Source organism: Neodiprion lecontei, chromosome 3, assembly GCF_021901455.1.
Source record: "Neodiprion lecontei isolate iyNeoLeco1 chromosome 3, iyNeoLeco1.1, whole genome shotgun sequence".
In the NCBI taxonomy this organism is placed as follows: domain Eukaryota; kingdom Metazoa; phylum Arthropoda; class Insecta; order Hymenoptera; family Diprionidae; genus Neodiprion; species Neodiprion lecontei.
In genome coordinates, this window is record NC_060262.1 from 22,560,786 (window position 1) to 22,848,435 (window position 287,650).

Sequence of the window (287,650 nt, forward strand, 5' to 3'; positions counted from 1 at the left end):
CATTTTTTGTCCCACATACGAGGAAAGAGGCCGTGAAATGTATCCCTGCAATATTTCTTGGCATCGTTGTTGCGTAAAATAAATTTTTTGGGCATATTTGAATTCGGCACTGCATGGAGAATTGGGCCGATCGCGGCACGTCCACATCGCTGTTGTTTAGGCGTTGATAACGGACAAATAGAGTGATATTTTACTCAATCGAAAGAAACTCACTGTAGCATCTTCTCAAGCCTTTATGCATGTAACGTACCTATCGATCGGCGCGGAGTTTCTACGGCGTAACTGTTGTCCCAACCCTGATGCCACCCACCCACCATACCAAGTATCAAGTAGATATACACACCTGTTTACACTCGTATGCGTGATGTCGGCAGATAACCGCGTTGTGACTTGTGCTTGTGGCGACATGAGCAGAGTCGCGATAATTTTCCCTAAATAAAATTCGCTGACTTTTCCGTTAATAAACTCAGAACTCCTTATATCTTTCCACGAAACTTGGGTAACGTTGGTCGTCTATAACGAGCAAAGACTCCAGAAATGTTGCATCTTTGATATATATAAATTTGGATTGAAAAACGCAAGGTTTTGCGTCCTTGTATGTACATTTTTCCCTGTGGTTCATCGTAATTACTCAACTTTTCCCTGTCTATTTCCAACAGACGAAATTTGCGTACGTCAAATTCCTAGTTTTTTTCCAGTAAGCAGAGATCGATGGATTTTCGATCAGCAACATCAAGTTTCGGTGTCTTTCTAACGTGTGAGGTAGAAAAAGATTTGATCAAATCAACATCCATTTCTCGACGGTGGAGCGGAATAACTGCACCAAGAATTGAACACTGCGTGTCAAGGTGGAAATTCACGAGACTAGTTTTCGTAGGCCATTCTTTCCCGATAATTTGACCGTCTATTTTTAAGCGTGGCAATTCACTCGGTTCTTGTATCGATCCTCAGGCAGTTGGTTATATTATTTCTGGACAGCTAATCGGGGTTCAATATTAATATATGGCCACTCAAGGGGATGCCGGACCATCGTCAAATACGGCAAATCGTATCTTACTATTCTTTCTCTACCGAAGTAACGAACTCCCTTCAAATTTTACGAAACGATAGAACTTATTATTGTCCTTGCGGTTTGACTGAAAAAAGTTTACTCAATTTTAAGTTTTGGTATCGTACTGCAACCGAATCAGAGATTCTTCGTATTTAATCACGAATTTTCCAAACATTTCTTAGTCAATCCACAAGCACAATAATAAGCCCTGTAGTTTCCAAAGTTTGAAGAAATTGTTTCACTCAGAAGAAGTAAGAACTGCAGAACACAATTTATCGTATTTGAAAGAAGTTTATAACCTTAATCATTATAAATTCGATAAACTAACCTCTCAGCAAAATTATCTTCGCTCGAGTACCCGAATTCAGTATACATTCAACAAAGAAACTTTAATCTGGCAATATGCACCCAAAAGAGTCGTTACTTCAAATTTGTTGTCGCAATAATAAAGTGATTATTGCAAATTATTGCCATAAAAATTTAAGTTGAATAATTTCAATGGAATAGTAAATTCGTCCGTGCAAATTTTGAGCTGTTGATGAAGCTTATTCGAATGTAATAAAAATCTTAATGTATCCACTAAACAAGCTCCTATGGAGACTTCGACGACTATGAAGCAACAGTTTGAAATCTGATGCATTCGTGGAATCAGCTTTTGAAGTACTAAAAAATATTACTAGGTATACAGTAGTAACCTCTGTACTCCAAATAATTCTGCATAAATATTTAATAATAATTGATAGTAATATCGCCTTCGTCGAGTGGATTGTATTTTGATAGACCGAAATCATCCTTGTTACACTTTTATAAAAGTAATCGTCAATGTTCTTTCTTCTTACGTTGGAATTTTTAAGGAGAGCAAGCAGTGAAAAAATCATCATTCAGTGAAGAAAATGAGAATAAAATCATCCACTTTGATCCTAGTACCTGCAGTACTTCACTTCGTAGTCGAGATGACCCTTGATTAGTCATAATAAATAAACTAATGCGAGATTCTCTTGCTCCCAGTCGCACGTGGCTCGTTTCACTACAGTAGCAACAGTAAACTATGCTAACGTTCGTCTAATTTGCATCTTCGAGTAGCGTTAGGTAAATCACCATTCTGATGCAACGTAACACGTCCTTCGCGTTGATAAAACTTCGGTAAAAATTATCGAGCGATGTGCGATGTGCGTAGAACGATAAAAACGGCAACGCTTATCCGTCACAACTGCTCGCAGTATCTAATCAGTCGAATTTTGGGCTGTAACATCTTTCGCGTTTACATTTTCTCCCAAGTTATTACTGGGGACGTGCGCTTTTTATAACACGCATCTTTACTTTTTTGCGCCGTAATCGTGATTATTATGTTGGTGCCCGGAAAAAATTTGTCTAGATTCCAAAAATTGGCAAATTGAAAGAAACTGTTTTATTCCAATCTTGAACCAAATTAAAAAGAAAAAGAGGTTGTCAAATCATCAATATAACCCAGAATAACTAGAGCCACTGCCAAAAGGTAATTGGCATTGAAAGCTTGTAGGACGAAGAGACATGCACTTGTCGTTTCGTCGTTCTAAAGAGGGAGACTAATCACAAGAGTCTTGGAGTTTTCACTGCTTAAAGAAATAACAGCATTAGTTGCAGATATTGATGTAGCAAGACAGGAGAATTTAGTTTATGGTGATAAACTCAAACACGAAATACTGGCCGTTTCGTTCCTTTTTGATTTTTTTTGGTTTTTTTTTTTTGTAAGTCTCTGAGTGCCCTCCATCTTGACAATTTCATTCCTTTGTCCTCTTAGACAATTTTATCTTTCGGTTGATCTGTTAAAAAATATAAATTTTTTAATGGTAAAATCCTTCCAACGTGACTACAACAGCGTAAAAAACTGTTTTCAAGTGCTGAAATGAATATTTTTGTCTGCTGACTATCATGAAAAAAATATTCGCAATGCTTGTAGACTTGTAGAATCACGCTATTTGTTTCGTTGACACGGTTCAACCAACAGGATACACGGATAGAAAAATCTGAGAAAAATTACCCTGCTGTCTATAATGGTGATGTAAAAGACACCTAATGCAGTTTTTACGGTGCTGCATCAGAAAAATGCGTCGTCACATTTTAAATGTTGTGCTGCCGAAATACATAGTTTCTAAGCAAGGTGGTAATTATTTTCATAAAAACCTATAATTTTTGTAACATGCATCAATAAAAAATGCATTAGGTGTCTTTTACATCACGATTATAGACAGTAGGGTGATTTTTCTCAGATTTTTCTCTCCGTGTAGCTGCGAGAGGTTGATACTTTTCTACTCAAGTGAGACTTTGTACAGAGGTTGATAGTTTAGAAACAAATACGAGTTAGCTAACGAAAGAGAAAATATTACCGAATAGAAAAATCTACCAAAGTATTACCTTGTCCTTTTCCCATACGCCCGATGTTGGATGCAGCTGGAGAACTTGCTCCGATGATTTTTCCATTAACGTCGTATACGTCCGAACCCCTTTGTTTTCCTGTATTTCCTTCTTCGCAAGAGAATTTACGAATCTCGACTCTTCCAATTTTTTTTACAGTGTGTTCTGAGGTCTGCCATATTCTCTTCCGCTGACAATAAGAAATGAGAAACTGTCAAGACCGTTGACTTAAGTACGTACCTGTCACTGGGGCCGGTAAGAAAAAAAGGAGGATAATTTTCGTATAATCCACACGAGCGACATTGAACTTGACAACACTGGCTCCTAGCTTTGGTTTATCATAATATTCGCCCAGTTCTCCTTGTAACTTCATTGTCAAATTTTTTGCCAACAAGCTTCCTAGATTAGATTGCTGCTTGATTCGCAGTTGGAAACAGCTACTATATATACATATTTATTCTGATGCATTGTACAAGTGTTATTAGAATGAATTAGATACATACGTTCGGTTAGTAATACAACTAAATGTTTCTTTGCTACGAAGTATTTGTTTTTAGTTCTTTATAGTCTGATGTGAATGATTCATTCTTACTCCCCACGTCATCAACTAGATACTGGTTTATTAGAAAATGATTTCAATACCGTTTTGTTAAAACTTGAGTTTTTTTTTCGTATCTTTGTTCTGATTCAATCAACTCCTTGTTTCATACATTAATTCATTTGTATAGTTGTACAGTGACTCCAGTTCGTATTTTAAGTAATTTCGCTTATAGACAAAATATAGATTTTGACTTTATTAAATTCCCCATGTATTATTTTAACATTTTCATGGCAAGATGTTTATTGTGACCGAGTTTTAATCTAATTTTTTAGTATCACCTAGTCACTTATTATGGTCGGATATGTAACGGAGGTCGTCTCACGAAGTTACAAGCCGGTGGTGTGTACAGTTTCGATATAAAAACTACTATTTTCAATTGGCTTGTGTAGTACGGTCGGATGTATTTTGTCGCAGTGCAGCATTTGTACCTTGACAGTCCAAACGAATAGAAGCTTGAGTGTTCTGATCGCAAAAGAGTTCGCAAGTTCGCGAAAGAATCCACCAGTTTTGAGTGGCGCGCTCACCAGATTTCATTTACCCCTTTGTTCGAAGCGTCCAGCACGCTCGCATTCTGATACTGACTGTCGTTCATTCGCTTTTTCATACGCTATAGTTCACAATCTTGATTTTCATTTCTTCATTAGAAAGAATACAACATCAAGCTATTAGACCAGCCCTCGCCTACAGAAGATCAACACCCACATTCTTTTGGCTGAATGAAAGCTTACTCTACTGGATGATCCAGCAAAACTTCTAGCAAAACGATACATAACCAACGATCTGTCCAATAAGAAATCAATTCTCTGCTCTTACTTTACATACGATATCAGGCCAACAAAACGAAAAAGAAAAAGACTACTTGCCGAATGTGTTCAGTATGTTAAGGACTTGACTGAATGTACTATGCACATCGATAATAATCCAACATTCTACGAACAGGAATATGATATCATCACTACCTCTGTACCAATAGATACTGATGTAGGTAGACAAATCAAAACTAGTCAAAATCCAAATCATGCAGTTGATCAACTCATATAAAAAAACGAAGCAACAGCTACATACACTGATGGCAGCAAGGAAAACGATCAACCGTACGTAGATGCTGCCTGCTATGTGCCCCAAACAAATGAAATTGCAAAGAAAAGCATAAATCCAAACGCATCAGTGTATACAGCCGAATAACTTTAAACCCTTCGACAGTGGGACTGTTGCAAAAATTTGATGTCGGTGCAACAATAAATTGCTGTCAAGGCCTTGTTCAACGAAGAGAATAGTAAAGTAAAGAAATAGATTCGATGTACACGAGAAACATATAACCATGGATCCTGGCCATGGAGACCTTATATTTATGATCAAAAGAGACCGGGCTCTGATGGTTCCTGCCCAAGCAAGTGTGATTATTGGTTCACTTGGAAATGCGCAATTTCAAAGAGAGAACGGTCGAGAACTTTGATTAAAAATAAATCGACGGTAATTTTTACAGCAAATAATACTATTATTTATGTATAAACAAGAAATTATGACTGAAAACAAATACTAATTGTACAAAACAAACAATTATATGGCTCCGTTACATGATTCGCAAACAGTAAGTCGATGGGCTTCGCAACTAGGCTTTTTACACCGCACACAACAATAAGTTGTTCTTCTTACATCCGTACCGATTGCGCCTAGTGTTCTTTTTTTCATTCTGTGTAGTTCTGTGTTAACTTTCGGTATTTCTTGAATTATCAGACGTGGAGCAGGGAGCTGTATCGACTATTTAAGGCGAGCTCGAATATGTGGTTGTATTAGTGCGTCAGTCAATGCCTTGTTGAAGTTTGTTTGACTTGTTTCTATATCCGACGATTGTAAATTGTACAATACGAGGGAATTGACTCCAGCGTAATCCAACATACCAAAAAATATTCTTAGCGGCCACCTTGAAGTATGTCGAGCACAATTGCAAGTCTGGCACATCTGATCGAATCTATCGCTGACTTTTTTCGTGCGGTTGTAAAAGTCTAAAATTTCTGGTGATCCGGTATCATTTTTCACTCGTCCGGTTTTGTGCAAACTTGATAATAATATAAGGACTTTTTTACTTTCCGGACAATACGAAACTAAGGTATTTCCTTCGTTGTAACCGAAGCGAACAGTACCAGGAGTCGCGTTCCGCGTGAACGATGATGGTATATCCCACGTATTTTTTCGCAGAGTGCCAACCATGCTCAGGTTGTATTGAGTTTTCATTTTTCGAACAAGATCGACAGACATAAACCAATTATCGCATGTGATATTTCGCCCCGTGTGATGAATTGATTCTGACAATTTTCGCACGTAATAGCTCGTCACAGATTCACCTGGGAGAGTTCGAATCCGTCCTGCGTAGGGCTCTGCGTTTATTAAATACGAAGTTTGTACATCGTTCATGCATACGATTTTTATACCAGACTTTTTTGGTTTATTAGGAATGAAGACTTTCGAACAAAATCGTCCTTCGAACTTTAAAAAGTGCTGGTCGATCGTGCAATAACTAGATGGAAAATAGTTTCGCATGCAATTCCAAATAAATAGATCCCAAATTTCTTTTATAGGTGCTAATTGTTGCGCTCTTTGTCGTTCAATTCTGGTTGCCTTATCGTCGAAAGTAAGACATGCTAACAAAAAATAAAATCGGTGTCTGTCCATTGCAGCTTCGTACATATTATATCGAGATAGTGGCGTCCACAAATCCTCGGTAGAGCTGGCGTTCTGTTTTTCTAATCCGGTGAAGTATAATAATCCCAGCAAGGCTTTCAATTCCACCAAATTTGTCTCTCGATGAAGGTCTTCATTCTGGTACTCGGCTCTTCTTCGGATTTCTTCATTTGTATGCCGAACGATTATTTCCAATAAGTTGTTTGGAAAAAGTAAACTCCATGCTTCGAGTGGGGTTTTGATATTCATCGCATCGCCATTCGGTTTAGCAAAATAAATTTGTGACACGTGTTGCACTGGTATTTCCGAATTATTCGTGTACCACCTGTAATTATTTCTTCCTCTTATCACCAACTGACTATGCGATGGTCCTTGTGCGGTATCTTCGTCTGCATCCTGGATATCATCGACCTCATGAAACGCTTCTTCGTTATTCGGTTCATCTTGCGATAAAATCTCGTAACTCGTTCCGAGTGGTAGCCCTCGAAGAAGACTCTGAATTTCTTCAAGATTTCTCTGCGTCATTCTACAGAATCTTGTATTTTTTGGAAAAATATTCTTGTTACATATTTTATTTCGGCAAGCAATAAAATCACACAGTCAAGTTATTTATTTACGTACCTCAAAGCGCTATTGGATCGAAAAACAGAAAACTTTGGAATCCGGACAATTACTCTCACGCCGGTCACACTGGGACTTTTCGTCAACAAGTTTACACCACTATAGCTTAAGGACTAACTGGCGAACAGTGTTGCTGCTCCGGTAATTCAGCATGTGGCAGCTCTATAAGAGAAATATACTAGATAGGTAATAGTTTGTACTGAACAGAATTCAACTATTGTGAGGATATCTTTTTTGCCGCCAGGTGGTGCTTTGATTGTTTTCGCACTTGTCAGTGAGGTGGGCCAATCTTTTACCCGCGAATATTTCATGGCTGTGATGGAGTAACAAAATTGTTCTGTTCGGATCTCCCGATTGTATGTCGTTCCAGGTGATGTCGATGGTCGCCAACGCTGGCGACGAATCCATGACTATGCGTCCGAAGAAAAAGCCGTCATCAACCAGCTTACTCGTGGAATGAAGAGATCTATAGGATCCGGAGGAGGTGTCATCGTACCAGGAGGCTAGCGCAACAAGCACGAAGATGATCGGGCCAAAATGCTCTGGAACAACAGCATGCAACGGCATGATGTGCTCTGAAGATGGCTATCCGGGCCAGTGAGCACCGTGGGTGGAAGAAGCTTGGCAGCGAAGTCCGCGATGACCCGTGAGGTGGGCCATATGAAACATTTCCGGAATTCAAAGGTCACAGGTCCGGAGTACGTACCAAACTTTGCCCTTGAAACGAGGTGTAGAACGTCTGTCTTCGTGATAGAACCTTTCCAACGCAATGGAAGTAGCAGCGGCTAGTCCTCCTTTCGGAGGACAACGAGCCACCAAACGAACCATTATCCTGTCGACGTATCTGCCTGATGGATATGGCTGAAGAGCCATTATAAAGGATCATTTGCAACAGAATGAAAGAATTAATCGCAAGAGTTGGCAACCTTTCCGAAAATCGGTATGATGTTCCGAGGGCCGGATCCACGATCGATAGAATCAACGTGATAGTTGACACTGCGCGTAAGGTCATTGTAGGAAAAAGATGGAAACGAGGTACGAAAAAGTTCTTAGCCATAGCAACGCTGTGCACGACAAGCGCATTAGCTTGAATCATGTGAAGTGTTTGGAGACCTAGACAAAGTCTATGTAGACTGCTGTTGCCATATGTGACCGCGATCTCACGGGGTGCTCTTCAAGAATAGGAGGTGGTTTTTCAGTTAGTAAGAGTCTCGCGCTGTTGCGGATTGAGCCCCAATTTGTCCTTCCGAAGATTTTCCTGCTGCCCTGGCAAAACACAACACATAATATCCCGTTGAAAACCGCTTATCGTGGGTTCCTACGAAGTTTCTGAGTCAGTCTTTGCCAATCCAGTAAGAAGTGACTCTTTTTTTCACTATCATTGAAGCCGCCGCAGTACTGAAGTAAAAATACTGCAGTCAGCGCATTTCTACATGCAATGCCGACCAAAAATATCCAAAACATTTTTTGTCCCACATACGAGGAAAGAGGCCGTGAAATGTATCCCTGCAATATTTCTTGGCATCGTTGTTGCGTAAAATAAATTTTTTGGGCATATTTGAATTCGGCACTGCATGCAGAATTGGGCCGATCGCGGCACGTCCACATCGCTGTTGTTTAGGCGTTGATAACGGACAAATAGAGTGATATTTTACTCAATCGAAAGAAACTCACTGTAGCATCTTCTCAAGCCTTTATGCATGTAACGTACCTATCGATCGGCGCGGAGTTTCTACGGCGTAACTGTTGTCCCAACCCTGATGCCACCCACCCACCATACCAAGTATCAAGTAGATATACACACCTGTTTACACTCGTATGCGTGATGTCGGCAGATAACCGCGTTGTGACTTGTGCTTGTGGCGACATGAGCAGAGTCGCGATAATTTTCCCTAAATAAAATTCGCTGACTTTTCCGTTAATAAACTCAGAACTCCTTATATCTTTCCACGAAACTTGGGTAACGTTGGTCGTCTATAACGAGCAAAGACTCCAGAAATGTTGCATCTTTGATATATATAAATTTGGATTGAAAAACGCAAGGTTTTGCGTCCTTGTATGTACATTTTTCCCTGTGGTTCATCGTAATTACTCAACTTTTCCCTGTCTATTTCCAACAGACGAAATTTGCGTACGTCAAATTCCTAGTTTTTTTCCAGTAAGCAGAGATCGATGGATTTTCGATCAGCAACATCAAGTTTCGGTGTCTTTCTAACGTGTGAGGTAGAAAAAGATTTGATCAAATCAACATCCATTTCTCGACGGTGGAGCGGAATAACTGCACCAAGAATTGAACACTGCGTGTCAAGGTGGAAATTCACGAGACTAGTTTTCGTAGGCCATTCTTTCCCGATAATTTGACCGTCTATTTTTAAGCGTGCCAATTCACTCGGTTCTTGTATCGATCCTCGGGCAGTTGGTTATATTATTTCTGGACAGCTAATCGGGATTCAATATTAATATATGCCAACTCAAGGGGATGCCGGACCATCGTCAAATACGGCAAATCGTATCTTACTATTCTTTCTCTACCGAAGTAACGAACTCCCTTCAAATTTTACGAAACGATAGAACTTATTATTGTCCTTGCGGTTTGACTGAAAAAAGTTTACTCAATTTTAAGTTTTGGTATCGTACTGCAACCGAATCAGAGATTCTTCGTATTTAATCACGAATTTTCCAAATATTTCTTAATCAATCCACAAGCACAACAATAAGTCCTGTAGTTTTCCAAAGTTTGAAGAAATTGTTTCACTCAGAAGAAGTAAGAACTGCAGAACACAATTTATCATATTTGAAAGAAGTTTATAACCTTAATCATTATAAGTTCGATAAACTAACCTCTCAGCAAAATTATCTTCGCTCGAGTACCCGAATTCAGTATACATTCAACAAAGAAACTTTAATCTGGCAATATGCACCCAAAAGAGCCGTTACTTCAAATTTGTTGTCGCAATAATAAAGTGATTATTGCAAATTATTGCCATAAAAATTTAAGCTGAATAATTTCAATGGAATAGTAAATTCATCCGTGTAAATTTTGAGCTGTTGATGAAGCTTATTCGAATGTAATAAAAATCTTAATGTATCCACTAAACAAGCTCCTATGGAGACTTCGACGACTATGAAGCAACAGTTTGAAATCTGATGCATTCGTGGAATCAGCTTTTGAAGTACTAAAAAATATTACTAGGTATACAGTAGTAACCTCTGTACTCCAAATAATTCTGCATAAATATTTAATAATAATTGATAGTAATATCGCCTTCGTCGAGTGGATTGTATTTTGATAGACCGAAATCATCCTTGTTACACTTTTATAAAAGTAATCGTCAATGTTCTTTCTTCTTACGTTGGAATTTTTAAGGAGAGCAAGCAGTGAAAAAATCATCATTCAGTGAAGAAAATGAGAATAAAATCATCCACTTTGATCCTAGTACCTGCAGTACTTCACTTCGTAGTCGAGATGACCCTTGATTATTCATAATAAATAAACTAATGCGAGATTCTCTTGCTCCCAGTCGCACGTGGCTCGTTTCACTACAGTAGCAACAGTAAACTATGCTAACGTTCGTCTAATTTGCATCTTCGAGTAGCGTTAGGTAAATCACCATTCTGATGCAACGTAACACGTCCTTCGCGTTGATAAAACTTCGGTAAAAATTATCGAGCGATGTGCGATGTGCGTAGAACGATAAAAACGGCAACGCTTATCCGTCACAACTGCTCGCAGTATCTAATCAGTCGAATTTTGGGCTGTAACATCTTTCGCGTTTACATTTTCTCCAAGTTATTACTGGGGACGTGCGCTTTTTATAACACCCATCTTTACTTTTTTGCACCGTCATCGTGATTATTATGTTGGTGCCCGGAAAAAATTTGTCTAGATTCCAAAAATTGGCAAATTGAAAGAAACTGTTTTATTCCAATTCTTAGTTCAAACAGGTTATACAACGATTTATATGAACTTCAACTTTCGGATAAAGAAGGGGTTAATTTAGCTCACCTTGATGGGGCTAGCCTTAGAAGTTCCCGCTGGTATGTATTTCGAGCTCTTAAGACATTGGCAAAGAAAGTCGACTAAAGGTATAATCCTTCACTATTTTTTTCTCATCACGACAAATACATCCCAAGATCGCTCACCACGTCACAAGATCTATTTTTTTCAATCCTGAAAGGCTAATATCACGCAAACCATTCAACATCAAAACCTTGGATTTAGATTAGTAATTGCTTTGGGACAGTCAAGAACCAAAATCTCGTATGCTATCCAAACCGGTGACAGATGCGCAGAAAAGTAGGTGCGCTAAATAAGCTGGAACCCTCCACTATTTGTTTCCCCAATTAGTTATGATCGTTGGCACTGCTAAATAAATTTACCCCTTATTTAACGTAAAAAATGTATAGTCAACTGAACAAACATCCCCAATACTGCGACAACCAGAAAATGTGGTATTGATAACTATGATTACACCAAGTAATTGCTAGTACGACATTTTCTTGGGATTTCAACAATATTTAAATTGTTATTATACCGACTTCCATTAAATTTCACTCGTATTTTCTAGTAATGTAATCTTCCTCACAATCAGTGTAACCCGTATGTAACCGCAAAAAATTCACAACCCCGACCCCAAGTATAGGCATCTCAAATGAGGAACACTAATTTATATATGGTCGTCAAAAACTGGATTTGTGAGCAACCGAACGGTCGGAATATGTTCGGAGACTATTTAGAAACCCGAAAATAGTTATTTTCGCGCAAGTGCGCACAAATTAGGGATTCCTTGAGGGGTGCGAAACTCAGACGAGTCGAAACGAAATGGGTAAATTTTGAAATCTCAAAATATTCCTCATAAGATATCCTCATTTTTCATTACCGTAGGATAATTTGCGTAAAAATGTTATTTTGCAGGACTGATCTTTGTAGGATTGGCCTAGCATTAAATATTTTTTTTTGTCGAATATAATTATCTAGATTAATTTTCTTGTAGAAAGGATCCAACAAGATATCTCCCAAAGGAATGTTATTTTGTTGGAAATCATTCGTTCACTCGTTTAATATTTGTAGAACTGCATATGTAAAATCAACCTGATGGTGAATTTATATAATATGCATCTCTGACACGTAGAACAATTTTTCTGCAGCAAGTATTATGTCCAATATTTCGTACGCAATATTCTTTGTGAAATTGCGCAGGGTAGAATATTTGTTCCGTAAAACTGTCGTATTTATGGAATAAAATTTCTGTCCAAAACATCCTTCGGGATACCATCGGTACAACATTCACTCTGCAGAATGAATTTTTTGCAAAACCGGAAACCTGACCAACATCTCGAGTAGTATCACTCCGTGGAGAATTCGTACTCCGTATGTCTGCCGCTCGGTTGTTATCTGGAGTAAAAATATCCCACGAAAATCTGATCTGCTGGACTATAATTTCGTTGGAAAAATTTCGTGAAAAATCATCAAAATCCACGAAGAACACTTTATACCCATGGACGAAAGCCAACGACGACCCGACCATTGGACCCGACAGCACATACACAGCGAAAGTGCGCATGATCGAGTAAACAAACTTAGGAATCGTCCCACAACTCGTCTTTCACCCATCCGAGGTGTAATCGCATTCGTTCCCGTCCTCATTGGCCGCGTCGATATCGTACGGCGCCGGTGCTTGCGGGTCAACCGGCGGCGCGGAAACTCCAGTACCAAGTTGGCAGCAGAGCTCGGTGGTCGTCGACATGGCTCTGGTTAAGTACGCCGTTCTGGGCGTGAGTCTGATTCTCGGAGTGTCTTACCTGTTCAACCGGGGCGGTAACCAGAAGGCCCCGCAGCTCGGCGACGCCTGGTGGGGCCCCGGGAGCGAGAAACCCGTTGACGAAGCCGTCAGACCCTTCAAGATCAAATTCTCGAACGAGGTGAGTTCCGTCGACGGATCACTACCGCACCTGCCGGAACACCGAGGACGCAGGAAATACGCGCACCTCGAATGCCGCGCGCCGATGGAAGAGACGAACGACGGTTCGAAATGAAACTGTAAATCCATGGAACTCGAGTGACTGAAACATTACTCTCGGACACGGAGAAATCGTCGCGCAAATTATCTCAATTCCATAGCATTTCGTTGGCTATCTCTCTCTTGATACGTACTTTCCATGGGATTCCAAACGATATTCAGTGATTTGTTGACATTTTCTGGGATTCTGTACAATTGACAAGAAATCAGTGAAAATTGCCTGGTATTGCTAGGAAATGATTGGTAATCAACGAAAGTCACGTGACAAGGTACAGAAATAGAAATAATCTCGAGATAATTGTCAGTCGAATTACTCGTTGTGAGTGTCCCTGCGGCGCATATCAAGTCGAGTGAGCATTTTCACGGTACTTTTTTCTCGACTGTACGCGAACCGCTGCGTAATGCATTGCGTCGTTTTTACACCGCATGCACATTCGATGTGGGAAATTATTCGCCGCCGGATAATTAGACACTTTTGTGTCGCAAACGCAATTTGAGGGGATGTCTGAATGCTTTTGGAAATGCCAACGGAGCGAGAAATTCGTATTTCACGCTTTTTTATCCTCAGTGTAGTGAAGCAGTTTGAAATATGGCGAATCACTGTGCTTGAGATTTTGATTGTGCGATCCCTGAAAAGGAGTTCGGGAAATTAACGTGAAAGGTTTTCACTTATAATTGAGGTTACGGCACGCTACTCGTAACATTTGATTCCTAGATTTATCCTATTTTCCGTTAATTTTGCAAACTTTATTCATTGTTCGTACTGCAAGCAAAATAGAAAACACCATAGCGGTTCGCAAAGTTTAAAATAGTTTCATGTGTCGGTGGGGGGAAAAAAGTGTAAATTATGATTTGCTTACGCGGTCAGTATTTTGACATGCTGAAGTACTTGGTTACAGGTAACCAAAATCAATTTCAGAGCATCTATGTCGTGAAATATTGACAAACAAGCATATTACACCAGGCATACCCCACTTTTAGGGTTACTCTATTGTGACGAGCGTCGAAACAAGCTAATTTTCTAATTTAATATTATAATTACGGATCTGCTTAGTGACGTAAATTGATATTATGATTGATGTAAGCGATAAAAAAGATTTTATTCACGAATCTGCGTTAATTTAAAAATATGTATAAAAGTGAAAAATCGACTCGTCGTGATCTTCCACGTAACGTAGAGCGCTCATCTTTCGCCAGAAGCTTTCTTTTAAGCTAAACAAACTTTTTGGGGGGTGCAATGATGGAAAATCGTAAATTATTTCTTCTGAAACACCCTAACGTATACGTTAAGCAGTGTGTTCAAAAAATTTGATTGGAAAAAAGTTCATTTTGATAAAGATGTGGTCAGTCGATGTACGTGATATCGCAAGTATCATTAATCCGGCAAAAAAAGCTCATCAACTACATTGTATTAGCTCGTGAAGTTTTTCGAAGCTCTCGACTCAGGAATACATTTTATTACGATTAATAATTATCGAACGAAAAATGAAAACGATGAAATTGTTCATCAGCCGAAAAGTATCATTCCTTTATATACGTGTACCAAATTTCAAGTCGATTCATCGATTACAGCCTGAGGTATCGTGTACACCGTTTTGAAAAACAAAGTTTCGAGAAAAACGCACTTGAAGTTTAAGCACTGGTATCTCGAATAAAAATTTGTGTATAAACACACTCCTTAACGTGTGAATGAGTTGATATCAAAAAATTATTAATGTTGCAGCCGTATTTCTTCCTAAATTAATTTTTTTAAATTAGTCTGTTTCGTCGCACGTCACGCTTCAAGTCTCAACGGTCTTTACTAACAATTGTACAACTGTGTAACAGCGGCTTAAAAGATTTAGTGATTACATTAACATAACCAAGTTCAACCCAATTATTTGGTTTGTCGTACCGGAGTAGATTTCAACAGCAAACAATCCTCTTTATTCCATATTGAGCTAGTACAAAGGTGACTTTTGTTTTACTTTTGATGACAAGAGGCAAGTGAGTCTCTCTTACAGGTGCGTTTCAAAATTCTTGATTCCGTTTGTAAAGATGTTTCTCTGTAATTTACGAACACGGACATCGCAGCCAGCACGCAAAGGCATAACGCTCTTCTGTCGGAAATAATTCTGATGTCATTATGCGGTAATTTCTAATTTATATGGGAGCTGGAATTTTCATAAAACGCGACATATTACTCTTCGTATGCAGTAGTAGCGCGATTGCACGCCGTGGATAATACATGGAGCATTAATTCCATTTTAAACCGTCCTACGTCTGATCCCTACCATGAGCGATTTGATTTATTTTTAAGTATCGTGCGGGGTGTGCAAAAAAATCATGTTTCATTGAACTTTAGATTTTTTGGACCACGGGTTTGATTTTCCTGCTCCGAAAAATACAAACACAATTTTTGAATAACAGCCCTGATCGATTGGCTTCAAAGTTTTCTCACAAATTCTTTGTTGAGAAAAGAAAATTTTTAAACCAAGATAGAAAGTGAGAAAAATCACTAGCTTAGAAAAAATAACTGCCGGGAAACATAAAAATTTTCTTGTTGTCGTGAGCCAGTACTAATGATTATAAATCGTTAATTCAATCTGTGCTTCTTAGCCAAAACTATGCTTCCGGGTTCGGAATGAAGTTTGCTCGTCGTCAATATCGTTACGCTGTTTTCGCCTATAAGTGGAATAATCACTCTCAGTAGTTATACGTATATCCACTCGAGCTAGATCGTCTTGAGAGTATTTAAATATAATTCCGTGTTGGTATTCATCGCAGATTAGATTCTGTTCAATGTTGCAAAGCGTAACGATATTCGTAGCCAGATCAATGATAAAACATATACTTTTTATCAGAGATTTTTTATCGCATTAAGTGAAGTCGTTTTCGCATCAACCGGTTAATGAATAAATTCACATTTATGATGCTGCAAAGAACACACATAATGTTTTTTTTAACGTATCTTCAGAGTCGCTGAGAAAATATATTACAGCATTCCTCGTTCAAGAGGAAAAATGATGTCGATCGAATTATTTAAAATTAGCTTCAATTGTATTAACATAAATCAATGTAACAATGTGTAAAAAACAAGTTTGAACAAATGTCGTCTGAAAAATCGGTGTGCCTATTTTCGGAGAACGTTCTTTTTCCGGTTTACGATAGAACGTATCAAATGGTTGTGATCAACATTTATGGAATACATACTCATTCATTTTCATTCTTCTCGCGTGCGCTCCAAAATTGGATTGACACAAGTACAAAACATTCGATTTTGCATAGTTACAGCTAATTGTTTTGAGTAAAACTAATATATTCATCTCTGAAATCATTGCGACCCAATTTGTCACTTGATTTATACTCCAATTCAAACCAGTTGATTTTTACACTTGTTTTTATTGTTGGAATTATAATTTTTCAACAATTGAAATAAATGTCTACGACTATTTGTCACATCGTGAATTGTCTGTAAGAATAACGGAATAACAAATAACTCTTGCTGCACTATTTGTAAGATTCTATCATTTCGAAAGTATAATAATACAAAATGTACGGTGTTATCTTTAACGCGCGCTCTGACAGAATGATTCTTTTGTAATTTCTTCTTATCTCGTTATTGCAGAACATAGGACCTCTGTTCATTTTCAGACCGGAAACTCTCGCGCTCCAAGTGACAATGCCGGGATATTTTTCAACTTTCCCTGAAAACTGCAGTCGCAGGCAAACAAAAAATAACTGACCGAGAACCACTGAATTATAAATATTTCAGATCAGTGACGTGGTTTTATGAATATACAACATGAACTCGATTAACCCTCGGTAGTCACACTAGGCAGAATCGACCCGTCGATCAATTTTCGGCCTAAATATCTAATGGTTCTTGGCTGTGAACGGGACTTTCAATCGTCACGTACAGTCCGGCATTTGAAATATCCCTTGTAGTTACAGACCGTTAATCATTTGAAGCAAGCGTCATTATTGCGAAGTACGGTGCTATTCTTTCCCCAAGAATTATTACATCTGCGGAGTATCACCTCAAAATTTTTATTAAAAATATAAAAAATTGATACAGTCCTGATTTTTAAAAAGTGTCTTTTTTTGTGCATTCGCCTCTTGATTTTTTATTTTTTATTTTTTTTTTTTTGACATGTTGCCGTTTGATTTCTTGTAAATCGGTGTCTCACACTTCATCTAAAATATTCAAAGCATATTCCGTAACTTCTTGATCCACCATCGTTCAATTGCAATTTCATCCGGAATGCAAATTAACCTGGCTTGTTGCGAAATATTATTATTTTTTATATATTTTTTTTTTTTTTTGCTTCGGAAAAGAAATTTCACTATCAACAATCCTCGCAATAATCTATTCAATCTGACTACATGCATACTCAAAAAATCTGTGGTACATATAAAGAAGTACATTCTGACCAAAACTCTGAGACTTTTTTGAACCGGTTGGAAAGTGAGAGTTTTGTATTTCTCTGGGGTGATATAATGACCATGCAATGGTTGTAAATAATGCTTTTTTATTTATAAGAACTGTGATGGATACTTGCACAGTCATTAACAACTGTTTTTCACATTTAACAATATATCATACAATGCATGCTGTTCGGATTATCCCTGGATTTCATTTATCCAAATTCTCTTGTATTGTTTTCGAACGCTCGGTCGAAACAAGTCTGGTTAAGTGTATCTGGTTCATCTAATTGTATAACGAAGTACAGCTTATTCTGTTCGCAAATGAATTCCCTATCCGTAGTCCCATACGGATCAACCTCTTTAGCCGCGTGTTGTCAGTGAATTAAACAAAGGTCATCATTAATTACTGTGATATAGTGTGAACTATAAACTTATGATTCGCTTATAATTATCAGAAAACCTCTACTGCGGTAATAAATCCGTTTCAGGCGATTTATGACCAATGAATTTACGAACGAAGTGAAAAATCGATCCTTAAAATTGGGCACAATTTTTTTTTTTTATGTGACAAAGACTGTTCAATATATGCCACATATTTAGAGTTTAACTGTTCACAGCCAGGCTTCATCAGTTAAAATGTATGATGTATCATTTTTTCACGTTTACAGGGACGTTGCTTATCCATTGAATTTAGTAGGTTAAGATTTATTCGCATCTTCTAAAACTTTGGGAGAATTATTTTTCGATCAGACACGGGGAAAAGAATTACCGTTGCACTTACCGTTTTAAGAAGTGGCAAGTTTTTGTTGTTGACGTTACTGTACCATTTTCAAATCTGTAGCCCAATTCTCCATGGTAAATCGGACCGTTGATCTAAGATGTAAGAAACTTGCAGCTTTACCGTACGTAACATTAACTTTAACAACAAACTGTGCCGGTTCCCGACTTTCTCGGTAATTCATGGGAATTACAATTATATAAAATGCAATACATCTTTATAAAACAGTACGCTTGAGGACAGATTGAAAGCAGGGTCTGGGTAGGAACTCCTCGTCTCCGTCCCTTCTCACAACCTCTAATACAATAATACAAACGCAAAAACGAGCGAATAGATTCTGAATAACGTTTTATACTCGAATTTCAACCACATCTGCGATTGAGACTTAATCTCATTGTCATACGAGAGAGCGAATGGATACAGTGACGATGTCTGAGCTGGAGGTTAGTAATCGGTGAAGTTTGTTGCGAAGATAATGCAAAAGAGAGGAAAGAGAGAGAGAGAGAGAGAGAGAGAGAGGGAGAGACTGAGAAAGGACGTCATTGATCGAAATAAGCGCCGATAGTCGTGTAGTCATGGCGTTGTAATACTGACAAGTATCACTGATCTGTGCGCAGGACATAAACGACCTGAAAGCACGCCTAAAGAACACGCGGAACTTGAAGCCGGCTCTGGAAGGTACGGGATGGACTTACGGCGTGAACGGTGGCTTTGTGCCAACCATTATTGACCACTGGATGAACAAGTACAACTTTACTGAGCGACAAGAATACCTGAACAAGTATCCACAGTTCGTAACAAACATTCAAGGTAAACATACGAGATAGTAAATCTTTTAATTATCTAATCAAAGCTACACTGTACGAACTACGTATCTTGAAGTGCTGACCGAACGGTATAATGACATTGCTTATTTTGATAGGAAGCATAATCATGTCAACTGGTCAAAGTCCGAAAAGAAACCCACTGAATGCTCAGACGCGTGTGTGTTTGCTTTTATCATTCAACGAATGCGGTTTGGATCGTATTTTTTTACATCAAATCGATTATTACGTAACGCACTTTTTTCGTGCTCGAATTTTAAGGAATATTTATTTATAGGGGGTTTTCTAAGGAATCTGTAAAAAACGTCGTATTTGTATTCAAACGTTCGTTATCACCTGACAATAGTAACCCGACAAAGATGTGCAGAGATCAATTTTATGATCTAATGATTTTTTGTTGAGGCACGGAATGTGGTGTAGATTTTTTGAAACAACGAAAAATTTTTGGTGAAATCCAGTCAGATTTAGTTGAAATAACAAGATATTTCTTTCGTAGAAACCGTATAAAAATTTTTGGTTGGCTCGAACATCAGTTGTGGATTGTGAAGAGTTTCTGGCCTTTTTTTTTTTTGAATGACTTATTTTTGCAAGATGGTATCAGAGTCTTGATTCTGAATGGCTTTGCCTATGTTTTAGAAATCAATTTATCTTATCTGTACACGTTCCATACGAAAAGATGAAAACGTATATTGGATTTATCTAGATTTATGAAGATGAAAGATCAACTCACTCACGTTATTATATTTATATATAAGATAAAAGATGATGTGAATTTGTCTTAGATGATTATCTTAGGGAAAAATTATCTATATAACGGACAACACTGCAGCTTTGTACTAAACTTAAAACTCTAGGAAACTTTTTCTCCCATTTTTGCGAAATTGATCCCCTTTACTCCCTTTGTAGGTCTGGACATTCACTTTCTGCACGTAAAACCGAATAATGCAGGTGGCAAGAAAGTTCTGCCTCTGCTCATTCAGCACGGATGGCCCGGTTCTGTGATTGAAATGTACAAAATCATACCAATGCTGACGACCCCTCGCGATGAGTTCGACTTCGTGTTTGAAGTAATCGTCCCGTCACTCCCTGGCTATGGCTTCTCATCTGGAACAACGAAACCCGGTTTGGGCTCGGCGCAAATGGCCGTTATTTTGAAGAATCTGATGCTCAGACTTGGTTTCAAAAAATTCTACACTCAGGGCGGAGATTGGGGAGCTATTATCACTGCCAACCTTGCCTCCATGTTCCCACAACAGTAACTATACCTCAAATTATTCACTACTATGTATTAAAATCACACCTTCGCTGAATACGATACAGGAATCGCAGAAAAAAAAAATCAAATTGTCGTTGAATAGTTTTAGCAACGAAAAGTTGATTTTAAAGATTCGTAAGTTTTGAACAGTTCTGTGAGAGTAAATCCAATTCGAAATTCATTCTCCTGCATTCGAAGAAGCTTTTCCCCATAAGTACACCCGCGGTATTTTGAATGCTTTGTAACTTCGACGCAAATTCCTACCATTTTTTTTTTTTTGAATTTTTCGCAATGATTTTAGTGATTACACTCGTGGTATTCTTGCTGTGATTTTTTGGGAATTTGATCATCGTTGTTTAGTTGAAGACATTTTCTGGCGTGTTTAGACTAAATTGTTTTTCGAACCGACTGAATTACAAAAAAAAAAAAAACCTATTTTACGGCTGAAGAACATCCTGAAAAATAAAAGTGCAGAGAGATGAAATAAGCGAGTAATGGGAAATATTAAAAGTTAATTGGAATCATCTATCTATACGGTGTATGGATCTGATCTGCGATTCGTTCGCTTGTACGTTATACGTACAACGATCGTGTGGTGGATATTTATACACACATTTTGCGCGTGTATATCCGCATTGATTACTCAGATATATGTATATATACACATTATTTACGCAAAACTATCTTCGGACTGTAGCCTTTTTATGTTACACGCTTGAAAAATTCCATACTAACGTTGGCAAGTTTATTTATCCGAAAGATTAACGAATGAAAATGGTATATATGTGTATATAGGCAGGGGGCCATAATCTACAGCGAGATTTTCTACGGTTGAAAAATTGTTCTTTTATTTATTCTACTTCAAACTAGAACACTATGTTCAAAAATAATTATTATCATTTCATTAAGAATGAAAAGTGGGACTGCATTATACTTGGAGTAAAAAGACTACACAGTACGTTCAATACAATTTGTAACCATCGATTCAATTTCAACAGACACAAAATGCATCTGGAAATTCACCATTATGTTGAATCTGTAAAATTTGGAACAATCGAGAAATTTAGCAATCCAACGCATTTCTTGGCGATAAACTGAAGTGATATATTTGCCGGAGAAATTTTTTCAATTAACATTAGGCAGAAGTTGCAAACTTGATTGATATAGGCGATACTTATAATAAGTATAATCGTTTGTTTTACGGCGGGTTGTAAAGTAACGAGGGTTGGACTCCGTAATGTTACCGACCAAACGCAGCGTAAGCCCAACCAGCAATCGTTGGGTGAAGTAACAAACGTTACTCGCTCGTTTTACCGACAATTATACATTTTTATGACGCACTGTGTCAAAATCGTTTCAGCGTCCTCGGCATGCATTCAAACATGTGCATTGTCATGCAGCCTCAGACCTTCTTGACCACGTATATATACAGTTTCTGGCCATCAATGCTCATTCCTGAGGAGGACTATCACCTCATGTACCCGTTGAGCGAAAAATGGTCCCGGAGACTCGAAGAGTCTGGATATCTTCACATCCAGGCTACCAAACCCGACACTTTGGGTAAGAGTTATGCTTCAATTATTGTGATTTGTTTTTTAAAGTTTCGAATCGTAGAGCCAGCGACATATTTATTTATCAGTGCAAGTTTTTTTGAATTTTGTTTGCTTACATAGTACGCACGTAGAAATATCTTACTTATGCGTACGGTAAAATTCTGAACGACGCGTTCGATGACCTCTGTTGTTGAAAACTCTGTAATTTTTGTCGCTGTAAAGTTATCGCTAAACGACTGCAACGTTACGTAAAGGGTGTTCATGAAAGTTGAAATGTTATGGAAAACCTGACAAGTGATGTTGACGCTTCTTCATTTTTCAAAACTCTATTTAATGTCGTGAAAGATCAGAGCGAACGGTAGTACAAACATCCTCGTAACTGTGAAAGACCGAATTTTTTCAAGATATTTCACGAGCCATATTCAATTCGTACTGTGAAATTATAGTCTAGTCAAACTTGAATTTTTTTAATCGCTAACCTTACCTACGATTATTTCAAACAACTGAAAGGAATTAAGTAATGTATTCAACTTTGTGCTAAAGATTATCCCAAGTTTTTTTTAAATTAACCGAAAAATACCCTGAATCTAGTCTGACTCGTGATTGAAATTTGAATCATTCGTCTAGGGGTCGCCCTGACTGATTCGCCGGCTGGACTGGCCGCTTACATACTGGAGAAGTTCTCAACCGGTACAAACCCTGAATTAAGATTCAAGGATAACGGCGGATTACTCGACAAGTACTCGGCTGATGAACTCCTGGACAACGTGATGCTCTACTGGATCCCAAATTCGATGACAACCGCGATGCGGTTATACGCGGAACACTTCAGTGCAGCGCACATGGCACTGGGAATGGAATAGTGAGTAGTCGAGTTGCAAAATTTGTTGTCAAGTTCCGCGCGATATGGTCTAAAAACTTGCAACGTTGCGCAAATTTGCTCAATTTTTCTCGACTCGAGTTTCACGCGATTTCGTCTAAAGTCTCCAAGTTACTGCCACTCTTGTAGATTTCTATACGGATGAAAATTTCCTTGATTGATCGGGCGACGAAAATGTTTGATCTAATTGTCGATTTTATCACTCAGCGTACCGATCGATGTGCCGAGTGCATGTGCGCAGTTTCCTCACGAAATATCGTATCAACCGCCGTCGTTGCTGAGCGCGCGTTTCAAGAAGCTGATACGTGCGAGGAAAATGCCACGCGGTGGACACTTTGCTGCTTTTGAGGAACCGCAGCTCCTCGCGGACGAGATTTGGACATCGATCGGGATCATGGAAGCCGGCAGAAAGCAAAGCCAGGCTAGCAAGGCGAGCAAGGCGAGCAAGAAGTCGGCATAATTTTTTCATGTGATCGATAAGAAGTTCCATGGTGATTTTTTACTGAATAAATTTTCTTGGAAGTGTTTTTTTTTTTTTCTACCAATGAACCTTGTCACCTCGTTTATCACGCGGTGTACCCATCGATGTAGATCGGTGGAAGTAACCGGCACTTGTTATAACCAAAGATCACCTCACGCGCAAGCTCCGGTGCAACGCGAGTGTGTGTTTACGTATGTCTGCTGATGGAAACAGATTGCGGCCTGCGCGATAAAAATAGGCACTATACCCGCCTTTCAAAGTCGTTGTGAGTTTCATCCAACACCCTATCACACGCAATCTTCGATGCTGTCTGGTCCATTCTGTACGTCGGATCTGCCGATCGATTCTAGTTTTAAGGCGGTGTAAGTACCGACCGTCTTCAATATCACCGAGTTTTGATAAAATTTTTCACTAACTTTCTCTGGTTCTGAATTATTATACGATCAGGTTCAACCTCTAACGCGCAATTTTCCGATCAGGGCTTACTTTTGCCAATTCGCAAAAATATCTTTGCGCGTTTCAGGGATAATCAAGTATATATAAATTCAGTTTGGAACTCGCAATTGCGTTTACAACGTACGGCTAATATAATGAAATGAAACTCGAAATTATTTCCGCCAATTCGGGAACATTTCGTTTTCAATTCACTACCTAAGTATCAAAATATCTTTCAAAGTGTGTCATCGTTAGTTAATAAAAATTTTCAGTTTATATGAACTTTTTACTACGCATTTCGATTCATCGATGTTTAATTAACGTGATGTACGTTTGGTCAATTAATACCAATTCTTGAATCGGACCGTACACGGAAATTCTTGAAATATTTTTTGTAACACTTGTATGCAGCATGATATGACCAGAGTTATTTTATTGTAGAGCACGTTGAGAAAAACAACTTTGTCCTAAAATTTTCATAAAAATGTAAACTCAGGTGCAAAAATAATTCTTCTTGGAGCCTTTAACTTGAATTGTAATTTCCTAATCATGACAACATGCTCCTTAGAAAATATTCAAGATATCTAACTATGAGAAATGATTTTTCACAGATCTTACCTTATCGCATTTGCAATATGTACCAGTAAACTGTTTTGAAGTAGTACTCAAGTCCTGTCGGAACTTTTTTCGACAATTGACGCGAAAAGAGATCAGATATTTACATGCTCCTTAATTATGCTGGCAAATATGCTGCACTTATACTTGTAATATATATATATTTGATATCACTTTTAGTGAAGTGAATTTCTCCCTCTTTATTACTATTATTCATAATACATGTTTCATCCATTGATTGTAATGTGATAGTGTAAAAACCGGCGAAATCGCATTTGACATTTTTCTCACTGTGAATACGATTAATTATATCATCGAAAATAACATTTAATTTATTTTTCAGACGACTGAATTTGCAGTGTATAGGTTAAAACTGATTATTACATAGGGTTGAATATTACAAGGTTGAAGTCAGTAACGTTGACATAACGAAACACAAGCAAAGAATGAAGGTTTACCGAAATTCAGACAATCACTAAGTTGCAAAAAAACGATTTTTCCCGAAACAACATCGTTGCATCAACGTTACGAACTCCAACTACCTTATTTAATATTTAAGAATTAACTATTTATATAATTATGATGTATAATACGTCGTCTCACTTTCGCAACAACGTGAATTACGAAGGTCAAGAGCAAGAAAATAAAAAACTTGATAAATTGCAGTGCATAATTATCTCCAGGAACAAACGCGGTTTAATATTATAATATCTGCAGCATTTGCTGGATTATCGTAATGCCTTACGTAATGTACATACATACACACATAATATTCTTACAAAATCGTGACAATTAAATATTTTCTCAGTGTATCAATCACCCGTTTATAATGTTCTTCAAGTTTCCCTCCCTCAGTAATTCTCGCTATTTGTAAATCCGCGTAACTTCCGGTCCACCTAGGCAGAAGCCGTAGAAGCTGATGCATATAGAGCTGAGACTCTAAAAATCCGACAACAAACTGTCAGTATTGTTCTATGCAATCGCCGTGGGATTCCGTAATTTGTGTAATTACAGCTACGTGGCTTTCTGCTTATTACAGACTGCATGTTGTGCGTTACGAGGTTTTACTCATGGCTAACAGTTAACAAAGTTCGAGCAAAACACGCGCTTTCTATCGCTATCATTCAAAGACCGTTAAATATTCCAGCCAGGCTTGACGACTTTTATCTGGACGGCGTGGAACTCTCCATACACGAAATTACGACAAGTATGGATAATATCGATACGCGGGAAATTTTTTATTTTAAAAAAGCAAACTTCAATTTCTCTTTTTCACCAAGAAAAGATTTGTTTTCGTGAAGATTTTTATTACCGAGATTTTCATACCAGTAGCGCCGGCGACTTTTATGTGAAGCGTGTGGAAAACTCCACAACCTAATTATTCACTGCGTGTGAATTTCAAACCTTGAAATATTGTTTCAAATTTTGAATTTTAAAGCTAGATTTATGTGAACATCCGAATAACCGACCGACGATACTCGTATACTTGTCATTCTAATTTCTATCTTACAGAATAAAATTTCATCGGATGACCGATGAAATTTAAACGTAATTCGGACTTTCTTTCTTTACATGCCTGAATTAAATCAAATAAAAACAACTTTTCCCCAGGTTTTCAAATTTTGACAATACATATGTGTATTGAAAAAAAATGTGAACCTTGAATAAACTTTTCGCGGAAGATTGAGTTTCTTGTGCGTACACTTTTATTGCAAATGGTTGAAATTTTTTCTCCATACACGTATACTAGCGTAATATAAAAATTATCAGACTTATCTTCTCATTTCAAATTTTTTACTCAAAACAAAAACGCGGTATTTATCGAATCTTCCCCATTCGCAACTTCGATCGTCCGAAAGAACTCCGCACCCTGAGATTGCTCAAGTCGCCGACCCTGATTCCAGTAATCGGTATCCAGATAACCCTTGAGCTCTGAAATTGCGTTTGATATTTTTAGTACTGATCAATACATTGTTGCAATCTCTTATGATTTCTTTGCTGACATTTCGCTGTTGTCAAAGCATTCCGTGTCTTATAAACATTTATCTCTACTGTACTAAAAAAAAAAAGAAATGGACCGATGAAAAGCGTTATTGATTTATTGAGTAGAGTAAATCGAGCACATATTTAGCACAGCATGTCTACTATTTTGGACACATACGTTGCATCAAATCTGCATCCGACTTCGGTTAGCAGTACTTGTTAAACATATTCGCTATCCGCATTGATATTTTTGGGATGAACTAATTCGGGCGAAAATTAGAGAGATTCGAGCGATTTCATTTGAATGTCGGACGAATTTTCCTTACGTTCGAAGTTGGAAGACTCGCTTTGAGCATTTTCTTTAAACGGCGTAATGGCAATGTATGACATACCTATGTACACTTGGTCTAGAAATCAGTTTATTCGATCGGAGTTGTGAAGGTGCTGCTTATCAGTTTAAGCCCGCAACGTGACATCAGAAAATTGAAGATAAACAACCTGCATTGTCATCGATCCTCAGGCATGACGTAAAACAAATATTGAATGTAACGTTCGGTCAATAAAACATATATTATTTGTAAATTCCTATAATTTCCGAACATTGACCCTTGGGATGTTTAATCAATGTTTGCAGAAACCGTTTCTTTCGACGGCCTACTATTACTACTTTCAACTAATTGATAACAATCTAGATATGTTTGTCTCTAGTCATCCTGAAACTCTGGAGAGCTATGTATCGTTGAGATAGTTCTGGCGACTGCAAAAATGTACGTAATAAAAATGTAAAAAAATGAGAAAATGGCATTTATCATGTATGGAACAAAGTAAACGTCTCACATTTTAAATTAGTGATAACTTCAAGAATAAATTTAATCATTGCTCACCTGAGAGTCTCAAATAAACTATGTTCAATCCTATAACCAATATTAAGCTATAAATAATCGATGCATCGATTACTCGAGTCCAAAAAAATAATCGAACACGACTCGATTGAATCGGTAAAAATGAATCCGCGAATCGATTATTTCGTATTTTTTTTGAAACAACGCATATGATACAAAAATTTCGTAAATTTCAGTATGTAGTCTTAATAGCGGAAAAGTTTTTAGATGATTTATAGTTTCATTAAAAATATTTATCAATTTCAGGTGAAAACATTCATTTATCTTCCACTTATTACATCAAATAGGTATTTAGTAAGTAAGACAATAATAATAATTGATACTCTAATTACGTAAATTGATATTGCACTGCGTCATTTATGGGAGTAAAAAAAAAAAATGTATTTTGAGGAAAAATAATCGAGTCAGTCGATTAATCGATTATACTCGATTAATCGGGAAAAAATAATCGATTAAATCGAATATATGCCTAGTGTACCAATAAAGCATGAGATTTATTCACTGTAATGAATGAAGCTGGAGTTTGCAAAACTGACCAATCAAAATGTCGAATCTACTTTCCACGTATTAGTTACTTTGATTCGTACTCGTAAATTACCATAATATATTATAGATTAATAGGGTTGTCCATAAACTACGTAGCTCAATTTGGATTATTTTTAACCCATCCCCCTTCCGTAGTCTAGTGTACCTTTTTATCAAACAACCCCCTCCCTCTCCCAAACTACCTACGTAGTTTATGGATAGCTAATGTGTGGTGACACTTCACTTCTCTAATATTGAATAACTCACTGTTCATGACAGTTCAGATATAATTTTTATCTGACCAAAAGCATTGCATTATGTCATATCTAATAAAAATAAAATTACATGTAATGGCGTTGGGGAGGGGGGGGGGGGGGGGGGGGGGGAGGAACATACGAGTTCGAGAGATTCGCGATACTCCTCAGTCGGCTTGAGTCTGGCCTACGTGGAGCTACTAAATCGTCAGTAGGTACCGGCGAAATTCATTGAAGTGTTTGATCAAAAGTGTCAGTTTCTTAGATTCACACGAACTTAAAATGTGGAAACTGACGCTCGTGTCATTACTCCTTATTTACGGAATAGCCAAATATTTTGGGTAAGTAATTGAGACAAGTTTTAGTTTTTGTTCGGCGAATTCGTAAGGTTTAATCGCTTGTCGACTTGAAATGACAATGTGTTGTGATAGCCCTAGTGAACTTGATACAATCTTCCCTGGTTCTCAAGATTCAGTTAACGGAAAAAAACTGACGAACTAGCAGTGCACATTTTATCTATTTCAATAATATCTACACTACATGATACTCATAACTTTGATCCTTTAACTTATAATAAGCATGCAACATTTTAGATCCACCGGACAGCCTGAATTACCTGTCCTACCAAGTGATCAGTACTGGGGACCAGGACAAGCTCGTGAGGTCGACAAAAGCATCCGTCCGTTCAAAATTGACATTCCCAAACAGGTACGTACATGAACTGCGAGTATTTCTTGTTCTAACGCTGACGCACACGAAACGTCGTCACTAATTGTTCAAACTTTCCGTTAGAATCGCACCCAAATGTTCAATCACTGGTCATTTCCATTCTGTTACTTTTTTCTCACATATACAAGTAGTGGCATTCTCAGATTCCATTTGTTGGAAAATTTTAATAACTATTGACGTTCAGCATGATTGTTTAAGAAACACGCTTCAATCATGTTTTACTGTTGATGCGATAATGAGCATCCACGGTTGATACTAAGTGCGACCGTTGGACTTGAGGAATATACGGTCCTTATGTAAAATCCCTGGATTCGTTTTCAATGGTATTTATATACTTCCCTAATTTGTCACCGAGGTGACATGCCACGTTTATTTGAAGTTGATAACATAAACTCTTTGCACAGGTTATTGATGATCTAAAAACACGCCTCAGTCGAACCCGATCCTTAACAAAGCCACTGGAAGGTGCAGCATGGACTTACGGAGTGAACACCGGGTACCTTCAAACGGTACTGGAATATTGGAGGGAAAAATACAACTGGACGGAACGCCAAGCGCTCCTGAATAAATACCCCCAGTTTAAAACGAATATTCAAGGTACCCGGCGATCTCGACGACGCAATGAACATCCGAAACGTCTCATGAACTATCGAGCATCATAATGTTCCAAAAATTCTCAACAGGTTTGGACATCCATTTTTATCACGTTAAGCCCACAGTTCCTAAGGATAGACCAGTTCGAGTACTGCCTTTGCTGTTGCTTCACGGTTGGCCAGGATCCGTCGTCGAATTCCAAAAGGCCATTCCTTTGCTTTCCACGCCACGTCCCGATCAAGACTTTGTTTTTGAACTAGTCGTGCCGTCACTTCCGGGATACGGATTTTCCGACAGTGCGGTTCGGCCGGGATTAGGCAGTGCTCAGGTACTGCGGAACTTCCAAAAGCACGTAATCTTTTGTTGGGTACGAAGGTTATTCGCTTTGATGATCCTCGTTCTCAATGTATAGGTGGCGGTGTTGATGACGAATCTGATGAACCGATTGGGATTTGAAAAATTCTACACTCAAGGGGGGGATTGGGGAAGCCTTATCACGACGAACATTGGCATCCTCCGCCCCACAAAGTGGGTATCCGAACTAATTTCTTCGACAATTTGGCTGATGCTATAAATGCCTGCGTAAAATTTCTATTTCAGTGTTCTCGGAGCACACCTGAACTTGTGCAGCTCAAGAACAGTTTCCTCCACCTTTTGGAGCATTCTTGGCTCCTACATCCCGTCGCTGATTGTCAGCGATGAACACTGGTCCAAAATGTACCCTCTGAGTTACCATTGGTCACGTCTTGTCGAGGAGATGGGATATCTTCATATACAGTCAACCAAACCCGACACTGTCGGTAAAAGAATTGTTAAATCTAACACTTTAACCACGAAATATATGAGCTCACGGTAAATTTAAATTGATTTAATTCTTTCTGACTTATGACGCATTTTTCACAGGCGTCGCACTTAGTGACTCTCCAGCCGGACTAGCTGCCTACATTTTGGAGAAATTCAGTACCTGGACAAATCCGGAGTACAGATTCAGTGAAGACGGCAAATTGCTCGAAAAATTCACCATCGACGAGCTTTTGGACAACCTGATGTTATACTGGGTGACCAACTCAATCACGACCAGCATGCGCCTGTACTCTGAGAGTTTTAACTCGGCTCAACAAAGCTTGAAATTAGACTCGTGAGTGACGAAACGACACGTTACACACACAAGATGGTATAAGTAACGAGAGGTGTCATGTAACCGTCGATATTTCTCATTACAGAGCTAACCTACGAGTGCCAACAGGTTGCGCCATTTTTCCCCATGAAATTTCATATCAGCCGGAGTCACTGCTACGATTAAGATACTCGGATTTGGTTCAAGTGAATCACATGCCCCGCGGTGGCCACTTTGCCATTTTCGAGGAACCTCAACTGCTCGCTGATGATGTGTGGTCTTTCGTTGGCCTGGTGGAGAAAAAAAAGAAGACTAAACAAACTGCCACATCCACCGAGCTGTGAACAATATATTTGTTAAAAATACGATTTTGTACTTGATGGTATATTTCGATTTATATAATTACAATGTAGCTACAGTTGTGTATTTTTTATTTTTATCAGTCAGGTACCTATTTATTGTCATCATGGACGGAAAGCCATACTTTATCATGGCGCATCTTTTAAACAAGCTACACCGCAGATCCTTAAATTAAACGAGATCGGATTCCGATTGCTTACCAAATTATACGACAAAAAAGAAGATATATAGATGTACGGAATTGTGATTTGAATTGTGCTAGCTTATTTTTTCAATTTATCGCATTCAAACTGCTGTCGGTCGATAGATTTAAATTTTACCGAAGACTGCGGAGGCGTAACGATTTGAAGATTAGTCAAAGGGTAGTAATTACAGCGTCGGTGCAGTATGGTTCTCATTATTTATACACGCATAAAAAAGCAAGTACCGAGGAAGTAAAATGTATTGCACAGAGCATATTAATATCTGCATTAAACTGATGGACGGCACAAACATACTATAGGGTGATTTTCTAATTACATCCAGATGTATATTTTATCAATCGCTGAACTTAATTTCAATGGAAATGCTAGACTTTTAAGCCTTACAGGATCTTATCTCACGCGACATACTCGGGTGCCACCGTGGATAAAAACAGTGTTGCCGAGTGTGGGTGTACCATCCGTTGAAGTTCGATTTATACTCACACCCAATGTGCATGTGTCAGTGTTACCTTTGTAATGCATCGAGTCATCTTGAGTCGACATTGATAGCCAGACCCGGTGAACACACGTTGAAATCGTAGCTGCAAGTTTACGATACGAGGAGAATGTGGTGGTGGAGACTTGGGATCCATCGGGCCAGTGGAAGGGGCAACGAATACCGCTTCACATACCTTACATAACGCGACATAACACGCTACGCGTTAGTTTGCTGGCGCCCGGTATCCATTGAGCAGGTCTTTTTCTCGCCGCGATTCAACTCATCCTTTCATTTATCTCCAAGGTCGGAAAAGATAGACTTGAAAAGAACAAAATGCTGAAGCTAGGAGCTCTGTCGCTGCTCCTTATCGTTGGACTCGTAAAATATATCGGGTGAGTAACTAAGTTCCGTAACCACGGTAATAGTTTAAACACTTTGAATTTGGAAACATAACTTCGTTCGAGATAAACCAGTTTCACACTGTACAGATAATAATTGATCGATAATTGCGGTATATGCGATTTCAGGTACAAGGGAGAGCCTGAGGTACCAAATCTACCTGGTGACCAGTATTGGGGACCGGGAAAACCTACAAAGATCGACGAAAGCATCCGTCCGTTCAAGATCGACATCCCAAAAGAAGTCGGTACACCATTTCTTGCATTCATTTTTAACTCACATCATTTTTCTGTATACGCTTGCACGTGCTTAAGGGGGGGGGGGGGGGGGGGGGGTAAGGGTTTCAGCGTAAGAAAAAACACTTTTTTTGCGAATTTTTTTAAAAGTATGGATTGAGCAAATTTAGTCAAACCCGTTGTACATTATTAAGTATACTTTTAACAATATTCTGAAATTTTTTCATGAGGAAGTATTGAAAAACAAGCCGGTGACAGAGCTTGCCCCAAAACGTCTCAGAAAAAAAAAACAATTTGCGGTGTTCACTATATCTCGGTCGGAAATTATCTAATATCAAAAACCATTAAAATTTAGTCAAAGTATCATCAAATCCTTCCCCCAACGTTCTTTGATTATTTTTTTTTTTTTTCGTTTCAAAATTTTTGGTTGCCATTTAAAGTGTGAACTACTATTTTTCACGAAACATTCCGCCATTTTCTGGGTGGAAAACCCCCTTAATTTAAAAAAAGAAATTTTAACTAAACGTTGGGGGGAGGTATTTTATATGTGGAAAACGTGTATTAAGTTTGAAATGAATCGGTCGAGTCGTTTTTAAATGGCAGTAAACACGGACTTTGAAAAAGTAGTTTTGAGAAAAATCACAAGCGCACGATCGAACCTACGACGACAAACTGACGTTCGTCTCTCGTTTTAAAATATTATACAGTGTACAGTATACATACAAATATGAAATATGTCTTTATGGCTTTACTTACTTGTCTTTACTAAATAAAATATTCTCGAAACAGGTTAATGGACCAGAACGATAGAAGTGAATAAGCTGTATACTTGCTGTCAGAGCTATAGTGTTAAAGGGCAGGAGACTAACTAGACAATAACTTCAAGAGTTTTGCTCAGATCGACTTAAAATTTTGGGAATATATTCTTGAAATGTTTAACAATAAGATGAGACAAAAAAAAGTTCGATTTTTCGAAAGTGCAAAACCTTACCCCCCCCCCCTTAAGCAGAAGAGCTGAGAACCACGTACAAACTGTTGAAACGGAATATCAATTGTAAGTTCAACATATATCAGTAACTTGAAGAAATCCATTGAATTATCATAATACAATTAAAATACGTAATTAAACCTGAGCTTGCCGAGTCAACGCCCGGACAACGTGATCCGTCTGAAAATTGTTGCGAGTTGTCGCCCATTGTCAGGTCCTGATCGACGTGCTGAGGATTTCAACTCAGATATTTCTTCCGTTCCGTTATCTCGTACGCCACAAGCGACGTTGCTACGGTCGTTGATTAAATAATCACTTTCCAGCGATCAATTATATTGTCATTTAACGCGTTTATTATGCACTAATCCAGTACCGCCACATTTGTCCTGATGCAGAAATACCTGAATCACGATCGGTCTGAAAAAGATTCGGGATTTACACGGTGGCAGTAACTCTGTTGCAATTATTACGTTTTACGTAGGTTATAGATGACCTGAACAAACGTTTGGAACGGACGCGGTCGTTAAGAAAGCCGCTGGAAGGTGCAGGATGGACTTACGGCATGAACAGCGATTACTTCAAAACGGTATTGGAATACTGGAGGACAAAGTACGACTGGAGTAAACGCCAGGCACTTCTCAACAAGTATCCCCAGTTCAAAACCAATATTCAAGGTGAAATAGTATGAAAATGAAAAAAGAAAACTTCTTAAAATGATTTCTCGTTGTGATGCGAACAACCAAACTCGATACAGGTTTGGACATCCACTACTACCATGTCAAGCCTTCAATCCCAAAGGGTAGTTCAGTCCGAGTTCTTCCTCTGCTGCTCGTCCATGGCTGGCCAGGATCTATTGTCGAATTCCAAAAAATCATCCCCCTTCTTATGACGCCACGTTCAAATCAGGATTTCGTCTTCGAAGTGATCGCACCATCGCTTCCAGGATACGGATTTTCCGACGGCGCAACTCGACCAGGCCTCGGAAATCCTCAGGTAAGGTGACGAGTCTACTACCAGTTGTCCCCTTCAGAATTCGATACATAAATTTAACGCCTATTTTTCACGGATAGGTGACAGTGTTGATGAAAAATCTGATGACTCGGCTGGGATTTGAGCAATTCTACACTCAAGGTGGCGATTGGGGAAGCATCGTCACCGCAAACATGGGAGTTCTTTATCCCAAGAGGTAAATCAGCTACAGGACTTTTAAAAAGTTCTGGATCATTTTTCACTTTTATGATTAAAACTAAAAGTTAGGTATTTCGGCCACAAAACTGCCGAAACGGATGATACGGATGACAATTGAAAACAAAAACAACTAGCTTCATTGTTCTTTTTTGCACTTGCACTTACGATTAGATGGACTCGAAAGAGGCACAGTCAGGCTTCGATTTGACCTTTTAGAATTTTTTGTCATACTTATTCAACTTTTTCAACCGTTAAATTGATAAGACAACTTGCTGATTTTCGTCCATCCAAAAATTGTCGGAGGTGATTCTCTAGACCCTAAAACGGGGTGATTGTAATAACTACCCTTATTCCGTTTTCTCTTTTTCCGAACAAAAAAGAGCGGTATATTAAAAATGCTATTTTTGTCTCTCGACATTTCATTTCAAGGAATCGCAGAAAAAAGTCGAAACACTGAATAAAATCTTAATCTTGGACCTTCCGAGTCCCTTTCTACTTCGTAATTCGTACTCCTATTTCACAAAAAATAACACCTGACTTTGTTATAGTATTAAAATTGTGGAAGAAACAACAGTGTTCACATTGCCTGTAGTAAATGCAAAAAAGCCGCATAAATAATTTGAAAAGAAGTGTAATGGAGATAGTTGTTTTACTTTCGAATGCCACTTGGATTATTCATTTGTGCCTCTTATTGATTGAAATGTCTAACTTTTTTTTCTGATAAGAAATTCGAAAAGTGATCCCGAATTTTTTCAACAGTACTGTATTCTCCGATCACGTCGTGTTTTGATTCGGAACTGTAATCTAAGAAAAAAGCGGCCGGCTTCTATAACTGATTCTGAGTTTGAATTTTTTCAGCGTTTCTGGTATACACCTAAACTTTTGCTTGCAAAACTCCCCTTCATCCACTCTGTGGTCATTCATCGGCGCCTACATTCCATCTCTAGTTATCAGCGATGAACATTGGTCAAAAATGTATCCTCTTAGTCATCACTATTCCCGTCTTCTTGAAGAGACAGGATACATGCACATCCAGGCGACGAAACCCGATACCATTGGTAAGAAGGCTGTACCAAATGTGCAACTCTCGGTTCATTTGAGATTGAATATGATTCACCCTGATCTGTGAACAATTAATGTTTCTAGGAATCGCTCTTTCCGACTCTCCTGCCGGTCTGGCTGCATACATTTTGGAGAAGTTCAGCACCTGGACGAATCCCGAATACAGGTTCAGCCAAGACGGCAAATTGCTAGAAAAATTCACCATGGACGAGCTGTTGGACAATGTTATGGTCTATTGGGTGACCAATTCTATCACTACCAGCATGCGCTTGTACGCCGAGAGTCTTAACTCGGCAACTCGAAGTCTCAAACTGGATGTGTGAGTTGACGAACAGAGTTATTAAATAAGTTCCAAGACTCGTGGTTAAAAAGAATATTTATTCCATAATTCTCGAATCCGTAACCATTTCAGGTTTCCCATCAAGACGCCAACGGCCTGCGCCATGTTTCCGAACGAGATCTCGTATCAATCAGAGTCTTTGCTGCGATCGAGATATACGAATTTGATTCAAGTAAACCACATGCCTCGGGGCGGTCATTTCGCCGCTTTTGAGGAGCCGCGGCTTCTTGCTGACGATCTCTGGTCTTTTGTTAGTAAGGTGGAGAAGAAAAAACAAAATGAAAAAACTGCGAAATCTTCAGAATTGTAAAACAATCTTTTTCAGGGTTCGAAATATTTTTTATACGTTTTATTATGTGTACCGATATTGAAAAGTTGAAATAACCTGAAGTGTTTCGTTTACTGTTTTCAATATCCTCCATCTGCCATCTGAACTCAACTGTTTGAAAAAAAATTATGTTGTTACAAAACAACCAATGTGTTTTATGTTGACACATCTTACTGAACTACTCTTGCGAAAAGAGTTGTCTTAAAAATTGTTCCGTTTAAACCTTATTCGAAATATGAATATCACTACAAATAGTTGCAAATGTAATAGCTGAACTGTTAACATCTTCATAACGTGACTGTTGTTAGAGTTCAGTTTCTTTGGTTTTATAAAAATTCTAATACCTCGTATAGTTTTCCTTCAAATTCCGGAATTCAGGTAAAAGAACGTTCAAACCGGATGAGTAACAAAAACGGTACGGCTGGTGGCACAAGGAGCTAAACTACCAGTTCTCACGACAAAGTGTTTTCAACCTCTCAAAGAGTTTTCAACCTCTCGATATAAGAACCTAACTCATTGTCAGCGAAATTAGTGAGACTGCAGAATATCGACGGTTTCATGTCCTGTATCCTATACCGACCGCTGTAATTGCAGGCATGAAAGAGTCTGGATCATAAGCAACTAAATGTACTTTTGGACTGATGATGAGTTTACTCTGAAGGTCATTACCGGGATGGCGACCAAACAATTACGTCAGCAATATTCTTAAATTATTTAAGAGCAACTGGTTCACTTCCTACGAAACGCTTACAACTCGTAAATCGTAGTGGGACTCGTAAAAAGAGAATTATTTGGAGATGTACAAGTTTCAAGGTCAGAAAGTGTTACAAACTGTTATACTTCATAGAAAGCATTTGACTTCGAAAACCCTGGAGAAAATACGCGCCTGACCAAAATCCACAAAGTGGTCGAAATTTACGACTGCACAGAGCTTTGCTTCTATAATCAGCAGTATTCTTACATCGCGGCTGTATTTTTTGTCATGGTTACGCGGCTAAAGTAATGAACGATCTTTTCCACGCGATTCGGCAAGTCATCGTTAGACGAGAGTAATCGTGAAAAAACAACTTACGTTACTCACAATGGTCAGCAGCAGAACGAACCTTCAACTGTGATATAGTGCTTATCGCATTCCCACATCATGGAGTATTCCAAGAACCCGAATATAAAAAGAGATTCATACTTTTTTCGACGACACTTTACTAGTGGTCAGTGTCATTGGGCGCATGATCGAATAAAAATCATTCAAATAGCGTAGTGTTCGACGCAGAAATAATAAGGTGCTAACTGTCTGACCAGATTGTAGCTGATTACCATTCTACGTTCTGCTTGGAGTGGGAGAAACTGATAAAGGAGGGACGATGAATGCCGTCATCGAGGTAGGAGTTTAGATAGTGAGCAGTGATCGCCCGTTCGGCAGAAGCACTGCACGGCTCCTCATGCGTATATTTTGAGTACGGTAACGATAAATTTTCTGGATTCGACCAACGCTGGCAGCTGGGAAAATGTGGAAAATCGTATTCATCGTTCTGCTGGTGATTTTTGCTGTATCAAGGCTTTTCAGGTTGGTAACAAACCCTAGATTTTTTTTCCCGAGAACTTTTGAGGATTGGTTTTACTTGTGATCAAAAATCAGAAGTAAGTCAGTCTTTTATGCGTTACTACTCGAACATTTTTATGTATAACTCGGAATTTTTGGGAATTTCATCAAATTTTTAAATTATGTCCAAAAACATGTTGATTTTAAAAATAAAAAGTAAGATAAAGAAAATTAGCTCCCGGTCGAATTCGCTGCACTTTAAGTACGCACATATCCTTGCGATCAAAAGTTCTCACGGACACAAGTTCCAAAAATCAGTAGTTTCAGACATACATTTCCGATTTTTATGAATCATAAAGCCTCAAAGAGATTTGAAATCAAACTTTCCTTTACTGAAAAACTATTTGAAAACTTTTTTCAGGGATTTTTAGGGTTGAAACAACTAGTTAAAAAATCGCAGATCAAATCCAAGAGGCCACGGGTCAGACCCTGGTCGATTTGGGGTGGAATGCTGCATATACTATTTAAAGTCAGTAAAATCACAATTGCCTTCTTCTGGAATGATCGGTGATTTGTTGTTCGCACACAGTGCGTTTTACGAATGATTAACATTCCCAACACAGTTTGCTTTTTAATATTCGGAATACATCGTGCGTCGTGATCATAACTTATGATTATTTGGTTGTTAAGAAGTTGAAAATTAATAAAACTTGAACGACTGTTCATAAGGATTATACTCTTTATCGCTATTCACATAAATATTCATAACTACGCAAATCGCTTATGATGAAATGAAATTCATACACAACAAACAATTTTTCTAGATGTTTGTGATATTAGAATTTACCTGCATATACTACTTCATTTATATGAAGTTTGCTACCACGGAAGACGGGGGCGAAGGGGGCACGACACTTGGACCCATAAGATTACGTAATACGATAAATCGTATGCTTTGTTACAGCTCGTACGCTGATGTGCCCGAAGTACCAAATATACCGACTGACCAACACTGGGGACCTGGAGAGTCACGCATAGTTAACACTAATATCCGTCCATTCAAAATTGACGTCCCAAAAGAGGTTAGCACATCAAATGCAAGGGCTGCTGCTACTTTTTTTTAAAACTGTTATTTTCCTTTTTCAATACCATTTACATTGCCTGACTGAAAGGATTTATTCTAAGACAAAATTAACTATTTCTCTCTGGCCTGAAGTAATTACTATTCTTTCTTACTGCCATTTGGAGTTCTTGTATTCATCGGAGGTTTGTCCTCCTCGATATTTCATCTTTTTTAACAGTTATCCTCTTCTTGTTCGTTAAGTAACAACTACTTTAACCAATCATTTCGGGAGATTGTGAATTGTGAAACTGATAACATTTCGGACAGATTATTGATGACCTCAACGCACGCCTGAGTAGGACACGATCTTTGCGAAAGCCACTGGATAGTGCAGGATGGACTTACGGCGTGAACAGCGAGCACCTCCAAACCGTACTAGAGTACTGGAGGACAAAGTACAACTGGACGGAACGTCAAACCCTCCTGAACAAGTATCCTCAGTTCAAAACTAACATTCAAGGTGAATTACTGCACCTGCATCTGTAGTCAAAAGTAGAAAAATTCTGGTATTATCGATCGTGATGATGAATGATTACTTTCCACAGGTTTGGATATCCACTTCTACCATGTAAAGCCTACGGTTCCCAAAGGCAGTTCTGTGAAAGTTCTTCCTCTATTGCTGGTCCATGGCTGGCCTGGATCGGTCGTCGAGTTTCAAAAGATCATCCCTCTTCTCACAACGCCACGTTCCAACAATGACTTCGTCTTTGAAGTGATAGCGCCATCGCTTCCAGGGTACGGATTTTCCGATGCCGCGATTCGCCCCGGATTAGGTAATGCTCAGGTATGATCGAAACTTCAAACTACACCTTGATTCCGACCTGAAGTTTATCGTAGAAGCCAAGTCATTGACTATACACACATTCACAGATGTCAGTAGTATTGAAGAACCTGATGAGCAGACTTGGATTCGAGAAATTCTACACCCAAGGTGGAGATTGGGGCAGTCTTATTACCGCAAATATGGGAGTCCTTTTTCCTGATAGGTAGTCATTTTCACCTTTCTTCGAAGAGCCAAAATCTGTACGAACGAGAGATATGATAGTCGGAAATTGATACTGACTCTTCTGCAATTCCAGCGTTTTTGGAATACACTTGAATGCATGCTTCTCATTCGCACCTTCGGCCACTATTTGGACAATTTTCGGTTCGTTCGTCCCGTCTTTGACCATCAGCGATGAACACTGGTCCAAAATGTACCCTCTTAGTCATCACTGGTCACGTATGCTCGAAGAATCGGGATACCTACACCTTCAAGCCACCAAACCTGACACCATTGGTATAAAAAGAAATCCAGAAAAATCAGATCCTGTGTCTAATTATGAGGTGGAAATACATACCGTTAATTAATGCCTACTAACAAACTACTTACGCATTGTTTTTAGGCACAGCGCTCACCGACTCGCCAGCTGGTTTAGCCGCTTACATTTTAGAGAAATTCAGCACGTGGACAAATCCGGAATTCCGATTCAGCAAAGACGGTCGCTTGCTTGAAAAATTCAATATCGATGAGCTTTTGGACAATGTTATGGTCTACTGGGTGACAAATTCGATCACAACTAGCATGCGCTTGTACTCAGAGAGTTTCAACAAGGCTCATTTTAACCTGAGAATAGACTCGTGAGTGTGCAAATGAAATGATTTATTCCGCTGTTTGAAAATGGTAACTAAGGAATAACCTCTTTTCTGACTTCGCAATCATTGTCTACAGCATTCCGATCCACACACCGCTAGCCTGCGCCATATTTCCGCACGAAATCTTTTACCAATCGGAGGCTATTCTTCGATCGAGATACGCAAACATGATTCAAATAAACCATCTACCTCGCGGTGGCCACTTTGCAGCTTTTGAAGAGCCTCAGCTTCTTGCTGACGACTTCTGGTCGTTCGTCGGTCTGATTGAGAAGAAAGAAAAAACTACTCAGAAGACTGGCAAATCATCGGAGCTATAAGAAAATTAATCTTACAACTTTTCAGTTCATTTTTATGCGTCGTATGGTCTACAATTATGAAAACGTGTATCTGTTCTCAAGTTCACCAAAAAAAGATTGGATTTGGGGAAATTGATTTCAGCTTTCTACTGAAAATGGTCAACTGGCTCAAATCAACGAATGTGTACCAGTATAGAGGCTAAAATGAGAATCACAATTCGGAAGTAAATGTTGGCATTGTGTAAGGTGTTCCTGTATTTACGGTAGAATTGTATCTGATTCAACTACAGTTAAAATAAGCAAACATCACGAATAGTGATCTTTTCAACCTCTTGTTCTGGTGTGACAAAAGTCGACAAAAGGTGATATCAGGATAGAGATTTCAAATAAGGCGGGGAAAGTAATCGATTCGAATATGCACATAACGTGTCTCTTTTTCCATTCTCTCTATTTCATACCCAACGGGTCCGTAATAGTATGTAGGTTCTGTATTGTCCTTTAATGAGTAAAATTTAGCTATATTCGAACTGAGATCATAGTCAAATACTCTTAATTTGGCAGAAATTAAAGATAATATTTTGTATTATACATATATTAAACAAATTTGAATGAAATTAAGCAAACACCCACCGATGATTAATATTTGTCACGAATCCGTTAATCCAGACTAGATTCTGTACGGTATCAGAAAAGATAAGATCCAAGACTTATGTGGTCGCTGCAAAAGCAGACAGCAATCAAAAATAAAAGCAGATTTGTCTCAAACACCTAATAATATCCAGATCAACAGGATTTGTTTGTTTCAGTCGATCAAAGTCCATGGACCTTCTGATATCCGTAACTCATGTTGAGCGTGACCATACAACGGTGTTGTTTATTTTGGCTATGCGTGTGAAGTTATACATAATGAAAGAGTAAACGTGATTATGTCTGGTCATCGTTAGACGGGCATAAACGTTGGTGAAAAGAAAACCTGTTTATATCATTGATTATACTTGGTACAGCCGCAGGCTTTCATCGGGATCTGACTGACTTGAAAAGTTTATAACGAAGAAGAATTGGCCGATGTGGTTTGCTACTTTCAAAAACGTCTCACCGATGATTTCTAATGTCGAATTAAGTGGGAGGATACAAGCTAAAAGTACACTCGAAGCGTCAGTTCTACTAGGTACGTGTAGTTCGCTGGTTGTTCGTCACAGCCTGTCCGTTCTACATACAACAAGTTCACTGCATTCGAAAACTTGGATCAACTCACAAATATGTGGAAATTCACGTTACTGTTATTGCTGTTGATCTATGGAGCTGCAAGGTACTGGAGGTGAGAAAAAATAATCTTAAATTTTCGAATGGTAATAAAGAGAATATCGCTGTGTAGTGCCAAGGAGAATTTCTAGCTGTGATCTGACACAAACTTTGCACCACATATTCCTGCAGACGTTAATCTCCCGGTAATAATAACTTGAAAATTCAGGTGCCCCTTTAAAGTTCTAATGCTAAACAAGCCTTTAATTTCTGCTTTTAATCGATGATTTTAATTCATAGTAAAGATGTGTGACCATTAGGGTGTCCCTTATATACCTTTAATCCCTTTTAGTACAATAAAACATGTACTGAGGATGTGTCTGAAACACGTGTATTTAAAATGGGGAAATTCACCCTCGTGATGGTACGTGTTGGAGTTGAAGTAAAAATTTGAAAAAATGAGGCAAATTTTTTAAAATTATTCCAAGTCAATTTGGGGGGTGAGACGGAAAATATTCGTCAATAACCTAAATAAGGGATACCCTAGTGATTATTTATTCTAGTAACTCAGAAAATCCCAAAGCACCAGCAGTGCCTGACGACCAGTACTGGGGGACAAGAGAATCTTACTCGGAAGACAAAACTATTCGGCCATTCGAAATTGATGTTAAACAAGAGGTATATGCTTCATAAACTAGAAGATTTTGATATACGTAGATCACATTCTGCAATTGACGGTGTGAATTTTACGTGCAGGTTATCGATGACCTTAAGATGCGCCTTAGCAGAACCCAATCTTTGAGAAAGCCACTCGAAGACATTGGGTGGATTTACGGCGTAGACAGCGAGCACCTACAAACCGTACTGGAGTACTGGAGGACAAAGTACGACTGGACCAAACGTCAAAGCCTCCTTAACAAGTATTCGCAGTTCGAGACCAGCATTCAAGGTGAAATACTAAAGGTGCAGTTGTTTTTGGAATAAGCAAACTCCTAGTATTCACGACTGTGATGATGAATGATTTCACAGGCTTGGACATCCACTTTTACCATGTGAAGCCCAGAATCTTCGAGGACAGTTCTATCAGAGTTCTCCCTCTGCTGCTGGTCCACGGCTGGCCCGGATCCATCGTTGAATTTCAGAAGATCATCCCTCTCCTCACGATACCACGTCATGATCGGGATTTCGTCTTTGAGCTGATCATACCATCATTGCCAGGTTACGGGTTTTCGGACGCAGCAGCTCGCCCTGGTTTAGGCTCCACTCAGGTATCGCAAAAATTGAAGAGAATATATGTGTATGAGCAGACGAGTCAACGTCTGAATAAATGGGTGAATTTTGGAAATTATATTCATTGTATAATGGTGGTTGATGGTTTGTTTCATTCAAAAGCATGTAGATCAAACTTGACTCTCATATTTTTCTTATCACAATTAACTGATAGGAAGCATCGTTATTGATAATAACGTCAATCATTTCGCGCAATGTCATGTTTTGCGATGTCCACGATACCTCCAAAACCGATCAACCGATTAACTTCGAATTTGGAAACAGTATTCTTGAATAGTTTATCCCTTTCGCCAGAATCGATATTTTTTTTCATCGAAATAACGACCGTCTAAAATTGAATTTCGATTCTCGATCTAAGATTTTAGACTTTTTTTTCATTGAACTAACCCAAAAAATGTAATACCTATAAAAAAGCAGGATCGTGGCAAAGAGGTTAAACTATCCGTGAATCCTTTCTCTAAGTTTAAATTAAATTGGTTGAGCCGTTTTCGAGATGTCGTGAGCACGGCAAAACAACGGGTGTAATCACTGACGATTTTATACAAATCTGTAAATGAATCATAATCAACGTGCTTTCGCAAAAACGAATCGCAAATGGAATTGCGCAACTGGCATTCAGGATACAACTTCCCAAAATTCACTTAATTTTTTGGCCGTCCACTCGTGTATAACTCCTTAAAAATCACTTCCCTCACCATACTGACTATCAATCGAGCACAATATCTAATTTCCACATTCCCACGAGCAGATGACGATAGTGTTGAAGAATCTAATGAGCAGGCTGGGTTTTGAAAAATTCTATGCTCAAGGCGGGGACGCGGGAAGTGTCATCACAGCAAACATGGGAGTTCTCTACCCCGAAAGGTGACTGACAGTATACTTTAAAGTGACTTTTTACCAAACAAGTCACAACGTCAAAAATGAGCAGGACGTGATATTGGAATATGTTCCAGTGTTTTAGGAATACACTCGAACATGTGCCAAAACAACGCACCCTCTGCTTACGTCTGGACCATTCTCGGTGCCTACATTCCGTCTCTAGTCGTCAGCAATGAGCACTGGTCCAAGATGTACCCTCTAAGCTACCATTGGTCACGTCTTTTCGAAGAATTTGGTTATCTACACGTACAGGCTACAAAGCCTGACACAGTCGGTAAGAAGCCCCAAATATTTTTTACGAAACTCTCGGGTAAGAAACACCCATACAGCACAAAACTGAAGCTGCCAAGAAGACGTTTAACATATGTTTAAGACCCGTTTTTTTTCACCCGAAAATATGTCTTTATGTCCAAAAGATGTCTCCCGTCTTTAAGATGTCGAAAAGTGGGACATCGGACATAAGATCAGATCGTTTAGACATCATTTTAAGGACTTTGTGTTTATTGCCGTTTAGGCTAATAATGAACTGGTGAAGTATGGCCAACTAAATCATCACAGAATATTCCGATTCGGAATTGGAAAAACTTGGGTAAAGTAAGTCGAGTACTGATCCGCGTGTCGTTTTAGGCATCGCGCTCACCGACTCTCCGGCTGGTTTGGCTGCCTACATCTTGGAAAAGTTCAGCACATGGACGAATCCGGAGTACAGATTCAACAAAGATGGTCGACTGCTCGAAAAGTTTACCATCGACGAGCTTTTGGACAACGTTATGGTCTACTGGGTGACAAACTCGATCACAATAACAATGCGATTGTACGCCGAAACTTTCAGTATTGCTCATCTGATGTTTCAGACGGAAATGTGAGTGAGACGAAAGGATGTTGTGATCAAGAATACGAAGAGAAGTTTCATCGCCTTACTAATTATGAATTCGCAGGTTTCCTATCTACACGCCGACTGCATGTGCCCTGTTTCCGCACGAAATTACCTACCAGTCGGAATCCCTATTGCGTTCCAGGTACCGGAATTTGCTTCAGGTAAATCACATGCCTCGGGGTGGTCACTTCGCCGCTTTCGAGGAACCCAAACTTCTCGCCGATGATGTTTGGTCCTTCGTTACCCTGGCGGAAGCAAAAAGAACACTCGAAAAAACTTCCAAATCAACCGAACTTTAATGATCGATACATTATTTTTCGCTTCGATGCGTTACATAGTTTTATACGCCGCGTGATAATTTACTTGTCGCGATATCTTATCGAGAAGTTACGAATTAATCAATTTCGATCACTGATAGTCTCTTTTCGTCTAACAATAATCCTGCCCGCGTGCAGCAAATGTCTCAAATTAAATGATAATATACATCATTCGGCCGTATACAACTAAAAATTTAACAGACACCTCATAAAATAACTTTGACCTCTTACCGGGTCAGCGAGAATAAAACAGATAATTTTTTTCAACGTTTTTAAACAATAAAGATATTTTCGATTACTATAAAAGTTGGGCTAGTTTCTACTTTTATTAGTGATTTTTTTTATAAATATATGGCACAATACAACTCGATAATAACTTGCCTCGCACACAGGCCACCGGATTTTTCACAACAAATTTTTTAAACATAAGATCCACATGGAAATTCTGTAAATTCTCATCTACGTGCTTTTCGTCAATTTTTCTTGCTCTGATTTCTTCGATAAATGTCTCAATCTCAGGCATTCTACATTACCGACCGAACGTTCCAAATATTTACTCATGGCTGTGAGAAGAATAATGTATATGTACATAGTGGCGAAGCTCGACTAGCAAAAAATCGATGTGTTCCCGGAGAAACGCAGGCATTCCGCTTTCTATTCCTATTCGCCGGTACCGATCAGTTATTTTAAAATTTTAACTGATAAAAAAATTAATATCGTAATTTTGAAGATACTGTATTAATGGATTTCGAGCATATCGATCAGCGGATTTTCCTTTTGTTCTGGCCATATGATACACTGTTTGTATAATTGTAATCATTTCAATTATTGTACACCATTATAGGTTCCAGAATCGATGTATTCCACTTGGCAGATGTATATGAAAATAGGTAAGAGAAGCATATTTATGTCGCCTGTTGGATACGTATATTACAAACGACTAAAGTATTTTAAATAATTTTCAACACCCCAAAACATAGCCTGTGTAAATCTTCTAATTTTTCCGTTCTTTTTTTGCCACCTTTCCTTTCCGTTCGTAGACTTTAAGTCGACTCCCCACCTCGAAGTGCCGTCTCACAAAGACGGCGCGGAAATTGGATGCGTGGGATATTTTCTCACCTAAGCAAACAGTCCCTCGCCCTTGGGTAACGGCCGAAAGCGAGACACCCTTAATTCCCCTAATTCCGACCGGGGACGACCGGGGACGAAGCCGACTCTCCCTTGCAGTGAGTCAATTCCCCACAAACCAGACTTCCCCATGCCTTTATTATGGCTCATGAAACGAACTGCTGCAGTCTGGGAGACGAAGGCAAAGCAACCGAGCACAGGATCTCCGTCAGCCTCTTTCTCCTCCATGACGCACACATGCCGGACCAACCATTGCAGTCACGCGTGACGGTTTTGGCCCTCTAGCCGATCCCGGAGAGAAACCCAGAGTGCAGCCAGTCATGCCGATGCGCTTATCGACCCTCGGGAAATCCCATCATCAATCACTTTCTTCAACTCCAGTAAGGTGTGTCCGCCTTTGTTGACGTGACGTGACGGCTGAGAAGATCGCAGTAGGCCGAAAATTTATACTTCTTATTAATTTTATTACCAGATAGTCGTGCATTGAGTAATTATTAAATTATTATTTTTCTAAGGTATGATCGTCTTTTTATATGTACAAAAATACTGGTATTGTAAACAATCGCTTACAGATATAGATGGTTCGATTCCAATCGCTTGAAAATTATTTCGAAAAACTAGTAAATTTGTTCGGTTTCACTCTATACGATGGATCACTTTGTTCGAAAGACTTTTTTCTGCCAACACCGAGACACTTTTTATTACCATGTTATGGTATGGTTGAATATTTCGTCTTTCAATATTACGCTAACGTTGATTATGATCAACGAATAGCAATATTGAATTGAATACTGAAATGGAATTGGTTTCAGCTACTTTCCAGTAGGAAATACTTTTCTGAATTAAATGAGTCAGGATATGAGTGAAATCGAACAAACCTACTAGACCTTTAACTATTTTTTAACGATTTTAAATAAATCATCGGCATCAATGGCTTTTGTTCATGCTTCCAGTATATTCTATTCTTGTATTTTTGCCGAGATCTTCGTAATTTACGATATAACAATTTGACAAGTGCTTAATGTACAACTAACTCGTGATAAAATTAATAAAAACTATCGATTTTCGGTCAGCCAATCATAATACCCAAAAAACTCTATCGTCAAAATGACACAGTTGATTTACAGTGATTAGTTGTAATTTCCTGTGATTCCTTCCTCCTCCAAAAATCACTGACCATCAGAAATAAGGGGTTATATTGAAAATGATCGAAAATAACACGATAATGGAGACTATATAACATTCGTTCAAAATCAATTTTAATGAATTGGAATCATTCATTTGATCTTCAAGTAAATGGTACCTCGAGAAGTTGAATAAGAAAGGCAACATGTTGACGAGGTCGATGAATTGGAAGTTTGCCTTTCCTAATGCGGGAAATTTTCAAGAAATTTCGATGCACCGTCATTCCAAAACTGATCGGTATTTAATTTCTGTCGCGACCACTACATTTTTACCACACTGAGAGAAATTTTTAGTTCCGGTTACCACTCAGTCCTTAACTATTTTCATTTTTTACCACAATAAAAAAATATAGTTCTCGGTAGAAAATGAAAATTAGTTTTCTAGCTGTTACCGGAAAGTCTATTGTCCGTTACTATTATTTCTCATTACGATCACCGTTACTATATTTTCTTGCAATTGTTGCGGAAATTTAACGCTTGTAAACCTTTGTTCGGTCATTCCCACAATATATTCGAGGTCCAAGGAACCGACGAAGGTATCGCCAATATGACACGTACTAAATTTACACGTGAATCGGTGCTCGTGCAGGTAGTTACGATAACGACAAGGAAGTATGAAAGTGAAGTGAGCTGCTGAACTTGAAATTTCAGTTAAACACGTTTGAGGAATCAGCTGTTCCCATACTTGTACGTACATACATAGAATCGTATACACAAAAATGAAAGTGTGCACATCGAGTTCGATTGCTCGGTATCGTGATATTGTACAAACATTCTCGATTGGTTTAGAAGCATCGTGGGAGTGCATTTGAACCTACGTGCAGGAGCGCTCAATTCAGCTCTCACGGCTTCGCATTCCTGGTCGGAAGAACAAAGCGCAGATATATAATAGCGGGACTCGTAGTCAACGGATTAGTAGTTGTAGGGTAAAGCCGTAGGATTCTATAGTGCGTGGCGAATGCGTAGAAATAATTATTATACCCAGGTTACGTATTCAACGCACGTATAAGTTGCGCGGTTAAGTATGTGCGCGCATGATTCCACGCGAGGCCAGCTTGGGAATTCTTCCTTTCCTTTTAATAGCGATAAAAGGTATGCCGGACGCTTGGCTCATTCGTTCGTTGAAAAAAGGAAGCTTCGTCTCGATCTGTGATCCTATGAAAAGGCTGGTAACGACTAAAAATTATCCTTTCCGAGCAGTATGTTTAATTCTATTGACCGAATTTATTCGAATAGTTATCGTACCGAGACTCGTAACGCGTGCATCGTAGAATCATTTTTCAAACATTTTTTCAAAGGCATCTCTTGTTGTTTTTAGAAAAGAAAAAAAGACGCCTAAGAAGGTCGGTTAGTAGGAACAATCAATGCCTTTCATAAATTGTATCAAGGGATAGTCGTACATTGAATATTTATCAAGTCATTATTATATTTATCAGCTACGAAGATCTCTCTTTCTCTCTCTCTTTCTATCTCTGAAAAAAAAAAAACAAATGTTACTGTAATTGTAGACGGAAGCTTTGATATCAATGGTTCATTTCAAAGCGCTTAGATACGGTCAACAGTCTAGTAGATTCCTCCGATTTCAATCTGAAATTGTTGATTTTATTCAAAAGATTCAAAGCTTTTATAAGCTGACTAGTAAAGGATACCTTTAAGGTGGTCTGTCTTCAAAATCTACGAAACACGAGAAAATTTGACATTCGTCTTTTAAACGTTTTCTGGCATCTTTTCGGTGTATTTTGGTCAAAAGTGAAACACCTTTTCCAGACATCTTTTAGACATCACGCGTGTTCTTCCAATTTTTTCCACTTCGTGCAACATCGCAGCTCTGATTTGCTCTTGAATTATGTTTGGAGCAAACATTACTGATTCGTAATCAATCATCTCAGACGATACAATTGTTTCGACATTGGGAAACCCAAGCTCCGTTCGTGCGTTTATTGATTTTTTTCCTGTAGCGTTACTGAGAAAGAACGAGTGTATCCTTGGTGAAAGAAGGATAGAAAACTAGGAATTTAGCGACAGATAATTGTTCTAAGAAAACCGTTGTAAAGTAACGGTTTGAAAAGTGTCACTTAAGCTAATTCAATTGAATTTGATCAAAAGATATGGAAAGAATTGGATACCTATCAACTTCACCCATAGATAAATCTTACTATTTAATCGATTGTCACGAATAATAGCTCATTTTCTGAATAAATCATTTCTAAAGACATTCTATAACATACATTTTGTACGGCAATAATGAGTTTTTGTTTTTCAATGACGAGTCTATCATTGATAGCTTATCAATAAACTTTTTCGTAGAATTTCTTTTTATCAACTGATTGAATCAAGAAAAAATCTATTATTGATAAACTTCATTGATTAGAATTTATGAAAATTCCGGTAAGGATACAATGTACTTCTAGCAGCGATTAAAGAAAAGAAAAAGAAAAAGAAAAAAAAAATAGTAAAACAACGTGACGTTATCTGAACAACAATGCGACGTCGTCATAATTAAAATAACAAAATCATGCCCGCGAAATAAAGATGTTGTTTCAGGAGACGAAAGATCCCGTACCGATTGGAGATAAACTCAAGTAAGAAGTTCGGTTGTCGAAAATCGGTACCTTTCAATCATTACATCTGTATATTATTTGTCATTATTTATTGTTTTCCCAAGCTACGAAATAAAACGTGGCGATTGTTGTTGCGATTTTGTCGTCTGGTCGTCGAACGCGCGTTCATATCTTCGGCTATCGTCCCGCAGAGGCGCAGTCGACACGCGAGTTGATTCAGGAAGCAGAAAACCGTGATGTCTGCGCAGAGCTCGTATTATACCGCGTTTCCACGCCGGCGAGGCCGAATGCTTCTCCGTCTTTCGCCGCAGCCGCGTGGCCCGGTCTGACAAGTGTGCGTTCTGACAGTTGATCTCCCCGTGGCGAGGATTAAAACGACGTAAAAGCGCGCAAAAGTAATCGGGTAAAATATGAACGGAGTCGACGAAAGGAACGCGGGTCAAGGAGTCGAAATCAAAGGAGGTCTCCGAGTTTCGTTCCTCCGCTGACATCGAGCTTTCACGGGGAACACTTGCCGGACATTATAATGCAGCAAAGAGGAGACGAAAGCGAATAGATTCGCTCGTACCGCACTGCGAACACGTATCATCGTTGTGTAATTAATGGCATGTACGACGGTTGTGTAAACATATTATATATCACGACGTTATATGCGACTTACATATTGAAACGCCGAGGACTCGGCACTGCGCTGTGATAAAGTGGCGTGTTTGTGTGCGTACGTATTTTTGTGTTTTGCAGTATCAGCGAATGAATAATTCACGGTTTCGGGTCAGTTTTGCTGTCACGAAAATATTATACGACTTGCGGATGATTGAAGAATATATATTATATATATATATATATTTTTATTTTCTGGAGTATCGCGATGAAGGATACAACGATTACCACGTGCGCCGATGTTTATCACTGGAGCAACATTGATGAAATCCCCAGCACTTCGAAAAGGTAAGCGTAAAAAACGGTGACACTCGACCAACTTATTTATACATCATCGATACTATTTAGAAGGTCCAAATATTCCAAATCCATTATTTTTCTACAATCTCCAATTTCGAAGGTTTCGTTCATCCCGAAATTAAGTATGAAACCTCCGGCATTGATCGCGACAATTCGGTTCGCATTATTTCCACAAACCTCCCCGCAATCAATATTATCTTGTCAACGTATAATTTGTAATGATTTCTGCGAATCCATTTTCCGGACAATTCTAAATTCAACGATTTTTATTCCTTTTTCACCGCGTGTGTGCGCATGTGTGCACGTGTGAGCAATTTTTTGTCCAACGGTATCTGGGGAACGTGTGAACAGATTGCTTTGCTTAGTTTAGAACTAAATTTTGATTTTCATAAGTCGAGTGATATTCATAGGTGGATTTTGAATTATCGAAATAACGAAATTTAAAAAACATTCCATTCGTTAATGATTTATGGGCTCGAAACGCATCCAAGCGGGAAGTTGTGCTATGAGTACAAGCTTGTGATGTTACATCACACTGCGGGCATCGGGAAAAAGCATTTCCAATACTTTGGGGACAATTCCCGCCACTGTACAAAATCGAAAAGCATTCGGTCCTGCTTTTATCTAGTGTCGGGTTGTGTGTTACTGGGTGCTTTTCACTAACTTCCAGCTCTGGATACGTCAAGATTACAATTCGACAATTTAGAAATTTAAACAAAACCGAGACGTGAGTAGCGCTGAGGTGCAATGAGCGGCAAAGTAAAACGGCTGAGTTTACCGTGAAACAAAACGCAGGAATCGTGATAACTCTTCACTAACGAGTGTTGCATCTTTGTTATCAGCTACCGTAGAATCCTCACTTCCTGCAGCAAGTCTCTTCGACTGCGCGATATTCAAATCGCAAAAATGCTTTTTGTACCTACATTCAGACGCATTTGCTTAAGCAACAATATATTTAATAACGTATATAAATAACAGATTTAAATAATAATGTATGTTCGTATAACGTCGTGCAACAGCCTTTGGAGTATTCATAATCAGCCAATTGGGTTTCCTTTATACGATTCATCGTTGACTATTAATTTTATCACTTTTATAATTATACTCAGTATCAGTCCAATTTTAATCCGATATCACGTGTCAGTACCGACAAAAACAATACTATATCACGTATCCGTAAGTCAGGCGAGAATAATTGTGTTCGGCTCCTTTCTGATGAAACAGTTTTTGCGCTTGTGTTTCCACATCCCTAATCTCTTCGATTATATTCTGTCATAAGAGTGTTTTTTTATCCAACGGCGTGGTGCTTGTAATTTTTTTCTTAAAACGATTGTACAGGTACACAAACCGAAGTGGATTCTGACCGATTAAAGGCCGCCAATTAAATAGACGGTGCAGACGACAACCGTGACTTTGAATGGGTCAGAATTGACCTCGATTTTTGTGCTTACCGACATTGACCTCTCCGATTGCTGATTTTCCTTTGGGTCTAATTATATGGATCTGAACGCGGAATTTATTGTCTGATTACCTGCGTTGTGCGTGTGAACAAGGAATGGCGAAATTGCACGTTACGTCATTGACGAATTCGAGTAAGGTATCCTGAACTCCTTCTCTGCTTCCTATTTCTCACGGTATTCCGAAGGGCATTCTAACAACAAAGTGCTCGTAAACGCTTCACAGTGGTCGCAAGGTCTTGCAGTTTTACAAGCACCTATCTAATATACGTCACCATGTACTCGTATACAGGCTGTGCAGGCGGTTGAAAAACAGGTGTAAGCTGTTCTGGCCTGATCCTTATCTGGGGTCGTTCTTATCGACGATGCGGAATTGTCCGTGTAAACTCACACGTATAATAATTTGCACAAATGTTTCCTCGTCGGTATTTCATACCGTGTAAATGGACAACTTGTTTGACACTGTGTGTAGTCAAATTCGAGACACGTCGTATTGATCAATCGCCCCTCACGACTCGCAGTCTTCAACGTTTGAAAAGCAATAAACGACGGCTGATTATTGATCGCTGAAATAATTCAACATCATTCGTATTGAAACAGTCTGAGGTTATTATACGTCACTCAACCTTCGGCTGTCGGGTTATCTGCAAGTATTACACGCAGCATGTTGTGCGAGGATCAAGGCAGCAACCGCAGTTCAGGCCATTCGATGGTAATTCACTCGATGCCTTTTTTTGCCTCGCGCCGAGATTGTGAAACTGAATAAAATTTCGTCCGATTGTCTGACCCCCCATTATGCGTTTTTTTTCGACGACAAGATAACGTCTTGCTACCGAAGTCTGGACGTCGTCGACTTAGCTCGGAGAACGATCGTGAGAGAAAGATGTACCCTCGTTTAACTCGGGCACCGAGTGCTTCCGGTGCTTAAACCCACACTTATTGTCAGCTTGACTGGCGAGGAAAGCACCCGCCAACCGTAGACAATAACTCATTAACTCGCTTACTTTATACTGACCCGAGACGTCCGAAGTCGCCCGGATCAAACTGATTTAATTTCAACTCACGACTCACCGTTGATTTACTATACACGCGCCTCATTTTGTAAATATTTTCGTGATATTACTGCGTGGTCGAAGTCTGTTTGTCTAATCAACGTTTTTAATTTAGTGTAAATTGTTTCTCAAACTTGTGCAATATTATTAAAATATTTTATCGGTTTCGGTATCGCCAGCTGCTTCGTGAGGTGATTTTAGAGAACATCCTGGTTTATTCCAATTTCAAAACTCAGTTTTGTGGGCAAGCACTCGATTACGGATTCCGATTAGCGGTAAATTCTTCACGTTGGCCGGTTCAAGTGGTAATATGAGTTTTAAAACGTACTAGTACTGTCTAATAGTAATGACTTGAGACTCGATAATTTATCGTTGGTAATAGCTCAGCTGTGAAAGTGAAAATTTAATAACTGTTCAGCGATATCTACTCTCGGCATCTAATTTATGGTTCTTATTTATTCATTGCACACAGTAAATTTGTCAAAAATTTCTAATTATCGTTTAACGATAAAAATTCCTCAACACCCAAAAATTCATCTACCAAATTCTTATGCCTTCTTTGTTGAAAACAAATGCCTGCTCAGATTCGAAATAAGACGTAAAGGTAATTTTGCTTCGAACTTAAATGTTATAATTTCACTCGTCGAAATATCTTGACCGTTGTGATTAATAATTTAAAGTTTCTCTAAATCTTAGTCTGATTTGTTTACAAATGGGATATTCTACGTCAAATCGACTTAGGTCTAAATTTTCACCCCTCCAATTTGGCTCGTGCTTTTTATATGACTGTTTTGAATCTCGAAAGCTCTAATTTTTTTCAGAAATTTTAGAAGAGTCTGACAAAATTTTCAAAAATCTGGTTGTACATATGAAAATGTTTGAGCAACCATCCATAGTGAACTGAGTCTTCCTCTTACTTGCTTTTTATGTTTCTTTCGAAACAAGATTAAAAAAAAAAAGAATGAGATAAAAGCACCAAGCTCAAGGCTCCAAATTTTTTATATCTTGTACATGATATTTCAAAATTGCTTCAGATTTTCAAATTGTGTCGATCGATATGGCCGTTCTCAAAAACTGTAGCTAATTTCGATAGATTAGAAATATTTCGAGAAAACTAGTATTTTCGACAGTTCATACAATCATATAAAACATCGTGAGCCAAACGACAGATGTTAAGTTTCAGATTCAGGTCGACTTGATACGGAATGCGTCATATCTATAGTGAACATGCGGTCAGCCAACCAAACGCACAAATGTTAGTACACATTTACATTCCTCTCGCTGTATTATACAATAGCACACCATCAACGTGTCCACCGAACGCTGCGATTACGATTGCGAATTCCGCTTTCCGTCTTTTACACAGATGGGTATACAAAAGAATATTAAAACATGAACTCTTTTATTATCATACTACCGTGCTTTTGTCTGACTTACCGATGAGTGATTAATTTCGATAAACTACAATGCTTGTTCAATTTTCAGAGTGAATATCCGTCCTTAAATTTCCTTCTCCAAAGTATGACTCGTAAATTTTCAGATGACAATGACGCGTCGAGCGTGACGTTCGCATTGAAATGTTAATGAAGTGAAAAAATTAAACACATGACCGTGAACAGAGTTCAACAAGTGATACTGGAATTCCATTTTATTCGAAGAAGATCTTTCATGAACTTTTAAAAAAGTCTTGGAGGTTCTTAGACATGTGTATCAGGGTATTTCGTTTGGAAGCTTAACTTTTTGCGCTGTCATCTGAAAAACTTGTTGCATAAGATATTAAAAAAATCATCACGAAAGAATATATATTGAATCTAGTTATAAAACATCACTCTCGGAATTCGAAACTTTCCAACTTAAATAACTTGGAGGGAAACTTGACCGTGAGGGTATTTTGTAGAGAGTTAAATTTCCTACAAAAGTGTCCTGTTAGTTAAATCCAGAGCTTAAGTGGTTAAAAAGTTACAAGCCTCGGTTTGAAAATCAATTTCATGTAAGAATATATCTTTGACTGTCCTTTGTGATTAAATAAATTATCGAGCTTACAAGGAAAATTCAAATTGAGAATTTTTAGGTAATTCGGTTCTCTATAAAAATGTCTGCAATCCAAAATCAATCATCCACAAAATGCTTATTGCCTAAAATCTGTACTATTAAATGAAGCTGATGGATAAAAATTTGAAACGAAAAATTATATTCTTTCCATGTAACATTTCTTGAAAGAGAAAACTTTGAATCCAAGACCAATCTTTCAAATCTGGATATAACATACAAGCTTCGGCGAGGATTTATTTTCTACCGTGTAATGGAGGGCTTCAACTGTTGATGAAAAAAAATTTTCTGTCGAAACGAAACACACTAACGTGCATCTTTGAAGAAGAATTGGTTCGATTGAATTCATCTTGCAGTTTGGCTTTAGTCGGAGCGTGGAAACCTTGGTGTCAGAATTTTTTGCCAGACTGTACGCCTGATGCATCCTTAAGTTTACCAGACTGTTCACCCAGTTCATGCTTTCCTTCATCGACGCATTCGTGCGTTATATATACTCTTGCCTGCAGAGCAGCACGAAGCACACGGAGCACGTGCGTATAATTCCTCGTAATTTGATCTGCAGAGTAGGCGTATACGTATACAAGGTTTCCGAGCATTTTGAGAACGTCCGTTTTCTTTGTTGCGTTGTACAAACCACTGCGGGCTTTCTAACTTCCGTGAAAAAAAAGTTGAGCTTCGAGAATTCAAATAATAAAAATATATTTGCTGAGCAATACCGGTCTCAAGTTACGGATCCGCATCCCGCTGCGGAGAAATTTTTATTACTCTTGAGACCGTGCTCATCCGGTTTGAGAAATGATTTATCGGCATGATCGGCAAAATGGACAACTCTCTCTACCCTTCCGTACCACAGGCTTATAACAACGCCGAGGGCGTATTTCGACTCCGTAAACGACATCAGGATTGTACGTAAGGAAGGATGACCGACGGGATTTTTTATTCAACCCCCCCTCCGAAGTCTCTCTTGCCTTTGCGTCGGCGAAACCGGTGCTCAATAGGTACGAACTATTGCTGCTTCGACAGCTTCGATTAATCGTTTTGCCGATTAATCGATTAATCGAAGTTGCCTTACAATAGTTTCACAAGTCAATCGGTACATGGCTCGCGACACATTTACGATGTTCGAACTGAGTCGTGACTCATACGTGCGGAATCTGTAGTTCGAATATAATAAATGAGTTGCGAGTCGTGTACCGATTTTCCTGAAATTAAAATTATTATAAGGCTGCTTCGATTAATCGATCAGTCGAAATAACGATTTATGGAAAAACTCAACTCATCGATTAATCGATCAGTCGAAAGAATGATTAATCGAAGCTTCCGATCAATCGATTAATTGCACAGCACTATGATCGACGATAATTACATTTCCGTCTTACGGCTGACACAAAACTGTGCGAAACTCGATGGACTGCTTCTTTCCAAGGTTCCTAACTTGTATAATCAGCTGACGCGGAGTAACGTGAATTTTCACCGTACAGATACCGAATTTCCATCGTGTCGTTTAACAGCTTGTTAGATTTCTGACAATCGTCCCAGCGGCTGACGAGATATCGAGCTCGCAGTGCTGCAAGATTGCGATGCATTTTCACTTGTAGTTGTGGTTTTGCGAGGCTGCGTCACTGGCTGCTTTAGGTTGAGTTGCAGCATTGCGAAACACACGTGTATCGCCACGAGGGACACTCAAGCCAATTCTCCCGCCTCGTAATTATCATCCGCAAGCATCGTTACTCGGATAAACAAGATCGCCTCCCATCGAATGAACGACCACGCTGCTTGTAACCGATCGGTGCATGTTTACTGTTTGCTCGATCTGCAGATCGGGTATTACAATCAACAACTATGGCCGGCTTTTGCCTGCGAGATCTGGAGGCAGTTGGAAGATTTTTTTTTTTTTTTTTTCGCCTCGCCGTCTATATAATTTGGTTTTTAAAACTTTCTGAAATGACACTCTGTCATTTTTGCTCCGACGTATCAGACTTCGAGTCGCTTTTTCTATATTTTTGTAAATATTAAAACTAAGTAGTTCGTACAAAAAAATAGATGCAACGGACTTCCATTGTTCCTGATACATTTTAGGCATAGTTCCGCCGGTTTAACTCTAAGGAAGCAAATTAAAAAAATTATCCGCCAACTTCCCATAGTAGATTATCTTTGTCGAAAACCGGCCAATTTCACTAGTCGTAACGAGTTGAATGGTTCTGCATAATAAACAACAATAGTTCTACTCTTGGAGCTACGTCAGAAATATTTTTATAAATTATCGAACAACTTTTTTCAAAATCTTAGCTACCAGATCCTGATATCCTGGCGTAGCGGCAAGAGTTTTGGACTGACTTCGAGTCCTGCAGTGTATTTCTAGTACTTTCACGCGATGAAAACTGGTTTGATTTTTTTTTTCTCAATTTTTGAACCTTAATTGATATTTTTTCAGTTTCTCATCACAGCTGAAACGTGCAATTTCAAACAAACTAATGATTATATTTAGGGAAGAGGCGGGTAAAATCGGCTACTCAAGAGGGGAATAACGTTAGACCAATTTCGACAACGCAATTTCTTTGTTTTTAGCCTAAAAATACATCACAAGCGTTATCGAAATTTCTGAAAATCCCATTTGATTGTACAGTGGATCCATTTTTCCCGCCTTTCCCCTATCCATGTCCAGAATTCGAGAATGCTTACAATGATTTTGTCTAGACAAGGCGCGGACTCTAATCACACAGGTCAGATATTGTCCATCCGTGCCATTGACAGGGCATAAAGTTAGGGTTAGGTATCTTACTCTGAATGGTAAAGTGCATAAAATTCAGCTATTCAAAAGTGCACATGCGCCCAAGAAAACCCTAGCGCGTAAAATCAAGCACTTCCGTTGTGCACACGCGTTGACGCCGTTTTACCACACTGTTCGGAAATGGGGCACTTCGCGCACGCACGCTCCACAGGCTTCGAAAATCTTACTTTCCAAGCAGGTGTTGGTTAAGTAAACATCCCCAATCAAGCAAGCGCGAAAAATTATGAATATCAAGTTTAAATACCGCGGTACATTAGTCGAAAAATCTAGATATCGCATCGAACATCATCCGCCGACTTGATAAGGAGACCTACAGTAAATTAATACGAAATTTCTCGACAATTCCCAGTTTTCGAGCGGTTTTCCAGACCGATGGCCACCCCGACTTTTCTCACGTCAATATTCTTGTCTTGGCGAACGATCACCGAACGTTTCCAAAGACGATCCATGCAGGAGCAGCAGCGTCGATACCTCGGAGTCGAGTGTCTGGTTCAATTCTCACTCGGCCGCATTCTCGACCAGACTTTATAACCCGCTTCTCACCCACCCGCGTCCCGCTCTCATTCTCTCTTTCTCTCTTTATCTCTCTGGCTTCTTCCCTGCTGGCTGTAGCAGTTCTCCAACAAGCACGCTTGTGTGTCTATTTCATCGCAGATCTGCCTGTGTGTCTCGCAAGTGATGCAATCAAACCACCATGCGAACCGAGAGCACAACGCCTACCTAGAATGCTTCACCAACCGCTTGACTCGTTTAATATCGACGTAAAAGCACCGGCTGGTAAAAGCCATCCGGAATAATTGTAGGTCGCACAGTGAGACCTCCGAGCTGTTGACGCGATGATCGCGTGACGCGCGTCCGACGTTTCGTTTTAAAATCAAGCTTTTTACCGCGCTGTTTCTCATCGTCGGTAATGATATCGTTCCACTCAAAGTTCGCAATATTATGTATATGCAAAATTGGCGTATAAACTGGCGACGTTAGTACAGTCCAACGATATGGTTTAACCGCTTCTTCTACCTGCGATGCATCTGCGCCGTTGCTTGTAGTTTAGGTACGCCAGCCACGCCAACCTAGATTGTCATTATTCCACCAGTGAGTTACACGAATCCCGTTGAAAACCACTAGACTCCTCCGTGTTCTTTATCTCGATTGACGAATCGACAAAAACATCGATTATTTGACTTGCTTTTGTAATGAATCTGGTGCCAAAAAAGACCATTTTTATCTGACAATTTTTGTGGACAACACTTTTACCGAATTTCTGCTAAAAAACTAAAATGTATTTGACACAAGTCGGAATTACAAGGTTTTCATGGGCTAGCGTACCTATTCAAGGTGTGGACGTGACCAGGTGGGTTTCGGATTAACATGACGATCTGATTTACAACTGCTTCGGAATTGCGTAATCAGATAAATTTAGACACACTGTGACGTGACCGTTTGAACGAGATGGTAATGCGAACTGAATTCCGAAATTGACGACTTCATGAATAATGTATTACATGATACATTATTTTCAAACAATATATTCCCCGTGCCTGTTTCGAGCTGACGGCTATTCACCCGATAAGTTCGACAAAAGCCGGTATTGACTATTCGAATACAATACTGATGCACGATCGTGATTTCGATGCCGGTCATCCAGATTACCGTTATCGGGTGCGGTATGTAATGAGCCATTCACACTTTTATCCGTTATTAAAACCGCCGCAGTACGTGTAGAATATATCTGATTTATTAAAGATTTTCCAAAATATATTAGCCAGGCCGCAGTAGAATCCTTCCATCATACAGTCGTATCATTTGCTCTCAATTTGACCCACAAGCTGACGAAGGTACATTTTACTTGGTCGAAAATGATGTTCGTTTGATTCAAGTCAGGTGCACTTGAAACAAGTGAAATCATTCAAACCAAAGTTATTAATCGTTTGAATAGATACCTGACACTCATTTTGGCATACAATTTCTTACGGATTGCAAAATCGCTATTAGGATTCGAGCAAGCTTCGTTTCAACTGAATATTGACAAGTTGAATCAAGTTGAGGATGCCTGCTGGTTATATTACTAAGAACTTGGAGATCTTTCACAGTTGTAACGACCCAACAGCTTGTTCGTAGATTTGCGAAGCCGTAGCCACAGCTGTCTGACTAGCGCAGTGACATTTGAACACGTCCAAAGCGAGGTATCTGCTTACTCGAACACTTGTTTGTCATCGGCATACTTGCACTGCTGGACGACGAAGACGTGCTCGGTAGACCGATGCTAGCAGGCTCTCGTGTACGAGAAAATTCTTCTTGCACGTGCATTCGCCGTCGTTCCAAAGGTGATATACTTGGACGATAAGAATTTAGCGCGACGGATCACGTTTGGATTGAAGATTTATTTCGTCATTTCCGCGCTATCAGTAATTGTTGTGTATTGGCAAATGACATCTCTAACATTCTCCAAAAATACTCGTATCTCATCGACGATGTCAAAGGTCGTCGTTGACGAGCTTCTAAAATATTACCTTACTGTACGGAACACCTTAACAATTTCATACTACCAGGGAATTTGTAATGCTGTTCGTACATACATGCAAAGATGTATGTATGCATGTATGATGAATTCTGTGTTGAATTCGTTACGTACTTCTTTCACACTTTGAGGATTGGTTTCAATAATCTTGTTTTGACTTTGCTGGTCCGTGACTCCGAATTAACCCGTGACGAGCAACGGCGAATTCAACCAATCTGAGCTCTACGCCGTGCATCGTTTCATGACGCGTACAACTTCACTCAAGCGTACGTTGCGGAATCAGAATAAAAAGCACAAGAGTTTTTAAAGTTCATCCAAACCACATATAGAGTGAAGTCGTAAATTACGTGGCACGAAATAGTTTTCCTATCACAGGCATCATGAATAAAACGACTGGCACCATATTTTCCCAAAAACAAACAGTAATTTCGTCTGACGAATTAACATCAAGCCGTAAATTTTGAGTCAGAAATTTATAGGGGTCGCTATACGTTTGTTATCCGTTATCAGTTTTATAGTCCCATGCAGCTTGTTCCGTTGCTCTAAAAGATCAAATAAAACTAGAGAACGGAAAGCGTCAAAAAAAAATTCACGCCTGGTGTTTGTCACACCTTTTTTCATACCATCTGTCTCATTTTATTTTTCTCGCGTGATGTACAACCTTCGGGCAGAGTTTCTTCTTCCGCTACTCCTCGCCGACAATCGCCGCAAATCTCGTTCAGATTGATGGCACCATGATCAGGCGATGAGCATGCCATTATTCTAACGCCTGCGACTGCCGAGTCCGTAGGGCAAAAATGCCCAATCACAATCAAGCAAGGCGAAACCACCGTTACTATCGCTTAGTTGTTACCAGAGCTCGGAAGCGGGAGGAAACATCGGCAATACCCAGAAGGTATGAAAGGTACCGGAGTTCATGGGAGGTCAAAACCAGTTTGAGGAACGGTTCCCCGTTCGCTGGCTCGTCCCTGACAATCGGTTGGAACGGTGACAGTCGTTTGTAAGCCGTGTACTATGTACATGCGATCACGATTGCCTAGTCTTCGACCTAGTCTCGTTGCTTCGGATCGTTGATGATGCGGTGTTTCATTTCTTCCAAGTTTGTCGAAACGCCGGCTTGACTTACCCTGAGATTAAATATAACCACGTGCAGGTAACAATCTGAAATCGGTTATACTGCAGTCGCGAAAAGTGTGATTTGGACAGGACTCTACCGGGTTTCATTTTTGTGCTATCGTAGTTGTAATACGGTCATCGCCTCCAAAGCTTGAATCAATCGGTAGACCAGACCGGATACTATGGATTCACTCTCTAGTGAAAATCGTTATATTCTAACTGTCAGTTCAACGCCTGGAACTGTGTAGGCTACCAGATATCCGCCGTGCAAGGTAATTGTCTTAATTTCCCATCTTTAAAGATACAATGTTCGAGATGTTGCTTAAAGTATTTCGGGAAAATGGTTTTCAGTTCATTTGATTAAGTACTAGTTATCGTAAAGGATTGTAAACTTATTGTGAGCTTGAGACATTCGCTCGATGCATCCACCGTACGAAGATTATTGAGAAATTCCATTCCTTGCTACCCCGATACTTGTTGATACTCTTTCGAGGAAAAAACATGAATCTATACGCATTTAGGCAAGCAGTAGTACAGTCATCTACGGAAATTAGGACGTTACCTAGTTACAAGGTCCTCGAATTTACGACAGCAAAAAAATCCGCGAGTGTTATGCAATCATGATAATCTGCCATCGTACCCCTCTGAGCCGTGTGTACAGTAAGATCACGTTGAAAAGTGTTGTTTCTGAACCCTCTTTCAGGTAGAAGGCTACTAAGTCAACATAACGCAGTTGTTAAAACTTCGGTCCAAAGTGGAAACCGAGGTGAAAAAGTAAATAGACGTTAACGAAATAATAAAAATAAACCGAAACTAAAAAGAAATAAGTGAAGACGAAAGCGGGGTAGAAGAAATGTTCTCCCGATCACGACCTTCGGGACATGGGCGCCACAATTTCGGCCATCCCAAGAAGAATACGAGTGGCAAGAGGCACGGGATTCGTACCTGGATATTCATGAACAAGAAGAAGGACAGACATCACGAACGGTGAGTCGACTCAGCTTGAGTCTGGATCAGATAGCAGACCCCTCTGCACCCATTAAATCACCTTTCCAATCAGCACCAATTTCTCAATCTCATGCGAAAAAAGCACACAGAGGTACTGTACAGGTTACTTCGAAAAACCGATAATTGGGCGCTGAAAATTGAAAGCACCTAAACGAGGCGGATCTTGTGCATTCCAAAACCTAAACAAACTTTTTTACACCGCATTCTAATGCTTGAAATGGTTCTGTATCTGCATTTGTGCATTCCTCTTGTACTTACTCTATGCTTCTTTATCTCATCAAGTAAGCATAATGCATTGATCATTACCGCATGCCACCTGTAAGAAAGTTCTAGAAAATATAAAAGACTACTCTGAAATTCGTCTGCGTAATCTCGTCAAGTGCCTCAGCACGACCATGAAACGCGATACTGAAAATGAGACTTAAAATCTGTAACACAAAATGATCAACTATGTTGCGCAACGCGATTATAAAACATCGTCGCAGGTTCTGCAAAAGTTCTCGTCTGTGAGGGGAGTGTTGAATATTCTTACAAACGCACCGTTGGTGATTTAAATCCTCGGATAAACGAGGTCTTCTTTTTCGTCTTAACATGATTTCAATTCGTAATGCTTAATCGTAGGTTTGGTGTAACGAATGGATAAGAAGCGTATCACTAGTCATTTGATAGTATCGAGTATTCGGAGTTAAGTATGAATACTCTTTGGATTCTGCCGATGGATTGATCTGACGATTCTAAAAGATTTGACATGTTTCTAAAACATTAAAAAATAATTCAAACTTGCTTCAAAAGACAATTCACTCGTCGTGCAAATTTTCGTTGTATACATTGCATTAGTTGCGATGATGTTTCAATAAAAGATTCCAACCTTTTGAAATACGTAATTATGCACACATTTTACAAAAGGTTTAAGATAATACCAACGGATTTTAAGTGATACTAAAAAATCTTCTGAAATCGACTGGAATATATTAGAGGCCCACTATTCAATTGTCATTCAATGAGGCGGAATACCGTAGAATTCAAATTCAGGTCAAACCGTTCCTGTATCTCATTTTCCACCGAAACTCTACCGTGAGATATAAGAATGTCGACTGCTGAATCAATCGAGCGTGAATTTTTTTGCATAAGACCACCAGAACGCTGATTTTCACCCAAAAACTGTTCGCACACTAATGCGTACCACTGAGCAACGAAGTCAAGTCCTACTGAAATTCAAAACTAGGTCAGTGAAACTAAGCGTCAGACACAATGATTTGGATCGAATCTGGTAGTGATCTGGAAATAATTTGCCTGTATGTATCGGTGCGTTTGCATAGATTTTCAACGCGTAACGTTACAACCAGCTGTTAACCACATGTGCGATACTTCGCCAATGTGCTGGTATTCGAAAACTGCAACCTGTACTCAGCAGCAGGGCAATGGATGCGGGCACGTGTGTCCTGGTCTTTGTGCTAGCTATTATCTCGGCGGGATGTGAGGCACTGGATGAAATTTTCAATCTAAAGGTCGTAATCGGGGCTATTTATGGTCGGTTGAATCTGTGACCGTGACTAAAGTGCGTCATACTGCAGTGCGGTGTGCCACTCGCACAGATTCTACTCGCAATTGCTACACTTGACGGGAATTGAAGCCATTCGGACCTCGGGCAATACCCATAAGCGAATGACAATACAACGCTTTGGTGTTTTCCTGCTGCAGGATGATTATACTTCGCATAGTAAAGTCCTCGCACCATCTCCTGGCCATTTTCTTTATCAGCATTTTCATTAGACAGACGGAGTTACTCACGCAGTAGAGTTCGTTGGAAAGTGTGTCGTGCATTTGTCCAATTACGCAACTTACACATACGTATACCAAATCTGCAACACGCGACCAATTGAGAGTCTGCCTACGAGAATATAAACCGCAACCGCTTGCTGCATCGTCTGTACAACGACATCGTCTTTTCCGACCTCTAAAGCGTTCTATTCATTGTTAATATCAATCCGACTTATTGAATTATCTGGTACGATCAACTCGATGTTCAATTACTTCTATCTTCACGACAAACATGTCGCGCAGTTTTGAATCACGATATTTTCGTAACATTTTTCACAGTTGAGCTTCTGGAACACATAGTCTGTTCTTTATGCCGAAAGTTACCTGCGTATTTGTAACATAATCCGCCCAATACTGCACTTGTGAATCAATTTTCTGTCAACCCGTTGATGACAATCGGCACAGCTGAGAACTGGTTCAATTAATATCGTAAATCGGAGCTCGAGTCCCTCGGGTATTTTAGTCGTTATACCGATTGGTCGAGTAGCAGGCAAATCATCACGATCATTTCCGAATGATAACGAACACCCATCCGCGCTACAGTCATCAGTCGTCCTCGAACCTCGAAACTATGAGTTTGGAAAAGGATCATGTTTGACAAAGCAGTTGGTTCAGATTCACGATAAGGCTTCAAAGGCCTGTGTTCGAATATTGACTAGTTAGTGTTTGACGTATTTGACCGAAGAATTATACTGCGTGGTGAGTGGTAATTTATTTTTTTGCAGGACGTGTGTTAAAAGTCGTTGGTTTTACCAATTAAACTTGAATTTTAGTATGTATAATCTATTCGGCAAGTAAAGTCTGCAGTAGTTGTAATTCGAAGTAGACGTACCGGGAGGATTCAGTGAATGTGAACGATGCGAATGACGCTTCGCCGGCAGATAGGCATCCCTAGTTGCATCTTACACGCAGTAATGACCCGAAATATCACTTCGGTTGCCTATCTACTGGCGAAGCCTCGTTCGCGTCGTTCACATTCACAGAATCCTTCCAGTATAATAACATTTAATTGTAAGTATAATACAAGGATACTGAAGCGAAACCCTTTGTAGTTCAATGGAATTTCCAAATTCGAATCTCAGTAAAACTGGATGTAATTCTATGAAATCTCTGAAGTTCAGTGAACTCTTTTAGTCGGTTAAATCCCATAAAATGTTATAAATTCCACGATATGTCTGAATAGATGGGTTTCGACTTCTTCTGAAATTCACGAAGATCCACGAAACTATTGAAGCCTTGAAGACCAAAGAAAATAATCGTTTTGAAATGCTTATGGCTACTGTTCAGAAGCTCGTGCATCTAAAAGTATATGACAAATTTGGGGGAATTTGAAGACGGTAATTCTGCGTATTTGCATCTACGAGCAAATGACGCTGCATGTTGGGGTATATAACAAAACATCGATAACGCAAACCACAAAATTGTTGACTTTTCTTGTGTTTGATCAACTAACCGATACAGTGCACTATTACTGTATATTGTATGTTGAGCTCTCCGACGCGTCGGTGTATATTTTTACAACGGTTGTTCACTGCACAAGATCGACAGAACCGACAACTGGCAACTCGACATACTCCGGTGCTTACTTAGACACGGAGATTATCAAAAACCAAATTAATCTTTGTTAAATTTTCTCCACACGTGTAAGTGACTGTAATTTAAGTAAATTGAGTTTTGTTTGACGGCACAATTTGTAGTGTTCTTATATTTTTGGAGTTGATCGGATGACGATATTTCTTTGAATCAAAGAAAACATTTTTTTTCCACAATACCTTGTCATATCGAAAAAGCGGATGGTGCTCGGCCGATAAAGAAGGACAAGCGTTAGATTCAATTATTTTCTTCTCGCGATCAGTGTGGATGACTGTGCGTATCACAAGACACAATTTTGATAACCCCGCATGTTACAGTCATGTTCATTAATTGGTGGCTTACCAGTTATTTGAAATCACAACTGAAACAAGCTTTCTTTCTATGGAAATTTCATGTACGGTCTTAATTTGATTCTCCAGTCACTTGCGTTTCTATTCAGTGGCACATGAAATTTTCTTAGAAAGGATACTCGTTCCAGTTTTGATTCCAACAAAATACTGAGCCACTGGGAACCTATGATTGAACATTACTGTACGTATGTATATACAAATCGCACCCATGCTGTTAATCAAATCTGGTAAAAATAGAAAACGTACATGTCATAAGGTTTGTGCACGCCGTTTTCATTCGGATAAACTTGACAGTCAATACCATATAGCTCGGAGGCTTGTAAAAAGCAAATATCGATCGAACGGCGCACGCGTCAATGGCGGCAGCCAATGAAACGATAACTATTATATTTACCGGTCTTTTCGCAGCTCAGATTCCGAGGACAAATTGAATCAAACGATCGCCGAATGAAATCAGCATCACAGTCTTTTGGTCCGGCAGAGTCGAAAAGACGAAGAGTGTCGAGCATCGCGATCGTCGGTGACGCGTGGAAAAATATTGCTTCTGTAGCACGTGAATTTTGCTTTTAATCCCAAATCGTACGTACGCAATATATAATACATCTATCGATGACAAATCATTGCTTTTTTTTTTAAGTGATTTTTGATCGGTTTATACACATTTTTCCTCGACGATGTGATTTTTCTTTTGCTACAAATGTATTGGAACCTTGTGCGATTCTGTGCCTGCGTCAAAGATTCTCCCACAGTATAAGTTTCGCCGCTAGCTTATTGCCGATCGGTAAGTACGCGGTTGACATAGCCAAAGTGAATATTTGTAGCTCGTGCATCGATTAGCTTGTTGGATTACTTGGGATATTTACTTGCGCAACGCGGTGTGTTTACCCCCGGTCATATTTGTCTGTATGGCCAATGTCTAGTCGTGTCCGTTGTTGCGTTGGTGATCGTCGAAACTCGTCCACAGTTCTGGTCTTTAATAAATAACCCATTGCGCCACAATGCGTTTTCGGAATCCGTTGCCACAGCATGGTGAATACAAGTAAGATACGCACGAAATTTTCTTCGCTATTGCCATGATTTTTCAATCAGTTAACTAATTCGAGGTTATGTTACATCGCGGCAAAATCTGTCGCACGCTTCGTGACGTTCCTAGACGTTGACGAGCTGTCTGGTCTGGTTGTGTTCGCGATAAAACGCTAACCCTGTTTATTGTCCGAATTTTTATTGATATACATGCATGTGAGGAAATGTTATATCTCCATACTCCTCTCGTATGCGGACTTGAACGTAGTAAAGTCACACATTACACAGCAGTCGAACTTCGTCCACCAAAAATTTTAGGTTAATTACATCGAGGGTTGTGGGAAGAAACGCGAAAAAGGGCTTGACAGACCCATTCTACACACAATTCTGAACAAAAACACTTTGTACATTTTCATTTGCTGCAGAAATAAAGAAATTGCACGGATACTACAAAATCGCAATAGTAAATTTTTTGGCCTCCCAACTAGACATAACCCCTTGAATTTGAATGATGAACCCTTAAAATTGAAAACGTGCCCTAACAATAGTATTTGGGTATTTGGGTATAATGACGCGTGAATATCTTTTAATACTCCCACCCTGCCAAATTTTCGTTTGTTTTTGCGATCCAGCGTAGGTAGATTTTATGCGAATCTATAGTTACTCTCATTCGTGAGAGACCAGATTGTGAAATTATTATGTATTTGGATTGAAATACATATATATCGTTATTTTGCGGTTGCCTTCGTCGACTATGCAGTATAGCACCTGCAAGGTGAACACTGTCAAGCGTGACCGTGAATAACTATAATCAAACAAACAAATCTTACCTCACTTGAGCAGGCTGCAGCTAAAGCTGGTTAGCAAAGATCAAACGTCGAAATTTGAATGATAACTAATAATTGTGTGTACGTAGTTTCGTGTTATAACGTATATACCGGGTGTTCATTTTCAGCAAATCCAATGTCGTATCTCTATCCTCGAAGATTTCAACGTCATTCTAACTTTCTCGATTGTCGATGTAAAAGAAGAAAACAATACAAATCGATGATTTTTAGTGCACCAGAATTACGGTAGATTGATTTCTACGAAAGGAAGAACTATTCTCACGGTTTTTGCGGACAAACTCCGGAAAATGTGGATATTTTATTCTTTGAGAGCACTCTAAAATTTGTTATCGTTCAGGCTTATTTCGGTACTGTCGTATTTCTCATCTTTTTACCTTTTCTTAGTAATATATGTGTATGTTTAACGAGCTACGATAAAAATGGAAAATCGTGAAATTGATGAAATTAAAAAGATATTACGACGTCAGTGAACTCCTGCCGTGATTTAAGAGTTACAATAAAAGAAAATCAGACCTGGAGTGGCGATATCGAGTTAATAAAACGCTTCGTTTCACTTTCACACCCAACTAAGCATGACCTCTCCTTCTTCCCACAATCAGACATATTCCGTCTCGATTTCAGGAATTGTAATAAGAAATTATAATATTAGAATGCGTTCCATGCCTTCATCGCAGTTTTATTTATTTTTTTTTTTTTTTCTATTTTCATTGGCATTATTTATTTCTGCAAATTATGGCACAGTTAGTTTCCTATTATCAACAATAATCCCAAAAACTCTTATCTTTTTTTTTTTTACTTAAATGACCGGGCTAATGAGCCATAGTGAGCGTTGTAATCACACGAGTCAGATATCACCGATCCAGACGTGTGACACACGCTATTTTTTCCAACCACCGTGGCGGAAAGTCTGATTTAGGAAGCAGAAGTTGCCATTGGCATTGCATAAATAGTCTAAAGGCTGACGACCAAAATGGTCACGTAGTTTTATCGTCATTGAAACTCAGGATAAATACTTACCTGAAGGAACTCTTTTGTGAGAATCGTTCGTTGATCTGGCAGGATCTGGGTGGGGGAAAAACAAAAAAAAAAAATAAGGTAAAAGTATCGTCCTTAATTTTTGTTGCAAGCTGTTACCTTAAAACTTTTTTTTCCGCATTATAATTAAGTCTGGCAAAACCTTTCCACCAACCGACTGATTTAAAAATTTTTTCGGGTGTATTGGGAGTATGGCGGGATAGTTTGCAACAAAAATTAAGAACGATACTTTCACCTTATTTTTGTGGTTTTTCCTCACCCCAAGATACTTGAACGCACCAGGTGCGCTTGCCGGATCGATGATTTTCACAAAAGAATCGTTCAGGTAAGTATTATCCTGAGTTCCATTGCCGATAAAACTACATGACCATTTTCATTGTCAACTTTTCGGCTGAAAGTTGGGGTTAGGTATCTTACACTCAATGGTAAACTATGAATACATAACTTACGCTAATGACACAGTGCGTAACAATATCGAGCACTTCGGTTGTGAGTATGCGCCATTGTCGTTTTACCGCACCGTTTGGAAACTGAGCATTTTACGCCTGCTCCATAAAATCGGACTCTCAAAACTAGTGTTGGAAATGTGTGTTTAACAACGAGTCTATACTGTTGGAAGTTCGCGTCGAAGACTCAAACTCCGACTCAGGTTATTAACGAGTAGTGATTACGTCGTCACTGTAATTACCGTCGCGCAAAAAGATTCGCACGAGCTATAGATTCCAGCCCGGATATTATACTGAGAGAAAAAAAAAGAAGATAAGAAAAAGTCTTTTTTGTAAAGTCAATGGATGAGATAAGAATACGTTCCGAAAGACGTCTCGACCACGCGATTTTTGTATATACCTATGTTTGAAAATGTTTGCCTTATCTCCTTTCACGTCGAAGTCCACTAATTATAGTTCGTGTCTTTTTCATACCCGCGCCGAATATTCTGTACAAAGAGTCAGTCGATAATTAAATATTGAAAAACTCTGATTGTAACGGAGCGCTCATTACAGGATTATCCATTTCTAATCGCTGAATCAGTCTCCCGGCATCGAGATGAAAATCGCTGAAAATTATCATCGTTTGATCAGCAAATGAAAATAAATTACACGCATGACATTCGGAATCTACTCGTACTAGGAGCTAGTCATACTTCTTAGAAATAAGAGTGCGAGCCCATCCCGCTGTTGGGTGACGAACCTGAGCTTCCACTCATTGCTCTAGTCGCACTCAAAGTAATAAAATCACGCCACTTTTTTATTCTCGATGTATTGCGAATATTTTGCGGATTTTTTATCACAGCATCATTACTACGTTCTCAGTGTCGCTAATGCGATCTCCCGTTTCGGCCAATAATGAAGTTACGCTTTTATCCGTTCCCGAAGTATGTAAACAAATGTCAATAGTCTGCTGTTTCATTTTGCCTTGGGCAACAAATTCGTGGGCTCACTAACAGTCTTCACCTCGGAGTCAGCCAAGTTCGCCAGTTCGAATTCTACCTAGCATTTGCGTGGCACACAACGCCGCCCGGGGATCGACTTTAAAGCATCGCATCAGTTAGTTGCGAATGATTAGTACATCGATACCGTCTGGTGTGGTAACACCTTGCTCCGGAAGGATTAACCGGAAGCGGTTCATAGCTTTACAAAAATGGTCATCTGCAAGGAGGAGAACATGTCCTTACTCTATTATCTCGGGTACGTTAACTGAGAAAAGTTTCGTTTGTTTTAGTGATGTTAAAAAAATTGTAGTGATATACGGGTATCGTTACAAATGGAATACAATCAACTATTTGGTGTAATTATTTGTTGTTAATACTACATATTCTCAAAGTTTTTGCAATGTTAAATCTGTTTGTTTAGTTTACTACAATTTTTAGCGAAGTAAGAACTTGACATCAGTTTATTGTTCCACCGAGAAATAATTATCGCGATATTTCCAACCAGTTGGTGCACAACTGAACACAGTAAAAAAGAGTCCAAACTCTTACTGGAATTTCTGAAAATGTCCCTTCCGATTTCTGAATGACTGAAAGTAAATGCGGATACGTAATTATTCTCAAATTATACCATTCCATTTCATCGAATTAATATGAGTTGTTTGTAACCAGAACAGAAAGTAAATTGATCGACAAAATTTTGGATTAGACCACTAAAAAAACTAATCATACGATTGCTGTCGTTGAAGTTGTACAAAACGATTTATTTATGCACATCTGACGGAAAATTTGTTGTTGCTGGATGTCGACAAAAAATAAGAATGTGATATTCAATCCCTGACCAAAGTTTTTCCGAGTGCTTAAGTATGTGAGAATGTTTCAGTGTGAGCAGAAAAAGTAATTTGCGCCCGCACGTGTGTAAAATTTGTCGTTTCACTGAAGTGAATTGTCGATCATTTATAATCTGAAGTCATAGTGACGATTTAGTCATTAAATTCCTGGAACCGCAACGGTTTGGTTTGTATTAATCGTTACGTTATCAGGAATACGCTTAATTCTAGTAATACGATTGTTACCGCGTGATCTAATCAATTAGCGGACACGGTGGTGATAATCATTTCTCGAATATTATCTTTATACATCGCGACGCCCACGTCAGTTCACCTTCGCAAAGAGACGTGAATTGGTGGTCAATCGGACCCAAAATACAATCTATTAAATCGAGTAGGTATAGGAACTAAGTTCATAATTTGATCTTTTTGTGGCTATTTTATTTACACGATGCTGTCATTGCTGCTGCAAGTATTGAGTAACAACCAAAAACACACGTCTTACGTAAATTTTGCAAGTTCCTAATGTGACGAAACATCTCGAACGAATTCGCACGAGACGTTCGATATTCGGGAAACGTACAAATAATGGATGCATGTGGATCGTTAAATTTTCTCTCTCATTCATCCATTCACCGAAATGATACAACACCTTATGCATTATTCGTAATATCTCGAGATATCGGTGTATGAAGAAGTGAAATAATTACGAAAATGGCTGCGTGAAAAATATTTGTCTTTGACATTTAACGCCTACGAACGATTATCTAACAAGCGGGTTTAGGTAGATCATAAATTTCTCGTTTTAAAACGCATTTCGCGTAGAAACAGGTAACGATATTCGTAATGTAATATCATCTGACCCGAACTTTGGAAGCACAATGCCAAATTCGTGATTAGCAATTAAATGATTTTCAGGGACCGCAATACAGAAAAATTAGACACGTCTTGGGCTTTGGACCGCCATATTTGAGCTGGAGATAAAAAAAAATACAGTTTTTTCTCAATTCACCTTGGATTTATGACTAGCAACCATAGAAAAGTCGCTAGTACCCATTTTTAACCAACTCCGTTCATCCATTCTCAAGATGTTATCATTTTTATTATTTTTAAAAATTTTATCGTTATTCGACAATTATTTTACACAACGTCGAAAACTAGCGTAAAATTCAACATTTCATTTTCGGAGTGATTACAATAACTTCCTTTTTTCTGTAAGAACAGAGAATCGGGAAGTCAAATATTGATCGTACACGTCATAGGCTCTAATTGGCATAAAATAATTCTCATCAAATAAAGTATCACGTGGTTATGCACACACCTCAAAGTCTTTTATCTTCCATAATTTCCACCTTAAATTTTCTTTTCATCTTCGGTTCGATTATTTATTTATTTTTATTTCAATACTGCCTCTCTATCAAAAGCTATCGCACCTACCGCGTCGGAGAACGTTGCTAAGAATTCCTTTATGCTTCGCCCGTCGCAATATCCGGTTACAATGCAATCAATGCGATAATTGTTTAATATTTCAGCTCAATTACAAAACTCCATAATCCTAGCCCGACTCCGTCACCTGCGATACATCGAGTACCGTCAGTGAAATTATTTCGAATGTCAAATTAACAGGCGGATTACGTTGAGAGTTCACCTCAAATTCGGAACTCTAGGAAATTCTACTGAGAAACGTATACAAAAAATTTTCAACCTACTTCGCAGTTCATACGTAAATATAAAAAGTTCTCAGCCTTTAGATTGCGCCGCATTGCTAAAATTACTTTAAGCACAGTGACGTATGTAAATTACACGTCAAGGTGGTACACCTCTGAATTTGATTAAGATACCGACACTCTTTTTCAGCCGAAGGCAACTGTATTACAAAAATTATTTATTGGATTTGATGCATTGAAATTTATCACGAGCTCTTAACCTTCGTACCTAAACTTGAAAAAAATTGAATCAAACAACCATTGCATCGGTTTTAGTAAATTTAGTAGATTCTGCACTGAGAAACTAAAATCTGCATGTTGGAATACGAACACCAAGAACAAAATATACTTAGCTGCAGGAACAACCACATCTTATTGTCAAGATAAATATTTTTATAATATGTTAAACTAAAATATTGTCTGAGAAACTATAATTTCAGTGCAGTTTACCGTGTAAATAGTAATACTAATCATAAAATGTAACTCACTTGCTTTTTCTTTCAATGAATTTTGTTGCTCAAAAAAAAAAAAAAAAATTAAAAAATAAAAAAGAAAATTGAAAGGGTTGAAACAAATATTCAACGAATAGGATAAAATTTTCTCGCACACGTTAAATAAATTACTTAATAGCTTAGATATTGAAATAAAATTTCTTCGTCGCCGATTGTCTTTTCGGAAAATACCAAGTACATAATCTGTACGTGTATTTAAGCACTCTGCCTCCAGTAGTAGGACTGTTCATTTAAAAACGAGTCGTTCGGATCGTGGAAATAAATGCCTGGAACGAGAGTAACGAAAACCGGTTAACGAATCTCTAGCACCGAATCACTTTCGAGATTCAAATGATAAAAACTTTTTCTATAATTTTTGATATCTTGAACTGTGTTGTTCAAGACTGCTCAGATTCATTCCAATTCCATCGAACGCGTGTTGTTTCATTCGTCTTCGCCATCGTTGGCGCAAATAACATCGCTGGAGGTTTTTTAAACGACTTTTTCTCCTTCTCCAATTATTGTTTCAGACGATGTGACCGATTGATTCTTGTATAAATTGATCCGCGCGCTTGATTCATCCGATCCTAAAACGTTGGGTATTTCAAATATATGTATAAATATGTACATTCTTAATTTTCATGTGAGAATGCACAATCGTTACACCAATCCTTCAATCACTGGCGAAAATTTTCACCGAATGCTGTAATCGATACAGCAAAAAAGTTTTTGTGCCTGAATTTCTGCATTGCGTTCTCTTGGTCGGTGTGATGATCTTTCTCCCGATTTATCCTACGGAATTTTAGGTTGAAACGCCCGCGTCTTTTTAACGACGTAACTACACGCTTAAAGTAATTGGAAAGCGCAGGCAGTATATGGGCAGACATACCGTACCGTCTCTCGTAATTTCGAACTGACCAATGACCGTGAAGAATTATGCTTCTTCGCCAATTGGACCCTTTTTTTTTATGCATGCAGCGCAAGCAGAGTCGTTTCCACTCACGGAGCGATTCGGATTAAGGGGCACCCTAAGACCCACTTGAAATAAAAAATTATACGTACACCATACACTCAGAAAAAACTCTTTCCTTTTTTTGAAAACTCAATTTGCAGACGCATTTTGTGGACAATTTTCTCGTGGAAACGCAATAGTTTGTCGTAAATACCAAAATTAATGAAATAATTGTTTCGAAATTGTAAAAAAATGTTATTAAGTAAAGTATACTTATAAATAGGTACGAAATCCCGATTTTAATTTAGTCAATTTAACCAAATAATGCTTTTTTCATAGTATTATTAAAATATTAAATACGCTCCGGTAGGTTCGATCAAATCGCTGCACACAGTCCGCTAAATCTATTCGATGGATTAGGATTAGTAAAATTTACGAAATCATGAGAGCTATTGATTGACTATCGCTATCAAATAATACTTTATATCGTAAAGCTACAAAAGAAATTTTTGTACCGTTAAAAAAACTCTCCGCAACGCGTTAAGAGGACCGTCCAGTGTAAAGGCAGTTTTTATTTAATTTTTGTGAGTATTTTTTCAAGACTAACAATTGAAATAATATTTATACATCATGTCTACACTATTTTTTTTTACATACGTTCCTATCGGTCAGTATACACTAAGGTATATTCAATATTTCGTCTTCACAAAATGTACAAAGTTTTCAGTTACAACAAATGAACAATTATTTTTCAATCTTTACAAAATAATTTCACCTTATAGATCTGATTTCGCAATCGCAACAAAATCTATGGGATTGTGGTGCCAAACCTCTTCTTAAACATTACTTGAAACATTTTGTTTTCCGCGTACTATAAAATCAACTAAAACTTTTGGTCCTACGAAAATACTCTTCGATTCGATGTATGTTAACTCCGAAATTTACGTTGCAAAAAAGACATGGGATGCTGGGGGGCTGTACGTTAATTCGCTCCAGGTTTCGATTCGTCTACGTCTCTAATACTTTTAGAATATGTCTGACAGGGTGTCTATACCGCCTGGTGAATCCGAAAATTCTCAAAGAATTTCTCGCGTTATGTCACGCAGAAAACTGATATTGTACAATTTCATCATATGTATGAATTGAAAAAAAATTTTCCTACAGTGACTACAAAATTCTAGTAAAATGCATATCGTTACGATAATGGTTTAATTATTGTTGAAATTACAATAAAACGGCAATGTGATTATAGTTGTCAATATTACGTTCTCCGGTTATAGCATCATTGAATCTGTTGGTTTAGTTTACTAAATTTTTACCTTAACATCAATTTATTGTCACTCACAATCAGACATCAAATTATTGTTACAAGAAAATGTGTACAGCTCTAATGCCCGGATAGTAAAACATAATAGATTTTCTCCTCAAAACTTTAAAATTCATTTCCACTCTGTACCTAGGACCATATCAGAAAAAGGCAATAGTTTAAGGACTGCGCAGTAACCACGACCAAAAATTTCTCTCATCGTCCGCCTTTGGTGGACACCCTGTATTAGTACGTCTACCTGCCGTCGAAATTTATCGAGGGTTTCGAAAACCCGGCACTGAGAATGAATCGACAACAAGCGAGAGCCCCTGGCGGTAAAAGAACTGCCGCTGCAACAACGGCGGTTAGTTCTTCGTTAACCGGCAACCGGGCCGCGCGTCTCGAGGATCCCGAGGTTCCACATACTGCATTAGCCGCAGCTAGGAGACCTTTTCCGATAACTCAGTCACTCGATTGCCGTCAATTAAATCGTTTAATCATACATCCACCGCGTGTGAAGAAACCCGACCGCCGCACCGTTAGATCGTCGAATACCAGCAGTTCACGTCCGCGGTGTTGGACATATTCACGTAGTAAAAGACTGAGAAGATAAGGAAAAACTGGAAACAAACATTCTCTAATTCGAAAACAAAAAAAAAAAAGAAAACAAATATCGCTACACCTACTACCGAATTTAATTTGAGAGCGTGGTAGAACGAGATAAAAAAAAGAAAAAAGTGGAAACAATAAAAGGACCTAAAATGTCGGAATATAGTATCGATTAGTGAAGAGAGAAGTTTTCTGTGTCGAAACAGAGTTACTGCGGGCAACTGTAACGTGACGGCTGCCCATTGTCTCCCTATCCCAAGGTCCCAAGGGCGCTTAGGGTGTGATCCAGGGATGGCGTAACAGCTGCCGAAATATTCCTGTTCCCCCGCTGTAAAATATTTCCCGCACTCATAGGTACAGCTCGTGCCTGCGAAGGCCTTTTTTCGATTCATCCGCTTCGGTTTAAACTCCGGGGCTGATCGAAACGTTCGAAAGATGAAAGTGCAACGGTGAGCAAAAGTCGAAAAAATTGGAAAGAAGTCGTCCCGCCGCTCCGTGTGATCGAAAAAACTCTCCCGCGGGGAGGGAATCCCCGAATTACACGAGACTCTGATAAGGAGACTCGTCACTCCGAGACGTATCGGTTCAGACACGAAGTAGTCGCTTCGGTGAGTTCGGCCAATTCGGATCCTACGGCGCTTCTCGCGACATTCGCGTCTCGGTTCGAGCGTCGAGCGGTCGTCGCGCTCGTAATCGCTAAATGCCGTCACGCGCTCAGGCGTGATTTAATTTTTTCGCGTACCGGGTGCGAAAATGAGACCGGACAACCCTGCTCTCGGTGTAAATTTTCGTGAATATCGGTGAATGCCGAACGGTCTTGTTTCAAAGGCGTAGCGAATCAATTTGAAATGGAAGTGGAAAGCGCAAAAGTGAGGTTGTGAAAGTAAAAGTTTTTTTATACGTAACGAGAAGCTAAAAAAAAAATACGCAACTTTTGCTGTACGTTGTTACACGATCACTCCTACGAACAGACGCCTGCGTCTTCGTACTATGACCAGGATGTCTTACCTGTCTTTGACCAAGGAAGAGGAGGCGAGAATGCATCCCATAATGACGGTTCGTTGGTATGTGTGAATACCTTAGGGAATTTTTTTTTTTTTTTCTTTATTCTCTCTTCCTCATTCTCTATTCTTCTTCGCCTTTTCCTTCACGTCTCGCCAGCCGAACACACGTGTTCAGGTATGCGCGAGGCTTTCTTTCTCAATGCCGTGACATGTTCTCCGATCGTTGCGCGGGTCACATTGTCACAGACTCTGTTATATGTATATATATTCTGTATTACGTGATTACGTATGTTATATTGTCTTCCAGACGCGCCTCGTTGGCCTAGTATTGTTATCAAATTTCACGTTGAATAAGCTCTTGATCGTTACCTAGCTTTACTCGCGTTAGGCAATGTTATATCGGTTATCGTTGCCGATTAAAACGATTCAATTTAATCGTCGCTTATGGTTGTTTGTATCTGGAAATTGAGTGAAAACTTGGCCAATCAACCAACCGATTGGTATTTGATTATTGCCCCTCAATCAACACTGTTAACCGAATCGGAGAAATTGTTTCGTTCGATTCGACCCTCTGGGATATATTATGAGATTTGATTCATCGTACTCGTTGTAAAATAAATGCCAAGTTTTCAGAAAGATTGTAATATCTGCACGGAATAAAAAACCTGTCGCATTTACAATCGTGAGGTTAATAACATCGATAATACTTCTTTTTTTTTTTTTTAAGAATCAAATTACCGGGACTGTCGTATTCAACGATTTCAACGTACATCTGCGAATGTAACTTGAAAATAGTTAGAACGAATTCTTACCGCAATCCCTGTCATTTTTACTTCGTTGAAACTACTGTAGGTATTATTATCGTTCTGCGTGTATATCGAACAAATTTTCTATTCGAATAGCTTCGTTGTTCTAAGATATTCTCACCATTTGTATAACCAGTTCAACTGTGGCCAATTTATTGTTTTACTCGTTATCACCGTTCGCCCATCTTGCCTGTCGCGATCGTTCTTAAAAATATTCAAATACAAGCAGGTCGTTAAAGAAAATAAGAGAAAAAATATATAGACTGTTTTGGTGCGGATGGAGTGAAAACCGGGATAATCGGTCAAGTCTCTAATTACCTCAGAGGTTCGTGCAGGCGTAAAAATAAACCCAATATTAGTTTAGAAGTGTCGGTCTCGTTTATAACGGCCAAACGTATGTATTATTAATGCCACTTGAGATGTATAAAACATATCCTAACGCACTTTTGACCTCCGACGTTCTTGACCTCAGGCCGTCGCCGAATGGAATCTTGATTCGGATCGTCGCGTCTTCTGCTTAACGTCAACTTTCAACACTGATGCTTGTGTGTGTATATATATATATACATATACGATGAGATGTATCTTCGGGGCTAATCACCCGATGGGATTTCTCTTTGCGAATTCACTTACAATTATATATATATATATACATGCATCGGTGAAACGCCAAAACTCAAATAAGAGTAAGAAATATATACGGAATTGATTAACCGAAAAAATGATAAATTGAAAAACCGATTAATCGCACAATCCTAATGAAACTCGAGTTTTTGTACCATTCCGATGGAACTTCTCTGTGATTTATATGACAGCACATTATTTTGATACAAGTTGGATCAAAGATGTGCTTAAAGCAATGCCATTTTTCAATTTTCAAAAACTATTCGTTCGATAAGCACACTTGATTAACTGATTCAATTGCACTTTTGATACTCGCACGTCACAATTTCTTTATTCTGTACTTTTATTGATGAAATCTCAGCAGTGGCAAATATACATCAGATATGTGCGAAGAAACGGTGCATTGAGTGTTAAATAATAAACATATTTCTTCTTAGCTTAGACGAGAACATAAACTTTGCTAATTTATCGCTTTGTAGTTTATAGACGTACGTTGCGTATAAGATAATTACGGACAGTATTTATTCTCCGGTATTTTGGTAAAAACATATTTTAATTTACCGCACGTATTTCGAAGAAATACGACTCACGATTTCAGCACTTGATTTATCATATTAGTATGCAAGGTGTTATACAAGGTGTTCACTAATTCTGGAATCAATTATCAGTAACTTGGACTGTACAGTTTTAAATCGGTACTTAAAATTCAGCACAGATTTTCACGTTTTCATATTGTCTCATTCGTCATGGAATATACGAATCTACGTTTTACGATTGTACAAAAATTCTCGCTAGAATTTTTGAAAAATAGTTGCGAAAACGGCAATTTTCAGCTTTTTATCCGTTACCAGAAGAATGTTTTGCTACTATCGAATCAATCGAATGTTCTACGTTCATTGAATATACAACTTGTAACCAAACAAACAGTAATTTCGATCTATTATTGTAAAATGTCTTATCACATTATCGAGTTTAGTTAATTTAAAAAGAAAGAAAGTGTAGTACAACATTTTTTTTTATTACAACAAACAAGTATCAGTAAACGGACGGAAAAAATCTGGTTTAAACAATAATTACACGTAGTTGTATTATAAACTATGCGATAGAATTCTTACGAAGTTACGCATAAATCCCATGTTTACATTGTATTACATAAAGTACCTAATGTGCCTATAATACCTGTATTCATACAATTGCGGTATACATTAGATTTTCCTCGTTCAATCGGCGGGAATTTTAATCACGAGCAAAACATTGCACGGTACGATCCGCGCAAGATATTTCGGTGAAAGTAATTTTTTACCCTGATTCCACCAGAACTATCTCGACGTTGCGCAATTCTACTTGCTTTTCAAACTTGGAATCGAATATCGATTTATCTCAAGTTTCGATTGATTAAGTTTTTCGAAAACCCAAGTTTACAGTTACATGTTCTCATCGTGTGTTAAATTCAGGGTAATATTTACCCTCAAGTTTACTATTTAAATTCTTGCCATTGTAGAGCTTGTAACCATGTTTCATCTGCTCATCGGTACCTTCTTATTGGAGTTTCCCGCAAAGCTTACGATCGTTCGAAATTTCACATACATACATGAACATCATCCATGAAATTATATCAAAGCTGGAAATGATTAGTAACGGATTTTGGATAAAAAAAATTACAAACAAAATCAATTTCAAATTCCCGAATTTCAATATCATTTCTGTTTTCATATTTATTCACATTGAATGTCTATTTATTGAAAAGAAACCGTTGAATTTTCTAACTTGTATCGGATTCTATCGATGTTTGTAGACGGAACTTATTCCATCAACCAACGATCCGATCTCCGATAAAATTATCACTGAATTCATTGAGAACCGTTAATTATTCTTTTATACGTTTATTTTTACCGACGATAGAAGACACTCGATGTAAATACTTATGACGCAGTATTCATATGCCACGAGCCGTTAACGGAACGAGAATGTTATATGCGCATAGATATTAAAATAACAGGACTCCGGGCGAAGTAACGATGCGATACGTCAGCCTGTCTTCGTTTCGTTTGAATACCTGTAGGAGATACTTGGGTAAACCAATCGCCGGAGAATTTTAAACCGTATCTATATTATGCACACGACTTCGTGTGATAAAAGAGAGAACATTTTCTCCCGGTTTATTCGACTAGATTTGCGTACTTCCATATCATATATTGCGCAAATCGTAACGTTTACGACGACGTTACTATTTTCGATTTATCACGGTGCTTGTAGGATGAGACGCTTTTTTTTTTTTACTGTACTTCGTATCATGTACAATTACGTAACCATCAACGTAAATTCAAACGAATTAGTGCGCACAAGGTGCCGAGAAAATCTAATAGATTCATTCGATTTAACTCTACGAGACTCATTTTCTTCGGAAGACTATTTTCTATGAGGTCACCGAAACACTTTTTTTCTTACCATGGTGAGTATCGTTGAATACATGCATAATCTCGCGATATTGCATCGATATCGGTTATAATCAACGAATCGTCATATTAAAGTTACTATTGAAAGAGAAAAACAAAAATTCTGAATAGTAAATATGTAATCGCAGAGTAAAATCTAACGAATTATTAGACTTTTAATCATTTCCAAGCGATTTGGAATGAAACATCGACATGTGAGTTTTCATTGACACTTCCGGTATTTTGTATCGTTTTGTATTTGTAAAAATGTCTTTTTGTAATTGTGAAAGATTGAAATTTCATGTAAATTTTTTTCGCGTAACATCGTGTAAACAAAACACAAACAATGCAATCTTGAATTTCATTAATCAATTAAATTTTCACGTGCATCAAAATCTCCAAGTCGCATCAAGAAAAGAATTAAAGTGGACGAAAGTTGCATCGTTTCATAATCCTTTTGAAATAAATCATGAAACTTGTTATTTGCTTATTTCAGAATAAGATTTTTAAGTCAACAAATGAGAAAAATTTATTTTGCGTTCTATTAATTTCGTTTCATTGTCTTGTTAATCGGAACAGTTGTTCGATTTTTTCATCGCCCTTATATTTAACGTCCGTTTAACTTATTTTGATACGGTTTCGCGATTCCGAGCCACAGGCATCGAAGAATGTATTTTTTTCCACACCTTGAAGTCATAGCATAAAGTGGTTGAAATAATTCAACCTTACAAAATTGTATCTTTCACGCACTATTTGGACACGTAAAAATCAATATTGACGTGAAAGAAGTCGGGATCCGGAGTCGGCCGATTGAAGCGGCCTGAAATTCATGAATTCATCCAAGTTCGCAACGTTAAGCGTGACGACATGAATTTTTAGGAAAATCGTTATTTCACTACCTCACAGTTATCTGAAATTCAAAGAAACGATTTTTCCTCAACACTTCGCCATGCACTTACCGTTGCTAACTTCGACCCAACTACTATTGGAATTCCCCATACAATAACGATTATAATGATGCACAGTGTGACAGAAAAATTAGCTTGATCTAAACTCTTTTATCAATATGATTTTCATACTCCGAGATATCGAATCCGAAGTAATTATCGTGTGAAAACAGACGCAGAGCTCGGATGCTAACAGAACATCTGCTTCGGAATACGATACACCTGTGCTGGTTTCAAATGTCATATTTAGAACTGCATCGCCCGTACTAAATTACTCTCCTTATGCTTTACGGACCCGCAAGATACGTGTTACATAAATATCAAAGTCTCTCGTCTGTGGCACACAGTAAGCATTCAATGTTCCATACACGCTGTTCAATAATTCGCTTATGTTGACAAAGCAAGTTTTTTTTTCTCACCGGAATCGTTGATCATCATGATTTCGTATAACCGTTCCAAATTTGAACATAGTTTTGAGTTGGAATTATCACCACTAGCAAAACAGTAAGACAATGAGTTATTTCAATCACTGATTATCTTGTGGTTAGAAACAAAAATTGTTGAGGACTGTAAATTTCTCGCGATGTGTGATAAAAGTAGATTTTTTTTTATAATAAGCATATATATTTATGAAATGTCAGACACAAATAGCGATCAATTATAAGCCGACCTTTTCTTTTTGGAAAATATGCCAAACTATGTCGACTATCTACTTTCTTTTCCGTTGATTTGATCATTGCAGATGAATAAATGAATAAGCGAGTTTATGAACCGCATTAAAATTGCCACGTAATTCATATCTGCGATCAATCATTTTCATTAATACCAATCAACTCGGAATACAATTTCCAGATTGTCTTCTATTTACAATCGTCCAAGTTAATTTAGAATACTTTGAGCTGGCAATGCTGTGGAATTAAATCAATTCGGCAGGTTATAAATCACACTTCTTCACCTCAATTGATCGCCTCATTTTCGGCTTTAACTTGAACGAAATTCATCCTCAACTTAATTTCTCTACCAATAACGGTTTGATTTTAATTAAAGTGGAGTTGAAGTCTAAGGATTGATAACATGACGACGTTTTATCTCGAATTTAATGAATAATATTTAATACATCGATATCAATTTGACCAATGGCTTGAAACGTATAACAAGATGAACGCACTCAGTTTCTTTTTAATAACCAGAGCTATCAATATCTGTCACCTAAATTGCATCTTTATGCGTATGGTTATGACCTTTGTATTTCTCCGACTCGCAGTGCCAAACGATTGATATCCATAATATTGCAGAGGCGGAATTGTTTTGTATGTTTCAACATATTTCATGTTGAAGCTCCAGCCTAAATCTCTGTTAGGTAACAATTTTGTTTTTATCTCACCACTTTACGTATTTTCCCGATTTATCTTAACAGTATTAATACAATATTATTGACAAAGTTTGTATTCATTTGAAAGAGCCAAACGCGATAGTTCGGTTATTTTAGACCTTTTTTGTTATTATTGTTATGGGATATTTATCTCGATATTCCCTTTGCTTCTTTCCGGGTGATTAAAATAAATAATTCTTCCGCAATTACAATTAAATCCAAACTTATGCGCGGCTACTGTGTTACATTAGTTATCTTCAATTCAGGTCAATTAAATCCAATTAATACGCAATTGGAGTCAATTGGTTTAGATTTATTAACAAACATATCGCAATATTTTTTCGCATATGTATTTTCTCCCATCTCGAAGAAACGTCGCGTATACGAGAATTTCGTTATATTTTTTCCGTATTGAGAATTCTATCGCTTCCCTTGAATTTTGCAAAATGAGGAATTCGCAGCTACGAAATTGAAATTTAAGACAGGCAGGATTATTCTCTAGAAAATGGAGAAGCAACTGGTAGACACCGGCTTTACTCTCACGTCCGACTTCAATTATATGAACAGCTCAGCTGTAACTCGATATAATATATGTATAACTACTCTGCATTATTACGTTGTGCAGCAACTCGACTTCGCAGACTTTCTGCCGTCGTCAGCTGAAACGAACATTAATCGCAACTATTTTTGCCACGTGGTAAAACCTCTGCATATTCGATACCACATGCATGAATTTACTCATTTGATACTCGGCACTTTTTTAGTTGATCATAAGTTTATCATTTATCAAATTTCTGGACTTTATTGTTGCGTGAAAAAAACTTTTTTTTACGTATCTGTATTCGGCGTTGCATGTAGAGTAGAATAAAACTATTTACAGTTTTTTTCCTTCAACGATGCGCGAGTGTGGGTAATACACAAAATAAGTAAAATTTTATTTGGTCGGTAAAGACTGGCTATAGCTTCTTAATTACCGGATATACGACGGAGACATTGAAACTCTTAAACACAATTGCGTGTTACGTACAATCTTAAAAAACGTCACAAAGACGTCTTTGTTGGACCGTTTTGAGGCATCGAGACTGCAACATAAAACCACGCCTGAAAGATACGTTTCTTTCACTCATTGACCGAAAGACGCCTGAAAGACGGCGAATGCAACATTTTGTCATTTGTCCTAGACGGCAGATAAAAGACATCTTAACACTATCCGTACTTCACAAAAAAATTTAGTGAAAATGTATTCACTACGAATAACCTTCTAGGATAGTTCCGCAACTTCTGTCTTTTACGTATTTTCTGCGCATCTGTCATCAAATTAATGGCTTCGGAAATAAGATGAAAATAGAAATCGACAAACCACTTTTCTCAAGATTATTCCAATTATAGTTTTGGGCAGGACCTAACATTTGGCGTAGATTAGTGCTTCGGAATGAGAAAACTTTAGACCAATTTTGAGCAAAATCCCCGTCGAGACCCGATCGCACATATTTTCAACACTTTACGGCCTTAAGAGTAATTGTGAAGTATTCGAGTTAGCAAAATACGAGCATGAGTATATTTGATTCCGGAGTATAACATGTATGGTGTAATCAAATTCGGACTATCCTTACAAAATTATAAAATAACAATAGTCACCTATTTATCTATTCCATAAAAGATCATCGTTACGCCAACGTTAAAAACTTCGACTTCATCCTTTGCTTTTTTTCTCTATTTTCACCGATAATATTTCCAATCGCCTTTCGTGTTTCAATATCGATTATAATTGGAAAACAATTTTTTTTCCCCTTCAGTGTTATGATGTCCGGTGATTCTCCGCCACCGCCGTTGAGGACGTCAAGTCCGCCTTCTCCTGGCTTCGATATCCCGGACGATCCTCGAGCCGGCAAGAATTCGCCAACGGGAACGGCGAAGATCTCGAGGTCGACGGCGGATACGGAGGCGATCGAAGAGGCCATCCCGATAATCGACACTCTGCCCTCGCCGGAACCGAAACCGAAGATCGAAAAGAACGGCCAGCAATTCGACGTCGTTGCCGGGAAGAAGAAACTCGTCGAAGACGAGGAGCCAGATTCCTGCGTTATAAAGTGTCTCTCTTTCACGCAGCAGTGCTGCGAGTGTACGATACAATGACCGCGAGACTCTTTCGGCACTGTGTATGCATGTGTGCATATGTATGTATGTGATGTTATATATATAGGTATATATTTGGGTATGTTGGTGAAAACGTACGTATAGAATGAACTATATTGACGCGTTGTATACCTGCTAACGTGGACTCGTGTATGATACAATAATTATGGTCGGAGTACGTCGTGCCAATAAACGATATATTTATACCACATCGTTTATTGGGGATTATAAAATTTATAAAGTTTTCTTTGCATGTAATACGTGTAATCCTTATATCACGTGACCGCTGATTGCAACGATTATCAGATATCACGTCTCGACGCTCGTGTAAAACTCATGTACACTCGGGGACAATTAATCTGAGACGGCTAATTTTTTACACTAAAAAATTAGCCATCGCAGATTCAGTGTCCCCAAGTGTACACTAATCACGGAGTAGTGATAACTCCGTGACAAATAATGTTCATTAATGCCTTGGACTTCCGGCTAACTTTTTTTTTGCTCCGAAACAAAATGCGAGCTCGATTCTATACGAATTAGACAATGAATGCCGATGCAGCCGACGTGAGAAATTGGGATTCATTGTATCTTTGCATAATTCGTATAGAATCAAACTCGCATTTCTTTTTGAATCAAAAAAAAAGTCAGCCGGAAGGTTTAGATGTTTATGCATTTTACCTGCCAGTGTTTTTGTGAAATTCGCTGCTCAATGCCAGCAGATAGGCAGCCGAATCTACACTTCAAATATATAGCGGTACAAAATGTGGCTTTGGTTTGCCTTAATCGCAGAGTTTCACAAAAAAAAAAAAAAAAATCTTGGTATGCAAATTTAGATAGACATTACTTTCTTTCGAAGTTCCAGATTAATGACATCAATTTTATAAAGGTGTATAACAGTATTAGAAATTCCAGTATTAGAAATTCCAGTCGAATTAACCGGTAGTCACCGGTTTGATAGTCGCCAGGTTTAAAATTTGTCACGTCGGAATGTTAAACTAACGATAAGTCAAAGTCATTCGATAGAATGAAATAAACTGAAATTGCAGTGCTTCTTCGCAATTTGTTTTTAGACCTGCTCTCGTCAATCACATTATTATCGGTACTACAAAAAAAAAAAGAAAAAATAAAGGTGTCAAAACTTTGTTGAATTGAAAAGAAAGTTCAGACTGTTTTTTAACATGGTGTAACAAATGTTAGAAGTCTGATTTTTTTTTAATGAGAATACTGAACACAGTAGAAGTAAAAAAATTAATCTGCATTTTGTAACGACGACCGTGACTCCTTGGGGGGGGATCGTTGCTATAAAGTTGCATTGTGATCATTAACAGCGAATTATACAATATACATTCCGTTACGAACTGCCAGGTGGTCTTTGAAATATAGCTGTCGATACTCAGAATATTCCGACAAGTTTGAGATCCTCTGTATTGTATATTAAAGTAGAAACGTATTGTATTTAATTGAATATAGAGAATTATGCCCGGAAAGATCGCACTTTTATTTACTTGCGATGGAATTAAGACGAGCCACAAAAGAAAGTGAGCAGGAATTCTTGATTTCTGTCAATTGAGTTGCTACGGTTTTAACCACGTACCATAGTAATAATTCCATCTTTAGAATTCGGAAAAATGTCAAATTCTAACTGGACGATTTAAGATCGATGTATTAGTTCGGCGAATAAGACATCTGGATGAAAAAACTTGACTGGCAAGTTATCTTTTTAATAATTATGCTGTAAACGGTATATTGTAATAATAACGAGCAATTCATTTGTCGAAGTAACGCAACATTTTTTATCCTACATCGTGTATTTTCAGCTACCTTAATAAATTTCAAAACGTTTATTAATTAATCGATTAGGTCAAAGAAGATTTACCATTTTTTTTCACATCACAGGCTCACGAATATTATTTTTATAAATAAGATACAAAAATATGTGTATAACGCGAGTATTAAAAAAATGTTTTGAAAATAAGTAATAGAAGGACAACGAACAGATATAAAGGTATGATAAGAAGAAAAAAGTATTGGGTGGATAGTATATTCGAAGAACAGCTACAGGAGTTATTAGCTAAGGATACAAATTTCATACCAACAATTTATTGAAGAAATAAATAGGGAATTAGATCGTTAATTTTGTAAGATCGCACCAGGACATAAGATTTAGGACGAGCCGGAAGTTGTCCTGCAAAAGTGGGCCCAATTTCGCTCGCAGCGTGGCAGATTCAGATTTCTGAGTAATGTACGACCATAAAGCTTATAACCGTAGAATGGATACGGCGACGTTTTTACGGTCCCAATCGGACTAAGAGAACTTCTCACAAGGAAGATATCGCAGTTCGATCTCTCCGATTTTAATCTAGTTCGTATAACATATGTCGCAGTGATAGAAACATTTCAGCCTTGGTTTCATTCAAATACGTCGAGCGCATCAAGACATCGCCCCGTTGGGTGCCCGTGTCTCTGAGGATCCTTTTCACCTCCTTAAGGCGTTTTATGGCCGGTTTAAAAAATGCGTGTCGCTTGGTTTTCGATGCACTGCAACAATATATATGAAATAGACCAAAATCGGAGAGATCGACCTGCGATACTTTCCTCGTCAGTGCAATCTGCAGTGCGATCTCGGATCTGAAAGATCCAAGTAAATTGTCGGTATATTTTGTGTAAGCATCTGATCCATGTAACCAAACGCAATAAGGCGCATTCCCCGAAATTTCTGAATCTTCTTCGGTACTACCGAACTCTGTAACCGCAATTGGCTCTCTTTTTTTCGTGGACTAAGAACAGGACTTCAGTCTCCTTCCTAACAAAGCTTCATGGGTCGCGACTTGCGTCGTTTAGTTATTATAAATAATTCAATTGTTTAGCCTTTATAAGTCAATGTTTGCAAACTACGAGGGTTACAGTTGGCGTTTACTGTATATAAAGACGTTCAGCCCCGAGCTGATATTTTTTCCGGCTAGGTGTGTTCGAGTGGGAATTTTATTGCTATTATGAAATCCCAATGCTATGTCGCCCGGTCAACGCAGTTAGCTGTTCATAACTTGTAAATTGTATCCTAACTTCCGGCTTGCACCGCTAGCTTTTCACGCGCGTCAACTTACAAGCTAAGAGATTTTTATGACGAGTTTCATAAAAACTAAATGTCATTTATGACAAATGAGCTAAGAAACTGCACACAAACAAAAAAAAAATCATCCTTCCCTATTTTTGATCAATTTTTTCCTGTCTTGCTGTTGGGATCTAATATCTTACAATTAGCAACATCGTGTCAAGGAGAGACAGTACCTAGCTAGTAGCTTTCGTAAATTTAATCCTAACACTAGAGATCAGAAAACTTTTCAAGCTGTACGTGGCTTTTACTGTGTTGTACAGCAAGCAAGTGGTAAAAAGATTTTTGTATTTGATTATGCGACTTTATTCGAGTAATATGTAAGATAATAGTATTTGTCGTAAGGCATAATGCAAAAATAAGTGATATTTTATTCGGTCGGTCAAGAATTACTATAGCATCCTACTGCCGTGAAGAGTTATTTCGACAATAATCGAAGATATAATTTGTGCAATCCATATGTCACAAATATTAACGAGGTACTAGGTGGAACGTTAATTGACGATCGTAATCCATGGAATTCATGAATACACATTACAAAAGATATGTGCAATAACTAACTACATTCTGATCAAGTAATTGAAGCAAATTAATGAGGTGTTCAACCTTAAAAATACTTCAACGTGCTACAGAGCCTCCGTTTTACAAATATCAAGATCAGAGCGCTGCTGAATTAAAACAGATATCTATTTTCTATACAAGTTTTAAATATACACACGTTCGTATTGGAAGATACATTTGTTATATTCCTTTCCTTATCCTATCTCCCCTTCCATCTGTCACTGCTTCTTGCAAAACGAACAGTACAGAAAAGTAAACTAAAGCATAGTTATTATCGAATGTACCTTAAGACCTTGTAAATTCGGTTAGCGAATAATGGTTAAAAAAAATACTTAATTCTTCGACCGAGTATAAGACGTGAGATATAACATGTGCCTGTTTATGAAGTTTGGATTCAAGTAGAGAAACGCGCATGCAACCCGTGTTCCTAAAAAAAAATGTAGAATATACAATGTTTACATATCTCTCACACACACCTGATATGGTTTATTAGGAGTGTAAATATACGAATAAGCGTAATCGAGATTGCGAAACAAGGCAATAACTTTTATAGTTGACTCAAATTTAGCCATATAAGATAAATACTGCATGTGTATAAAATGAAGGGGTGAAAAATAATTATTAAAGTAGAATTTGTTTTAAATTATTATTTTTTTTTATTATTGTTATACATACTTATATCTTACATAATATATTTGTTGAGCCATGGCTGAAAGCATTAGGTACCTATAGATAAATATTACCGTATAAAAGTTACACTATCCTATTATCGGAACATATCTTACACGCGTGAAACAGTTTTATTTCCGTCAAATGGTACGAATACTAAAAAATCAGAATACATAAAAATTTTAATTTCTCATTTTCAATTTTGTCCCAAGACGTAATTTATTGCTCCAAGAAATTGGGATCGAACACAAAATACTTGGAAACCGTGCAAGATGTTCGAAAATATAAAAATTTTTGAAAACCCAAGATTTATTTATTGATTATATTTCAAATTTTTATATTTATTCAGCATTCACGGAAATGAAACGAGATTTTATCATCGTTTATCAAAATAATACTAACACCTACATTTATCGATTTGTAACGACGTTTAGATGCCGAAATCACAAATGAAGTTTGTTTATTCTTAGCCTAATCATAAGCTCGCGTCCAGAAAGACAAGAACATTTTTTGAAACAGTGTTCTATTTTTCTGATTCATATACTAAAGTCAAGTAAAGACCCACATTTTTCATATCACAAATATCTGATAATAAATTTTTTTCTTCAATCGCACTTTTGAAGAAACCAAATTCCAAGTGAAAGTGAACGGAATTTGTTTGAAATTGGAAATTGACAAACAATTTGCTGTTCCGATAAACAAAAAAATGTCTGAGTCTTTTCATGTAGAATCATCTGTCTCAGTATAATTAACAAACTTAAAGCCACGTCTCAAGGAATAATTACGTTAATAATAATATTCATCCTCATTGTAAGTATTATATGTACAAAACAAGTTCTTTCAACATAATTACCCTACAAATCACTTTAACTAGTATACGTAATAAGATGTTTTTCATTTTCCCCTAGATATGCACCTGATACTCATCACGATCTGTAACACTTTGTGCTTTGCGGAATCGAAAAACAAAAGTCCCAAATAATTGCACACGTAGCAAAAATGTCTTGTAAAGCCAACTCAAGTGCCTTAAGTGGCTCACTTCCAGAAGTATTCCTAGTACGTGTACACATGGGCGTATTTATGGATTCACCTGGGAGCATGCGAAGCCAACCAAAGTGGAAAACCATAATTTTTTCCACCCTCACGATTATTGATACAGGAACACGAAAGATATGAGTATCTATATCTTAATTGACTATACTTTTTATCTTTGTGCAATGAGCGACACGATATTGTTTGCGGTGTTCGTTGAAATTGTCTAACACATTATGTCCTAAATTATACACACTTATAGTTTGTCTGGTTACTCTTCTGACTCTATCTCTACCATGTATACAACAACATTTCTAACACGTGATGAACATATCATTTTTTTCTTTTTTTTTTTTTCCATATAGATAAATGACATCAGAGTTCAGATTATTCTATACCGTGAGTTTTTCGTTTACACTTAGAACAGACGTCAATAATAATTATTGCTATATGTACGAGATTTTTTTTTTTTCAGAAGACCTCGAGTTAATGAGTGTAGTGTTTTTTATTCTAAAAAAGAACAAAATCTCTATTTCTTGGCAATCTGTTTTTCCCTGATAACAGTTTTTATGTAGGAAATTAGTCGTACGAAAATTACATAGAATATTATATTTACTTAATGCATATTATTCTTCTTATTTCATCACGCTTTACTATCAAATGTATCAACAATCATTCCGTCTTAGGCCTCAATTGCAGAATGCAGATAGCGCTTTCGATTGTTCTGACATTATTCACGCAAACGCCACTTTGAATAGCATTGGCTACTCTTATGTGACGTAAAACAGTAGGACTAGAAAATTTGTATACATAATAAACAATGTCAACTATAATACACCCTTCCTTAGTGCCATCTAACTGCTTGCGTACTGCTTTTAGGTTTCTATGCATCCATTTTGGAGAACGTTTGTCCTGCAGTTTCATGTATAAAATTCAATACGTGCAAAAAATTGAAGCCACATGTCCATATGTATAAAATGTAATGTACCTGGATAATAGTTGTTTTATTTCCTAATTATCATTTCGAGACACGTAATCTGAAAAACTTACAATTTATTCTAGACTGGGAAGGAGACGCTGCCTAGCGACATTACTATTAGTGGAAAATGCACAAAATTAAACTTATGCTTTGGACTCTGAAGAAAATATCAATTTAATTTTCAACTTCGAACCTAAGGATAAACCGGTGAAATGGAATTTAAGTAGGTTTACTTTAAGTACCGTAACACGTTCAATCGAATAACTGACTGGTACTGGAAGTCATTGTCAGTTTTGATATGAAAATTGAGTTGCAACATGAACTTGATCACGTTCAGGTATGCTTTTATTGTGTTATACACACTTTATTAACAATACTTCGCTTATCCGAATCACTGTCAACTCGCTTCCCCTGAACTATAAAATATCTGATAAGACCTTTGTCGAGATTATACTTGATTATATTTCTCTGTGTAAAGTCAGTCACGTAATAATCATAAAATCGTTTGTGCACAATTGGATGATATAAAATAAATCGTTTGTCCACAATTTTACAGCGAATCGAAATCTCCAAAAAAAGTGAAACATTAACTATACATATCGATTGTGTATGGCAAACGAATATCTGACAGGCAGCATTATGAATCGTAAATTGGTAGCGGGTGGCCTTCTGAGTTAAATATCCATTTTTTCAAATCTATTAGTTGTCGGGTGTCGTCAAATAATAGATACAGGTATTTAAGAGTTTCACTCAACCAGAAACTTTCCATCATATCGCGAGGCCGTGTATTTTGCGTGCTCCGCACATTACCTATGCTCGTGTATCCATGTTCGACTTTAGTATACTTCTCAAACGCCTAATTAAAAGAATATTGCATCAGTCTAAACCTCCTTATAGATGCGGATTACCTGGCTATAAAATTAAACTACTTACCTGGAATATTTGCCATCCCCAATCCTGGTAAGTTTTATTACCCGTCAAGTACCACATGTAGAACAGGGTCTCCAGAAATTCTGGGCGCAGCAAATTATGGGCATCATTTGCCTTCACGTACATGTCTAATTGATTAGCATCACCTTCCAATGGCTTCTGCAAGGTGAGAGGAATCGATCAATACTGACACAACGCACTCAAATATAAAGTGAGTACCTGGTATTGCACAGACTCATTCAAGGGGGTATATACGGGTAGATTCAGCATCAAAAAGGCAAACTAGGTTTTACCATATCTGCGTTATACAAGATATGTTACTGTGAGAGAATGTCGAATATTCACGTCTTTAAATGTTTCTCTGATATCGCTATCAGCTGCTGATAACCAAAATACGTGTTCCCTATCTAAAATCAGACATCACTTGCAATATCTCAAAATGGAATAATCCACAAATCGATCCATATCAGCATCATTTTCTCCCTTTAAAACCCTACAAGTATCGCATGAAACCTTCTCTTATATCTCTTTTAGTTTGTGAAATATTCACCTAGAGAGATTAAAGCCGACCACCCTGTATATCTCCTCAATAAGACTTGCCTGTATGTTGAAGTAACTAATTTCAGGTGCAAGGAATGTCGGCTGAACAGCATAAGTTTGGTAACAAGTGCGCACAAGCTCTTCGGCCAACTTCATGTGGTCGGATTGGAGGCCGTTGTGTGCTCCCAGAGCCAAGGTTCCTCCCAAAAAGCATACCAAATGGTCCTGCATAATCGAGATAACGGTAAAAAGTTTGAACACACTGCTTCAAATATTCAAATGGTAGGTACGCACCATTTTAGGTTTCACATCCTTGTTTGAACCGACTAGTTCTGCGAGGAACATATACTTGTTCGCAGCTGTGTACTTTACAAGATGCTTTTGCGTTCCCCAAATTGCTGTATTGTAATCATCGCGTAAACTGGAAAAAAAAAACAGTAGTTGATAAACAAAGGAGCACTACCATACATACCGAATAAATTGATACAGATAACTTGTCAATATATTCTCACTAATCTATTGTTTTTCCAGTCTGTAACCACTGTTTCAACAAATATTCATAGTAACTGTCCCCTCGTGCGCCGAACGAGATTGTTGACAATTCTCTAAACGCTCCAGTGTTGGCGTTTATAAAAATTGGAACAAGTCCGTCGAATTTCTTCAACTGATGTACATGCTCTGAAACCTTAGCTGCTGCTTCCTGAAACCATTCATAAATATGAAATTTAGAAAAATTTAACACAGGTGATGGCATAATAAAGGTTTAGTTCACTGCTTTACAAAATTTCGTGCATTTTCTATTTGTAAAAATATTTTTTATGTACGATAGATAAAGTACCTCAAACTTTGACTGGCCTGAAACACGGCTAAGATCGCGAAACTCCAACTGTATTGTGGTAACTTCACTGGTACTACTGTCAGGGCCCCATTTTGGGCTGTGCGCTGTTCTGGTACCAAGATTGACGTCAGAATACGGAACACCAGATTTAGTGGAGAAGGCAGGCATCAATCGATCACCAAGATCAAACTGAAAATGTTTTTTAAGCATGTTTTAAATTGCCAATACCAATCGATAATAAACGGATACTTTTCAAATTCATTTTCATAATAACAGCTTACGGCTTTATCCAGGAATATTTTATCTCCCGACAAATGGTAAGTGCTCAACAGTCCGCCTAATACACGAATGGTCACTTCAAACAAATTCACATCCCTGCTCACCTCAAATGTTAAACTCTCTTCGACCCAAGCTCGAGCTTCCGCGAACTCTGTAATATTATTTTCATTAAACAATCAAAGACGACCGAAATTATTTGTTAGAGTGAAATTTACAAATTGAGAATATTAATGAAATGAAAATCAGTCAGAGAAGTGGTATGTACAAATCAAAAACAACTACCAGAAAAGTTAAAATCAACAAACTTTTACACGAGATGAGAACATCCGCATAAAAGTTTACCCCGGAATGTGATTGTTTGTGTTGTCTTTAACTACTGTCTGGTGAAAAATCAGAGATCATTGTTTCAAAGTATGTGAATCTTGGATTACAAAAATTTCAGTTCAAATTCGAATCAAATTGAAATTCAGTTGAACGTTATTATTATAACAGTATATTAATCAAGTTTTCTGTGAGGTTGAAGTTTCTATAACATTAGTATGACGATTCACTTTGAGCAAAAATTGTTATTTCACAACTTTAGGTTTGTGTGAAGCCTTAGTAGACCATGTTATAGTAAAATATACTCATTATTACCAACAGAAAATGGTTCCAAGCGTGACTCATTATTTTTTAATAAATTGAGGAGAATATGGTAGGTTTGCATACAATAGTAAATGAGAAATTAGGTGGACAGGACCTGATTAAAACGTTGTGTCAGAGTTATTATTGTAGCCATGCGAGCGAGCTTACTCGTAAGTAAGGAAACCGATTGGTAAATACATGGCGGGCACATGTACTCCCCGTACTACATGATAGTACAGTTGTTATGCTGCACACACTCCAAGGTGAGGTGGAGTCCCTTCACGCTCCGCATACCTGAGTAACATATACTAGCTAGGACGACCTGAGTACCGAAAGGCATCCAGTCCCGTCAGGCAAGTGCAAAGAGGAAGCACAGATGACAGTTTTGAGAAAGGAATGATTCGGAACTAATACTCGCACATTCTAGAAATCGATGGACTGTGGCAACAGCACACTTTGAAGCAGTGCAAAGGTTGGATGAGGAAGCGAAGTCAAGTCAAGTTTGAACTGAGGGCAACAGCAGAATGCAAGGCGGAGCGAAAGAGAACATTGCTGTGCAGGACAGATTGTTGGTGGAGCATTTTAAAGAATGAAAAGAGCTCAGATAAAAGCTAACGAGTTAAGAGAATGCTGGTAACGAATGAAAGTCATTTTGAAATCATTTCAATGTTTTGTTACATTAACGTTGATAACTTGAACCTTGTAGTTTACTACTATTTCGCTTGAAGTACGAAGTTGAAGTTCGTTACGTTAACATGGTACACTTTTAAATGATGCACGCTACACCGAGGGAGACTGAAACTTTCCATACCAGAATTCAAGCCCATAATATACATTGTGTCCAGTGCATCAACGATCGTAAGACCAAGCCCGAACCATTCCTGATAACTGGCTGATATGGGTTTTAAATTATCATGTCCCCATGCGAACCTTTTGTACCCTTTCCAAGAGTGTAAGAATGCATCGACAACAGCTTTTTGCCTCTGGTTGCTGGGACCTAAAATAGAAAATCGGTTAGCAGAGAAGACTTGAAGGAATTGAACTAACAATGAGATAAATCATAGCGCAGTCCAACCTAGCACGATACTTTACCAGTAAACGTCACGGCAATCGGCTTTCGCTGCGGCGGTCCTATTTGATCATCGTCGACCTGATTCACTTCTGGCTGAAATTCTGGCTCCTCTATCACCTCACCGCCTCCTGCACCTCCGCCTTGATCTGCGTTCTCCACAACAAGTTCCTCGATGAGCTGGAAATTAGTAACATTAGATCAAGCGACGGTGTTGGCAAAGACTGAAGATATTTGAACGATTTTCAAACAAAGTTGAAGTCTGCAGCCAGAGTCAGCAGACAAACATGCTACTGCTGATCATAATAACGTAGCATAGTCTGAAAATGGTAATTTTTTCACAAGGTTGAACCCCTGATACTTTTACAGAACTATTGGCACAAAACTCAACTGCGTTACCCCGTTTTGCAGACATTTAACGCATTCGAACGCTAATGCTGGCCGTTAACTTCAGTTCAACGATTTTTTAATTACCTTTTCCCATTTAGGTGCATCATGCTGCTTCTGATGACTCGTCTCAGTGCTGTTTGAAACTGAGCCTTTGCTGTCGCTCGGTAAAAGATAAAAAACGACCAGACAAACGGTGATAACGACAAAGTAAATAATGTTCCGCTGAAACCTGGAAAGCTGATACCATTGCTGCAAGGAACAGTAAAATAATGAAATGATGAAATAACAATCATGGTTCGCACGCAGTGACTGGAAAGAAATATATCAGGCCACACTCACACGCCATAAACTTTGTGGACTTCCACGTGCGAAAGCTGCTGTGTCGTTTATATTTAAACTTATGTAATCGGCATTGGCCAAATCTTTGGGTGCGTACATTTTATTCTTATTTTTCTATATAGGTTAGGTTAGGTTATATTTTTCTCGGTAACCGAATTATCGGTGTTAAGTTGACCATGCGCGAAAATCACAATTGACACATCACACGTGTCTTTGCATAACTGACATATCGCTACCCTCTCATTCGTTACGATCCAACTTACGTTTCCCCCTTATGTTACGTTTATTGTTATTCATGAGCCGCCGATAGCTGACGTTTCGCGGTTAAGGCTCCTTTTTGACGTGCATGCATACGCGGCTCGGCGGGTATCACTGTCAGTACACATACGAGTATAAATCTATACAGTATATGATACTCAGTAGTCACTGTCATCTACTATTCATTAGTGTGCGTGGTTGTATCGTTGGGTACGTGTCAAGTATTATGTCACAGAAAACCACCGGCAACCGACAGGAAACATTTTTGCGTAAACATTAGACAAACGTGCGAACCGCCGCTAGTTCATGAAACTGTAAAACGTGGCAGGGTGAAATAGAAAATTTTAGAATATTTCGTGATTTTCTTTCACCATTGACTGACCATATTCTAATTATGGTTAATCGATGCGTTCTTCCGTCAATCGTTGACCGATATATTATTCTTCAGTCACGCGACAACGTTTGATGTTTTCATTAATTCAATTAAAATTACGTAATTGAATTTCCCGCGCTGATCTCCGCTCAGTTGACCATGCACGTTGAACGTTATTTTTCCAATCTTAGTTTTCTTTTTCTTTCATGCCGCACTTAGTCCGATTATCTCCTCATCTCTGTCATCACGGTTTGTCTATGATTCTTATTCCCATTAAAATATTTTCCATTAAAGGTTATTCGAACCGGTTTTAGTCAGGAGTTTAAGCACTCGTTATTTACTTATAGATTTCTTTCCAGGTTTATGACACCACCATGCCATGGTATGTCTTAGGTATTTTCGTATTCAGATTTATTTAGATAATCTATTCAAATATTATTAACTTGACAGTGTCTTAGGAAAACAAACGGCTTTAGGATGATCGCTGACCGTGAGTCAGGTCTCGAACTAATCGGTTTCACACTGCAAGTGCTAAGTTCACAGTACACCAAATATTATTATCCAATTCGAATTTCGAACTACAAATTCGGATTCGTGATTAACGATTCAAAAGCCCGTGGATAATTACTATATGAGATGAAAATAAAATATTACGATTTTTTTTATCTCGAACCACTTATAATGTATAGTTTTTATTGTTCCATTTAAAAGAATCTTACCATAGGGTACAGGAATCTTACATGCGAATCAAATTGCAATACAGTTTGAAAAAAGGCAAAATTAGGGTTCAGGAGCATTCGATTTTTCCCTATTATGATTATGCTCTTAAACAGTAATGACTTTATCTTCCTTAGCTCCAACGTCAATTGTTGCAAGGTTTGTTCGGAACTTCAAAAACGCTCATTTCTAATTCCAAGTTTTCTATACAAGGGAGATTAAGTTCTCATCCCCTTTCCGCTAACCTTTTACAAACTATTATCCAATGCAAGAAGCATATGCATATCCAATGCATTTTTAAGCACATACACTCAGAGAAATTTTGAGTTGCGGTTACCGCTCAGTCCTTAGCTATTTTCATTTTTTACCACAATCGAAAAATATAGATCTAGGTACAAAATGAAAATTAGTTTTCCAGCTGTTACCAGAAAGTGTAGTATCTGTTACTATTCTTTCTCATTATCAGCACTGTTATTATATTTTCTTGTGACTGTTGCGACAATTTAATGCTTGTGTAACAATAAATCGATGCTAAAGCCTTATTTAACTAATAAAGTAGAGTAAACCGAACAAACTGATTTTGCGTCGCGATTACCAAAAAAGGATCGACAATAGCGCAAAATGGTTAGGCGTACCTCGTTTTTCGTAATTCCAACAATATTCAAACAGCTTTTTTAACCATACCTTTTTTACTAAATTTTTCTAATTACTATAACAAATGAAATTTTTCTCAGTATACACATCAATATGTTCAATAAACTCAAACAGCCAAATAAAGGTAGGGAGGTAGACCTCGGAAAGTTCTCGTAATCAATTTTTCGAAAGTATTCGGTGAATTTATTTGTCATCTCGTATTTCCTTCTTAGCCATTCTTCTACTTTACGCTCTTTCAGCACGTCAACTTCTCTAATTGGTTCTAAAAACATCTTCTTCCGGATCTTCGATACCCAGTTATATGTATCCTGATCTAAAATATATAACCTTTTAAAGCATAGCTTTGGATATCTGTTTTCAGTCATATGCTGAATTTTTAATACCCATTTAATTACAGATTTAAATAACGTTATTCCTATTTGTTGTTGACTTGATGCACATCGGCGGACCCAACAGTTTATCATAGAATTGGACTTGGATTTTCTCCAACTCGTTGGTAGATCTTATTGTGTCAGAGAGGAAGCGGCCAAACCCGTTTTACCAACCTGCATCTGCATTAGCCTTGCAAAACGGTATGCGGATTGAGTATAAAGGCAATTCCCAGGTATTTATATTTTGTCTTATTAATATTTACCTGGAGTTTATTAAGCATGCAATATTCGCCAAGTGCTTCAAAAATTCTCCTCATTCCGACATACGTATCTGTGAAAATGTCTATTTCGTCCGTGTATGCCAATAGAAATATTTCTGTCACGGGATCAATTGTAACTCCTCTTGTGTTCTTTTCCCTGAAAAATCTTTCAAAATCTGCTATAAACAGAGCGAACGGAAGCGGCGAGAGCGTTTTCCCCTATAAAACATCGTCGGTTATATCTATAGACTTCGATATATCATTTCCGTGTTTTATTTCGGCTATAGCATCCTTGTACAAATTCATCAAAGTGTTTATAATCCTAGAGCTAGCCCCAAAGGCGTGCAATTTTTGCTAGAGCAAATTACGACTGACCGAAGGAAAACCGGCCTCAAAATCGACAAAGGCGGCATAAAGTTTGCTCCTGTTTTTTTCTCACAAGCACGATCGGCCAGTGCGGAAATTTGCTTGTCATTCTGGCAGTTTTTCATATTTTTTTTACGTCCATACCGTATCAATCGACGTAGCTTTCCGTAACTTAGAACTGATTGGGTTTCGGCATTTATGAGTAACGTGACTTTTGAGTTATTCGAATACCAAAACAAAAATAATCAAAATTTGAATTTGTTTTGTTTTATGTCAGCCAAATTAACCACTTATTTGCTTCTGCTGTGTCTTTTTTACTACTTTTCTTATTTTATTCAATTTTTTTTCCATGTTATTTTACCATTGTGCATTGCATAATGCTAACTTTTCCCTGCGATATGTCAAAACACCAATTATTTGTGTTTATCTTCTTTTTTGGTATTGTACTTTTCAGTATCTGCTAACAGAAACAGCTTATCTCATCGGTTACGTTAGAAACAGTTGAGTAGCAACTTCACACATTTTAAGGTGAACAAATCAATATATTTATCGTACTTTTCGCCACAGTTTCTGAAATTCTCGACTTCTGGAAACGAATAAAGGCTAAGAAACCAAATAGCGTATCGGAGTAACTTCTATTTCATCTCATGATAAAAAAAAATCCGTCTTTATGGATTATATATCCAATTTATAGTCATTAATGAAATCTTATTTTAGACCCTGAGAAAAACTAACGAAAACACTGATCAGATGTTTCTAGCAAACTAATAAGATGATTCTGACGTGACAACCCCGATGATCCATTCACTTTCGAAGTCCTGTGTAAGCTGGTCTCGAAAGTCATTCATAGTCATTGAAAGTCTTTAAAAGTCAGTAGTTAATCAAAGTCTCGTTATTTTATGTCATATTCTTTCTCAGCTTATGATGAATCAAAACTGAAGCTGAAAAAAGGTGTTTTGTACAACTGAATTGAGATTATTCTAATTCCAACTGCTTCATCGGTTTCTGTTGAAACCAAAACAAAAATCAAGTGCGATAAAAGAGATATTTGTTTTAATTTTGTACACTACACTCAATCGAGCCGTTGAACTTGCCCTCGACACTGTACATATAACATCCAATGTTTACTAACTCAAGTTCATTGGCATCAATTGAAGGGACGATAATTTATGAAAGTCATTGGAACTCATCGGTAGCCACATGAAGTGATCAGAATTCTTTGGAAAGCAGTAAAAGTCCTTGGCTGTTAGTAGTAGATAATATTTTTCGAAGGTAACTGAAGAGATAAGCTATTTTTATAATTAGTTCATACTTCTCGTATGAACGTTCATTCATTCTTGTCGTCATTTTAAATTATCCTCGCGCAAGGTTCAGCATAAACGTCGAACCGATCCGGCTCTAACTTTACGAGGGAGAAGTACTACGGTTATTCTCGTTTTCAAGTTACCATGATTATTAATTTGGAGATTTTCCTCAAGTATAGAAAAACTCGAAATATTTGTTGAAATATTTCAGGTCTTTCCAATCATCTATGAAGTTTCCGCGTCACGGCTTGATCGGTCAGAAAAGTGAGCATCGTAATTGAAACCAATCAGAAGGCCACTTTAGATCGCTGCTGATTAACTAATTTTCATGACACGGAATAACTCCCCCGATGTCAATTTTCTTCGCCTATCATAGAGCCTTAATAACGAATTAAATGTTGAAATTCCTTTCATCGCATAGCAACGAAATCACAATGTAAGGGCATACGGTAGATCCCTGTTTTCCGTTCAAGTCCAACAATTAATCTTCTTCGAATTCGCTTTCTGATTTCAACTCGCTTATGATTTTGACCAACACTTATTATTGCCTACCGCATGCGTTATGGAAGCTGAAAATCTATCGTGCTGTTTGATAGAAGAATTTCATTTGCATTCATCAATGTTGATCTCTAGTTTTTCAGTGCATACGTTCGTACCATGAGTTACATAATTGAGCTGGTCAAGTTCTACGTCAATGGCGAGGACTTACTAAACTGAGTGTACAGTCGACAGGAATATCTATTTGAATTTGTCACTCGAGCCGAAGACACTGCCGGCGTGTATGTCTCGTCAGTTCGCTCTGCAATGTCTACAAGTGTTCTTATTGTCATTATTATTCTACTCGGCGCTGTTAGTTTCTTTTTTCGAAAGAAAAAGAACTATCCACCAGGTAACTTTGAGCCTTTCTACTTTAATTTTTTTATTATCCCCTGGTGCATAAATTTACCCTGAATCAGAAGTAGAAATAATCGACGAACGCGGTGACGTGAAAATGAAAAGAAAATGAGAATAATAATTGACAGCGAATATTTGATTGAATTTCAAGAATACAATTCGCTTTTCCGGCATAATTTTTGACGAAATTCTTTACTATTATATGTGACTGGACGAAAATTTCGAGGAGTTTGTGAACACAATACGTGAAATTACTACCGTAGTAAATATCTGATTGCCGGAATCATTCAAATTCCTACAGCCAGAAATCACGTTTTCTTTTTGTACTGTAAAAGTAAAAATTGAGAATTTTTATTCAGTTCGTGAAGAGCAAACGCTGAGAGAAGCTAAGTATTCGTTAAGAGATCGTAAATGCATTATTCTCTAGCGAATCAAGGGGAATCCGCCTTTCTCAACGATGACCCTTTAAACGCCTCTCGTGTCAGAGAAGACACAACTTGATTAGTAATTATACAGCGTTTTTACGTTAGTTCGAGTAATATTATGTCCAAAATAAGCCAAAGTTACAGTCTTACTGTCTTCCTGCTTCACGTTTTATCACCCTTAAAAGTATTCGTAAAACGATGCGTTAGGAATAAGTTACTTGATCTCTTGAGAGATGCACTTGTAATTATTGCGGCGGTCTGTTTGCGTACAGACACAGTATTGGAACTGTTCCAAATATCGTTGGACGAATGCACGCGTTCAGTATCGGCTGTAGTGTTTCATCGAACCAGCGCCGTGATTCCCCAGAGGTTTTACAATACCTAGTAAGTTACGATACAAGTGCGCCAAGTACGTCATTTTTACACGAGTGTAGTTTCATGGCCGAGCGAAGCCAGGGAATAAAAACACGAGTGCAAGGATTACGTATTGTGTTTTATTCTGAGTCACCAGAATGGTGCTGATAAGCAATAACACTAAGAAAAATTTCATTTGTTACAGTAACTAGAAAAATTAAGTAAAACAGGTATCGTTAAAAAACTGTTTGAATATTGTTGGAATGACGAAAAACGAGGTACGCCTAACCATTTTGCGCTATTGTCGATCCTTTTTTGGTTATTGCAACGCAAAATCAGTTTGTGAGGTTTACTCTACTTTTTTAGCTAAACAAGCCTTTAACGTCAATTTATTGTCGCACAAGCATTAAATTTTCGCAACAGCTGCAAGAAAATCTAGCAACAGTGATCGTAATGAGAAAGAATAGTAACGGATACTAGACTTTCTGGTAACGGCTACAAAACTAATTTTCATTTTGTACTTTGAACTATGTTTTTCAATTGTGGTAAAAACTGAAATTAAGGACTGAGCGGTAACCGGAACTAAAAATTTCTCTCAGTGTGTACTTATAAATTTATACCCAAATTATAAGTCTCATGCTTACGAATTTGACTAAAAAGGGGGGTTCGATGGGTCTCAGGCAGATCGAAGAGCGGACCTTCCCAAGTACCAAGCTAACGACATTTCGTTCAAAAAGCCGTAGCTTCGAAGAAAATTTTCGGGAGATCCTCTTTCACTCTACATTTAAATACCTCTGATATTTGTAATGTATAACCTTCCGTCCCTATAAAAACATCGTCATGGCGATCTGGGCTGCAAAGTAGTTTTTCTTTTTTTTTAACTTGACGCCCTGGACCAACCCCATTCCAGGACGAAGGATCTAGACGCCGAAGACCACGAAGCGATACGGCTGATAAGGCTAGCTTCGGGTGTCTTAAACAGCTAAGTTCATGCGTCGAAGTTTCTTCCGTCTTAAAAAAGATATCTTCATGCGTTTTGACGAGATCTTTTTATAGATATAGAAAGATTGCTCGTGAAGAGTGATTGAAGATAAACATATACTTTCTACCTTGCATGGAACATTTTTATTCCAGTGATATTTCGGTGGGATTTTGGTATTCTTTTAATGTAATTACCGTGACAATACAGTGTAAAAAATTCTCAACTACACGATGAAATCTAAGTGTAACTTCGTTACAATTTTAGTGGAATGGAATCCGCCAGATATATATTTGCCAAATATCAGAGTCCGCATTTTACACGCAATTGCGAACAAAAACTCTCCGATACATTTTCATTTGACGGAAAAATAAAGAAATGATATGAATTCTACAAATTTACTATTGCGATTTCGTAGAATTTATGCCATTTCTTTATTTCTGCCTCTAACAATAAGGAAAATGCATTGAAGTGTTTTTTTTTATCATAATTGCATGTAGAATGGGGCCCTTGAGCCCTTTTTTGCGTTTGTTACACGTGGACTTCGATATTTGGAGATGTATAATTCAACGTTGAAATCGACCAGGGCATCTCCTGGCACAATGAGAAATAACAATAAAAATCAGCCAATCGCCACGCGCCTTAAAAAACCTACGCCAATGGTACGACTTATTGCTTATTCCTACTTCTCATTCCCTCTCATTCTGCCAGGGGCTTTAGTCTTCTATATAACTCATCGTTATAAGTATAATTATTCGTACTATTATCATACGAACCGACAATTATCTGTTCGGTTGGGGCTATCTTTTTTAAAATTCATGCATAATTTCCACACACTCGGAATATTATCCTATCACAATGTTCGACATTGGAGATATGGTAAAAATACGTACACCGTAGTTAATGTCACGTATACCATTTTAGATTGGCAGGCATTAAACAGTATTTAGTTCGAGTGAAAAATGTGTTGTTTTTTTGTAAAACATGCATAAAACATGCTAAAAAATCGTTTAAAAATATAAAATAATCGGTACGCATTTTGAATTTTGTTTCAAATAAACAATCGTATGGATTTTGCGATATCTCTTTTTCTTTCGTTATAGATACAAAGTTGAAGAGGCTTTGGAACAATTGTGTCATTTCTAATATTTTTCCAGTTAAATTATACTCAAAAAATAAATAAGGACTAATTCAAGTACTAGCTAATGCATTTTTTACAGAATTTTTCCATCTGAAAGTTAGCGAACGCTTTTTGAAAAGTTTATAAGCAAATTGATTCATTATCCGGGAATGCCAGAAATGCCATTTATATTCACATCCTGATCAATTTATTCCTACTTTATTGAATATTAATTATCAATGCACGTTGCCATGTTCGATAAAACGTGAGTTCATTATTCATTGAGCATTAATTGCATCACATATCTTGTCTTTCTGCTTAAATGCATGCAATAAACATTACGTTAGCTAATATATCATTATCGAACAATTCACGCATTATTAATACATCCATTTAAAAAAAAATTCTATTATTCTCAAGTAGGCAGCGTGTTGACCTTGAGCACGCGCTTCGAATTTCCTGTATCAGCTAACGCTTACCTGGAATGCCTGTTACTTTAGAGTAACATCTGACAATGTTTCTTTCAACGGCCTACCCCTATTTTAGCGTTAGCGGTGTTAGCTAATTATTGAAAGGCCCCTACAAAGTTACACTGTTAAGTAACATATAGCTATAAATGAAGGTTGAGGATCCCCTTGAAACGGTTTCAACTGATTCCGAACAACATCTTTGCGATTGGTTCATTACATTACTTACTTAATAATTCAATGATTCTTATATCACTGACACTGTAAATGGTCGTCGCAAGTAGTTTTACAGCGTCGCGTGCGAGTAAACATTTCACACGCACACTCGTGAAATTACATCTGAATTTACACTCCTAAGATGAACGAGTTTAATTCATTAGGGTGTGTTTTTGAGTAATGAAACCTCTTCAACAGGACCCTTACCATGGCCGATAGTTGGGAACTTACCACTGCTTCGAAGCTTGTCTCGCAAATTTGGTGGCCAAGATCACGCTTTGCTAGAACTTTCTTGCAAATATGGTAGCGACTTGGTTGCACTTCGTGTCGGATCCAACGACCTCATTGCGGTTTCGGGACAGGAAGCTATTCAGCAAGTTCTACACAACGAGGAGTACGATGGACGACCATGGAACGAATTCATTAATCTACGAAACTTTGGCCATAAAAATGGTGAATCAAATGCACGTACCATACATATGTGTGTTGAGTTAAGAGCCGGAGGCGACAACTTGCTGCGGAAAATTATGGGGTAGCAAGAATTTTCAAACGGCTTTCATCCTTATCGGTGATTAAACACTCTGATCGTCAAGTTTTCGTTTTTTCAACAAGCACTTGGCTATTTTTTCGTTACATCTGTACTTATGTGTAAAGTACTCGGTTTCTTTGTACGATTGATATGTCCTTCTTATGTCTGCTGAGAGTAGCATTATGAATTTCAATGCAACCATAATGACTCTCGTGCATTAAAATGAGGAAATTTAAATTCGTCTTTGCTTCATTTTTAAGGAATAACATTCAATGATGGGCCGAATTGGCGAGAAATGCGCGCATGGCTCGTAAAAAATTTGCGAGTACTGGGTCTAGGCCGGCGTCAAATGTTAGACTTGATGACACAGGAGCTGAATGACATACTGGAAAAGATTAAAGACGGTGGTGTACGCAACCTCAGCAAAATCACAGCGCCAGCGGTGATAAATGTCTTGTGGACTCTCACTACAGGAAAAAAAATTGACGATACTCAGAGGTGCGTCTCTTTTCGAATTAATTTTATCCAAACTATTTCCTGACTGAGGGGAAAAGCATAAGCTACGATAGAGAACTGAATAGATCCAAATTATTCTCCCGAAACTTGAATTTTCACTGTTTCACCGCTTCATAAACATGCCATAATTCGAACAAATTTTTATCAGTTTAATAATTTCGAAATTAATTATGACGGGCCTGCACAGTATAATTAAAAACAACGGGGTTTCGCCTGGTTACGTCACTGCTTGTAGAACGTATTCTTATGAATTGATTGGGTCTCTGGAATTATTGTAAACCGTGTTACTTGTGCCGTAGAATGCTGTACTTCATAGATCTGATGGAGCGACGTTCCCAAGCCTTCGACATGACTGGTGGTATTTTATCTGCTTTGCCCTGGATCAAGTACATAGCCCCTGAAAAATCCGGATACAACCTGCTTACCCAAGTCAACACGGAGTTCAAGAGATTTTTCATGGTTTACTATTGTTTCATGATATTATTTTCATAATCTTTAGTACAGTGAGACTTCCCAAAACAATATTAACGTCTAAATTGTGTTTATGAAGATTTTTAGACTGTCCGTTGTAAAGAGGTATCCGTTGTTGGGAGGTCTCCGCACTGAGAAAAATTTCATTTGTTATCGTATCTGGAAAAATTTCTCTCAGTGCATGAAGAAAAGTTTCGTTGTATGACGTTTCTCCGTTCCTATGACACATTGCCCTTACATTTTTATGCTTACAACTCTACTGTAAAACTGTTCCAAAGCATTTGAGAAATCCAGGCGTTATAAATGTCAACTTTGATTTAGTGACTCTAGTTTTAATACGACCTCAAAATGAAATGTTATTTATATAACGGGAAAATTAGATTCGAGACGTATTTCTCGAGGCATAGACCGTTTATCACTTAATGAATTCATGCAACCCTTAACCAGACGTGTAAATCTCTGATAACTATCGACGTTTAATTTTTTTTTCCAGGAAACAATTGAGGAGCATAAGAAAAATTACACTGGAAAGGAGCAAGATGACTTGATAAACGTGTTCTTCAAAGAAATGTATTCAGAAGCAAATTCCGACGGACTTTTTAACGGCAAGTAGCTACGTAGTATCAAATAACCCAAGTTGTTTGATTGATTTCCTCAAGATTGTATAAATATAACGAAAGGTTCTTAAAGCGGTTTTGTGAAGCTTAACCTTTCACTTTTGTGAATTGAATGCAAATTTTCTATATAGATAAATACATCTGTATAAACGGTTCCAAGAATTATTCGAACACATCGCTTGACCAACTTGAGAATATACTTGCTGCAAAAGATTCATTTACCATTATCAGCTCATTGTTGAATATGTTTTATAGAAAGAAAAACTTTCCACAGACAAGTCCGTGTAGCAAAGAAATCGCTCATTTTGTCAGTCCACTGCAGAGCTCGGGTTAGGTAAAGATAAATACAATCACAAAATAAAATCAAAAATTATTTCAAACAAAGTCGTTATGCATAAATTAAAAAAGTTGAAAATAATTTCTTTTTTTCTGACGAATTTTAATCAATCGAATCATTTTAAAAAATCGAAAAAGCTTGGGAATTTCTTCACTTAGTCCAATTGCCTGTTTTAGTGATCTCGATATTGAATGATGTCGAATATGGACAGAAAATTTCATACAATTATTGTTATTGCGACAAATGTACAAACCTTTCGACTGAAATGTCAGAAATATTGACATGATTTAGGCTCTTGTTTGTTTACTGTTTTTATGGTTTTTTTTTCATCACGCTGATATGACAAAACAAAGTGTACCAAACTTTAGGCAGATTGTTACTCAGTACCGTATTTTAGGTTGCAAACTTCGAGGCGTTATTACATTCATATCGGTCTCTTAAGAAAAAACAGTATACGCAAAAGAAGCTTTCATCTTCCAACTATAATAAATATATTAACGTTAAAATAGAAGCTTGTTGCAAAGCGAATAATCTGTTGATGTAACATCGCAAACATTCTTAACTTTGTTATAACCTTGCGAAAATCGTTTGGTTATTCGCTCATTCACTAAGATGAAATATAGAGAATACTCGGTATCGCGTAAATTATCCATTTGTTTACAAAGCTGAAATTTTTCAGAGTTTGAATCACTATCGTATTATTTATTTAGATTATGATTTCGTAAACGAAAGATTCTGTTTGAAAATTGTTGCCGTGTTTTTAAAAGTACGTTGTATATGCTAAACACTATAAATCGGAGTGCAAAATTTACAACCTGATTGATGTGCCGAAATTCAGCGAGTTTCTTACATTGCATGAAAACCCTTCGCCCGAAAATGTGTAATTAATCGATGACAAAAAAAATTGTCATCTTTGATAAATAAGACTTTTCTTTTTCCCGTAACTCGACATGCCTCACTGATGTTACGTGAATTTGTAACAGAAAATGAATTGCTGATCATAATGATGGATCTCTTCATCGCCGGGATAACCACTACTAGAACGACATTGAATTTCCTATTTCTGAACATGATAGTAAACCAGGATGTTCAAGAACGGCTACACCAAGAGTTGGACAAGGTGGTTGGTTTCGGTAGATCTCCGGACCTCAACGACAGAAAGAGGTAACGTTAAAAGTACCAAAAACCTGATGAACCAAAGGTTCAAAAGTTTCGACTCAGTTAATCAAGTTGAATTCAAGGAGACGTACAATAATACGAATAGACGGCGGGGAAAGTGGATGAATTTTGGGAATTTGTGCCTCGATAAGAGTATTGTGTAGATCGGGCTTAGTGTGCACATTTTTTCGAAAAATTCAATTGATAGTAAGCATTGGTATTGACAATAGTGTAAATTTATGAGGAAGAATCAAATTTAAACTTCAACTGGCTACTTTGCTAAAAAAAAAGACGTTATTATCACTGGCAACGCTTCCTATTACCTGATTCTAATGAAAAAATATTTCAACAAAGCTCGATGTTCGTACTTTTGAATGAAACAAACCATGATGTAAACGAATAATTCGATGCTAACGTGTAAATGTTTACAATTTACCCACTATTTCAGCCGTCTAAACTCACGTATAATTTTTTTTATTGCCAGCAATGTATCGTTCCCTCAATTTTGATGGATAACGGTGAATTTTGTTCGTGAAAGAATTCTCTAAAAGTCGTCTGCACTCTTAGAAAAAAAGGTAAAGGGTTCAAAATTGATAGTCAATTTGACGTTGTTTATAGTCGTGTAAATCACAATACTAGTATCGGTCATATTTTTACAATATTTTCACAATTAGCAAGAAAAATAATTTAAAAAGAGGGTTAAAATTACCATACATGTAGTTTTGCACGGAGCTATCCACGAATAGTAAAATGACCCAAGGTCATCGGGTCAACTGTACCACCATCATAGTTTGAGAAACTATAAATATAATTCCACTAACCATATTTTTATAGCTGTATTACGAATTCGGCACAGGTGGTCACAATCGTTGGTTTGCGAGTTCTTTTGAATTGAATATTGATTGGAAGATGGATATCTCTACTACACGAACGTAGGAATTGCCTATAATAATATTATGGCAATCCGTACTATAAAACCACAATTATTTTTAACAACAAAATATAGTAGTCGTCTCCAGTTACCCTGTATTACAGTTAAAATGTGGTGAATTCGATTACGTTTTTTCAAAAGTATCAAGCGAATTTCATCCTTCGGCACCGAAATCAACTACAAAGTCGTTGAATGCAGATCATTATGCAGAAATTTTTCAGAGATAAATTTTATTGTAAACGGTAAAATAATATTGTGATCATTCCAAAGTTACAAACATCAAAAGTTCCTCGATTTGAATTTATGGATTTTGACTCTTTTCCGTACTGAGAATGCATTCTTCCGAAAAAATTGAGCTCAATCGACTTGAATTTCAACCTCTTTCATTTATGTTTTACCGAGTTTTCGCCTGTATTGTGCCGCGCTGATGAGAAAATTCATAAAGCTCAGCAGCTTTAAATTGTAAAAGAGAAAAATTCATGCTGTGATAATTGTGCACAGATTGCCATACACGGAGGCTGTCCTGACGGAGTCGCAAAGGATGTGTTTGGTCACACCTTTAATAGGGCCACGCCGCGTTCTTCGAGAAACTAAACTTTCGGGCTACACGATACCGCAAGAATCAACGATGATTCTGAACCTCACGAGCATACACATGAATCCGGAATATTATTCTGAACCGGATATCTTCAAACCGGAGAGATTCTTACAGAACGGTGTTTACGTCCCAGACAAGAATCTCATCCTCTTCGGTGAAGGTGAGCTTTTGCATATTTATATATATTTATATACGTATATACGCTTAAGGATGAGTAGACTAGGCTAGACTGTCTGAATCATAAGCTAGGAAAGTAGGAAAAAAAAAAAAGGATTTTAAATAGTTTCCCACAACGTTATTTGCATCATTCACAGTGAACACGAATGAAACAGCATTACGACTAGAATGTGTGACAAAATCGATTCTTTACAAATTCGAGTAAAACAAGCTAAGATTATATCAACAACTTTGGAAAAGGTTTTACACGTAATTAGAACGTTCAATACTATTAAACTCCGATATTTTTCATACGATTCTAATGTTTTTCGGTTCTGTTTCTGCTCAATAACCAGATCTTCACAAAATCCGAAAACTTGTAAGATATTTTCTGTTGTGGTATAGCTGGAACACGCGAATGTAATTTATTTTACATTGTACCATATTCGCAAAAAACTATTTACATCCATTATAGAGATAAGTATTTGTAAAAGACTTTTCAAACGACTCTGGAGATATCTATGCCGAAAAAAGTAAGCCCAAAATCATTAGAATTGGATGAAAAAACCAGCCGGGTTCAATCACCTTGATCATTCCAATTATAAAATCTTATCACTGACATCTCAGCTTACGTTTTATTCGAATTTCCTCAGATTCATTTCTATCGCATAAAAATGACATTGACGATAGTTTCGTTCGTATTAACTATCAACGGTGCAAAAAACCTCAAGCCAAGATTTTTCGAACGGTTTCTTCTCTTCTATCCTTTGATTAATTCTTGACATACAACCGAGATTACTTTCGACCGGTTAAACTTTTCTCTAATTATTACTGCGAGTCCGTCAATCCTCGATTTCTGATCGGTTATCGCCTGCGGCTGATTCGAGCCGTACGTACGTACGCATATTACACACGGTACGTTATACAGCTGCGAGATTAGTGAGTCTTAGAAAATTAGGCGATCAGTTATTCTGTTACCGCCAAGGGCAAGACGCCATTGACAGTGTCGTTGACTGCCACGGATATATATATGGTATGTATAATAAATAGACTTTTATGTCCGGCGTCACTAGGTGTTAAGGTGATATTCCTACGCGTCTGTGTTAAAAATGAAAGTTTAGCATAACGCGATATTTATACGCAAGTTACTTGACCCCTTGCCGCTTCAACTTTCAATCCAACCTATTCTTTTTTCCAAAACTATATTGCCGATTTTTTTTTGTCCCTTGTTTTCTCGCCGATTTCAATCGATTCTTTTGTTTACTGGCTTGTTTGTTTGTTCGTTTTTTATTTTATTTTATTTGATTTTTTTTTTTTTTTTGTTTACCTTTCGTTCGTACTCGTTCTTCTCTTTCACCGAAGCAAGTGATCGGTATTTCTTGTTTTCTTTTTTCCGTCGCAAATTTTTTTTTTTTTTGTTTCTTCTCTTAATTTCCTTCCACTCCGCAAAGTGAATGTTATTACGTCCCGGGCTTAATCGACAGGAAAACGACGCTGTCCGGGCGAAATCCTGGCGAGATGTGCCATCTTCCTACTCTTCAGCGGCGTAATGCAGCGGTACCGTTTACTTCCGGATCCTGGAGAAGAGCCCCCAACGCTGGTCTGTTTACCAGGTCTCACAATTTCGCCGAAACCGTACGATGCTCTCCTCATTCCGAGACAAGCGGCTCCTTCGTCTGTCGATCTACCAAATTGACCTGAAAGTTCGATGGCCAGAAAGTTAAATTCGAACCATCGGCTCCTGTATTCTTTAGGAATTTACGCGAGGTCTGTATGAAGTTATATGTTCAACAGTTTGTCGACCTACAACGTTTGTATCGATTTATGCATTATGTATACGATATACGATAATATACGAGGGATTTCTTACGGTGAATCTGCAGTTTAATAAATTTTCAATAATTCGCCGTGTGTAAAACATAATCATCTTGTCGGAAACAAATTTATAGCCATTTCGACAAATTTCTTAGATATCTTCTTCGTATAACAGGTTTTTATAGAATTATTATTCAAGATCTTCTTCTTTTAACTCTTGAGAAATTCTATTGCTGTAAATCGAACGGCGAGAATTTCATACTGTTTCCAGTGCTTTTATCGACAGATTTTTATCCCTCGAAAATTTCTCTCAATTTTTGAAACGTTTTTAAAATTATTCAGAACGTAACGGACCTGGCTGGAAAGTGTCCTGAAAAATGTTACGAAAACATTTGTGATAACGTATTTTAGATAGGGAACGAAATTCTGTCGTGGCTTTTACGTTGAATAGGAGAATGAGCAACACTTGCACATACTTTCAAGAATCTTATACCTGCGCGGTATATCCAGTTTCGCGGTTCTCCGAGCAAACGGTTTCAAGCTCATCGTACAGCTACATCTTGACTCGCTGACTTGGTAAGCAAATTTCGCAAAGCGCTTTCGCTCACTTATGTATACTGTGACTACTATAAGACATACATCGAGGATACTTAACACACAGCAAGTTACGGGAATGATTTATAAACGTGTAAGTATGAGAGAAAATTATATTGACAACTTTATTCGCGGGCCGGGTTTCATAAATTTCACACTTTCGTGTCAAGAATGCAGTGATACATGCGTTTTATCAAATTTTCAATTATATATTGGATACGTGTACCTGATTTAAACAACACATTTTACGTCTGGCTTATTAAGCAATACGTCGGCAAGATCGGTCTTGCTATTAATCGATTAATCGGGTGTGCAGATTAACCGATAAATCCATTAATCGGAAATGCCGATCATTTGTCTACTTTCAATGTCTAGACCAATGAATTTTATCTCAAATTATTACAGTGATTAGAGGCTAATAAATCGAACGATTATTTGGATGATCCAAGTATTGAAAATACCGATCATTTTATTGATTGAACGTATGATATACAAATTAGTCTTCTTTTTTTTTTTTTTTTGAAAATCGAACAATCGAAAATGTAACCGACTGACGATTAACGTTTCAGCTCTCATTTAAAGGACCATGCAGACTTAACGAAGTAGTAATGTATGATAATAATAACTCTGTGTTGTTCAGCTCCGTTTACATTGTAGTTGAACGCTCGCATTATCAACACTCTATCTGCGCACAACGGAATCAAACGGATGTAAATTTCGCGCGAGTAAGGAAGGTGCCACTGAAAAGAAAAATTCGTTTGTTACAGTTGCGAGAAAATTTTTGTCTAAATATTTTTGGAATTAAAAGAGAACGTGCTGCAAGTAATAATTTAGTGTTATTATGATTCTTAACGTTACGTTTTCAGATTGTTTCAACGTTGAATCTGTCTGCAGAACGGTTACAGCAAAATATAATACGAGTTACCATAATCGAGAAGAATGGAAACACAGATTGAATTTTCCGTTTATAGCTACAAAACTCAGTTTCACTTTGTATACAGAAACATATTTTTCGGTTATGATAAAAAAAAAAATGGAAATAGCTGAAGATATTATTGTAGAAAACACCATGAGAAACTTTTCTCAGTGTGGTTATTTTTCAACCGTTTCGGTGGGACAACACCAGGTAAAACGGTTTCGGCGAAATGGTGAATCCGTCGTTGCCATTCGGGTTTGGAGGTCCGTGCTTTTCCGATATATTGATGTCGAAGTAGTGCAGAACGTAGGCGAGATACAGAAACAAACTATTTCGCGCCAACACTTCTCCCAAGCAGCGTCTTTTTCCTACAATGAAACACAAAGTTGGATGAAAATGAGAATAGTAGTTCAAAAGTTATCAAGTTAGTCGTGCTAAATTCGTTAGAAAATCGCAAATTCAAACAGTAAAAACAAACGACCAAGGATATCGAGCTTTCTCAAAAATCTAGACTTTTGTTAATTTTAAACGAACATAGAAAATACTAGAATTACAAACAAAAGCCTAGACATCGATAGTCCGTTTAAAATCACTTAAAATGGCTAAAAACGTAGTTCGACTTCGCTCTTCGAAAAACATTTTTTACATCGCGTTAGTATCGTAAAATTAAAAATTCTACGATCAATATCTTTCAAAGAGATTAGTTCGTTAAACGAAATTTTCTGTACCAAATCCACGCGTTACGTTCGATTACAACAAGCTACTCTGGCTGATTAATTTACACCGCCAAGTACGTTTTGTACAAATCGTCAAAGAGCCGATTATTCCGAGACATGGGAATTCGGAATGATGAGAAAGCTAGAGGACCGCGTCCACCTTATGCAACGAACTTCGGTACCTAAGAACATGAGTTTTCCATCCGCAACTTTAGCCCAATTAAAAGAGCGCTTGTAAGTCGTATTTATACACGCTCGTTAACTTCACGTTTCCGGTGAAAAATTTCATGCCACAATTGTAACGCGACCCAAGCCTGCGTCCGAGTAGCCATAACCGTATTTCGAGAAATTACAACGGTCAAATGTAAATTTACCAAGTCCGAACGGGATGGAGAAATCGTCCGGCATAAATACTCCATTTGCGTTCAGGAATCGTTGCGGACGAAATACTTCCGGATCTTTCCAATGTAGCCTCTCGTGGTGCACGCTGTAATAATTCACCAGCACCACGGTGTCCTGAAACGAATCGAAATGTCAGAATCAAGGAACGCGGCTCGCACCGCGCATTGCAATTGACCGTTTATCGTACCCGCGTACCTTCGGAATGCGATATCCGTTCAGGCAGACGTCTTTTACTGTCCTGTGGGGAACACCCAGAGGCGCTATGAAGACGGATCTCTGCACCTGGGCAATCAAGAAGTGGAAAATCAGAAGTCAAATTAGACTTTGGTGAAAATTTTGTGCAAAATTTCGTAAAATCCGACAAACTTTAGCAATTCTAGATTATTATATATACAATTGAACCGATTCTTATTCAATTTAAAATAATATCTACAACTTTATCATTCCGTATTTGACATAATGAAAACGGTTTTTACTATTCGACAACACGATTTCTTAACTATTGTATTTTCATTATTGTACGTAGTTATTATTTATATTTTGTGTTTATCCTTTAAAAAACACTTTTTTTTTATAGAGAACGTAGTGATATACGAAAAAGCTGATTTTTTTCGTTTTGGGAAATGAAAGAAAACTTTCAACATGTTGAACCTCATATTGAACGATGGGCTTCGAAAAAGATGTTTCGTTAGAATAAATAACGTTTCTTTCTGAGCTGGGAACACTCGAAGAGAAAATTAGAGAATATCGGATTGCAGAGTTATATTCAAAAGACTTCTATTCGAATTTCTTGAATTCACTGTTCGATTCTCGTTTTTGCGTAATGCTCCGAACATTATTTGCAAATGTTATTCGTTTTTCAATATCTTCTTCGTATTCTTGTCGAATATGCTCACGAATTTTAGCCAATTTTGAGATCGACGCGTTTGCAAAATATGAGAAATCACAGAAAATGCCAGATGACTCGGAACATTGTAAGGAAAGTTATAAGTTGAAAAATGAATGTTAAAATACTTCTTATTCTTATAAAATTCGGTAAAAAAAATCGTCGGATACGTAATTTGGTAATTCGGTGGAAGATTGACGAACAAAATGTTCGTCGCGTGTGTTTCTCGGAAGCAAAAAAGTCCTCACTTCGGCTAAAAATGCTTCCATTTCAGGTAGAGACGAACGATCCTCAGTATTCGGTGGTCTGTCTCTACCGACGACCTTCGACAGTTCCATCTGAAGTTTTTCCAGCCATTCGGGATTCAGGACGAGATATATTAGCATCGTAGAAAGCGTGTTGCTAGTCGTCTCGGATCCAGCGAGAAAGAGATCCAAGCATAAGACAAGAAGCTCCTCATCTGAATAAACGAGTCTGCGATATTCTCTACGCATGTTAGGTACGTATAAGATTATACATATGTATAAGCAGTAACGTTACGAGCATGCACATAGAGCGAATAGAAATCAAAAGTCAGCCGGGTAACGCTACATCGACTTACGATTGAACTGATCGTGAGAGTCACTCGACTCGTTCCGTGAGATTTCCATCAGAAAGGCGTCTATTAAGTCGCGTGGCTCATCTGCCGGAAGACTCGAGACGTGCTCGTTAATTTCCTCCGCCAGAAAAGACCACAGTTTCCGCAGTATCGTCATCAACGATTTGTAGCCAGAAAGTTCGGGGCAAATGAAACGCAGGAACGGAAGTTGACAGAGAATCCCACCGGAGGTATCTATCAATCTACGATCAAACACTCATCTTAGCGGGATTCGGTCACGAAGGTTTCATCGAACAGCGGTTTGACTGCGAATCGGATTCCAATATTGACACGGTTAGAAAAGACTTCGCAGGTTTCAAAAAATTTCAAAGGATTTCAAGCGGATCTTACGGGACTTGAAGAATTCAATGTGATTTCAAGATTTTAGAGATTTTAGGTAATTTTACGTCATTGCACAGAATTTTACATGATTCTAAAGGATTTCGAAGCAATTTTAAAATATTCCAGAGATTTCTGATAATTGCACAGGTTTTCATAAGACTTCAAAGTATTTCCAAAGATTTTGTAACATACTTTCTGAACAAAATCCGACTGAATCTACTTCAACTTGACCTTTGAAACTTTCGTCTCGTAATGTTTTTGTCCGCACAGCATTTTGACTGGAACGGAATTTCAGATCCATGCTGAGCAATAATTTTTCCTCTTATCTCTGGAATCTCGAGTAATAAATTATTGGCACCTGAAAGCGTCGTGAGTGACTTGCAGGATCTCCGTTAACCTCTGGTCACTGTAATCGAAACGTCTGCCGGCGAACATCAACCAGAGTGAATTTATCACGGCAACATCGAAGGCGCCGTGCATTGGCACGGGACCTCGCAGACTCTGATTGTGCAAAAATTTGACCAGATTTTCGGCCTCCGTGACGATTTGGTTCTGCATTTTTCGGTGGCCGAATCCGAATGAGCGCAAGTGACGAAGCGAGAATCGGCGATGCTGAGACCACTTGATCCCGTCGGTGAACAAAACTCCTGAGCAATGTTTAATTTTCATTGGCGTTAAGGATGAATGGACGTAACGCCTGAATGAGAATTTGGGAAGAAAGAATAAACCGTTTGAAAAATCTGCAGCAATGTCATTTGTGCGAATGATGCTAAACAGCAATGGAACAACATCTCTATATGTTGTAATAGAAATGAATATGAGCAACCCGAATAACGGAAGCTGATATATCAGTCAGATTCTGTATTTAGAACGTCAAATTTTTTTACTAGCATCTCATTTCCAAAATGGATTAAAATTTATTTTAATTAGCGCGGTAATAAACATGTGCGTCAAAAATTAAATTTGCATATTATCTGTAGCAAGGGGTGTTCCACTTAATGGATCAGGGTGGCAATATCGTTCAAAATCATTTTGTAATATCCGAAACCATACTGGAATTAGTAATATTAAAATAAAATTCCGCGTTAGTAATCATTGGTAATCGTGAGAAATGATTCAGGGTTAGAGAAATCTCTTTTTAATGTTGAGGAATCGTATGAAATTTTAAAAATTGTGAGAAATCATCCTCTCGTAATCACTCTATAAAATGTAAGTAATCATGAAATATGTAACCACGGTGTAGAGTTTTGCTCCAGTGAAGCACCCCTTGATCCGTAGTATGATGAAAGATTTCTTAAACCTTATCAGGCAGTTTGTGGTGATTTGGTCAGCAAGTAAATGAGCCCCAAGACGTTGGAACGAGATAAAAAATATCGGAGTTTAATCATTTTAAACATTCCGATCAAAAAGCTCTTCGTCAAATCGTTGATATCTCATTGTCAGTTACAGCATTGCACGGTAGGGATATTATTTCATTCGTTTTCACCACCAATAAATTCGCATAAAACATTGCTGGAGATTTTATAAACAATTTTTTCTCTTTTCCCAACTTTTTATTCAGAGTTCCACGTCAATCATACACGTATAGGCAAAGAATACGGAAGTATGTCTAGAAGTTCGTTGGTATCGTTGCCGCTGATGCTGACAGTTTAGAGTAATTTAACATTCAAGGGCTTCTTGCGAAGCCTAAAACCGAAATTCATCTGCCCTAAATTTTATTTTCCACGGTACACTGAGAGAAATTGTAAGTGTAGTAAGTAAGAACGGGTTTGAAACAGGAAATGAATGATTAAAACACCCAGTGCCGAATTGTGTTCCGGCCATAATTAGCAATTGTAAACCAATTTACGGCTAACTGGAGGACTTCTTGCGTGTTTAGATCGCCACGCAGTGGACCATAGATATGTACGTACCTCTCCTTTCTCCAAAGGCACGCACTCTGAAGAAGAAACCATCCGGACGGCCGTTAAACTCTTCCTGTGTGAGAACCTTCCTGATTAGCTCGTGCGTACTGACTATAACAATGCGCTGTTTTCCGAGCTTGATGCCGAGCACCGAACCGTATTTTTCAGCGAGATCTCTCATCGCCAAATGCACGTAGCCGTACTTCGATCGGAGACGGTAAAAGCGTGGAAAACATCCCACGAACGGCAGCCATCTTGGTCCTGGGGTCATTGTGAAAGTTGTTACACATTATGTTTCATGCATCTCTCGCAGTGATTACACGGCTTTACCTATGCGTACGACTAGACTTTTAGATTATCCCCGTTTTTGCTTTTCTAGGAAATAATGAATATTTTATTCAAAGGACATGGTCGAGTAGGCATGCCAAAAGTTCCCTTCCTCGAAACGGACTCTGTTGGTAAATCACTGACCCGTACCAAATTTTAGCCTTCTAACTCCATTTTGCTCGACGTTATCGCCAAAAACGTGATTTTCAGTTTTTTCACGATAACTCCGCTGTTTCTGCTCAGAAAATTCGGGAAAAAATCACAGGTCCAACAGACGTATGTGCATATATTGAAGATTTTTTTCAGATTTTTCGGTAGCAGCCTTGATCTCATACAATTTTTTTTTTTGCACTATGAACATCTGCTTGCGTGTGATTTTCTGTAATTGTTTCAGATTTTTACAAGTGCTGCGTCATTGTGGAGAGAATTCAAAAACTGATATTTTTCACTATTTTATGGGCATGACTTCAAGATAAGCGCGTAGCCGGATAAACCAGTGAAAAGTGTTCTTTCACCAAACGATTCGCGAACTACATTTCGTTCCGAAGCAAGTGAAGTACATGTATTTTGATCACCTCCCCCTTTGAGAATTTTTTCTTACTCTGGTGAGAATGATTTCTTCGTCAAACTACGAAAAATTGTCAGTCGTGGAAAATCATAGAAAGTAGTAGCAAATCGTGAAGAAACTTGAGAGATTGCAGATAATCGTGAAAAATTATAGTATTTTTCATAGAAGATTACAAATTTTGACGAAAAATTATGAAAATTCCATATTGGAAGTAGATTTAATTTATTATTTATTCTATCGTATATTCTTTATGATTAGTTATGATAAAAAAAAAATCGCAGCGTAGGTTCGTCTACATAGTTTTGAATGAAACAAACCCCAATTTAATCGAATAATTGATTGTCGATAGATATAAATTCCCAAAATTCACCAACTTTTTCAACAATCTGCTCGAGCATGCCTGTTTAATGGTCTGGCCAGGTTTTAGATAAAGATTTAGTACGATAAACCAACGTTCCTTCGAATTATTATGTATCGTAAACCGTGTTTTTGGCTCGAGTTGTTCTTTTATCGTTACAAAGGCGTGACGTATGAACGAGTAACTTTGGACACCTCATTCATATTTCTGATAAACTTGACCCTGAATTTTGATTTCACGATGTAACAAAAGCCACGGTTAAATTTTACAGTGCCACGCCGCGGCTTTATCTGGATCTCCTCTCAAGTATGTCGCCATTGTTTTCTTAGTTCATGAAAAACTATTCCTTATTCATACCTAAACACATTCGCAAATTAAATTACAAGTTTCCGCGGTTGATATAAATCAGTAATGTCCGCTTAAATATAACCTGGTCGTGATTACGCATTATACAAAAACTCCACGGTAAATACAATTTACTATCTGACATTTTTCACTCGCAAAGTGATGAAATAATTTATCAAACAATAGCTCGTAAATCGTGTAAGTTTAATTTAAATGCAACTTGTATTTTGTCTAATAGAAATCCTAGTCTATCTAAAGTTTTGGGTTTTAAGGGAGTGCCCTGGTCGATTTCGACGTTGAAGTTTTTATCTCCAATATTAACGTCCATGTATTTAAAACGCGAAAAAGGGTTTAACACTCCTATTCTATACGAAATTCTGAACAAAAACATTCCCACACGCTTTCATTTGGCAAAGAAGTAAAGAAATGGCACGGATTTTACGAAATCGTAATAGTAAATTCGTAGAATTCATGCCGTTTGTTTATCTCTCCGTCAAATGAAAATCAATGGTGTATAAAATGAGGCTGATAAGCTCGTTTTCGCGTTTGAGGTACGTGGACTTTGATTTTTAAAGATATATACATCGACGTTGAAATCGACCTGAGCACCCCCTTGAAGATAAAATTCCGAATGCCCGTATGAATATCTAGAGTTTAGTCCCAGAGGATAATTACATGGTTTTCCAGACGATTTGCAGACATTTAAAATTGAGGTAAAATCTACACATTTTTCAATCAAACTATTCACTCACTAAAAGAATTTTGTAAAATGCTGAATTTGAGGAAACGATGACTTTCGGTAAACATCACAAGTTATACTAATTGGAATTTATTATCCCCGTTGTAAAAATTTGTATCACTTTTCACTGCGTTCAAACTTTAAGAACACTGGTAGAAATCTACGCTGTATCATTTTTGCGGATAAATTTCATCGGTATGACTAAGAATGCTTGCGTGGATACGCGGTTTTAGTATAATTTAAATATCGCACAATACCTGGTGGGAAATTGGCTGGCTTTACGGAGTCGTAAACACAAAATAGAACGAAGGCACAAACTGCGAGTAATATTGCAGCGGGAAACATCTTCGGAAGCGGACCAGAGACTCAATATCGAACGAATGCGGCGGCAGCATCCAGCTAACATCCGAGAAGAAGACCGGAGTACCGGAGCTGATTCTATCGGAGTGTGACACCATGCCCTCCAAACTGGAATCTTTTATGTGAGGCCCCATCGTACAAAGTCTTTTATTTTAAGCCTTTTTTTCAAGCCTCGTACGACCGGGCGACGAGATTTTTCGTGGTCGTTTTCGGTATTCCTTCAGGGTCCCGAGCTCAGCGAACCCTGCAGGCGAAAATAATATCTGCTCTATATTCCGTGCAAGTACAGAAAAACAGAGAATCATCGAATATCCTTGTTTATTTATAATTTTTTCGTAAGAAAGTATGAAGTGATACAATACAATTGCAGTCATCTCAAATTGGTAACGATGAAAGAAAAATTCAACTACCCCGCAGACGTTAAATAAAACTCATTGAATTTTTGTAAAATATTAGGAAATTTTGCGCCAATTGCGATGGTTGAAAGCTTTTTGTTACGCTAATTGAAAAATTCACTGGCCGTAAGAATAAAAATAAAATTACGCGAACTGTTCTAGAAAATCCTGAAAATTCATACGGAAGTCTACAAAAAAAAATTATAAAAAGTTGTAGCTTGCATAGATAATTAATTGTTGAAAACTGCAGTTATTACAAGTGTTGAGAATATCTACAACTTGAAAACAAAGAAATCAAATTTATCAGAAAAATATCAATTTCCAGGAATCATTATTCTACGAGTTTTCACTATCTACGAGAAAGTATGAAATACTGTTCTTGGACCACCGCTAGATTTCGCATCTCTCTCGTAAAGAAAACTTTACGAATATAAATTATCCCTACCTACTATACGTATAATGGGTCCGTATTGAAAACCTCGTTTTTTTAGTAGGTGAGTCTTACGAAAAAAAAAACAAGTAATGTCTGTAAATCAAAAACTTTACTATATTCTACAATAAATTGTATCTATATCAACGATTCAAGTGCGAAAAATGGTCACGAAGAACCAAGCTATTCTACAACTATCTGTGAAAAAGTATAAACTTCTATAAAAATTTCTATTCGAAAATTTCGATCTTGTTCCAAACTCTAAAAACTGTTTTTTCCACCAGGAATGCTTCGGGAACTGTAAAGACGAGCGCAGCATTACTGAGCATGTCAAAAGCCATCCATATTTACAAAGGTAATTGTATTATTCCTCTAGGCCAACCATTGTCGGTTGAGAATAATTTTAACCCGATTGTGAATACAGTTTTTCATTCTTGGAAAGTTAACTACAGATGTAGATAAAAGATCAATTCTGTTCCATGCACTACTGGCAAAGATCTATGACACGCACTGTAGACTTTGGTATCGTCTCAAGGAAGAGTGATGCGTAACTGGGCTCTCATGCTTTGGGATCAACGGGTTGCAACGGGTTTTAAGCCTTAACTTGAGAAGGTCAAGGAATTTACATTCATGAGGTGAAGGTCTACAGAGCGTTCCCGAAACTCCATCGGAAAAGTTTCATCAGCTGCATAACGGTATTTGAAACTCGTTTCAGTAAAGACGTAATTGTAATTAGTTGTCGTTTTTTTTTTTTTTTCCCATATACTTCTTATCGAAAGTTTAATTGATCACGAATTGTACGGAACATTTTCGTTTCCTCTCGTTTTTTCGTACAACTTCAGGTACGTGTTTGAAAAAGTGAAATATTTCCTAAAACGAAAATGCCCTTCAAGATTTCTGTATCTGCCGAACTAAACTTTAACGAGTTGTATAATTTTCGTACGTCATGCTAAGAGAAATGTTCGATGTGAAACTCGTTCGATTATGAAGTGGTGAAATTTTCTTTTTTTTCACACACCAACATGCTTAACAGAAATTTTCTCTGACAATGATCGTTTCGTAAGAAAATTATACGGCTTGCAGTTCATTCTAGCAGATGCCGAAATGTCGATGGTGTTAAATCATCATCAGTTGAGCCGCGAGACTTTGTATATTCGTTTTTCAAAATCTCTCTCTGCGTCACATCTCTCAGCTGCAGAACCAGCACAAATGTGAGAAATTCAACATAAACTGTTATGTTCTTTGCTAAATACTAAAGCTATAATTATCACCATAAGCGGTATGAATACGAGGACACGACTTTGTCTCGAATTGAGAAATACTAATCATCGGAAAATCAGTCCGCAGGTATATTTCTCGTTATAAGAAAGTACGAGTACATTTGTTTTGCAACACTTATTAGATAATTTCTTTTGCAAAACGGTTACACCTCCCGGGTGAAATAGCGTGTGCCGCAGGCGAAAGCCCAGAGCAATCGAATATTTGTATAGGTAATTACGAATCTCGATGTGTTTGTAGAATTTTCGGGAGTCTACCCAAAGTAGATATACCGCCATGAAATTCCCTACATTCAATACTTTCGTCCTTGTCACGATGCGTGTGTGTAAAGAGACTCGACATGGTTTAGAGCCATCGACATATAGAGAATGGACCGTGTGTTCCCAAAGTAAACAATAATGTATGAAATAATTCTCTTTCTATTCGGCGGATACATTTTTGGCCTGCTCTCGCATATCTCAATGTCGATGTTTCGAGATGACGCGATGTGAGCGCTGCGAGCGGTAATAATCGGTACTAATCCTGTTTACAAAACTATTTCCTAGTCCAAATCCTTTGGCACGTTCTCAGTGAATTTCGTAAGTGGGAGAATATACGGTGCAATTACCGTCGCATTGTTCGAATATGAGTCGAGATTGTTCAAATCTTTGTGATTCGCATCGTGCTGATGTCTAGATCCTGACCGAAGGGCTGCTTCGTGTTTTTCGCCAGATATACAGGTACAGTTTAAACCTTGTATGTACATACATTTGTTAAATTCTTTCAGTTCGATCTTCGAATGTTTCTCTCGAATATAGAAAGGTCCGGTTTTTGAGTTACTCCGGTTTGCGGATGATTGTCTGTCGACAAGCGGCGCGTTCCACTATTTCGGTGATCGTAATACGCATAGTGGAGGTTAGGAAAGTGAAAATGAAAGAATTTTTCCAACGCAATGTGTCGTGTGGTTTACAAATCGGAGGTGAAAGACGGTAGGTACGTCAACTACGCATGCATTGTATTAATATTGTGAACATTGAAATTCATTGGCTAGCGCCCACGCCGGTCAGTTATGAGCGTTAACACGTACAATTTGGAGAGGGATGGATTTGCCGGTTATTAGGTCGTTGCCTCCAAGGGCTTTCTAATTGCTATTCACCTCTGTCAAAATACCTACCTGCTTAATTTCCGCGGTGAGGATAATAATTTCTACGGTTGAAAAACCGTGATCGCATTGCCAATCCTCTAGAAAATCATCGTAATTTTCTGAGAAAAGTGCAAGAATTTTTGCCGTAGTAGAATTATCTCGGAATCGGCGGATAGGTTAGGAAATAGAAAGGTCACGATATCTAGTTTTCAAATGTATACGACAATGGGTTTAAACGAGTTTTAAAATGTCAAAAATCGAAGTATGGAAAACTCACGATTGTCTTTTGTTTTGACGCCATTCCATACTTCGGCTCTCTGTGCCCTGACATTTCTATATTCGTATATTCCAGCTTGTGTACATATTTAGTATATTTTGACATTACACATTTTCAAATTCTGTGAAATATATTTTTGCGTCTTTGAAAATTCTGCATTGTGGCTTTTTTCTTTTCGGAACCTTCGACATTTTTACCTTCGCCAGTAGTTCACCATTGACTCGCCAATTCCGACATGTTATATCACGTTTCTTCGTTTACAACTGGCTGATCGCGTGGATAGGGTTATATATTACTCATTGTCAAATGATTTCACCTTATTCAATACCCCACATGGCGAAAATCACTTCATGATATCCCGAGGCTATTTGTGTTGTTGTTGTCGCCACAACTTACACGGCGACGACTTCGCTATTATGAAATACGAGTACCATCACCTTGACTCTTGTACGTACGGTTGATTTTCTCGACTTCAATTTTTCAACGCAAATCCATCATCGTCAACCTTTGAACGGACCGCTGGCTGAATTTCATCGCGAACCCGAATCATAGTTAATCCGATTTTTCAATTCGGATTGAAGCAATTATAACTTTTTTGTAAGAGGGAAACTAGAGTCTTCCTTTCCTTCTTCGTTGTCAATTTTCCCTTACAGGTATTCCCTTATATAATATTTCACTCGTCAGAAGCCGCGATATGTACGATCGGCTTCTCTATACGAGCCCGTTACAAAATCGGATCGCTTGTATTTGTGTACAACACTTTCTCCATCAGAAATAGTCTGTTACTTGTCATCAATTTTAATGATACAAGCAAAGTATTGGCTCGAAAATGACTTTTTCTAACTTCAACGAATCTTTTACGTTTTCGAATCTCTAGAACCCGAAAAACAGGTTTTTAAAGAAATGTCGGTCTATCGGTCTGTCCCATAAACTCAGGCGATGATCTTGGAAATGGCTCGGTGAAAAAATCTGAAACTTGCAGGATTTTTGAAAAATTGCCATATCCTGATTAATTTGAATTTCAGGTCCTAGCGGAAATAAATCGATTTTCAATGTTTTACCGACAAATTTATACCATTTCTAAACGAACGATTAGATTTTTTACAGTTGATTTGTTTATTTTCAGATTCTGTTCTAAATATTTTGTTTCTCATTTATAGATAAATCTATGATTTTTTTTTAACTCTTATTTAACTTGGTATTCAATGTCATTTTTAGTTCATCTTTTACGATTAGCTTTCATTATGTATGCGAACTGGGTAACCACGTAGAAGTGTTTCTGAAAAAGAATCGAAGAAGTTTGGTCCCTTCGATCGAGGTGACGACAAGTGTCAAAAAAAAAAAAATGTCTGTCGATAATTTTTGATGATATTTTGAAGCTACATTTTCAAAATCTTATGAAATTATTCAACTTCATAACCATTTATTAGTAATCGTTTGTTCGCCATTGACCCGTCGGTCACGAATTCATTTATCAGAGCGAAAACTGTCTACTCATCGTTCCCATACACTGTTTAACGACAAAATGTTGTGCATTCGAGATCTTGAACATAAATCCGTTTTATCACCTCGGTTGTGATTTCTAAACGTGTAACGAAACATACGTCGATAGCCACCAGCGAATGCGCTTGAATAAACGGTGTCCCCATAAAGTCAGAACCGTGCTGCAGCATTATTCGATCCTGCGTGATGCGGCACTTTCGCACATTTTTATAAACGATCTAATCGACGCGTGGGTGGCAACGGTGCTCGATCTATTCACCGATCGGCAGTTCTGCTCGTTCCGTATAATCGCGCAAATGCGGTTGCGGGTGCATAAGTTAACATCAGCAACGCGCAAGTATGTGTGCAACGTTTATGCGCCGGTCGCAACGTCGAACCGAATATGTGCCATTACCACTCTAGATCGTCCGAGCAACTTTCTCTTTCCCTACAGGCAGACCCAAGGCTAGCTCGCATCTTTCCTCCTACACAGTTCTACTTTCTCCGATTTCTGTTGCGAGTTTTTTTTTTTTTCATTTTTTTTTTTTTTCCTTATTCTTTAACTTCAATCTCCATTTCTTAGACCAGGATTTCCGCGATCAGGCGGCACAGAGTTGCGTCACTTCTCGGTCTTCTCGTCGCGTGTCGTATATCCGCCTAAATCAACGCGTCTACTCGATGTTTATTATATTATTAGTGATATAAAACGTTGGGCGAATGCGCGTAGGAGTTCGTATTAACAGAACAAGGAATCGTTTAACGAGATAATCATATATCTTTATTCATGAGTGAAATTAGTTAACAATAATGATAACAACAACAGTATCAAAAATTAACGCACAACTAAAACAAAACCTTAGTATACACACATGTATATACATATATATATATATATGTATATGTAATATCTACTCAGGGGTGCATCAGTCAAGTAGCAGCAAACGCTCGAGCGGTACCTTAATTAATCGACCTAATATTAATATATACAGTGGCTTCTTATGTGATTACGTTTGATTTGTACACATTAAACATATACTTGTGAGGATTCAACGACTGGGGAATTTCAGGCCTTGACCGACGTTCTGATTCGATGATCTCTGGCTCCCTACCGATGCCTGGAGCTGCGAGTTTCCGAGCGATCGATCCCACCTCACTTTGTTCTGATCAGTCAGCTGCTGTTGCTGGTGTCCAGCCTGAGCGCCGAACTGCTGAGGACTGAGAGGAATTGTTCGGGCATTTTGCCCCTGGGTGTCTTTCCTGTCCGCCCAACCATGGCCGTGGTCGTCGTGATGATGGTGATCGTGGTGGTCCTCACTCGGGAACCACTCGGATATCCAGACCGGCTTCCATATCTTCTTCCAACCCGGTACCCAGATTTGTTTCCAATCCGGGACCCAGATCTGTTTCCAGGCTTCCTTCCATGCGAGTTTCTTGTCCGGTATCCACTCGAGCTTCTTGTCCGGTCTCCATATCTGCTTCCAGGCCTCCTTCCATTCGAGTTTCTTGTCCGGAACCCAGGTCAGCTTCTTGTCAGGCCTCCAAATCTGCTTCCACTCCTCCTTCCAAGCGAGCTTCTTGTCGTCGATCCATATCTGTTTCTTAGCCGGCTTCCATACTTGCTTCCAGGCCTCCTTCCATTCCAGCTTCTTGTCCGGTATCCAGATCTGCTTCTTGGCCGGTTTCCAGTACTTCTTCCAGAGCGGCTTCCAGACAAGCTTCTTCTTCCAGAGATCGTGGCTCGTGTACTGCCAGCCGTGGTGGTCAGTGCCGTGGTAATGCTCTCCGGGGATTCCGACCTTCACCCACTCCGGTACCCAGATCTTCTTCCATGCCGGTACTTGGATCTCCTTCCAGGCCGGAACCTGGATCTCCTTCCAGACCGGCTTCCATATCTTCTTCCAGTCAGGGACTTGGATCTCCTTCCAAGCCGGCACTTTTATCGGCTTCCAAATCGGTTTCCAAACCTTCTTCCAGGCCGGCACTTGGATCTCCTTCCACACCGGGACCTGGATCTCCTTCCACACTGGCTTCCAAATCTTTTTCCAGGCCGGGACCTGAATCTCCTTCCACACTGCTCGCTTGGTCGGCTCCCATATCGGCTTCCAGATCTTCTTCCACGCCGGTTTCCATATCTGTTTTTGAGCCGGTTTCCAGATCTTCTTCCAGCCCAGCTTCCAGGTCAACTTCTTCTTCCAGTATCCTGGATCGTGGTGGTCATGATGGTCGTCGTGATGCTCCTCGTGGTGCTCCACTTCGTGGTGCTCCACTTCGTGGTGCTCCTCGTGGTGGATCGGCTGGGCGTGCTCGTCGTATCCTCCAAAATCGCCACCATCACCGTATCGCTTTTGTGCCACTGCTGTTCCATAACTGTTGAAGAGAATCAAATTAAACCACGCTTCGGGGTCAAGACGTCCAACGGTCTCTCAACCGTTATCACATTATACTTTTCAAGCGGCTTGTGTACGATGAAATTCTTGGAAGAAAATCTCGCTCACAATCAGCGTCGTTACGTTTGCGGTTTGCTATAGCCACCGTCGTAATTGCACTGACTTTGACCGACAAAATCACGATACGAAGGTTGGATTATTTATACTTACGGGGTTTGTTGCTGTGTCTGTTGCTGCAGCTGAGTTTGATCCAATGCCTTGCTCGCCACAAGAACGGCTTGCAGTAGTAGCACTAGTGCAACCTAGAATGTTAATCCAAATCATAAATTAGCCAATTTCGGCAGACACTGAAGCGGATACGCGAATCAGGCCGTAAGGTTTGTTTTTATACTTTACTCCGGCCACTCTCACTCGACCCTAAATCATACGCTCACGATCAGTTATCTCACTAACTCGGATGCAATTCGACCGAAATTGATCGGCAATTATCAACTTTCTTTTTCACCGATGTGTGCAAGAGCCGAATTCGTGCGACCGAAGGTGATGGTCCGACATGTCGGAAGTCTCGGTGTTACTTTCACCTAATTTTTTTGTAAACCACGCGGTGCATGAAAAGAAACCGAATCACAGGTTGTACGGTTAACGGAATCTCGACTGAAACTGATCGTGAACAAGTACCGAGCCATGTCTCGACAAAAGAAAAAATAACCCTCATCGTGCTCTAAAAATTCTCGTATCTATAACGACCGAATTCGACGTATCGAACGCGATATTTGTATGTTTTTTTAATAACTGAACAAACCGCGCATCTCGGGCGAATCCTCATGTCGGTAGCTTGCCGCCCACTGGGCTCGGCGCAAGAGCTTCTTTTCTAGGCGCAGGAAAACTTGGCTTAACTTGGTTCAATAAGCGGAACGGCTGGGTTATATAGCCGCGAAGACGCCTTCCTTCCCCTGGTGATCGAGGCGGAGTTGGAGGTGGTGGTGGCCGAGGAAGTCGGGAAGTGGAAGTCCGGTCGGCTTCGCGGCACCTGAGCGACCCTGGAGGGTGATCAAGTGCGAGGACTGCCTGCTCGTCCTGGGGGGAGAAGGAGGCGCGATGCCTCTGCAACAGCTCACGAGGAGAAAGTGCAGACGCCGGAGCCGGACGCCCGAAGGTTCAGGCGCAAGGTTACGAGGCAAGGTTGCCTTTGCTCCAGATCTCGGAATTATCCACCCGGGGGCTTCCGATCCTCCGACACTTTCCACCCGTACCCGACGAATATTATCGCCGCTCCTGGGTTACACGCTGTTTAACGTCTCATAGTTGCTAGAAAATTGTACTGAAATAGCCGGCGTTAAAACTGACAGTTCAAATATCTTTCGAACTACAAGAAAGTCACGCGGCGCAAGTAACCGTTGCCGATAATTTGTTCACTTTATTTCATTTTTTCATTCATGTGTGGCCTTGACCCCTTGCAGCCCCCTGTGACATTTCTGTAACAAACTAAATAACATCCTACAAAATCCATACGGAAGGTATTAATGACAAGTCCTTAAATGATACTTATTTTAAAATTTAAATTGATTTTGCGCTGCAAGGGGTTGAGATCAAACGAATGACGAACAATGAAAATGGCAACGCACGCTGTATTTTTTGGCCAGAGTTACAAGATGCGTTTCCAATTCTGCATCCGGAAATATATTTTTCACGACTTGGAAAAAAAAAATAAAAAAAATAAAAAAACAGTCGAGGTCTGCGTAGTAACCGCAACCAGAAATCTCTCTCGTTTTGTAAACATCGTTGGTGGACTAGGTAAAATGCTGTAAAAGATTATGGATTTTGGAATAGGAACGGATATTAAAAATGTATCTAAAAATCTTTATTTAAATAGACAAATGGTAGTGTTGTCGACGATTCCATAGTTAAAACCATAATTGTAAAATAGGTGTGTGAAATTAGTTACAAAATGAAAAATCGCGTAGATACTGTGGGTAAATATTTATATCCTTGCCAATAATTTATCTGTCATTTTATACCGTACATGCGTTAATTTTTTCCCTGCAAAGCAACTAGTTCGGTTTTTTCATATTATTTTGTCTCGTTGACGCCTCTCTTATCAGGCCTCGTTATCAATCGGCCGTGTGAAAATTAATTTGCAACCGCAGTCGAAACGATTGTAAAAACGATTAGTCTTATTTAAACTACAGAGAACTACTGTAGTTTTAAAGATTCCTGCCAGATTCTGTCAAGTCATCGCCGTTATCAACAAGATATTACGAGCACTGCGGTCACGCGCTGTTTTCTTTTTATTTTTCAATTTAAGATGCATGTTTAAAATGAAACCCTTTCAAATATTAGCATAGCTGTCCCTTCGAGGCGATTGCTGGAAATAAGATTTTCGATTATTTTTACTACTTCTTCGGCTCGATGCTGGGATAATCTATACTCACTGTTCGTCGACTGCGCCCAAGGCTGTTTGAAATTCAGTACATGTATTGCTTGTAATGTAGAGAGGTTTTGGCTCGCGATCGAGCTTTTTAACCATTCGTTTCGCCATCGTGAATTATACGATTTTTCATCACGTTGATGAATTCTAAATTTCATATCTCGAAAGCGAAGGATCGCACACTCGTGCATACATTAAGTGGAGCAACGAAATCTCTCGTTGCATGCGATTCTACTAGAAATTTATGTACTCCTATAACAAATGATTTCATTGGACTGAATAAGTTTTCTCAGTTTCCATTAACGAAACTTGATAGCATTAACAAGGCGCGACTTTGAAATGACAAACGAAAGATCATTTCGAGCAAACAGAATTTATACAGCAAATCTGCTTAATAGTACGAGGGTCGATATTTACGTAACTAAAATTTAATTGGCGCCGGAACTTCGGTTCTCTTTCTGTTCTCATACACGCTCCAGTTCCCCAAGCTTCAATTAACTTGATAGAATTCCCTCTCGTCATGGGAAACGAATTATCGTCGAATCAATTCAAATTCTCTATTCTTGTTAACAATTAATGTGTTCCATGACAGTGAATAAATGAATAAATGAATGAATGAATGAATGAATGAATGGCAAATGAATGAATCACTCCATATTTGGGTATGGATAATTTTATTTGCTACAACGCAAATCGTGAGAGACAATACTAATCTACCTATTAATACCAACTTTCGTCCAACTGAATCGCTAATGCGAAAATGTCATTATATAGAAATCTTTTTGCGGGCCTCTGGCATTCACAGCACAGTAACAAACCGCTGATACAAGATACACGGAGTCACCTGAGTAGCTTGAAAGACCCGCTTCGAGTGATTTTTACCGTGATTGGTGTGTTTAGGAGTGGTACAATATATGCATATTTTCAAAAACAAAAAGCTTATATTTGTAAAATTTTTGGCAACTACGGTAACCGTTACTTATGATGTGAAGTAAGGCATGAGACAGTAAACTTAGCTAGACCGATGGAAAAAATTAATTACGAAACATTCGGCAGGATAATTCAAACCTTGACGCTAAATCAAAATAGCCGTCGTTCGGACGTTTGCAATTCGATTTTAAATGCACAATCAATTATCTTTGCCAACGACGAGTACCTAACAACCAAAAACATACATATGCATTTTGACTGTCTATGACGCACTCTTCGTTTCAAATTGGAATTATCCTGAAAAAGCGAAGTTCAAAATTGAACCGTTTCCAAGACCTTATCTAAAGAACTGCTTTGAAACTACGTTATTATCGTTAGCTAAAGGCTGAAAACTTTTTTACACTTAAAAATGTGTAAAAGGAATTTTCGATCAGACTTCATTCGTATGAAAATAAAAGTACGAACATGAAAATTGTAAAATTTGCTAATTTTCAACCATCATTAGTCAAGTTAAATTTCTGTGGATTAACGCGAAGAATGTATGTTGAAATACCGCTCAAACGATAATCGCGGCCGTTCGAGGTATCGCTTCAATCGCATAAACCGATACGCAACTGCGTATACGGATAACTTTCGTCCTCAACTGCCCCATAATGAATTCAAGTTTCACTTTCAATCAGTGGTACCGCGATATACTCGCATTCAACTTATTCAGTGAGCCGGGAAAAAAAAAAACTGTGAAGTAAGCATATTCTAAATAGCAGGTAGCTCGTGAGGTAAGACTGTGTAATTATACGTTCTAAATGAGTCGAATGAACCATTCATTGAAAGTAGTTTGAAATTCTTGAATCCATTTTGAAGAGTTGCTGAACATTGCAGGAATAAAAAAAGAAAATAAAAATCGCACAACCGGAAGCAAAAATTTTTTGTATACAAATATTATCGTTGCAAATGACAGCCGGGAGCTAAATTTTTTTTCCATATATTCGTCAACTTACTTTAAGCAAAATGAACGATCGAAATTACATCGCCGTTGAATGCAGGTGAATTGCAGGAGAATTCCGTTGAACTTTTTTACAACCCAACGCTTTTTTAAACCATCATCTGTCACTGAGGCAGTAAAGTGTATTTGTTTACCTGTTATCACGTCAGTGAAAGGTGGTTTCGCGTTCGAACGAGTATCTGCAACGGCAGAAGCAGCTGTAGCAGCATCAGCGTAGTTTGCGAGAGTAGCGAAGCTACGCGCCAAGCTTATGGGAGGATAGTTTTTTCCCCGTCTGACGATGAGTTGGCAAATATTACCCAACCGCGACCTCCGCATATAGCGCATAATTATCCTGCTAATTCTATTTTCGCCGTTACGAATACGAAATATTTACCCATCCGTTCGCACACGGACGTACAGATGTACACGCGTTACACGGTCGTGTACAAACCGAACTTGTATTAACGCGTAATACTTGTATTATATACGCGAACGTCTGTATCTATACACGTGTACACGCGCCTACGAAGGAATTCAGTGAAAGTAATAAATTACTCGAAGCAATCCGCCTGGTAGACGAGCGTATATCTCGAAACGGGCCATTTGGACGATTCGAGGTGCACTGAGAAAAATTTCATTTTGTTACAGTAACTTGAAAAATTGAGTAAAACAGGTGTCGTTAAAAAAACTGTTTCAATATTGTTGGAATTGCGAAAAACGAGGTACGCCTAAACATTTTGCGAACTTGAACAACGTCGATTTGTCGTTGTGCCGACAGCGAATTATCGCAATGGTAACGATAACTGTGACCAAGAGCTGTTGCAATTTAAGTTTCGTAGACGAGCAAAATTCGGGGGGGGGGGGGCAAAAATTGTCTCAAATTGTCAGCATTCCGAAACGCTTGTCATCATCGACGGTGACTCTGCGGCTGGAGAGAAAGATAAGCAAAAAAAAAATTAGTAGCGTTAATTGCGAGTGAGTCAGTGGCCGTTTACATCATGTCACTGTTTACCATTCGCATGAGTGAAGGAGAGATCCCGATTTCAAATATCGTCAGTGTAAGTGCGGCGCTACGTGCATTAAGTTTCCGAAGGAACGTAACGAGAGTTTCCGGTAATACGAGAATTTTTGTCAATTATATTAGAAATTTAAAAGCATTTCCCGCAAGTTAACATACCGCGTATATAATCGTGCCAGTTGTTTAAAATCTCTGAAGAAACTCGGATCAGTGATGAATCCGCGTGCGATTTAGCAACGTAGACAAGCCACTCCATGCATTCCTGCTGGGGAAATTCTGAATTCCCATTAATCGAGGCGTGTACGCTTGATCAAAAGCTTAAATGCCACGTGGTCAATGGCCAATGTCCCGATGCTTTTGTAACTAGCATGACTGAGATCGTCAATCTCGAATAATGTCAGAGAAACTTTGTGTTCCCATGCAACAAAGTCGTAGATAAGTACGCGACTAATTCATCATCTCACAAACGGTCTGATAACCGTAAGATTGACCGTTTTCTTTTCACGACAACAGAAACGGAGACACGTGATATTTTTATCTATCAAGTTCAGGAATAGAATGTCCGCGGTATACGCTTGATGTTATTAATCTTTCCTGGCATATTTCTATATGTATAATTATACATATATACAGATCCAGGCGCTGAACGGTGAAACTCGAAGCGCGACGCTGTAAGGGCATTGCTACGAAAGTGGAATTAGTGTAACGAGGAATTATTACCTCCAAGTTCTATTCCGGAACCTGTGCATTTCTGTTTTTGTTTATTCACTTTTTTTTTTTTTTTCTTCCAGCGGTAATTAGGCAAGCCAATTACGGCGCAGTGGTTTACCCGTTTATTTTCTTCGTTTTCATTACTTGTCAACTTATAATTCTCGTTAGACTGTTATTATTATATTCGCGAGCCGTACGAAGATCTTTTTAATAATACAAAAATGGGTAGTACAAGAACTACGCGCAAAAGCTTGGACATCGATGCTTCGTTTCTAATCGCTTCGTAATTTTTCAAAATCTAGTAGATCCGTTTAATTTCACTACGCAATAAGTCGTTTGACTCGGAAGTTTATTTTCTACAAATTCAATGCAACATTACCATTTGTTGACAATAATCGATACGGACTTCGTTTTGTAAAAATGAATATTCCACGATGCCAAACTGATAGAATACCGGCCGAATGAACAATAAAGCTCAGTTTTTTTGCTATAGACAATAGAGTCAAATTTTTTTTCGAAGGACGGTGTTACTATCGACTACTATTTTGAAACTGGAAATCGATAGATATTTAAGACAAAAAAAAAAATGTGTCGAATCTCTGAAATTTAAGGTACGCAAAAGAGATATCGAAAAGTTCAAAAATTCCCCATGTCGTAACCAGAAGCGGTAAAAATCTAAAAAGTTTCATGAATCATCCTCGTCAAATGTTTGATTTTTCACTCAACTTTCATCCAATTCGATGAAGCTGTTTGTCCGGATTCCGGATACAACATTTTCTGCATGCACACACTGATCCACGTACACGCAAACACACATACGCACGAATCTACTAGATTTTTAACCTTATCGATCTGATTTGAAACTAACCATTTCGCATGGAATCTTTTATTTATCGTTCCAGTATTTTCTATGTTTGTATTTTTAAAGAGACCCTCTTACCTTACAAATATATCAACCGTACGTAAACGCTCGATATCTAGGATCATTTCTGACGATTGTACATTTTGTCTTGCTATATTCTTATTCATGTTATTCTAACGTGTCTATATGTTTTGGCGGCCTTTTATACATCGCAATTTGTACGATTTAACTCTTCTACATCGAGACTGTTTACATTTCAACATTCCGTAACACAAACTTTCACGTTATTGAAAATTCGTGACCCTTCTATTACACGATCGTTCCAGATCATTATCCTCACCCATTGACTCAGGCGTGCAAATTCAATACCACGCACAGAAGCTCGAATCGTCCGAAACGCCAACGAGAGAAGTGTAAACGAAAAAAAAGCGTCCGGATGACGTTTTTGCAGCTCATTTTGCCTTCCGCTTTCCGTATTTCGGGACCCTTGAAGACCTGCACTTTGCGACGCGAAACGAAAGCCGCTGACGGTACGAATCCTTGCGAAACCTTTATTTTCTACAAACCGAGAACGGAGACTCGAGCTGCGAAATCAGATTTGTGACGCTACAGGCAGCCTATGCAGGGGTTACGGTTACTGTTGTAAGTTCGCGATGCCGGCATGCCGAGCTTCACGTATCGCCCTCCGTTCGTCCGGTGCCAAGAGCAAGTTCCACGGATGGGAGCCACTTTCACGCAACTACATGTATGGCCGTGCGTATCCAGTTGATACGTAGCTGCAGAGAAGTAGGAAACCCAGGTGGTTCGTTAAACTGCAATGCATGCGGCCTGCGAGAAATTGCTGGTCTCGAAAACAATAATTGAAGCGCCGCTTTTCCCTTCAGGCTGCCCATGTACGAATCTATATACGAACACACACGTCCAAACGTACATACGCGTACAAATTACACATGCATACGCAGCTGCGTTTTATATTCGTCGGCTAATTATCGCCGTCGGTTCCACGTATAAATGATAATACGTAGATATTGTTGGTATTCTGAGGCGCACAGGCCGATTCGTACCGATATTTATGGACCGAAATGACGGACGTGTTCGTAATTTTTAAAGGTGAAAAAAAAAAACTGACCATGGTATAGTGTATTCGTTTCGTATGTATTGTACGGAGTGAGTAGCTAAGAATCGAATGGATTAACGCGCGTGCGATAAAATTTTAGAGGAAAAACAGTTGTTTCGTCAGGTTGGCCAACCGTAATAAGTTCGGATGCCAGGCTGCCGCTATGTACGTAACCTGAAAAATGTTGGTCGCCCTGGCGAAACAACTGATTTTGCTTAAGAATTTTAGCGCATTCGCGTCGGAACGTTCGATCGTCAGCTACTCGCTATGTATACACGTGTATACACAGTCACATATAAGTAGATAATTTGCAGGATAGCAAATTGAATTTTAAGTATCATCGGTAGACGTTGATGATGAAGGAATGGAAGAAATTCATAAATTTTACTGCAAAACTTACCTGCAAGTAATTGGAGATTCCTAATTTCTAAACCATACGTCGATGGTTATACAACGTGATATATAATTCGTTGAAAATTCTCGCCAATCACTTTTAAGATCCCCAAACTAATTTTCGGTATAGATAGAAATATTTGCCATTAGAGTTCAACGTTTGCTATTATATATATATATACTACACTTTCCCGCACGAGGAGAATTATACTAGGGTACGCAAATGGAGGTTTTGAAGTCATTATTGACTTCATTCATATGTGCTTGGTAATGAGGTGTTTAAAATAATTAATCCATCGAGAATGCGAAAGTTCAACCAGCTCCAATGAATACAGAACTTGCATACACCGTCTAATAAGTCTATACTCGATTAAACTTACACAAATAATTTCCGCAATTTGAAAAAAAAAAAAGTAATTAACATTTGGGGTGACTAAGTAAACAATGCTGTCAAGCGTTTACCACCAAGAGTTGAAATGAATTGTGAAACTTGACGACCATCGATTTAAATTACTGTAACTTGGAACATTAATGAAAGCTATTAACGGCTCGTTCGATTCGTAGTAAACGGTACGAGAGGATCCAATGCAGAATAAAAGTGGCAGGGTACAATACCAACTGTTTGCGTTATTTCCGGCGGAAACATGGCTGACAACTATATCTGCAATAATCTACCGATGATACGATCCTGACTGCGATGAATTACGGCTCTTAAACTTTCTTCGATGTGTACATAAGGAAGATGGCGCAAAAGGTGTGGGCTGCTGCGGGAATGAAAAGTAATAAACGATAGTCATCTTCGAACCGCAATTGGAACTTCTTCCATGTAATCATGTGCGAGGAATCCTTTCTTATTTCGTCTCATGATATTTCCAATACATGCAAAACTCACGCAGCTAAAATCCGCGAATGATTGCCATCTACGACGGTTAAAATTCTAAGTATTACTCGTTTATTAATTAGGCGCAGATTATTATTTACTGACGTATTCTAGTAATCGAGTTAAACTTGATATTCACATTGATATTTCCATAAAAACATATCCTTTCCAACATGTAGGGACATCTTTTTGAAGTTCTCTCATCATTCTCTATTTAAAATTCAACACAATTCCGAAATTAACGTTACCAATTACGTGATTTTATGTGCAAAAAATTTTCGATAAAATCTGGACGGTGCAGATGAGAAATAAAAAAAAAAAAAAAAAAATCAGAAGCGAAAAGTGTAAAAATCTCCATCGCGGATAATTTGAAACATATTTTGTTGAGAGGTTCATTGAACGTTTCGTTTCCCGCAATTTTTTCGCTGAAAATCGACAGTTTGTATTATGTTCGTGAAAATGTGGCAAAATATTGAGAAATTCATATCTCTGATGCGTTGGATCAAATTCAAATTTACAAACACCAAATCATACGAGTAATGATTTTTTACACTTACAATACATTTGGGATAAGAATTTCTGACAATTGTCGAGAATGAGAAAAATTATTACGATTTGAAAATAAAAATTACTCCAACGTCTCTCGGTTATAACCAACGACATAAATACCCATGTAATGTATAGAAATCGATAACTCGGCGTCGGTTTTATATACGCGTGACTTTCTGCGGCCTTATTTTCAAATGCCCGTTGACTAAGGTAAAAGAAATTTAAAAAAACAAATCAGTAAAAAAGTAACGAATCTCAGTAGGCTTAACTAACTGCAAATTGTGTTTAGTTATTCAAGGCTGTGTTCATTAATAAATCATACGTTTCATCGTGGCTAGTCACAGCCATCGGCATCTGGTCCAATTTCTACGTCAAACCGCGAAGCTTCTCTCGTACGTTTTACGCAACGCTTCTATGCTTAACCGTCCGGATCTGCGTCGATACAGACGTACGTGAGAATTAGCTGCATGGGCAGCGATATGGAAATGAAAGTAGAAGAGTTGCCGCTGGGCTTTTCAATAAAAATGACGTAAACTTGTAAATGATTTGCATTTATTAAACTTGAACTGTATAATGGCTATTTATTATTGCTTTGGAATCGTGAACACGTTTTGTACCTGATTATATATTATATCCGCATATCCAAAACGCTGTTCGAACCAATTGGTAGAAAAAATAGATTTATTATATAATGAAAAATACTTTAGCTCCTGTACGTTTCTAATCAATATTTCCCAAAGTCTTGATTACGATCGGAAGTCCGTGTTTCAGATCTGCTTTAATATTTTCGATAAAGCATTTCTTTCGACCAATCCCACCTGAAATATTAATAAATTTTCTCTTTCAGAAACTCTCAATTTCTAAAATCCGAAAATCCGAGCAAGGTCTAGTTGGATTATACATACATGTAATTGCTACTATTTATAGATCATGCTTAAATTCAAATTTTGCTGTTTATTGAAATCTCCAGCTTCTACTAGGGATAGAAAATATTGTGATATGCTTCCTTAAATTTTTCTGAATTTTCCTCAGATCCTGGGTAATGGGCCCGTCTGAATTTTCAAATTGATTCTTGTCTCATATAAAATGAAAAAAATTGTTAAAAAGTTGGATTTCATTTTTTTTTTTAACAGTGCTTTTACATCAAAAATTTATGAGCAGATCTGAAACATGACCTTCTGATCTTGACCGAGACTTCGTCGAATGTTGCACATATTTTTTTTTCGCCCCCACCTGAAAGACTTGCATGCATACCGCAAAAAAGTAATCGTGCCGAAGGAATGTCTCTTAATTCCAATTTCAGAAGGTTACTCTCGGAATCTTAGGTTTTCCCATCGAAATAACAAGTGGAAGATGACGAAGTGGAAGTGATTTTGCATATTATATTCACCACTCATTGTCGGTCGCATTTAATGATGCGGACTTGATTCTTGAAGCATTTCGTAGATAATGAAATATTCACCAAACGATTCGTGTGAATTCTTGTGTTTATGTCAATAAACTGGCAACAGAAGGCGACGTTTAAGGTAAAATTTCCGTGAAATTTTGATAATACATACGTAACAAGTTTCTCATTATTGGAATGACTAAAAAAGATGTGATCGAAAATGCTTTGCTACAAGGCTTGGATTACGGTGGCATGTGTCGTGAAAAAAGAAAAAAACTATCAATCTTCCGCGATAAAAGTTCCTTGAGGGTTAACGACGCGAACAACGATTCGCCGGTAGATAGGCTACTGAATTTACATCCAGCGAACTTACCGCGTGTAAAGTGTAACTTGGGATGCCTATCTCCTGGCGAATCGTTTTACGCGTCGTTAACTCTCAAGGAATCCTCCCAGTAAGTGTAATGCGATATTCGCCGCACGTCGCAGAGTGAGCTAAAGTCACCTGGCGTTAAATTTTAACACTAACCACTATCACTTTCGATCATGTTCACGTTGCGCCAAGTCGACGAGTTAACAGTTGGAACATGCATCGTAGCCGGCTCATCGAACGACGTGATTCGTATCACGTACGTACGTCATGCACATCGGGTTCGGATTGTAGTTACGTATTAAGTAGTCCAGAAGTAGTACGCAGCGACGATTCAAATGACTAATGACTTGCGCAACGCCGTTACGCCGTTACCTCCCGTAACCATAATCGTCATAGCATGTGCGTTGCACAGTCGTAACTTGTAACGTGCCAATAGACACGCGACGATCACTCAAGTACTTTGCTTGAAACCATTCGACACGCAGATCATTAAATTCCAGTTATACGTAAACCAAAACAAACATATCGTAGAGATGTTATGACATGTAACTGCACGGTTAGTGAACTGTAATTATACCTGGTGCTTCTTCATCCTGATTAAAACATGTTCGTATCACGTGCCGTCGAACTTATTGAACTGATCTTCTCACGTTCGACTATTTTTGCAAAAACGAATTACGGTTGCCGGGTGAAAAAAGAATTACTTTTCTCATTACCAAAGGAAAACGAGTCAGACACATCTTACAATTGTTTCTCGGTTTGTTCCATTCGTCTGAGTTTCTTCGGTTCATCTTTTATCTATCGGAGGCAAATTCGATTGCATAATTTATGCCCTATCGATGCTGCACGGTCAACTTGCTCTTCAAACGACTCAGGGGACTTGTTTGAAATATTTACGAAACGTGGTTGAAAATCCGGTATTCAATTAGACTAACTCCATTTGGACCTGGACCTGGAATAATTCATACGGTTTCGCCGTTATGCTCTGTTTTTGGATAAAACGTGTCTAAGCTCATATTTCAATAGACGCAAGTGACGCGCCCACGTTTCACGATTCGCACTACCGTAAAATTCCGTCAATTTCGATTGATTTTATACTCTCATCGGAATCCATCGGAAAGAGAGACCTCAAGAAACGTCCAAGGCAGCAGAGACAAACGATTTGGATCAACGGTTTCGGAAATATCAAAAAAATTCTGGGGTTCATTTCGTCAAATAGGTTGGTAGCAGTTCGTAGCAGTTCGTAGCGGTTCGTAGCAGACAGGGCCGCGTTCACTCGTGTAAAATCTGCGCATGTATCAACGCATGCGCCCTCGACTTCCCTGTTCACCATAAATTCACGGTGTAAAGAATCATGCTTATTGTTAATAAGAGTAACTGTACGTATGAAAGACCGGTAGTACGTAGATTATAAACACCTAATGCACGCCTCGGACTTTCTATTGGGTAATAGACGTGATCGTATAAGTACTCGGGGTCGAATATGTGCTGTACATGAAGCGTGCGATCAACTTTCGATATGTGCAGATATTTTCGTGAGCAGATTATAACCGTGAATATATTAGGCATACCCGAAGAGGTTCGGCATCCGAGTGACTGGGAATTAAAGAATTTTGTACGCACAAGTTTCAAAACAATGTTTTCCCGTTTGTCGCAGCACGATACGGGTTCTCATACGAATAATACAATCCATCCATCGATCCATAATCCCGACAAGAATCCTATGTCCCAATGTCCCGCTTTGGCAAGCCGGCTTACATAGTCGCACAACTTTCCTCGTTGCTGCCCACGCCATGATAAACCTTTACATAAATAAATCGCATCGGTGTTGAGTTCACAACCAACGGCGCACCAAACTTTGTGTATTGAGTTGGTTGGACCGTCATTGGACCAAATCATTCAAATTACAATCCAGGTATCGACAATTTGAAAAAAAAGCTTTGATCGTTAGAACGTTTAAAGTGATAAAATTCAGGTCTTTCGGATGTGACTCTCATATTTTCCAAATTATTTTGTTCACTAGAGATTTCTATAAATCACGTAACTGGAATGTTACAAACGGTTACCTCCGTAGTAGATAAAAATAGATTCGTGTAAGTATGATACAGCAGATGTTCCTGGACAATTATATTCGAGCACTATAACTGGACTGTAAATTATAGTAAACTTTTTGCAACGATTTTCAGATATTTTTTCGGGAGCGAGCAAGATGGGTCCGCAAACTCTAGAATCGGATCAAAACAGTAGAGTTTAATGATTCTGAAAATTTCAAGTTTCAACATTTTTATCGATTTATCGATGTCTAAACTCGTATCTTCGAATTTTCTCAGATTCATCATTCTATCGCATAACAATGACGTTATTCACGTTCGTATTCGCCGTAATAGGCGCAAATAACATTCCTGTAAACATTTTAAATAGTTTTCCATAAATCACCGTCTTTTACTTCAGACTTCATCCTTGATACATTCCGTTGGAAATCGCGATCTGTTTACGTTTCGGGACAAACGGTAGCGCCTTGGTGACGGTATTGTAATGTGCTAATCTGCTAATGATCTGAAAAAGCGACACTTACGGCTTATCGGTTGAAGGCTGTCCAACCAATCAGCGCCACCCGTATTCACCCACCGAATCTCACCGCTGTGAAAACTTGAGAGCGCTTTTCCCTCTCCGTTACTACCGTCTTAACTTTCGATTGCCACCTGAGAATTACGATATAAGAAAGACACGAGCCGAGGCGATACAGTTACCGCTGATCGAGATACACATGTCCGAGAAGAAATTTCGAGATCACGATAACGGTAGTTGCAACTTGATATTCACTGTTTCAACAATAGCAATACAACGGCAATATTTCACCTTGAAAAAAATCAGCGGAGAATGACATCTCAGTCAGATTACACGGGGAATGAAATTATACAAATGAGGCAGTCACTCGTATCTCGCGTAATAATTAACTAAGATTTCCATCGATGTCTTGAAACCAAACTTGGCATTCAACTTAACTTTGGAGTTCAACTAGTCGGAAACTAATATTGTACGTACTGAAAAGAATGAATGGAAAGAAAAAAAATCGATCAAAGAATCTGCAGAAATATTATTTGCGCCGATGATGGCAAACACGAATGAAACAAATATTGCTACCGTATGATAGAAATCCACTTGAAAAAATTCTATGAACACTAGCCAAGATAGTAACAACTTTAGACAAGTATTCACGACGAGAACGTGTTAAACTGTTAAATTCTAGTGTTTTTGATTTTGATTAGGTACAAATTGCTCGAGAATATTCAGCAAAATTTTCGCAAAACAAGCAAAGTAAACCCAAACATCGGAATCGGATAAAAAACACCAGAGTTCAATCATTTTGAACGTTCAAGCTGGTTGCTCGTGTTATTCGAATTCGCTGAGATTCATTTTTATCATATAGTAACGATGTTGTTCCGTACGAGTTAGCCATCATTAGCGCAAATAACGTTTCTGAAGAATGTTGAAACGGTTTTTTTCTCATCTCGTCGTACGTGATTCACGATAAGCAACAGAGTGCAGAACCCATGCGTGAGAAATAGCCGTCAATCATATCGGTACGGGGAAACGTTTGCCGAGTTAACGAAACGTTGAATTGCGCCAATTTGTTGTTAGTCGTAAGAACTCGGACCAAGATCGCAGAGTGTCGAGTTCACCCTGGAGCGAAAACTTTCACTCTCGCGTACATAATACACCTCCTCCGTCTGAACTTCACATGCCTGACGCCAGTCTAGGCGCCTCTAATGCTCATTATTAATCCGAGGTCTTCTTCGGCCGTGAGTTGTTCTATTATGTGCTAACACTCTCTATTCAGTTCTCACGTTCTTAAGAGCCCTTCGCACCATTACCGGTTTCTATTTCTCTTTGGCCTTAATACGATACTCAGGGTGCTGATTAATTACAACAGATAAGTTCGTCACTTTACGGACTTGGTAAATGTAACAAAATACAAAAACAAAAAGCGAAGATCCGTCCGCTGCAAAGTTCGCCGAAACATCCGTTCAATGTTGAACGGTAGCTCTCGTCTTTTTCAGGCACTTTGGGTAAGTATAACTTACTTACTTCGAAGTATAACTCGAACGCTTCGACAAATTTATAACAGAGTATATCCTGATATGATTTCGTTTGTTTATTACTCTGCGAAATATTCGATTACTTGGTCAACTCTACGAAAAACAGTTTCAATTATAATAGTGGGTATGCCGTATATGACTTGGAGTTTCGAAATATGGAGAAGAAAGTTTATTACAGCAGAGGTGTATATAGGAGCTGAGAGTTGATTCCGCAAGCATATATATACATACATACATGCTGGAGTGTTTGAAAAAAAACCGAATATTTTTTTTTTTTTTCGAAGAACATCGAAAAATCTTCCGAGTGTCCCTCAAAAATGACCTCGGTAAAATATGAGCTCTTAATATTGATATTTAGAGGTGGCGATTCTCAATTTTCTATTTCCCATTTAAATAAAATGGGAAAAAAATTTGTAAAAATTTAAAATTCTATTGCTCGAAAACGAATCAGTGTGAAGATATAAAAAAAAAGTTAAGTCGTTTCGGAGTTATCAGGCCTCAAACATCGAACCGTTTTGAATAATGATGTTATTAATTTATAAATGCTACAAAACTGACTCGTATCACTTAAATACACAATATTATTAATTTTAAAATTAAAACTATAGACTTCCAATGAAATGTTATTTAAAAAATTTCATTAATCAACGATATGAGTCAGTTTTGTAGCATTTATAAATTAATAACATCATTATTTCAAACGGTTCGATGTTTGAGGCCTGATAACTCCGAAACGACTTACCTTACGCAAATCTTTATTCAGATCTCTTTTATAGAGCGTACAATTTCCTACAAGAATATGTTTTTTTTTTATATCTTCACACTGATTCGTTTTCGAGCAATAAAATTCTAAATCTTTAAAAAAAATTTTCCCACGTTATTTAAATGGGAAATAGAAAATTGAGAATCGCCACTTCTAAATATCAATATTAACAACTCATATTTTACCGAGGTCATTTTTGAGGGACACTCGAAACATTTTTCAATGTTCTTCGAAAAAAAAAAATAGTCGGTTTTTTTGAAACACTCTAATACATATATACATATATATATATATACATATATATATATATACATATATATATATATATACATATATATATATATATATATATATATATATATATATATATATATATATACATATACATATATATATATATATATATGTATATATATGTATATATGTGTGTGTGTGTGTGTGTGTGTGTGTGTGTGTGTGTGTGTGTGTGTGTGTGTGTGTGTGTGTGTGTGTGTGTGTGTGTGTGTGTGTGTGTGTGTGTGTGTGTGTGTGTGTGTGTGTGTGTGTGTGTGTGTGTGTGTGTGTGTGTGTGTGTGTGTGTGTGTGTGTGTGTGTGTGTGTGTGTGTGTGTGTGTGTGTGTGTATATATATATATATATATACCTCGTTTAACGCCTGAGGAAATGAGTATTTACAAGAAGCTGAGATTCGTCTCGGCATGGTCATCTTTAGTCTACGTAGTGATCTCTACATTATTACACGCTTCTGGTCCATCTCTATGAACATGTCTGTAATCACGATAAAAAAAGAAAATAAAAAGAAAAAAAAAATACCTGGTCACTTAAAGCCGCGTGTACAAGGTGAACGAATACCATTATCCGATATCCGAGCACAATTGTCGAGTTCGTCGAGGTACCTCGTTTGTTAGAAGAAAGCCTGAATAGTGCACGAGTAGGGAGAAAGTAAGGATTGCACGATCACACTGTGACCCCGGTGACCGCGAGAGCTCGGATCCCCCTCGATGTCATATTCTATCCCTAGAAAGCATCTTCCTACTTCAATTTTTTTTTTTTTCTTCGTTTCTTTTATCTTTCCTATTTTTTTTTCTTTTTTTTCTTTTTTTTGTTTTTATCTCTCTCTCTCTCTCTCTCTCTCTCTCTCTCTCTCTCTCTCTCTCTCTCTCTTCACTTTGGCTTTTTTTTGTTATTCCTCGTTCGCTGTAAATGTGACTTTCATTTGAAGAATCTCCGCGAAGTCGAATACCGCACACACACGACTGCCACGGCTCCAGGTTATAATTACAGCGATTGAACATTTCGTTTAGAAATTATTACACTAGCAGCGAACGGTAGAAGAAAAATCATACCTGATAATGTTGTCGGGTTGGGGGAAATGAATCGATAATATGTACAAAATATTCTCTTTATCGTAGAAAATCAAAGAAAAAAAAAAACAAAAAAAAATTCTTCTTGTACAAAAAATAACAATTAATATGTATTGATAATTATAAAAAATGTTGGTTCAAGACCATTATTTACAATGTTTTCATATACATAAGAGTAAATTAGGTACTGCGTTATACCTGTGATAAAAATTCTTTGTTCAATTGTTGTCGCGTTGATTATTCACGTTACATTAAGGCAGACCTTACGTACAATAAAAGCTGCGGCGATGAAAGGCAACTTTCTTCCATGGCAGTGGTCACCAGCCGGAAATTTGATGTAATCCTTTAACGTTCTTTTTTCTTTCTGTATTTTTTTTTTTTTTTCGTTCGTTCGTTCGTTTCTTTACTTTTTTCTTTTCTGCCCGGTGGCGCAACGTGATTTCTGAGTGAATAACACAATGTACGCAACCTAATCTTAAAATAAAATGATGCAAAACGTATATTTTACATCGTCAGGTAATTCTCCCTCGTTCTACTTATTTGTAACCATGGTGTTCTTCATGGTGATCGTGGTGCTCGTGATGCTCGTTTTGTACCCAGACCTTCTCCCACACTGGTTTCCACACTTTCTTCCAATCGGGAACCTGGATCTCCTTCCAGGCCGGAACCCACCTGCTCTTCCATTCGTCCTTCCATATCTGCTTCTTCTCGGTGACCCAAACTTGCTTCTTTTTTGGTACCCAGACCTGAACGGATTCCTCTTTCCATACCAGTTTCTTGTCGGTCACCCACACCTGTTTCTTTTCCGTTTTCCATATCTGTTTCCACTGGGCCTTCCACTCCATTTTCTTCTCTGAAACCCAGGCTTGCTTCTTCTCGGTCCTCCAGACCTTCTTCCAAACTGGCTTCCAGATCAGTTTCTTCTTCCACAAATCGTGGCTGGTGTATTGCCAGCCGTGATGATCCTGACCGACGTATTGCTCGCCGGGAATACCAACTTTCACCCACTCCGGTACCCAGGTCTTCTTCCAGTCGGGTACTTGGACCTCCTTCCACACCGGGACCTGAACCTCTTTCCATACCGGTACCCAGATTTTCTTCCACGCTGGTACTTTGATCTCCTTCCACGCCGGTACCTGGATCTCTTTCCAAACTGGTTTCTGCACCTTTTTCCATACCGAGACCTGTTCCTCCTTCCATATCGGAACCTGGACCTCTTTCCATGCCGGTACCTGGACCTTCTTCCACTCCTGCTTCCAGATCATCTTGGACTGCGTCTTCCAAACTTGTTTCCACTCTTCTTTCCACTTCAGCTTCTTCTCCCATCTTCCCTCGGGCTCGTGGTGGTCGTGCACTGGCGCACCGTAGGACGGAGCCGGTGCCCCGTAAGAGTCGGCTGGTGCCCCATAAGACTCGGCTGGTGCTCCGTAAGACTGAGCAAGCGGTCCGTGCGACGCTTCGGGGGCGCCGTAGCTGGAGGACGGTGCTGACAAGGACTGTGAAAGGTCGAAACCGCCGGCACCTGGCGCACCGTAGGTGTCAGACGGAGGACCGTACGAATCCGATATTCCTACGTCCGGGACACCGTATCCCGTGCTGGGCAAGGACGGTGCTCCATACTGTGGAAGTGGCGCCCTGAAAAAGAATTTCTCGTTAGGAAAATAGAAATTAATACTTATTCCTGATGGGAGGAGAATTTCTACGATCGTAGGTTTGGAACCAAAAGTTTTCGCATTATTTCGTAGATCTTTCTTCATTACAGATTGTCTTCGAATGGCTGGCTTTTTTCACAACCGTTTTTCGTAAGCGTCAATCGTTGATGAGAGTATAGTAATTCCTGGTTTGGAGAAACAAAGAATTTTTTTTTTCCCTCAACACTCACCGATTGTGACAAAGCGAGTTTAAGAATATACAACAGACTCCGTAGTAATCGACCACGTCAAAATATGAAAAGAGACTTTGAACGCAAACCTGCTATCTAATAGATACTTAAATTGTCTTCCGTGATTTTTCCTTGCGATACTTATGCGACATTTAGCGGTTGTTCAAGAACAGGTATTTCATACTTGCTTGTAGATATAATTTATAATCTTGATATAGGGAATCATTCCCAGAAATTTACATCTTTCTAGATCATTCTGTGAAAAACGATTTCTCTGCTTTTTTCAGACTCACAACATTTGTGAGAACTCACAGTTTTTTTTTTACAATTATTTACTTGAAACTGTAACTGTTTCGACATTCAATTATATATTTTAGTTCAATTTAAATTCTTACAATCAGGTAATCTTATTTAATTATCGCGGGCAGTGGATTTTTCTATTTTACTTTCGTAGAAAACACCGTCGATTATCGTAATACAATTTTTCGCTGAGATTCAACCTCGTTTCCCAAAAAACCACGGAGTTTCATTTAAACTTTGCGGGCTAACTGATTTTTCACTTTTTTGTGGACAATTGCGAATGATTGGAATTTTTCGTAATATTTCAAAGTCGTGTACAAAAAATGTACAAAAAATAAAAATAAAAAGATTTCCTATTTTTTCGCGTTCTCGCAGAATGTCGTAAAGATAATTTTCAACAGGCAACAGCTTCGTCTCATCGAATCCGGTACGCGGCTATGCATCGATGATAATAAATACGGGTCTTTCCTAACGCGCCGAGTATTCCACAAGCGTAGTGAGAATTTCGACGGTCGACGTACGTTTGGCGTTAGCTAACTTCGTTCGACTTTGAATATCGAACGAGTTTCGCGGGGTTGAGTTGACTAGCAAGTACCAGTATCATTTTCACGGAGAAACCGCGCGGCGCGGAACGAGAAGAAAGCAGTTCTAAACAGCCGCGAGGTTCAAGGTTGTTTCGAATTGTCTCTTGCCCTGGTGTTTACGTGTTTCCGCGTTCCAGTTATCTATGTCAAACGGCTGAAAGTCTCTCGACAGTGGAGAGAACACCGAAGCGTTATACGCTCACACTAACTACACTGTTTCATGCAACATTGCGGTGGAAAATTATAAATTAACAATATAGCGAACATATTACGTACTCCTTCTTAGTTCGAATTGGCTCTCCAAACGTGGAGACGACGAAGATGAACCCAAGTAATATCTGAAATGAAATTTGCATCGTTAGATAAACGTCTGTTCGATATAAATGAATCATTCTTTAGGCGAGTAATTGGTTAAGGTATAGCGAAATTCTGTACGATTAACAACCGGCTTGATACACTGGTGCAAATTTTCGTGTATCACGAATAATATACCGGTATGTAATCGGTATTTCTTTTTATTTGAGAAAGTCAGAATGAAGGAGATGCGAGGGGAAGTGTTAGTAATTGATTGCGGTAAAAAGTGTAGTTAGCACTTCCTCGCGATCACGCTTGTAGCAGGATAACGAAACGAGTAGCGTAACGCATGTCTCGAGTCACGCAAACTCTGCGGGAGATTTTGTCGATCCATTCGTCTTATCGTACCGGATCTCAAATCGAGTAGATCAGCGATCATTCATCAACTTTCGAAATGAGATTACACGCAGATGCACTATTTGGATCTTGAATGAAGATATTATTCACAAAAATACAACAAAAGTCTTATTCTAAACGGAGTTCATTCGGAATAAAAAAAAAAACTTTACAAAAGATCCCGTTTTAAACAATTTCCAAACATTGAATGAACCGACCTCCATCTCACCGTTATTCTCGAACATTTTCTAGTTGATTATATTTTTATTCACAGTACCTAATTTTCTTGAGAAATCAACTGCAAAACTAACATTACACGACTTCGTGCTGTAATAATGAAAAAAAGCAACCGGCGCAGCCTGCAAAGTATTCAACCCGCGCAACGCGTCTGTATTGCAAGTTGCATATCACGAGGCTGTATCAGATCGCTAGTGTGCCTTCAACGTGATTATTGACTACGAACAATTGGTGCAATTCATCATTGAAATCGATGCAGAAGTATGCGAACTACGATATAAAACAAAATTTCTCTTCTAGCAATGAGAAATATGGTTTCTAAAATTATATCAAAGATTTGAACATATTCGAACAAACAAATATCCAGGGGTCGCTGTAGGTGAAATGTAGGGAAAATTGAGTTTGTCGATACCGTCTTAGTATACTTCGAATTATCTGTTACCTCTTAGGCTGTGTATGAATTGGTCCAACGATTTCACAATGACATTGTTGAAAAAAATAATGAACAATAGGCTAAATTATTTTGTTTGTTTTAAAACAAGCGGTGAACGTTCACCGGACGAAATATTTTGTGCAGACGTTCTTTTTCGCGTTTCTTAAAAAAAAAAAAAAAAAAAGCGGAAGCAATTTTACGACGCTACGGACATTTCAAGTTCTCTACTTACTGTGCCTGAACTTTTCAGACATATAACGATACCTTGAAGTGGTAATTTCAAGATTCCCACCCATGTGTAGGCAAACATTTTATAATCCAGTATAATGAGAATCACAAGAATAGAAAGTTAGAATTTTTTCCACGCAGTTATAATCTTACGCTTGTTTCGAACGGCGGTTGGAACAGCTGTGTAAACCACTTTTCGAGGGTCTTTAAATCTGGGCGGCGAGTCGGAGTTACCGCATTTTCTATTTACCGTTAATAATAATGCGAAAGTATATACGAACACACGTATTTGTCATAAGAATTACTAGGATGTAAATTTTTATACTGCCGATGAAATTGTTCGAAAATATACTTGAAGCTTCTTGTATTTATGCAAGATGAGAGAAAGAGGAAGAGAATCAAGATGTGGCCAGTGATAAAGAATTACATAGTAATTGCATACATGGAACGGTTACCTGACCAAGTGTCAACTTCTAATAATAATGTAAAGGTGAAACAGTGCGAAATGCATAATATTGCTCTTATTTTACTCGTTCTTCGACGTCTCGATTTTTTACGTATATTTCGACATTTCAATTCATGTAATGACAAAAATTCCCTAGTTTCTTTGAACGTGAATAGTTTCTGAATCGAAAATCGTTAGGTTATAGAAAAAATAAAACTTCCTGCATTTCCTTTCACAGAATTTCTTTCGAGCAATTTACTCGAGAATTTGATGGACTCTCAATCTAATGGCAAATGCATCTTTTCACGAGTATTTTATACCTCATAACACAAAATGTATTATATATACCAATTGTAAAATCAATTTATCCTTTTCTTGTTTGAACAACACTTGCATTGAATTTCAACACTTTTCAAAAATATCGAAGTTGTAAAAAAATTGTCTTGGAAATATTGTACAATCATGATCAAGTAATTTCAGACGTATCCTTGTTACTAATTTTTTCTTCTCAATTCCGTTTCTACCGAAATTGATAAAAATCGTCGATGCTATAAAATGAACTACAATAAACCGGCATTTTACTGTTTCAAACGCGTGGTATAAAATATTGAATTTTTCTCAAAAATCGATCAAACCGAATACAGATTTCAAGATGATTCATATATTCACTAACGTACAACTGTCGCAATAATGTTCTCCAAAAATTTCCAAAAGCCTTTAACTAAAAAACAAACCCTCGGTGCATTCGGATGTTACCACGATTCGTTCGCAGACTAAGAAGCGAAGATAACTCAAATCAAACAAATGTTATTCCACCTTGGATACCCAGATATCGCGTTTTCTTAATCTCGGTATAAATAAGCTTGAATCAATGAAACAATTACTTGTAACTGCTTGACCGAAGAAAGTATAAATTATTTAAAAAACAGAAGTAATACTCTTCGGACATCGTGTACTCGATTGAAGTGAGCTTTTTTTTTTTTTTCTTGTAGTATAATACTGCAGAGTCGGTAAAAGAACTTCATCGAGGTTCGATATTTTCTTAAGTATTGTCAAAATTCGTACACAACAGAAAACAAGCACCGACATTATTACGTCTCTAATTTTTATTTATATATATATAATTTCTTTCTAAATGCGTGGATGAAACTTAAATTCGATCGAACGATACAACGGATGATTGTTATTATTTTTTTTTCTTTTTATTCTTTTTATCTTCGCACAACGCGTGCGGTGCGATCGAGTGTACAATATACAGAAAAGATAAATCACTGTCACATAGCACGTGCTCACTGCAGGGTGTACACTAACCAGGGTTGATCGCATGGTGACGGTTCCTGGCAAACGGCAAACCTTGCCGTTTTTCTTGTCTTTCACTCTTCTGACGAATTCCCGGTGCAGACCGACGCTTATATAGCGTTTGTTTCCGCCGACCGCGAGGGTCGTCGTTCAAGGAGGAGTTGGATTCCCTCACCAACGCGACTCAAATCGACGCGAGGAGGAAGGTACGCGCGTACATCTCTCCCCGCGGGCCTTGCGAGGAACCGACGACGGGGCCTTCGGGCCCTGAGGCTGGGCCGGACTGGATCGCGGGTTGCGCAATCGCGGGAGTTTATTAAGGATCAACAGACTCGCCATTGAAATCAAGTTATTGGAGAATAGTAACCCTTCGCGGCTCCACTCGCTTCCCAATTCCATGTAATACAATGGAAATTCTATTCGGATAATGCTTGCTTTAACTAAAAAAGTAGAGTAAACAGAACAAACTGATTCTGCGTTGCAATTACCAAAATGGTTAAGCTTACCTCGTTTTTCGTAATTCCAACAATATTCAAACAGTTTTTTTTTAACGACACCTGTTTTACTGAATTTTTCCAGTTACTATGACGAATGAAATTTTTTTCAATGTGTGTAATCCCGTTCAGACTTGGCTCCCAAAAGTTATTTTTTCCACTCCTCAGATCTCAATAGATCAGTTGAAATTTCTTTTGTTCAATAGTTGTCGCCACGATGAATGAAATAAATTTTTGTACGTACGGTACAACAGGTGTTCTACAATAATTACATTTGCGCGTTCGAAATGTAGTATAAAATGAGATTTCTTGAAGTATTTTAGAGAATTTTTAGAAATCTTGTCGTTTTAATCATTAGGTTTAATCACTTTGAACGTTCGAATTAGAAAATCTGTTATACGGTTAAAATGGTTATACGGATCACGTTGGCTGGTTACCACAGCTTTTAATCGTGCAATAACGTCTGCGTAACTTGACAGATACGCGAGTTGACTTAAATTTTTTTTCTCAACCGTACAGCTTCGCCTTACGAAAAAATTTTGACGCTGTATTACCAATTCTTGTTTGTAACCTAGACTCGCCGTGTAATTTCCTCATACGGAATTTTATTCGCAGGCGATATACATGCCTGGACATTTGCGGTCTTTGCACGCGGCGTCGCACGATTCTGCAACTAGTAGATTATACGCGTAGAATGTAAGACTTGAACATCGGCGCGTAGAAAGCAACGATTACTTTGGATTTCTATCATTTCTTTTCATATCTTCTTTGGTGTTACGCTTGTCATGTGCGTGCCTTGAAACCCGCTTCACAAGGAAAAAAAGTTCAGTTCCCTGGTGAGAATGATTTTTATGACAAACCAGGAGAAGGGTGAACCGTAAAAACTTAAAAACAGATCTAACTTTACAACAACCAGGTAATGCAGAGTTGATAACTATAATCGCACGAAATAGTTACGTCCAAGAGATTTTCATGTAATTCCAGCAATATTTAAACCGTTTCTGCATCGTTGCCTATGCCTTACCTGTTCAGTTTGAAAAAATGAAAAGTTGGATCTGCAATCCGTTATCAAATTGACGGCTGCATAGTTAGTTGAAACAATACGAAAGGATTTGATCGATAGGGAAAAGGTCAGTTGTTTTACACTCGTCCATGTTACGTGAGTCCGCATTTCTTTACGGGAAACGGTCGGTAAATTTCTTATCTCGTATGTTTTTGTACTTCGTCCCAATTAACGCTCGCGTACTGTAACGTTACACGAACGGGATGTTGCGTAATGCTTTCTTTTCTCTTCTCGTCGTACGGAGAAAAGTCGAGATCACCTGTAACGGCAGCAGTTTGTGCGAGTAATAAGGTTGAGAGAAACGTATCGCGTGCACCGGCATTAGCGTACATGTACGTATTTATTATTGAAACGTTCGATTAACCGAAGGGACCGTGGGCTATATTTTTCGGCTGAAAGTTGCCGCAGCGCGCAACGCGTATATACACGAATCACGCGATTTCACAAATCACATTTCTATCAATATTGTACACCAATATATTATACATATTACGCGTCCGCCGGTTTTCAACGACGTTTAATCGTTTAAACGCCGTTTTAAGTATCAGAAACCAGCGCGGTGTTTACATTCCATAAAAAGGTAGTAAGGAAAAATTATTCTTTTCGTTGTCCTACTTATATTATATACCATATACCGACAGTACGATGTTTATTGGAATGGAATTTTTCAAGCTTTCAAATATGTGTTATGTAAATCATTGAGAAACAAGAATGTTGAGAGGAAAAAACAAATTAATTTAACATTCTCTTTAAAAGATAAACCGTTCAGGAATTCAGAATATGAATATATAATATTTGCCCAACGGTGAAAGATGCACAATTTTTAGCGGTTGCATTTAATTTTAATGAAATCGATCGAAAGATATTTTGCCAATTTTAATAACTTGATAAAATAATTTATGTTTTCGAGTATACGAAGCTTTTTCTTTTACATTTTGAATAAATAACGTCAAATAAGGATAAAGAATTATATTGTCAAGCAATGTAAACTAAAAGAAATGATTAAATCTCTGGAACGATTAATTGATTTCCTGCGGTAGATCTGTGATAATAAAACAATTTCTTTACTACAATTTTTACTTTCGTTACAATAATTGCAATAAAATATAGCATACCAAGTGACCATAATCGATAAAGGATAGTAACGCAAAACAATATTTTTTGGTTACTACAATTCATTTCCTATTTCTTCATCATTGTTTATATTCATTTTGAACCAAATTACTCGGTTATGGTGAAAAATAAAAATACTTAAGGACTTTAAAGTAACCAAGAATAAAAATTTCTCTTACCATTAGTCTAAAGTTTAGTTATTACTAAACTCGATTCTAGTCGCAAATGAAACGACGATTCATTCGAGTTTGTAAATCGTCTTTGAGCGCTCCGATCCATTGGACAAAATGATAATGACTTGCCTAGAAAAGCCACGGAGTTTCGAAGAAAGTAACAACCGCCTAATAACAGAAAAATATTTGCAGAGTGAGTAACGATTCTCCGACGCTTGTAATAAATACCGCCTCGGGAACTTATGTAATCCAAAATTCAGTGCCTACGTGACCTCTTGCCATTGGAAGTATATTTTATAATTAAAATTACGAAATTTCAATAACGGAAAAATACGGAAGACAATCGGGTCTGGGTTAATTTTTCTTGTAAAATTACAGGCCTGAGACAAAACTGTTTTCTACGATCACCTATCGGAACTCGATTAACGAGCGTCTCCTGTAAATCGATTCAGCAATTTCGGCAACCTCTCGACGTCCTTTCTAAATTTTTGCAGTGCCTCGAAGCGATCTAGCATCCTAATCTCTGCTTAATCGTCGCCTTTATTTGTGAAGAAATTTCATGGGAATAGTACTACATGCTGCATGTAGTGATAAAAAGAATTATTGACGATGCTAATAACGAACGCGACGAAAAACGGTTCAAATTTTTTCGTCGCATCATTTCTCGCAATTATCACATCGAATGAAATAATTTGAATATTTTTTTTATTCAGTGAATTTTTACTAACATATTTACTAAATATTATTGATATTATTGTATATTCAATTGTTATTGTTTTTAAAATTAGAATAATTATAGTACGATCGGGAAAGAAGATTAGTTATTAGTTATTAGTATACAATAATCGGGTTATGTTTCTTCTTTCTCGTTAAGAATTGTACAATTCCAAAACTTTTGTATATATATCTGAATTTTAGTAGGTTTTTTTCACCTAATTGCTTAATTAACTTTGTTTCGGTTGAGAAAAAAAACAAAAAAAAGAAAGAAAAGTGAACTGCAGTTACATCGGTTGAAATTTTTGCATTGCAATTAACAATCTTCTCTCCGATAGTTTTAACTTTATTTTAAACAAAACAATGAAAATTTTTACTCTTCCAAAGGGTTTTTACAAATCGGGCATTGTTAAATTTCTGTACCTGTCCACGAATTTTTATTGATAAACGAGTATCAAATACATGTTATCCAATAATTAGGACTCACGTTTTATTCGACTGGAAATGACAAACTTGAAACAAGTATTGGTAATTTAAAGGAGTCTATCTCTCAGAATCAGTAGAGCTTTCATACACGCCCGAAATCAGAAATGAAGAGGCAAAAAACAAAAACGAAAACGACATGACAGATCGTAAATCTTGAGCCGTTACGTAATCTGGAGCTGATCTTACGAAGAGTTACGTTGAAGACGACTTTCGGATGTGCAATTGTACGTTCTTTCTGTGCAAGTGTTTTAACCCATCCTTTGATTACATTGGCCCGCAGGCCACGGAACATTACGAATTCGGATACATTGCCAATTAACGTATCACGTTATGTCCAGCAAAATACATTACGCAACGAAATCGAAGTGATTTAGGATTGCTTGAATTGACTTGACGCGGAGCCAAAGAGAAAACTATCAATCTCGTTGAATGCAGATTTGTGTTCAACGAAGAAATTAAAATCGTGAAGTTGCAATGTTTGAAAAACAATAACGATCAAAAGATGCGGCAACATACGTGCATGTGCGTTACAGATCGCCGTAAAGTAATACGATATTTTACAACCAGGGAGAACCTCCAGCAGTGAAAGTAGTTAATCAACCTCTTATAATATGATGCTCATAACTTGTAACAAACGGAAAAATTTCCGAGGTAAAAATGACTACAGAACGCGGATCGGGGCGTATAACAGATCAAACGCCCCTCCGCACCTAGACAATTCTAAATTGTAGTGAGAAAAATTCCATTTCTTATGTAATTACTGAAAAATTCTTAATTTGATTGAATTGGCAAAAAAAAAAAAATAAAAAAAAATGGTATACGTAACTATTTAGTCTAATTATAGTTTTCTTCTTCGCGCTACATTTTACGATTACTGCAATATTCAATCTGTTTGTTCGGTTGATTACATTTTTTTCTTTGAATAAGGCCTTAACATTAATTTATCGTTGCACAAGCATTAAATTTTCACAACAGTTGCAAGAAAATATAGCAACAGTGATCGTAATGAGAAATAATAGTAACGGATAATAGACTTTCTCGTAACAGCTAGAAAACTAATTTTCCATTTTCCACCTAGAACTATATTTTTCGATTGTGGTAAAAAAATAAAAATAGTCAAGGACCGAACGGTAACCGGAACTAAAAATTTCTCTCAGTGTATTTCAGTCGTTACATGAATATCTAATGCAAGTAACGGTGGTAAAAAAAATTACTAAACGGAATAGATGTTACAGTTACAGTTGCAAAATTCACCTTGTTCTCCTAATTCTACTTTTACGTTTACGGTAAGATATGAAAACATTTAACAACCGTACGGTAACCGTGACTAGAAATCTGTCTCGGTGCCACAATAATTTGAATGAAACGTGCGAGGGGCGCGGCTGATTAGGCAATACGGTGCCGAAAACTGAGCTAGTATTCGCTCGTTTTGGGTCAATTATGCGAATACGAAAGTAGGGGAAAACTTGGCGCAAGCTGTGAGGGTTCAGTTTTTGCGTATGAAATCAATTTACTGCAAAGAGAAAAAAGGAGGTCTTTTAAAATCGAATACGGCCCGGATAGAGTAACGCAGTTTTCGCGACCATACGTCAGAGTGTCACATTTTACTTTTCCCGTTGCATACTCATTCCCACACACTCGATCCACGTGATAATATTCCTATAATGTTGCGGTATACTTGTAAGAAAAATTGCGCAACGCACCGGCATATTTTGCCCGCAGGAATCAAGGAATTCAACGTATTAGCACTTCCTGGTTCGGTAGGAAGTGATACATTACGAAATGAAAATAATAATAAAACAGGTACCCGTATGAGGGATCAAGTTCTGCAGCCATATACGCAATATGCGATTATTCAGTTATGTCCGACCAGTCAATAAGTGCTTTCTATTCATATTTCTCGACGATTTCAATTTTCGTATTATTTTTTTTTTTTTTATCCTTTACATTCTTTCAAGACGCCATGTCGGTAATCAAGATGCTTTATACAGATCTTTCATGTTACTTTAACGGGCGTATACAGTGTAATAATGTGAATCTGTAAGCATGTATAAAAATTGTTTGGTATCACCTGAGACCCGGAGAAATTTTGGTATAAAAAAAATAGCGCCTCGCTTGTAGAGATGTGTTATGAAATACTTTAATTGCAATTTCTCTGCGAAACGAAAATAGATTTTTATAGTAATAAATTTACGATTTCGAATCTTCTGTGACCAGAATTCAAAACTGTCAATCAATTTGTGTACTTGGCAATTGTTATTGAACGAAACTTAGCATTGAATCGCTATTTGTAGATTAGCGTTACTGGAATGTACAGTTTTGGAATAAAATGCAAATTAGGATCGTAAATAGTATTTAATTGTGGTTGAGTTACAATTTTTCCAAGTATATTTAATAACATTGTTCAGATCAGTTACATCTTTCATTGAAATAAATTAATATCTTTTATTGATCAAGTTACGATTTTTTCGTGGAATCAATCGATACATCAAATCCAAAGTTTCTCGTATGCGGCTATCTACGGAAATATATAAAAAGTATACGAACGTATCTGATTTTTAAATCTATGGAATAAGTATTCACACTACCAAGTACATTACAAACTTATATGCGCAGTCATGCATTTTATACTCTATGTTCTCCGAACTAGGAAATAAAAAAGTAATTACTATTTTATTTCACATCAATTAAAAATCACAGTAATGTAATTTGTATTGCATTTTATCCTCGTTACAAAATTTACATATATTTTTTTATTTTATTACGTGCTAATTAGAAAACACAAATTTAATTTGTACCCATTTTATTTCACCTCAATTACGAAATCTAAGCATAATTTTTTCGGTCTAATTACAGAATTCAAGTATAATTGATATTTTACTACGTCCTAGTCTTAAAATACGAATATCATATGAATTTTTTTTCGTTCTAATCATAAGATACAACGTTGTTTGGCATTTTATTTTATCCGATTAAAAATAAAAACGTGCTTTACACTTTAACGTCGCACTAATAACCACCAGTTTGACCGTAGATCTGCACCACTCTTAAACAGTTGACCCGAAACGATGGTTAATCTTTCCTGTTTTCTATAGGTTATTAAAACAATAGTTGCACTGCGGCATAGAATCACAAGACATTTTGTCACCTTTCATCAACCTTGAACATAATTAAGAGGTTAGTCACGCATCAGACTTGCATATGATTTGGAGACAATTCACCCGCGCGATGCGAACTAACACGCGATGAAAACCGATGTAGTCGGTTAGCTAATCTCTACGACATATCACCGCGAGTGCGAGTGGAAATCGAAACACGCCGCAATGAGTCGTTACGCCACTGCAGGTACGTATATTATACATACGTTTGGTTCTACCGGATTATCCAAACGCCCGCGTGTCTCGACTGATAGATACAGATACGTACGTACAGTAAAATACACGAATGCCTTAACCTTCCGGCTGACTTGTTTTCGGTTCGAAAGAAAATGCGAGATCAATTTTATACGAATTATGAGAGTGAGAAAGCGGAACGCATTGTCGCATAATTCGTATAGAATCCAAGTTGCATTTTCTTTCGAACCGACAACAAGTTAAGGCATTTATGCATTTTACAGTACACACGGCCCCAGTGATTCTGAAACGGCTAATTTTATCGACAAGTCGGTTACGTTGGCAATGCCGAATCAGCCCGCAGCGCCATCGACGGTTTATCGCGAAACAGGCTCAAGCTTCGCAAACACCGATGACGTAACCCATTTGAGTTTTCTATTGTTGGATCACGTAAGGTTATGTTGTGGTTGTGAAGATTGAGCTCGTTTCGCGGCCGGCCGGCGGTGGCGCTGCAGTCCGATTCAGCATTGCCAACGTAAGCGGCTTGTCGAAAAAGTTAACCGTTTCAGAATCACCGGGGCCGTGTGTACATTGAATGCTTTCCGTAATGAACGCGAGAAAACGAAATTTCAACGTAATTAATAATTAATTCAGTAGCACCTCGAGTGTCCGAACCCTCGATTATTCGAACCATTACTTGATTTGTCTGAACTTTGGCTCGAAAAATACATTGTTGTGCGTGAAATGTACATTGTTACTCGCTGCGGTTTTTGCGAAAACTGCACGTCTCGAGTAAGCCCAAACGCGTTACTCGTCTTCATAATATGATAAAATAAGCGTTCGATGTTTGAAAGAAATTCAACATATATTTTGATGTTTAATATAGACTGTTTGCGGATTCAAATTTGTGTTGCATATGATACTGCACAATGAGACTCATCCTAGATATTTTGTCTCGGTTTGATGATTATTTTGCGTCTACGTTTTTTTTTTTTTTTTTTTTTCCGAATCGCAATTTCGTAACGCGACAAATGCAGCTGTTACGCGAACTTCGATCACTTCATATTACAGGCGAGGAGATGAAGTAGAAGAGGAAGATGCGCTGGTACTTGACTATTTAAATATGATTACGCGATGGTTGAACATGCGAAAGTTCAGAAGTGACGTAGAAAGCGGCAATATCAAGTGGCATACCTGTCACACGGATACGACGGTGTAGCCAAGGTACGATATCAAAACGAATAATTCAGGTACGTGTAAGATTCGTGCGTACTTGGACGTTTAATACCACGGGCGGCTGAAGCAAAGCTTTAAATTTCTCTCGAAACAAATTAAGATATACGTTCAGACGTGTTAACAGCTGCGCCAATTACATACGAGAAATACCGTCCGAACTGAAATTCGAAACGGTCATCAGGCGATGCCGAAACGGAATCGTGCGTGAATACCCAAATAACGTTTTTACTTTTCGGCTGCTTTCCTCGCTCTGTTCAGCACCCGGCGTTTTCATTCAGAGTCGGTAGCGTGCATTTTCACTAAAAAGCAATTAGCATCGCGCGAGGAAGATATGACTCTCTTCACTTTCATACCAATTAGCTGAAGGATGCTACAGCGCACGCGACGTTGAAATTCGTCGTCAAATAAGCTGCGCAGGCTGCGCATCGTAAGCGGGCTTATTCTTCTTCATTTTCAGCTCACGCTTGTAACGTTCACCGCGAATATCCCACTTCACTGCCGCACACCCAAATATCTCGCATTCTCACATCCGTGAGCTTTTTACAACCTGTTCCCAAATGTTGTTAAAAATTTATCGCAACATCGGAATTACGACCAAGCACTTCGACTCGTCGTGTATGTCGTATGTCTTTGCCGAGTGGGAGCTTTTATAATAAAACGCTCACTCCGTGATTCTGAATGAACCGCGCTCACGCTCAAGTGGAAAAAACTTGCGGACAGTGGCTGCCGGAAGTTCCGGAGATCCCGACGGAGAAACTTGAAAAAGAATCGTCAAATCTCACAGAAATCTAACCTTTGTTCGTTCTGACGAGTTCCTGACCATTCATTAACCTTTCTTCGTCATTTGTATACAACAATACATTTAATTACTATTCTGTATACCACGGAATTCGCTATGAAATGTCACGTAATTCCTGTAAAGTTGTACGATCAATTGGCCAAAAATCCATGTACATAAGTCCATGATGCAAATAGAGGATTTGCAGTGATTGATACAGGACTTTTACTCATAACGAAATACGATTGGTATGAGAATTTGCAAGGTATTTTCTAATTTCACTAATCCACTCTCAAAACTTGTAGACGTTATACTCGTTGACAGCCTTACGTTCGTGTAATTGTAATTATTTGTTGCGAAAAATCTGTTTATAATGATTCGAAGCAATGATAGCACAATTTGAGCTTACAAATAAGCGGTTTCTTTTCCAACGATCAGGTATCGCCACGTAATATGAGCTTCCGTAAGGTTTATCACTCTTCGACTTATCCAATCTCAAAACTCATAACGTATCAGCCGACAACAAGGGATCTGAGCATTTGTGAATTATTTTCCAATTTCAGTAAACCCATTTGGAAATTTATAGACGTTCCAAAATTCGTCTGCATTGCAACAAATGTGTAGAATATCTCTATGCATATGTCTAAAAGTTCACTTGAAGTAACTTAAAAACATCCCATAAAAAATGATTGACTTTGCTTCGTTCAAAGGTGCCGACGCCTGTACAGCCGCCTATCGCGTGAGTGTAACAACGGAATTCGACAAAAGTTCAAAGCCGTTCTACCTTGCATATTTATTATTTTCGTAACCTTGAGACTTACCACCTTCACCCACTGATCATCCCTCAAATTTCAAAAGCAAACGAACGTCGGTGCAGCGGTTTCCAAGTCTTTAAAACGATGTTCTTTTTCTGAAATGTGAGCTACTGCGATTTAACGATGTATTTACCGGACCATCCGAATCAAAATTTTAGAAAAAGGGAAAAAACCTTCACCAGCATTGTTACTAGAGAAATAGAAACACATCGTGTTTTCGACGTGCAGGAAAGGATGCATACATAAAAACGACGTTAGGCCCGTTTAAAGAACTTTGCTGCAAGCTTCGCGTACATGACTCCCTAGGAATTAATATAGCGTTGAAACTTTCTCTCGTGCATCTATAAACAGATTTGTTTTTTTTGTTTTTTTTTGTTTTTTCTTTTTTTATCGCCGCACACAGCGAATTGTCCAGACTTCCTCAACCTCGAGTTACAATTTATAACCTCGTCCATTTCTTCGTGCCTGCCGTATCAACGGATTTTTAATTGCACGGATAATTACGTGTGAAAATCGTGCATCAAATTTCGGCGCGAAAACCGGAATGCACGGGACTCCCTGGACTGCAATACCGTTTACATCTCGATTGATTTCAAGCTTGGTAAGTTATCCCGTTAAATGTTAGCTGTTTTACGTCTGACCAATGAATATTTATTCGTAAGAAATTTCCATCGCCAGATACCGCGATAATATATGAAACACTGCAACCGGTGTTAATTTAATTAATTAGTGGTTCGTCGACCTCGCATGCTCCAGGCACAATTTAACGTTGGCATCTACGCGCGCGAAATGATACGAACGTTTCAGCAATTTTCTTAATTACAAGCTTCTGCTACGCTCGCTATTTTTTTTTTTCCTTTTTTTTTTTTTTATCTTCATCTTCCGTAAAAACTTTTCCAACTTTCATAAATACGAGAAGAGTTATTGATATCTCATCTAATTAAACGTTCGCCGTATACTCATTATCGCGTTAAAAATTAGCGTTTACGCTCGCAATCGATTCCAGCATACAGATATTGAGATATAGCTTGTAAACTTGTTTCCGGACCGATGTCTCGATTATACCTTTTATCCCCACTCGTTGAGGAAGATCGAACACATCTCTTGCATAACGGGTAAACAACGTTTATCGAATATCACGAGTCATACCGAGTTTCCCCTCGTACTCGTCGATGGTATTTCGTTGATTCGTCTGCCCCGTACTGATTCGCAAATCGAAAGTCTAGCGAAGGTGAAATTTTTATTCTAATTTTTATTTACCGAGAAATCATTTTACGGCATTACAACTTTACACCGATAAACTGCAGCGTTGCCCGACGGTCGATAAATTTCGTATTTATTGCGACCCGGAGCGGCGAACGATACGCACGTTCATGTTTCGTCGACGAACCGATGTCGAGGTCAAAGGACGACTCGGTGCCGTTTCAAAAGTTTCACCGACGCGTCGGGAATTATCCAAGATCATGTAACCCATACGTCCGCATCGGAGAGTTACGTAAAATGCGTTATATAATCCTGAGTAATTCAATTCTAAACGGTCATCAAAGGTGTCATTTATCCATTTCACGGTACAATTGCAGCCGGCGATTCGTCCGGCTTTAGAAATGTCAAAATTAAGCCTGGATGATCTCAGTACGGAAGTTTATTATAGAATTTTTAACGGGGCGATAACGGGTAAAATGTCACAATCATTCCATAGCGATGAGAATCGAGTCTTCAATAAATTCTGCACGTGTCACTATAAATAATGTTTTAACTGGTATTCTATATTCTGTATTCTACTAACATGTTACTGGCTAGTTTGATTACCTGATATTTCGAGAATGACGTTCAAATGTTTGTTACGCTTTATACTTTTTTTTTATCATTCGTCTTCCACCGTTAACTGTATATTTTACAGTCAATACTTTAAAGCATTTGGATAAATTGATTTTTCGCAACTATTCGGAATTACGGTGAAAATCGAAAGCCGTTAGGTTAGGGTAATAAGGGATTCGCCGATACTTTAACGCTGGAAATTTCCATCGTAGAATAGAATTGTCAGCCGCTGCAAACCTCGGATAGTCGAAAAACATGACCAGAACATCGTAGCAAGAATTACCGAAAAGATGAAAGCAATTTTCCTTTTTCAGCTGTATCTTTTGAACAGCTGTAGGGGAATCTAATAGAAAGTACTTTTGCACGCATCCAGTGAGCTGTGTAGTACAAATATAAGTATTTGCGTAATGCGAATGCAAAAATAGAATTACACAAAAATAGCTAACTACCGATCCACGATGAACAAACAAGGTTTTATAATTGACTAACCTTATAAACGCTTAATTAAGATATGCGATTTCTCACCTTCGCTCAACAATGTGTCGATAACTTTCGCTTTCTACGGAAGTGAACTGACATTTTAGATTCGACGTTGCAAAAATTTTCGTCGATTCGTCAACCTCAAGTCATGTTACGTCACTCATATTTTTTTATTCCCGCGATTCAAACCATGAATATATTCGCATTACATTTTGACGAAATTATATACTTGACATCATTCCGATGAAATTTTCAGATTCCAGACGGAGTGTTTTAACCTGATAAAAAAAGACAATACTATTTTTCTCGTCGTGTTTAAGCTCCTGGTATACTTTATTGCACTTACCGATAAAAGTGCCCTGAAAATTCGTATCAGATACATTATTAATACGTACAATAAAACTGACAATTCATGATACTAGCCAAATATCTTCAAACTTTGTTACAGCACAGCTAGCGTAAAACATTGAACTGCAATTCGTTGACTTATAATAATTCCGCTGTTGTTCAAACCGATGTTTTCTCTATTCTGTCTGCAGGAAATTAGCAACGTGATACGTTATCAAAAGCTTGTTCGAAAAGAAATATTTTTCCAAACGTGAAATGTTTCTAATTGTAAGACCAGAAGCAGGAAAAATTGTTATCTTTATGGTCAATATTTAAATCACGTCCATACGTAACGTGACTCATTGACAGTTGACAGATAATTGGATTTCTGTTTAGCTGATAATGTACGTATCGAATTTTGCGGTACGATTTTCCTGCCATTGCACAATTAATCTCCGAACAAGTATCTTATCTAACAAATATACGATGAGCTTATAAGACTTGCGACCTAATCTTTGGCGTGCAAAAGCTTTTTAGAGCAACTAGTTGTATAACTTAGTTGTCAATGAGCTGCAGTCACAGAAGTATACCGCGATGATTCTTCCGACAATTACTGTAATCACCCTCACATTACTCGCCACAGGAGCGAATGGTAAGCGAATTTTCAACAAAATGGCAACCTCGAGAATTATAATTATTTCTCAATGGTCTGCTTCTTGGACTGTTTCAAATTTGGGAAACTTACATTTCTTTTCCTCGAACAAGGTCCGGACGTTGATTTTTGACGAAATTAAAATCCTTTCGAAGTATAGGATGTTTAGCTCAGGTCTAAGAGGTACCTCAGTTCGTATGATTATCTTTCTCGATAAATAACGAGTAAAGAAATATACTTGTTCCGATTTCTTGAAGGAATTTAAAAAAATAATCGCTGGTTTTCATTCATGCAAATAATGTCATACCTGTTTTCCTAGTCTATTCTCAAGAAAAGATACAAAAAAATCTTATTTTGTTAATATCAGATGTCTGGTTGTTCGATCCTAAAAAAAAAAATATCATTTTTTTTTTTTTTTAAGATAATTTAATTATCCGCAGTATCAAATCTACATACCCGATAATTTTGCAACTTTTCCAGAGAATCTTGAATGAGTGTTATTTTTTTTTTTTTTACATTCTGTTTGAGTGGAAAAAATCAAATTCCGTGAAGCACGTCTTGGACAATAGAGCTGAAAAATCTTATACTTCGGGAGGATTTGTTGCACGGAAAAAACTGATGTTCAAAAAACAAGTATGACCCTAATTCGAAACAATTTAATGCTTGTGTGATGTGTAAAATGTAAATCCAGAACAAATTTCGCTAGCGTTGAATTAGGATAATAGGACTTATACCTGTAAAGAACATTATGCTCTGTTTCTTCATTTATAACGTATGCGGAAGTTCAGACGCGGAAATGTTTATCGAGAATTCTTAACAGTTAGTTTCGCTAAGCAATTGCCCAATTATTCTCTCACAATCAGATTTGGTGTACGCCATTTCATACGTCTCGACTAAATAATTGAAAGTACGTAACATACTTTTGATGATGAAATGAATATAAATAATGAAAAAAATGCACGAAGTCTGGAGAGAATCTGCCGCAAGTACGCTGATTTAAGAACTAGTTTCAATTTAAAAACTAACCTGACTCAATTACACCATTCTGTTTCGCTGATTAGGAAATTACATTAATTAATAGTCAGATCTTGATGGTACGATGGAGTTTAAATTTGACATAATTTCTGAAAATTTTTAGTTCAGTTGAGCGTGCAAATGTTCATCTTTACATTTGGTGTGGATCAGTCGTGTACGATAAGAAACTCCATGTCAGTCAACTATTGATATTTTTAGCCTTTGGGTGAGGGACAACTTGATTATCATCTTGTCCACAAATGATACCTCTTATCGATTAGAAAAATAATAAAATAGCTGGAATTCGCATTTATAACAGGCCTCAATTCCCAGTGATCTAAGCTCAATGTATAATAATCATCTAATATACTGACAAGCGTGAAGCAGACTATCAACAGCAGAAATGATTATCGGCGTTATCAGTCTGACGTTGGCGATGCAGACCCTGTAATTTTTACTGTCGAAAAACTTGTATCGGCTGTATCAAAACATGTAAACTTGTATTTCCACATCCACCAACATCAGCTCGATTGGACCTCGTTGTTATTTTAAAGTACTTGTATAGTACATAATAGAATGAAACGAGTAGCGAATTAGCAGAGAATCGGATCAAGCCGCCTGTCAAATGAACTCAAAGCATTAAGCCATATAATATTTTATCATAATGTCAACTGATCGGTGTAACAAAGTAAATTTAATCACAGGTCTTCCGAATTGAGATCCCGCATACCAAGCTGTTAAAGAACGTATAATAAATCAATTATCTTATCTTCTCTCAACCGAATCGAAACCACTGCATGTGAGAGTTTTGCACATTATTGTTAACAACAAATCGCATCGGTTTTAACTGGAAAACATTTCTCTGGATGAGAAAAATTTGTGAAAAATGATAGTTTTCAAAACTCCGGTTTATCAATTTTTTTCAGGTGAATGAATAAAGTTTTTAAGAAACGTTTGATGCAGAAACTTTCTTCGCAACGCGCCAAAGCTTGACAAATGATTCGAGAATCATTTGGGTGTGATCGATAAACATATTGAAAAAAAGTAGCCGTCTCCCCGACCAGCCACTAAAAGAATAACAAGTTTCAGAGTTTTTTCCATCGACAGGAAGACAAGGATTTGGATCTGGGGAGCAGGAATGGGGCTACGTAACCGTGCGTCCTTACGCCCACATGTTCTGGTGGCTTTACTACACCACGGCAAACGTAACGAATTTCACAGAGAAGCCGCTCGTTATATGGCTCCAAGGAGGCCCCGGGGCTTCGTCAACGGGGTACGGGAACTTTGAAGAATTGGGACCACTCGACCTTGATCTAAATGAGAGAAACTACACGTGGGTACGTATATTTAACACTGCCGTAGTCCTCTGTTGCCAACAATTCTTCAAAACTTACCGAAACTTTATCCCATTTGCTCTGAAAAGTGATAATTTCTAGAATGTTTTTCGAGTTTTTCATTAGATTTGAAGCGGTAAAATTGAAGTGTTCTTTCTCGAAATTCAGAGAAAGCGGTTTTCCCCACCGCATAATGATGTGTTTTATAATAAATAAGTGCGGATCCCCTGAGGTTGACATTCTTTGAAATCTCACGTAAGCCACTGACGAAATCTCATGAAATAACTTGAAATCCCCTGAGATATTGTGAAATTCTGTAAATTCAGCTGGTATCATTAAAATCACATAAAATCCCTGCAATCCTTGAAATTCTGTAAAGTCACCTGAAATCGTGGAAATCTTTCAGATTACCCGAAATCTTAAGAAATCCCGTATCTTGTGAGGTCCCTGGACCCCCCGTGAAATCATTTGAAATCATTTGAAATCCAATGAAATCTTTTGAAATCCTCCAAAATAATCTGATATAATGTGAAGTATTGGAAATCTTTGAAATCTTAAAAATCATGTGAATCTTTGGAAAATCTTGTTACATCTACCTAGGTGAACGACTACAACGTACTTTTCATCGACAATCCCGTTGGCTCGGGATTCAGCTACGCGGAGAAATACTCGGGATACCCAAAAACGAACGCTGCAATAGCCAGCGATCTCCTCGCCTGCATCAAAGGTTTTCTCACAGAATTGCCCGTTTTTGCCACGGTCCCAACTTACATCACCGCTGAATCTTACGGGGGTAAAATGGCCGCCGAGTTTGCCTACGTTTGGTACAAGGTATCACGGAATATAAAATGATTTTTAAATACCAAAAAGTAATGTCGAAGATTGTCGAAGTACACAGATATTTTCTTGGTCTCACCTGTCGATGATACGCCACGCACGAAACTCGCGGTGAACCGTCTCACATGTTCAATATTTTTACGTCAACGCGTTAATGTGGTTACTGGTGTAAAAGAAAACGTGCCCATGTTAATTCAATTTCAGGCGCAAACTGATGGGATAATTGAAAGTTCGTTGAAAGGTGTGGCGATGGGTGATTCGTGGTTGTCGCCGATGGATTCTGTCAACACTTGGGCCCCTTATCTTCTAGCCACGGTGAGAAACTAATCGAAAAGTTGCAGTGAACTTAGTTTTCAATCAATTTCTTTCCGATCATTTTAAGCAATCTTTTCAAAGTATTGCCAGAATTTCTAGAAACACGCGATTCTACTAGCATCTTGGAGTTTTTATATGGTTCTTAAGAGATTTCACGTGTCAACAGAGAAAGATTTTCTAGCTATGGTTACTGTATGGTCCTTAAGGGGTTGCCCTGGTCAATTTCAACGTTTGGCCTATACGTCTCCAGTGTTGACGTCCACGTATTTCAAAATTCCGAACAAAAACACTCCGACGCACTTTCATTTGACACAGAATTAACGAAGTGGCATGAATTCCACGAATTTACTATTTCGATTTTGTATAAGCTGTGCCATTTCTTTATTGTTTGTGAAAAATGTGTTCTTTATTGGATTTTTCGTCAGCATAAGCGGTTTAATTGTTTTGTTCGACTAATCGACGATCTATCCACCAGTCACTGCACTTAGATTACAGTGCTGCAGATAGTGTCGATTTTGAAGTATAACACGATGACGCTTCCATGCACCAGGGGATGGTCGACACGATCGGATACGAGAAAATCAAAGCGGCCGCACAGGCAACCCAAGACGCAGTCGACGAAGGCAGATGGTCAGATGCGACGTCCGAATGGGCGACAACCGAATACGTGATCATCAACGTGGCGAACAACATCGATTTCTACAATATTCTCTACAAAGTAGCGCCATCGTCCAGTTCCTCGGCCAGAGAATGTTGGTACCAGTAAATCAGGTTGAAACAATACAGCAAACTTACAAGGAAAGCACCCGAAGAGTGTACTTCACCCATTTTGTAGTGCATAAAGAATCATTAGACACGTAATCACTTTGACGTGCTAATGAAACCGATTGAAGGTTAAAAAACGCACCATCTTTCAAGCATATTCGAGGTACTTTTCTTGTTGGTGTTTCAAAGTTTCCAACAAGCTAACGAGATACCCGATTTTCACAATTCACCCTCACAGTTGCCGCCAGTAAAGCTCTGCTTCGGGACGAACGCGACGACCAGCTTGACGAGTTGATGAACAGCGTCGTTAAGGAGGCCCTTGGGCTAAATGTTACTTGGGGCGCACAAAGCGGCACAATATTTGCCGCCCTTTATGCCGATTTCATGAAACCGGCAACTGACCAAGGTACGCAATATGCTATAGTCCAGGTAGCACGCTTGTCCAAATTACGAATGTTATTCGACCAATTATTCATACCAGCCAATGCCGACGGGTAAAGGATTTTCTTGAACATTGGTAGAAAAATAGCAAGACGGTAATGACTCTATAAATAAGCCTGAGGTAGAAGCTGTGTCAACTACATTTATGTTCACATAAATGTCCTCAAAAATGTCGTGGTCAAAACAGAGTCGAAATACAAACTATAGATATTATCACATAGGAGTTACTGTATTAATCATACTACAATCGACATAATCTGGTATAATTAACGAAATTTTAAGGTATCGCTTGCCTATTTTTCTGACGACGGCAAATCACGGTCAAAATATATACACTGTTAACTCTAACAGTCAACCATATTGGCTTCGAATACACCCTTTTAAGCGATCTCCGAGATCGGTCGACTTCATTTTCTGTCGGAAATAATGTCAAATGTGAATCGACTGCGTCTTGCTTTCGACTTTTGAGCTTCAATTACGCGAATCGTAACTAAAATCGGATTTTGACCAAGTTTTGAGACAGACATTATCAATATACTGTAAACTTTGTACCTTTAAAATTAGTGGTCACGTTAATGAAAGTAACTCCGTACCGTTTGCGGCCATGATCTCCGATTGCACGTTACGAATATGGCCTGCACAACCGGATCAAACCGTGGCCACGATCCGTACTGAGGTAGCAAACATCGGTGCATCTATTCCACCTTGTCACAAGCGACGTTTCGGACGAGTGTGCGTGAGAATCGCGATATGCGGTAGACGGAGATTCGAAATTCGAGTTCTGGGTGGTCGGCTTGATAAATAAATACGAAAGTCTCGTCATGTCTCTAGTGTCCAAACTACGAGACCAGCGACGTGGATGTAAGAACCGAATTCAGTTTAAATCTGGTTTGTGTAGATTTGACTAAGGTACTAGAAGGGTACGTATCACATGTGCAACTCGACCTCGATCCCCGGCTGTAAGTTTAAGTCTTCTTCTTAGAAACTGAATTCACGTATAGTCGTTTCTTTAAATCTACGACCCAATATATTCTATTGTTTATTCCGCCGGGCTTGTTGAACGAACCTAATTTATTCTTTCTGGTGGGAAGTTGTGTTGTGTTGTGTTGTGTTGTGCTTTTTTCCATTCATTCTTTTTTCCCGTTCCTTCTTGACTGATCTAAAATTCACGCGGTGTTGTGACAATCGTCAACCGGCAAACTAGATCAACCCACCACGTCGTTATGATACTTTCCATTCGTACGACGCGACAGCTCCAGGCAGGTTCAAATTTATTGTTTCAAACTCTCTAACTGCTTATATTTTATTCACATTCAACTCGTTTCTTTTATAGTGGAATACTTGCTGAACAACACCGACATCAATATTTTCGTATTCACCGCGCAGCTTGATCTCATCGTCGACACACCTGGTAAGCTACGTAATTTTCACCAAATTTCTCTACGTAAATACCATCCGCCTTGTAATATTACAAGTTGCATGGCGGTACTTTCCGGACAATCTTTTTCCCCATTAATATCACGTATCATATATTAAACCAATTAAACGGCCTACAGATATAAAAGAAACAAAAAGTTATAGTGCAATAAATTTTCAAAGATTGACACACATACAATATTTCCGTGTTCAATCATAAACCTCGTAGTTGTATGGATCATTTTCTGGTAACTTCACGAAATGCGCTTTGACAGTTCTGATATTTTGTAATCTTAATTGATTGAAATTTTTGGGCTGCAATTGACTTCAAGATCACCGATTAAGGTGAGAGAATGTTGATCCGTTCAATATAGGATGAAATAGCAGCAACTGATGCCTCATTTATTCGTCGTACATATGCAAAATGAAAAACTGGACTTTTACTTTCTTGATCTCGTGACACGATCAAGTATTGTGGTTCGCAATATGACGAAGAATAAAATTTTCCCCACAGGAACAGTTCTATGGGTGGAACGTCTAAAGTGGCCAAACGCGACACAATGGCTCAATTCATCTCGGAACCCGCTCGTTATCGATTCAGTTATCGAAGGCTACGTCAAGCAGGACAATAACTTCAAATTATATTGGATCAACAGATCCGGGCACATGGTGATTTATCAAGGATTAATCGGTTCTAAAATCTCTAACATCGTTATTCGCGCCGATGATAATAAATACATAGTAAACGACTCCCCTGTTATATGATAGGAATACATCTTTTTGTAAGCAAAGTCGAATAATAGAAGCAAAGATACAAACGACATGAGAAAAGTATTGATAATTAGAACTTTCGAATGATATAGGAGATTTAAATGAGGAAATAACTTTGAAATTTAATGAAAATCGATTAGGATTCTACAGAAAGAAAATTATTTTCATGTTTTTTAAAAAATTCTTGTCTTTTATAGAATTTTGAATTTTTTTATTTCAATAGTATTGTTGAAAAAAATGTGACTGGATTTCTGGAAATCTCATTGTTGATCAAGATAAATTGAAATGTGGTAGAAAATGTAAGGTCAAATACACAAGTATTTATTCATTTTGAACGTTCTAATTAAAAAGAAAGAAACAAGTTCTCGAAATCTTTAGATCTTATCGTTAGCTTCTCTCATTCGAATTTACTCAGATTCAGTTTAATTTGTGTTCACTATCATCGGTGCAAACAACAGTACTAGAGATTTTTGTGAAGAGTGTTTCCACTCTTCCAAACTTTTTATTCAAGCGATGAAGCTCATTTATTTTGAAGTCGTCTCGCGCTATTGGTCTGAAACTGACCTCATTCGATTTCTGGCGATGAAGTTTATACGATAAGAACTGAGAGCGCTTTGTGCAGAATAAGTATAACGTGTTTTCATTCCTGTCATTAACCATTCAAGACAATGTATCTATTATCCAATGCTCCATTTGGCATAGACTGGACATTTAGTCGCAAAGAAAGTATCAGCTACCGCATATAATAAACAGCTATGGATCACTTTCTAAGCGGTATTGTAAATCTATTTCCTATTCAATGACAGGGCATAAATTACCGCTAGAATGAATTTCTTTGTACGCTTCTGCGTTCGATGATTTCATTAAACTACTTACAGTACTTACCATCATGATACCCGCGAGTCCGACGTGAAAGAACGCGAGTCGTGCGATAATTTGGAATTCGATTGCAGTCTGTGTCATTTATACGCAAAATTCCACAACCACATTGTCAAACCTAGTTGCTCGGAAAAAAAGATATGCGTGATCTTAAAATTCACCTTTCTCTTTCACCCAGGTGCCGACTGACAATCCTGTTGCCACCGCAGCCATGCTGGAAGATCTGACAAGCAACGCCGATAGCTAGATGCATCAGACAATTAATTTTCGGTTTCATAGAACGTAAGAATTTACTGCATCGTGCAACTTACTTAAAAATTAATCATAATTTTTAATAAATGCTGTAACTTTGCATGATCTCTGGTAGGTAAAATTTAATTCGATCAAATCGAAGGAATTGGAGTTATTTCGGGATTTTTTCACAACCTTTTCTCATATCATACCGAGAAACATTTCAAGTTGTAGTAACTGTCCAGTCTTTAACCGTTTACATTTTTTTTTACTGAAACGTGGCAATAATTGTTTCTTTAAAATAAATGCTTCCGAAAACATTCTCTGACGTGAGATTTATTATACACGCCAAAAAATTGTTTACATTATACAGTGCAAATCCCCCAAGTAACAACATACGAACGGTCGTGTCTCGCTCAACAAACCTTGTTAAAATTTGTCCGGATGAAGAACATAATTTCTCTCTAACCAGAGGAGAAATAGAATCTGTAAAAATAAATCACACTTTACAATCGACAATTGAATTGAAACTTTCGGTTTCTGACTGCTGGGTGCGCTGAAAAGTAGGGGTCTTATATAACTATATAACAACCTCGAACAACGGTGATCCTACACTTGCACCAATCGTAAACAATAGTAGGAGAGAAAAAAATTACAGTAACCAATCAGCACGCGTTTGTATTATCAAGTTGTTAAATTTTTGGAAATTTAGACAGTTTGTTTTTAGCTGTAGACTTTTACAGTTGGATATTACAGAAGAAGCGGGGGAATTTTTTTTTTTTTTTACACCAATTAGATTCGTAACGTTGCAGTCGAGTGCACAGCTTTTGAAGTACATACCCACGTATTTCCGGATTTCCACTCTCTCTCTCTCAAATTCGAAAAAAAATTCGGAATCGTTATGACGCATGCAATGAAAGTATTAATTTGATCCTGCGGTACCTTGATCCGAAAATATCGCATTGTGGGTTATTTACTACAGCGCTAAATAATGTATAAGTAATAAATAACTAATAAACAAATATTGATTTAATTTACAGTGAAACGAAGATTCTCGGGGTGTCGAGCTTTATCAGTTCACCTGGGTGATAAGACGATAAAGGGCGATAAAGGCGTCTGTCTATAGAGAGCTTCGGTACTCGACGTATCGAGACAATAAACGAATTTACATACCAGCTTTTCTTTTCTTATACATATAACCACTTTCCTTAACCCAACCGGAAAAAAATGAAGACAAAAGCAAGGCTAACTTTCCCTTTGCATTTCAAGTGAAAATTTCCGTGATATTGAAAAGGGCCAGAATAAATTCTTTGGTGCGCTTCATCGACGTAATTTTGCCAATACGCTGCTGACTACTTGCGATGTTGATGATATGTCTCCCGATGCATGCCTGCTTGCTTAAGAGTACGTATTGCGATCGCTTGCTTACATGCTACATCCTCTTAGAATTAGGCTAATCCGAGAAATTACTGCAAAAAATTACTTCTGGTATCAGGAGCGGATCCGAGCCGAGGTGGCCGATCAAAAACAGGGACTGATTGATTGACTGGTTGTGATGTCGATGCTGTGTGTCTCGATGCATGCCTGCTTGCTTGAGTGGGCCGGTGAGTGTTTGCTGAGCGAGCCACGGATCAAAAGTAACGGCCGAATAGAATAATATAGGTATGTACCTTATTCCTAAAGAGGAGATGAAGATAAATCAACAGCTCGTAGGTTCAAAGTTTCTATTTCAGTTTATTCAATATGCCTCGATCGTAGTACAAGTATTTTGGTGTCAGTGTATAGTACCTCAACGAGTTGCTAACAAGTGTTGTGGTGGAAGATAAAAAGAAATGCCAAAGAGTGATTGAACATCGCATTAGAAATCTTAATATTATACGACGGAGAAAAATCGCAACATACGTAACTTTAGAAGTTTGAAATTAGTGACCAATGTGGTATCTTTTGATTTTTTATGTAAATTGTTGCGACGTTACGATCGGCAATAATTATCGACGATCCTACGAGCTTAACGTGTTATTGTCTCGCCATGTCAGGAAGAAAACATAACTTCAGGCAGAATATGAAAGACTTTATACGCGATGACTTTCTGCTGTCGGTCCCAGGCATTTTTTGATGTGTTTTTTGCGTTTTTTTTTGGGTTCAATTAGAAATCTAGAAATAATGACACAAATCGATTACGAGACGGAAGATTTTTTGCCCGAAAACAAAAGTCACTATAACCCTTTCACATTTTTGGTGAAAATTTCAATGATTTTTGATTAATTCATTTATTGTTTTATTAATTGCTTAAGATAATATGTGCCCAATAACTTGCACAAAATGTCATCTAGGTTTGCAGTGAAATTAGGAAGATCCAGAGTGAAGCGATTTTTATATTCTCAAGCTGAATGTCCTTTGATGAGATTTATGTGCCGTCTAAAGTTGTACGGTTTGTGCTGTTTTCCCGTATATGTTTATGAGCTGCTTGGGGTCTGTCGAAATCGATTTTCCATGCAAAATCACGTCGTTGACGTTACGAAGATTGATTCCGTCGATTCTAAAAATCAGGAAATATTTGGAAACAATGAAAATGGGCTAGTCTCATTTTATACGAGATTTTGCAGTCTTAAACCCTTTCTCTCCTAGAATTGATTTTTAAACCCCTCTACCCAATAATTTGTTCCCCGGAATCCCGGAATAAACTATTCAAAGAAAATCACACAATCTTCTTCAGAAATACAACAGAAATGAAATGTACTTGAGACATTTTTGAATCAGGAGAAAAATAAGACGCGAAGAATTACACGCAAAGGAAAAGAATGACTTCGTTTCAAACGGCAATACTTGTTCTGTACGAGTATAATTATAAATCACGTTTACCGTGCACAAAAACAACAGTGACAATTGTTGCCTGTGTATAATATAGAAACGGTGCAGTCAACGCCTGAGAAAATCTCGGGAAAGATATATGAACTCGATGTCTATAGTTAGACAGTGAGCTAATCCCGTAGAGAACGTAAAGAAAGTCCCGGGGATATAAGAGCGGGAATAACGAGGTGATTTATTTTTTAATATTTGGTTGTTATCCTAAGAGATTAAGCAAGGGCGCCGTGAGACAGACGCTCACTGCAGCATCGTGAAAGATTACACAAATAAGAACTGCCGTAGCACGTAGCATCGGAGTCGGCTAACGACGACGACGTCGCGACGCTCTGTAAGCGAAGCCAAAGAATGGAGTGGCTCGTATTTACGCGTAACACGTGTAGATAAGAATTATGCCGTTTCAGATTGGGGTTGTTTTTTTTTTTAACACTTTTTTCATTATCTTTGTATATTTTTATTTTTTCACCATAACACGATCTAAATGTTACTTTTCGCCGAATTAGAAATTCGTCCCGAGTATAGGATTTTTTTCTCGAATCCGGAAGGTGCCTCGTTCCATGCGATTCTTTAGCATTTGAAATACCTAACGTTAAATGTACGAAAAAGTGTGTATTCACTCGTTTCTTTGCCGAATTTTCTAATATCATCATACATCATACATAGTATTAAAGCGAAACCAAAGCTTAGATCTTCGGATGTTCAGAAAGTGACGTCACCCAAAATTTTTTCCATTTTGACGTCATCGATCTGTAGTAATCAGCTAGCCGAATTCCTCAGTCTGGAAACAACCACACAGTAGAGCGGACGGATGAGAATCGGGCTCCGCAGATTTCGAGTACCTACCGGGTTCTCTATCTCCTGCATCCTGCGCTCCAGGTTCCCTACCTTGTCAAACTCGACTTCACGGACTAGCGGACTGACATTTATTACCCATTGAACAATCCTCAAGCAGCAGAATTTGGAAAAGAAAAAAATTACTCAATTTACATATTTATAGCTGCCGAAATGCGTAGGGGATTTTCGCTAAGTTAATTTAAAAATTATTTATTAGCAAATAAGTGCCCCTTCTCTGGTTAAAAATTTAACATTTTCATTCAAATACTCACCAATTACACAAAAATCAATATTTATATCCCCTACGTAATTCGGTAGCTATAGACACGTAGATTAAGCTGTTTTTTTCTAGAATCAAATTTGTACCAGTTACACCGCGTGCCGCATATCTCGCGAGAATGGCTCCAGTGTCACCATTTTTTAATATTTATTGATAATAATTTTTTGCATTACACTTAAATATATGCCTAATAAATTCCTCAAACATTATCATCGTATTACCGAAAGCTGGCTGGCCGAAAACCACTGGATAATTTCCTCATATGCATCCCGAAAAATTATTTGATCCGGAGGGCGAATCGATCAGTTGTTAGAATCTAAAAAATATTTTTCATAAATCAATTGAATTCCTTAAAAGGTATACTCCTTTACACTCGAAAGATGCCGATATGTCGCATTCCCGTAAATCGAACGAAATCAGTATTAGTTGGACACATTTTCTCGTTAGATTGAACGAAGAGATTTGCCGAAATAGAAAGAGCAAAAAAAAGAAAAAAATTGCGACAACGAGTAACTTTTCCTCTACTAATTATACTTTCCGGGGATCTTTTTTTCAACGTGACTTGATTCTTTCGATCAAAGGAAGGAAAGGAAAAAAAACTAAAAACAACTACATTTCCCTGTAAATTGAAAACAGGTTCCAATGAGAAGGCGTGCTCCGCATCCTCCGGTGTTCAACGTAAGGTAATTTTTCGATCCCGGTACCGCATCGACATAAGATGAGGAGGCAGGCGGCCGTTCAGGGAACCGGTAGCAACTGAAACGACAAGAGTCGTCGGCAGCGGGGGATTCGGTCGGTGTGAGCGGTGCCGAGGGTGGATAGAAAAAGGCGACTGTTCCGGGAACCGCGGTTTCGGTATAATTACCGCAACTTTGTTTACATATAGCCCGGGTTACTGCCGGCGTGGGTGTTAGGACAGCATATGTGTAAACAGCAATAAAACACGTAGTGCGGTCGCGGCTGCTCGCCGGCGCCTCCCCCTCGAAGATGCCTCTTCCCCGATGGGCGGAGCCCGCTCTGTAACTTCCCCGACGAATAAACCACACCGTCCACCCTTCATTAGTGAATTGCTCCCGGAGGTATTCGCCGCCGGGTCCCACCGACGCACGCGGAGAATTCACCAAGAGTCGACCCCGCGTTTCGATTACGGGTCCCAAATCCTCGGTATGCACGATCTGGTTCATCTTCGTCGGTGAAGTTTCGCGCTCGCGGGCCCCGATCGGTCCCACCGGTACGTTAAAAGAAAAAAAACAAAAAAACAAACAAACAAATCCGAAACATGGACGAGATTTTCGCCTCCGGATGTCCGGCTCTGACGGGCTACTTCGCTATAAACGGGGCCCCGATCATCGGGGCCCAACCGATGATCAACTCGTCGTACCTCTCGCAGCTGACCTGGGCCTTTCCGATACCCCGGTACAAACCACCCCCGAGGTACGAAAAGCCCCCGTATTCGTACATCGCCCTGATCGCGATGGCGATAAATTCATCGCCGAAACAGCGGCTCACCTTGTCGGGGATATACAGGTTCATCATGGAGAGGTTTCCGTATTATCGGGACAACCGGCAAGGCTGGCAGAACAGCATCAGGCACAATCTTAGCCTGAACGACTGCTTCGTGAAGATACCGCGCGACAAGGCGAACGTCGTCGAGGGTGAACATTGCGGTGGAAAAGGTAGCTATTGGGCGCTGGATCCTTCAGCTAGCGAAATGTTCGAGCATGGGAATTACAGGCGAAGGAGGACTCGGAGGCAAAGAAATTTCTCCCAGCATAAACATCAGGCGAACTCTGCTGCTGGCGTGCCGGTAAGTCGGTTGTCATTTAAGGGTGAATCGGCACGAATCGGAAGAGGATAAACCATCCGAGATACGACAAGCGCCGCGCTATTTGTCCCGAGGAAGTATCGCCGCGAACGCGAACGAATCGGCGTCGCTACTAATCGCTACAATTTATTGATCATATTCTGAGCAAATTCGAATCGAGCAAGCTAATAATAGGGGGGGATCGGACGAAACTGCTCCCCTAACGAAAACACGATTTTCAAGAAATTTCGAGACAACAATTTGTTTCCTTTTGGCCTAAATGTAATTTTTAACGCGTGGGGGCCGATTTGCTAGGTTGGGTCCATTTTACACGATCCTCACGTACGGCTTGTGAACAATAATTCAGCAGACGGAGAGGCGATTCGTTTTGAAATCCAATTACGATGCCAATCCATTAACTCTTCGATGACACGCTCAATCGCGTCTGTAAGGTTTACAAAAAGTGCAAATTTTTACCAGTCATCGTCAGCGGTTAATTATATATCGCCAGTTAGAATCGACTTCAATTTCAATTTGTTATCAGTGTTTATCCAAGTTCAGAATATCCCGAATCGAAATAGTAAGAATGAAATTCCAAGAAGTATTCGAAAACCTAATAATAATAACGATTATCGCTCCGGCGATTTCGGCTGATATATTATCGATGAAACACGAACCCCTCGATTTCATTTCAGGCGATTTCCATTGATTTTTACACCATCGTGTGATTTTCATTTATTTCCAATGTTATCCCTGATATCAAGTCTCTTCTGAATATCCTTGACGATTTTCAGCCATTTACGGGTAGTCGGATAAATCGCCAATCGCTGTTGGTAAATTGGAAATCAATAATAGTACGTGGAAAGATCATGGGAATCAGTACCATGTTAATGAATCGAAACCATTTAATGTCTAACGAGACTCGCAAAGATTTCCATGATTTCCAATTTTTATCGCGAGATTTATTCAACGTTATCGTACGTGATTTAAAGTGATTCGCAGTGATTGTTAGTGATTTCAATTATCGCAATTAATTCCTCGCCTCGTATCAAAAAACGTTCACGTTCCTTTGATCTACAATTTTATTTCCAACTGTCGAATTTATGACTCTTTGAGTCAGCGATCCCTGTGAAAAAAATTTTAATAAGTAGAACTTGAAAATGCTTAAGCTTTGCAGGTGGTTTGCATCCAATTTTAACGCTTTTAGACATATTCCGTCCACAATGGAGATCGCCGAAGGTCGCTGGAAAAGAATTTAAAAACATTTATCTCTAGAGAGGAAAAAATAGATTTTTGTGAGTACAGTGCAACAAATGTTTTTTCAACAATTACATTTTTGCACTTATAGCTATACGTGATGTGAGATAAAAACCTTTTATCAAATTGTTATTATCTTATTGTTACCTTGTATCGTTTTAATTTGTTCAAATTCAACTTTATCACGTAGTAAGTATGTTATTCTATTCGTACTCACCATCATTGGCACAAATAACATATTTGGTACAGATTTCTTGAAAAGTTCTACGCTTTTCTTGACTTTCTGCTCAGTGAAATCATTTTTGCAAGGATTGCAAAATGATTGTTTAGTTAGTGTAATTGGAAAAATTATCATTTTAAGGTAATACACGCTACGTGAATAAAATGCAGCATCAAAGAAATATTGCATTGTCAATAGTAAGATCGTTCAAAGTTGACTACGCGTCATTTAGTTGGGTTGATTTTACTAGACAGGTGCCCGAGCCCATCCAAATAACTTGTACTCGTCTTAGATCTTTTGCGAGAAAGAATTTTTAACGCGACACAGATAATATTTTCCTACTTCAACAAAATACTTTCTAGATTCAATATGTAACGTGATATTTGATTGCGGTAACCAACTAGTAACTTTCATGACTCGATAAATCTCCCTACACTTTATACATCGAATGGATTTAGCAATTTGTATGAAACATTTTAGCTGAATCTACCAGAAACTGCTTCGTTATTTTGATGATATCACGAATCAAGTAACTATTATTTCATTAGATTCGTCAAATTAAAATCCAAATTTTTTATTTATAAGTATACTCTATTCAATAAAATGTTGTTCCTTTTTTCAATCTCCAGCAATTGCACGATTAATTTTGGTATTTTGGACGGAACATTGCGTCGCTTTGAAAGAAATTTCGACATTAAAGAAGTAGAAAATTTTTTCCGAGTGAATGCGTTCGAATTTTCTCAAAATTTTACAAACGTTCCGAAGTTACCGCGTATAAAGTTTGAAAAGAAACGTCGTTTCGAGTGAAATGATCAGTGCAACGAAACAATGGTTAAAATGAAGGCAGCACTGGTATCGCATCGTTGATTATTTACGAATCGCCCTGTATTAATAGCTACTATTCAAAGTTAATCTAAAAATCAAGAACAACTTTCCTTCAAAAGATTGCAATGGAAACTTGAGGAAAATTATTTTTACATTCTCTTTCACAATTAGACTTACACCCTCAAAATAATACTCATTTTGTATAAGGAGCACTCCACTCACGGTATAAATTAGTATATCATTGACAAATTAGAAGCATTCAATCCTACAAATTAAATAAGCAAATTACAGGTACAGTCAGTACAAAAAAATTGACTAATTTGATCGGCATACTATAAAGTAATACTTAGCAAAAAAGTTGCAGTATATTTCTGTTTCCTTCCATCGCTTAGATAAAGTTTTAGGCGATTAGTTTTCTTGTTTACGTAAAAACTAGTTGAACATTTTAATTACTTTCAACGCCACGACGTGCTGGTCTTATTTTCGATTTACTTTTCTTTTTTTTTTTCATATCCGATAATATTTCTTTCGACATGTTTCACTGCTGTAAGGTGAGAGTAAAACCAGCGTCTTCCTAAAATGAAAATGAATCTATGATCGTTTATTTGACAAGTAGAATTTCGAAACCAAATCCTGCATTGTTCGTGTAATTGACCGGACCTCGATTATACCCCGGGTAAGAAGTCCACGATATAAAGACATTCCAGCGTTTGTGTACATAATTTTAATTACAGTGTTTACAAACAATTTACTGTAACGCACCTAGTTCGGAAATATATCTTCCAAAGCGCGTGCCGTAAATTGGTACATGACAATGAACTTTTTACAACAATTACATTCTTCGTGTAACGGTTGGAGAATACGAGCCGACAATGAATGGTTCTTGAAGTTACTAATGTTGGAAAGTTGCTTTGCTCGGCGTTTACTTCTCTTCTATCTAACGGCAAAAATCATTTCACCTTCACTTTCTTCCGCCGACTAATATAGGCATGATGGACACATAATTCGTATATGTATGTGTAATGTATGTATATGAGCGCACGGTGTTTTCTCCGCCAAGCGCCGACTAGAGGTATGAGCTTCGTAATCATTTCATCTTTCCACCCTATTCGAAATAACAATACCACACAAGTTATGCCAATGTCATTGTTATCCACGTGTTTATGGCACGGAACGCGGTCGCTTCGTTCCTGACAGTGAACATTCGTTACTCAATTAATCAAATTTATCACCTAGATAAACGATATTACCGCAATGCAAGTCGCAGATTCTAACGCCAACATTGTACTCTTAATTAACATTGTATCGAATATAGGTATTCAAAAATTGGAAAGTACAAATGCTTATTAAACTGCAATTACGAACCAAAAATAGTTTAAACAACTGATTTGTATCATTAATATTTCACCACCAGTTTCATCAGCCATGATATTGTCTACAATGTCGAAAATTTCGGATTTAATCACCCCGGGCGAATGTCTCAAAAACTAACAGAGATACAAAAAAAAGTCTTATATAACAGTTGCAGGCATTCGAAGGGAAAATGCGATGCAGATACGGTTCGACTTGTGGATTGTGCGATTTCCGAGATTTTGCAAAACGTAATGAACGAGTTTTATGTTTACATTTCTTACATTTCGCATAAATTCATTGTCTCTCGCCTACGCTGAAAACTTTTCCTGGGGATACAAAATTGAGGAGAATTTAAAACGATGTAACATTTTTCATAATTTTGGTTTGGCTCGTACATTAAGATCACAAAGTTTTCAACGTGGGTACCAGACAATAAATGCGTGGAAAGGCTAAGGTAATAGAAAGAAAAATACAATGATTCAAAAAAAGTAAAAATTTGAGAAACAGTGTATATATACTGATATTGTAATTTTACTTGACGTTTAAAGAAACCAAGATAAATCTATAGAATTGAGTGCAAACGAAGAATATTCTAGAAAATTGTGACTCGTATATCAAGAGTGCGGTGCCCTGCCAGTTTTTACAATTCCCTGAAAATTTTTTCCATTTTCACACTTAAACTTTATGAGTTTTCAAACAATTGTCTCAAAGTCTCCACAAATTTTTTTCTATACGTCTCGACGAGCCGTTCTGTAATAGAAATACCCTGCATTTCTCCAGTCAATATCTCCTGGGTTCTATGAATTATCCGAGTTACACTGATCGCAGGCTTTCGAAAGCTTGCGAACTTTTCCGTGAAAAGTTAGCCAAGAATAGATTTCCAGTTGGACTGGAGACTCCAATTTTTAGAGAAATTTCACAAAATTTATTTGTATAACTCTGTACGTGTTCCATACAATAATGAAATTTTGAGCAACACGTAACATCTAGAAATTGATTTCATACGATTGCGACCTAATTATGAATAATATAATTTTTGAAATGTGATACCCGCTAAATTATTTGCCATTTGCCGATTAGACACCACACTCGGAATTTTTAGAAGTTGCCGGCCCTGAGTGTCGGCATTAGCCGGGTTCTATGAAGTACAGTGCACCTAGCATCGGCGTTATATACAAACAAAGGGCTGATATGCCAGCACTTGCAGAGATACAGAAATAGAATGAACCGCACTAAGCACCACAGTGTATAAAGAAGACGTTTTCCCACCACGTTTGCAATGCTATTGCCGTAATATTGTAATCACAATTATCGAAACAAATCGCCCGAAGCGATCGGTCGAATGTCCACGAATAATCAGTAAACGTCGTGCAAGGATATTACTAACACATTCCAAGCTAGAATAATTATTCCATAGAAAATCGAAATAATCAGTTTCGAAAAGTCTTTCATAAATATTCGATCTGTTGCCATCTATACGTTATCTTTTAAATCCGCTAGATTTTGAGATATCGAGGCAAAATTCCCGCCCTTGGTATTGTTTTCATCCGAACTAATTGAAACGGCTAATCACAAACTCCATTAAATGCACACGACGAATAGCCACAAGAACCACTAATAGTATTGAAATGGGCAATCACTGGCACAAAATTCAAAAAGACAAGAAGTGCGATTATGGCGTTTTAATTTTAATTGGATATAATAATTTCTCGGTCAAGAAACATTCGATTTTTATCAATTATACTAGTTGTATAGTTAAGGACTAGTTTCAGCATATAGGACATTCATTTTTAAAGATTATATTCAAATTTAATCAGCATCGTGCATCTTCTCTACGGGACTGGCTGTAAGTCAAATTACGTCACACAGCGAGAAATTTCATTCGTTATAATCAATTACTAAAAATTCCGCGGTAAAATGGACATTGTTACAATGAAGATTTAAATATTGTCCGAATTACAAGAAAATGTGCTACAAGTAACTATTTGGTGTTGTTATAGTTGTCAATTATACTCAATCTTCTGGTTATCGCGCGACATAAAATCTGTTTGTTTGACTTGCTAATTTTTTTCAGTCAAATGAGGCGTTATTATCAATTTATTTGTTGCACTAACAATCAAATTACCGCAATTATGGTTACAAAGAAGTAAAGTACGAGTAACCATAATCGGAAATGAAACACACGCTAGATTTAATGGTTACAGTTACAAAACTCATTTTCATTTTGTGCCCAGGGCTGCAATATGTGTTCGGTAATGGTAAAAAACGACGATATTTAATAACTGTAGGGTAAACTGGAAATTTCTCTCGTTGCATGCAGACGGCTTCGTACATATATGTATATTTTAATCGATAATTGCGAAGGTAAATAGTTCTAGCGGTATCGGATCGTCTGCCGGTGAATTGTCACGACGAGGAACATGCAATGTTTGCCTAATTGTTGTATTATGTTTGCCAATATATCAGACAGAAAACATCGATCGAAGCGAGCAACGCTCGGGGGTACAATTTGAATTCTGAAAAATTGCAAAGCTGTACGCGAATAATACTCGATACATGAAATTGCTGAACAAATGTTTGTTCGCAGATGAGTCCCGACTTTCTGGTACCGACGTCGACTAGCCGTCTTCAAGAACATTTCGCACCAGAACAAAACTGTAGCGAAGCGCCGCGAAACGTTGCATCAACGTTTGATCAAGATGCGAGAAGAAGAGACGAAACAAAGTATACCAGCCCTCCGGAACGATGCATCAAGTCGACGATGTTCACGATCGACAACATCCTGAGAAAGTCACCGGCGCCAATTGTCTCCAAGGCGACTTCAGTGACGAATGAACTCATAGAAGATATAAAAATCGACGATAAAAACTTTTCTCTGCGGTAGGTGCGGAAGAAGAAACGGAATGACGTAATATCTTCTCAACCTGCGGACACCGATTATTATCTATTATTTATAAAATTCAAGAATTTTACTAGGAATTTGTCAATCTTCGAATTCTTATCGTCCAGGTATAAATACTACGGTAAGGAATTGTATGCAAATTTCTGAGGTATCCGCTTTGTGCTGATGGATATGATCGCACACAAATGTAGTGATGTATGCTTTCGTATATCAATTTGCATACGCTTATACGCGATCGGAGACAATCTGACCTAAAATATGTAATTTTACATCATCGCTGCATTTTTATAATGAGAATTAATTCGCAATTATCACTGCGATTGAAATTCTTGCAAATTCGTTTGTCCGAAAATTGACGTGTAGAATTTCGTTAAAGTTTGCCATCGTGCCTACTTTTCGTAAGAAAATATCCCGCAATCGTTCTTGCAAAAAAGAAAAAATCATGGAAAATATGCGCGAGAATTTTATTAAAATGTCAGAACTGGGAATGAAATGATTGTAGGAAAAATGTCTGAGGATCATATCGCCTTCAAATGAATATTAAATCTTATTTATTGTATCAGAGGTTTTATTAAAATCATAATCACACGTCTCACCGAAATGTCAACATACATTGTTTACGATTCATGAACACATCCATAGCTTATCGTCCATAAATTATCACCGAAATGAAAGAATATCTGGGTTTATAATCGAGGACAAAAAAAAAAAATATATATACCCGTACAAATATATCTCACAGCTAGGAAAAGCATCACTGGAATAAATATTCCTTCGTTTTTATAGGGTTATACGTGAAATATTGTTATTTGGCGCAGAAATGTGATTGTAACTAGCACACAATACCCACCGTGAAATAACATCGCTAGGCGAAAACGGTATAACGTTTGCAGTGGATAAAACTCGCGGTTATATACATGTGCGCGGTGGTGTTTAGGGATTATTTAACGACTGTTGCGATCACACATGCCAATGTTTGTTTCTTCAAAGGCGCAGTTCGAATGTTAAATTTCAAAACAAAAGTAGTTGAACGTCAACATGATTTTCTCGGAAATTCAATAAATCACGCACATCACAGCCTATTCGCCGTGGCAGGGAAGCCGTGCCACATCTCTATCGCTCTCTCTTGATGTGGATTTAACCGCTTAACTGCCAACATTCTGCCACGACGCACCGCCAGAGTTCTCTTCGCACTTTCCTCGTTGCTGGAATAATCCGGGCGTACATCACAGGCGTCGTCGCTGTACAAGATGCAGATAATTACCGGAAGCGAGAATTATTCGGTAATATTGAACAGAGATTGTTATTTTTTTTTTTGTAGCTGTCAAATGTTTTTACATGGATAATATTAGATTACACTCGATAAATCTGGGGTTGGAATGATTCGTAACGAAAAATGCTTTTTACAAACATATATTTGGCATTTTAGCGACAACGTCGAAAAAGGTTCAAAAAGTTTTAAACTTATGAAATTCGAATTTTATACAAGCATTTTATTAAAACCGTAAAACGAACTCCAAAGATTTGGACTATCTGGAATATCTAAATTTTATAGATAAATTATTTTGCATATATAATACTTAGTTTTTAATGGAATAACATTTTTTCCTAAATGTATACCTACAATGCTTTTGTGCTAAAATAAATCCTTAGAAAACGATACCACCCAAATGTATGACTTCATCAAAATTTAACACACCCCTTTGACAAAACCCTTGCATAACGTCAATTAACACCGGTAATATTTCTAAACAGAGAAAAACAAACTGTTGATACAGGCATCCCTCGATTAAATCCTTATATGCACTTTGATCGTAATAAATTGTAACAAGTGCAGTAAAACTTACATATCAAATTCTCACATGTACGACAATTTTGGTGCCTATAACTTATTTGACTTATGCTTTCCTCGGTGTAATATCTACAACAATGTTCACAGTAATAGAAAAAATGATAATTGTGTCTACTTTTTACATATAGAACATTCACTCACGATCTTTTATGAATTCACATTCACATCCTAAGTTCCATGAAATTTGAATTTCCGAAAGTTAGGTGTCATATATATCAAAATATAAATTTTTCTCTATATTTATATCTCAAGTATTCATAGTAATTTCATCGTTTGCCTACAATCGAGAAGAAACTATAAATATTTTTTCGGAATTGTTTATTTACCGTTAGAATGGATTAGTGAAATGAATTTGACCTGTTGCAGCGTTTACTACCCTTATAGGAAGGTAACAAAATCTGATCAATCTTAATGTTGAAATCACTACTTAGAAAAATAATGAAGCCTCATATATACATTAGTGTGCAATAAACAAAATTTTATTTCTTTCATTGTTTCCCATGTAAAAAATGAATGAAACGACGCTTCTTATAATACATGAAAGCACTGATTTTTTATATGGGAAATGATAACAGAAAAAAAAACATTTATTTGGCACACCCTAATGTACATATGTATATATATTCTTTGAAGGTAAAATAGTTGCAATGACTCTTGCTGGTCTATACAAATTATACTTGTTTCTAAACTCCCTAATGATGAAAAAAAATATATGCGATGAATACTTTACAAATACAGCTAATCGCTGTTACACATCACACTGTATCTGAATTTTTTTCAGACTGCAAATGCAAGCACTTATCTTGACGAAATTTGACATGCATGTTCTTTATTGTTAATAAATTAGTTTCCGATATAAGGCTCCGCGTATACATAATGAATTTAATTTATACATGAAAACTGTCAGTCATCGAAATTTGCTACTATGAAAAATTCCAAATATAGTAGACTTTAGAAGCAACGTGGTGTCGGACAAACTTGTTGGATTGGGGCGGGGGCAGGCTCCATTCTATTTACTCAATATCTCTATAACTGCGCGGCCATTTTATCAGGTTCAAGCTGTACCTTTCAGAGGGCTCAAAATCGTTGATTCGAAATTCTAAATAATTACCTGGTGAACTGTTTATCATAATGATTTAAAAGCACAAGAAAGAATTGGATTGTAAATTGTTAGGATTATACAGTGAGATCAAACCCACAAACAATATCGAATTAAGTTTTCATGGAAGCCATTTAGTAGAGATTCGTGGAAACCTAATACGATAGTGCTGGTTCGTTTCATTTTCGAGTATAATTATAGCAAAAAATAATACAATTTCTTCTGGTAATTTTCAACAATTATAATAAACAGTTTACCACTTCTTTATTTCAAGCTTCAAGTGCGGGAAATTTCTACGCATTACTTCGTTCAGGGAGTTCAAAATGACACGTAAATTTCACAAAGCTTAAGCAAAATAATGATAAAAGATGTTACGTTTTGGTTAAACAGCTCATGGGAGGAAGTTTCGGTGGATTGTGTCGAAAAATCATGCACTCTCCGGATATTTTTTGCCAAATACATGACTTCTCAGAGTTTTGAGCATGGTGTCTGTTTTTACCGTACTGTGCAGCGTTATTCGACTCTCGCGATCACGAACATTTAGTCAAGAGACCACGTTTCTGTCAAATCACGGATTACTTTTGCGTTACTCTGTAAATATGCCTTTAATCATTCTTCACACCGCTCTAGTATCTAAGTATCTATACTCCTGACAAGTTAAAGTGGTATAAATGCAGAAATTTCATCGAAGCAGTAACGGCCGCAGCTAAGCATTCGGATTTTTGCGCATCAGTTCGAGATCAGCTTTCATCATATCCTTCACCAGTTCCTATATGAAAGTGAATTTTCCAAAAAGTTTAATTCTGATTGGTAATTTTCAGTACTGGCTAAGCTGGTGACAGCTCGAAATGTTCCAATGATAAATCAGAATAACTTATTCAAATACATACTTCGAATTTAACTGTGGGCTGCCATCCAAACTTTTCTTTGGCTTTTGAAGCATCACCCAGCAGTAAGTCCTGCGTTATGAATCAAGATGGAACATTTTAGAATAGATGTTAAATGCTCAATATTTACTTAATATCTTGGTGATGGAAATAAGGATTCTTACCACTTCGGTTGGACGGAAGTATTTTGGATTAACCCGAACCAGGAGCTGCCCAGAAGCAGCATCGCGACCAATTTCGTTGACACCCTCGCCCTCCCATTTAATAGTTCGACCAATGTAATTAAATGAGGCTTCAACAAACTCTCTGACACTGTGAGTTTCACCAGTTGCTATAACAAAGTCATCTGCGACCGACTGTTGTAGCATCAGCCACATTGCCTGAGAATTGTTAATTGTAAAACAATTTTTAAATTCTTATTGAAAAATCGTCAAGAATTACTCTGTAGTTTAGATCCGAGTGTACAAAATTCCAAACGCAATAACATTTCCGGCATTTATAATTGTCGTTTAAAATTAGAGGAAATTTGGAAAACTTGTTGAAAAATACATAGTCATTTACCTCGACATAATCTTTAGCATGTCCCCAGTCTCGTTGGGAATCCAAGTTCCCGAGTTCCAAGACTTCTTGCAAACCCAGTTCTATTTTTGCAGCAGATCTGGTAATTTTTCGCGTCACAAAATTTTCCCCTCTTCTCGGACTTTCGTGATTAAATAATATTCCATTACAGGCATACATGCCGTAAGCTTCTCGGTAATTTATCACTATCCAGAATCCATACATCTTTGCACAAGCTGGAAATTAATCGATCTAGTCTATTAATACCAACTGTTGCAGCTGATTAAATAAAGCGGAACGTTAGATAGGAGAAAAATGTTCTGAAACTACTGAACACGAATATCTTGTAGTTCATTGAAGAAAATTTTTTAAAATTATATTTTCTTCAATATGATGTAAGTTGGCAGAGATTTCTGGATTATTCTTTATTTTTATATTTTTTCTGAACATCATGATTTCATATTTGATGCAAGAATAAAGAACACTCAGTAATAATAATGTGAATTCATATTTTTAGAACGAATATAGAAGTAAGAAAAATACTTTGAAGAATTAGACTAAAATTTAAATTTTATAGTGATTTCGCTGCAGTATCACTTTAAAAAAAAAATACAAGAAAGTTATACCGTATTGTTCTTAATAGATTAATTCATAATTATTTTTTTATAAGCTATGTAATGTGCACATAATAATAATTTTACTAACCATATGGAGAACGTGGGTAAAAAGGTGTTTTCTCCGTCTGTGGCACTTCAGCTACTCTACCATATAACTCAGATGTCGAAGCTTGATAAAATCGCACTGATTTCTCGAGGCCGCAAGTTCTTATAGCATCAAGTAATCTTAAAGTGCCTACTGCATCGACTTCAGCAGTGTATTCACTTAATTCAAAGCTCACCTGTTACAAAAAATTCAATCAATAATATTGTTATTATGATTCCAATTAAGGTAATGCACAAAGAAATGAATACCTTAACATGACTCTGGGCAGCAAGATTGTAGATTTCTGTCGGTTGAACAGCACTGATGATTTTGACAAGACAGCTGGAGTCTGTCATGTCACCATAGTGCAGCTTCATTTTTCCTTGCCTATGAGATTTGGGATCGGCATAAAGATGCTGAATACGTGCAGTGTTGAAAGTACTTGCACGTCTGATTATCCCATGAACATCGTATCCCTTGTCCAGCAGAAACTCTGCCAGATACGATCCATCCTATAAATAAAATACTGGATGATTACATTGAATAAGGACTTACCTCATCTAGTTGAAAATCAAAAAGACAATAATTAGTAGCAAACTAAAATTCCGTTTCATGCATATAATGGTAAAGCTTCATAACTTTACGAGTATCGATTAGTTTTTTCAGTATTTTCTATGTCATTTCAGGTGCCAACTTCCTAATCATGAAAGAATAGACTCAAATTCTTTGGAATCATTCTCTAGTTGCAAAGTTGTTATTTTCTGTTTGGTATTTCGTTAAATTAACACTTTTTACTTAAATTTTGTAAATACCAAACATGTAGATAATATGTAGAAAGAAATATTCAGGTATTTAATTATGCATACAATAAAGTGCAACATTGGCGATGAGAAGTATTTTATTTCTAGGATTCGTCTGTGAAAATATTAATAAATATTTTCGTATCCTTAAAAGTGTATTTGTTAAGAGAATAAATACTCGCTGAACAGAATATAGATATATTTAGTATGGGATACTAATTGAACTATTATAATGTACGGGCAATTGACTGTTTTGATTGTGGATTGTAGGCACATAGTTTTATACGAAATTTTTGATTTCACAATTAACGAAGTTTTAAAGACGTTACGCAGCTAGGCAAAATTCGATTGCATTGTGTGTCTGATTAGCATATTAGGTTTTTCCGAGTTTGGTAACGTCGCATTATGTTATTGCGAAAGCTTTGTATATTCACTCTATATATATTCAAGATCTGTCATGCATAGAATCAATTTTTTTTATTGATAACCGAAAAATAACTCTAATGCAGCAATTTCATGTTTTACGCATATGATGCACGGTTTGCCACGTCACAACGTCTTATGGCCTGCACAGCTAAATACCTCAGACATGTATACATTTATTACAATAATTTTTACTAATATCACGGAAGTGGTGAATAATTCTGAAATATGTTTATCAATTATTATTAGACTTGCTTCTACTGCCAAAAAAATTTCAAACAAAATCTCAGTATCACTTCATTACAAATTTAATTGGTAACTTCAATTCTTGTCTATTCCTCCATAAGAATACATATAAAATGAGCGAAGACATATTTGCTTATATCTCATAAACAATCCTGTGAATCGATATATTTTAATCTGGTGATTGAATTATATAAATTTAATGAATTGCCAAATTTTATTGAAAACTGAATTTTAATTCTTATATGGTTAGAACTGCGTTAAAAAAGTTTCTCAATGATATCAGAGTTTAAGGTTTCAGTTTCTAAAAAAATCACGAATATGGTTTTCTGTTATTTCAATTTCATTTATTTGTGCATAGTTTTCAATTACGATTCCAACATCACTTGAATGCTCATTTCCTGTATTTAATATTAACATTGAGTAATTCCATAAAAATTTCAACAGTAACTCGTCTCTGATTCTAGTGTCAGCAAACTTCACAATTGTTGAAATATTTGTGAAAATATTAGTTATTCAATTGATAGTTTAACCACAGGATTCAAAAATAAAAAAAATGTTGCGATATGCAAATTTATATGAATTCTGTTTTGAGCTATGCCATGTAGGATTCCCACAAATGCGAATGAAAAAAGGTCCCTGATTATTTCACGTTTGGTAGGATCTAAAACACATTCTTGTTAAATTCTTTTTCTCAAACTTGCCAGTTGCCTGAGCAAGTAACACATCCGGCCACGAGCTGATTAAACATTATGTGCTTACAATTTACCGGTGCCTCTGAAAATACAGGGATGAGAGAAAGTATTATGCCATCACGATTTTGCGAGCCGTAGGAACGTTCGAAATGATTTTCGTACTGGGATTGAGTCCTTTGAAGCATAGATAAACAGAATTAACATTTGCAATGTCAATCGAGGTTCTGATTTGTCATACAAAATCAATGTATTACAGAACCAAGAGGCTTATTTTTCGCTTTTCCCACGTCGACAAACCCGGCTGTATTGATGAATCCATTTTCATATGAATATTGATAAAAGCGATAAAAAAAAGGCTAAAACTTGAATGATAACTGAAGCATCTAACCAAAGGCTTACCTGGCCTGTGATACCTGTTATCAATGCAACACGTCTCGAATCACCCGTTGCCATTATCAGAAACGTTTAGAACGACCTGAAGAAGTCAATCGTGGCACTTTACACGCAGGAGTGACACATATCACCGATCGGCACCGGTACATAGGCTTATCACTTGCCACGCATCCTGTCCCTGTCACTGCTTCGCCCCCGAGTTTTCACGTACGGTTCACCGTGCTACGCTGTCACAGCAGACTTTGCCTACGATACTCGTCATAACCTTGAAATTTCAATTGCTAACAAATAAACTATTTTCTCACGTGTAGCAAACAGCTGGCTGCAGCATGCTCTGATTGGTTAATTCGCAAAAATCACCATTGTGACATCTCATGGTGCCAACCTTATGCTCTAAGGGGCGCGAGAATCCAGAATATCGGAACAGAATTGACGGAAAGTCACTAGAATCCGCGTTCTGCTAATTTCGTTCTGTCATATTTTTACCACATACTATAACATTCTTTTTACGCTGTCTACAGAAGCAGTACTTACAAATACAAAAGAAGAGGTCATACACAGTACGATTATTCATCATGAACGAATGTAGTCTCGTTAGTATTTTTACGATTACATTTGTTGCACACATAGGTCTATATAACATAAGTTCCGTGTCTATTTGCATCTTCCTGGCTCCCATGTACCCACATTCCGAAACTAGTGCCGGAGGATCGACTTTTATTTTATGAAATAATTAATTATAGCAGCAAAATTTAGTCCTATATAAAATCTGAGTAGATAAATTATATATAATGGTACAAACGCTTTATCTAAACAGATAAATGAAACCGAATACCGCAAATATAAACGGGTATAATTCGGCAGGGGAGAACAGAATCTACCAGTCGCTATTCCTAGAATTGTGACGTCACCGAGCGACTGCTGAATGCTTGGCGATACGACCAAGCACTTCTTATAAAACCGCCACCGCGGAGCGACGCTCATTTCTCGTCGGACCAGCACCGCGTTCACGTCAGTTTTGCTCATCAAAATACCCCATATTGGTTATCTAACAGGTTGACAACGAATACCCTTTTTTACTTCACTGCACCTAATTTGTGCAACTTTCTTGAGAGCATTTAATTCATGCACTGTACTTTATTGCACCGGTTGCACCTAGTTCGTGCAATCTTGTCCGTAACGCTTTAGTTCGTGCTATTTTCTCCAAACGACTCGTTCGTTTACAATCATTAAACACATTTTGTGTTTACCTTCTTTTAATTCTGGATACGTTGTCTACTCACCTTTGTAAATACCCAACTTATGCCTACATTTCTGGACAAATCTCTTCAATCAACAACGAATTAACGCTGCTTCTTTACTTTTCAAATCCTTCCAATACAGGGCTACGCGCGTTATAAAACCACGATTATTCTTGCAGTTTCAATTAATTTTCTTATCCTACCTTATTTATTATAATTATCTTTCAAATATATCTTTTCTTCACAAAGACTTGAAGTCTGATCCTTTGGACGACTCATCCGAGCCAACCCTCACATTATACAAAAAGAGATAAAAGATTATTGACAGTACTGAGCTAATTTCGAAACGCACTCTGGTAATGTATTGGCATAAATCAGTAAACAGTGGTAGCATTGGTCAGATCCAATAAGGAGTGTGATAACCCGACTTTGTATCGGAATATTATTGTTACGAGAGCAAAATTGTTGGTAGCTTGAGTCCCCGCGATAATCTGAAATTGTTATGTCCGTTGATTTGTCGACACTACGGCTGAGCTTATACTCTAACCTTAAACCTGTACTACATCAATACATCATCGGTTTGTCGTAGGCACAGTATAAGAGAGGTGAGAGCAGCAACTAGTTATTTACCAACTGTTCGTATGTTCTGTGTGAGAGCATTTGAAGCAGCAGTTTGAATTACAATGTATTTAAATTCGTTTCAATAATAGTCAATATTGTTATGCTTCCATGCGCTGTGACAGACTTTATCATAAATTATATTTCTTGCTATGCTTCAGATGGGAAAAAAAAGAAATGTTCCAAACCTTGCAGCGAGTCGACTGAAGGTAGAAGTAAAGGACGAGCTAGGTAATAAAATCCTGTTCTATTCAAATAGAAATTATTATTCCTACGAGGTGTCTCACATTTTTACAGCGAGATATGCTTTGCCTGAGAAGTTTGCCATTTCCCACATATTCTGAATATTGAGATGCTTCAGTTTTCAAGAATTTAAAATACTTTCTATAAAATCAAAAACCGTATGAATCATTCATATATTTTCAAATACTGGTCAAACTATAATTAAAATTACTTAAGGGCAATGCTTTCGTTTAGATTACCTTTACATCATCATTTATGGATCAAATTACATTTCATTATATTAGTAATTGTTGAATTTGCTCAATGATCATACAATTATCTATAAACTTTATTTTGGAGTATAATTTCTGACCTCTTAGTGCATGCGAATGGTCTGCGAGAAGGGTGAATTAACGCTATAAAAAATTTTACAAGTCGAAAAGTTTTTCTAGTCAAAAGTTTTAACAACTGCTATTAGATATGCAATGCAACGGTAATGATAAAATAAAAGTGCTGGCGCACCTAGGAATTTTGAGGCACTCCTGTTGTGAAAACATCTAATTTTAGGCGATAATGATGTACTAGTCGCACGCGACAGGCTAAAAGGGGCTCTGAGAGAACTTCTTCAACACAGTGACTCTGGTTCATCTGCCGAATCCAGTGAAGAGAGCTCTTCCCAGGAGTACAAACCTCAAATAAAAAAATTGTAATTATCATTATTTACTAATAGTATGAGGATCTTCAGTTGAAATTGTGGACGAAATGGACTCGACTTTTGCCTATTCTATGCATCTGCTTTTTCTGTATCAACCATTGATTATAAAACATTTCATCATAAATTTTATACCAATAGTGCTTTCCATTGAAGTTTTCAATTCTTGTCTTACTGTGACACAATTTTAATCAAATTTAATTTTCGGCAAAATCGAAAATAAAGAATTTCTTGAGGAAACATATAAAAATCAAAGCAATGTATGAGAAGTCTATTCATGGAAATGGCAAACAATTGTCGTCATTTAGTACAAATACTAATGCTGATAGGTGTTGGTGAGGTCAGTGTATTTTGTGTCCAATTCTGAAGTAAACCTAAATTTGATTCGGTATATGTTCAGTAATATATTTGAAAATTTCATCACCCAAGTAGGGAATCAATGATTCCGTCGAAAACAATGAGATATCAGCAAGCCAAAAAAATGCGACGCAGGCGCCAGGCTCCAATGGACACAGCATTTCACCACAGTTATGTTATGAAGCTGTTTGATCGGAGCGTTGACCTAGCTCAGTTTCAAGAGGATACGCCCTTATATCCTATTTGTAGAGCTTGGATGGCAAATCAACCACGCAATCCTAATCTTGTTCCTAAGTGAGTATAAACACCTGGGGTATTTGTACCTGAGGTGATGTATACATTTATATATTCATATATAATCAGTAGGGTGAATACAAAAAGTTAGATTTGTTTTTTTTTTCTTCTGCTCCATCAAAGAAAAGTAATCTTTCCAAAATTTAGGATTAAAGAAAAATTTCAGACAGTGCTTAAGCAAATCTTTGATTTTTTCTGTTTTTTGTTAAAAAAATATACGACATAATTATTTTAAGTTGTGCTGCTTTAAATGTGAATGAAATTTATTAATGCAAAAACTCAATTTCATCGCCTATATCTTTCATTGTGTATACGGTATAGGTATAAAAGAATATAGCCTTGTGGTATCTTACACTATTAACTACTCAAGTTTATTATATATTAGCAAAAATTATACATATTTCGCTTTATATGGTATAATTTCCATATAAATACTTTTTCAAATTCAGATACAATTTATTTAATGCTGCCTCATACTTCATCTGCAGGAATAATGTCTACCTGAGAAACTTCAAATTTACAACTAAAAAACCTGGAAAAATCACAGAATTTTGTAACGAAAAAATCGTGGCAATCCTGACAATAAACTGGTGATAAATTTTTGGATACGAAATTTCCAAATTTATGGAAAGCTAGCAGTGATGAAAAGACCCACCTACATACACCTTCTATGTATTACGTATTTCACTATGCGCTAGTCTGATATTCAATTCTCACTTCAGAATTCGCAGTCCAAGTCCTGAGGTACTGAATGAAGTCAATGCAAACAACACTTTATTCGATTCAGACAGCGACGTACACGATGTCTATTCCTTGCCAGCACCTCTTCCACGAGAAGAAGTATGGCCTCGAAATCGTGTCCCATCTCCCATAACATTGCCCAAGGAAGAACTTCATTTGGACTATGTAAGTATCATTACATTTACGACTTACGTTACTGTTGTACACAGAAATTTCCAAGATCAGGAAATTATTATAAAATTCGGTAAGTTTGAAACAGAAAACTCATATTTCAAATATCACATTGAGTTTTACGCTTACGTCAAATTCACAGAAGAAACTTTTTTTGAATAACATATATTTGACTACCAAAGTATGTTTCAATGACAGTAACATGGATTACTGGATACAGTTACATGAATTTTCATTCGTTTTTATGTTTGATAAATATCGACTTGAAAAGACTAATAATACTTAATGTGGAAAATTTGGAATTATCACGGCATCATTTATTGAGATTTAATTGGACACCTTGTGAATGTAGAATAAATGTATTTTCAAATTTTTATTTGGTAAATTGTTGTAACTTATTAATAGGAACGCCATACACCAAAATCACGAGAAGTTCTTATGAGAGACCATATTAATCACTGGACCTTAGTTAGAAAGAAATGGCATCAGCGAGCTCATAACAATGAACAACGATTTGAACAAAGTGCAAACATCTTGGGCACCATGTTCCGGAGGTAAGTTGTTCTACGGATGTGTTAAAATTATTTTATGAGAAATATTTCAGTCATTGATTCAAATTGACCCCTGGAATTTAGATTAGCTAGTCCAAAGTGTTGTCGAATAATCTTTATTCAAAGAGTCTGAAAATTATTTTAGTCAAAAGGTATAACTCCTCGTGGATTAATTATCTACGCTTTTTGAAGGCACGTTATTTTTCTTGAAATATACCTATATATGAAACCATTACTATCGTCTTATATTATCGTGAAATGCGTGTATTTTGAATAACTAATTTGAACGCATTCGTATCTAACGCTTCATATGCATTACCATCTGTTACAGGGCTCAAACGGAGTTTGAATAATTTGGTCTGTTTTTTTTCTACAACAACTGTACGATTCTTTTTATAATTTTTCTTATATTGGCCTACTGTGAAAATCATTACAATCATGTAAAACTGAATTATCATTACTTCATCATACAATACTTCATTTTTGTTACACATTTTTGTGAATTATTTTATTTCTTAGCAATCTAGTGGAGAGTTTTGATTCAATACGAATTAAATTTTCAGTCGGTATTTGTATGTATGGAAGTCTATATGAATAAATTATGTAACTGAAAGTATTTGATGAAGGAACATACAAAAGCATATTCACCTGCATACTATGGAACCTCATTCACGGTCTAATCGAACTGTGATTATTTTTTAAACAGTCCAAAACCGCCGCATATGCGATTGCCAACAAAAAGATTTTTCTGTGCCAATGGTAAGATGTTCATATAATTTTATTTTTTTTTCTTTACTGATTGCATTTTAACGAAATGACCTTTAAACATTATGCTTCAGGCTGTACTTTGTATTGTAGATATTTCCAGTTTTTATTAAACAGTCAACTCTTTTCTGTATCACACCTCTTCAATTTCTTGGGACGAAGGATGAGAAAACGTAATTTAGGGATTGAAAAAGACAAGTATTTGGTGTTTTCACAAATTGACAGATTATTACAATGTTATAAGGCATAAATGAGAGTGTGTATCAAAAGTACTAGAATCGAACGCCATAGGAACTGGTAAAATTTGAGTATTTAACACTCCTGTTATACTATGGTAACGGAAATATTTTTTATCGTATCAGTTTTCACAAGTCATGGTCACTTAATGACTTGGCAGTGTCCATTTACTTTGTTTTTTGTTTTCATATAAAATGTAGCTAAGAAATAAGTAACATAATAAATTAAATCATTCATTTTCTTAACTAACATTGCATTAACTTTCTCACCAATTATATAACATACTAGAATAGTTCAATAACAAATAGTTTTTTGTTAGCAACGTAGAATTATTTACCTAATAATAAATATTATATAGATCATAAAAGAAATTCAGTTTACCTCGTAGCCCGTCTACCGCAATATTGTAAGATTTTAACTTTCTGAATACCAAGTACCAATTGAGAAATACTATTGGTGTAAAGTTTTAAGGTTCACTTATCGGTGAGAGAGAGTTCAAGCACTTGTTGAAATGTTTCTTCTTCTAGAAGACGACGTTGTTCTTCTTCCAATTGCTGTTGCTCTGATAGTCGCAATGCTAATCTGAGTTGTTCTGCTGGTCCCTCCAATGCTTCACAAGTCTCCCCTCTCTTTGACCCACCTCCACTTGCTGGACTTTCCTCTTCAATTTCGCACCCACCAACTGTCTCTTGATACAGTGCCAGACTAGCTTGAATAGCCCTGAGTGCCATAAATTTGTGAGTAACACACTGTTCTAGATCAGTACAAAATTCATGAGAATCTGTTGTAAAATTTTATCAAAAATTTGACCAGTTGTCTGACAATTCTAATAAGTATGACATTCGATATAGCTCATAATCACAAATAATAAGGAGGTTCCAACTTTTGAAAACGTATCTAAACTGACGGTTTTTTAAACATGATGTCTAGACCTCAGGAAAGATTTGGAAACAGTGAATAATTCAAATTTGTGAGTTTTGCATCGAGTTTTCACTGTCAGTTTTATAAATAAAACTTCCTAAATATGGGGGAACAGTTGAGAATACTTCGAAGTAAGTAAACAATTTTTGGAGCTCTTACAGTTCTAAAAAAAAAAAAATTAATGGTATGATGGCAGTGAATGTTATGTAATACATAATGAGAAGAACTTCAATGGTACTCGAAGAGCAATTATTGCAGCATGAAACATTTGTAAATAACGTAAATTTTCCCTGTTATTATAAAAATAATATGATGTGACATACCTGTCTGACAATTAATAAGCAGGAAAAAAAATATGGAGATTAATTGAAAGAAAAAAAAGTAACATCAAAACTTATTGCACAAGGTAACAGATAAGATTGAGCGAAAATTTGATAAAAAATATAAATACCTTTGAAGCTGTCTCTCCTCCTCACTGGTGATATTAGGTGTCGTTGGTCGGGATGGTTTTTGTGCTCTCAATGCCTCCCATATATCAACCTATAAAATGATCACTGTGCAATCATCTCAAAGCTATAGAGATATTCCCAAATTTGCGAACTCATGCCTTTGACCGTAATGACAGATATAAATTGGCTCAAGTTATAAGTTGTGCCTAATTTGTAAAAAATGAATAGAACTTTCGACTGCGCAACAATTTTTGTATTGCATACAGAAACAACAAAATAGTTGCCAAGTTTTACTAGCTAAAGTTCGCCAATTTTTTTTAGGTTTTCCAATTCAACAGGCCACATTTTTCAATTATTTATGCACTCGAATTTCGCTACAATTTTTCATAATCGCACAGTAATGGCTGTATATAATACAAAGATATACCTCATCACGTTCACTGCCTGCTTCGATGAGACTTTGTTGGATAGCAAACTGCAGTAAATCATCCTCTTCCTCAATACTAAATTGACGTCTAACATCAGCCCCTGTATTAACATGGATAATATAATTTCGATTACATGACAACATGGTTTCTAAAGAGAATATACTCAAATATCTTATCTCTTTCAGTTGTCTACCTAATTTAGTGTATCCAGGTGGAGCGTCAAAGCAGATATCGTCAACTAAACAAGTTATCTTATTGCCATCTTGCAGTCTTCCAACATTAGATACTTCCTGATCTAGTCCAAAGATATTGCCGAATGTTATTCTGGCATTTAGTACGTGAAATAATGGAATTTCTAGAAGAAAATTGAAATGAAAGAATTATCTAACTTAAAAATAACTTTGGATAATATTCATGGTCAGTTCACATGTTCATGATGATCTTCAATCAATTTTAGAAGTTCAATTAACGAGAAACAGCAATTAGAATTGACTTGAAGTTAAAAAACTGACCATGAACACCAGCTCAATTTCAGCAAAAGTTCACCACAGGTCATTTGAACAATACCGATTTTGACGGGGAACCCAGCTGGAAGTTGCATTTGAATGAAGTCCTTCAGCTTGGCAAAGTGGGAGCTTGATATTGCCATCAAGTCTACGATAGGCATAATCTGCTCTTGCAAACTGAGAGGATACTCTTCACTAAGCCATAGAGTTGCCTGCGGTTAAATAATCCAACCTAATATGTAACCAAGTATTCAGGTTCTTGCAACTATACTTAATTAGTACACTATACCTCATGTGTCTACATAATGCAGTGGAAGAAAAATCTTTAAAAACTTATACGCATGTTTCTTAATGGTAATGATGTGAAACGCAGTTGATTACGAGCTTTTGGAAAATGTGTAAATCTGTATAAAGAAATGAAAGTTTAAACGAAGGAATTATAAAATGTAACAAAAATTATGCAATCCACAGATTCTCAAGCTTTTTGAAGAGAATTTCTTTCTCTCGAAATAACTTCCTACCAGAATTTCTAGCTACATCACAGTATCTAATGAAATCTGAAAACAGAGATTTAATTTCCTGGTTTTACAGGTTTTTCAGCAGGGAGGTACTCTGTACATGAACAATGGAAACGAGCAATTTTTCAAGGGTAAAATTACTTTTTTGCAAACAGGTTGTAATTTGTTGAATCTGTAGTATTTTAAAGAGCAATTATTTTTATAGCAAGCTGGCGAAAAGGCATTGATTGAAGTACATCAGAGTTTGCTGAAGGAGTTACAAGATTTTCCGGAATTACTGTGAACCATTTGTTCATATGTGTTTCATACTCTGAGAAATCACAAAATATCAGAGTACGAGTATTCACAAGTGGACAAAAAAAACTATTTGACCCCAGAATTAACGAAAATAAGGTTTGCATAAAATTAATTCTGAAATATTTGCTTATATTTACAGTGAAATATTGCCAAGACACTGAGAAACGCGTTAATATTTGAAGAGAGGAAATTTGATTTGTTCTAAATTCGAATGTCAAATTGACCTTGGCAACAATTCAATATTTAATCTTACAAGATTTTCTTTGGACACTTGTGCATAAAACAGTCGATGATTCTACCTTTTCCTTAAAATCGTACTTTAAATGTTTTTCAGTATATTGTCAACGGTTTGGGTATCACACACAGTGGTAAAGTAACAATTAGTAAAACTACCTTGAATTTTTGTATCTTTGTATTAATTTCTTTCGGCCTTCCAATGTCTTTACCCTCCAAATCAAAGTCTGGATCAAAATATTCTTCGGGCGTAATGTTACAAGGGTTACCAATGTTAATAAACTCCTCCTGTAATGATTAATATATGCACTTTTCTAATATCATCCAATACTATAAGTATAAATTACAGAAGCGTTTGTATAAAACTGTTTAACTGACACTACTTTCTTTTTCGTATAAACTTGCACAAATCGAATGCATGTTAAATCGACAAATTATGTGGATGCTACAAATATTGAAAAAAAACAAAATCAATCATTTGAAAATTTTTAGAAAAGTTCAGGAAAAGCACATTGTTTTTATATTTTTCATACATTGACTTTGTATGAAGTAATATAAAAATATAAATACACTGGCAGTGTTGTTGGTATTCTCTTGCTGTTCTGCAATTCCGAGAAAAGATTGAAGAGGTGTTCGAGGAGCACGAGCTCTAGCTCTGTCCGATTCAGACAAATGTTCCAAACGTGTTTTGGTTATCAATTCCACATTGCTCGCACTGAATACTTTACAATCGTGTCCATTTACAGCTTCACTTTTATCAGAACGCCAACCCCATAACCCTGCTTTATTCCTAGATGTTTTGCAAGATTTGGTTTTAATTATTGAGATTTGATACAATTAGTTGACTACAGGTAATTTTAATTTTTTTATCAATACGCATTCAACTTTAAAAGTGAGAATAATAATAAATTCTATTTCTTACTACACTTTACAATATAACATATTATTATAACTAGGGCAATACTGCAGTTTTTACCTTTCAAAGCTGATTTTTTCAGTGTCTATATATGTGGTAACTATGGGATTGGTAAGCCGCGCGATTATGCTCTCTTCTGAAGGTAATATCATTTGCTCATTGTCTTCTCCGACTAATTTCATATGCTCGACGTAAACTTTCCTCGTCTCGTGATCTACCTCCATCATCGTCGCCCCATCATCTATTATAAGGTGTAGTTATTATCACAGCACAATTTTGTAATTTATGCAGTTCTGATGTTTCTATTAAACAACATCACTCGGCATTGGCAAAATGCTCAATGAGTCGATCTGACACTGGAAATTTATACTAATGAGTCCGATAGTGTTAAAAGCTTGAGACAAAATTAGTCAACAAATATGTGCACACACACTAAGTCCTTACTTCAGGGTCCGAAAAATTTTCATTACAACACCCCCGAGACCTGTTCCAAATAAGTTGAAAAAAATCTGTGTAAACTTTCAACCCGCTACATCAAAAAATTTACCCTTGGTGGTGCATGGACACACCTGCCTCATGCACACAGTTAATTTCTACACCACCAACTAATTGTGGAGATGAAGAAGATTATTTGTAGATTGTAGTGTCAATCAATACATTGTTCAAAAACTATGTTTTGAGTTCGTCATTTGTACATATTTCGCTCTTGTTTAATGGTCAATGTTAAGTACATTAAACTATACAAATAGATGAACACTAGATAAGAAATCAGGAAGCAAAAAATATTTTCACATATACAATCTTATGATACTGAAGAGTGCCATTTAAATAGTTTCAATATGTAGACATGTATGGAATATACACATGTAATCATGATAATGTATATAATCCAATTACCCATCGTAACATAAAAAGCTGGAATTTAAAACTCCAAGATTAAAATAGCAGGAGTATAAGGAGAAAGCTTTAAGGCCGCGTGTAATGTGTAAGCTAGGAAATCCGAAAATGCAATTATGACGAGCTGCGTTGTAAAAAATTTAGCTTATGAGGTGTTATTGATTTTGCCCATTGGCAAATAACTATTGCAACTATTGAAACAATTCGCAAAGTGAAGAGTATCGATGTTATTTTAGTTGATATTATTTCCATAATGTGCAAGGCTGATAATTATTTACTCTTCTATGTGCAACACAGTGAGTGATTTAAAAATAAATCAACAAACAGCCAATCAATTAAGATCAGATTAAATTAAAGTACTCTCAAGAATATGAGGGAAAAATTAAAGATAAGAAAAGGGAAAACACAGTATCACCTGATTGCTGTCCCAGCATGCTGAACACGTAACTGCGTGCACATCTAATTACCACGGGAGCATTCGTTGCAGCTTGCATTTAGTATTAGTAATCGATTATCGTCAATGCAAAGTAACTGATCGTTATGATGAATTGTGATGAATTTTAAGACAGATTTTTAGTGGCATTAAAGTATATAGTCTATACCTCACATGCGTACAAATAAGAGTATTTTACAGTTTTTATGTTCACTTACTTTGACCCTTGAAAATGTAGCTACGATTTCCACGCTGCCAATTAGTATGATCGAAACCTAACAGTGTGGTGTCAATTCGAACATTGCTGCCCTGCTTATAAACTTTATAAGTGTCGCTAGGGCACATCCGTGAAACTAAAGGAACTGTATAGAAGGAACTTTAGTTACAATTTGTGTTGTGAAATTAAAGACAATGATCGGAGCAAATTAGCCGACCCAACGAATAATTGATTTAAAAAACGACCTTACGTTCGTAATTATGTAAAAATTATCTAACAAATTAACCTCGCAATATGTGACTAGCCGATTTTGTTGTAAATTATGTTGAAAGTTTCAGTAAAGTTTGTAAGCAATGTCTCACAAAGTTAGCTTGCAAGGCATGAAACAACTTGCCAATATGAATGTGATATAGAAAACTCAAGAAATTGAATGTATGGAAACAGATGAGATATTCTTGAGAAATTGTTATAAGAATTAGGAAAGCAAAATAAATTTATAAACCATTATAGACCACAATGATGGTAAATTTAAATAACAAAACATATTTATAATCAAATTTTTCACTTTTCAAGTGTAAACTTACCCCAACTGGTGAACTCCCACTTCATTTCTACATAGAAGTCAGGCGCCTGAAAAAGGTCAGCATTCAATCAATTGCTCCATGAAAATATTGGATCGTTTGTTTTAATGTTCTTCACAGAGATTGAATTTCATAGCTTGTACAGCTCTTTACATATGAATGATAACTCACTTGTTTAAGCTTATGAAGCAACTCAGGAATCCCGGCAACCCGGTTTGTGTATCTTTGGTAATCTCGACGCTCTAGCACCATTTGAAGCAATTCTGGATCGCCGGTCCCAACAGCTTCTTGGACCACTTCAAAGAAGTACGTACATACAATGATCAATACAAATAGCAAGATACTAAATTCTCAAGATAAATAGACAACGAATATATAATCATTGTTTTAATGAAATCTAATAACTATGAACTATAAGTATAACTGACCGCTCCAGCCCTGCGTGTTCTCCGTGTTAACATTTGCTTGGTGATGGAGTAAAATTCGCGCCGCTTCAGCATGACCAAGAGTCACAGCTAACATCAGAGGAGTTCTGCCTCTGTTATCACATTTTTCCTTATCGTGCTAAAATAAATGATATATTTATGATAAAGACAATTCCAGTACCTTGACGCGAAATGTGCAAGATTGAAATATATTTGAAAACTATTGTTATTAGACTGGATTAGGGGATATAGGATAGGAAACGTGCATCAGACTGTGCAAATCATTTCAATCCTAATATGCAGTAAAACATTTCTCAACCTATTTTCAGATAATGGCCCAAGTGCGAACACGCCTATTCCAGATATCTATTTTTTTCAGAAAGTAATGCAATTTGATGGATTATTAGAATAGAGGGATACCGGAGTTTGAAGCCATCATTCAAACCGATAAGGCTTCTTCCTATGTTGATATGGCTTCAACGACTGTTTCCAAATGTGACCGTTATAATTCTTAATCAATAATTTTGGCAACTTCGATATAATTATGATATTAATGAGGTCGACATCAAAAAATATGTCGATGTCTTACGGATGAAAGTTTCTATTCTAATTGACGAGATATCCAACCCAGAAAATAACCGTACAACAAATGTTACCACATATAAAGTAGGAATATACACTTTTGATGCAATTAGGAAATTGAGATTAACATTTTCTTAGGAATATTACATGATGATGGTAGAATTTATGAATAAGAAAAAACCAGCCAGTCATTTGAAAGCACAAATTGGTTGTGAACATCCCTAACGATGGCTTAATTTTGCAGGTCTAAAGGAGCCGTAATTGTGCAAGTATTGCGCACAAAAGCAGGCTGAGTTGTTGAATGGTACGGAATTATAACATAGTGTGGATAACGAGAAAAATTTGACCTACCAATTTTGTGGAAAGTTCTTTGTCGAGATCATCGTACTTGTTGTTCCACACAAGCCAGTGAAGCGGATAGTTTAATTGTATCATATCTATATTCACCATCTCTACAAAATGTACTTAACGTTAACATGCAATATAATGGTTAGAGAAAATTTTACAGTTCAAACTCGGGACATAAAATTTGACAGTCGAATACATGACACAAAAGGCTAATGAATAATCCACTGACAATGATCGCTGGGAGAAGACCGAATACCGTCTAAAAATAAACGCGTTCGCAGCTCTCTCACTTAAACACTGGAATCACTAAAAACCTTCGAACATATACTACTGCAGGGAGCTACCCACTCCATCGACCTCGTGTGACGTCTAAATTCCGGACAAATTAAGAGAGACTCAAAATTAAATCGCGAAAGTGAACTGGGGCGTATTACTGTACATATTATACATATATACATACAATTGTGGGGTCCGATTTACCTGGGATAAAAGCTAATGAATTAATATAATTGAACATAGATATAATCAGTGGTTTTGGTTTACCAATATGGATCAAAGATTAAAGTGTGAAAAAAATACGGACAAAGAACCGTCATGAAAATATAGTTTAAATGTTACATGAGGTAAATAGGAGAAAGAACTCGATTGGAAATAACAGTTGGAATGGGCAGCTTATCGTGCTTGCTGAAATGATTTTTAAGGGGTGAACTACCCTGCTGAAATGCTATTTTTGACAATCCCCATGCATAATAGGGCCTAAGGTACAGATTGCAGTGAAACTGAATTTCTAAGGGTTTCTGACATAGCTCTCTTTTCAAATCTGAAGGCGAAATTCAAAATTCAAGATAGCGGATCCAACATGGCCGACGTCGATAACGAAAAATCGATCGATTTTCACTAAAAATAAGTGGAAGCTGTTTTCGAAATCGCTGATCATGGATCTGACGACGAAAATTATACTTATACTACAGAACTACTCATTGTGAGTCTATCTGTGCTTGCGTGATCGATTCTACTGTCTAACGTATTTCCAACGGTAATAATACCATGTGGCCGTAACATCACACCGCCGCTGAGTCACCGATTGAAGTTAAGAGACCGGCCCTGTTGCTCTCTCTCTTATTACGGCTTCAACTCGGTCCACAGACTGCGCAGTCTATCTCTATACGTCTATGGTCTATGATACAGAGCTTTCGACGTTTGTGTTTCCCATTCCTCGTCGATTTACTGCGTTCCGTATCAAAGTCCGAACGGTCCGAACCGTCAATTGTCCAAACCATTTCGCTTTAATTCCGTGATCCGGCCGAACATGAGTTGTGGATTTGTTACCTGTGGCCCGAACGAAGCTCTTGTTGTTTCAGGTAAATATAAACGATACGAAACGTTCGCCGAAAACCTATTTACGCGTCTTCAATAATTGCTTTGGCATTCCGGTGACATAATTATGTAACACTTGTTATGCTGGAGGGACGAGCGAAATTAGCCCAGCTTTGTATATCTATATATGCACATGTCATACCACTTAACTCAATGGACATCGGAGATATAGATACTATACATACCTATGAGTATTCATCTAACGTCTAAAACCCAATTAATTCATTCAAAGTCAGAGTTGTTTTAATTTTTCATATCCATAGTCTATTCTGTACCATGATAATGCCTAAATTATCAGACTAATATCGAAACACCGATATTACGTCCGTGTGGATAGTTGATAAAATTTGCTTGGGTTTTTCTCTGCTTAAAGTATGGATACACCTGAAGGGTGGTTATAATTTGATATGGTCTGGAGTTCGATGAGAACGTTAGCAGGGTATTGATTGAATGATAACGTTTGACGCATGTAGTTCGTTTAAGAATATTGAATAGTTTATTGTTTGTAATTGAAAATTAATAAAATATTAGGAGTGTGTCTTGAGAGACGTTTTGTTAAGAAGTCAGAGGCGTAGTTGACGAAAGTAGGAATCTGAGTGAAGTTAGAGACAAAGCATATGTGTGCACGAGAGGTGTAATAATCTAGAGTAGAGGACAAAATAGAGACTATAGCGTTAATGCAAGAAATGTGGGCGAGTTACCAAGTAGGAGCAATAGATGGTAAAAACTTGTCATTTCGTACACTTTAATTTGACACATGTCTTCTGTGTATGTCGATAGTACCTGGTAACTTCAACATCATGTTTAAGCATTGTTATTCATTGAATATTGCGGCGTTGAAGCTATATGGAAAATCACCTCATTCAGTTATCTTTTGCACTCTTTTTCACTATTGTTCACTGTACCTTAGCAGCCAAATCAGAGTAAATCAAGTATGCACAACCATTATCTTCACTGTAACTTGTCGGAGATGTTACACAATAATGTAAGAGATGCAAGACTGACAAACATTTGTTTGGATTTCTTTTTAGTTGCAATTTGTGTTCTCATTAGTTGTCAATATTAATACCACAACAATTAATTATTGTGACCGATAGTGAAAATTATAGAATCAATTTTAATACCAAATGATACCAAAATATCAAAATAATTCGTTTGGTAACATTTACAGCTGTACTTGTTTTACATTGTTTCTGGATTGTTTAATTTTAAGGATGCTGCTATGGCAAACCGCTATTAGTACCTGGTGGAAGGGTGTTTGTTTGGCCTGTTGTACAGCAAGTTCAGAAGTAAGTACTTTTTTTTGTGGAAATACAGTTCTTATGCTTTAATGCTTATATGTTTTGAATTCCGAGTCTTAGGCAGTTTTGCTGTATTTAAATGAAGCATGGTATACAAAATTGACATGAATCAGATATCGAAACTTTGAAAAAACTAATACATATGCAAGAATTTTCCTAAGTATTTTGAAGTGCTAAACTAATATGAAATAAATTTTCGATGTACTTAAATATAACGTTTAAAATGATGACCTATGAATTGATTGTGAATGTAGCAAATGAGCAAATATTTTAATTTTTACATCACTTAACTTTGTGTTCCGGCGAAGAGGAATTTGTTCACGGGAAAAGTTGGAATGGTGGATACTCTGTTGCAAAAAGAATATCTCTCAAGTTGCTCTTATGTGCTACTCTTATGAAAAATATTTTTTCCACAGGATATCTTTGAATACGATGACTCTTCAGGTTGAGAGTCCTACTGTTTATACATGTCAGGGAGTACCAATATCTGTAACAGGAATTGCTCAGGTACTCATTATTTTTTTTGCTAAAGTAATAAAGTTGTCAAAAGGAAGGTACGATTTCATGAATTCTTGTACAAGAGGCATATTAAAGGAATCAAATTAGGGCCAGTTGGAAAGTTCTAGGGGAGCAAGTTCTGTCGTAATATTTTTAAAGAGAGACAGAATATTCCAGCCTCAAGTTAATCAACAAATGACCCTACAATTAAAATAAATAAGCTGTAAATTTCCTTTGAAGAATAATATTTCGAAACTCTCAGACAGTTGTCCATTCAGTTTGAAATTAATAACGTAATTGTACCAAATACTACACGATTCATTATCACTGGATGAGTCAGAGATTCCTTCACTGGATGACCTGTGATATTTCACCATAGGTCAAGATTCAGGGTCAAAATGAAGAGATGCTATCAACAGCTTGTGAACAATTCCTTGGGAAAAGTGAACATGAAATTCACAATATAGCTTTAGTCACGCTGGAAGGTCACCAGCGAGCAATTATGGGCAGCATGACAGTTGAGGTACACTTTACATCATTCGTTTCGAATACTATTGTATCATATCGATATTTGGGTATCTATGGAAAATTTTCTATTTGATCTTACTCAGCTGGATTTGTCAAATTTAGTTCATTACACTATTGTCACTATCAGTTCTTCATGTTGTTCAATTAAGAGATATGTATATGAGTAGATGGCTGAAAACATGTGTGAATTTCAACCATTTATACCTTCATAACTAATTATTCAATTGGGGTTTGTTTCATTCATAAATATGTAGATTAAGCTTTACTTATATATTTTATTTGTTAGTGTCAGTTGATAGAAAGCATTGTTATTAATACTAATGTCAACCATTTTGCTTGGTAATATGTTTTTCAGTGACGATGATATCTCAATTAGTTCAATCTTTGAGACTGTTATGGGTAGTTCATCCTCTTTACTGTGAACAAATTTTTTTTTTATAATGAAATGACTGCCATTTGAAATTGAATTTTGATTCTCCCGCAAAATTTAATGAGAGACTGTAGCTACCATAAAAAAAATGTTACCTAGCGAAATGGTTGACATTATTATCAATAACAATACTTCCTATGAATTAATTCTAATTAAAAAAAAATTCTGGTTGAAGTTCGATCTACATACTTTCGATTAAACAAAACCCTAATCCAATTTAAGAATTAGTTGTTGAGATATAAGTTCCAAAAATTTACCCACTTTTTCAGTTGTCAACCCTCCTAAATTGCAGTGTTTTTTGTAAAATTTATTTTGCTACTAACAATCCGGAAGTCTTTAGCAGGAATTGGCGTTTTTCAGATCTAATAACTTTTGAAAATGTTTTACAAAAAAACCTCTAGCCTTACTATTAATCTATCATTATCGCCAATATTTACGGATCCATAAATAACAGTAACCAATCTTTACTTCAAGGAAATTTACAAAGATCGCAAGAAGTTCAGCAAAGCAGTCTTTGAAGTTGCGAGCAGTGATCTTGTGAACATGGGTATTACTGTCGTGTCGTACACCCTAAAAGATATTCGTGATGAAGAGGTATATCATTTGAAATATCACTTGGTTATTATAGTCTGTTTACTTATTGATATGGATAGTTAATTCATGTAGTCATGTAATTAATCAATGTGTGAACTGCATACAACTCTTATATACATGTACTATAGATCTACTGATCACTGGTATCTAATTTTGTATTTGCTTTATCACATTTTCTAGCATTACTGATTACATAATTTATTTATTATGTTCCCATTTGATATGCTACTCCAGTAATTACAGTGAAATTGCTACTACTGTACTACCAACTATACTAACCTGAATTCACTTGAAGCCTGGGAACAATCATTTCCTTCGAATCTATAGCAGAAAACTACTTCTGGCCCAGAAAAGTTGTCTGTAATTTTATCACAAAACAACTATGTTTATACAGTATATTCTTAATGCATAGCTTTGATACATCTCGAAATTCACCATAAACTAATGTAATGACAAAGTACTTTAACTTCAACTGATCGTTTGTAGCAGGGCTGTTTAAAATTTCTGAGCATCAGGATCAGTAATTATTCCATAATAAATTGAGGGAAGACTTCGGTGAAATTTTAAAAATCGTTATTGGAAGTCGTATAAAAAAATCCTTTCGCCAATTTTTAGATTATGGTAGTACAGGCCTTGAAACGAAGTTTCAACCTCTTGCGATAAGATGGCAGAATCTTCTCTAAAAGTTTCCTTGCGCATACAGTTTCATTGCAGGAAGTTAAAACTTTGTTTTCAATGATTTTTTATATGACTTTTTTTTTAAGCTTGTAAGAATTAAAAATCCATATTGTCCAAAATTTTATGGAAGTAACTCTTTAACAAGTCGTTATACAACGCAAAATCCATTTTAGCAAATCAAATTATTATATTACCGAACAAAAAATGTCTACTCACAGAGGAACACCTTCGACCCATAGATTCTAATTCCATTGATATTTGTTTAATTTGATAAAGGTCTGAGTTATCGGAAAGCGGATAATAGCTTTAAACCCAATAAACATTTTACTTTTCTCCTCTCAATATGTTAGGATAATCCTAGATTTTTTAAGCAATTTCTATACATTTCTATATAATTTTCATTGCGATGGATCATAAAATACTTATATTCATAAGCGTATTTTCAAATCAGGGTTAAAATGTATCTTACATAGCTATTCAGCACTTACACAAATGCCAGAATACAGTCATAAAAATCTTTGCATTTATAGTTGATGATGTTACCTTGTTAGTCTCAACCAACTTTCGACCATGAATGATTCGACTGATTAAACTCCATTGAAAATTCAACTTGCCACTGATACTAATAATGAGTTATGATAATGAAACTTCATAAGTTATACGAGAAAGTAAATTCATGCTATCTTATTCATACCTTATTGGAACTCTTCAATAAAACTTGATTAATTAAAAGTCCAGTTGCATATGAGCCAATCAGCCGTGACTTTTAGGATACAGCCATTGTTAATATCTCCAACTTTATGAGGTTATTTGATACTTGTGCTTGAAAAAAACGTAGCTCTTTGATCTCGACAGTCTTGCAAACGTATAATAATGCATATGCGCCATGTAATTTTTGTGTACTCAAATATTATTCGATAGAATTCAATGTTTACTAATTATTAATATATTATATGCACTTTGAGAATTCGATCTGACGCTTGAATGACAACTATCGATGTATTCAGTATATATAGGCATATAGCATCGAAACTCAAAACTTCAATCCCTATGAATATTTATTCGATTTTTGTTCTGCTACTTACAGGGGGCAAAGGTATGTTCGAATTTTTTTTTTTTTTTGACCTTAGGTAAAAATTTCGGTTGCTATGCACCAGTCAATTATTTTCTCTTATTTTTCTTAATGATATCTTCTTCAGTCATTTATTGGATAAGCACTTACGTAAATCGTATGTTTTCAAATGCTATGTAGCGAAAATCTAATGTCTATAATTTTATCGCAGTTACTGTTCCTTCCTATTGTTGAAATTTTGGGTGTATTTATGAGATAACATTGGCTATTTCCTATGTTAGCTGGTGAACATTGCACGAAAACATGTATGAGTGCTGGAATTTTTTCATTTGAATTGGCTTTTTAATAAGTTAACGCTTTTCCAAAAGGTACATTGTTGTTTTGTCCACTGCACATCGAAACTTTCTCTCACCTAAATATTACGCATCTATTTATAGGGCTACCTGAAAGCCCTTGGTATGGCACGTACAGCAGAAGTCAAGAGGGATGCTAGAATCGGCGAAGCCGAGGCTCGCAAAGATTCACAGATACGAGAAGCTATTGCAGAAGAACAGCGTATGGCATCTAGGTTCTTGAACGATACAGAAATTGCGAAAGCTCAACGTGACTTTGAACTCAAGAAAGCTGCTTACGATGCCGAAGTACAAACCAAGGTAGATTGAAAACAATTGCTGTTTATTTTAGGTATGATTTGCATGGCAATGTAATTTGATCTAGAAATCTTTTGTGTTTTTAATTCTGATTTTTCCTTCTAATATCTCAGTTAATAACATGACTGAAATGGAAGGAATTATATTTAAGACATTATAGACACGACTTGAAAACTGCCATTTCCGAAAACGTCAAATGATTTGAGACCATTTTTACATATCCCATATTGTAAAATTACTGTATTCGTTTATCCAATTCTGTTTGTTAAATCCTGGATCAAAAATTATAGAAAGCTGAAGCAGAAATGGCTTACGAACTGCAAGCAGCTAAAACAAAGCAAAGGATCATGGAGGAACAAATGCAAGTAAAGGTGGTTGAACGAACTCAAGAAATATCTGTTCAAGAGCAAGAAATGACTCGTCGTGAACGAGAATTGGATGCCACAGTCCGTCGTCCAGCTGATGCCGAAAAATACAGGTATATATATAAAGAATTTTTCGCAACAACCTTTAATTCAAAATTGAATCAAATATTATTGTACCCGTCAATGCTCGTGTATCAGATTGGAAAAAATGGCTGAAGCAAATCGCCTGCGACAAGTAATGGAAGCTGAGGCTGAAGCTGAAGCTATAAGAATTAGGGGAGAAGCTGAAGCTTTTGCTATTGAAGCTAAGGCTAAAGCTGAGGCTGAACAAATGGCCAAAAAAGCAGAAGCGTGGAACGAATACAAGAATGCAGCAATGATAGACATGATGTTGGACACTTTACCAAAGGTACTTCTGACGCTATTGCTATCAGGATTCAAACTTCACTCTGCTTAATTTTAATTTTGTTTTTAAAAAGTCACTACTATTTGAAAGAAGGAATGATAATTTTTCAATCTAGTTGATAGTCTAAAAAACGTTAAGTACGTGTAAGATACTGCGGAAGTAACACGAAAATTGTTCCATTGTAGGTTGCAGCTGAAGTAGCCGCACCCTTATCTCAGGCAAAGAAGATAACCATGGTTTCCAGCGGAAACGGTACTGTGGGAGCAGAAAAATTAACTTCAGAAGTACTAAACATTGTTGCCAGGGTACCCGAACTTGTCAAATCAATGACCGGAGTGGACATAGCCAAGGTAATAGCTCCAGTTATGATTGGTTTTTGATGTAACTTAAGATTCCAGTTACCGAATGTAAGTTCCGAATATACGTCGATCCTTGATGTAAATCGATTTTTGATCCTTCTGAGACGTTATTCCCGTAATCATTCTATAAATATAACTAAAGCTAATCTGGCATTTAAGTACGCAGTCAAGTGTGAATTGTTTCAGTGAGATTAGGGACCAAAAACCTCTACTTGTATTCGAAACTACACTATATGTACGTAATCAAAATCTCTTGACTGAACGTACATGAATAATAAATCATGTATTTTCGCGTTTCAGTCCGTACACGCCGCATGAACAAGAGAAGAATCCTTTAGATATGAATCCTTTACTTCTTACAATACCCAAAACACTTCAGCTCAACCCGATAACATGTTTGGGCACTGGAGTAAATCGCAGACGAATTATATTTCACCATAACGGTAGAAAATATTTAGTGACAAGTGAAGGGTCAAGCTTACCAAAATTTACTCGAGAATATACTGTGAGATCTAGACCAAAAAAATGCGGGCATGCTTGAGTTGATTCAATCGAATTTTATCAACTTTTTGAATAAAACTCATTGAATTCCCTAGGAACAAAATTCGAAGGAGTATTCGACCTAGTTGGCAAATTTGTTTGATTGCACAGGTTGATGAAGTTTATTATTGTTTGGTCTGAAACTTACGTACATTCAGCGCTTATATACACTACACATAGGTATATTATTTACATTATTGTAACATACATACATAAAAAGATATATACTCTTATATAATACTTATACAAATAATCGATACACCTACCTAGAGTGGGTAAAAAAAGAAGAAAGTTTATAGCAAGTAACGCATCGGATGGATCTGCTTATATGTTATATTAAGTACATTGAATTACAAAGAAAACATTCAAATTACAGGTTTTTTTTAAATGTTTTTTCGATAAAAACGAAGTGTAAACTGCATTTACAATATTTGACCGAGTCCGTAGTAACAAGAGACTTGAAACTTGCACGTTATTTTACCCGCCACGTACGTACATGTTCATATATTTCAAATTTTTATGCACATAGTAACCCTTGTTACCGTTTGTTCGTATGGTACAAATATTACAAAAAACCTGCTGTATTATTGCAGTAGTCACTAATATAAGACAAATTAATTTATATAATAATAGATCGACATTGCCATTAAATAATTAAACTAGATTCAGTTTTTGTTATGTTTTTTACATCAGCTTGGTAGAAAGGCTTAAGTTTGGTCTAAATTTTCCGTTTTTTTCCTTATTGTTTTCTGACCCAAAACGGTATCTTGAAAGTTGATTACTTATTCGTGGTTGAAACATGCATCAACTTCCGTAATTGATTTGAAAGAACGCGTTTACTACCTGAAGTTAAAACGAAATATTTGTACCAATAATGATGAACCATTTTACCTTCTGTTAATAATTATGTATAGATAATTGTGTTAATGAATTTATACCAATGCATGATGCACAAATTTTGTCGCAGTCAATGACGAAATGTGTATAACTTACAACAATTTTTACACACACATCTCTATATAGTAAAAATATAGAAATTACGCGCGTTTCAGTAAAGATAAAATATATTCATAACTTTGACGTTCCGAATGTTGTTAATCTCGCATATATTTGGTAAGTTGGTGTGATATTATCAAAAGACCATGGTTACTACGATGCCAACTTCTGACATGATATTTCAAAGATTGATTGTACTCATTGCTTTCAGAATCAACTTTTATTGTGGTAGAAGCTAATAATGGTTATACAATATCATCTTATGCAAGTGTGATTTTTCACTATTATTCATCACCTCAAAGGAGAATCTCAAACCTAGTTGCCCCAGGTATTTTATTTTTAATTAATTCTTCTTCGCCATAAGGTGGAGGCTCCATCTTCGACATTTTTAATGCAGAAACGTTCGTATTTATAGATTTTACCCATTTTTACAATTAGTAACATTTCAAATTAAGTGTTCACTGGTGCAATTTGGTCAAAAACTATATTCGTGCGTCTAGTCTACAGTGCGTCAAGATCTATATTTACTTACACGATTACCTATTTACCTTTCCATATAGTTGGCATTTTATCGAATAAAAAAGATCTATGTATTTTACCTTTGACTCGGAGTGCGTTGTTATTTCTCTCGTCTTACATTCGATATTGCCGTCAACGCATAACAATTGCGTTAGCACGTTATCCTATGCCCAGGATAAATGGATTAGTTCCAGATCACTGTCTAATATAACCATGCGGTAATAACAAAACAATCTCTGACACACGAGTCTTCGATTGTTTAAAGAACTTTCCGCTTGACATTTGGCAATTACTTTTATAATTTGTAAAAACTTAAATACAGATCAATGGTGACGAAAAATATACATTCATATAAAATGGTCCCGTTGAGAAGCAAGTTCGTGTCGAGAGGGGTTCAATTTGTTTGAAATCAAGCTTTATTCAATAATTACTGAAACCCGAGTTTAGGAAGTATTATAATCAGGTAATCAATACCAATAATGGATCAAACTTAAATGCACAATTAAGAATCCATATCTTAAATGATACCTAAACTTCCATCCAGTTTAGATTTTCAAAATATGTGACAGAATCAAACCTAAATGCGAAAGAATCTGACGTGATTAGAATGCATGATCAGTTCTTTCGTAATTCTGTGACGACTATTTACCCTAAATTCACAGTCGACTTGAATAACATATTGTATTGTAATTAAAGTGTTCAAGCAATATAACTTGCCTCCTAGTATTCAAGTACAAACCGTCAAATAATTTATGACATGAATTGTTTTAACCATGATATCAAAGTCTAATCTAAGAATCACAATCATTTGACGTTTAGTTGTTTGGGATGGGTGAGTATAAAGCATTCTTAGTTGACTTCTTGGCTGGCGGTATATCAGCAGCTATTTCCAAGACTGTTGTTGCACCTATAGAACGGGTTAAATTATTACTTCAAGTGCAACACACTTCGACACAGATTCCTGAAGACAAACGATACAAAGGTACAGATACATAGACCGTATTTTTTACCTCGCAAATGAGGAACGCACATTACCCTCGGTTACTAACAAAATTTATGGGCACTGATTGTTCACAGGTATGATCGATACCTTTGTACGAATACCAAAGGAAACTGGATTTCTCAGCTTTTGGAGGGGCAATCTAGCTAATGTTATACGATACTTTCCAACACAAGCCTTAAATTTTGCTTTCAAGGATAAATACAAAGCACTGTTTCTTGATGGCATTCCAAAAGATGCATTTTGGCGACAGTTTGCCGGAAATTTGGCATGTGGCGGCGCTGCTGGGGCAACTTCTCTGCTGTTCGTCTATCCTCTTGACTTTGCAAGGACAAGGTTCTCACAAATTTTTATCCTGTTCTGACAATGATGTTAAAAAAAAAATATGCTACTTGATAATAAATAAATTGAAAATAGTAAATATCAGAGTACACTTCTCATCTATTTTAATGAAAATTCTAAATCGGTATTCTCCAGATTACCAGGGTAAATTATTTACACACCTTTCGAATAATTGTAATTTATGGAAGAGTATTGGCAGATTCTATAATCTTGAGAATCCACCTGTCATTACGATTAGCAAAAGTAATCTAACGAGTTTTTCAGACTAGCAGCTGATGTTGGCAAAGGATCAGAAAGACAATTCAATGGAATGATGGATTGCATGATAAAAATTTTTAAAAGCGATGGCCCAGTTGGTTTGTATCGAGGGTTCAATGTCAGTGTTCAAGGGATTATAATGTATCGCGCCTCCTATTTTGGATTTTACGATAGTGCTCGGTCAATGCTACCTGATCCAAAGAACACCCCAATTTATATCAACTTCTGCATAGCGGAAGTGAGTTCAGACATTGGCGATAATTATACTATAATAATCTGCACGAATATGTTCAATAAGAGGAATATCAATAATTGCAGACAGTGACAACAATAGCCGGTCTCGTTTCGTATCCTTTTGACACTGTGCGTAGAAGAATGATGATGCAGTCGGGGCGAAGTAAATCAGATGTGATGTATAAAAACACGTTAGATTGCTGGTCTAAGGTATTTCATAAGGAGGGATCTGCAGCATTTTTTAAAGGTGCATTCTCCAACGTTCTCAGAGGAACTGGCGGCGCTCTGGTTTTGACTCTTTACGATGTTGTGAAGGAGGGTATCGAAAATGCAATATCATGAGTAGTCATAAAGTAAGAATTTTGTAACATTTACATGATAAAAAAGGAAAAATTCAACACATATCGTATGTATAAAAATGACGTGCTTTTTTTTGCAAGTTATGTGAAAGTTATTAAGTGCAAGATTTACAGTTTTACAATCACAGAAGGCTGTTACAGTCAATATTTGGAGTACTTAAAGAATATAAATATTTCAATCTGTTGTATTTGAGGATTAATAATTTTATTTCACTCAAGTGCCTACCTTATACTGAAACTGGAAATATATCACATTTGTATTAAGTGAACAGTCAATTACATTTTTAAAATGAAGTATCAGAATGTAAGAACAACTTGTTGGACGTTCATTTGAACTTCAATAGTAGATTGAGAATTAGAAAAAAGTATAGTGGTTGATTGACGACTAAGTTTTTTTTCAAGATGCTTAATAATTTATTTGCCAAGCTACCATTTAGAGCGTTTATAATCTGGCTATACAGTAGAAATTGAAAATACAAGAGTTACCAATGCTTTTGGTATAGATGATTGGATGCTTATTTCCTATTAGAAATTGGAAAATGAGTGTATTTGGTACATATTAATAGCTAAAAAGTTCCCGAGCATTTATTCGAAGTTATTTACGTATCTTGCTATGCTATATACCTTTACTACGTGAATCTTGGGATAATCAGTTACATATCTATGGTCCAGTTAGATGAAACTGAATAATTACGCGTATACATATGAAAATACTATACAATAAATCAACATTGTTTACTTTATTTTTAACGAACACTTTTGTACGAGGGAAAATTATAATACAAGTAATACAAATTTGAGTAGCCAAACCATAAATCTTGCTGTATAATAATAATGGCTACTCAAGTTCAGCATAATCAATTTTCTAGGTCTGAAGATATAATTAATCCAGAATAATAAAAATATACTTATTTTACTTTTGTCAGGTAATAATTAAGTCAAAGATTTCACCATCCGGTTACGAATTGATTCATGATTTAATTCAGCATTGTATGACGATCATATATATTGCGCCGCTGCTCACGAACCTGACGTTTCCATTTGTCTTGCTGGTGACCAACGCGATTTAAAACGTTACCTCTCACCCCCATGGCATGAGATGTGCCAGGGCTGATAGTGCTATCATCCTGTAGATATCAATACATAATAGTTAATTTTAATTCTAGAAGTAACAAATTACTAGAAATACGTGGAAATCATTAATCTTTCAGAAAACGTATACATATGTACTGCATTTATTCTTAAATATAAATATCAAATACAAAAATAAAATCGAATAATCAGCTATCGTATCTACTATCAGCACAGAAAGTTTAGGTACATGACTTTGGGGCTCGATATCTGTGTTGGAAAAAAGGTAGTATGAAATTGAAAAACAAGATGTTTGAAAGTTAACTCTTTCGCATTCAATGATTTATTGCTTGTTACTGAATGAAATGGCGACGTCAGCTATCACCACCCACAGGTTGAAAAACATATCGTTTTCGCAATCTGTGGCCATAAGTTAAGTTTGTTTACAATAAAAAAAAATTCGGAGAACTGCTCTGAAAATTACTAAAACTAATGCGATTTGGAATATTCAAAAGCCTCTCAAAACGTAGCCTCTGGGATTTTAAAAATCAAAAAATACCATCTAGGAAGCTGGATGAAGCTCGATGAAACAGTAATAGCCCAAAATTCGCAGAAAAATTAACACTATTTAATTCTGTTATTAAATCGATTGGATTGCTCCACTAGCAGTAATTGCCTTCGATGCTTTCGAATTTTCGCTGTGCAACGTGAGAGCCTTGTGTCGTCACCATTTTTATTCAGTAACGAGCAATGTATGGTTAAACACGAAAGACTATGAGATTTCGAAACTTTTTTTCAAATTTTGTGCTACTTTTTTTTGTCAACAGAGATATTGAACTTCAATGCCATAAGTCTAAACTTTCCACGCCAACAGTAGACGTGTATGTACAATCATTTACACAGCCAGACAATTAGTACAAGAAGCATAGTTTAAGATTTATGATTATATCATGCAGTAGAAGGATCTGTTAACAATATTTTAACAAAATGAAACTTTTTTAGAAAAAATGTGCCAAAAATAAATGATTGTTACTTCTAATGGGACCAAGATATTGAGCATAAAATTTGAAATAAATCAAGTTGTAAGATTTAAAAATACATATTTTTCATTGATTAACTAATATAACTTTCGTAAGATTTAACTTTTTTCTATGGCATTTTACAAAAAAAAACTTTATCCACTCATGGCTAAAACTGTATCATATACACGAAATTCAACTATCATGGAATGATTATTGTCATAAATTTTTTGGTACCAGTTTGAAAAAAAATTAACTGACAAAATGACAGAAATAATTTTCTTGATGCTGTGCATCATTATTCATTTGAGCAAATTATTGTTCACGATTAAATGGTATAAGCTGGTCGTTTGACTTTCTTGAAAGAGGGTAAGGAAGAATACGTCGATGAATATACCTCCTCATTTGTATGCTCTTGATAGCTGCCACTAGCTGCACCTTTGTGTATTCTCTTATTGAGCAGCGGATCCAAACATATAAGGAATAGCATGTAAATAACCAGCAGCGAGATGACCCAAATAACAATGATTACAACAATCTGAAATAAATTTGAGTGAGATCAAGTTACAAACAAACATTAATATAATTTTAGGAAGGAACCAAATAAAGGCGTAGAATATTAAAGAGTAGTAAGGTTTATATACCTTTATTATCGTGGTGTTTCTATTTTCATATTTACAATCACATCGTGGGCAGAAAATTTGCTCTTTTCCTTTTATTTGGTTTCCGAGATGTGGTAGAATTACGCCATCACAATTGCTATGGGAAGTAGCATCAAGTTCATAAAAAAATACAATTATGCTATCTCCTACATCATTCTATAATATTTAAATGAGGTTCTTGTTTGTTTCATAGTTACAAGCTCTTCAGTCAAATGATGGGTCTCTCAAGACTGTGCATAAAACGAATAACGATACGCAAAGCTGCAATTTAATCACCTTAGCTTCCATACATAATTATAAATGCACATATTTGAATACAGATATGCAACAACAGTTACTGAATACTGTGAATAGAAATAAGGTTAAAAATAAATGGGTTTCGAACTTGTGTAAAATGTTTCTGAAATAAGATGGAACATGCGGTTGTAGTCAGAAGGTTTACCATTTTGACGGCGCAACGCTAGCAATTATGTTTAATCTCTCTGGGGAAGACTGACTTGTGTTTAACACTGATGAGAGACTCGGACAAATACATTTACATCTCTTATCATCGTAGGATTGTGCCTGAAATGTTATATAAAATATTTATGTCCAGGCAAATAACAATCAGGTAAATTGATCACGGTAGGCAGTTCGAGTTTAAGAATGACAAATTGAAGGTTGGGACGCCTCTCAAGTTTTTACAAGTGGGTATGAAGAATCGTGAAAGAATACACTGCCTGATACTGTGAACTGGGATTGAGAGAAGAGATTAAATCTAACCTGACACTGTGACAGACTGATTAAAATTATGCTCAAAGTAAGTAGAATATATTCACGCATGATAAAAAATATTGTTCGACTGTTTAATTTATTCAATATTGGCAAAAAATTCACTTCAGATACGTTGTAAGACCCGATATGCTGGAGAAATGCTGAAGTTAATAACTACTGTTGTAAATTCACCACATAATCACAGAGCAATACACATGTAGGAATTTTTATTCGCGTTGAACACCTTATGTCAAAGTGGAAATAAATAGAATTGGCGCTACTTCAGACCGTAAGCGCGTCCCAGGATTGGCTGGCGGGGCTGTCACGTGGTTCAACCAGTGCTACCAGTGTAAATTCTTTATTACCATTCTTACATCACTCACCGCTAATCCAACTCGAAATGTGAGTACTGAATCTAACAATAAGAGGTTTTCAAACGGGGGCCAGATCTAAAATTAGGCTGCCGTCTACTGTCATAACTCAAACTAATTGTTAACTAAATTTTTTTTTAATACAAGGCGTTTGACACTGTCAACTATGATGCTCTTTTTGCTACATAATTATGGTATACGTAGTATTGCTTACAGACTCATAGTCGACTGTTTCAATTAAAGATATCAAAGAGTTAAAATTAATGACCATTTTAGTGAATATTATGAAATAAAAATCTGGATACCTCAGGGGCCAATATTAGGACCTTTATTCTTTATACTATATGTAAGCCACCTTTTGATTAGCATGCCTGAAAAAGTAGTTTATCTTTTGCGGACGGTGCAGCTGTCATCACGACTAATAAATCATGGCCGGGAGAAAAGAAAAAAATTAACGCATATGTGGATGAAATTTACATTTTTTTTAGCAATAAATAAATTTTCACTACATGTGAATAAAACTGTTTTTATCACTTTTAGCAGTTATGCAACTTGTGTGCCTTACGATATAAACATTCGCATTAATGCTCAAGAAATTAGTTGCAAGTACCTTTTGGTATAATGATTTATTATATGTACAGAATGAAATGGAAAGAATACATTATATATCTTATTAACAAAACGAAATACTTAGTTTTCATTTTTCATAATCTTTCAAAAATAATGAATATTGATACAATGAGAATGATTTATTATACTCTTTTACAAAGTACCATAAATTAAGGAATAATAGCACGGAATGGGTCATACCAGAATAATTTATCCTTCTTACAAACTCATAAAAAAAAAAAAACAAAGTTCATACATGCAGTAAAAGAGTATTACCATAGGAATAGGAGCATAGTAATTCCTCAAAGGCTGAAAATATTAGGTCCCAAGACTAGTCTTATTATCTCTACCCAATGAGCTAAAAGTGTTAAATTGTTTTCTACAATAAAAAAGAAATTAAGAAATGGATCAGTGCTAATATCTAATGTTTTAGAAGTGGCAACATTATCTCATAGAAGCAAATAGTATATGGTAAATAAAATTTGTAGCTGTTCCTAGTTATATGTACTACATTTTTCTATAAAAGGTTTTACTTTATATATACATATATGTATATATGTTATGAGTAAATTGTTAAGTGATATACTTATGTAATTTTCATATTTTCACTTAGTAAATCACCAGTCCTGCGAACAGGTATTTAGATATACCTCTGTAGGTTACATACATCTATAAATTATTTATAAATTATAACTGTACTGTAATATCAGTGGTTGAACAAAGTAAAGTTAAGTGTAAGTGAAACTGGAAATTCATTCGGGTATTTCAGAAAAGCAATTACAGTGTGAAGTTAAAGAAAGAAACAGTTTATTTATTGCGTAATTAAGTCACATAATAATATATTTGGGAAAACAAAAAAGTCGATGACTTGTAATAGCACTAATACAAAATATTAAAACTTGATTGATTGTTTTACGAACGCCAAACATTTAAAATCTTACATGGTATTTATTTTTGCTACGTAGTATATGGAACGATATATCGTTGATTGAATATTCTCAGATATTCAATGCATTGTAGATGCCACGGTAAATGTACACGTGGCAATTTTCGAATGAGAAAAAAAAATTAAAAATGGCAAGAAGATCTGTTGAAAAATGATTTGTGATATTGTGATATTGAATAAAATTAAAGTACTTGCTGAAAATCGATTTCTGTAATTGTTCATTTGTGAACTATATTTTAACGGATAGAATTGATTCATTCGGATATGAACATTCACTACGTGAAAATTCATCAACAAACGAGGCTACGAGAGGGGAAGAACAGCTAGACAGGCGCGTGCCTGTCCCCCCCCCACTCCATGGGAAGAGCGACAGAGAGGAGGCGGGGAGCGGGGTGGGGGATGAGAGGGGGGATTATTATCTTCCGTACTTCAGAGAACTGATTTCACCTTCGTCTGAATGCCGGTCGGTACCAGTCGATTCCGAACAATCGGAGCGAAATCACGTGCTCTCAGTATCAGTTCAACATTCAGACCGCTTTCTTCAGGTTGTGTAACGTTGTTCGATCAGTGCATTTCCATCATAGTCGTCTGTGAATAATACACGAGGAGCCGCGTGTAGCCTGAAGAAAAACCGAGTTACTGATACAAAAACATCCTGCGAACGTTGAAGGTGAATTTCGTGTCCCGAGTTTTCATTGTTTTGTGTAACTTTAGACTTCAGTGATGTGTATTTTTGTTTCTGTGCGTCAAGTGTCAATTTTATTATTTTTTGTTAGCAAGTTTATTCAGTCGGTTCAAACAGACAGCTATAGCACAAAAAGTGAGTGAAGAATCGAGTGTTACTGCGGTGTGGATTTGTGGGTAAAAGATTAGTGAAGATCTGAATTGTGTGAAAAGTGCGTCGCTTCACCAATGCACCTGAGATGCTACAAGAACTACTACGTGTTAAAGTGTGGAGCAGCCCAGAGTCGAGGTAACAATACTTTAATTATTGATTGATAATTCACGGTTTGGTACATTTGGAGCCGAACTTTTGTTTTTGCATAATATGCAATGTATAAATATGAATCTCGATAACAGTAATAATTGATTTGAAAACTGAAAAGCCGATTTCCTAAATTAATTCAAGTGTTTTGTTTTGCTTTTCACAGATTTAAGCAGAGACTTCCGAGTAACTTCTCCATTTCTCGGCAACGTTGGTGAGTTTGCATGTGTTAGGTTATGGGTATTTCCCTGGGATTCCTCTGTCACGTGGCGTGGCGGTAACAATTGTTACACAAATCTTCGATTTCTTAGCAGCATGGTTAGGCTCATTCACGATCGCAACGTGCTTGACTTTCATTCGAATCATTTTTTTTTTCGCAATGCAATTTAACGTAGCTTACTTAATGTTAGACGTTTTACACGTTGCTGAAAGTGGAATGAGCATCGCGACAGGTAAATCGCTTACTCGGCACTCGCGAGATGGAATTGTGTTTCGTAACTGATGTAATAATCTACGTTTGAATTTACCGATGATGCCGTTTAAGTGGTGGGTTCACCTGAGGTTTGAACATATTCAATTATTCACGTTATTGTTAAATTTATGAAATTCCAAAGTCTGGTATAACGTAACGTAATCAACTTGCATCTTATATTACATATCATTTTCAATCTTTTAACATCCAACAAGTATTGATCAACTGCAGGCTTAGCTCGCTTAGAAAAATGCTAATTGGCATACAGGATGTTTTTAATCACTTTAACAAAAGGTTAATGTACCGATAGTCTGCCAACATTGACTAAAATAACAAATGCAATATTAGGGTTGGCGGGATACAACCGCGATACTGTATTCTGAGTAGGCAGACTACGATACAAAAACATTTTGCTCCCAACAGGTAACCAACGAAAATGTAAGTCAGTGACCACGGCGCAAATGATGAAGAATGATGTGTGTTGGGAAAAATGGAGAATCGTTTAGGTCGAATATAGGTAACCGGGTAGGTAGGTGGACGTTTTGGGATCCGTCGCGGGGTTTATGCATGAGTGTGTGAATCTCTCTTTTCCGTTGGGTGGCTTCGTTGGGAAACAGGCGAGGGTAGGAAGGTCGCGATGTACCGTGATGTTACTATCTTTTCTAATCCACAGCGTCAAACGATCACAGACATTTTTTCCCAAAAGACTCCACGTCCGAGTCTCTCGACCATTTGTAAACATTTGAGTATTAACGAGATTCAATTTCCCATTTCTTGTCACTTTGCAACGATTTTTCAATCGTTATGCAATTCGATTATTTAGTCATCACCGATCGTTATTCCATTCAATTGATCTCTGTGATCGTCTGAATGGGCAAAACGCATCTCTGGACCATCTATCGCGTTCCGTGGTACGCTAGATGGGGAGAGATGCTGAGCTCGAAGACTTCGCGTCGAAGAGGATCGCCGACCGTCACGCCACACAATAATGCATGCCCTCCAACCTCCCTCCTCATTTCAATTCAATTTGTAATCTGAGAACAATAATCCGCATAGCAATGTATCTGATATCTAAAAGATGCAGATGTGGATTGGGTTTCTACAGAACTTTTGGGACACATCTCAGATAATACAAATTTTTTGACAGTTTAATCTGTCGCGCCTTATTGCGCGTAGATTGATCACGAGAATTGCTCGCAGCTTCATGCCCGCCAATTAATAACAGGAGTCGGACACGGTTTTTTGCCCGTTGGTTTTGCAAACAGTATATAAAAGACTTACGCACTCTCGATGTGCTGATTTTTCAGCTATTTGGTCAATTATTTGACGAATAATAAAGTTTCCAAGTTCCACGCCGGCTTTTGCGCGTGGACTTGATACCTTTCAGTTATGAGAGAAAGCGTGGCATTTGAAAACCGGCGCTCAACGCGCAGGAACAAAAATCTCGGTAGTGTATACTGACAGTGGTGAATCTTGGCGTAAGTATTTATGAAATATATCTGAAATATACAGAAATACTCGTTTTAACTGATCGTATTATATTCTGTTTCAGGGCAACAAAACCAATTTTTTAACAAATGTGCTGAGAACTATAGAATCTTCAGTCGAAAAAGATATTTACTTTAATAACTCAGAGCAGAAAGAGATGTAGATTCAAAAACTTCAAAATGTTCTTTATTCATCAATACAATTAATAATCGAAGCAACGAATATTAAAGCGCATATCATGTTGGAGCCGACCCATTTTTCCTCAGGGTATGACCTTATGTGATTGTGCTAACCATACCCTCGTCTGTTTCAATTAATAAAACTTTTGCTTGTTTCAGATAATAAATCCTCTATCCGATCCAGCTAATCGAACGTTTATCTGTTTCAGTTAAATTTTTTGTCTATTTCAGCCAATCAAACGTTTTGTCTGTTTCAGATAAACAGACTTTCTGTCTGTTTTAGATAATCAAACCTGTCTCTTTTAGCTAATCAAACTTGTTATTTGTTTCAGCTAATAAAATCTTCTACCTATTTCAACTAATTAATTTGTCTCTTTTTTCGTTAATTATATGTTTTACTTATCCAAGCTAAGTATAGTTTTGTCTGTATCGACATATTGTCACTAATTATATTTTTATCCGTTCCAGGTAAATGATTTTTGTTGACTGTACTGAAAAATTAACATTTCACTTTTAGGCTTACGTTAGGTCTGGTTTAGTTCAGGGTCATTCATCTTGTTTTGGCCGATACGCAGATTCAGCGATGTAGTTCAGAATCATCATGATCTCAAACTGTAGTAAAATTTATTAAGCTGTAGCTTTTTTTTAACGGTTTTAAAGTCTTACTGCATCGTTTTAGTGTCGGAGTTTTTTGTTCTGTAGTCGCTGATAGGCCATTTTCGGTTTGTATTGCACTATAGAATTATACAGCTCTGTCGTATTTTGGTGGTTGTGCTTATCCTATTCCGATTTGTTTCCATTTCTTCAAAGGTTTCTGCATCGTCTTCCGATAGGTAAATGACAACGTCTTACAACGATTCGTGTTCTCGATCTTGGTTCAGTTGTTGATTGTTTTGCGTATTTACCAGGTTTTCTATTTTATCGATTATCTCATAGCTCAAAAGAAAAAAAATCTGTGCGCGAACATCCGGAAGTCAATCGCCGTTCGCATATAAGATAAAAACAATCACCCTTCATCCATAATTAAAACAACCGTCATTCATCCATAATAAATAGTCAGCGGGTTATATGAATTGAAAATTTTCGAACAAACTGTGAATGTGCGTGAGTAAAAATTGATTGGGTAAAATAATTTATCATAATTAACATGTGAAAAAAAGTCATCTGTCAGTTTTCGAAGAACGTAAGATCGATCTTGCAACTATTCTCCGTGGAGTAGGCCTACTGGGGACACCACGTAAAAAAAACGCGCCGGGTGCTCTACGGTTGCGGTGGTGTGGAAACGAGCACAGTAAGAAATTAACCCGCATCTTCGCTTTTGAATCTGTATTGTAGAAAATTGTTTAAAAATTTTTATGTCAAATCCCGCCTAATTTCTAGATTACTTGACTGAACTTACTGTTAATTCCTTTTTTCAAAAAATCATTACATTCACATACATGAAAAGAAAGGTAACTAATATGATAGCTTGCATCTTATAATGTTATCAATTGATTTTAGACTCAATGAAAAATCATAAAGCAAATGTATTGTCACATCATACATATAAATGTATTATTTTTGACAGCAAGAAAATTATTAAAGTATTACATATTAATTTAATTATTTATACTAAATTTAATTAGACTTATTGCTTGGAAATCAATTATACTTAATATTTTATATTATACAAGTCCTTGTAATTTTAACATATCAAATATAATTCATTAACATTCTACCAATGTCTCCTCTTCTTCTAATGCGTCTAATCGTAACTATAGTTATAAAAAACTTTCACTTCAATACTGAACGTGATTCTATATACTTAATAAATCTACTTTATTGAGAAACGAGTGAAAAATGAGTGACGACGTTTATGATGACAATGAGCCAGTTTGAAATATAAAATACCTGATGTATACCTATAGAAATATACAAAATTTAGTACGCAGCGAAGGCGTAGTTTATGCGTTTTCGCAATGAAATCCTTATCTATGGCTATTCGTATTAGATTCAGTTACTTCATTCTTTGAATTACGTTATAAGTCAGTGGTCCTAAAATTATGATAGTGGTTAAATCACAAAGTACAAATCTTTTCAAAGTCACAGTGGTTTATGCTCTGAGAGAATATTTTCTCAAAAATAGAAATTGGACAAGGTCCGTTTTCAGGACATCCCGGAATTTGCACAACTCGTTCTTGATGCATGGTCAGAATACTAGGTCCATCTCGCTGGCACCTAAAATGAACAAAATTTAGACAACCGCGTTAACGTTATTTCCGGTCTGTTTAACGCTTTCAGGGGCACATTTTTCGTATGCACGAAACATAAGCATCGTCGGTGAACTACAGATTTTTTAGGTCGTTGGTTACGATTCTGCAGTTAGAATTGAAAAATTCAAAATTGCGTTTTCGAAATTTAATACTTTCAATCACAAATTTCATACAAAATAAAGCAAAAAATAATTTAATACAAAATTTTGAAATTTTGAGCCTGCCGTCAGTCAAATTGGGTCCGCCGTTTTTAATTTTCAAATTTTCGTACCAGATTCGTAATCAGCAACCTCAAAAACCTCAGTATATAAAATTTGGATTTAATCCAATGAAATTTGTCGTGAAAGCCGATTGTATTCTAAATAAAAAAAAATTGTATTTTCTGCAAATCGATTTTTCAAAAACAAGTTTTTAAATCTAAACATATAGTGCGTTATAAAAGTGAGGTATATAGGACTCTGAGAAACTTAATTAGTTAATTATTAGTGCTAATGTACCCATAGTACGAGAACAATTTTAAATAAAATGGCTTCGCATACATGCAACACCACCCCTGAAAGCGTCAAGATACCACAAATATACTTTGCTTCATAGCCCTCACTCGTATAAAACGAATCCTATATTCGAGGCGAATGCATCAATGCGACTGACTCTCCAGGCTCGATGATTTTGGTGTAGTTGAAATGAATCATGCCGCAATTTAGTTGCATCTTTGGCTAGTCCCAAAAGAGAAGCCAATTTCAAAATAGTGCCGGAATGCGAAAAATGAATGGCGGCTTTCAGCTCTGATTCCGCTCTGGAAGTAGGTACTTAGTTACAGATTTCATTGTCAGCCAAGATTATGTACGGGTTATATAAGCTCTATAGATGGAAGATGCTTCTATAAAACCTGATTGAACCTAATTTTTAGGGTTGATCGAGTATATTGCACAAATTTATGCAGTTGCAATGAACTTACTGAAAGAATTGAAAAACATCGCGAAGACCCGGGCAGGCTTGCCGGTGATTGAGTTCAAACCCATAACCATCATTCCAAAAATACTTCAAATCCCTGGCATATTCTATCATCTTGAGAAAAGAAAATAGTCAGTCAATAATTATTGGCGTTTGTATATCAAAGAAATTCACTTGACTTGTTTCAACTTTGGTGAAATTTTTTTAGCAGTATTGATAAAAGGAATAATGCGTAAATTTTTCTATGGCAAGTTGTCACTAGGCCACGATTACCTGGCAAACTATAATTATCACAAGTTATGAAATGTTCGTTTTTGATAACTTTATAATTCTTTATACCAGTAGGTAAAGATTGATCAACAACCTGAAAGTTGCTAAGTGAGAGAAACCGGCACCACGGTGAATTGGCATCTTTTTTCCATGCGGTCTCAAATCCGCAAGTCAAATAGATTAGGTAGGCCGTGTCTAAAATCAGAATTGTGAGCTTAGATGGATAATCTAGGAATACCGGAAAAGCGTCAGTAAATTGGTATACCATAATCAACTACGAATCCAAGAACTTGAGATATTTCATTCAGTGTTTCGTTGAAGATATTGCTGTTTATAAACATGCGCATCTGTTCGGTAGATTTTGGATTATGTTTAACTTCTGACTTCCAACGATCACAATTTTTGTAAGACTGAAATTAAAATAAAAAATAATCGACACCGAAACTTTTAGGACCTAAATCGATTCTACAAACTGAACGAAAATTTGTCTTATATTTTTTTGGTCTAAATCACAATTATAATCAAAATACATACTCGAAGTACAGTATCATTGTCCTCAGCCGGATGGTACCAAACTTTTTGAGCCGCGCTCTGACCGAATAAGCCGATCGTAAAATGCTTTGCGCTTTCCTCCGCTCGTTGTGTGTGAGTATATTTTAACTAGAGCAAACGAAAGACTTGATAGCTTCAATGGAATTATTCTTTGTAGAGAGTAATATAATTTAAAAAGATTGTTTTTCTGAAAAGCCTCAAATATTCTGTTGAATATTCAAAAGATCATTTTCGTTGTCAAAACTATATGATCAGCATGAATATAAACGAAAATTTTATATAAAAAAAAGTTGGTAATGATAGTTACAGTGTAAATGATGGGATAGTGTAAGTCGAGATCCATTTTTGAAATTTGCATTACGGAAATATAGCTTCCAAGGACGATTGCTACTATACGCTATTAGTTATAGACGTATTTTCAGACGTATTTGGTATTGAAACTCTTGATTTTTTCAAACCTAGAACATGTCATCTGGTCGCATGAGATGTGTCGCATGAATTGACCGATATTTAATTACGATTTTGGTTTTTATCGCATATTTTACTCTCCATTGACTTAATTAAACAAAAGAAATGTCCAACAGTTGGCACGACGTTTTCTGTGCCACGATAATTCTAAAATTTGCGGAAAACGAACACCCATATTAAAAATCCCAATAGAAAACTTCTCGATTCGATTTTGAAATACGACGATTTTGTAGTACATTACTACAATCGTTGTAGCGTAAAATACAATTGTCAACAAATGTTACAAAATGATGTTGTCTAGTTTCTATTACAATTGTAGTATTAACAAAAATACGTCCTGTCTCCGTGTAAATGTAATTTGTACAATATTTTGCGTTGATTCAAAAATACAAACGTAATCTGTAATTATTTTCACACTCATTAAAAGTTGTAATTAGATGATGCCGAATATTGATTTGAACTCATACATTCAGTTAGTAGATATTTACTGAGTTGCATCCTTACAACGATGGTCCAGTTCATATTATTGCAGCCGTGCAACAGATAATAAGTATAAGCACTGGCATCACGCAAGATGCCAAGTTTACCTCTAAATGCACAGATTTTGCATAGACCGAAACTGCACTTGTATTGTAAAAAACTTGCGTACTCTTAGAATCAAACATTATTTGAATCATAAATTACTTTGTAGGTGCTATTATTGTATATTTCAGGTAATAGGGTGTGAAATCGGGATTGAACCCTTTCGGCGAGATCTATTAACTCCCTTTCGCCTTCCTCGGTTAGTTTCATCGTATCAGCTTTGATCAAGTCAAGTCTCCATTTAGCAAGATCATGGTATGCCTGTTCAGAAATCTTAGATTCATTGCATTCATAACGGTCCAATATTAGCCGCCGTAACTTTGGAAGCTCCTCAATCATTTGGGATGAATCTTTTTTGCCAGGGAAACGTGTTCCATGACGAATCATCAACCATATTTTTTTCTCAGTACATCCTGGAATACAAATTCATATCACTCTGGATTCAGTTGTATCATGTGAAGACCTTTGATGCATTATAACAGGGTGAAATTGGGTGATTTTATATTGTGTACTCTTTTTGGCCATTAAGTCATTTTCAGAAAACAAAATTGGCAAAAAGACCTAGCTCTGCTTGATATGAAGACCAAATTTCTGCTCGGAGTTAGTAGTACCGATAGTGTAATATCGGAAAAATGTTCTTGATAGTTCTTGAAGCTCAATGATGACCAAATTTTTATGACACTGATGACACAAAATATTTACTTTAACATGCACAGTGAATTCTACAAGAAAAATACAATGTATTTTCAATTTTTTTGGTAAGATTTATTTGTTTCAAATGATTACATGTTATAAATTGGTGAATTTTCAAACATCACATATTTAACAATATTGCAAACCATACATACCTGGATAGTTTATTTTTGAATCATTATAGTTGGCAATGTACCTATACGGTGTTCTGGTTGAAAAATGACATTTGTAATGATCGTCATCAGTTGAGAAACATTTGCAAGTCGTTGCGAGACTAATAAATGCACAGTGGATTACGAATACCAGTGTAATTACATTGTAGAACATTTTTGGTAGTGGAATTCCTTGGAAACTTCGAAAAGAAAAATAAGGCTGAAACGAGTAACGTTATTGTAATGGAATATCGAAGATAGACCCACTATTTTGTAATTTTATAATGGCTGACTAAATTGAGTCTGGAAAATATAAGTACATTTTATTATGGTTTCATTTAGGTTCATCAAAATTCAGGTAATCCTAAACGAAATGATTAGTGATTTTCTTTAAAATTTCAATTCCACAGTAACCTTACAGACTTTAACCTTGTCAAATATTTGATATTTGTAAACCAAACATGCTTATCGGTACGGACGATACACGATTGTGACCGTTTTGTTGAATAACCATGTATCAGAAAATGTTCTAAAAATTTCAAGCAGTTTGTTTCAACAGTTGCGGTAACCTGATTAACATTATTCATAATCTAAATAACTAGCATGTATTGGTTGCGCTGAACAATATAACTGCATTCATCTCATATTGTGGTAATTTCCCGTCAAATCCTACATTTTGTTAATAGAAAAAAATATAGCATAAAAAATTTTCCACAGTAAATACCAAAAGTACTGAAAATTGCTGTTTTATTAGAATCGCAGTTTAACTGCACTCTTTCATATTGTGAATAAAATGCGGTGAGAGATATTCTGAATTACAATATTCGCTGCTTTTACTCGATGGAGATTTTTAATTATACATGTATTGGTAGTACAAGTAATAGTCAAAATGCTCTGTGGAATTCTAATTTTGGAATAACATAACTCGAGGTTGATATTTAGTAAACCGTGATACAGAATAACATATTTGTATTTTGCAAACTCAAAACCTGTCATAATAATCTAAAGTCGCAAAATAGTGCATTTTTTCTATATTTCGTGAAGTTGACGCTGGTAATTTAAATTTATTCTCGTAACATAACTCAACACGACTCAAATACAATTAAAAATAAAAAACTTAACATGAATAAATTAATACAACGTAACATAACCTTGCTGTATGATACTTAGCCGACAGTCAAATACAATGAAAAAAATTACTGTCGTTTGCTATCTGGGCAAAATAATCACATATCTAACAAAAATTGTACAGCTATTCTAGTAACATACCAGATTGACACTTCTCGAACCGTCACATCACAACGTAACACACATTCCAAACTGATTTCACCACTGAAGTATAAATAGTTCACCGGCAGATTATGAGATGTGATTAGTGTATCTCTAAATTAGTAATTGATTGCTCCTAATACTTGTAATAGTGAGTTTAAGCGTGTAAGAGCTTGTCAAAATCTGCTTTTATCAACCAAGTCAGCTACTGAATTTTTTTTCTCCATCATTAGAAGCTAGTGAATCAAATATTTCGGAATTTAGGTAGATCATTTCTTTCATTGAAGAATTTGGAAATCTTATAGATACCCAACTAATTGTCGTCAGAAAATATTAAAATTTCAGCAACATGTTACAATTTTTGTGATTCCCAGATTTTTGGGTCAGAGGAGTACGTGGCCGCGAAAATTTGCACCATTCTGGATACAATGAGGTGTAAAATGAGCCGTCGTAGTGCGCTATTTATACAATATTCGAAACGGTAAAAGAAAACTACGATTTATAATAAATCTGTGAATAACAAAGGCTCAGCTGAGCGTTTTCTTGGATCGCGTAGTCACCGCAACTTGAAGTGGAGCTTATAGTTGTGGTGGGCACTCTGTTCACGTCTGTGAAACTTTTGCTGCAGCAATGCCATCCTAATTTCCCTCTCCTATACGGACACTTTCTATAGACGGAAATAGTCCTCCTTACCTCTACTTTCTGTAGGTATGACTAGGAGTGCAATGTAGAAAGGTGGCTGTTTGAGCATGTTCTTTTAATCGCGCTTATGATCCACTGTATTTATCGGACACATTTACAGCATTACCATACGTTTTTAATTTAAAACCAAAAAATCCTTCTCTTATATCTCCTTGTTTGTCAACAAATCTTGGAATAAGGGTCAATTGGTTCACGTGAGCTAAAACCGGTGTCGAATTTACAATAATTATATAGAAAGCCTGTCGAACCTAGGAAATTAAGAATTTCTCGACCTCGCTTCCCATCAAATTTATAAATTCATCGCACATTATATGTGATAAATAACTTACATTACCTCTACCTGGGTTGTTGAACTTTGCCAAATCGTTATTGAGGAAATTTTCAAATCGAACGAGATAGTCTATGCTGGTTAAGAAATTAGATTTTCGCTTTGAATCCGCTTCGTCTCTGTGCCCACGGAATGCTATTCCCAAACTCGCTAGAAGTTTTACTGTTGCTATATAAGACGCTTTAAAACTTCCTGCCCAATACTCTCGTTCGGAATCAATTTGCTTCTCCATGTGCGACTCGATACGTCCAGTAGTTGATAATCTTTTTTGAGAGTTAACGTAGATGAGAAATGGTCTTAAGCAGATCCATGTTCTTTTAAAGCCGTTGTTATATTTTTCCAATCGGTAAATCCTGTTACAAATTTCGTGGATGATTTCCAAAAAGGTTTGCATGAATCGCAGTAGACGCTCTTACCAAGCTTCTTGAACATAAGGCAACTTCATACTCATAATGTCATAACATGACAAACATTACACTTACCTCAAGTTGTAAGTTGGGATTGTATTTTGTGCTTGAACTAATTAATGCTTTTATGTACCGAAGAAAAACAGAAAGTATAGCTTTTTTTATGTGATTTTATTATGTACATTTAATAACATTACTACTTTTATTATGCGTATTATATATGTTATGAGACATTCTCGACGAAGCATTGATTATTCTCTATTTTTCAACATAAACAATAACGCTATTAAAGTATCGATAGGAAACTCGCCTACTTTGTTCATATAAACCGTGAAAAGAAGACGTATGCAAAAATACAGCTAATCGACAATCTTTATACCCTAAATTCTAAAATGATCGGTCTGCTCGGTGCAAGGTGAAGAACAAAATTTCTTGCAATAATTGGAAAATAGTGAATATTGGACAAGGAATAATTTAAAAGTAATGTAAAACACATAAAGCAAACGCAGAAGTTTTATCACTGGGATAACAATTACGCATTACCTCAATCGGCAATTTGTTTTACCTTGTTAAACTTAAATATTCAATTTCCAGATCAAAACTGAGGAGTCGTCTAATAGTTTGCACTCAAAAAGTTATCTCTTTTCAACACTTCATCTTATTGAATTTCAATTCCGAAGAAATATTCTAACTAGGGGTTAAAGACTTTTGGAGAGTATATTTGACTCATTATCTAGTTCAATGATAAGAAAGAAAACCATGACAGAGTCTGTAAAACAGTCTATTTGAAACAAAAAATTATTTTTCAAATACCGAATGTATTCCATTGAATCCTTCTATTGGCACATTATTTTAGCATGCATTGGTGAAAATTTGAAAAACAGAATCGTATTTGAAGTTAATATTGCAATGCTTCGCTTCAGGAACTACATAGGTACGCGATTAAACTGTAATATGAATTTTTGAGTGCAAAACGGTCTGAATGGAAAAACATAGAAATTTTGGGAGAGTATATAAATTTAGCCATGGATTTTTTTGAAAAAATCATTCTCTCCAGAATGTCTAACTTTAAAGAAAAAGTGACAATTATTTTTGTAACAAACATTGAAGGAAAAAAAATTCTCACGTACTCCAATAACCACACTTATACGTATATACATTCAATAAATTTTAGATCTTGATTGATATTTGGTCCATCGGATCATTCTGTACTGAGAATTCTTTGCTATACACCTCCTTCATATATGTGTATTTTTTGAAAATCATGATAGATATCAATTAAAAATGCTTATTCGTAAGAAAAACAAAATAGCAATAATAGAGATAGCCTTTTTTCGTTTCTCACAGCGATGTTTCAGTTAAGTAAAACCTTACTAGCAATGGATGCTTGGGTAGAAGGTGTAATGTTGTTGCGAATGAGGAATGGTGAAAAAGGGAACTCGCGAAGCGAAGAATCTCGGGTAAAATTCTGTAATATCCGTTTCAAACTAATTGATAGTCCGTTCATTGTTCACAACTTAGACAAAACCGTTGTTCGATGGTTGTACTCAGGATCTATATTTCCAGCACCAAAAATGTTGTGAGGATCGAGATGATCTTTCGTAGCGCGATATAGCGCAACTCCAGCGTTTCCAACCGCTTTGGGATAGAAAGAAGCGCGCAGTTTTCCTACGCCATGATGATGAGAGAGCGATCCACCGCTTGCCAATATCTCATTGCGGGCGTTATGTTCGATTCTTTCGTAGGCATCAACGGGATTGGCCAATCCACGATAGTTGAAAGCCATGTAGAAGTATATGCAACAGCCGGCGTCGTAAGTTTGCGTGATACGGCAGGAGATTAAAAAATGACTGGCACCAATGGCCTTGCAGTCTTGACTAACTCGGCGTTTTACATTACGGCACAAAGACGAGGCGCGGTCCCACGCAACGGAAGTCTCAAAAGACTCTGACACGACACTGAACTCGAGTCCTATGTCGCGTATGTACGCAATGACGAAAGTCAAAACGTAACCCCGTTCGCCGTTAGTTTCACCCGATGGAATCCCATCAAATTTTTTCGCGATCTGGTATATTTTTTTCTCTTGCAGGGCAATATCCTTTGCCTCTCCTTCAAACAGAAGCGTCGCCACGCAAATCGTGTCCCAATGGAAACCCTTGATCTGTGTCACGTAAGCTTGTTTCAATACTTGAGAAATTAGACTGCCCCAACTTGCCTCCGGTCGCAGTGCTTGGCCGAATTGAAACTGTTCGTTATCCATCAGGCGAATACTAGCTGGTTGACATCGTTGACGTGCCACCTAAAATTCAATTATTATTTAATAATGGATAACTTACTAACAAGGCCTAGACAACATCCTCAATCGAATAATTGGAAATAACGTTTCGTTTGCATGATTTCATCGTCTATTTTTCACTATCTGACCAGCTATGCATCTAAATAATGTTATTTCGCAGTGTTCTGGCATGCTAGATGAACGCGACGTTGTTTGACCACAGCATAAAAATTAAGTACACAGAATTCTTTTCACTTCGAAACGTCCCAGAACAGTTATAAGGGATCAGGGAGTATACAATATTTATTAGGGTATTAATCAATGAATCGTAGATTTCGATTGAGTGTTTTTTCGATTAGTCAATAACCGCACTGTTAGTCGATTGTTTGAAACTTTGACCGAATGAGCGATGACGGAATAAGCGATATCTTATCAAAATTGGAGGAACTATATAATATATACGCATACAGTTTTGCGTAATTTAAGTAATAATTTTTTCATCAGCGAGAAATGTATTTCCAGTTCTAAGAACGCTGTTTCGGTCAAATTTATCTCTGGCAACTTCTATTTTGCATCTTTGATCCGTAAATTTTTTTTACGCCACTTTTTCCACAAAGTAATACATAAAAACAAACAATACAATCAACAGTCCATGCGTCAATACATATTTAAAATCACGAATGCTGCAGTTACGAAAGTTTGGTGTATACTAGGGATGTAGGATTAGTAGACTTGGATAAATTTTTTCCATAATTCGACTAATCGTATTTCCAATCATTCATTTTTTTTTTTTTTGAATAATCGACTAATCGGTCCGTTAAATTAGGTCTTTGTTCGACTAGTCAGTCCTTTTAATTATCAATCCTTTCGATTAATCTGCCCATTCAATCCGTTATTTTTTTTTTGGTCAATCGATTAACTGCATAGTCCTAATATGTGGCGCATAGCTATAGGCTAGCTTGACTTTTGGTAACAAAACATGATTTCCGCACCTCCCGCATCGCACGTAGTCCACTCTCGAAGTCGGGAAACACGACGCTTCCGTACTTAGTAACTGCTGGCACAGGTCTGACTTTCAGTACAACCTCCGTAACGACGCCGAGCGTGCCTTCGCTTCCCAATATCATATGATCGAAGTCCGGTCCGCAGGAAGATCGCGGCACTTGAGCGCCCTTTTCGAGTGTTATCGTCTCGCTTTCTTCACCGTCGTTTACTCTCCCCGTAACCATCCTGAGGCGCACCACCAAGTTCTCTATGTTTCCGTAGATGTTCTTCTTCATACCGCTCGCCCGTGTCGCAACCCAACCACCCAAACTGAAATTGTTTTGAAAAATTTATCAGTTATCAAACGTTCCTAAAACTCAAGAGGTTGAAGCTTGAAAGCTTAGCGCGGCGAAACATTCGAAACCAGTAACTGTATCTCAACTTTTGCATACTAGTTTTTAAGGGGATATACTACACGACTTACGAGTATAGTCGGTTGAATTTTAGATAATTTACGTTTAGTACCTTGTCAACCAATTATTCAATTTGATTCGGGTTTGTTTTATTCAAAAGTACGTCGATTGAGCTGTATAAATTGCGAATGTTAATCCATGAGATTCAGGTTTGTAATGCTAAAGCAACGGTACACATTCAATGAAAATCACTATTTTGTTACTGTAGAATTACTTTGAATGTGTAATTTTTACTTCGTTTGAGCCGTCATTTGTGGGATGACGGAATTTTGTATTTTAACTACTTTCTCTGTAATAATTTGTTCCAACGTCAGCGCAAGTGTGTGTTTATTTTCAAATATTGTTTTTAAATGAAAATTAAAAATGAAAAAAGAAAGAAATGCGATGAGATTACAACGCGAAATGTCAAAGATATATATAATGTAGTGCGAAAGGGGGTCTCCCCAAAATTTCCTCCGAAACTACACTGAGAAAAATTTCATTTGTCACAGTAACTAAAAAAATTCAGTAAAACAGGTATCGTTAAAAAAAACTGTTTAAATATCAACGAATTTACGAAAAACGAGGTACTATACGTCACCATTTTGCGCTATTGTCGATCCTTTTTTGGTAATTGCAATGCAAAATCAGTTTGTTCGGTTTACTGTACTTTTTTAGTTAAATAAGGCTTTAACATCAATTTATCATTGCACAAGCATTAAATTTTCGCAACAGTTACAAGAAAATATAGTAACAGTGATGATAATGGGAAAGAATAGTAACGGATACTAGACTTTCTGGTAACGGCTACAAAACTAATTTCTATTTTGTACCTTGAACTATGTTTTTCAATTGTGGTAAAAAATAATAATAGTCTAGGACTGAGCGGTAACCGGAACTAAAAATTTCTCTCAGTGTAAGGCTCATTGAACAAAATGCCGTTAGTCTAGCGTTTGCAAATTTAATGAGTTATTTTTGTCTCAAACTACCGATTTGTGATTAGGTATTACACGATGAATAAGACATAAGACTCTAAATTGCACGATTGAATAATTTGGCCATAATTTAGGCGGAATTTTTTTATGTGCATGCGACATTGTCAGCACTTGGTGTTATGGCGTGATTTAGCGATGACGCAGCATTTGCATTCGCTTATTAACGATCATTTATCATTCGTAGCTATTCGTAGCATTCGTAGTTACGGTAAATAATCTAAAGTTCAGACGAAGACTGGCTGAAATCTTTAAACCTCAAATACGATGCGATTTCCAAAGAAATACTGCTCGGTGAAAAGAGTAGGCTCAGTAGTTATTACAGAGGTTTTTCTTTGTCATTGAACCGACGATCTTTACAAGTATTTAAATACCTTCATGAGGTATTTATAAGACAAGTCATAAAGGTTATATGTAACTATGCGAAGCTTCACTTCTCAGTCATAGCGTCACCATTTGTCATACTAGAGCAAAGCAGTGCATGGAATCAATCGATAAAAGGTGAAGATTTTTTTGTTTCATATTGATGGGTTGTTGGTTATTGTGTATAATCGATACCTGCATAAGTTGATCAATATTTCAAGATTTCGCGTTGCAATAACCAAAAAAGGATCGACGATAGCGCAAAATGGTTACGCGTACCTCGTTTTTCGTAATTCCAACGATATTCAAACAGTTTTTTTTTTAACGATACTTGTTGTACTGAATATTTCTAGTTACTATAACAAATGAAATATCTCTCAGTGTGGCAGAAACTTGGTAAAATTATTCATCAAATGCTGCTGAATTTAACTTGATACAACTAAAACGGAAACCTCCCTCCTGTATGAAACCACATGAAATATGCGATAGTATAATGTTACAATGTTACAGGATATTACGGTACACGTACGAATTACGCCTACCTCGCACAAAAGAAAAACCATTTCAATACTTGTACAAGGTGAGCATAAAGTTTACAAGACAAATGTTAAAAAAAAATTGAACACTGTACTCTTGCGATGGAGAAATGACCCTGCAATACATCTTCATCTCCTTGTCACATTTTGGTGAATTGCTGCGTTGCACCTTAATAGTTTAAGATAGTTGTATTCGTATTGACATCGTTATGTGGTATAAAAATAGATGAGCATACCTTGAAAATTCATACGAATCAGGTTCGTGACCAACAGTAAGTTTGTGACTTCTTAGCTCACGTTCCAGGTCTTGGCCGATGATGCCAGCCTCGCAGCAAATTAGTAAATTCTCACGGTCGATCCATAATATCCTATTCATTTGGGTAGTGTCCAGAGAAACTATCGTGCGAGTTTCGAATTCTGGGCAACTCGCAGCACCGCTGACGCTCGTACCACCGCCAAATGGGATGCAGGCGAGCCGGTATTTTGCACAGATTTTGACAATTTTTTCTACATCTGCGTGTGATTCTGCCGAAAAAAATTCACATTATGTTCGATACCGATATTTGATCACAAGTATCGTACTATGGGTTAAAAATAATTGAAAAAAAAAAAATTATTTGCCAATTTAGGTCAGCTTTCTATCTTATACTTCCTCAGCATTCCTCAAAATACGTATGTTTTTTTATTTTAATTCACAGCCGAGGGATATTAATGATAATCGATGTTACTATTTGATGAGAAACATTTGATCGGAAGTCTCAAATTAAATCCGAGCATATCTACGTTTCGGGCTGCGATGTGTTTCTCGATTAATATCGTTTACCTGTGGCTAACAGCGTTTTCACTAATCGAACGATTTACTGACAGGTTTATTGTTTTTTAAGCGATTTTAGCGACCGACATTTTCTTACACCGTTCACAATTGGCCAAATCTTCACTTTTCTCACCAATCGTGGACAACGAAATAAATATCGATCGACAAAATGTAACCTGAACCGCATAAACGTAGGCGGAATTACTCCATGTTACATTACTCGTGTAAAATTTTCACGAAACAACGTCGTATGGCTATCTGTTACATAAGTATCGCAGCTATGAGTACCAAAGGCAATGAGAGGTCATATTAATTACCAAAGTCATCGTTACCTTCCGGCTTCTTCAAACTTTTATAACATATACCTATTCTCTCTTGTCATTGTTTCCTTGATTACAGACTCAAAAAAAACAACTTACGCAAATTTAGACATTTAACAAACGAAATTACGTCACGAATAACATTAATATTAACAGCTGCTTAACCAAAAATAGTATTATTAATTCAGTTGCGAATTTGAATAAGGTATTCTGAAAGTAATGTATACGTGATTAATGGCTTGCAGGCCTTCCTTTGTTACATTGGTGACATTTAGCCTTTCTTGAATATCGTAACGTTTCAAACAACACAAAGCCGACTAAAGGTTGACCAATAGCCGGCTAAAAATAATCGAAGTCGACAAAATCGTGACTATTTATCGGCAAAAGGTAGTCTAGTGATCCGTTTTACACGACGCATAGTTTGCTTAAAAAAATGACGCAAACTCAGCTCAGAGTCGACTTTTCGAATACGCTACAAGACTAATAGTACCCGCAAATCAACAGGAAACGTGTACACACCGCACGAGTTATCGCGATTGATAATGTTGTCCCATACAGAAGAGAGAACTTCGTTAAGTAACGACTGAGTGATAGTATTGCAATCCTTAATTTGGTTTCCTGCTTTAATCTTGAAACGAGGAACATTCAGCAGCAGAAATAATCGTCCGTAAAATTCTACTTAACGTCGGACATAAGTACTGTTTTACAATATAACAATTTCCACTCTCTCTGACATATCCTTGCGATAGCTAAATGTGCTCATTGGTAACGCAATGTATAATGAAAATTCACCAAAAGTAACGTGCTTTCGAAATTCTCACGCGTTCATTTATCTCAATGAATTTATGCCCAAGACTTTGATAACTTACTCGGCCAAACGACTACGTCAGGTATACGAGGAAAAGTTCCTTCCCTCAGTAAAAATATCTCGCGTAGCGTGTGTCCATGTGCTCTGACAAGCCGGTCGACGCCATCGGTCGAGTACTCAACATTTTCTTTTTGCAGACAGTCGATTAACTCTGGTGTAACAACGGGATCCGGAAACACTTGCGGCAGAGGTTGGGACGCAACCTGATTGGATAGATCAAGGTCGAACACATCCTTGACCCAAGCAGTAAAGTATGGCAATATCTGATTTCCGATGTTGTACCTGTCGGATCAAAATAGGGTAGCCTTTTAAGCACATGTCGTCATATCGAAAACTTGGGTTACAGCTAGTACTGAGTTCCGATGAAAAGATCTCGAGGGCTAGATGAATCTTACAATTAATTCGTTTTTAGTAAATTCCATTTAGGGTTAACTTGGCGTTAATATCAATATTCCTCGATGGGATCTCCGGGAACATGAACAAACACGTCTGAAAAGTCTGAGTTCGAGCCCTAAAGTTACGTAAAGTTGATACCACAGAATTTTTAATCTTAACTAATATTAAGTTAAGCAACTCCAAAGCGTGATTTCCAATAGCATGCATAAATAATAAGTTATACGAAATGTGCGATCCCTGTCAATCGTGTAAGTCCACGTTTGCGCAGTAAGATTCGCAAGTATTACCAGAAAATTTTCATCGTGAAACATCTATAGGTGTAAATATAAGGTGACATCATGTTGGTACAGCAGAAAAATAAACTTATGAATGACATTAACTAAACATGTGTTCAGTTGTTATTAGAGTATATGAGGTATTCCACGTAAAATCGACCCGGGTTTGAAACTTGTTCTCTTCGATTTGGCTCGCTTTTTGTTTTATTTTTTTTTTTTTTGTAATTTTTTGAAACATTTTACAATCAGAAATAATTGTGAAAAATCATGTGTCAGGTGTAAAAAATTTTGTACACCGAGCCGAAATTGGCGGGGATTCCCTTCCTATTTTTTCGAACTATTTCAATAACATTTTTTCAATCAGGGGAAAGAATCAGTTCACTGCACGCGGTTGCTCAAAAAATTCTACATGTAACGCCAAGTTTTTGACAATTTTTCAGATTTTCCAAAGTAATTAATTATTTGCAACTTTTGGAAACTTAAGAACAAAAATGTCTTTCGAAAAATGTGTATAATTTTTCAAAATCCGGTGGTAAATGTAAAAATGTTGTAAGCAGCAGCTCATAGTGAACTGACTCTTCCTTTTAATTAGAAAAACAAAATTTTCGGATCAATTTTTGTAAGAATTTTTTTTCAAATTAAAAGAACGAGATTGTCCACTATGGGGTGCAGATTGAACATTTATACGCACGTAAAAGTGAAAAAAAATTTAAAACAATTTGTAAAAGTCAATATTGTACAGCAGAGAACGTGAAAAAATAGGCGGCTCATTCGGTGAGATTCGGGATTAATCTTTGTTCCGCATTTGTTTGACTATCTCATATGTTTCTTATTTAAAGTTTGTTTAGTAATATTATGTATTTTTTTTTTAATTTTACCAACATTGTTTATCGAGGAATAGTATTAGTTCGAAATAATTTTAAAAACATTTAACTAAAGAAGCAAATGGAGCCCTTTTGCCTGTCCATAGGCGATGGTCCAGTGCGTCTAGCGGATAAGCCGCCAGCGATACAAAAAAAAAAAAAAAAAAAAACCCAGAGTACCCTCATCAATTACGATGTGAATGCACACCGTCGTTAGTCCGATTAGTACAGCGTAAAACGTGTAACAAGATAAGCTGAAATTCTCGGAGCACATGTTCTTATTGTCAGATAGTTGCCCAGCGTTGTCTGTCCTGTTTGCTTTATTCAGTGTCGTAATTGTTTGCATTGCCGGTTGATCGGTTTTACAGTTTCTATTCCTGACTCGTGGTTGAAGTGATCACGCTATTTAAGGAAAACAGCTGGGCGCGATCCGTAGAAAGTCAAGGAGATAAGATAACAAACTTATGTGCGGCATTCCACGTCGAGTCAACCTGGTTGCGAAAAGTTGACCTCTCCGATTTGATTCGCGATGTTTTACATGATTGTTCGGACTCTCGAAAGAGCTTGTTCTTTTTATTTCGAAATTTATCGAATCCATTGGAATTAGATGCAATGTTTGAAAACGATAGCATTGATCGATACGATTTAAAACAGTAAAAAAATTAAGTTTCTTACGATAGCCTAAACAAATCTACGTCTTGTAGGTACCGCTTGTTTTGTCGATCCAAGTTAGCGATTATAATTTGACTAACTGCAACTACTTTTTTTTTTAATTATTCTAATACAACCTCACCTTGCTCTATAACCTGAGCATTTGTTTATCCGAACGATATGAGAATACAGTCAACAAATAAATTGTTTCAATTAATGATTGACACACTACACTGAACCGAATGTTCAGTTGCTTGTACATAGCTGTGATTTATCCAACTAAATATTCAGTTCCGTTAATTGATATTTTTTTAAATCAACAGAACATGATCTTGCATTGAGCAAACATTTGTTGGATCAAAAAGTAGAATATTCAGATTAACTGAACGATTTTCAACTTTATGAATTTTGTCATCTGTACAAAGACATCGTCATTCCACATTCATAACTTTACGCCCATCTGGCTAACCTGTAATCAACCTAAGGAATCAAAAATTTGTCACGTTTGTGAGAGTGTCCTCCTTACCTCAAAATGTTAATAGTAAACACCTAAGCCTGAAGGTTGTCAAAATTATGTAAGTGTGTATAAACATCCACTGTAAAATCTTTGTAATCTTTGTTTAATTTAAGTTTATCGCTCTTGATGAGTATTAATTGGTATAAATTATGTATAAATTTTGAAAAAATTTAACCATACACTCAGACAAGCTGAATATAATTAAGTGGCACGTGTAATCCAATTCTATAACATTGAGATGTACAAATATGATTTAATAACTTTCAATAAATTGATACAAGACATAAAATAAGAAACAAAATATGAGAGGAAAAATTTTGTTTATAGCCTGAAGATGGCCGGCGGGCAGCCCAGACGAAACGTTGGTAATACAGTAAATTAACGATTTAAAACTGACCCACTTGGACGAATTTACTTTAATATATACACATGCAGATTCTGGATTACGTTTAATTATATTCGAATCATTCGTTTGCGAGGTATAAAACGTTTTCGGTGTCATCAATTTGTTTTACCACATAATAATATGGTAACGTTTATGAAAAAGTATCATGAAATCTATGTATTTTTTCTAACTTTTGAAGTCAGGTTCAGCTTACGGCAAAGAAAAAAAGCAAATATCAGGTCAATTATTATCTGTCTGGGGGCGCGCTAGCTTTTCACTCGTCATTATTTTTTATTTTAATTTTTTTCTTATAAAATAGCGCGATGAAAGAAAAAGTTTCGATACTAATTTGCGGCTTATTTACGGCAAATTATCAGACAAATCAGGATTACCCACCTTATTTTTTTATTAAATGGAGTGCGACAAATAAAAATAAAAAAAGGTCGCGCGACTAATTTACGAATGATAAACGACAAACTTTGCATTGTCCGAATTCACATTCTCGACGATTGGCGTGTCAAGTTCACAGAGAATAAACTTCGCACATACTCGTTGCGTAAAATCTAATCATTCGCACCTTATCCTTATACATACAATAATATTAACACGCTGATCCTCCTTTTTTGTACTATTACTTCTTTTGAATTATTCAAAGCAGCGACTTAGCATTTGCGTTTAATTTGTAATTTTTACACGTGCACAGTGTTTTTATAGACATGACGCTTTTGTCATTTTTACCACGTTTGTTATTTATACTATTATTATGGCATAGTTAACCCGGCGACGGGGTTAGTTTATCTTCCAACATATGGATAGTTTCGTATAAAACAATACGTATGGTAATATTGACTTTTTTATAAGGTTTTTTTTATTACCTTACTCGCATATTTATGGTAATTAACAGAATGGTGTAATGTTAAAAATAACAAGATTTATACAACTATAAACGAAGATGAATTAACTATGAACTTTCAACCATGCCAAAATAAACCGTAGACCACATTTTTTTTCTAAGAGTCTCCATGCATTATACGGTTCATTAGTAACATATTATACGTAAAAAAAAAAAAAAAAAACTGGCTGGACGAACGGAAAAGCTCAGGTTTTTTGCAAAGGTATAAATCCTACAAATTTTGTCTGACACAAGGCCAATTTCAAACGGCTTTAACGCAGGCGACAAATTTTCGTAGTTATATTTTTAATAGTATTAATAGTATTTAATACTATTTTTAATCGTAGTTCAATTTTTAGTAGTTATAAAATGGAAAACACTTTGTGAAAAGTGTGGTCTAGATATCAGGAGTTGCCACTTTTATGAACGCAGATGGCGCAATGTAACGGTTAACAAGGTTAAGGTTATTAAAGTTAATATATCTGAACGTTGAAAAAAATATTACTGTTTTTCACCTTTACAATAACTGAAGAAGTCGAATTTGCAATAAGAAAAAAATATTGGCAGATATTGAGCTGTCGATCATTTGAAATTCATGGAATTCACGGAGAACGAATGTACGTAATGCAATTGTACGGCAGATTGTTATTAATTGCATCGTATTGTTATTATTATCCCATTATTCCCCCATATTCAACGTTAATTATATTCATCGACAACTAAACAATTGATATTACATTATAAACATAGAATTTACCGCTCGGCGCGAGCCTCTTGAGTATTTTAAATTAAATTCAAGTGGCTTGACTTCGGAAAATTAATGGTCGGAAGTCCAACGTCCAATAATTATTCAATTTACATAACTGCGAAATTAATTGGAATCCAAATGAACGACACGCGTTTCAGCACCAGATATTTTGGATTGACGAAAAAAAATTAAATGCAAGTCAAACGATGATCACAATGTAATATATTTTGTAAACTTACCTCGTCCCAGTGAATTCCAACATCTGTTTGTCGTTGAGACGAAACTGTGAGTCTTTGTATCCCCATCCGTTCCATTTTAGCAGGTTTTGCCTTCAAACAATAAAGAAAACAATGGAATTGAATTTTTTTTTTTACCAAAAGCAGGAAGATAATTTACTTAGTTCTTTGAACGATGCACGATGAATGATTCCAAAAATAATGCAACTACTCAAATACACCGGATGCATTTCTGAATTATAAATGGTGCTTGCATGTGAGCTCGTTTTGTTTCTCAATTAAATAACATGAATTTTTTTGTATTTTTTATGAGACGTTTTTTTCTTTACAACAGTAATATATAAAGATTCTGTTGAAATATAATGTTGCGTTCACACATTTTCAATCATTTCGTGTGTCGTGCCCTTTTTGGAAATCATATTATTCAAATGTTATTTTTTTCCTATCCCCAATGCAAGATCAGTGTAAGTGTTCTGCATCACTGCGTCGTTACTTGTATTCCAAGTTAAACAGGTTGCTTATACGAAATGACATTCCTTCGCTAGGGATATTATGCCACAATATGCAGCACCATTAATGAAATCTATGAAAAAGGTATAAATTACTCCGTCTAACACATTCCATGAAAAACTTATTATCATCTAGTTAGACGAAGATGACGGCTTGTTTACACAAAATTACCTTCCTTCGCGAGGAATATTATGTCACAATATGCAGCAGCAATAATAAAATCTATAAAAATAAAAAGGATAATTTGCTCTGTTTAACATTTCGTGAAACTTGTTACGCTATAATCGCGATCCTTATTTCCAGATGCTTTTGTAGAATTACAATTGTTACACTGCATGTTCCGGATTTAGCTGATACATGCAAAGAAAGCTTTTTCGAGACTCCTTTAGCTTTCTGAAATTCAATTTCGGTGACGTGTATCCGCGATTTACCGAAGTAACCCAAAAAAATTGATCACTTCGACATGATGCATTTCACAATCTGTTACAGAAATATTATATTCAACGAATAGCTGAGATTCATTGAAATGAAAATCATTCACAATCGAAAAACTGCATATTATGTGGAAAAAACACCTGAGAAGATTCTCTCACAATGATTCATTTTGAAATTAACAATATTTCACGTCAAATTTACACATCAAAGGACGGTTTTAACAGTTTTTATTATTTGACGTCGTTGCACCCAATATTACTAATCCATCCTCTAACACTGAGAAAAATTTTATTTGTTATAGTAACTAGAAAAATTCAGTGAAACAAGTATCGTTAAAAAAAAAACTGTTTGAACATTGTTGGAATTACGAAAAACGAGGTACGCCTAAACATTTTGCGCTATCGTCGATCCTTTTTTGGTAATTGCGACGCAAAATCAGTTTGCTCGGTTTACTCTTCTTTTTTAGTTAAACAAGGCTTTAGCTTCAATTTATTGTTGCACGAGCATTAAATTTTCGCACCAGTTGGACGAAAATATAGCAACAGTGATCGTAATGAGAAAGAATAGTAACGGATACTAGACTTTCTGGTAACAGCTAGAAAACTAATTTTCGTTTTGTACCTAGAACTATATTTTTTGATTGCGGCAAAAGATGAAAATAGTTGAGGACTGAGCGGTAATCGGAATTGATAATTTCTCTCAGTGAACGTTACCCTCATCACGGGGCTCGTTGAATTTCAAACTCGCCACTCTCACTGCCAGTAGGACTGCGGAGAAATCGGAATCAACAACGTTCTTTATCGACTGAGACAAAAGCTATCTACTTCAGCCAATAAGGGTTTTTGCCTTATACAAGGGGGGATAGAAATGATTTTTATTGAATTATTTTGAAAAAACGAATTTTTTGTATCTTTAATCGAAGATGGCGGCTCCCCCGCCCAAAAGTCGAAAACTTGGATTTTTCATCGGGGCCCGGAACTAAATTAACAAAATAATATTTATCAAAATCATTTTTACCCCACCTTTGGTAGAGCAAAAACATCCATTGACTGGACTATTCGATGTTTCTAAAATCAAACAGAGGTATTGCATAAAATAGCATGCGTTGTGACTTGTAACTTTGCACAGGCAATATCTGCATAATATGACTTGTGCGAATACAATGCTCGCTTTGGCTCATATGCTGAGTTTACACGGGAACTCGTGGAATTGCTGGACTCGCCTTCGGCTCGTGCTGTAAACTTCTCACTCGTCGTCTTTATGAAAGCACTATTTGCCTTAAAACTAGACACTTGTCGGAAATAATCCACCTTCCGCAGTTGCAGCACAATATATTTATCGTTTTCTTAGGCTCGGTAATTAGTTGATAGGCGAATGAGTCGGTACATTTCCGACGTATTTTAGTGCGCTTAAGACGATGGCGTTGCCCGTCTTTTCCCATCACGTCAAGATTTCGAAATACTTTGATTAAAAAGTGGCAATTTTTCAGAGAATTGCAAAGTTTTACTCTTAGCATCTTCCAAACCGCTTCATAAAAATATTTTTTTATTGCTATTTACAGGTCTGATGAAATGTGATAACTCGTCAATTGTGTTTCGCCGAGAGAAAGAAGTCAAAAGAGTTGAATGACCTCGCGTGATATTTTTCTTATGTAAACTTCTGTTTTACCAACGGAATATAATTATCGTTACGAGAATTACGCGTTGGTTGCTTTTTAACATCGCAATAATCAATATGCCAGCGGAATTTGATGTGTGAACGTGAAAAATACTCAAAGTGTTCGTACATCTCACCTCGGGAATCGCACATCATACGTAAATTAAATTGTAGATCCGCAACTAGCGTATAATGAAAAATTGCATAGAAATCTTATTGCAGCTTGCGCTCAATGGAAATATGGCCTTGAAGATTTCTGCGTGTACGTAATGCAAAAATAAACATTTATCAAAAATTTAGCATTTTCGCTCCACCCTAATAGAAGATATAGGTGCTGAAAAAAAAATCTAGATCATCGAGACATAGCTGAAAAAAAAAGTAACTTCTCGCAGGATAGTGAGAAAAAAGTGAGTAAAAGTGAGAAAAGTGACGCACTATATGCCCTGCAATCACCCTTTCTTTCTTCTATGAAAACAGAGAAACGGGAGTGTGTTTTAAAAATATAAATCCGAGACCGACAATCGCCCAATAATGTGACTGTTTAATCAGTGAGAGCGATTGAAAGGTAAAACTTGCGTCAGTACAGAATCTACTATCGATCATCCCCGCTTGTGAGATAAGGGGGCAGGTGTCAGTTATGATTGAATTGATCAAGTGAACGAGACTAGTTAGCACTGTGACCGAAGTTCGAAACAAAGCCGTTAAAAAGAATCACTAGTTTGCGAATTGCAGCTTTGGAATAATGTACTTTGCACGATGATTATATGTATTGTAATGAATGCTCTGCTTTACTCACGCTATTTACATTTTCACGGCTTACTGTATTTTGGATCATTCTTAAAGTCCCGAATCATTTCACGTTTCATTGACATTGCACGAACTTTGACCTCGTAAACTACCTAACTTCACGTTTCTGTGTGTAGAATGTATCCCTACACTCTTAGAAAAATTTAACCAAACATAATGTCCCGGTAGGTTCACTTTGTATTTGTTTTATTTGTTACAGGTCTGTTAGTGAATACGTCACAAAATTTTGTAATTTTAGCATTCACATTTTCATATCAATATTTAATTTATATTTTTTACTATTTCCTACACTTGGTGATGGATTAAAAATTAGTTTAACCAAACTGAAAAATTTTAGCTGACCTCCTGGGACATTTTTTTCTAACCGTGTATTACGATACACTGCAAGAAACATATCGGCGTGGATGTCTGTACAGACTACAATTTGGTGTCAACCTAATACTATCTGATACTAAACTTCCGAAGTGACCACAAAAGTTTTTCTGTAGCAGTCCACACCGGCCAATTTTCACACCGCATTTTTACCCATCCATGCTTGTATATCATCTGCATACCGTCAAGGAGCCGGCATCTTTCGTAATGAAATACAAGCCGGCTGTGTGATCATGAAACTCTCTCACTTATTGCATATTATTTGTACGCGTTCATTTACAGACGACTTTTGTAAGTTTAGTTTGTCATGCTAATAAGTACTGTCGACGAAGGCACGTAACATATGTGCTGAGCGGAGTAAAAGTCTTGACATGGAACGTCAAGTGGGATGAATGATGCTGGTCAGTGTTGAGTAGCGCCCAAGATGCAGTATTTCGATACTTCTTTCTCGTGTTGTATCTGTACAATCTAAGCAGGTACTATTTCTAGTCGGTATCCTGCACATGAATCGGAAGGTTTTTATTTGTAGTTATATCTGCAACGGAAGATTCATTTGCTAACACATTGACCGTGACTACTTGTCACCATGAGACATTAAGAGCACTTAAATTCTTAATGCGTTTTTATACGACGAACTTACATCAGGTCATACAGGATATTTATCGGAGAGATCTTTTTAAGGAGATTGATGTTTGTAAGGTTGATGGTAATGATGCTGTTTTTTCGAGGGGAAAACCTTTGTTTTAGCAGAATTAGGTTCGGCTGAAATTCAGTCATTCGTAATAAAGCGGATTAACATACTCATGTTTTTTGCAAACTCAACGGCTTACAAGTCATTACAGATAGTAACAAGAAACAAAAAATATTACTATTTTTGGCAAACTTGACTGCGTTAAAAACATTCTGTAATTCTTGCAAATTGGTAAATCTTCTTTCAGTGTCACGTTACGTTAACGTTGCTATAAATTTGGCCTCTTTTTTTATACCTGTAGCGTAGATTCAAATTGTTCCCCTTTACAGATTATAATATCTTCTTTTTGTTTCAATGAAGAGCATTTTTTAGATTACAGCTCATTTTTTTTTTTTCTACACGAAATAATCTGATATGAATGAAAAAAAAAAAGAAATCAATCAAAGTTACGTAGCAAAAGTTTAATGAATCCTTCCAATTTAGGGAATTGATGCACGCGTCATTGAAACGCTCAATTTTTTTTATTTTTTTTTGATCGATTATCATCAATTGCAAATAAAGTGGACTAATTTGGTAGTTTGTACTTATCGCACATATCAGAGCTGGGTTCCATCTCGGAATCGAATGAATCTTTGCATGCCTTTAACTCTTATGTGCGCACCCGGATACCCGGGTACCCACCTCGTCACATTCTTTCTTGTAATTTTTTAAAAATAATTTTTTTCGACCTGAGCCTCCGGATCTAGGAAGTTTAACTCTTCACGAAGAGATTCCCATAACTATATTTCGACACGCTACTTTTAAATGTAAACATAGCTTAATTACTTATTATGTTTACTCAATTAAGTAAATCGATTTATAATGATTCTGTTCACATCTGAACTCAAAAAGTAATTAAAACTGGAGGTGGGTACCCGGGTACCCCGGGTGCGCACGTAAGGGTTAAGCGATTATAGACATATTTATTTAGAAAAAATGTATGTCACCCCTCCTTCCACCGAGACGTTTGGATTATTGAACAATCAAAAGGGTAAAGTATTTGAAAAATGTATAACAAATAGATACCTAATCAGTATCTGAGTCTCGTTGTCACTGATGCTTAAGGTGATACTAATTGCGCTATGACATACGCTCCCGACTTAAACCTACCAGTTAGCTTTTTATTATGACGAATGTCACAATTAAATAATGCGAACGATAAGAGGGTCCTAGAAGTAAAATTAATGAGTCACTAATTTAGGCGTGGCTACAGCCGCTCTGTCAGTCAAAATTGGGAGGTTTTCAACCAACGACGAGAGAGCGTGAACAGTAATACACGCGGTACTGAAAACACGTGTACAATATAACATTCGGGCTCAAGTCGCAACGGATCAAACGGAAGGGAAGTTTTTCATTCCCTCTGGTCGTGACAACGGTCTTCTGTTATTTAATATGTAACAGTTATCTAGGGCGATGCAACTTACCTATGTTTCGGTATCGTGCCCTTTACCGCCGTCGGAAGATCAATGTTTATCGGCTTGTTCCGACCGGCGTCCGTCCGATTCGGAACTATTTCGCGTCGCTCGCAACCCTCCGATTCAGCGATTTTTCTCACTTCTGACCAATTATCTGGCGCAATACCTAACCTAGCGTGCGCCGACATGATTACTGTACAACCGAGCCGCTACGCTGCACAACGTCGTGTATTCGACGTGCTCTCCAAGAAACCAAATTTAAATCGATAACACCTCGCTCCCCGCTCCTCCTCGCCGTTCGTGCAGCTGCATACTATCGGCGGCCAATCACGGTTCGCCGTAGCTTTCCCGCTATTGTAACAACTGACTGTAACTTGTCGTCGCGCAATGAATTATAGCAACGCGATAGCGCGCTCTCGCATTTCAGCCTTGCGCAAATTTGATGTCCCAATTATCATCGGCAATATAGTAATATTGTCTTTATTTTTCACACAATTACCATGATTTTCACGCGTATTTATTGTAGAAGCGAGGGGGTTGGAGTATCAGTTATATTTAGTTCGGCAATTGAAGACTAAGATATCTCGGAACGTTTAACAATCGGAGAAGGTTGTGCTATTGTTCTTTGATATCGAACGACACGCGGGAGTTTAAAACTACGACAGTTATGCCGTCGAGACGGTATTACAAGAAGTGGATAACACCGGTATCCAGTTTCGTAGGCGTGTTCAAACTGCGCCGAGCCCGAGAATTCAGAGGGCATGCGTCTGCTATTTTCTCCGCTGACTCGACGCGTACAAGGAGTGTATAAAAAAACTGTTCAAGAAGGGGTGCTGGACACGTGAATGAAAATTCGCACGAGTAGGTGTTTGTCATTCGTTTATCAATCTCATTCGTACGTTAATTCCATATTCAAACTGAAATACTTTAGGAGTTACGAATTTTTGCCTGTTAGACAAGATTCCTTCTCTTGCAAAATAATAACCAGCTCCCTGCCCGCGCTGCCGTATACACTACTGGCCTTTTCATTCGTGGGGTATTAGGGTACCAACCCACTGAACTGTAACATGACTGGAACGCTGAATGCATTGGCTAGGGATAGGACTAACCCATGGGGCTGAGGGTGACTTCCCAGGTGCACACGGAACACGGATTACCGAAAGACGGAACGGTAAGCTTCCCTTGAGAACGGTCAATTCTCCGTGGCATCCGGACTGTTACTTTTGTCTTCTGCTTGTAAATTTCGTTCCGCAGCTCGTTTTGCTACCTGTTCCATGTAACTGAAATAACGGAATGGACCGTGCAAATGTACTTTTTTTATTTGCATCATATCTCAAGTACAAAGGCACGATTAATTGAAATAAATACAAATCAAACCAAAATCCATTTTAGAATTGTCGGAGAAAAGCAAATGGACATCGATTTCGCGTTGTTCTGTTCCATGAATATGCTACGTGGGACAGTTAAAAAAACCAGAATCGGAACGGAACGACAACACACCCCTGTCTTCTACGGCACAAGCTTATGTACCGAATACATAGGATACATAAATCAAAGAGGATTAGGGGATACATAACCTCTGTTGAAACGTACGTTAACTCATAGCTCTGGGTTATTTTTCCCAACAGTTTGTCGGGTCTGGCCGGGTTTGGGGGTATTAGCAGTTTCACTTATTATCAACCAAGCAACTGACACGTCGGCAAAAGAAGTTCTTGATAACCAACAACTATCGCGTACAAAACGTTGGTAATATACCCTTGTCATCGTGAAATTGAAAAGTTAAGAAAATCTCGCACAAGAAATATGTACACCGAAATTATACGACGGAAAAATAAATATTATTGAAATACATGAACGTGTATCGTTTATATTTACATGAATATATCAAACTTCTTACAAAGGATACTAGTCTAATATCTAAGATGCCCAATTTATTTTTTCAAAGTTTTTTTTGCAAAGACAACTTTAAGTTCCAAATTTTTTGAAAAAAATTTTACCCACTCCATTTTTAGTTCCAATCGTTTCAAAAATCTTTCAATGAAGAATTTTGTTTTGCTTTGTTTAGCACATTTAAAATTATGAGTTGAAAAATTCGATACCTCAAGTTTTGATAATATCCGAAGAATCCCGAAACACTTTTCTCTTTGTTAGAAGCACGTTGAAGATATGTAGAAGGTTGAATCTATTTGATGAGTTTTCCCTAAATTTGGAAGCGGTAAATGGGTTTTCATCAAGAGAAATTACGCAAGATTTTAAATAAATATAAAAATGAATCTATCGTGATGCTTGTTACAAATTAGCTGAAGAATAAAAAACTTGTGGATTTATTTAAAATTTTGATAAGCTGTTCAAATTGTCTTTCCGTATTACAACTTTTTGGAAATGTAACGAAAACGGCTAAAGAAAATCTCAGTTTGCCGCTAAAAACGCACTGGCTTTAAATAAGCCTCGAGAATTTAACCTTAAATTGAAGCATAAAAATAGTAGCCATATATCTTAGACTTATAAGTACATAAGTTACATATAAGTACAACTTTATAATTTCATCCCTTTATTATACTTCCTTCGGCTATTTTTCTATTGTTCATATCAAGAACTAGTTTCTAACAGTCAATCGTATGTGTGTATGTTGTGCACGTATTCTAACAACATTTTTTTTGTCAATGTGATTTATTGGAGATGCAATTAGATTAATTAACATTGCTGAAATCGGCTGAAATGAATTGCCTCAAATGGATTTGCAGTGTGGAGGGTATACGGCGTCTAACCATGGACCGAAACTAACTGGCAGTGCTAAAACTCTAAAACGGAGACAGAGCTACTCACGAACTTGGCAGCGCAAGAGAGATAAAAGATTGTTGACAGCACTGGGAGCTAATTTCGGAACGCACCCACAGAAGTTTACAATACGACGTCCTGCGACCCATCAGATGGCGCTCGCCTCGGTGAACATGTGCGAAAAATGGCGGAGAATATGAATTTTCTTTCTTGCAGGTCTACTCATTATATTTCAGTGACCTCCTGCAGCGTTAGATTCGTGCAAAGGTTCAGGGTAGGGAATGCATTACACCAAATAAGTAACGCCACTTAAGATAACAAAAGAACTGAGTTGATCATTTTCGTCTTGTTTCGATCTTTCTCTCACATGATTATAAACAAAAAGTTGCGTTTGTGCAACAGGTGCTCGAATCCGACTGATTGAATGCGCACGCGTTGTTCCCCTTCTTATATTAAAAATCAGTCGTTCGCGAATCGCGTTTCAAGAGTGAGGTAATTTTGGCGGGCGACGAGTTGTGCGAGCCAGTTAATTAATGTAAAGCTTGTGATATCTAGTGATACTTACGAGTGACGTTGAATAGAAATTTAAGATTATTGTTTTTCAAGTTTGTGTCTGAACGCACAAATCGGTAATCACAAATTTCAAAGTTTGAACTGTGGTAATGCGTCTAACCTTCATTGACAATTGTCAACGATGCCTAGATACGAGCAAGCATTTCACGACGTGTGTTCACTTGCGAGTTCCAGTCGAGTTTCAGATAGAAAGGTATGTTTCATACTTTTAAACAGGCGCTATTCACAATTCCAGCATATTATTTTCCTCCTGTCGTTCCATTAATTATGCGAACCATATATTAGATTGTGACGCTCAATAACAGCAGCTACAAGTTGTCTGTGGTCAGCAGCCGAGTATGTCAATTATGATTAAAGTCACGGGTGATGCTCAACAATAAAAATCTTGTGAACTATCACGAAAAACTTATGCAGGATATGAAATGTAAATTAGTGCTAAATTTTATCTAAAGTCTGCATAAATTTTACTTGTTGATACTAGATTTTATTAAAAATTTATTCCTTTATCCAACATTTCGTTTATTGAGAGATCATGTTGAAACTTTTATTTGTTCTGTCTCCTCACATGCTGGATTTTATAATCATTTTATGACTCTATCTTACAGAAATGCATTGTAAAATTAAAAGAGCTGTATGACAGTGCCGAAGCTATAGAGGAACTTGATACAAATTCAAAGACTCAGAATGGAACAGCAACTACTTGGACTGCAATTATGTACTCTGTACATAAAGTATTGTTACATGTAAGTGTTTTGAAAGTACTTTCTAGTCTCGATAAGTTTTTATTGTGAATTTATGTTCTGTTAAATTAAAGGAAGTATTTATATGCACTACAGAGTGAAACTTTACGGGATACTTTAGTTATTCTAATTTTTTCGGAAAAATTCGTGATTCGCAAAACTGGCATATTTAGGATGTATCCATTGTGCAAATAGACGTAGTGTTAATCACATGCTGAATTTTTATACTGTGTGTTTTGAAACCATAAAAGTGAAATTGTGGCATTCTACTGTGCCAATTCATTTTTACGTCCAAATTCCATATTAAATGGGTCAGTCAGTGTAGGATGGCAGAATTACCCCTGCATCCGCTTTACGATCGTTATCCTGCGGGGTGTCAACTGAATTTTTTTGGTTACATCATCAAAGCAGTCCTAATTGAATTACTAGGTTACTAGAAAAATCCTACTTTCAGGCTGGAATACCTGGAAAAGTCTGCGAACTTCGGATTCCAAAAAGCATACGAATCCTAACAGTTGCCGGCTGATTGGTCACAACGACACTCATCATCTTTGTCTATTGATACAAATCACACAGTATAGAACTTTTCCGATTCATCTCAATTCTGAATCAAACTTATTGCAGCCTCTCAACATAGCTCACGAGCTTTGAGGGGAATATATTTCTCAGAATCTCGGTTCCTCCTCTCTGACTACAAATGCTCATTCTCGAGAATTAGTTACTTTATGCAACTTTTGAATGATTTTATGATATTTACCAAGACCCTTCAACAGAAAAGCTCTACTACAGCTTCAAGTGGTGTCAAATGATTGCAATCCAATTGTGATATTGGGTTTATTAAACTAGTTTCCGGGGTGAACAATCCTTTGTTCACCATAATATTAAAGTACAAAATAGTAGCAGTCAATTTTTATGACTGTCGCATAATCGCATAAAGTACAGAACTTTTGTAGCATTTTTTAGTACATCAGTCTTTATATCGACGATAGCAAAAAAATTTATAATCAAAACTCGATTCAGAAGGGATGTTTCAAAGATAATTTGCAAAAGATCCGTTGTGCATGAGTTTCCATGGAGAATTTTTTTTCCTTTAATATCTGGTGTCATCATACATTATGAATCACTGAAATGGGCACTAGAGTTTTGCGACTTTTTATAACAAGACAGTCACAATGATTGCTTCCATTGTTATCATGTTATTGGTTATTATTAAAGATTTTTCGTCTTATTAAACTCTCCAATGAACGTTTGAAATTTAGTCAACACTATCTCAAATTGTTAATATATATATAAAATTTTATCAGTCAACGTATATTATCATCAGAATAACACTGTTGTGTTTCTGATTTTAAACATAGGAAGCAGAGAGATCAATGCGAGTGGACGATAAACCATCAGGTTCCACATCTAAACTATCACGAGCACAGGAAAACAAGGAGTCCGTTCAGCGAAGTAATTCGATTACTATATTGGACACAATCAAGAAAGCGAACAGCTCTGAAATATTTCTAAAATGTGACGACCTTGTGGGACTGATACTTCAAATTTTTTCTGATCACAAATACATGGATTATCAAAAAATATACCTCACTATTTTGGTGAACCATGTACTGCCGGTTAAACAATACCAAACTAATATGTCATCTGGTCATTGGAAGGAATTGTTGGATAGTTGTATTGGATTGTACAAAAACCCACATCCTAACATTGACAAGATTTTAATTTTGAGGGCAATTTGTGGCATAGTACAACATGGCTGCACACAATCACATCTTGCTCTAAGGTTGAAAGGGATTCTTCAATTTTTAGGTATTGAATTGCATCAAGTCCAAATTGTACATAAGGTTTCTCATTCTCCAAACCAAGTATTCAGGGTCAGTCTTAATTGCTCACAGTTTATGCAAGCAAGAGGGATTAGTCACTATGTAAACCTGATTTACACTGATTACAATTACAAAGGTTACAAGCTGATTTCCAAGATCACAAGCTGATTACCAAGATCATAGAGATTGCAAATATTACACAGATTATAAAATGATTAAGAAAATTACACAGATTTCCAAGACTAAGTGACTATACCAATTATAGTTACAAAAAATTACACAGATTATAAAGAGATTATACAGATTACGAAGATTAGAAGGAAAGACAAAGATTATAGAGGATACCAAAATATTGCAAAGATTACAAGTGGCCACAAAGATTACAAGAATTTCAAATTCGGCGAGGATTTCTAGATTTGAAAAATAACATGAAGAATACAAAGAAAATACAAAACACTACGAGGTATTATCAAGATCACAAGTATCCTAAGAATTACGATTCCCAGGATTACAAATATTAATAGTTATTACAAAGATTACATGCGGCAAAAGGACTACAAAATAGTCTGAAGATCACAAGAGATTTTTTAAATTACGAAGATACCATGAAGAATTTAATGAGATCATCAAAGATTACAATCGATTGTAGAAGATTGCAATGGTTAAAAAAAAATTACAAGGATTACGTGAGATTACAAGAGATAATCAAAATTAGATGAGATTGTACTTCAGATTATTACAGTGATTAACCCCTCCTGCAAGCATCAAACAGTTTCTGTTGGTCTTAATTGGACATAATGAACTCAAATGCCAGTTATGTACAAAAATAACCAAATGAAGCAATACCAAATTATACTTACAAGTAAAAATCACTTTTTTAGTCGAAGTCCTCAATGATGCAAAGTCTGACCCAAGGAATCTTTCCGATGACACATTCAAACTAGTAAATGCTGTATGTCAACAAGTTGGTCCAGAAAGTAGAATGGCTCTTTGTGAGTTTGGAGAAATTGTTATGCGTTCTGCAATCGATTTGAATGGTAGCTGTGCTAAATATGACTGGATGCTGCTAGTAGTTCGAGCTCACCACCCTGGAAGTGTAACGCAAAATCATAACGCAGCCTATGCTTGCAATTGGGATACATGGAATAATATATTGCGTGCAATTTATTGCATGGTTATAAACAATCTCGCATTAGAGTTTGTAACAGACAGCTTTATTCAACTCGCTTGTGAAGGTAAGATCGATTAATTTCGTAATACAGTTTTAATGATCGTAACTTGTAATTTTTGCATACATGGTTAAGTTTCTTTACATTTCTCACAGGAATATGTTGAAAGCATAGATATTATATGTGATAATTGAGACCTTGATTTCGAAGTGTTTCAACAAAAAAAAGATGATCATTTTTAATTTTAAACTAAGTTGTTCTGGTTTTTTCCATTACAATCAGGACCATAAAGTGATTATTCTCACTGTGCCAATAAGTTAAATCTTGAGAAATAGCAATAAAGAGTTGAGTTGTTTTTGCATAAAATGTTCGATTTTCACTCACAATTGCTAAACTGTCAATCCGTATTTGAAAATTCATTGATTATTATCATTGTAGGATTGTTTAAAAAAACTGTTCGACGTTGACAATGGTAATTTTGATTCACAGTTTCATGGCAACTGAGAGATGATTCAACGTCCATTGACAGTGACATTTCAATAAATGAAAGTATTTTTTTGCCGCAACCACCGAAACGCAGGCGAACTGTCATTGGTGTTCAAGGAATGATCGATGTTCTTATAACTACCCCACTTAATGAATCTAAATACTCGGTACAAATTTTGAGCACCTTGATAACAGAGTATTCTGAATGTGTGAAAGAAAGTAATTTCCTTCCATTACTCGAATTTCTGAATACATCACTGAATGCATGCACAGATACCGATGTCATGTTCCAACTATGGCAATTGGGTATAGTTATGGTAGAATTTGAAAAAAAACTTTCGACTGACTTGATAAAAAATACTGAAATTCAAGCAATATGGCTCAAGATATGGAACACTACTCTCAGGTTAGTGTAAGATTAATTTGTGAAAAGTAAGGTTTCAATTCAAGTATCTAAATACACTAAAGTTTCGACATGGAGTAAGGTCGCTAGTATGAAATCTTTTATTCACATTCGGCTTTGCTGTAGGGATTGTACAATCTTTGATCTTTCATTATTCTTCTTGAATTACATATCTGAAGTCTTAATTGATGAAGTTTGATCAAAAACTAACACTGTCACTACTGCTGATTTTCAATAAAAGACGAAAACAGCGCAGCGAAATATATAGCCTCAAGGTAACTTATCAAGATTCATGTACACCTTAAGAAGTTCGCTCAGAACTCCCAATCAGTATCAGCGACAAAATGCGTTTTTAATCAAGCTGAATCAATTAAAAATTTAGAAAGGTGTATTGTTTATGATTTATTTATTATCAGGTATATTTGGTGCATTGCTTGCAAGCTATTGTGAGTTTCATGTCAGTATAATACATGTACTTCAAGAATTGTACATATTTATTCAGCGTAATGAAGTTACCATTATTTTTTACATAAAGTTACACTTTTCATATTTATTTCAGGTCAGTAAGCAAAAAAGAGAACGACGACCAAGTTCATAAACTGTTGCAGTCTCTTCTGCTAAACAAGAAAGTAATTGATACCAATGACCTTTTGAACTTATACCTGAAAGACACAGTCACATGGTCAAAGTCCAGTATTCATAGTCTGTTGGTTTTTTGTCAGCATAATATATTACAGCTTTCTGCAGAACCACCTGTACATGAGAATAATTTGATGCTACATAATGATGTACCAGTAAAAGTACGCCTTTTACAATGGGTTTTAGCCATCCCTCAAAGTAAATGGAATGTTGAGTTTCCTATTGAAGATGTTTGCGAGCTGTTGGTTGGTTTGACATTGAAATCTTGGCACAATGTTATTGAAGTTAACGTATCAAACGTTTCTCAATCAAGGCTTGGGATGAATAACGAATCCCTATCAAATCATTTCTTGCCACGTAAAAGTGCACGAGACAGTCTTACAAGTATGGAGCGCGTACACTTGTTGACAGCATTTGAAAGTAACTTGTGTGACGAAACCAACATCAACAGTTTTCCACAAAGCAAAGCATTGAGAAACAACGTTTTGTATGTTAAAACCAATTGTGATATACTTGTCAATGACTTGGTAACGAAAAATACTCTAATCAGTGAGTCGAAATTTGTAAATATTCTCATATTACAGACAGCAGTCGTTGCTAAGGTGTTTTCGAACTTTTGCCAGTTGAATATCGCACAAGAAAGTATGAAAGTATCATTTGGCATTATAATCAAGAATTCGTTGCAAGAAATATCGCTGTCGATTGAAGAAATGATAAAATCTAAGAGGAAGCTCAGGGGAAAATCTCTTATAGACATATTGGCAGCTCTATATGTGTTGTACAACACACCGTATCACACTGACATAATTGATATTCTTCGGTCATCCACGGAATCTAATATGCTGAAAAACATTTTATCACTGACCGATATCGAAAGACTGCGAAATATGAATGATGAATCCAAAATGGATGATTGCAACACAAGTATTGGTTATATACAAAATATGAATGATTTATCGGAAAGGCATAGACTTATAAGAAAAAGCGATGAGTTTCAGAAAACTGATTCTCTGTCAGAAGCTAATATTATAAGAATGAAAGCCTGTACAGTATGTGCATCATTTTGCTGTATGGTTAACAGCGATGGTATGACTCAAAGACAGGAAAATTTGGAGGTAACTCTTCTACAGTCAGACAATTATGATCTGACGCAAATATATGACTTGAAAATGGCTCTTCAAGTCTTGAAGTCATTGACGTCTTGTCAGTCGGCATCACTTTCTGGAAAAATGATTCAAAGTTCGTTGAAACTTTTACAGCAGTTATGTATAATTTGGCATAAGGATAACGAGGCTGCCACTAGTATTTTAAAAATCTTATCTAAACTGCTTTTCCACATGAGTTCTACAGGTACTGTTGTACAACGCCAAAACTCACTGCGGATTTTACACAAATTCCATGATTTTCTACAAAATAAAAATAACTACGGTCCATCAACATATGTTACGTTCATTCACTGTCTTGAAATGATTGCAAAAATTGATACCACTTTCGAGTGGGCTAAATGGCACACTAATGCAGATAGACCTGTTGTAGAAGATATTTTAATGTATATTCAAAGTCCGTTTCATGTTGTTCGTCTTCAGGCCATAAAGTGTTTGCAAATATTATTTGCTTCATGTGATGTGAATCTTGAATGGCTGAAAGGATTTTTTTGCAATCTGAAGACCGTGGTCGACAGTTTGTTCGTTGTTCAAGGGGAACTCAAAGCAAAAGTAAAAGAAGACGAAAGAACGAATCGCGTCGCAAGTGCTCTACATATGATGGGTATTGTGATTTCTTCCAGTGCTATATTTCGCAGCGAAGCGTTGCTAACCACGTTTCGACTGACTGTAGACAAAACCGTCAACTCCAACATTACACAGAAGATGTTAGCTAGCATCAGTGCGACTTTACAAATGAAAGAATCATCTTCCCTAGTTGAAAAACATTTGAACTACCTTCTAACACATTGGCTGGGAAATGGGTGTTCTTTAAAAAAATTTCCTTTACATCTAGCTCATTGCTCATCCGATCAAGAATTTTATCAAAAGCATATGGATATCATCGTACCGATAGTCACTCAAAAATGCAGCTTGAAAGAGGCATACAATCTATGCAATCAATTTGGTATGGCATTTAACAAAGTTGTTGAGAATTGTTTTCCACGTCTCATCGCCTGGCTGTTACCATGTATTTCTGCAGACCCAGTTACACCATCTGCTAGCATTAGTGTTCTCGATATCCGACGAGCAACTGATGTTTTCAATCAATTTTACAACAATGAAAACGAATTTCGAACAGTTCAAAAAATGTCTGTGTTACTTGAAAACAATCTAAAAAGCGTTATACTTGACATGATCAAACGTTTACACGATGAAGATCATTTCATGGAGTTTTTAACAGTCTCAATTAAATTTTCGTCCAATGATCCACCACATTTCAAGCATGAAGATATTATGCGCAGTTTCAGGTATTTAGATGAGAATATGATGAGACCTGGTCATTCCTTGCTTCACCTCCTCGCCACAGAAAAGCAACATGTAATAGAAGCAGTATTATTGGATTTAAAATGCAGTATTTACAATGTAAATACGATTGAGGATAAATCAAAGGCACTCCATCATTACATGTATTTTTCAATGATGCTAGTACAGCAAATAGATCGCAATTATTTTGATCAGATCTCGGCGTACATTATCAGAGATATTTGTTACACCTTGATTAATCTCACACAGGAAAATTTAAGGTGTATTCGTCAAGCATCTTGTGGTTACCTTTACCATGTGCTCAAGTACATTTTACCTACGAGGCACACTGAAATTGAACCGATCTTGAGGTCGATAGTGACGAGTATGATACCAATTGTAAAAACTAATGAAACAAGACATGCTTCCAACATATTGACCTTCCTTATTGTGGAACAAAATCATTTACTTGGAGAAGCGATTGGAAGATTAGATTCGTTTCCCATGGATGAAGTTTTTCAAGTATTGCGAGATATACATTTCAAATTGAAATATAAGAGCTGGCAAAAGCACAGCTTGGAGAACGAAATTCGACACTTTTTAAATACACGAAGTGAAAACACGGGGGACTACAGTATTGCAGAACTTGAAAACTTACTGGAGCAGTTGGAGACGCGAAAAATAGAATTAAAAGAAATTTATCAGAGCCTTGGGTCTGTTCAAAGATTTTCTGAAGATTGTGCTGTTAGTATATTGCATCAATTAATTTGTGCATTAGTGAAATTGACTTCGTCTTCTGATCCCGATATCTCGCTCAGGGCTGCAAAATGCTTAGGCGAGTTGGGGCCTGCCGATTTATCAACAATGATCTTACAACCAGAAAGTGATCACAAAGAGTTACTCGCAGACCCGATGCTCGCATGTACTTACAGAATGCTTGTTCTCTTATCAAGCTTCTTGATCCACACCGACGTATTGCTTCTCACTGCCACATCTGAAGCCTTATACAAGATCATGGCTTCTTACTGGGGAGAAAAAATATGTGTCGAAAAAAGTTTCAATAACTTAAAACTACAGTTTGAAGTTACTAAGGAATTGCTGCGAATTGAATACATCAGACCATTCGTTGCTAAACCCAGTCAAGTAAAAGAAATTTATACAATTGATCAGATAAATTTCATCAATTGCATCGATCAGGACCAAAAATTGTGGTTCAGTAAATCGAAGCGTTCTCATAATGATTGGATATCAGACATCACATGTGAAATACTGAACTGTTTCAGTGACTCTTACTTGAAACATTTGATACCAGTTTGTAGAGCTAATGTATTCTTTTGTGAAAAAATATTACCATGGATAATTCATTTGATATTGCATATACAAAAAGAATTGTGCACTGGAATATGCGACTACATCAATCGGTTCTTTGATCTTCACTTTATGAATACCAATGAGTCGAAAAACAAATCATCCCCTAGTGACATGCACTATAATATCTGTTTGAATCAGCAATCAGTTCAGTGCATGTTGAATGTAGTTGATTACGTAAGATCACAGTCGGTGGACAATTATCAATTTCCATTAAATTACTTACATGTAGCAAAAGCTGCTCAGTACTGTTCAGCATATTTTACATCCGTGCTCTATGCTGAATTGTGGTGTGAAAAATTACTGAAAGAATGTCCAGTGATTGATTATTCAACGCCCATCGATTACATTTCTGACATTGAATCTGAAAATGGGAATGTGTTGCAAGAGATTCTGAGAGAAGCGTGTATAAAAATTGGAGATCCAGATGCTATTTATGGATGTGGCAGGTCATATTTTCAAAATGCTTCAGCCAAAATAGAACATTACGTTCAGCTTCGGAAATGGAACAAAGTACTTCTTGCATATGATATAGAAGTATCGCTGGGCAACAAAAAAGCAACCAAAGGTATGCAAATGAATCTACTCTATGAAAATAATGACTTCTAAATTACATGCTCCGCTCTATTTTCGTTAACCCAGTGACTGGTAATATTGGTTCCATCTCGTAATTGTATTTCTTTGTTGATAGGTTTACTTGATGCACTGCAGCATTCTGGTCTACAATATCTCTTAGGTGCCTTTGTGAAAACCATTGACAGGAGCGATGAAGAAATAGATAGCAATTGTCGATATGAGTGTGCCTGGCGATTGTCAGATTGGAGTATATCCACATCCCAACAAATGATAAATCTGCAACAAGAGAACTGCATTAGCCTTCAAGCTTCTGGCAATAATAACTATCCCTTATTTCATTATCGCGCACTTAAATCATTTCATGAACTTGACACAGACGGCCTCAAAACTTCTATAAATAATGGACGCGTTAGCATTATTAACACATTGCGGAACATCAGTTTGGGTAAGAAATGACATCCGTTTAGTGATTAAGTTTGTATAGGTGTACTGATATTCTGTAGCCGACGTGAAAGAATTGGCTGGATCTCCTGTCACTTTTTCACATAATTCATATAGAATCGAGACTCGCATTTTGTTTTGAACCGAAAATAGGTAGCTAGATGTGGACGGACATACATGAATATCACTGCACATACGATATAGTGTAAAAACTGCAGGTACTTGTAAAAAATGCAGAAAATATTGAACAAATGTAAATCTTATAATTTAGGTTCTAGACATCCAATCTTCGTTTTTTCGTCAGAAATAGCACAGTGAGATAATTTTGAAAAATAAGAGAAGTCAAGTCCAGGAGTATTTGAAAAAAAAAAAAAATGATAACACGTTATTTGGCTAATATCGGCTACAAAACTTAAGTTCTCCAAATCTGTAAATAATGATGATTTCATTCAAATGATTAATTTTTTCAGAAAGTTGTAAGACGATCTACCCTGCTTTATCTCAACTTCAAATGCTGCGTGAAATTGAAGAAATATACTTTGCAAAGATTAATGATTATAGTTTAATGATTGAAAAATGGCGCACGCAAGATTCTATGGGAGTTAATGATTTTGAATATATTGAACCGATTTTATCACAACGAATAGTTTTGTTACAATCTAATGAAAAAAGCAAAAACGAAGTTATCAAAAATGCTCTTGTTGATACATATTTTCGATTGAATCAGTTATCTAAGAAGCATGGATATTTTCAAACATCTGCCCGAGTCTTAGGTATGTGAAATTCTCCAAATTGCTCTGTAATTTAAATATTTAATTATAATCCGATGATGATTTTCCATTTCATATAAGAAAAAGATACACTATTAATCATCACTTGTGCCCACCTTTGTAAATTGCTGATTCGAATTTTCAAATTATTTCTCATTTTATTATTTTATTCATGTTCGAGCAGTTTGTATAAAATTTTTTACAAACGTCATATGAACCGTGTCATATATTTGTATGCCTATCATTTGAATGTGAAATTGTATAAATCTCAGATTGTTTTATCCAGTCGTTTTCAATATCATAGCGGTAGTTTGTCAGAACAGACAGATCATTACTTTTCTAAAAACCTGGTTTTCCAATACCAGACGTCTAAAAACATAAATATTTATTGAAATTGGAGAAAATCATTTTCAATCGAAACCAATAGTTTTTTTCATTTCACTACAGGTGATGAAAAGTAATAAAAAAAACCATTTTATAAAAAAAACAAGAGAATTTTAATGACAAGACATTTTGATCATAATTGATGGTACTTTGAATAATTGAATTGGTTTATACAATGATGACAAGTAATGTACAAAATATAATTTTTACGGCTCGTTTACTAGTAAAGAAAAGTTCTAGAAAAGTAATGAAAGAAAGTTGTCGAGTAGCTAGTTGCACTCAAAATTTAACTAAACATTAACATCAACTATAGTTGGTTCTGATATCAATAGAAGTTTCTGTAAATTCTTAAATTGTTTAAAAATCTGATTAAAATATGAAGACTTCAGTTATAAATTTATTTAAAAAATGGGAGATAATTCATTAGTAAATTGTGATAATTTTTTATTGGATAGGCAGTTTGGCGAAACAGGTTGAATTATCTGCCGAAGTAAAAACTAATTTGGAATATGAAGAAGCGGTTTTGGCATGGATGAGTGGGGACCAAGAACTTGGCCGTCATCTTCTTCATAATTTGTTACTCAATGAGACCTTGAGTCTAAGTATGCAAGCACAGGCATTTGCACAATATGGAAATTGGATGGCTGAAACCAAATCAGAAAATCCGCAAGTAATGATCCAGTTTACTTTGTTCCGAGAGAGATCTCACTAGGTATGTCACCAGAGGTGATTAAGGATTTAATTCGATCTTTGCAGAGGGTTATTGACAAGTACTATTTGACATCTCTGAAGTACAGTGAGCAGATAAAAAACCCAACAGAGAGAGACAAAAAAAATGTGTTAGATACACAAGCTGCTTTGGCACAATTTGCTGACGTTCAATACCAGCGAATATTATCTTACATGAAATCACCACAATTTGAAAGCTTTAAGGAGTGTGTGGCTTACTCAGAAATGACAGCTGAAACTTTGTCCAAGCATCCAAAAGATGTCGACGAGAGGCGAGCTGCTAATTTCAATAAAATTCAAACCAGTAACGATATGGCAGAGTTGGAAAATATTGAAAAAGAGAAAAATATGTACTTGCTGTTTGCATTGAAGTAAGTGATCCTTGAAGCTTAAATATAACTATTTGGACGTTACAAATAGCAAAGTAATTAATATCTACAATTTAATTAATTTTTATTGTATCACAGGTATTATATATTGACATTGCAGCAAGGGGAGGATCACAACTTGTTGGTGTTTCGACTAGTATCTTTATGGCTTGACAATACTCATAATAAAGAATCCAGCGATTTGCTAGACGCATATCTCAACAAACTTCAATCTTACAAATTTGTCTTACTTGTGCCACAACTAGCCCCACACATGACAAACTCTGGTGATGTATTTTCTAACCAGATTTATGATTTATTACGAAGATGTGCTATCGAACATCCGCATCATACGTTGCCAGTACTGTTGGCGCTAATGAATTCGCATAAAGATCATGAATTCCAAAAAGGTAAAAAAAGGCAGAAGATCAGCCCTGAGCCGCGGGTTCTAGCTGCACAAAAACTGATTGAAAATCTCATGTCTACCAATATCAATCCCATTATACAAGAAATGCAGAAATTGGCACATTCCTTGATCATGTTAGCAAACTTGGAAACCGCAAAAAGTAACTCCCAAAGTATGTATAATTCCTGATTTGCTAAGTACAGCAGGATTTAAAATTGAGATGATGTTTAATCATATGTTTCGATTGGTTCAGAATTTCCAGTGCCGAACCACTCTCATTCAGTTCAACAAATTGAAAAGTTCAAATATACTCTAATACCAACATTATCGATTGATATAAAACCAAACAAAATTTACGATCGAATTGTGAGCATTGAGAAATATGCGAATGAGTTTGAACTTGTTGGAGGTATTAATGCTCCCAAGAAAATTACCTGCCTGGGGACTGATGGTATTAGGAGGAATCAGTTAGTTAAGGTAAATACGTAATAAGTATTAATATTACGAAATTATGCATGAATACATATGGGGAAGTCCACCAAAATTTCAAATAATTTTTTTCAGAAACCCCCTCACGTATTACATATATTTTATATATTGCACTAAAAATAATCACGAAAGTTACGCAAAAATTTTAGAGGCGAGGTTTATCATAGCATCAGGGGTAAAGGATACTCAAATTTTTTACCATGTAGCACCGATGCGTTTATAATAATAATATATGTACAAACGTTTACAAAGTGAAGATACTTCACTGAAAAGATAAAATTATATGTTATGATTCATAAAATCCATTGTAGCTGCCGTCTGATCCCACTTCGAGCACCTTCCAAAGTTTTTCATGTGAATAATTGCAAGCTTTTTCATTGTTATGGATAAAATTGTGATAACAGGTGCTGTTTTTGTATTAGAAACAATAATCAATAATCAGTAGTTCAAGTTCCTACCGTAAAATAGTGCTATTGTCAAACACATTTATGTTAGTGGTCAATATAATTTCTTTTGTTGTGTCACACTAAAAAATTTTGACGACGCATTTAATGTTTTTTTTTTTCAGGGAAGAGATGATTTAAGGCAGGATGCAGTTATGCAACAAGTATTTACCGTTATGAATATGCTTCTCAAAACCAGCAAAGAGGCCAACAAGCGTAGACTGAATGTCCGTACTTATAAGGTATGACAAATGATTTGAACGAGTGTAATCACACATTCATTCATTAAGGATGAATGGGCCATACCATCTAATTCAAATGTTGAGAAAAGAGAATGGTTTTAAAAATTTCCAGTCGTGTTTTTTGTGTTAATTATAGTGAACATGGGGTAATCAATGTCCTTCATCCTTGCTTGTTATCGCGTAGATTTTTCTTACTAATATGGCAAATTGGTGAATCGGTTCGGTACATCATAGAGACACGAAAACCAAAATTTGTCACTGCAAATCTATAGATTTCATTTTTGTCACTGCCATAATAAAAACTTCCCCTGCTCTTTCACCTTCAAATGCGTATCAAAGCTTCTTTTGAAACAATCGATTGTTCAACCAGTTTACTTTTGGCAGGTGGTACCTCTTACTCGAAGATGCGGTATTTTGGAATGGTGCAATAATACGTTGCCTCTCAGTGCGATTCTTGAGGGATCTCCCGGGTATTTGGGACTTCATAAAAAATACTATCCGAATGATTATACAACAAGGCAATGCAGAATGAAAATGGAGGTGAGAGGAGAACATGTATTATTTTACTGTCACAATTATCGATAAATATTATGTAATAATATATTTTCACATAATTTGTGACGATTGAAACGAATTGAAATTTTGATTGTTTAGCATTATTTAGTCATTAAAGTCCGCTATTAGTTGTCTAATCCGAAAAATCAATGACAACAGGTAATCATCTGCGACGAAAATGGTGTCCTAGTAACTGATGATGAAATGAAGAGATCGCTGTTTTCAATTTATTATCAATAATTCACAATCACCGTAATGAACTAAATGAAAACTAAGCTCCCAATTCTAATCTGATTTTATATTAAGACAATGAACTGCTTGCATGAATTATCGGCTTATCTGCAGGCTGTGGGAAAAATATTTTGCTCAAAGTACCCAAATTTTTGTTGAGGTAACGAAATATTTCTGCGATTTTAATTATGATTGTTGTGTAAAAATATTTTTCCCAATAACTGCACAGAAACCTTTGCTGATCTAAATAATTTTTCTGCTCAGTCTCTATGAACTGCGTCCCAAATTGAGTAGCAAAATGCTGTTTGTTGAAATGTTGAAAGCGGCGGTATACATTTTCCATCTTCTTCGATATTCTGATCTCCATTTTGGGTCTGCCAAAGAACGGCGCTTTTTAAAATAATTTGTGTCTGTGTATGTATAAAAAATGAGACCTTCCTACATGATATTTGCTTCTCTTTTTAGGCAGTCTTCAAGAAATCAAACCAAGAAAAACTTAGGGTATATATAGATTGTTGTAAACATCTTCATCCAGTTTTCCATTACTTCTTCTTGGAGAGTTTCTCATCCCCAGAGACTTGGTTTGAGCGAAGATTAGCCTATGTGCACAGGTAAGTCATGCTGAAAGATGAAACATAGGTATAAGCCTGTCGATGTTTTGATACATTTTACTATACTGTACTAACATATAGGGTGACCCAGGATTAAATGCCCTGTAAGCCACGAATGTGTTCCTCATAACAATCTCCAACTAAAACCTTTTTTACTTATAGGACAGGAAATTTGTTGTCTGTAAATTATAGCCGTTAGAAATTGGCCGATCTGGTAGCATTTACTCACAACAGGTAGCGAACGCATAATGATCAAATGACGATCTGCCAACCCTGTGCTCATTCTGTTGTGAGCCATCAGATGTTTCTAGATTGGACAATTTTAAACTATAATCATCATAAATGAGGAACTTCTTATGAGAAATAAAAAAGCGTTTTAATCACAAATTTTCACGAGGAATACATTGGTAGCATGTGGGGTGGCAAGGTGAAATTATTTTTTCAAAGCTTTTAAAAAATTTTATGAAGTATCAGGTTAACTACGTTCCAATTAATAAACATAAGAATGTGCTTAAAAAAATAGAAAAATTAATAAATAAATTTATCATGGTTCGTTGGAAATTAATTTAAAGACAAAATACATTAAAAAAAAAAAATGTATTCTAAATTCAAATGAGGTGATAGCGATCTTGTTAAGTAACATATTTCAGATACATCATAAGATATGGTAAAAAAAAATGAATTTCATCTTCTAGACAATTTTAACGTGTTTTTCATAGAGTAGAAAATTTTTCAATAATTGTAAATTTTCAATATGAAAACATTGATTTTTGTCAATCTAAAATTTGGGAAAGGACTCCAAACGGTAGAAAAAAATTATTCCATCATAGAACCGATCTTAACGAACGAAATTTTCGAAAGTTGTTTAAGAATTCTGAAAAACGTGGAACTATGAATATGTTCGAATGTTTTTGCCTCAATAGTAAATCAATCCAAAAAACATTTCTTCGAATCGGTGTTGTCAGAAATACTTGACAAAGTTTTGACATAATTAGAAATGGTGAGGGTCAAAATTACTCGACAGAGTATTCCACATAAAGTATTTATTTGTATGTTTATCAGTGTGGCAACGACTTCAATGATAGGGTACATCTTGGGGCTTGGCGACCGGCACGTGAACAATATCCTGATGGACAAATTGACAGCTGAAGTAATTCATATCGACTTCGGTAAGTTAATTCATCATTCTATGTTTTTTTTTTATCGGTGTAGGTCTTATGTAGAAGATCCTCACCAAATCTATACCTAAGTAAAAATAAAGGAATACATTATAGCGCAATCGACCGCATTATGTACTTTTTTTTATTTATCAAACACCAACAATTTTGATGCTTGCATATCATGTACCGACAGTACAGCCTGATCAACTACCCATTGTGATCAAAATTGTATCATGTTCCAAATCTTGAAATGGAAATTCTCCTGGAATGAAAATCGGTTATACAAAAAAATATAAGATCAAGTAATTAGACTCAAATAAGTGTGCAGGAAAATGGTGCTCGAATAAATGGAATAGTGAACTTGGATTTGAAAAGTGAATCCAATTTTCGATTATTCAAATAATTGTGTCAAACTATTCGTGATTTGGAATTAATTGCACACACCTATTAATAATCATGATAAAAGTTTCATCAATTTCCTTCATTAGAAACGTCTTAATATAGTTAATTATGCTTTACTGTTTTCCATAACAAAATCGTTACAAGAAATAAAACCACAATTTTACTTGAAAATTCGCTATTCCCACAGATTTTTACACTGGTATAATTTTAAGTATTTTTTCATATTATTTCTGTGAATGCATAACAAGAACATTTTGCAATATCGATTTAACTAATTTTCGTAGGTATTGCATTTGAGCAAGGTAAAGTGTTGCCGACTCCAGAGACCGTTCCATTTAGATTGACCAGAGATATCGAGGCTGCGATGGGTGTGTCAGGGGTAGAAGGTGTTCTGAGGAGAAGTTGCGAGGAGACTATAATCGTGCTCCGACATCATAAAGAAATCATTATAACACTCCTACAAGTGCTTCTTTATGATCCCCTCTTTTCATGGGCCATAACTCCCGCTAAGGCTTACAGTCTTCAAAAAGGCGAACAAGAAGGTTCCTCGGAACAACCAAAAGGTTTGTGCAGATATAGTTGTAATCAGTGTGGTATATTAGCTAGATCATTTCATCAAGGATAATGATCTTAGACAGATCCAATTTATCTTTTATCTTCATCTAGATGAACTGCTCAATGTAATTTTTTTTTTACAACATAAATATGACGTAAATTGCTTACTGACATTTAAGCGATGCTATTCGAAGTTAAAACTCTGATATAATTTTGCCAAAGTAAATAATTCAATAAAAATGTCTTCCTGAAAGAAGCTTTTTGCAATCTACCATGCTGAAACATTGGATTGTTTGAGGCACATGAATTTTTATGCCGTAAAGAAATATTTCGCGGAATCAATGATTTTTTCCTCAGTTTATCTAGAATCTCCTGATTGTATCGTTATCTTTTTTATTATCTATATGGACATAAGAGTTTGATTTTTTATAGAAATAATTGCATGAGATACTACGTTTCATCTGATCTGGATGAATTTCTATATGAACAATCTGATAATCATCTACGTACTCGTTATCTTGTACAACACTGAATTTGTAATTGGTTCGAACTTTTTGTAATGATAGGGTGCAACGTATTACAATGATAGGTATTTTACAGCTGCTGGAGAAATAAACAAACTTGCAGAGAGAGCACTCTTACGATTAGAGCAGAAACTGCAGGGGACAGAAGAGGGTTCCGCATCCAGTGTTGTTGGGCAGGTAGAGAGATTGATTCAAGAGGCCCACGATCCAACTAATCTGTCTCGATTATACCATGGGTGGCAACCCTACCTATGATTTGCCATTTAATCTGTATAATAAAACTTTATTGTACTTCTGCTGACTTGACGATATCCCCTCCGGGAGATTCGAATTGTCAAAGTATCTCTACAATTTCACAGTGCCATAAAATCTGCAATGCGTAAACGAAGGTTTCAATAACTGTTGTGATATTCTCTTACTTTTATAACAATGTTTCGCATAGTTTTCCCGACGAAAGCCAAATTTCTTTACATGAAACTGTGTACGGGGCTGCAAGAACGTCTACTGTAGGTTCATCAAACAGATAATAAGCCAAATCACTGGTACAATACAAGCTTATTTGAAGTGAAAATCAGCATAACTACCTAAAGTCGTGATATTACGAATGTGATAAGTAAAGATGAACCATGTACAGCATAGTTTTTATTCAGTATAAGTTTTGACATTTTTTTTATACTGTTATTGTATTACTAACTACAAAGAATATTGTATTATTAAATAAATGTACTCATATCTCGTTAAGTTAATACCAGTAAATACATTCTATCTTGAGGTTTTAAAAGAGAGCTACAGGCAACATAGGTTTCAAAATAGACGTGTTTTCAGTTCGTAGTAGCGCTGTCTGATTTATAAATTAATTTTAGGATTTAATTAATGGTTTTCTAATTGATTAATTAACTTTTTGTTCGATTTATTGATTGATGGTCAGTATACCAATCAACACGCGACGGTATTGAGACCTATTTTCATTATCAACATAAAAAATTTGCAATTATGTTGAATAACTAGTCCCGTCGTTAGACTATAAATAATCACTGATAATTATTTTTTACGCTTATAATTGCAAATTTCGCTTTTTACACCTATACGTTTATGATTTCGTTGTTTCATCGCAAAACTGATTTCACCAAACCATCTGTTATTGCATAGGCACAAGTTTAGAAAAATTAACACTACATGGATAATGAATACCTACCACCCCCTAACACCTCCAACAACCTCCGATCACCTCCGAACACCTACCAACTTCTACCATTTCCCAATACCCTCTACCACCCCCTGCCATCTCCTACCTTCTCCGATCACCTTCTACCACCCTCTACCGCCTCCTACCAGTGCCGACCACGTCCTACCATTTCCGAACACCTCCAACCACCTCCGACCACCTCCCCCGCCCTCCCCCCCGTCATCCCCGACATCCTGGTCCTCCTACGTTGACTGAAGAATATAAAGACAGTTGCCGAAATTGGGCTTTGGTGTGATAACCGAAAATCGTCGTGCACTTGCGCTCCCAGAGATGGTCCAATGACAGAGTTGAGAACTTATTGCAGAACATCAGAGTTACCGATTTCGACATGATGCTGGCTGCATTCACCTTCCGAGTAACACAGTCTTCGCAATTGAGAGCCTAAGCAAGTACTTAGCCTGTGTGTAATTACCGACTTGTCGGTGATACAAGAAATTAATAACAAGAATAAATTTCTTCCAAAATTCGTAGCAAAACAGTGATTTCATTAAAGTATAGATACCCGAGAGAAGAATGTATACATGGATCATAAATGATAATAGTTCAGATGTAATAGTGATGCAGAGAACAAAAAGTATATGATCCATTTACGATTAATACGTGATGCATACTATAAATTTTATAATTTTCCAGGAGAGGAACTAGATTATCTACAATAATCGGCTATGATATGAAAATAGAAGAATTATTCATTTCGAAATGGGATACCATACGACACGCGCTCGATGTATGCCATAACATTAATATTCATAATTATTCCAACAACGTTTCATTTGCTCTCTCGATCTTGAATTTTCGTAGGCATAGAATCGAAACGCTGTTTTCATTAGTCGCAGGTGAAATATCTACGTTGGGTAGAGGAGCAGAATTGTTTTTCGAAAAGTGTCCGTATGGAAAAAAATTCAGAGTAACTGTAATACATCCCGGTGAAAAGGTAAAAAGGTGATTGTCGGCGATTTTTTTATTATAGGGAGAGATAGAACGAAGCTTCTTAAAACTTCGAGTGTATTCTAACACGCATTTGAAAGGTACGAGCAAAAATTTTTATCATCCAACTGTCGTAGAACGGCAGCGTTATTAGCTGACCTGTTAACTGAAGAATATATCTTTAGTCAACGGCTGACCATGGAAGGGCCTATACATATAGTCGCTTGAGTCTGGAATCGGCAGGAAAGATGAAGTGTGTATTTCTTGTCCGAAATGTGAAAACTAAATTCATTATACGTCATATCATATCATCATACATCATACATCATCATACATCATATATAGTATTAAACTTCGAAACCAAAGCTTAGATCTTCGGATGTTCAGAAAGTGACGTCACCCAAAATTTTTTCTATTTTGACGTCATCGATCTGTAGTAATCAGTTAGCCAAATTTCTCAGTCTGGAAACAACCGCGCAGTAGAGCGGACGGATGAGAATCGCGTTCCGCAGATTTCGAGTACCGGGTTCTCAACCTCCTGGATCCTGCGCTCCGGGTCCGCTACCTAGTGAAACTCGACTTCAGGGACAAGAGGTGGACGAGGAGGAGAAGGAGGAGGACGAGGAAGACAAGGATTTCTGCACAGTGAGTATAACATTTTTATAATATTTAAAGGCTATTGTAATTATATCGTATCTAAAATCTTTTAAACTTGTCATGTTTACAATGAATTATTTCAAATAATTTTTCGCGCAAGCCCAAATTCAGTAGCTATCGTTGTGCTAATAAATTTTATATAATTTTGTATAATTTTCTCATAATCTTCTTGGTAAAATGTGTCAGTAAAAAAATAATATTAATCCTTACACAATATTTTTGATGTGTTCTAATGCTGAAAATATTTATTAGTTACCACCGGTAACCATCTCGGGTTAGCGGTGGTCGTTGGAGGTGGTCGGATGTGGACGAGGAGGAGGACGAGGAAGACGAGTAGAACAAGGTGGACGAGAAAGACAAGGATTTGTGCTCGGTGAGTTTAACATTTTGATTATATTTAATGGCAATTGTAATTATATTGTATTTAAAATTTTTCGAACTTGTCATGTTAACAATAAATTATTTCAATTCATTTTTCGCGCAAGCACAAATCAGTAGCTATAAATGCGCTGATAAAATTTATTATATAATTGATGATTTAATTAATTATAATAATCCTTACACAATATTTTTGATGTGTTCTTATACCGAGAATATTCATTACTATTCCAGGTATAACCCGAAGTGGTTATCGGTGGTTGTTGGAGGTGATTGGCAGTGGTTGGAGGTGGTCGGAGGTGGACGAGGAGGAGGACCAGGAAGACAAGGAGAACAAGGTGGACGAGGATGAGGAGGATTCGTGCACTCTGAGTATATCATTCTAAAGTATTGAATAGAGTAGGAGTAGGAGTAGGAGAAGGATCAGGAGTAAGAGTAGGATCAGGAGTGGAATCAAGGGTAGGAGTAGGAGCTGAATCAGGAGTAGAAGTAGAAGTAGAATCTGGAATAGGAGTAGGAGTAGTAATAGGAGTAGGATCAGAAGTAGGAGTAGGAGTAGGAACAGAATCGGGAGTAGGAGTAGGCTGAAGAAGAGGGCGGGACGGGAAGGGGTGGCGGATGGGAGCGACGAGGAGAGGGGAGGGGTAGGGTAGGGTATAGGGTAGGGTATAGGGTAGGGTAGGGTACCGCCTTGGCGTACCTTTTTCAAAATCCATTTCATTTCATTTCTTTAATTTCTTCAATGCACAGATATTATTTCATTAAAATCTCATATTGTAATAACGGCGAGTTCCACGTGGCAAAAGTCACGTAGAGACCGACAATGATCCCTAGTATTAGGTTCCAAATTGTTTCTTATGACTGGTACCAAGAACTGAGATAGGAGACTGCTGAGCTAGTAACAGCGGAGCTCAGCCTAATAATACCTCTCTTTTTAAGGAAAAATTATCATTGATATTTAGCATAAACTATTCATCCATTGTGAACTAAATTAAAATAGATTACTTATCAGGATGTATGAATGAATGTGTGAATATTGTATGTAAATATCTCTTGTTCATATTTTTAATATATCACCGACGAGATTGAGAATCGTCGGAACACCGTCAAAGAGCGTGGAGTAGCGCTGACCATATAGATTCGGGCACCAGGGGGTCGCCTTCGCACCTCATTGGCTAATTACCGTTGTAACTTATTACAACTGCAGGTCCTTGGACCCTCAGGCCCAAGAAGCCGCGTCTTTCTTCTGTTAAGTCGCGAGGTGCGTGGACGTCAACCCGTATTAGCCCATCTTGAGCAATAGTAGCGTTCGGAAAATCTTAGTTTTGACCGGCCTAAAGCCTCTTGCTAATCCGACAAATTCGAGCAATCATATTATCCTGTGATTTGAAGACTCACTATCTTCTACGTTCCATCTTTCCTGTTCTTTACTAAATCTATTTATTTCGAAAATAGACATTCTTATGATATTCGGTTTTCATCAAAAATAACCAAGTTTTGCCCAAATTCAATCCGGATCTGGTAATGTTGAGTGTTTATAATAATAACCAGTTACATTATCATCTTGAAATAATAATCGTTAGAATCACCTTTCAATATATATATCAAAACCGCGAGTGAATCAAATTGACATTTTCAACCATAGCTTTCGATAATAGAGTATTATTCTAAATTTACAAAGACTAAGTGCTCAACGTTAACAACGTTCGGACTCGTCAACCCTTCCGATCTCGAGGTGAGGCCCTGATCCGGAAATTCTACTGACGCAGACCGACACGATCCGACGGCTCTCAATCTCGTCGTATTACATCTAAAGATAAGTCAATCCGAGTGCTAATCATCAACATTGAACGAATTCTAATGTCTTCACCTGTCTAATCAAAATTTACTATCATAATATCTAGTCAAAGGTAAGACTAGAGTTGGTGGCTAGCTCCACTACCCCAATTAAGTCATACGTATTGTTTCCAAGATTTAACCAACAAGAAATAACAACAGGAAATATAATTAATTTAAGATAATCTAAAAAGAGAGATACAATACAATAATCACGACTCGCTAGTTATAAGTATCGTTCAGGATAGATGTTCTTGGTATCTAATAATAATAACATTAGAATAGAATAACACACGATTTGCTCAAATACGCAAACGGTCAAATTTAGCGATTCTGCAGCTTCTCTGCATTTGAATATAAATTCGTCCGTCGGTGTGGATTGTTATATAAATTCAAACACTTTATAAATTGTTACGTCATTATCAACACTCATTGTTACCACACATTTCAATTACCATATCGTACCAAATATACTTTATCTTTTACCAGTTGAATCACGTCGAACCATTTATTTTGAACGACAACCTTTTCCCATTTCTATTACTATGAAATCGCCTCAATCATTTCAACAAACGTCACAGACCTGTACAGGACTATACCAACACGATCCTACAAATTACCGGCTTATCGAAAGGTAGGTCTTTCTTGGATTTGATTTTTGTTCATTGTGGCTACGTGGAAGCTTGATTATTCAAATAATCATTAACTACCACCGCTGAGTACATTCTCACCCCCACGTAACAAATGGTAAGGGGTTGGACTTACTTTTTCTTCATTTTTCGAGCCCAAAATTTTTGGTCTCAGATTCGATTTGAATGACACTTACCTGACTGATTGGACCCTCAGGAACCCAGAAAGCGCAGCGAAAAAAGCGTAAGATCAACAGGAGAGAAACGGCGAGCAGAAAAGCAACTGATGAAAAATGTCGAAATTTCAGGTTCTCGTTTTTTGGCTGTAACTTTTGATGCGTCGATCGCAGCGTATTGGGACTGCGCCCAATCGATTTCTCTCGCAAAATTACGTCGGAATAGTGCAGGCAAGAATTTATTCCAGCACTTTTCAAAATCGCGAAAATTTTCGCCAAAAATGCAAAGGGGTTAGCCTTACTTTTTCTTCATTTTTGAAGCCGAAAATTTTTGGTCTCGGATTCGATTCAAATGACCCGTACCTGACTTATTGGACCCTCAGGAACTCAGAAAACGCAGCGAAAACAGCGTAGTGATTTAAAGACCTAGAAAGGTGATAGGGAGAGAAAGAACGACGCTCCTTAACACTTCGAGTGTATTTTAACACACATTTGAAAGATACGAGCGAAATTTTTCATCATCCAACTATCGCAGAACGGCAGCGTTATTAGCCGACCCGTTCACTGAAGAATATATCTTCAGTCAACGGCTGACCATCGAAGGGCCTGGCCGCTTGAGTCTGGAATCGGCAGGAGAGATAAAGTGTGTATTTCTTGTATGAAATGTGAAAGCTAAAATCATTATACATCATATCATATCATCATACATCATACATCGTACATCATACATCGTACATCATACATCGTACATCATACATCGTACATCATACATCATCATACATAGTATCAAAGTTCGAAACCATAGTTTGGATGTCGGATGTTCAGAAAGTGACGTCACCAATTCAAAATCAGCTAGCCGAATTCCTCAGTCGGGAAACAACCGCGCAGTAGAGCGGACGTATGAGAGTCGCGCTCCGCAAATTTCGAGTACCGGGTTCTCAACCTCCCGCATCCCGCGCTTCGGGTCCGCTACGTATTTCGAGTACCGGGTTCTCAACCTCCCGGATCCCGCGCTTCGGGTCCGCTACGCGGTGAAACTCGACTTCCAGGATAAGCGCTCCGTGGCTCCTCGTTCATGTTTACAATAAATTATTTCAATTCGTTTTTCGCGCAAGCCCAAATTCAATAGCTGTCAGTCCGCTAATAAAATTTCTCGACTTCCAGGATAAGCGCTCCGTGGCTCCTCGTTCATGTTTACAATAAATTATTTCAATTCGTTTTTCGCGCAAGCCCAAATTCAGTAGCTGTCAGTCCGCTAATAAAATATCTCGACTTCCAGGATAAGCGCTCCGTGGTTCCTGGTTCATGTTTACAATAAATTATTTCAATTCGTTTTTCGCGCAAGCCCAAATTCAATAGCTGTCAGTCCGCTAATAAAATTTCTCGACTTCCAGGATAAGCGCTCCGTGGCTCCTCGTTCATGTTTACAATAAATTATTTCAATTCGTTTTTCGCGCAAGCCCAAATTCAGTAGCTGTCAGTCCGCTAATAAAATATCTCGACTTCCAGGATAAGCGCTCCGTGGTTCCTGGTTCATGTTTACAATAAATTATTTCAATTCGTTTTTCGCGCAAGCCCAAATTCAGTAGCTGTCAGTCCGCTAATAAAATATCTCGACTTCCAGGATAAGCGCTCCGTGGTTCCTGGTTCATGTTTACAATAAATTATTTCAATTCGTTTTTCGCGCAAGCCCATATTCAGTAGCTGTCAGTCCGCCAATAAAATATCTCGACTTCCAGGATAAGCGCTCCGTGGTTCCTGGTTCATGTTTACAATAAATTATTTCAATTCGTTTTTCGCGCAAGCCCAAATTCAATAGCTGTCAGTACGCTAATAAAATTTCTATAACTTTATAATCTTCTTATAATCTTTCTGGTAGATTATATCGATAAAAAAATTATATCAAACCTTACACATTATTTTTGATTTGTTCTCATGCTGAAAATATTTATTAGTATTCGGGGTATAACTCGAGGTGGTTGGCGGTGGTCGGTGGGGGTGGTTAGGGGTGGTTGCGGGTAATCTCGGTGATTCGGGAGGAGGGGGACGAGGATTTGTGCTCGGTGAGTAAAACACTTTTATAATATTTGATGGCAATTATAATTATATTTTATCTAAAATATTTCAAACTAGTCATGTTTACATTAAATTATTTCAATTCATTTTTCGCGCAAGCACATATTCAGTAGCTATGAATAAGCTTATACAATTTATTATATTATTAATTAATTAATGAATATTCTTATAATATTTAATGGCAATTGTAATTATGTTGTATTCAAAATTTTTCAAACTTGTCATGCTTACAATAAATTATTTCAGTTCGTTTTTCGCGCTATTCAGTAGCTATGAATAATCTTATACAATTCATTATATTATTAATTGATTATTTAATCAATTACTCAATCATATTAATCCTTACACAATATTTTCGATGTGTTCTTATACTGAAAATATTTATTACTATTCAAGGTATAACCTGAGGTGGTTGAAGGTGTTTGGAGGTGGACGAGGAGGAGGACGAGGAGGACGAGGATTTGTGCTGGGTGAGTAAAACACTTTTATAATATTTGATGGCAATTGTAATTATATTTCATCTGAAATATTACAAACTTGTCACGTTTACAATAAATTATTTCAATTCATTTTTCGTGCAAGCACATATTCAGTAGCTATGAATAATCTTGTACAATTTATTATATTATTAATAAATTGATTAATTACATTAATCCTTACACAATATTTTTGATGTGTTCCTATACTAAAAGTATTCATTACTATTCCAGGTATTACCCGAGGTGGTCGGAGGTGGACGAGGAGGAGGACGAGCTGGACGAGGAGGAGGACCAGGTGGACGAGGAGGAGGACGAGGTGGACGAGGA

The 287,650-nt window shown here is 37.0% G+C and overlaps 23 protein-coding genes and 2 long non-coding RNA genes across 47 annotated transcripts; 15 read left to right on the forward strand and 10 right to left on the reverse strand.

The window, feature by feature from the left end:
• Positions 1-2,498: 2,498 nt before the first annotated feature.
• LOC107218646 lies at positions 2,499-7,479 on the reverse strand. Of its 2 annotated transcripts, XM_046733349.1 has the most exons (4): positions 7,350-7,478; positions 6,793-7,263; positions 3,446-3,636; positions 2,499-2,853 (listed from the first exon to the last, which is right to left on the reverse strand). In XM_046733349.1, the coding sequence occupies exons 2-4, from the start codon at positions 7,251-7,253 to the stop codon at positions 2,828-2,830; spliced, it is 678 nt and encodes a 225-aa protein (XP_046589305.1). In that variant the 5' UTR covers positions 7,254-7,263; positions 7,350-7,478; the 3' UTR covers positions 2,499-2,827. The 2 variants fall into 2 exon arrangements, with proteins under 2 accessions (XP_046589305.1, XP_015512064.2); XM_015656578.2 differs by lacking the exons at positions 2,499-2,853; positions 3,446-3,636 and having other exon boundaries at positions 3,995-7,263; positions 7,350-7,479.
• Positions 7,480-13,010: 5,531 nt separating this feature from the next.
• Positions 13,011-23,593, forward strand: LOC107227163 (juvenile hormone epoxide hydrolase 1). 2 transcript variants are annotated; one of them, XM_015668219.2, is made up of 6 exons: positions 13,011-13,271; positions 19,172-19,364; positions 20,285-20,633; positions 21,994-22,193; positions 22,814-23,048; positions 23,274-23,593. In XM_015668219.2, exons 1-6 carry the CDS (start codon positions 13,095-13,097, stop codon positions 23,524-23,526), a joined length of 1,407 nt encoding a protein of 468 aa, XP_015523705.1. In that variant the 5' UTR covers positions 13,011-13,094; the 3' UTR covers positions 23,527-23,593. The 2 variants fall into 2 exon arrangements, with proteins under 2 accessions (XP_015523705.1, XP_046589306.1); XM_046733350.1 differs by lacking the exon at positions 13,011-13,271 and adding an exon at positions 13,499-13,638.
• A 4,822-nt stretch (positions 23,594-28,415) lies between these two features.
• Positions 28,416-31,119, forward strand: LOC107227165 (juvenile hormone epoxide hydrolase 1). Of its 2 annotated transcripts, none has more exons than XM_015668221.2 (8): positions 28,416-28,602; positions 28,855-28,969; positions 29,395-29,587; positions 29,674-29,912; positions 29,997-30,112; positions 30,185-30,384; positions 30,488-30,722; positions 30,808-31,119. In XM_015668221.2, exons 1-8 carry the CDS (start codon positions 28,544-28,546, stop codon positions 31,043-31,045), a joined length of 1,395 nt encoding a protein of 464 aa, XP_015523707.1. In that variant the 5' UTR covers positions 28,416-28,543; the 3' UTR covers positions 31,046-31,119. The 2 variants fall into 2 exon arrangements, with proteins under 2 accessions (XP_015523707.1, XP_046589308.1); XM_046733352.1 differs by lacking the exon at positions 28,416-28,602 and adding an exon at positions 29,189-29,313.
• Positions 31,120-31,953: 834 nt separating this feature from the next.
• On the forward strand, positions 31,954-36,345 carry LOC107227164 (juvenile hormone epoxide hydrolase 1). The gene is made up of 8 exons (XM_015668220.2): positions 31,954-32,134; positions 32,270-32,384; positions 33,847-34,039; positions 34,120-34,358; positions 34,436-34,551; positions 35,412-35,611; positions 35,700-35,934; positions 36,028-36,345. The coding sequence occupies exons 1-8, from the start codon at positions 32,076-32,078 to the stop codon at positions 36,263-36,265; spliced, it is 1,395 nt and encodes a 464-aa protein (XP_015523706.2). The 5' UTR covers positions 31,954-32,075; the 3' UTR covers positions 36,266-36,345.
• Positions 36,346-37,606: 1,261 nt separating this feature from the next.
• Positions 37,607-41,491, forward strand: LOC107228075 (juvenile hormone epoxide hydrolase 1). Its single transcript, XM_015669424.2, has 8 exons — positions 37,607-37,847; positions 38,788-38,905; positions 39,214-39,406; positions 39,492-39,730; positions 39,817-39,932; positions 40,026-40,225; positions 40,332-40,566; positions 40,658-41,491. Exons 1-8 carry the CDS (start codon positions 37,789-37,791, stop codon positions 40,896-40,898), a joined length of 1,401 nt encoding a protein of 466 aa, XP_015524910.1. The 5' UTR covers positions 37,607-37,788; the 3' UTR covers positions 40,899-41,491.
• A 150-nt stretch (positions 41,492-41,641) lies between these two features.
• LOC107228073 (juvenile hormone epoxide hydrolase 1-like) lies at positions 41,642-46,312 on the forward strand. 2 transcript variants are annotated; one of them, XM_046733353.1, is made up of 8 exons: positions 41,642-42,195; positions 42,683-42,797; positions 42,876-43,068; positions 43,149-43,387; positions 44,158-44,273; positions 44,363-44,562; positions 44,916-45,150; positions 45,227-46,312. In XM_046733353.1, exons 1-8 carry the CDS (start codon positions 42,137-42,139, stop codon positions 45,462-45,464), a joined length of 1,395 nt encoding a protein of 464 aa, XP_046589309.1. In that variant the 5' UTR covers positions 41,642-42,136; the 3' UTR covers positions 45,465-46,312. The 2 variants fall into 2 exon arrangements, with proteins under 2 accessions (XP_046589309.1, XP_046589310.1); XM_046733354.1 differs by having other exon boundaries at positions 42,703-42,797.
• A 16,689-nt stretch (positions 46,313-63,001) lies between these two features.
• LOC107224049 lies at positions 63,002-91,914 on the forward strand. Its single transcript, XM_046733365.1, has 2 exons — positions 63,002-63,285; positions 86,281-91,914. Exons 1-2 carry the CDS (start codon positions 63,152-63,154, stop codon positions 86,618-86,620), a joined length of 474 nt encoding a protein of 157 aa, XP_046589321.1. The 5' UTR covers positions 63,002-63,151; the 3' UTR covers positions 86,621-91,914.
• A 364-nt stretch (positions 91,915-92,278) lies between these two features.
• Positions 92,279-98,479, reverse strand: LOC107224050 (endoplasmic reticulum mannosyl-oligosaccharide 1,2-alpha-mannosidase). The gene is made up of 11 exons (XM_015663961.2): positions 97,983-98,479; positions 97,728-97,892; positions 97,277-97,433; positions 96,996-97,181; positions 95,563-95,711; positions 95,282-95,470; positions 94,956-95,143; positions 94,738-94,864; positions 94,504-94,668; positions 93,907-94,062; positions 92,279-93,829 (listed from the first exon to the last, which is right to left on the reverse strand). Exons 1-11 carry the CDS (start codon positions 98,079-98,081, stop codon positions 93,611-93,613), a joined length of 1,800 nt encoding a protein of 599 aa, XP_015519447.2. The 5' UTR covers positions 98,082-98,479; the 3' UTR covers positions 92,279-93,610.
• Positions 94,584-95,370, forward strand: LOC124293244. The gene is made up of 3 exons (XR_006903157.1): positions 94,584-94,725; positions 94,975-95,187; positions 95,273-95,370. It is a non-coding gene; the product is annotated as an uncharacterized LOC124293244 (long non-coding RNA).
• A 4,538-nt stretch (positions 98,480-103,017) lies between the features above and the next one.
• Positions 103,018-113,929, forward strand: LOC107224046 (probable cytochrome P450 305a1). The gene is made up of 8 exons (XM_046733347.1): positions 103,018-103,174; positions 106,939-107,193; positions 107,530-107,767; positions 108,085-108,244; positions 108,750-108,861; positions 110,194-110,374; positions 111,801-112,057; positions 113,538-113,929. The coding sequence occupies exons 1-8, from the start codon at positions 103,090-103,092 to the stop codon at positions 113,747-113,749; spliced, it is 1,500 nt and encodes a 499-aa protein (XP_046589303.1). The 5' UTR covers positions 103,018-103,089; the 3' UTR covers positions 113,750-113,929.
• A 657-nt stretch (positions 113,930-114,586) lies between these two features.
• LOC107224051 (methyl farnesoate epoxidase) lies at positions 114,587-122,968 on the reverse strand. Its single transcript, XM_015663962.2, has 8 exons — positions 122,860-122,968; positions 120,275-120,526; positions 118,720-119,008; positions 117,984-118,222; positions 117,631-117,842; positions 116,692-116,778; positions 116,469-116,610; positions 114,587-115,746 (listed from the first exon to the last, which is right to left on the reverse strand). The coding sequence occupies exons 1-8, from the start codon at positions 122,945-122,947 to the stop codon at positions 115,562-115,564; spliced, it is 1,494 nt and encodes a 497-aa protein (XP_015519448.1). The 5' UTR covers positions 122,948-122,968; the 3' UTR covers positions 114,587-115,561.
• LOC107224047 (retinoid-inducible serine carboxypeptidase) lies at positions 122,963-176,944 on the forward strand. Of its 3 annotated transcripts, XM_046733355.1 has the most exons (13): positions 122,963-123,084; positions 123,683-123,851; positions 124,072-124,142; positions 124,284-124,482; positions 169,891-170,120; positions 170,718-170,948; positions 171,159-171,269; positions 171,820-172,021; positions 172,273-172,440; positions 173,809-173,886; positions 174,406-174,560; positions 175,720-175,823; positions 176,813-176,944. In XM_046733355.1, the coding sequence occupies exons 5-12, from the start codon at positions 169,956-169,958 to the stop codon at positions 175,786-175,788; spliced, it is 1,179 nt and encodes a 392-aa protein (XP_046589311.1). In that variant the 5' UTR covers positions 122,963-123,084; positions 123,683-123,851; positions 124,072-124,142; positions 124,284-124,482; positions 169,891-169,955; the 3' UTR covers positions 175,789-175,823; positions 176,813-176,944. The 3 variants fall into 3 exon arrangements, with proteins under 3 accessions (XP_046589311.1, XP_046589312.1, XP_015519444.1); XM_046733356.1 differs by lacking the exons at positions 122,963-123,084; positions 123,683-123,851; positions 124,072-124,142; positions 124,284-124,482 and adding an exon at positions 125,629-125,784; XM_015663958.2 differs by lacking the exons at positions 122,963-123,084; positions 123,683-123,851; positions 124,072-124,142; positions 124,284-124,482 and adding an exon at positions 167,674-167,769.
• On the reverse strand, positions 128,703-131,265 carry LOC107224052. The gene is made up of 3 exons (XM_015663964.2): positions 131,137-131,265; positions 130,545-130,636; positions 128,703-130,314 (listed from the first exon to the last, which is right to left on the reverse strand). Exons 1-3 carry the CDS (start codon positions 131,158-131,160, stop codon positions 128,994-128,996), a joined length of 1,437 nt encoding a protein of 478 aa, XP_015519450.1. The 5' UTR covers positions 131,161-131,265; the 3' UTR covers positions 128,703-128,993.
• Positions 148,437-154,363, reverse strand: LOC107224053. Its single transcript, XM_015663965.2, has 3 exons — positions 154,301-154,363; positions 151,233-151,294; positions 148,437-149,825 (listed from the first exon to the last, which is right to left on the reverse strand). Exons 1-3 carry the CDS (start codon positions 154,313-154,315, stop codon positions 148,727-148,729), a joined length of 1,176 nt encoding a protein of 391 aa, XP_015519451.2. The 5' UTR covers positions 154,316-154,363; the 3' UTR covers positions 148,437-148,726.
• A 3,836-nt stretch (positions 176,945-180,780) lies between the features above and the next one.
• On the forward strand, positions 180,781-189,073 carry LOC107224045 (fork head domain-containing protein FD2-like). Its single transcript, XM_015663956.2, has 2 exons — positions 180,781-181,558; positions 187,798-189,073. Exons 1-2 carry the CDS (start codon positions 181,031-181,033, stop codon positions 188,092-188,094), a joined length of 825 nt encoding a protein of 274 aa, XP_015519442.2. The 5' UTR covers positions 180,781-181,030; the 3' UTR covers positions 188,095-189,073.
• Positions 189,074-189,286: 213 nt separating this feature from the next.
• On the forward strand, positions 189,287-205,195 carry LOC107226422 (protein lin-37 homolog). 5 transcript variants are annotated; one of them, XM_046733361.1, is made up of 8 exons: positions 196,788-196,819; positions 197,255-197,610; positions 197,785-197,854; positions 198,413-198,551; positions 198,987-199,208; positions 199,931-200,114; positions 200,526-200,674; positions 204,569-205,195. In XM_046733361.1, the coding sequence occupies exons 3-8, from the start codon at positions 197,785-197,787 to the stop codon at positions 204,597-204,599; spliced, it is 795 nt and encodes a 264-aa protein (XP_046589317.1). In that variant the 5' UTR covers positions 196,788-196,819; positions 197,255-197,610; the 3' UTR covers positions 204,600-205,195. The 5 variants fall into 5 exon arrangements, with proteins under 5 accessions (XP_046589315.1, XP_046589316.1, XP_046589319.1 ...); XM_046733359.1 differs by lacking the exons at positions 196,788-196,819; positions 197,255-197,610; positions 204,569-205,195 and adding exons at positions 189,287-189,395; positions 201,003-201,397; XM_046733360.1 differs by lacking the exons at positions 196,788-196,819; positions 197,255-197,610; positions 204,569-205,195 and adding exons at positions 189,287-189,395; positions 201,003-201,397 and having other exon boundaries at positions 198,990-199,208.
• On the reverse strand, positions 189,324-196,050 carry LOC107226421 (GDP-mannose 4,6 dehydratase). Of its 2 annotated transcripts, none has more exons than XM_046733358.1 (7): positions 195,771-196,009; positions 193,480-193,722; positions 193,214-193,406; positions 192,512-192,744; positions 192,115-192,330; positions 191,954-192,022; positions 189,324-189,353 (listed from the first exon to the last, which is right to left on the reverse strand). In XM_046733358.1, the coding sequence occupies exons 1-7, from the start codon at positions 195,822-195,824 to the stop codon at positions 189,339-189,341; spliced, it is 1,023 nt and encodes a 340-aa protein (XP_046589314.1). In that variant the 5' UTR covers positions 195,825-196,009; the 3' UTR covers positions 189,324-189,338. The 2 variants fall into 2 exon arrangements, with proteins under 2 accessions (XP_046589314.1, XP_015522717.1); XM_015667231.2 differs by lacking the exon at positions 189,324-189,353 and adding an exon at positions 189,510-191,832 and having other exon boundaries at positions 195,771-196,050.
• On the reverse strand, positions 200,869-209,736 carry LOC107226419 (ankyrin repeat domain-containing protein 13D). Of its 4 annotated transcripts, XM_015667228.2 has the most exons (15): positions 209,429-209,736; positions 208,499-208,634; positions 208,242-208,366; positions 208,074-208,119; positions 207,491-207,634; positions 207,255-207,326; positions 206,003-206,183; positions 205,597-205,816; positions 205,186-205,314; positions 204,039-204,189; positions 203,665-203,826; positions 203,471-203,571; positions 203,046-203,134; positions 202,918-202,921; positions 202,258-202,393 (listed from the first exon to the last, which is right to left on the reverse strand). In XM_015667228.2, the coding sequence occupies exons 1-15, from the start codon at positions 209,525-209,527 to the stop codon at positions 202,379-202,381; spliced, it is 1,674 nt and encodes a 557-aa protein (XP_015522714.1). In that variant the 5' UTR covers positions 209,528-209,736; the 3' UTR covers positions 202,258-202,378. The 4 variants fall into 4 exon arrangements, with proteins under 4 accessions (XP_015522711.1, XP_015522712.1, XP_015522713.1 ...); XM_015667225.2 differs by lacking the exon at positions 202,918-202,921 and having other exon boundaries at positions 200,869-202,393; positions 209,429-209,734; XM_015667226.2 differs by lacking the exons at positions 202,918-202,921; positions 207,255-207,326 and having other exon boundaries at positions 200,869-202,393; positions 209,429-209,732.
• Positions 209,737-210,599: 863 nt separating this feature from the next.
• LOC107226417 (flotillin-1) lies at positions 210,600-219,824 on the forward strand. Of its 2 annotated transcripts, XM_046735337.1 has the most exons (11): positions 210,600-210,786; positions 212,016-212,091; positions 212,520-212,610; positions 212,981-213,124; positions 214,034-214,153; positions 215,919-215,927; positions 216,341-216,556; positions 216,844-217,031; positions 217,117-217,327; positions 217,510-217,674; positions 217,984-219,824. In XM_046735337.1, the coding sequence occupies exons 1-11, from the start codon at positions 210,735-210,737 to the stop codon at positions 217,999-218,001; spliced, it is 1,290 nt and encodes a 429-aa protein (XP_046591293.1). In that variant the 5' UTR covers positions 210,600-210,734; the 3' UTR covers positions 218,002-219,824. The 2 variants fall into 2 exon arrangements, with proteins under 2 accessions (XP_046591293.1, XP_015522710.1); XM_015667224.2 differs by lacking the exon at positions 215,919-215,927 and having other exon boundaries at positions 210,601-210,786.
• Positions 219,825-219,966: 142 nt separating this feature from the next.
• LOC107226416 (ADP,ATP carrier protein) lies at positions 219,967-221,974 on the forward strand. Its single transcript, XM_015667223.2, has 4 exons — positions 219,967-220,720; positions 220,816-221,074; positions 221,345-221,576; positions 221,657-221,974. Exons 1-4 carry the CDS (start codon positions 220,567-220,569, stop codon positions 221,912-221,914), a joined length of 903 nt encoding a protein of 300 aa, XP_015522709.1. The 5' UTR covers positions 219,967-220,566; the 3' UTR covers positions 221,915-221,974.
• A 678-nt stretch (positions 221,975-222,652) lies between these two features.
• On the reverse strand, positions 222,653-225,678 carry LOC107226420 (uncharacterized protein CG1161). Its single transcript, XM_015667230.2, has 5 exons — positions 225,446-225,678; positions 225,126-225,247; positions 224,666-224,780; positions 224,419-224,559; positions 222,653-223,058 (listed from the first exon to the last, which is right to left on the reverse strand). The coding sequence occupies exons 1-5, from the start codon at positions 225,503-225,505 to the stop codon at positions 222,909-222,911; spliced, it is 588 nt and encodes a 195-aa protein (XP_015522716.1). The 5' UTR covers positions 225,506-225,678; the 3' UTR covers positions 222,653-222,908.
• A 6,385-nt stretch (positions 225,679-232,063) lies between these two features.
• LOC107226423 (multiple inositol polyphosphate phosphatase 1) lies at positions 232,064-238,302 on the reverse strand. 4 transcript variants are annotated; one of them, XM_046735334.1, is made up of 9 exons: positions 237,679-238,302; positions 236,413-236,629; positions 235,667-235,977; positions 234,497-234,622; positions 234,228-234,372; positions 234,057-234,157; positions 233,697-233,806; positions 233,340-233,534; positions 232,064-232,703 (listed from the first exon to the last, which is right to left on the reverse strand). In XM_046735334.1, the coding sequence occupies exons 2-9, from the start codon at positions 236,582-236,584 to the stop codon at positions 232,544-232,546; spliced, it is 1,320 nt and encodes a 439-aa protein (XP_046591290.1). In that variant the 5' UTR covers positions 236,585-236,629; positions 237,679-238,302; the 3' UTR covers positions 232,064-232,543. The 4 variants fall into 4 exon arrangements, with proteins under 4 accessions (XP_046591290.1, XP_046591291.1, XP_046591292.1 ...); XM_046735335.1 differs by having other exon boundaries at positions 236,413-236,712; XM_046735336.1 differs by having other exon boundaries at positions 236,413-236,465; positions 237,679-238,299.
• A 972-nt stretch (positions 238,303-239,274) lies between these two features.
• LOC107222626 (alkyldihydroxyacetonephosphate synthase) lies at positions 239,275-258,132 on the reverse strand. The gene is made up of 6 exons (XM_046735333.1): positions 257,617-258,132; positions 251,686-251,775; positions 246,721-247,001; positions 244,954-245,242; positions 242,383-242,704; positions 239,275-241,414 (listed from the first exon to the last, which is right to left on the reverse strand). Exons 1-6 carry the CDS (start codon positions 257,793-257,795, stop codon positions 240,626-240,628), a joined length of 1,950 nt encoding a protein of 649 aa, XP_046591289.1. The 5' UTR covers positions 257,796-258,132; the 3' UTR covers positions 239,275-240,625.
• LOC124293650 lies at positions 258,121-259,463 on the forward strand. The gene is made up of 3 exons (XR_006903523.1): positions 258,121-258,468; positions 258,563-258,778; positions 259,000-259,463. It is a non-coding gene; the product is annotated as an uncharacterized LOC124293650 (long non-coding RNA).
• A 1,145-nt stretch (positions 259,464-260,608) lies between these two features.
• Positions 260,609-279,753, forward strand: LOC107222641 (serine-protein kinase ATM). 5 transcript variants are annotated; one of them, XM_046735329.1, is made up of 19 exons: positions 260,612-261,151; positions 261,564-261,701; positions 263,057-263,507; positions 264,403-264,756; positions 265,180-265,582; positions 266,139-266,463; positions 266,803-270,601; positions 270,725-271,054; positions 271,521-271,823; positions 272,660-272,874; positions 272,961-273,304; positions 273,401-273,879; positions 273,961-274,184; positions 274,765-274,881; positions 275,266-275,421; positions 276,133-276,278; positions 277,341-277,447; positions 278,125-278,403; positions 278,996-279,753. In XM_046735329.1, the coding sequence occupies exons 1-19, from the start codon at positions 261,080-261,082 to the stop codon at positions 279,172-279,174; spliced, it is 8,421 nt and encodes a 2,806-aa protein (XP_046591285.1). In that variant the 5' UTR covers positions 260,612-261,079; the 3' UTR covers positions 279,175-279,753. The 5 variants fall into 5 exon arrangements, with proteins under 5 accessions (XP_015517574.2, XP_046591285.1, XP_046591286.1 ...); XM_015662088.2 differs by having other exon boundaries at positions 260,609-261,151; positions 266,139-270,601; XM_046735330.1 differs by having other exon boundaries at positions 263,057-263,150; positions 266,139-270,601.
• Positions 279,754-287,650: the final 7,897 nt, after the last annotated feature.

Coding starts and splice junctions, on each gene's coding strand:
- LOC107218646 (XM_015656578.2), bottom strand. CDS start 7,253: ATGACGCAGAGAAATCTTGAAGAAATTCAGAGTCTTCTTCGAGGGCTA.
- LOC107227163 (XM_015668219.2), top strand. CDS start 13,095: ATGGCTCTGGTTAAGTACGCCGTTCTGGGCGTGAGTCTGATTCTCGGA. Junction 20,634..21,993: donor GCCTCCATGTTCCCACAACA/GTAACTATACCT, acceptor AAATCGTTTCAG/CGTCCTCGGCATGCATTCAA. Junction 23,049..23,273: donor ATGGCACTGGGAATGGAATA/GTGAGTAGTCGA, acceptor TTTATCACTCAG/CGTACCGATCGATGTGCCGA.
- LOC107227165 (XM_015668221.2), top strand. CDS start 28,544: ATGTGGAAACTGACGCTCGTGTCATTACTCCTTATTTACGGAATAGCC. Junction 29,588..29,673: donor GTTTAAAACGAATATTCAAG/GTACCCGGCGAT, acceptor AATTCTCAACAG/GTTTGGACATCCATTTTTAT. Junction 30,385..30,487: donor AACCAAACCCGACACTGTCG/GTAAAAGAATTG, acceptor CATTTTTCACAG/GCGTCGCACTTAGTGACTCT.
- LOC107227164 (XM_015668220.2), top strand. CDS start 32,076: ATGCTGAAGCTAGGAGCTCTGTCGCTGCTCCTTATCGTTGGACTCGTA. Junction 34,040..34,119: donor GTTCAAAACCAATATTCAAG/GTGAAATAGTAT, acceptor AACTCGATACAG/GTTTGGACATCCACTACTAC. Junction 35,935..36,027: donor CGAAGTCTCAAACTGGATGT/GTGAGTTGACGA, acceptor TAACCATTTCAG/GTTTCCCATCAAGACGCCAA.
- LOC107228075 (XM_015669424.2), top strand. CDS start 37,789: ATGTGGAAAATCGTATTCATCGTTCTGCTGGTGATTTTTGCTGTATCA. Junction 38,906..39,213: donor AAATTGACGTCCCAAAAGAG/GTTAGCACATCA, acceptor CATTTCGGACAG/ATTATTGATGACCTCAACGC. Junction 40,567..40,657: donor TTTAACCTGAGAATAGACTC/GTGAGTGTGCAA, acceptor CATTGTCTACAG/CATTCCGATCCACACACCGC.
- LOC107228073 (XM_046733353.1), top strand. CDS start 42,137: ATGTGGAAATTCACGTTACTGTTATTGCTGTTGATCTATGGAGCTGCA. Junction 42,196..42,682: donor GGAGCTGCAAGGTACTGGAG/GTGAGAAAAAAT, acceptor TATTTATTCTAG/TAACTCAGAAAATCCCAAAG. Junction 43,388..44,157: donor CTGGTTTAGGCTCCACTCAG/GTATCGCAAAAA, acceptor TCCCACGAGCAG/ATGACGATAGTGTTGAAGAA.
- LOC107224049 (XM_046733365.1), top strand. CDS start 63,152: ATGTTCTCCCGATCACGACCTTCGGGACATGGGCGCCACAATTTCGGC. Junction 63,286..86,280: donor AAGGACAGACATCACGAACG/GTGAGTCGACTC, acceptor TTTCCCCTTCAG/TGTTATGATGTCCGGTGATT.
- LOC107224050 (XM_015663961.2), bottom strand. CDS start 98,081: ATGTACGCACCCAAAGATTTGGCCAATGCCGATTACATAAGTTTAAAT. Junction 95,712..96,995: donor TATTATGGGCTTGAATTCTG/GTATGGAAAGTT, acceptor ATAATATTACAG/AGTTCGCGGAAGCTCGAGCT. Junction 94,669..94,737: donor AGGATGTGAAACCTAAAATG/GTGCGTACCTAC, acceptor TCGATTATGCAG/GACCATTTGGTATGCTTTTT.
- LOC107224046 (XM_046733347.1), top strand. CDS start 103,090: ATGTCTACAAGTGTTCTTATTGTCATTATTATTCTACTCGGCGCTGTT. Junction 107,768..108,084: donor AAAATTGACGATACTCAGAG/GTGCGTCTCTTT, acceptor CTTGTGCCGTAG/AATGCTGTACTTCATAGATC. Junction 108,862..110,193: donor TTCCGACGGACTTTTTAACG/GCAAGTAGCTAC, acceptor AATTTGTAACAG/AAAATGAATTGCTGATCATA.
- LOC107224051 (XM_015663962.2), bottom strand. CDS start 122,947: ATGTTTCCCGCTGCAATATTACTCGCAGTTTGTGCCTTCGTTCTATTT. Junction 118,223..118,719: donor GTCACTCACGACGCTTTCAG/GTGCCAATAATT, acceptor GTTTGATCGTAG/ATTGATAGATACCTCCGGTG. Junction 115,747..116,468: donor CTCCATCCCGTTCGGACTTG/GTAAATTTACAT, acceptor GTTTCATTGTAG/GAAAAAGACGCTGCTTGGGA.
- LOC107224052 (XM_015663964.2), bottom strand. CDS start 131,160: ATGAGGATTCGCCCGAGATGCGCG. Junction 130,637..131,136: donor GGATTCGCCCGAGATGCGCG/GTTTGTTCAGTT, acceptor TTAACATTCTAG/GTTGCACTAGTGCTACTACT. Junction 130,315..130,544: donor CAGACACAGCAACAAACCCC/GTAAGTATAAAT, acceptor TCTCTTCAACAG/TTATGGAACAGCAGTGGCAC.
- LOC107224053 (XM_015663965.2), bottom strand. Junction 149,826..151,232: donor CCAATTCGAACTAAGAAGGA/GTACGTAATATG, acceptor ATTCTTTTTCAG/GGCGCCACTTCCACAGTATG.
- LOC107224047 (XM_015663958.2), top strand. CDS start 167,712: ATGATTCTTCCGACAATTACTGTAATCACCCTCACATTACTCGCCACA. Junction 170,121..170,717: donor ATGAGAGAAACTACACGTGG/GTACGTATATTT, acceptor ACATCTACCTAG/GTGAACGACTACAACGTACT. Junction 171,270..171,819: donor CCCCTTATCTTCTAGCCACG/GTGAGAAACTAA, acceptor TCCATGCACCAG/GGGATGGTCGACACGATCGG.
- LOC107224045 (XM_015663956.2), top strand. CDS start 181,031: ATGGACGAGATTTTCGCCTCCGGATGTCCGGCTCTGACGGGCTACTTC. Junction 181,559..187,797: donor ACTCTGCTGCTGGCGTGCCG/GTAAGTCGGTTG, acceptor GTTTGTTCGCAG/ATGAGTCCCGACTTTCTGGT.
- LOC107226422 (XM_046733359.1), top strand. CDS start 189,363: ATGCAGATAATTACCGGAAGCGAGAATTATTCG. Junction 198,552..198,986: donor AAACCTCAAATAAAAAAATT/GTAATTATCATT, acceptor TCATCACCCAAG/TAGGGAATCAATGATTCCGT. Junction 200,675..201,002: donor TTGGGCACCATGTTCCGGAG/GTAAGTTGTTCT, acceptor CATCTGTTACAG/GGCTCAAACGGAGTTTGAAT.
- LOC107226421 (XM_015667231.2), bottom strand. CDS start 195,824: ATGGCAACGGGTGATTCGAGACGTGTTGCATTGATAACAGGTATCACA. Junction 193,723..195,770: donor TAACAGGTATCACAGGCCAG/GTAAGCCTTTGG, acceptor TTTTATTTATAG/GATGGATCGTATCTGGCAGA. Junction 192,745..193,213: donor TTACCCACGTTCTCCATATG/GTTAGTAAAATT, acceptor ATTAATTTCCAG/CTTGTGCAAAGATGTATGGA.
- LOC107226419 (XM_015667225.2), bottom strand. CDS start 209,527: ATGGTGAATATAGATATGATACAATTAAACTATCCGCTTCACTGGCTT. Junction 203,827..204,038: donor TGGGTTCCCCGTCAAAATCG/GTATTGTTCAAA, acceptor ATTTTCTTCTAG/AAATTCCATTATTTCACGTA. Junction 202,394..203,045: donor GAGGAGAGACAGCTTCAAAG/GTATTTATATTT, acceptor TATGGCACTCAG/GGCTATTCAAGCTAGTCTGG.
- LOC107226417 (XM_046735337.1), top strand. CDS start 210,735: ATGAGTTGTGGATTTGTTACCTGTGGCCCGAACGAAGCTCTTGTTGTT. Junction 210,787..212,015: donor CGAAGCTCTTGTTGTTTCAG/GTAAATATAAAC, acceptor TTTAATTTTAAG/GATGCTGCTATGGCAAACCG. Junction 213,125..214,033: donor TGGGCAGCATGACAGTTGAG/GTACACTTTACA, acceptor CTTTACTTCAAG/GAAATTTACAAAGATCGCAA.
- LOC107226416 (XM_015667223.2), top strand. CDS start 220,567: ATGGGTGAGTATAAAGCATTCTTAGTTGACTTCTTGGCTGGCGGTATA. Junction 220,721..220,815: donor TGAAGACAAACGATACAAAG/GTACAGATACAT, acceptor GATTGTTCACAG/GTATGATCGATACCTTTGTA. Junction 221,577..221,656: donor TCAACTTCTGCATAGCGGAA/GTGAGTTCAGAC, acceptor CAATAATTGCAG/ACAGTGACAACAATAGCCGG.
- LOC107226420 (XM_015667230.2), bottom strand. CDS start 225,505: ATGCGTGAATATATTCTACTTACTTTGAGCATAATTTTAATCAGTCTG. Junction 224,781..225,125: donor AGCGTTGCGCCGTCAAAATG/GTAAACCTTCTG, acceptor TACTTCCCATAG/CAATTGTGATGGCGTAATTC. Junction 224,560..224,665: donor GAAACACCACGATAATAAAG/GTATATAAACCT, acceptor AATTTATTTCAG/ATTGTTGTAATCATTGTTAT.
- LOC107226423 (XM_046735334.1), bottom strand. CDS start 236,584: ATGTTCTACAATGTAATTACACTGGTATTCGTAATCCACTGTGCATTT. Junction 234,623..235,666: donor ACAATAATAGCACCTACAAA/GTAATTTATGAT, acceptor CGTTTGCTCTAG/TTAAAATATACTCACACACA. Junction 233,807..234,056: donor TCTCACTTAGCAACTTTCAG/GTTGTTGATCAA, acceptor TCTTTTCTCAAG/ATGATAGAATATGCCAGGGA.
- LOC107222626 (XM_046735333.1), bottom strand. CDS start 257,795: ATGTCGGCGCACGCTAGGTTAGGTATTGCGCCAGATAATTGGTCAGAA. Junction 251,776..257,616: donor GGCACGATACCGAAACATAG/GTAAGTTGCATC, acceptor TATTGTTTGAAG/GCAAAACCTGCTAAAATGGA. Junction 245,243..246,720: donor TGACGTAGTCGTTTGGCCGA/GTAAGTTATCAA, acceptor TTTTTTCGGCAG/AATCACACGCAGATGTAGAA.
- LOC107222641 (XM_015662088.2), top strand. CDS start 261,080: ATGCCTAGATACGAGCAAGCATTTCACGACGTGTGTTCACTTGCGAGT. Junction 261,702..263,056: donor TACATAAAGTATTGTTACAT/GTAAGTGTTTTG, acceptor TTTTAAACATAG/GAAGCAGAGAGATCAATGCG. Junction 273,305..273,400: donor TACTTGCTGTTTGCATTGAA/GTAAGTGATCCT, acceptor ATTGTATCACAG/GTATTATATATTGACATTGC.